The following is a 234388-nucleotide window of genomic DNA, read 5'->3' on the forward strand; positions in this document are numbered from 1 at the left end:
GCACGCCCGTGGGATCCACTGCGGAGGCTGGCACATCTGCAGCTGTGGACGCAAGCAGCACTAGTTTTCCTCCAACCACAGAAGGGAGCACACTGTCATCCACTGCTGTCGTCAGCGGCACCCCAGTAAGCCCTTCCACTGAAGTGAGCACACCCTCAGCCACTCCTGTTGAGACTACCACGCCTGTGCGGACCTCCACTGAGGCCAGCTCCTCTCCTTCAACTGTGGAAGGCCCTACCAGTCCTTTTCATCCAACAACAGGAGAAATCAGTCCATCTTCCACTCTTCTAGTCAGCACCACCTCCTTTACCACTTCCACAGATGTCACCACTCCCCACAGCACTCCTGTTGATACCACCACTGCTTTCGGAACCACTACTGAAGCTAGCACACCAAGAACTTGGGAATCCACAGCCACCCCTGTTCCTACAACAATGGCGGGGAGCACGCTGTCATCCACCGTTCTGGTCAGGAGCACCCCATCAATCACTTCCACTGAGGTTGCTGCACCCTCAAGCACTCCTGGGGAAACCAGCACACCTGTGTGGACGTCCTCTGAGGCCAGCTCCTCTCCTCCAGCTCTGGAAGCTACTACCAGACCTGTCACGCTCACAACAGAAGGAAGCGCTCCCTCATCCACGACCGTGGCCAGTACCACCTTGTTCACCACTTCCACAGAGCTCAGCACACCATCCAGCACTGCTGCTGACACCACCACACCTGTGGGAACAAGTACAGAGGCTGACACATCTACATCCGTGGAAGTAAGCAGCACTCCTGTTCCTACAAGAACAGAAGAGAGCACACCATCATCCAGTACTGTAGCCGGAACCACCTCGCTCAGCAGCACCACACAAGTTATCCCACCATCCAGCCCTCCGCTTGACACGACCACACCTGCGGCAACTACTCTTGGAGCTAGCACATCTACCACTGTGCAAGCAGCAAGTACGACTCCTCCAGCAGCAACAGAAGTGAGCACACTGCCATCCACCACCCTACTCGGCAGCACCCCTGTGAGCACTTCTGCTCAGATGTCTACACCCTCCACAAGTCCTGGTGACACCACCACACCTGTGGGAACCGCTACTGAAGCTGGCACATCTACAAGTGTGCAAGTGATGAGCACTCCTGTTCCTCCAACTTCAGTGGGGAGCACGCAGCCACCCACCGCTCTAGTGAGCAGTACCCCTGTAAGCACTTCTCCCGACATCACTACACCCTCTACACGTCCTGGTGACACCAGCACACCGCTGGGAACTGCCACTGAAGCCAGCCCTTCAACAACTGTGGAAGTAAGGAGCACTGCTGTTCCTGCAACGACAGTAGGGAGCACACTGTCACCTACTGCTCCAGTGAGCAGCAGCCCAGGAAGTACCTCTGCTGAAGGGAGCACACCCACCACCACCCCTGTGGAAACCAGCACACCTGTTCCGACATCCACTGATACCAGCTCTTCTCCTTCAACTGTGGAAGGCCCTTCCAGCCCCTTTACTCCAACGACAGAAGGAAGCACTCCATCAGCCACGACTGTGGCCAGTACCTCCTGGTTCGCCACTGCCACGGACATCAGCACACCATCCAGCACTGCTGTTGGCACCAGCACGCCCGTGGGATCCACTGCGGAGGCTGGCACATCTGCAGCTGTGGACGTAAGCAGCACTAGTTTTCCTCCAACCACAGAAGGGAGCACACTGTCATCCACTGCTGTCGTCAGCGGCACCCCAGTAAGCCCTTCCACTGAAGTGAGCACACCCTCGGCCACTCCTGTTGGGACTACCACGCCTGTTCGGACCTCCACTGAGGCCATCTCCTCTCCTTCAACTGTGGAAGGCCCTACCAGTCCTTTTCTTCCAACAACAGGAGAAATCAGTCCATCTTCCACTCTTCTAGTGAGCACCACCTCCTTTACCACTTCCACAGATGTCACCACTCCCCACAGCACTCCTGTTGATACCACCACTGCTTTCGGAACCACTACTGAAGCTAGCACACCTACAACTTGGGAAGTCATAGCCACCACTGTTCCTACCACAACGGAGGAGAGCACGCAGTCATCCAGCGCTCTGGTCAGGAGCACCCCATCAATCACTTCCACTGAGGTTGCTGCACCCTCAAGCACTCCTGGGGAAACCAGCACACCTGTGTGGACGTCCCCTGAGGCCAGCGCCTCTCCTCCAGCTCTGGAAGCTACTACCAGACCTGTCACGGTCACAACAGAAGGAAGCGCTCCCTCATCCACTACCGTGGCCAGTACCACCTTGTTCAGCACTTCCACAGAGATCAGCACACCATCCAGCACTGCTGCTGACACCACCACACCTGTGGGAACAAGTACAGAGGCTGACACATCTACATCCGTGGAAGTAAGCAGCACCCCTGTTCCTACAAGAACAGAAGAGAGCACACCATCATCCAGTACTGTAGCCGGAACCACCTCGCTCAGCAGCACCACACCAGTTATCCCACCATCCAGCCCTCCGCTTGACACGACCACACCTGCGGCAACTACTCTTGGAGCTAGCACATCTACCAGTGTGCAAGCAGCAAGTACGACTCCTCCAGCAGCAACAGAAGTGAGCACACTGCCATCCAACACCCTACTCGGCAGCACCCCTGTGAGCACTTCTGCTCAGATGTCTACACCCTCCACAAGTCCTGGTGACACCACCACACCTGTGGGAACCGCTACTGAAGCTGGCACATCTACAAGTGTGCAAGTGATGAGCACTCCTGTTCCTCCAACTTCAGTGGGGAGCACGCAGCCACCTACCACTCTAGTGAGCAGTACCCCTGTAAGCACTTCTCCCGACATCACTACACCCTCTACACGTCCTGGTGACACCAGCACACCGCTGGGAACTGCCACTGAAGCCAGCCCTTCAACAACTGTGGAAGTAAGGAGCACTGCTGTTCCTGCAACGACAGTAGGGAGCACACTGTCACCTACTGCTCTAGTGAGCAGCAGCCCAGGAAGTACCTCTGCTGAGGGGAGCACACCCACCACCACCCCTGTGGAAACCAGCACACCTGTTCTGACATCCACGGACGCCAGCTCTTCTCCTTCAACTGCGGAAGGCCCTTCCAGCCCTTTTACTCCAACGACAGAAGGAAACACTCCAACAGCCATGCCTGTGGCCAGTACCTCCTGGTTCGCCACTGCCACGGACATCAGCACACCATCCAGCACTCCTGGTGACACCAGCACTCCCGTGGCATCCACTGGTGAGGCTGGCACCTCTCCAGCTGTGGAAGTAAGCAGCACTAGTTTTCCTCCAACCTCAGAATCGAGCACACTGTCATCCACTGCTGTCGTCAGTACCACTCCATTAAGCTCTTCCACTGATTTGAGCACACCCTCAGTCACTCCTGTTGAAAGTACTGCACCTGTGTGGAGGTCTACTGTAGCCAGCTCTTCTCCTTCAACTGTGGAAGGCTCTACCAACTCTCTTAGTCCTATAACTGAAGAAAGCACAGCATTATCCTCCAGTGTTCTCAGCACCACCTCTTATACCACTTCTACTGAGATCACTACAACGTTCAGCACTCCTGTTGACACCTCCACACCTGTGGGAAGCACTACTGAAGCTTTCACACCTACAACACTGGAAGTAATGAGCACCTCCATTCCTACAATAGACAGGAGCACACTGTCAACCAGTACTCTAGTTTTCAGTACCTCAGTGAGCTCCTCTACTTACCTGACCACAACCTTAAGGACTCCTGTTGATAACACCACACCTGTTTGGACTTCCACTGAAGCCAGCTCCTTTCCTATAGCTTCGGAAGGCACTACCACAGCTGTTACTGCAACAGCAGAAGGCAACGCTCTGTCATCCCCTACTCTCATGAGCAGCACTTGGGTTGACACTTCCCCTGAGGTCAGCACATCCTCACCTACTCCTGTTGCTACCACAACACCTGTGGGAACTACTGTGGAAGCTAGCTCATCTACTACTTTGGAAGTAAGCAGCACTACTGTCCATCCACCTACCATAGGAAGCACTCCATTATCCACTACTCTAGTCCGCACCACCCTTGGGACAACTTCTACTGAGGTGACCACACTCTTTACCACTCCTGCTGAAACCAGTGTAGTCAGCAGCACCCCAGTAACCACATCTGCTGAGAGCACCTCTTTTACCACCTTGCCTTCATCCAGTCCTACAAAGGAAAGCATTACTTCTTCTAATCCCCCTGGCAGTACTATATCTGTTAGTCCTTCAATTGTCACCAGTACAAGTGTTGGAGTTAATCGTAGCACCACAAGTGATGCTTCCACCACAATGACCATATCTTCAAATTCCACTGTTGCCTCTACTGTGTCAACAACAATCACCCCTGTTCCAACTACTACAGTTCCAACAACTACAAAAGGTCAGTGATCTATTTCATCCTATTTTTAAATGTTTGTGATATTCATTTATTTAATTCTATATTTTCTATCTCACTGCTGTTTATTTTCCTTTCCTATCTCTTTTTGTTGTGTACTTAATCTTTAGCTCCCCATGATGTCTTTTTTCTGCTATATGAAATGTTTAAGTCATGTAAATGGACACTTAAACATTGCTTTTTTCTGCTTTTTCTTCATAGAGTATATTGTGTGTCTTTTTCTCTGCTTTTCCCCAGTAATCTGGTCATGTCTCCAGTTTTGTCCTTTTGTACTCTGAAATTCTCTCTTGCATTGCCTTTTTTTGGCCATAATGGCATTAACTCGAAATGTTTTATTTGATTTTCTCATATTTTAGTGGTTTTTCCTCCTCGATTTTTCTTGCATATGTAAGTATGAATTTTTTCATGACAGTATTGCCAATAATATTTGCATATATTCCTTGCACACAGCTGCCAGCATTAAGTTTTGTTTTGCTTTGACTTATAAAATATTTCTTCACTTCTACCAAGCCAGACTCTACCTGCATGCATATCAGTGAATCATTTTTCTTATGTCTCCTTTTTCTTTCTCTACATTCATTGATTGACTTAGATTTATCATGGATATCCCTGCAGGCATTACTCAATATCCCTCCCAGGACATTACTCAATCAATGTTTAATTGATGGAGATAAAGGACAGTTCCTCCTCTTTGGGGTTCTACACTTTTTCAGAGCTTTGTGATTTCTTCTTTTGTAAAGCTCTATTTAAGTACTCTGGTTTCTCTTCAGTATCTCTTTGTGTTGTTCAGCTCCTGGTTCTCATACAAAGGACCTGAGCATCTTTAGATGGGCAATTTGGGCCTAATATTCTCAGGAAGCCCTATAGGTATTGTCTTAGTCTGTTTTCTGTTGCTATAATGGAATACCTGATGCTGGGTAATGTATAAAGAAAACAAGTTTATTTTGCCTTATAAATTGGGTAGCTGGAAGTTCCAAACAGCATGGATCTGGCATCTGGCGAGGACCCCACTAGGAGCAGCAGAACATGGTCGATAAGTGGAAAGCGACCTAAGTACATGCAGAAGGGGCACGTGTGCAGCTAGGATGGAAGAGAGTAGAGAGCAGCTGGCCTAATTAGTTTGTAACAAACATTTTGAAGGAATTAACCCACTCTTGTGAGACCCAGTCCTCTCTGAGAGACCAGCATTAATACATGCATGAAGAAGGAAGGGTGTTGCATGAACTAATGACCTTCCACCAGGGCCCACCTCCTAAGGGTTCCACCCTGTTAACATCACCCAACTGGGGACCAGGCTTCCAGCATATGAACCTCTGGAGGACAAATCATAATCAAACCATAGTAGGTGTTCTAAAAAAATGTCAGGTAGCTATATGACTGCTGGGTCCAAAACCTGGTGTTGGTCACTTATCTGAAGGCAGATGATCTCCACTTCTGTCCTATTCCCCAGAGGTTGGTCTTCCTTTTAGATTGTTGGGCACAGGTGAATACACCCTAGCAGCAACTCACCAACCTGTGCTTGTGCACCTAGATGAGGTCAGGGCATCTTCAGTAGGAAAGGGTAGAGAGTGGAGGACGAAGAGAGGAAGGAAGGGAGATGGGGTAGGGAAAGATGGATGGGATACTGGGATAATTTAGGATTTATTTGTCTCCAGCATCCTCAGAACCCTTTGTCTCTGGTTCCATTCTTCCTGAGGATCTTGGACCAGAAGTAAGGTTTCATTATGTGATTGTCATGTCTGTGGCCCTTGCTCTCTTTTTGGGGTAGACAAAAAGCCAAGATAAGGCAGATGTTTCAGAGTACACCCATGCCTTGTGTGCTTCCCCAGACAAAATGCACCCTGAATACTGTTCTACACAAGCACAGTGATTTTTCAAGAATAGACAAAGATAGCTTTAGATTTTCTGGATGGATCTACAGGCACGATCAAGAGTTGTGGATAATCAACTCAACACATCTATACTCCTCCCTCCTTCTCCATGTCCCAGGAAGTAGAAAGTAATCACGAACAACTGTGGCCATAACAAGTGCTAGTGCAAAGGTCTTCTTCAGCATGTATTGAGGGACAATGACAATGTTCACTGTCAGTCCTGTGCAATCTCATAAGGCCACTTTCTCCTGGATTCACTTAGTCTCTGTCTCCTGTTTCATTTTTCTCAGCTATGATGGTGTGGCTTGCTTCTCACAACAACAGATTTCTCTTCCCTCACATTTCTGAGCTGAAGTAAAGCATGCTGGACTCCAAGAATGAGTCAAGTCTTCCTCTACCTGGATCCTTATATGGGCCTCTCAGCCTGTATTCATGTCTCTTCTCCTTGTGTAAAGTGAGGATGACACTGACTATCCTGTGTCCCCCAGGGTCTCATGACAGTATCAAAGAGACAATGTCTTTGAAAACACATTTAATATGCTGATCGAGTATGTGTGGTTGACTAGGTGTCTCTTTCAGGGACCTGCTCCAATGGAGGGCAATGGATAGGAGGTGGCTGTGTTTGCCCTGGTGCATACACAGGAGAGCGATGCCAATTTCTGATCAATGTCTGCCAGAATGGAGGCCTCTGGGATGGGCTCAAGTGCCAGTGCACCAGCCTCTACTATGGACCAAGATGTGAGGAAGTGGTTGACAGCATTGAGATAGGTAAGTGAGACCCCAGGGAGGGCCCTCCCCTCCCCAAAACCTAGATCAGCAACCCACATCAAACCCCTGCTCCTGCCCCATCATGATTCAAGAATCTGGCCTCTTCAGGGCCTTTTTTTCCCCAAGCGAGTAGTAAAAGAATTAAAAATAGTAAACATGAAACCTTAAAGGTTAAAAATGAATAAATCCACAAGCTATATTTCTAACAAACTACAAATTTGGCACTGAATTTTACCATCAAAAAACACCGGAAACAAATGACTTCAAGGCCTGGCATGGTGGTACACATCTGTAATCCCAGAACTCGGGACACTAAGGCAGGGGGATTGAGAGTATGAGACCAGCCTAGGTTGCATAGTGTGTTCCTGTCTTAATGGAAAAACAGAGTATAGAAGGTCCCCAATGTAAAATGGTTCAACAGGACTTTTTCACTTATGATTGTGCCAAGACAATGCAAGTTCAATACAATTCATTAAGTTTTGAATGTACCTTGGGTGTAGTAGCTCATGCTTATAATCCCAGATCTGGCAGTTGAAGATTGGGAAGATCATGGTTTGAGGCCAGTCTGGGCAAAAAGTTAGTGAGACCCCATCTCAACAATAAACTGGGTATGGTGGGACATAGTTGCAATCCTATGTGCAGGAGGTAGAGACAAGAGGATCACAATCTAGGGCTGGCCCTGGCAAAAAAATGCAAGACTCTATCTGAACAATAACCTAAAGCAAAAAGGATGGGAGGTTTGACTCAAGAGGCAGAGTGCTTGCCTAGCAAGTGCAGGGCCCTGAGTTCAAATTCCAGTATTGCCAAATAAAAATTGAATGTGAATCTTTAGCTCGACTAATGATTGTGGCACCATCCTTTCTTACTATGCTTAGCTTCACCTCCCAGGCAGCTGCACGCTCCCAAGAGGAAGCAACCAGCACTTTACAGTGTGCCCTGTTAAGTTAGAAGGATTAAATTTCTTTCCAATTTATATGTTCAATTATGATGGGCTTATCAGGAGGTAGCCCGTCATAAACCAAGGAGCGTCTGGGTATGCTGGAGCAGAAACCAAAGCGTGAGGAGTATCCTATGAGAATTTAAGCCTCAAGGTCCCTCAGCCTCCATCTGTAAGCCCCGAGTATGGTGTTTTCCCTTCCCTGCAGGGCACTGAGTGTCAGGGGAGCCTGGCTCTCCTTCTACACCCATGGCGGGGTTGCTGGGGTGCAGACCTCTGTAACAGGAGCTCGGGAGGGGGTGCTTTGCTCTCTGAGTGGTGCTTTGTTCTTTCCCCTGTAGACCAGACAGTCTCTGCCCAAGTGGAACTGACTGTGACAGTCACTAACCAGGTGTACCACGATGAGCTTCAGAACCGGTCTTCTGAGGAATTTAAAAAGTTCAATGACATATTCTCAAAACAGGTAAACCTGGGACAGCACAACCCCAGAGCCACTCAGTTTACCCCAGGGAGGATCCTGGAGGGATTAAGAAAACTAAAAGCCATTCCCTTGTTATAAGGGTGTGAGGTTTTCAGTCCCTCCCAAACAAATCCTCAGGGCTTGTCAGAGCCTAGATGTTACAGGGGGCGCCAGGGCAGGGCTGGTCTCTAGGAAGGACCTGTCCATTTGGCCAGTATACCAGTGACTGGGGTTGTGGATGTTCCACAGAAAGGCACAGCAGGCCCAAAAGTGGGGACCTCTTTGTTTTTTAATTTTTATTTTATTCATATGTGCATACATTGTTTGGGTCATTTCTACCCCCTTCCCCCCGCCACATTCCTTACCCCCCACTCCCTCCCTTACCTCCCCTTATCCCTTGTTACCAGGCAGAAACTATTCTGCCCTTATCTCTAATTTTGTTGAAGAGAAAGTATAAACAATAATAGGAAGGACCAAGGGTTTTTGCTAGTTGAGATAAGGATAGCTATACAGGGAGATGACTCACATTGACTTCCTGTGCATGTGTGTTACCTTCTAGGTTAATTCTTTTTGATCTAACCTTTTCTCTAGTTCATGGTCCCCTTCTCCTATTGGCCTCAGTTGCTTTAAAGTATCTGCTGTAGTTTCTCTGTGTTGAGGGCAACAAATGCTATCTAGTTTTTTAGGTGTCTTACCTATCCTTCTACCTTCCTTGTTTGTTCTGGCTTTATCATGTGATCAAAGTCCAATCCCATTGTTGTGTTTGCCCTTGATCTCATGTCTGCATATGAGGGAGAACATATGATTTTTGGTCTTTTGGGCCAGGCTAACCTCACTCAGAATGATGTTCTTCAGTTCCATCCATTTACCTGCGAATGATAACATTTCATTCTTCTTCATGGCTGCATAAAATTCCATTGTGTATAGATACCACATTTTCTTAATCCATTCATTGGTAGTGAGGCATCTTGGCTGTTTCCTTAACTTGGCTATTGTGAATAGTGCCGCAATAAACATGGGTGTGCAGGTGCCTCTGGAGTAACCTGTGTCACAGTTTTTTGGGTATATCCCCAAGAGTGGTATTACTGGATCATATGGTAGATCAATGTTTAGATTTTTAAGTAGCCTCCAAATTTTTTTCCAGAGTGGTTGTAGTAGTTTACATTCCCACCAGCAGTGTAAAAGGGTTCCTTTTACCCCACGTCCTCGCCAACACCTGTTAGTGGTGTTGCTAATGATGGCTATTCTAACAGGGCTGAGGTGGAATATTAGTGTGGTTTTAATTTGCATTTCCTTTATTGCTAGAGATGGTGAGCATTTTTTTCATGTGTTTTTTCCCATTTGAATTTCTTCTTTTGAGAAAGTTCTGTTTAGTTCACTTGCCTGTTTCTTTATTTTTCATTAATTTTGGGAGAATTTAGTTTTTTGAGTTCCCCATATATTCTGGTTACCAGTCCTTTGTCTGATGTGTAGCTGGCAAGTATTTTCTCCCACTCTGTGGGTATTCTTTTCAGTTTAGAGATCATTTCTCTTGTTGAGCAGAAGCTTTTTAGTTTTATGAAGTCTCATTTATCTATGCTATCTTTTAGTTGCTGAGCTTCTCGGGTTACATTGAGAAAGTTCTTGCCTATACCTATTAATTCCAGAGTATTTCCTATTCTTTCCTATACCAACTTTAGAGTTTGGGTCTGATATTAAGATCCTTGATCCATTTTGAGTTAATATTGGTACAGGGTGATAAACATGGATCTAGTTTCAGTTTTTTACAGACTGCTAACCAGTTTTCCCAGCAGTTTTTGTTGAAGAGGCTGCTATTTCTCCATCATATATTTTTAGCTCCTTTGTCAAAGACAAGTTGGTTATAGTTGTGTGGCTTCATATCTGGGTCCTCTATTCTGTTCCACTGGTCTTCATGTCTGTTTTTGTGCCAGTACCATGCTGTTTTTATTGTTATTGCTTTGTAGTATAGTTTGAAGTCGGATATCATGATACCTCCAGCATTGTTCTTTTGACTGAGTATTGCCTTGGCAATTCGTGGCCTCTTGTGTTTCCATATAAATTTAATGGTAGATTTTACAATCTCTTTGATGAATGTCATTGGGATTTTGATGGGAATTGCATTAAACATGTAGATTACTTTTGGGAGTATAGACATTTTTACTATGTTGATTCTACCAATCCATGAGCATGGGAGATCTCTCCACTTTCTATAGTCTTCCTCAATCTCTTCAGAAGTTTAGTTTTCCTTGTGGAGGTCGTTCACATCCTTTGTTAGGTTTACACCTAGGTTTGATTTTTTTTGAGGCTATTGTAAGTGGAATTATTTTCATACCTTCTTTCTTAGTTTGCTCATTATTAGTGTATAGAAATGCTAATGATTTTTCTATGTTGATTTTATATCCTGCTACCTTGCTGTAGCTATTGATGATGTATGGAGCTTTTTTTTTTCACTTTTCTTTTATTATTCATATGTGCATACAAGGCTTGGTTCATTTCTCCCCCCGCCCCCACCCCCTCCCTTACCACCCACTCCACCCCCTCCCTCTCCCCCCCAATACCCAGCAGAAACTATTTTGCCCTTATTTCTAATTTTGTTGTAGAGAGAGTATAAGCAATAATAGGAAGGAACAAGGGTTTTTGCTGGTTGAGATAAGGATAGCTATACAGGGCATTGACTCACATTGATTTCCTGTGTGTGGGTGTTACCTTCTAGGTTAATTCTTTTTGATCTAACCTTTTCTCTAGTACCTGTTCCCCTTTTCCTATTGGCCTCAGTTGCTTTAATGTATCTGCTTTAGTTTCTCTGCGTTAAGGGCAACAAATGCTAGCTAGTTTTTTAGGTGTCTTACCTATCCTCACCCCTCCCTTGTGTGCTCTTGCTTTTGTCATGTGCTCATAGTCCAATCCCCTTGTTGTATTTGCCCTTGATCTAATGTCCACATATGAGGGAGAACATACGATTTTTGGTTTTTTGAACCAGGCTAACCTCACTCAGAATGATGTTCTCCAATTCCATCCATTTACCAGCGAATGATAACATTTCATTCTTCTTCATGGCTGCATAAAATTCCATTGTGTATAGATACCACATTTTCTTAATCCATTTGTCAGTGCTGGGGCATCTTAGCTGTTTCCATAACTTGGCTATTGTGAATAGTGCCGCAATAAACATGGATGTGCAGGCGCCTCTGGAGTAACAGTCTTTTGGGTATATCCCCAAGAGTGGTATTGCTGGATCAAATGGTAGATCGATGTCCAGCTTTTTAAGTAGCCTCCAAATTTTTTTCCAGAGTGGTTGTACTAGTCTACATTCCCACCAACAGTGTAAGAGGGTCCCTTTTTCCCCGCATCCTCGCCAACACCTGTTGTTGGTGGTGTTGCTGATGATAGCTATTCTAACAGGGGTGAGGTGGAATCTTAGCGTGGTTTTAATTTGCATTTCCTTTATTGCTAGAGATGGTGAGCATTTTTCATGTGTTTTCTGGCCATTTGAATTTCTTCTTTTGAGAAAGTTCTGTTTAGTTCACGTGCCCATTTCTTTATTGGTTCATTAGTTTTGGGAGAATTTAGTTTTTTAAGTTCCCTATATATTCTGGTTATCAGTCCTTTGTCTGATGTATAGCTGGCAAATATTTTCTTCCACTCTGTGAGTGTTCTCTTCAGTTTAGAGACCATTTCTTTTGATGAACAGAAGCTTTTTAGTTTTATGAGGTCCCATTTATCTATGCTATCTCTTAGTTGCTGTGCTGCTGGGGTTTGATTGAGAAAGTTCTTACCTATACCTACTAACTCCAGAGTATTTCCTACTCTTTCTTGTATCAAGTTAAGAGTTTGGGGTCTGATATTAAGATCCTTGATCCATTTTGAGTTAATCTTGGTATAGGGTGATATACATGGATCTAGTTTCAGTTTTTTGCAGACTGCTAACCAGTTTTCCCAGCAGTTTTTGTTGAAGAGGCTGCTATTTCTCCATCATATATTTTTAGCTCCTTTGTCAAAGATAAGTTGCTTATAGTTGTGTGTCTTCATATCTGGATCCTCTATTCTGTTCCACTGGTCTTCATGTCTGTTTTTGTGCCAGTACCATGCTGTTTTTATTGTTATTGCTTTGTAATATTGTCTGGAGCTTTTGAGTAGAGTTTTTTGGGTCTTTAAGGTATAGGATCATATCCTCTGCAAATAGGCATATTTTGACAGTTTCTTTACCTATTTATATTCCTTTTATTTCTTCTTCTTGCCTAATTCTCTGGCTAGGAATTCCAGTACTATGTTGAATAGGAGTGGAGATAGTGGGCATCCTTGTCTGGTTCCTGATTTTAGAGGGAATGGTTTCAGTTTTTCTCCGTTAAGTATAATGCTGGTTGTAGGTTTGTCATATATAGCTTTTATAATGTTGAGGTACTTTCCTTCTATTCCTAGTTTTCTTAGAGCTTTTATCTTGAAATGGTGTTGGATCTTATCAAAGGCTTTTTCTGCATCTCTTGGGATGATCAAGTGGTTTATATCTTTGCTTCTGTTAATGTGGTTTATTATGTTTATTGATTTTCATATGTTGAACCACCCCTGCATTCCTGGGATGAAGCCTACTTGGTCATGGTGAATAATCTTTTTGATGTGTTGTTGAATTCAGTTTGCCATTATTTTGTTGAGGATTTTTGCGTCAATGTTCATTAAGGAGATTGGCCTATAGTTCTTCTTTTTGGAGGTGTCTTTTCCTGGTTTGGGATGTTTAATACTGGCTTCATAAAATGTGTTAGGCAGTTTTCCTTCCCTTTCTATTTCGTGGAACAGTTTAAGGAGGATTGGTATCAATTCTTCTTTAAAGGTCTGATAGAATTCAGCAGAGAATCCATCAGGTCCTGGACTTTTCTTTTTGGGGAGACTCTTGATTGCTGCCTCAATTTCATTTTGTGTTATAGATCTATTCAGGTGATTAATTTCCTCTTGGTTAGTTTTGAATGATCATATGTATCTAGAAATCTGTCCATTTCTTTAAGATTTTCAAATTTATTTGAATATAGGTTCTCAAAATAGTCTCTGATGATTTCCTTGACTTCCATGGTGTTTGTTGTTATCTCCCCTTTTGCATTCCTGATTCTACAAATTTGTGTTTTTTCTCTCTTCATTTTAGTCAGGTTTGCCAGGGGTCTATCAATCTTGTTTATTTTTTCAAAGAACCAACTTTTTGTTTCACTAATTTTTTGTATGGTTTTTTTTTTGGTTTCTATTTCATTGATTTCAGCTCTCATTTTTATTATTTCTCTCCTTCTATTTGTTTTGGGATTTGCTTGTTCTTGTTTTTCTCAGAGTTTGAGATGTATTATTAGATCATTGATTTGGGCTCTTTCAGTCTTTTTAATATATGCACTCATGGCTATAAACTTTCCTCTCAGGACTTCCTTTGCTGTGTCCCATAGATTCCAGTAGGTTGTGTTTTCATTTTCATTGACTTCCAGGAACTTTTTAGTTTCCTCTTTTATTTCATCAATGACCCATTGTCCATTAAGCAATGAGTTATTCAGTTTCCAGCTGTTTGCATATTTTTTGTCTTTTTTTGTTGTTGTTGAGTTCTAGTTTTATTGCATTGTGATCAGATAGAATGCATGGTACAATTTCTATTTTCTTATATTTGCTGAGACTTGCTTTGTGCCCTAGGATATGATCTATTTTGGAGAAGGTTCCGTGGGCTGCTGAGAAGAATGTATATTGTGTAGAAGTTGGATGAAATGTTCTGTAGACATCAACTAGGTCCATTTGATCTATTGAATATTTTAAATCTAGGATTTTTTTTATTGATTTTTTGTTTGGATGACCTATCTATTGATGATAATGGGGTTGAAAGTGTCCCACAATCACTATGTTGGAGTTAATATATGCTTTTAGGTCCTTCAGGGTATGTTTGATGAAATTGGGTGCGTTGACATGGGTGCATATAGGTTATAATTGTTATTTCCTTTTAGTCTATTTCCCCTTTTATTAGTTTGGAATGTCCTTCTTTATCTTGTTTGATCAATGTAGGTTTGAAGTCTACTTTGTCAGAGATAAGTATTGCTACTCCTGCCTGTTTTTGGGGGCCATTGGCTTGGTAAATCTTCTTCTAGCCTTTCATCCTAAGCTTATGCTTATTTCTGTTGGTGAGATGGGTCTCCTGTAAGCAACAAATTGTTGAATCTTCCTTTTTAATCCATTTAGTCAAACAGTGCCTTTTGATGGGGGAATTAAGTCCGTTAACATTAAGCATTAGTGCTGATCGGTATGTGGTGATTCCTGTCATTTAGTGTCTTAGTTGTTTGAAGGTTTGATTGTGTGTACCTAACTTGATGTTACTCTCTACTGTCTTGCTTTTTCTTTTCCTGTGGTTTGGTGCTGCCTGACCTTTCATGGTTAAGTTGGGTTTCACTTTCTGTGTGTAGAAGCCCTTGAAGAATCTTTTGTAGTGGTGGCTTTGTGGTTATATATTGGTTTAGTTTCTGCTTATCATGGAAGACTTTTATTGCTCCATCTATTTTGAATGATAGTTTTGCTAGGTAGAGTATCCTGGCATTGAAGTTATTTTCATTCAGTGCCCAGAAGATCTCACCCCACGCTCTTCTTGCTTTGAATGTTTCTGTTGAGAAGTCTGCTGTGATTTTGATGGGTTTACCTTTGTATGTTATTTGTTTTTTCTCTCTTACAGCCTTCAATATTCTTTCCCTAGTTTCTGTACTTGTTGTTTTAATGATGATATGCCATGGGGTAGTATTATTTTGATCTGGTCTGTTTGGTGTTCTGGAGGCCTCTTGCACCTATATGGGAATAGATTTCTCTAGATTTGGGAAATTTTCCATTATTATTTTGTTGAATATATGACACATTCCCTTTGCTTGCACCTCTTCTCCTTCTTCAATGCCCATGATTCTCAAGTTTGGTCTTTTGATGGAGTCGGTGAGTTCTTGCATTTTCTTTTCACAGGTCTTGAGTTGTTTAACTAATAGTTCTTCGGTTTTCCTTTAATTACCATTTCACCTTTAAGTTCTGAGTCTGTCCTCTGCTTGTTCTATTCTGCTGGATTGGCCTTCCATTTTGTTTTGCAATTCTGTTTCATTCTTTTTTCTGAGGTTTTCCATGTCCTGAGTTGTTTCCTCTTTAATGTTGTCTATTTTCATCCTGAGTTCATTTATCTCTTTATTATTCATGTTCTTTGTTTATACTTTGGTGTTTATACAGTGCTTCTATGGTTTCTTTTATTTCTTCTTGTGCTTTCTGAAATTCTCTATTTTTGTTGTTTTGGAATTTCTTGAGTGTCTCCTGTACATTTTGGTTGACCATATCCAGTATCATCTCTATAAAATTCTCATTGATTACTTGGAGGATTTCATCTTTCAGTTTATTCTTGTAGGCTTCATTGGGTTCTTTGGCATAGCTTATCTTTGTTTTTTTGGAGTCTGGATCTGAGTATCTGTTGTCTTTATTTCCCTCTGGTTCCTATGCTAATTTTTTTGCTGTGGGGAAACTGGTTTCCCTGTCTTTTTCTTTCTTCCCATCATTGCCCTTGGTATTGTTACTGTCCCTGTACTGTGTGCAATGAAGTATTTTCTAGCCTGTAATAATAACAATGGTGACATTTAGAATAGAAGGGTGAGTGGAGAGGGAAAGAAAAGAAGGTAAAGGAAAAGGGAAAAACAAATAAACAAACAAGTAAAAAAAAGCAAACCAAGCAAACAAAAAACCTTGTCAAAGATATAAACAGGGAGATATAGTGTACTAATCAACAGTAAGCTAAACAGGCATTATAGAGACAGAGAGAGGACAAAAACAATAAAAATAAAAAATAAAAAAATAAAATAAAAATAAAAATTAAAAAAAATCTCCAAGTTCAAATGCAATAAAGTTTCAGTCAGTGTTAGTCACTCAGCCTCCAATCCTGGAGATGGTGTCTCAGAAGAAGTCCTGTCCCTGTCTCATCAAAAGGAAAAAACCAAAAAAGCAAACAAAACAAAACAAAACAAAACACAACAAAGTGTCAGGTGGGACCTCTCCATTTGGCCAGTATACCAGTGACTGGGGATGAGGATGAGTGTCTATGAGTGTGTTTGTGGGGTGCTATGGGATGGGGCAGCCATCCTCAGCCTTTCTGATGTTCCACAGAAAGGCACAGCAGGCCCCAAATGGGACCTCTTTCATGACACAGTGGCCCCTTGCCTTTCAGATGAAAATAATTTATACTGGAATTTCCGAGTATGAAGGGGTCAACATCATAGAGCTGAGGTGAGTATCTGGGGCTGCTAAGAAGAGGGGCTTTGGAACAGAAGCAATAGTCACAATTATGAAGGCCATTGTAACCGTGCCTGTGGTACCCTTGAGGTCTGCCATGACAGAGCACCATGGACGATGTGACTGAACAGAAAGTTATCACTCACAGCTGTGATGGTCGGAAATCTGAGATCAAGGCATCAGCAGGGTTGATTTCTCCTTGGCTTATTAATAGCTACCTATTTTTTTTTCAGCGGGGGTTGGGGGGCAGTACTGGAGTTTGAACTCAGGGCCTCACACTTGCTTTACCTCTTGAGGCACTTCACCAGCCCCAATAGCAGCCTTCTTGCTGTGTCCTGACATGGCCTTTTCTCTGTGTGCATAACCCATCTATTTGTTCAAATTTCCTTTTTTGTTTTTGAGACATAAACTCACTATGTAACCCAGACTGGCCTCGAAATCACCATCCTCTTTCCTAAACCTCCTGAGTGTTGGAGGAATTTCCTCTTCTTATAAGGACATCAGTCAGGTTGGGTTAGGGTCCATTTCAACAGCCTTATTTTAATCTCATTGCCTGTTTAGAGGCTTTAATTCCAAAGGCAGTCACATTCTGAGGTTTGGGGGTTACAGCTTTAACATCTGTACTAGTGGCACTTTCCATTACTGTGACAAAATATCTAACATAGCAAGTTAAAGGATGAAGGGTTTATTTTGGCTGATGGTTTCAGAGGCTTCAGTTTATCATGGCAGGAAGGATGTAGTAGATCAGAGCAGTTCATTTCATGGTGGCCAGGAAGGAGACAGAAAGAGAGAGAGAGAAAGTGACTGCACCAGCTGGCTCTCTGCCTTTTCCCCTTTTATTCTATCCAGCTCCCCAGCCTGTAAAACTGGTGCCACCCACATTCAGAGTTGACACACCCAAAGGTTTCTTTACTGATCTTCTAATCCAACCAAGCTTACAATCAAGATTAACCATCAAAACATCTGAATTTGTGAGGGACTGAACTCATCCCACAACACCCCTCAACAGTGATTCCATACACATTTCCTGTTGAAAGTTTATAAGCAGTGTGTGGGAGCAGCCAGTGGAACTGTACCCATTGTACAGATGAAAAAGCAAGGCACAGAGAGATGCAATGTTTGGCCTGAGGGATAGATTATAGAATGGTGGGCCAAGATTAAAACAGAAATCCTGTTTTGTTAGGGACAGGCAGACAATCTGGAAAACCTGGAGACTGTGTCATGAGTGAGGGACACCCCATTAGTTTTCAGAGAAGAAGCTAAACATTTTAACATGAGGAGGGAGACCGAAGGGAAAAGTTTTCCAGGTGTACACCTGTGCGGTATTCTCTTCCACTCATCTACATGGATTCCGCCCTCATAGAACCTTTTGTGTTTCATTCGCTCCAATTTTATGAAACTCTTTGAATGGCTCAGGCTAACTAGACTGGCATGGGATCCCCCACAACCTTGCCAAGATCATGAAGACAAACTCACTTCTCATGGCTTCTCACAGTCATGATTGATAATTTTCATAAGGAACTTGAAACCAATGGAAAACAAAACGATCCAGGTGCAGTGGCTCACGTCTGTAGGCCTTGCTATTTGGAAGATGAGATCAAGTTCAAGGCCAGCCCAAGAAAATAGTTTGTGAGACCCTATCTCCAAAATAACCACAGCAAAATGTACTGGAGGTGCAGCTCAAGTGGTAGAGTGCCTGCTTTGAAAGTGTGAAGCCCTGCGTTCAAACCTCAGGTCCACCAAAAAAAATTAATAAATAAAATGAAATAAATAAAAAGAAAATCTGGGTGTGGTGACACTGGCCTTTAATCCCAGTACTTGAGAGTCAGAGACAGGAGATTCTTAAGTTCAAGGGTATCCTGGGCTACATAGAGAGTCCCTGTCTGAAAGAAAGAAAGAAAGAAAAGAAAAGAAAGAAAGAAAGAAAGAAAGAGAAGAAGTTTGCCTATTCTACTGGACTCAGAGTTAGGGAAGAAGAAAAGAGCTGGGAAAAACCTAAGTCTGGACTCTTGATGGTGTTGACCCTGGCTTCCAAGTCCTAAGTCTTGGGACTTTGGATTGAAATTTTAACCTTTTAGGTATTGAAGACCATTTTAGAGTTGACAAGAATATGGATGATAAGAAAAAAATGCATGAGTGCACCTTCAATTTTTGCATACTGTCTTTTGGGACTCAAGACCTCCTGCAGCCCCCCACCCCCACCATATGTAGGGATTCATGACCCTGTAAGACCTCTTGATATGAGTTTCTGCCCTGTGGCCAAGCCCCCTTCAGGACACCTCAATCTCTTTCTTGGCTACATCTAGTGACAGCTTAAGGATGGCCTTTTCTGTAGCTCAAACCTCTGTCTGTGTTTGATTCTGAGCCTCTCTAGTGACTTCTCAGAGCCTAATCTTTGTAGAGGAGCTCTTTTAGGCATAGGTCAGTTGTTCTGGGTTTTCTTTTTTTTTGGAGGCGTGGTACTTGGGTTTGAACTCAGGGCCTTGTGTTTGCTTGGCAGGTGCTCTACCACTTGAGCCATTCAGCCTGCTTTGCACAGAGCATTTTGTGATGACCTATGGGAAAGGTCCTGGTGCTGTGCCTTGAACAGAGCATTTGCCCAAGAAGTGCTGGATCATTATTTTAAACATCCCTCCTCCCAATTCTGCCTTCCCACGAGAGCAGAACCTGCCTAGGGAAGGGATGGGTAGGGTGAGCAAAAGGGCTGACCTTAAGAGATGCTCAAAGATGTCATCCCTCCCTCCTAGGCCTGGCAGTGTGGTTGTGAAACATGACGTCCTCTTGAAGACCCATTATACCCCTGCATACAAGGAAATATTCAACCAAGCCAAACTGCAGGTGGAAGAAAAAATCCAGAATGCAACCAAAATGCAAACGAGCAACAGCAGTGATGACTGCGCAAGTAAATTTCTCCCAGGGACAGAGCAATGTTCAGAGACGGTTTAATGTTTGTCCCTTAGGGGCAATGGACAGGAGAGACTTTGGGAATTTCAGGACACTGAGATGCAGGAATCAGTCCTGGCCCTTGTCATTAGACTTGCAGATTCCAAGAAGGATGTAAAAGCAGATAGAGATGCAAGATAATTCCATGGGGGCCACCAGTATAAAAGTGACCAGGAAAGTGTCTCTAACAGAAAACCTGTCATGCTATGAGTCTTCTGTATAGTGAGTGGTGTGGGGATTGTGACAGAGGACAGTGTGGACAAAAAAGGACCCAAGATGAGCAGGACACCTGAAGGGAGGCTGATGTAGAGAGCTGGGAGGAAGTTTGGTGTTCCACCTTTGCAAGGTTCAGTTTCCTACCTCCCTGTCACAGCCCCATTCCTGTCACACACACACACACACACACACACACACACACACACACACACACACACACCCCTCAGCCACCTGAGGCTGATAAGCTTATTCTAAGGGACTTTGTGTTTCCTTCACAGCCTTACTGTGTTTCAACTCAACTGCCACTGCGGTGCAAAATATTACGGTTACAGTCAATCCTGAAGGTAGGTGATGTTAGCGGCTTTTGAGAAGGTCTTGGGAGGCAGTGGAGGGGATCAAGGAGGAGCCAGGTAGGACTCCCACACCCCTGATCATGGTTGCTCTTTGGGTCCCCTCAGAGGAATGCCAATCAGCTGGCAAGGAGTTTGCGGCCTACTTCACGCCAGAATACAAGGATGGCAAGCTGTATTGTGTCACTCCCTGCATGTCCGGCTTCAACACCTCCCTGGACTGCCACTATGGCAAGTGCCAGCTACAGCGCAGTGGCCCCCAGTGCTTGTAAGTACCCCACCCTGACCCCAACCCAGTCCCTCTCCCTCAAACCCCACCCAAGAGGCTGCCTGAAGGCCAAGGTCCCTGGGTGTCTTGAATGCATTCAGCCACACAAAGGAATTTGATTGGGTTTGGAGGGACAAGCATGCCCAAGCCCTAAGGCCAGGTCCAGAATAGAACAAGAGTGGCTCGAGAGCTGCCTAACCCGGTGTCATCTCTGTAATGGTGAGGCTGAGGTCAGTGACAAGTTCTGAGGGAGTAGAAGGAAGACCCCAGCTTCAGGAAGCTCCCAGTATGGCAGGGAGAACAGGTCCTCCTTTCCAGCGAAAGAACACTGTCCCATGGAAGCAAAATAGAGAAAGAAGGATACACATCTTCTTCTGGGGTGTGTGTATGTGTGTGAAGAGTCTGCAAAGCCCACTCACAGGGAGTAGGAAAGCCAAGACAGGCATTGCACACTAATATCTAAGCATGATGGTGCATGCCTGTAATCCCAGTTCTCAGAAGGCTGAGGCAGAAAAATTATGAGTTCAAGGGCAATACATAGGGAGACCTTGTCTCAGAAAAATAAAATAAAAGAAAATAAACTGGCCAAGTATTCTAGGTTCTGGGTTGCTATAGGAGGCCAAATCCAGAAGCCTAGATCTGAAATTTGGGCCCACTGAAGGAGCAGCCCAGGTTGACTAGATTTGATCTCTGTCCATCCCCTTGGGATCCTTACGGTCTTCTTGCCTATATCATTAGTCACCCGTGGAACCAGGGCCCAGCTGATCTTGTTCCCTCCTCTCTGTCTCTCTTTTCCATCTCAGATGCCTGACGACAGATACCCACTGGTACACTGGAGAAACCTGTGACTGGGGTGTCCAGAAGAGCCTGGTGTATGGGCTCCTTGGAGCAGTGGGCGCAGTGTTGCTGGTGGCTCTCGTCATTGTCCTGGTGTTTGTGTTCCTCTTCAAGAGAGAAGCAAAAAGGCGAGCTACTTCTGTCTTTTCTTCCTTTCTCTTCCAGATATTCCTCCTCTTCCTCTTCCTCCTCCTCCTCAATTCCTCCATCTTTAACCCTCCATCCTCAAAATGGACAGTGGGGAGCTGGATACAGGAATGTAGCTTGTCTTCAGGTCCTTGTTCCTGCTCTGTGATGATAATGAGTTCTCTGTGGTATTTCAATCAACAGGCAAAAGTCCAGAGTGACTCAGTTGTACAAGTGGAATGAAGAGGACGGCAGACCAGCCCATGGGACGTTCCAAAACACTGGTTTTGATGTCTCTGAAGGTATTGGCAATTGCAGCTGGGCTCAGAATGGCTCCAACTTGGGAGACACACAGAGAAGCCCACGGAAAGATGGTGGGGCTTAAAGGAGGGAAGGGAACATGTACCTATCAAAAACATTTGGTACCACATTTGAAATCCCATTTGCACAGCTGACTCCTGCTAGACCCTGTATGGGAGACATAAGTGGGCATGGCATGACTAGACTGGTGAGGAGGCACAGGTCATATAATGGTGGTAGATTTCTCTAGAACACAAAGCTATGTTTGTATGGACATAGGTTAGTGCCCAGGTATAGGTGAACTCACTAACGTGTGAGTTTGCCAGGCATCAGTGGCTCACACCTGTAATCCTAACTACTCGGGAGGCAGAGATCAGGAGGATCACGGTTTGAAGTCAGTCCCAGGCAAATAGTTTGAAAGACCCTATATCAAAAAAAGTCACAAAAAAGGCTAAAGCGGTAAGAGTGCCTGCCTGGAAAGCATGAGGCCCTGAGTTCAAATTCCAGTGTTTCCAAAAAAAAGAAAGAAAAGAGAGAAAGAGAGAAAACATGTGAGTTTCATTTCATCCAAGGATTAATATTAGATTTTGTTATATTGAATGCATGTTAAAATTTCTAGAAAGAAGGCCTTTAAATTTTAAAGATGGGAAATTAATCTAAGAAAGGGGTCCTAGGGGACTGTGGCTGATACAGTAGTGTACCTGCCTGACAGGCAAGAGTAAGGCCCTGAGTTCAAACCCTAGTTCTTGGAGACTGAGGCAAGTGAACCTCAAGTTCAAAATCAGCTGGGCTACATAACGAAGCTCACTCAAAAAAAATTACATGGAAAATATGTAAGAATGGATACACACCAGGCCACAAAAAATCCTCAACAAAGTTCAAAGAAAAGTTTAAATGATTATCTGACCACAGTGCAAGTAATTTTGAAATTAGTAACAAAAGTATTTCTGGAAAAATGAAAGTAAGAATCCTGGAAAAAATTTTAACTTTCTACAGAACTTATGAAGTATTTACAAGAAATTATAGTAGAAGCTAGACAATATGTGCATCTAAATAATCACTAAAAACTTGGTATCAAAACTTGGCAGCTACAACTGTGCTCAGTAATTTATGGCCTTAAAATGCTTACATCAGGGGCTGAGTGTGGTGTCACATGCCTGTAATCCCAGCAGAGATGAGAGGATCCAGATTCAAGGCTGACCCAGGCAGAAGTGTGAAACCCTATCTGAAGAATGAGCTAAAAGCAAAAGGACTAGGAGCCTGGCTCAAGTGGGAGAGCGCCTGCCGAGCAAGCACAAGGCCCTGAGCTTGATCCCCAGTGAAGTGTGTCTCAGGGAGTGCTGGAATAATTTAGGTCGTCCACTACATTGTTGATGGTTTTCAGTGTCATGGGAGCAGGGTGAACCCCTCACCCTCCACTGGCTGGGCTTCGAGAGAGACCAGAGTTTGCCTTCCTAACCATCTGTCTCTGGGGGGCTTTCTCCCCCTCTAGATCGGGAAGATTACGTTCACGTGGACTCTGTGTACAGCAACTTTGAGGCTTCCCTGAGCCACATCAACCCTGAGACAAAGGTAAGATGCTCACCCTCCTCCTCCTGAGACCTCATCTCTCCTACATGGTTAGGGCCTTTGGGAAAGCAAAGTCACGTTGACAGTTTGTTGTTCCCAAACAGTTTCCAGACCGTGCTGCAGACACTGAACCTGACTCTGGGAACAGCAGGTCGGGGAGATAGAGCAGCTGGCATCTGCCGTCCTGACACTCTGCTTTCCTTCTCCACTTTAATGTGTCACTGATGGCCACTTTTTATTTTATTTTTGAGACGAGGTCTTGCTAGGTTGCCCAGACTGGTCTCAAACTTGTTTTTGTTTTTTAGTGGTACTGGGGATTTGAACCAGCCCTTTTTTGGTGTTTGGTATTTTTGAGATAGGGTCTTGTGAACTATTTCCCAATGTCTGCTTTGAACCCCGATCCTCTTGATCTGTGTCTTCTGAGTAGCTAGGATTATAGGTATGAGTCACTGGTGCCTAGATGGTCTTGAACTTGCGATCATCCTGTCTCTGACTGCTGAGAACTGGGATTACAGTCATGTGCCACTGAGTTATTTTAATTTTTCAGCACATTTCAATGTCAAAATAATGATACAGTAAATACTTCTATGTCCCATCCAATGCTAACATGTTATATTTTCTTTCTTCATATCTATCTAGCCATCTAATCTTTGCTGGACCACTTGGCAATCAATTGCAAACATTATTTCACCAAAAGCATTATTGCACCACAACAGCATCCAATATACAATTTCCCAACTGGCCTATTATAACTTTTTTTACAGTAGTGGGTTTGAACTCAGGGCCTCATGCTTGTTAAGCAGGCAGTCTACCATTTGAGCCATTACACAAGCCGTTTTTTCAGACATGGATACAGCAAATTTCACTCATCGCGTTTTGTTGTGTCTCTTGGTCTTTTCATCTCAAATTGCCTCATGCTTTAGAAAAAATACTGTATTTTTAAAACTCTAGAATGGTTGTCTTTTAGAGAGTCCCACACTCAGATTTGTCTGATTCTGTCCTCATGATGTCATTTAACTTGTCCCTCAGCCTTTGGAAATTCCTACAAAGTGAAGGTCAGGTCTAGATTCTTGATTAGATTTAGCCAAAACAATTTTGCCATGTAGTAGGTAAAGCTATAACGTCACTTAAGAGATATATAATGTCAGCTTGTCCTCCCAGGACTGAGGCCAGCATTGGCCACTTGGGTTAAGGATGGCCATCCATGATGACCAAATTAATATGGATATTTGAGGGCAAAAGAAATACGAAGAGTGTTGGCTTCAGCTCCTGTACTTCCTAGACAGAGAGCCTTGGGGAGAGGGGGCACAAATGACATCCCTGCCAGACTGCCTGTAATCTTGTGTGATTGGGAAGAGAAGATGCAGTCTGTGCTAGACTCCAGGTAATAGGACAAGTTCCAGGCTGAGCTTAGCCTTAGGCCCAAGCCTCTTATGCCTCCAAAACCAGACTTTTCATGGGCCCAACCTTCACCTGACTCTGTCTCTCTTTTCAGATCCATATTCAGAGGCCCCAGGTGATAACGACAGCATTGTAAGGCAAAGACAGTTTTGCATGGCGCTGTGGGGCCTTGGGAGTGAAGACCCAGCTTGGCCAAGCTTGGTGGAACATTTCCTCATGGAGAGCTTTCCATGGGGACTTGATAAGAAATGACCCCTGTGTTTACCAAGAGTAAGAAGAGGAGAGACACACTGAGCTAGGAACTCAAATGCAAACACTGTGGAAGCTCCCATGGCTTGTCATGAAGTCAGGGGAGGGCTTCCTGTCCATCTGCCTGAGAGGAGCTTCAGCTCACCGGCCACATTCAGCACCAAGGAGAGCACCACTGACCTGTTTGTAGCCTTGATCTTGCCAACACTGGACTATATCTACCTTCTACAAAACTTATATGAAATATTCTATCTTGTCTTCATGAAAATCATTTCTTTTAAACTATATAGCACAGTGATATTTGTAATAATGTATTATTAAAGTTGTTATTTTTATGAATTCTGACTTATCAGTCAATATAATAATATGTATTTATAAAAACTAAAAACAATGAAAGCAATTTTGTTACAATCTTCTGGCTCCTAGGCTCCTAGGCTCCTAGGTCTTGCTCACTGATCTCTCTCTTCTTCCTCCAGGTTGCAGAGCTGGTGAGTGTGAGTCTCAAGACATAGACAGAGAAAGAGAGAGGAAGAGAGAGAGAAAGAGAGAGGGAGAGAGAGAGAGAGAGAGAGAGAGAGAGAGAGAGAGAGAGAGAGAGAGAGAAAGAGAGAGAGAGAGAGAACTCAGCCAGGAAGGGTAACATTTCAAATCTCCAACATCTCCTGCAGGCCCAGAGGGATACAGGAGTCAGGACCACACCCACTCAGCCACAGGAGACAGGGACTCAGTTCCACAGGAGAGAACCAAATTCTCCACGTTTTGCTTTTAGAACTGGGAGGCCTGGGTTTTATTTCTAGCATTCTTATGAATTTGCAAGCCTAAATTTTGGGGAGTCATGTGACTATTTGGCCTTCTGCTGAATAAGGACCAGGTCATTGCTGTCATTCTTAACATTTTAGAGATGTGTTGTTATGCTTCTGGTCATGTGACTTGGGATTTTTCCTACTGAAGGCCTCCCCCCTCAGGCCACCTCAGTTACATCCCAATATTAAGAGAGAGTCCATTGAATTCTCTCCTGCACTTCCTGCCCCAGCTGCTCACTGTGCTTCCATCTACAAGCAGAAATTCGCTCTTTATCAAGAGTGGCAGAAATATGGCTTCACTGGAGGCTTCCAGAACAATGGCATTTGGAAAGGTACTTGTCAAAGAAAAGAGGGGTGGGTGAGAGGGGCAGTACTGGAGGGTGCAGAGAGGTAGGAAAGGTGCCCAGGCCTCTGCACTGTGCCTGACAGGGTGTCCTGCCTGCCTTGCTGTGGCTTAGTGACATCCTGTCCTATATCTACTGCTGCATCCTGGTTTTGTGCATCTCAGGAGCTCCCTGACTCAGTCCCTCCAAAGTCCTTTAGTGACTCTCAGTCCTTTCTCAGGTTCTCAGTCTCCTGGGTCTTGCCCCGTCTCTCCTCTTTCCCTTTGCACACACTGTGGCATCATCTAGAAGTCTCCTACCTCCCATCTCTGCAGGTCCCAATCCCATTCTGTGTCCAAGATCTTGTTGAGATGCCACCCCCTCCATGGAGCCTCCTTGTGCATTAGCTTCCTTTGGCTCATGTGGCCATTATGCTGTCTACGTGGATCTCTGTCCACATAAAACACTTTTCACAGCAGTGTGGCTCACCTCTGCTCAGTCCCTGCCCTGAGCAAGTCCAGCCTTCCCACATAGGTTCTTCTTGACTGCCCTGTGCACTGGGGTGGCTAAGAGCCAGCTCCTGTCCCAAGAGAGCACCCTGGCAAGGGTGTGAGACACCCACTGTGCTGAGTGGATGGTAGGCTTAGGGGAATAAGGGGAAAAGCAGCAGTCAGATGAGGCAGCTGGACCTGAGCTCTGGCTGCTGGAGGCTAGAGAAGGGAGTGGAGAGGGAGGATTCTTGGGGCACCTGAGCTATACCTGGGGCCTGAGATGGGTGTCCATGGGAGAAGTAGAAGGTGGAGCAGAGTTGGGATCCTGGTGGGGTGTTGACAGGGAGAGGTCTGTGGCCTGACTGATGGTGGCACTGGGTGTTACCAGCTCAGGGTGGAAGAAGGTGGGAAAGGGAGTGGGGACAGGGCTTCCAGGAGCCTCCTAAAAGGACAGGCAGAACAGGAGACCCACTGAGGAGGCAGCAGGGAATGGTGGAAACAGGCAGATGTCACTATTCCTGGAGGTCAGGAGGGAGGGAGGCAGGGCTTGCAGGATCAGGAAGTGAGTGTTATGCACAAGAACCAGAGAGATAGGGAGAGAAGATTCTGGGCAGCGCTGAGCTCTCTCTGCTGTGGTTACTGTTGCTATGTCACAACAATGGGTGGGGACACCTGTCACTCAAGTGGCTTTCTCCTACTCCACCCAGATAGGGACCTGCAACCCATGACTGTCCCAGGACCTTGGCAGTGGCCTGAGCTCTCCATGGCTGACTTTTGCCCCTTGTCATATGGTGGGCAGGGTGGGTATGGGGGCTGCAGCTATGTGTCCTTCCCATCCGTGGCTCACAATGGGGAGCTTCCCAGGCTTACTTCACAACCGAGGCCCCTTCAAGGAGCTGAATGGAAGAAACCCTCTCTTCCTCTCTCTGGACCTCCTCCTCTCCCTCTCCCTCCCTCCACCAGTGTCTCCCAGCCTCCTCAGGGCTCCCTCTCACTCCACATCTCTCCCCACAACCAGGAATCTGAAAGAGTACAACTTCAACTTTGAAAAATGATACAGCCACTTCCAGCCAGCCCTGGAGAATATTGACCCCAGCACAGAGGTGACTCAGCTAAAAGCTCTCTCTCTCCTGGGGCTCCCCACCTCCCCTGAGGCTTCTCCCCACCCCTGGGCTGCCCCTTGGCCTTCACCTGTCTCTCTCACCCCCAGCTCCACATTCAGAGGCGAAAGGTGATGACACCTACTCCATGAGAGGAACAGGGTCTCCAACCCCTCATCTGGATTTGGATAAGAGAATAACAGACAGCCCATCAGAGGTGCCCCTGGTTGGCCAAGAGGAAACTGATACCAGGCTGAGTGGCTCTGTGGGTGTACTCAGAGTGACAGACTTGGCTGGTAGTCCCTTGCTGTGGTCTCTGAAGAGGCAGTGGGGACTGTGTGCCAGCTTTTCTCCTCCTTCACCTTTTCCCTCACCCCCCATTCCAGGGTCTTAGGTTCCCTGACACCCCTGGCATCCTTGTTTTCTCCTGGGTGACTCGTACTCTGGTATTTCCTTATCAATAAAAGCAATTCTTAAAGTGCAGAGTGACATCAGAGGGTTTCTTTCCTCCCTCTCCAGGGAGTTGGCTGCGGCCTGGGTTTGTGGGAGGTAAGAAGATAGGGTGTGTGTGTGTGTGTGTGTGTGTGTGTGTGTGTGTATAGCTGCAGAGTGAAGTGTCCTTCCCAGGCCTGGGGAAGGCAATTCATACTTGACATGAGCCCATGGTCTGCTCCAACTGGGGCAGGGCCAGGCCCACCTCTCTCTGAGGTCTCTGGGGCACTAGACAAATCCAATGTCAGGTCCTGGGGATAGAAAAACTCAGGCATCAAGAGTGAGGAGTGGAAAACCCCAAATGCTAAGGAGTGAGCACTTGGCTCTGCTGACCTTGGGAATTGGAAAGGTCACTCCAGATAGCCAAAGTGTGTTTGTGGGGAAGCATGTTCACCCTTGAACGTAAAGACTCAAGAGCTCCCAGTCATCCCAAGGCTGGGCACTGCCCAGGTGTGCCCATGACTTGTGCCCCATTTCCTGTTGAAGTACCCATTGGGCAGAGGACGGGCTTGAGTAGCAGTCTCCTTGCCAGAGACTGGGGACCAACCCAGGTTGTTTTTGTCTACTGCTCAGGCTGGGCCCCAACTGTCCACCTCCCTCTGGGGGGGCTCTTCTCTCTTTTCTGCCTGCTTCAGGGCCTGTAGTGCACTTCTATTAAGGTAAATCTGATGAATCAGATTACCACCTTCCTAGGTGGTGTCTGGCCCAAGCATGGAACTCCTTCCACTGCCCTTTGGCTTGTATCCCTAGTCATGAGGGAAGCTCCCAGATTGGCTCACGCTCATACTGGTCCCCAGGATCTCAGTATCTCAGGGGTCAACGGTCTCCAGGGCCTTTTTATGTCTGAGGTTCCCTGGATGATAATCATTTTGCCTGCTTCCAAGAGGTGTGAAGGGCAGGTGGAACCTTCAGCGCTCTGATGCCAAGGCTGAGGACAGTGGTGTTCTGTCTGCAGGCCCTCATACCCCAGCTCCTGCCCCATCACACTGCTGCCAGCATGGGTTAGTGCCTTCTTACCCTGCAGGCTTCAAGGCCTGCTGCCTTCTGAACCTTCTGATCCCCAGTTCAGGGCTGCCTCCTGGTACTCAGGTGAGGAATCCCTTCCATATGGATGGCATCCTTATGCCCCCTCAACCCCCGACTTCCCTCTCTGCTCGTGAGCTTTAGGGCAAGTGCAGGGCTTTTGGACTTCCTCCCAGATGGCCTTTCTGAGCTGTTACCTCTCCAGATGGTGAGAGTTAATAACACCTACTTGTTTTGGTATTCTTGGCCATGGAGAACAGGCTCAGGGCAGTGGGAAATGACAGTGGGTACTCCCAGACCTCCCTCCACCTCCAGAGATGGAGGGAGGGGAACCAAGGCAGAAACTAAACCCACAGGTTTCAGCATTCCTACCCACCTAAATATCACTCAGGGAGGGCCTGAGTGGAAAGAAAGAGGACTTGGCTGGGTGTCAGAGGCTCATGCCTGAAATCCTAGCTCGTTTGATCAATGTAGGTTTGAAGTCTACTTTGTCAGAGATAAGTATTGCTACTCCTGCCTGTTTTTGGGGGCCATTGTCTTGGTAAATCTTATTCCAGCCTTTCATCCCAAGCCTATGCTTATTTCTGTTGGTGAGATGGGTCTCCTGTAAGCAACAAATTGTTGGATCTTCCTTTTTAATCCATTTCGTCAAGCAGTGCCTTTTGATGGGTGAATTAAGTCGTTAACATTAAGCGTTAGTACTGATAGGTATGTGGTGATTCCTGTCATTTAGTTGTCTTAGTTGTTTGAAGGTTTGATTGTGTGTACCTAAGTTGAGGTTACTCTCTACTGTCTTGCTTTTTCTTTTCCTGTGGTTTGGTGCTGCCTGTTTTTTCATGGTTAAGTTGGGTTTCACTTTCTGTGTGCATAATCCCTTGCAGAATCTTTTGTAATGGTGGCTTTGTGGTCACATATTGTTTTAGTTTCTGCTTATCATGGAAGACTTTTATTGCTCCATCTATTTTGAATGATAATTTTGCTGGGTCGAGTATCCTGGGGTTGAAGTTATTTTCATTCAGTGCCCAGAAGATCTCACCCCACACTCTTCTTGCTTTGAATGTTTCTGTTGAGAAGTCTGCTGTGATTTTGATGGGTTTACCTTTGTATGTTACTTGTTTTTTCTCTCTTACAGCCTCCAATATTCTTTCCCTAGTTTCTGAACTTGTTGTTTTAATGATGATATGCCATGGGGTAGTTCTATTTTGATCTGGTCTGTTTGGTGTCCTGGAGGCCTCTTGCATCTGTATGGGAATATCTTTCTAGATTTGGGAAATTTTCCGTTATTATTTTGTTGAATATATTACGCATTCCCTTCATTTGCACCTCTTCTCCTTCTTTGATGCCCATGATTCTCAAGTTTGGTCTTTTGATGGAGTCAGTGAGTTCTTGCATTTTCTTTTCACAGGTCTTGAGTTGTTTAATTAATAGTTCTTCGGTTTTTCCTTTAATTACCATTTCATCTTCAAGTTCTGAGATTCTGTCTTCTGTTTGTTCTATTCTGCTGGATTGGCCTTCCGTTTTGTTTTGCAGTTCTGTTTTGTTCTTTTTTCTGAGGTTTTCCATATCCTGGCAGTTTTCTTCTTTAATGTTGTCTATTTTTGTCCTGAGTTCAATTATCCGTTTGTTTATTCATGTGTTCTCTCTTTCACTTTTATACAGTGCTTCTATGGTTTCCTTTATTTCTTCTTTTGCTTTTTCAAATTCTCTATTTTTGTTGTTTGGAATTTCTTGAATGTCTCCTGTACATTTTGGTTGACCCTATCCAGTATCATCTCTATAAAATTCTCATTGAGTACTTGTAGTATGTCTTCTTTTAAATTATTCTTGTGGGTTTCATTGGGTCCTTTGGCATAGTTTATCTTCATTTTGTTGGAGTCTGGATCTGAGTTTCTGTTTTCTTCATTCCCCTCTTGTTCCTGTACTAATTTTTTGCTGTGGGGAAACTGGTTTCCTTGTTTTTTCTGTCTTCCCATCATTGTCCTTGGTGTTGTTACTGTCCCTGTACTGTGTGCAATTAAGTATTTTCTAGCTTGTAATAATAACAATGGTCATATTTAGAATGGAAGGGTGAGCTGAGATGGAAAGCAAGAAGTTAAAGAAAAGGGGAAAACAAATACACAGACAAGAGGGAGAAAGCAGAACAAGGTTTCAGACCAGAAAGTTTCAAAGGTATTAACAGGGAGCGTTAGTGTACTAATCGACAGTAAGCTGAACAGACATTAGAGAGACAGAGATAGGATTGAAAATCAAAAATAAAAAAAATTAAGATAGGAATAAAAATAAAAAATAAGTAAATGAAAGTAATATCTATATATAAAAATGAATTAAAATAAAATGGAAAATAGAAAATAAAAAAAAAAACCCAAAAGACCCTCCAAGTTCAAATGCAATGAAGTTTCCGTCTTAATAATTTGGGTGTCTGTCTCAGTCTCCAATCCTGGAGATGGTGCCTCAGATGTTGTTCTGTAGGTGTGTCATCAAAGGGGATGCATAAAGTAGAACAAAACTACAGACACACACACACACACACACACACACACACACACACACACACACAAAACCCACCTAGTGTCCCAAGTTCAAATGCAATACAGTTTCAGTAAGTTTTTCCACTTGCAGGTGTAATTCGGTTGTTCTCTAATCAAAGGTAGGGAGAAAAAGAAAAAAAAGAGTCTGGAGACAGTTCTGAGAATGGTATCTGCAGCTGTGGCTTGCCTGCCCACTGCTGTCAGCCTGCTGTTGCTGGAGGTGTTATTTATGCAGATCTCTGGGGTGAGCTAGCACTCAACTGGTCCCACAGGCTTTGTTTGCTCAGAGTTCTCCTGTGCGGGAGCCTCTGCTACAGGCTTTCCCCTTTCTAAGCACTGGGAAAGGTGACACTGCCCCTGCGTTGTCAGGCCTGCATGTTTATTTACAGTTCATGTGGGAGGTGGGTCTTCCACCCTCTCCTGTGATGTTTTCCTCCCACTGCCACTTTCACAAGCTTTCTTGCTCCTGCTTACTGGGCGGTGCTGCTGCTCCTGCCAGCCGCCACGTTTGTTTACAGTTCACGTGGGAAGTGGGTCTTCCCTCCTCTCCTGTGGAGTTTTCCTCCCTCCACCACTCTCACCAGCTTCCCCGCTTCTGGTTGCTGGGTGCCCGCCCTTGCTCCCACCAGAGGCTCTCCAGCCCACCCGGCTTGTTTATTTACAGTCCTGGGAAGGGTTCCCTTCCCCCAATCTTCAGCACTCAGGGCGCCCCACCCTCTTTCTCAGGTGTCTTTATTGCTCTTATTGCTTATTACTCAATTTCTCTTTTTTCCCCAGGTGGAGGTCAGTCTGTCCAGGGGGCTATGCTGCTCTGGCCCAGGCTTGTCTGTGGGAGTACTGCGGTACCGCGAAGCTCACCTGGTCCGTGTCTTCCCAAGCCGTCTGGGCGCAGTCGACTTTAAAATCTTTCTGATATAGGGTCTGTTGAACTATTTGCCTGGGCTGGCTTCAAACTATGATCCTCCTGATCTCTGCCTCCCAAGTAACTAGGATGACAGGTGTGAGCCACTGGCATCTGGCCTACCAGAGGCCTCTTATGGGGGCATTAGAGCCACTATAGGGCCTCAGCATGGAAAAGCTTTCCTGACGTCCTCTCATCCCTCTACCACTCTATGTTCTTTTTCCTCTAATTCTCCTTTCTCTTTTTCTGGGTTCTCTCTTTCCTGATCTTTTTATCTCCCCGTGTCTTCTTTGCTTCCTCCTCACCTCTTCCAACTTACTGTGACTCATTCATCTTTAACCTGAGTCTTCCCCTCTGTAAAATGGGAGCTTTCAGACTTTCCTCTCAAGCTTAGCAGGATTCTGAAGTCCTCTACCCTTCCTCTACCCTGTCTGAGTCTGGCATTGGCTGGCCTCTAAGGCCCTAGCCAGTATTGAGTAGCATCTGATACTTTCGTGACCCTCTCCAGGGATTCAGAGCCTCACCTGTCCTTAAAGGCATTGAACTAGGGATGATAGAAAAGGGTGTAGGCCTAGAGAAAGAATTTAGTGACCTCAGCCCAGCCCTTCCTGGATGATGTCCTGTCACCTTCCCATATATCTGGGTATATAGCATATAAATGAAACACAGTGTCCTTTGGGATGGCCCTGCTCTGTAGAGCTTTGGCAAGTGCCTTCTGCTCTCCACACCCAACATGAGTATGACTAATGCCTGCTGCTCAGTCACCTGTCCACAACATGTATCCCACTGCCCTTCCTCATCTCCATGTCCCAGGCATTATACCCACCCCTTGTTCCTACCACCATCCCACCTTTGGGGCTGTCAGATGGTCTGGAATGATCTGGGCATCTTACAGCAATGGAAATGTATCATGTCACAGTTCTGGCTAGAAGCTTAGGTCCCAGGGCTCAACAGCACCATGACTCCTCTGAAGGTGGTAGGGGAGGGTCTGTCAAAGGCTCCTTTCTGAACCTCTGCTGGCTACTGGCAATCTCTGGTACTCATTGGCTTATAGATACATCACCCCAGTCTCTGTTTTCACTTCCCATGACATGCTCCCTTGTACACATATTTGTGTCTGTGTTCAAATTTCTACATTTTATAGGACACCAGTCATATTGGATAAAGCCTATGCTGAATGACCTCAGTCTAACTTGATCACCTGCAAAGACTATATGTCCAGCCAGGGTGGGCTGCTGGTGGTGTATACTGTAATTCCAACACTCCTCATATTTCTGGGCTGAAGTAAAGTATGCTGGACTCCAAGACTGGGTCAAGTCTTTTTCTATTTGGACCCTTGACAGATCTCTTAGCCTCTGTCCAATACTCTTCTCCTGTGTGAAGTGGGGATGACACTAACTACCCTGTGTACTCCAGGGTGTCATGACAGTTCAAAGTAGACAATGTCTTTGAAAACACATTTGAAACTGTAATATGCTGATCAAGTATGTGTGGTTGACTAGCTGTCTGTTTCAGGGACCTGCTCCAATGGAGGCAATGGATAGGAGATGTCTGTGTTTGCCCCAGTGGCTTCACAGGCGAACAATGTCACTATCTGGTCAATATCTGCCAGGATTGAGGCTCCAGGGATGAGATTAGGTGCCAGTGCACCAGCCTCTACTCTGGACCAAGGTGTGAGAATATGGTTGAAAGCACTGAGATAGGCAAGTGAGATCCAGGGCCCTCCCCTCCCCAACACCAGGTCCAGCAATCCACATTAAACACCTATTCCTGCCCCACCATGGTTCAGGCTAAGAGTTTGGTTTCTTCTGGGCCTACTTTTTCAAGCTAGTTTTATGAAAATTAAAAACACTAAAAAAGAATAAATCAACAAGTTATATTTTGGAACAAAATTCAAATTTGACACAGAATTTTATCATAAAATATGCTTAAAACAAAGTAGTAGAAAGCAGGTGTGGTGGTACACATCTGTAATCCCAGCACCCAGGATGCTAAGGATGAAGAGTTGAGGCCAGCCTGACCTACATAGTGAGACTGTCTCAAAAAACAAAAACAAAACCAAAAACATGTCGAAATATGGTTACTTTCTGAGGTCCTGAAATTGTAACAGAAGGAGTGAGAGGAGACCTCACAGGTAGGAGAAAGGAATTTATTTATTTCCTTCATTTATTTATTTGATTCTGGGGATCCAATCCAGGGCCTCCCTCATGATAGGTAAATGCTCTACTACTGAGTGATAGCTCCAGCCCCTTGCCTTTCTCTAAAAAGTAATCACTATTAGTCAAAAAAAGTGAGAGGGAGGGAGGTAGTGGGTGGCCCCAGCAGCTCTTGCCTCCTTCTCTTCCCATCCCATCCCCTCCATGCCCTCCAGTGAGGAGCCAGCTGCCTTGTCTGCTGGGCCCCAACCTGAGATCTAAATGAACTCTTTTATCCTTAACTTGGATAATCTATTTCACTGTACTTGATCAAAATTAAGGGTGATACAAACCCCACAAAATAGTGGCTGCATAGTTGGTTGTGAATTTTCTTTCACTCTCAATTTTGATACTAATAAAAACAATCAAATGACAACCAACAAGAAAACATAGTGGAGACTATGACATTGACTGTTCATTGTGACTGATGGTTTCAGCTCCCAGTCCTTTCCAAGGCCTGTCCCCTTCTCTCACCTCATCTCCCATCCCCCACTACCGCAAAGCTAGAGCTTCCTTTGCATTTCATCCTCTTCCCACCACTCATGGGTCAATTAGTGGGGTCAGGGTCTGCTGGGAAGTATGGGGGGAGATGCTCACCGTGAACCTTTGGACTCCTCTAATTGCTACAGTTTACCTAAAGAGCCAGGAACAGGCAGGGATGGGATGGGGTGGTTCTAGGAAGCTCTGTTGCCTGGCCTAGGCCATAAGGACAATGGGTTCTGGCAGCCATCAGGCACACTTAGCCACCACCACATGCTTTTCCTCCCTATCCCCAACCCAGCCACTAGCATCTCATCAACCAAGAGACTTCAGGAAACTACCAGTAGCAAGATGATGACGGACTTGGGCCTCTCACTTGGCTCTAGGCGGCATTGACTGTTATTTGCAGGGATCAATGAAATATGAACCCGCAGGGCCTTTTGTTCAAAGATTATTAAGAACTCCAATAGAAGAGCATGAAACCAAACGAGAGACCTTCCAAGCACAGGGTTTTGCCAGAAGGATGCTCAGCAGCTAGGCAATCAAAAGCTGGAGGGCTCAGGGGTAGAGCACATGTTTAGCACTCGTGAGGCCCCGGGTTCAATCCCTAGCCCTCAAAAAAACACATTTTGTTTTTAAAAACATTGATTAAAGCATACCTTCCTAATCATAGTTTATTCCCCTACTTTTTGCAAACACCACGTGAGGTGTTTGAAAACATTTTAGTGCTTCTTTAAGCATTTTTTGGTCTATGTTTCAAAATGGGGGGCTAGTATAGTGTTTATTTGTTTACTAGTTCTTTTTTTTTAAACATTTTTTCAACATTTTGACCTAGGAAAATGCTGCATCAAGAGAATAGTAAATATTTTAAAATTTCTAAAACAGTTTTCAGAGCTACCATAATTTTTACATTTTTAAAAAATTAAGCCACTTTTAACAATCCTGTATTTTACACTTACAAAAATGTAAACTATAGATTCAATATATTGTATATAATGTGTACACATATATGTAATAGCATTTTGCACACAAACTTATACTTTTTTCATCAGTTTTTTGGTTGTAGTTTTGGTGGTGCTGGGATTTGAACTTAGGAACTTGGGCTTGCTAAGCAAAGTTCTGCTACTTGAACTGTGCTCCCAGCCCTTGTTGCTTTTTCAGATATTTACTTGTGTATTTTACTCTTTTTTGTTAGCATACATCAATAGTACAAAGGGGTTTTATGGTGATCATCCTGTCGATGTGTGCAATGTACTTTGAGTAAGTTCATCCCCTTATATTCCTTTAATCCTCCTTCTTCAGACAGTGTTTAGTGGGTTTCATTATGCTACCTTCCTATACACACACACATATATAATACATAATATGTATAATGTACTTTGACTGTCTTCACTCCAGTTACCTCTCCTCTGCCTCTCTCCTTCCCACTGATCCTCCCAAAAATCCCCCTTTCACACTCATCATAATTATTATACTTCTGACTCTGGCTCTAAGCAAACAACTGTAGAAAGCCTCAATTGATAGAAAAATTAAGACTTTCAGCTACCATGTCACGTTTCTTCCTCTTTTTAATACATGCTAGGCTGTTTGAGTCATGTTTATAGTGTTTCTAAAGCAATCTTATCTGTTCCTGAGCTATTGGATTTTAAAATCATTGTAAATTAGAAACAATCATTAATCATAACAAATTTATAATAATATAACTTTATTAGTATTTACATTTTAGTGTAATTTTTCACTATTGAAAATAATAAAAATTCGATTAGTTTGCATCATTCCAGGGTGGAAGAAGGGTAGTCAGTGAGGGAGGCATTGCTAAAAGGAAGATGGAAGCCTTGGAGGCCAAGGCCGTGAGTTTGGGGTGTTGTCTAATGATGTGTTAATTGCCTGGGGTTACTTTAATAAAGTCTTATAACCTGGGTGGCTGAAATAATAGTTACATGTTGTCACACTGTTCCAAAGACTGGAAAGTTCAAGGTTCTCCTCCTGAGTGCTGGGATTAGCGTGCCACCACATGGGGCTCACTGATTGAATTTGTGTGTGTGTGTTGGGACTGGGGTTTAAACTTAGGGCCTCATACTGGCAAAGCAGGCTCTGTCACAAAGCAGACACTCTACCACTTGAGCCACACCTCCAGTCCATTTTGCTCTGGCTATTTTGGAAATAGGGTCTCAAGAACTATTTTCCTAGTGGGGTCTCTAACTGTGATCCTCAGCCTCACAAGTAGCTGGGATTACAGGCATGAGCCACTGGCACCTGGCACATGGATTGATTTTTCAGTGCTAAACAAATACTATGTCCCTAGAATAAATCTCACTGGGTCGTGGTGCGTTATCCTTTCAATGCATTGTTCAATCTAGTTACAAAAATTATGTTCACAATTTTTGCCTCTAGGTTCATAAGGGATATTGGCCTGTGTTTCTTTCTTGCAATATTTTCCTCTGGTTTTCATAGAAAAGTAAATGCTGGCCTCCTAGAATACGATGAGAAGCATTTACTCCTCTTCAGTTTTTGGAAGAGTTTGTACAGAATTAGTATTATTCTTTCCTTAACTATTTGGTAGAATTTACTAGTAATGATATTTGGCTTGGCATTTTCTTGAGAGAAGGTTTGAAAACTATGATTTCAATCTTTTAAAAATGAATATAGAGTTATTGAAGAAATCTATTTCATCTCAAAAAGCTTTTGTCATTTGTCTTTCAGGGAACTTGTTCACTTAATCTAAGCTGTCAAATGTACTGAATAAAGTTGTTCATGAAATTCTCCTCCCCTCTTTTGTGGTGGGTTTGGGGTTTGAACCCAGGGCCTCACACTTGCAAAGCAGGTGATCCACTGCTTGACCACACCTTAGTCCCTTTTTCTCTGGTTATTTTGGAAATGGGGTCTCATGAAAAACTATTTCCCCACAGCTAGCCTGGATCTATGATCCTCCTGATCACAGCCTCCTAACTAACTAGCTAGGATTACAGGAGTGAACAACCAGTGCCTGACAAAATTCCCTTTTAATTTAATCTGAACACCTTGACACCTTTCTTCATGTTTTTCTTTTTTGTGTTTGGGGTTTGTCGAACTTCTTGAATCTGTGTACTCACATTTTTTCATTGAGTTGGAAAACGTGGGGCCATTATTTCTTCACTTATTTTTAGTTCCCTGTTTTATCTCCTTCCTTTCAGTGACTATAGTTATCATAGATAATAGATAGATAGATAGATAGGTAAATCTATCTACATCTTTCTCTATATAACTGTCTAGCCATAGAAATATAACTATATATCTATATCTATCTATCCATCGATCTATCTATCTTGCAAAAGTGCAAGACCGTATCTCCAAATAACTAAAGCAAAAAAGGTTGGGGACACGGCCCAAGTTCTACACTACCTGCTTAACAAGTCAGAGGCCCTGAGTTAAACTCCAGTCCTGCCAGAACAACAACCACAACAACAAAACCCCAAAACCCAAAAAACAAAAAAACAACCATGCTGATCCTTGTTCTGGTATGCAGTTAAGTTACTAGGAAACAGTTTGATTCTTTTACTTTCCCCCACCCCCGACTCCTCCCTTCCCCCCAAACTCCCTGGCTTCCAGGCAGAAACTGTTCTGCCCTTATCTCTAATTTTGTTGAAGAGAAAGTATAAACAATAATGAGAAGGACAAAGCATTTTTGCTAGTTGAGATAAGGATAGCTATACAGGGAGATTCCTAGCATTGCTTCCATGTACATATGTGTTACATTCTAAGTTGATTCTTCTGGAACTGACCTTTTCTCTAGTTCCTGATTCCCTTCTCCTAGTGGCCTCTATCATTTTAAAGTTTCTGCATTAGTTCTTTTGCACTGAGGACATCAAATACTATCATGTTTTTTGGGATTCTTACCTATCCTCATACCTCCCTTGTGTGCTCTGGCCTTATCAGGTGACCAAAGTCCAATCACCTCGCTGTATTTGCCCTTGATCTAAAGTCCTTAGTTGGGTCCAGCAATATGCTTGCCTGGAGCTGTATTTCCCATTATTGAAGCAAAACTGTCCCAACTAATTTATCCAATGCTTGTGAACTTTGAGTTTCTCCTGTTTGGCTAATGGGATTAGCACTGTTTGGACTGGTGTGAGAGTTCCGTCTAATCTTTTCCTGTGGTTATCTAATTGACCTCTGGCATTTCTCTTATAAACAGGCACTGATCAGTCCTGTGGTAATGCTCAAGGATAATCCACTTTTTATTTCCAGGATCTCTCTGTACCTCACTCTGATCCAGTGACTCTGTCCTCTGAAATCTAGCAGCTTTGGTCTCCCAAGATTCTTGTCACCAGCATCTCCTCAACTCAGAAGGTCTGCTTGGCTCCATCTGTTTTTTACCTCCCTTCACTGCTTCCTGGAAACTCTTTCAACCCAATAACCTGGGGTGATTGTAGGGTGGTCTTCAATTGCTTGCAATCTCAGGAATCACTGTCCTTTGGTGATTTGGTATCCTGTGTGTGGAAAAAAACCATTGTTGAATATCTTTTGTATGGCTATATGGTTACTGAGGAGAGGGGACAGTGATCAGATAGAAATCCAATCCTGTTACCCCCCATCTTGGCCAGAAACAGAAGCAAAAATAATTCCTTTTATGAGAGCCTTTGCTTAGGATGTAATGCATTTTCCATACTTGGCTAATTAAATTCCTTCAAACATTTTCAACTCATTTATAAAATCGTATTATATTGTATTGTAATATTGTATTTCCTATTTAAGGACTTCAGTTGTCTGATTAACAAATGAAACCTTTCCAGGTAATTATCAAAGCCACAATCTAGTAAATGTGTGTTTAAAAACTACTGTAACAACAGAAATGGAGGTTTCAGCTGGGCATGGTGGTGCACACCTGTAATCCTAGCACTGGAAAGAAAGAGGCAGGAGGATCTCAAGTTTGAGGTTAGCCTGGGTTGCACAGCAATGACACCTGCTTAGCATGGCTGAAGCAGAAGGGAAAGTGGGTTCTTGTAGAAGAGGTGAACCATGAGGGTCAGCTCTGCTCTGAAACAGCCTGCTCTGGTGGTAGCTACTTCAGTCCCTCCAGGAAGGTATCAATCCCTCTTAATGACATAATCACCTCTTAAAGGCCCTGCCACTGCAACACCATTGCAATGGGAATCAGATTTCAACCTGAGTTTCAGAGTGGGCAAACCAGAACTCCCCAAGTCTCTCAAATGAATACACAAGTATGATGAATCTTAAATTCTGTTAAATGTTTTAATACTTCCAACCTTAGCAAGATTTTAATGTAACATGACAAGCCTAAATCAGACAATGTCTTAAACATTTTAAATCTCTGATTTCCATGTGGCTGAATTAGTTCACATTCCCATCACAGTGGATGAGAGTTCCTTCCTCTTTCATCTGTATCCTTGCCAGCACTTATTGTTTTTTCTTCAGGATAGCCATTCTGACTAGGGTGAGGTGGAATCTTCTTTTTTAAGTTTTCAAACAAGATTTTAATGAAAAGACCATGAAATAATAGTTTCTCATCAATGTACATTAAGACTGCACGTTTCTGAATGGAGAAGTCCACTGACGGTCAGTTGTTTTTCTGTGACACTGAGGCTGCATACCTGCAACTCTGACCTGTATTTGTCTAACCTCTCCAGAGAAGTGAACTCAATGTGATGGGTGACAATGGTGGTGGCCAGTACAGGAATGTGATCCTGGTGTCCCTTCCCCTCTCTGGGAAGGGTATAAAGTCAGACATGATCCCTCTTCCAATTACAATTGAACAAAACAGCCATTAGCCCATCCCTTCTGCTCCCCTTTGAGGTATTTGAGAAAGGGCCAGAGACCCCCCCATGGGGGTGCAGGGTAAGCAAGTAATGAGTGGGGTTCAGAAAGGCTCTCCTCAGCACTTTGGCCCTACAGTGTCCCACTAGGGGGGACCCTGGGGCAATCCCTGTCCCTAGTGCATTAGTTTTGAGGTCAATAAATTATAGCAATAAATAGCAAGATCAGGTAGGGGGTATTTTCTACCAGGGTATTACATTTTCCCTGGTAGAAAATTAAATGTGGTGACTAAAGCTGGGGCATCCTAGGAAGGGGGTCCTGGGCAGCCTCAATTCCCACAGCTCCACCCATCCCTTGTTTGCAAAGTCAGATGAGGATCTGCTCAGGTCCTCCTCCATTTCCTCATTCCTGGCATCCATTTCACAGGTTCAGTAACACGGGCCCCAATGTGACTGGGGAACAGGAGGACCTTGGTCCCTTCTGGGGCACAGCAGAGCTGAGAGCCCAACAGCTCCTCTCAGACTTGGTAGTGAGGTGGAATCGTAAGTAGTTTTGATTTGCATTTTCCTGCTGGATAAAGAAGCTGAACATTTTTTCATGTATTTCTTAGACATTTGCACTTTTTCTTTAGAAAGTGTCCAGTTCCATTTATTAATTGGATTATTTGCTTCGGTGTTGTTTAATTTTTGAGTCCTTATATATTTTAGATATTAATCCCATTGGATGCATATCTGCTGTAAGCTGTCTCTTCACTCTGTTCTTTCTTTTGCTATGAAGCTTTTCAATTTGCTATAATCCCATCTGTCAATTCCAATTCTTTTTTTTTTTGTCAGTAGTGGGAGTTGAATTCAGCGCCTTATCTTGCTATGCAGACACTCTATCAGTTGATCCATGCCATTGGCCCCTTTTTTTGAGATAGAGTTATTTTTGAGATAGGGTCTTGCTTTAAGCCTGGGCCAGTCTGAATTGCAATCCTCCTGTTTGTGCTGTTTTGCCTGTCATAGGATTGACAGGCATGTGACACCATGCCCAGTCATTGGGTTGAGATGGGGTCTAGTGAACTTTTTGTCCATGCTGGTCTCAAACCATGATTCTCCCAATCTCTACCTCCTGAGTAGCTAGGATTACATGCTTGAGCCACAGTGCTCTGCCCATTTGTCAGTTCTTCCTCTTATTACCTAAGCTTAGGAAAGTTTAGGACTCAGGAATCCTATTCAGGAATTCATTACCTATGCCATCCATGTTGAAAATTCTCCCTTATGTTTTCCTCCAGTACTTTCAAATTTTAAGGTTTTATATTTAGATGTTTAATCCATTTTTACTTGACTTTTGTCCAGGACTTTGGTACACAGGGATCTAGTTTCAGTCTTTTTCGTGTAGCTATCCCAGCACCACACATGGAAACTAGGGGACAAACAAAACCAAGGTCATGAAGCAAAAGGGGAACAACTGGGGAGGTGTAAGGGGAAGGGAAAAAGGGGAGCAGGAAGGGGAGATAAGAAAGATTGATAGAGGGAATGGATATGACCAAATTACATTATATGCATGTATGGAAGTATCACAATGAAACCACTTGTTTTGTAAAACTGATATATGCTGATAAAAATTGCTATGGCACAGAATGGACTGGAGGTGGCTCAAATATAACCTTGCTTTGCATGTGTGAAGCCAATTTCAACACAGTTCCACCAAAAAATTCTATGGCAAGGTTGGCATGCTTTACTAATAGATCATCTCTCTCTCTCTCTCTCTCTCTCTCTCTCTCTCTCTCTCTCTCTCTCACTCTCTCTCTCTCTCTGTCTCCCTCATCTGTACTGGGACTTAAACTAAGGGCCTCACGCTTGCTAGGCAGGCACTCTACCACTTCAACCGCTGCCAGCCCTTTTTTTCTGTTGGGTATTTTTGAGACAGGGTCTCAGAACTATTTGCCCAGGCTGGATTTGCACCACAGTCCTGCTGATCTCTGCCTTCTGAGTAGCTAGGATTATAGGATTGAGCCACTGGCACCTGGCTATTATATCCTAAACATTAGAAATATATTAAATCCTAAGTGTAAAGAGATTGTTTAATATGAAATTATTAATATGATAAGTTTGAATTACATAAGATTGACTAGAGCAACTCTATTCTTGGGGTGAAGTGAAGCTCTTCACTTATTGGCTAGGATTTTTAAAAACTCTGCTTTAAAAATAAGCTCAAAATGTATTGTGGTTCAATCATAGACTTTTTTCTCATTCGTATAAAGATTCAAGTCAAGCACCCCTGATTGTCAGATGGCTTTCTCTTCTGTGATGACTCAGGGATCTAGGTTCCTCCTCCTGAGGTCTCATCTTCCCTCCAACCTCCTCACCATCTTCCTCTACCTGTCAGAAGGGAGGAAGAATAGGTGTTCTGGGTCAGGCTTGGAAGTTTCATCCATCCACATGCTCACATTCCATTGGGAAGGACCGAGCGACTTGTAAATATTTTCTCCTCTGATTTCTACCTGGGCAGTGGCTCCCATTCCTACACCTGTGCCACTTGACATTGCTCCACCTCAAGATCTGTAGAAGCTCAGCCTAACCCTCCACTTCTTGTTTGATTCTTGCATTGGACAAAGTTCATGCCTGATTCCTGACTGGGTGATTATCCAACTGGTCTTGTAATTGAGGCCTTCCAAAGCAGGACATGGAACTCAGAGGTTTTGAAAGAAGGAAGAACCCAGAATGGAAAGGAGGATTGTGGCTTCAAGAAACCAACTGCTTTTTCTCTTTTTCAGATCTCATTGAGAGCAGAGATGTGTGGGATAGAGGAGGGTGCAGCTCCCATGAAGGCTCTGAGGAGTCCCAGTGCTGGAGGCTTTCGGGAATCAACGAGACAGGTGAGGAAATGGTACTCTGCAGACCAGGAGAAGGGGCTCATTCTAGAAAACAAGGAGTGACCCTGACAGAGTGGCAAAGACACCAGACTTAACAGGCTATGCCACTGGTGTATTAGGGATGAGGGAAGACACATGGAAGGAAGGTGGAAGTGACAATCAGGAAGAGTGAGAAGGGGATTGGGTAGAGCTCAATTTATAAGAGCCGAGAAGGGAATGCAGGGAGTGCAAAAACAGAGATGACTTATTCCTGTCCAATTTGGGAAATTAATCCAGAAGGCTTCATCTCTTTGAACCAATTGTCAGGCAACAAGTCAAATCCTAACATAATTTCTGACTCTAGATCACAGAGCATCTTGAAGCAATGCCTGAATATTCCCCAATACTTACTGAGACCATTACATTGGGGAGAGTGCCTACACAGGAAAAATAAGTGCAAACATGTTTCTTCAAAAAAGAGGGATGTTAACCAATGTAATTAAACTAATCCCTTGGAACAATTATTGCAGGGTTTACAAAAGATACAAGAGTAATAAGGTCCAGTAACATGGCCACATCCACCAAATAAATTTATTCTACTACAACTGTGTATAACAAAAAAACTGATACTTCACAAAAACAAAGAAAGACACCAAGATTCACAACAGCAGGCCAAAGCAGATAAGAATCCATATATACTGCTCACAGCCAACCTTACACCACTCAAGTTGAAACGGTCCTATCTGTGGGAATGATGATAAAAGTGCAGAAGGCAAAAACAATCCTATTACTGAAAGAACAGAAGGAAGCACTCCATCATCCAGGATTCTGGTCAGAATCAACTTGTTTGAAACTTCCAAGGAGATCCGCACACAGTGCAGAAGATTATTATCTGCCTCCACACCCACTACAACTGTGGAAGTAACAAGCATCCCTGTTCCTACAACAACAGAAGACAGCACACCAACATCCACTGATCCAGCCAGCTCCACCTCACTTAGCACTTCCACAGAGGTTAGCAAACCCTCCAGCAGTTCTGTTGACAACACCACACCTGTGGGAACTTCTACTGAAGTTACCACATCTACAGCTGTGGAAGTAATGGGCACCACCGTTCCTATAACAAATGCAGGCACACTGTCATCCACTGATCTAATCAGCAGCACAAAAGCAAGCACTTCTACTGAGGTGACAAGACCCTCAACTGCTACTGTTGAAATCAGCACACCTGTTTGGACCTCCACTGAAGGCAAATCCTCTCCTACAACTGTGGAACATGCTCCCAGCCCTGTTACTACAACAAAAGAAGGAAGCACTCCATTATCAACTACTCTAGTTAGCATTACCTCCTTTACCACCTCCAGAATGAAGAGCACCCCCTCCAGTACTCCTGTTGATACCACCACACCTGTGGAAACCACTACCAAAGCTAGCACGTCTAAAACTGTGGAAGTAAGCAGCACCCCTGTTCCTCCAACAACAGAAGAGAGCACACCATCATCCACCAGTGGAGCCAGCACCACGTCGCTCAGCAGCACCACACAAGTTATCCCACCTTCGAGCACTTTGGGTGATGCCACCACACCTGTGGGAACTACGCTTCCAGCTAGCACATCTGCAAGTGTGGAAGTAGCAAGCACCACCCAGAGGGATACAGGAGTCAGGACCACACCCACTCAGCCACAGGAGACAGGGACTCAGTTCCACAGGAGAGAACCAAATTCTCCACGTTTTGCTTTTAGAACTGGGAGGCCTGGGTTTTATTTCCAACTTTCTCATGCATTAGCAGGGCTAAATTTGGAGAAGTCATGTGACCATTTGGCCTTCTGCTGAATAAGGACCAGGTCATTGCTGTCAGTCTTAACGTTTTAGGGATGCTCTGTTATGCTTCTGGTCATGTGGCTTGGGATTTTTCCTACTGGAAGGCCTCCACCCTCAGGCACCTCAGTTACATCCCAGTATTATGAGAGAGTCCATTGGATTCCTTCCTGTACTTCCTGCCCCAGATGCTCATGGTGCTTCTGTCTGCAAGCAGAAGTTCAATCTTTAACAAGAGTGGGAGAACTATGGCTTCCCTGGCAGCTTCCAGAATAACGTCATTTGGAAAAGTACTTGTCAAAGAAAAGGAGGGGAGGGTGAGAGGGGCTGAACTTGAGGGTGCAGAGAGGCAGGAAAGGTGCCCAGGCCTCTGCACTGTGGTTTGACAGGGTGTCCTGCCTGCCTTGCTGTGGCTTAGTGACATCCAGTCCTACATCTACTGCTGCATCCTGGTTTTGTGCATCTCAGTAGCTCCCTGACTCAGTCCACCCAAAGTCCTTTAGTGACTCTCAGTCCTTTCTCAGGTTCTCTCAGTCTCCTGGGGCTTGCCCCTCTCTCCTCTTTCCCTTTGCACACACTGTGCCATCATCTGGAAAGCTCCTACCTCACATCTCTGCAGGTCAAATCCCACTCTGTGTCCAAGATCTTGTTGAGATGCCGCCCCCTCCATGGAGCCTCCTTGTGCATTAGCTTCCTTTGGCTCATGCGGCCATTATGCTGTCTACGTGGATCTCTGTCCACATAAAACACTTTTCACAGCAGTGTGACTCACCTCTGCTCAGACCCTGACCTGAGCAAGTCCAGCCTTCCCACATCAGTTCTTCTTGACTGCCCTGTGCACTGGGGTGGGTAAGAGCCAGCTCCTGTCCCAAGAGAGCACCCTGGCAAGGGTGTGAGACACCCACTGTGCTGAGTAATGGTAGGGACAAGCCCAAGACATGACCAGAGCACAGGGATAGACTTGGCCCAGCCAGGAGGTGTTGCCTGAGTTGAGTCTGGTTCTCTGAGCACTGAGTCAGAAATGGTTTCCTGCTGCCACAAACAGTCCCTGAGGGGACAGGGAAAGGGCATCCCAGGCAGGGCTCATTCAGGAGGGAGAGGCCAGGTCTCACTCAGGTGGATTTGAGGGGGCAGCACTAAAGCTGGGGACCAGGTGACAGGATAGGAAGCTTAGGGGAAGAAGGGGAAAAGCGGCAGTCAGATGAGGCAGCTGGACCTGAGCTCTGGCTGCTAGAGGCTGGAGAAGGTAGTAGAGAGGGAGGATTCTTGGGGCAACTGAGCTATACCTGGGGCCTGAGATGGGTGTCTATGGGAGAAGTAGAAGGTAGAGCAGAGTTGGGGTCCTGGTGGGGTGTTGAGAGGGAGAGGTCTGTGGCCTGACTGATGGTGGCACTGGGTGTTACCAGCTCAGGGTGGAAGAAGGTGGGAATGGGACATGAGGGGAGTGGGGACAGGGCTTCCAGGAGTCTCCTAAAATGACAGGCAGAACAGGAGACACACTGAGGAGGCAGAAGAGGAATGGTGGAAACAGGCAGATGTCACTATTCCTGGAGGTCAGGAGGGAGGGAGGCAGGGCTTGCAGGATCAGGAAGTGAGTGTTATGCACAAGAACCAGAGAGAGAGGGAGAGAAGATTCTGGGCAGCGCTGAGCTCTCTCTGCTGTGGTTACTGTTCCTATGTCACAACAATAGGTGGGGACACCTGTCACTCAAGTGGCTTCCTCCTACTCCACAAGATTGGGACCTGGAACCCATGACTGCCCCAGGACCTTGGCTGTGGCCTGAGCTCTCCATGGCTGGCTTTTTCCCCTTATCATATGATGTGTGGGGTGGGTATGGGGGCTGCAGCTATGTGTCCTTCCCATCCCTGGTTCACAATGGGGTAGCTTCCCAGGCTTACTTCACAACCGAGGCCCCTTCAAGGAGCTGAATGGCAGAAGCCCTCTCTTCCTTTCTCTGGACCTCCTCCTCTCCCTCTCCCTCCCTCCACCAGTGTCTCCCAGCCTCCTCAGGGCTCCCTCTCACTCCATATCTCTCCCCACAGGCAGGAATCTGAAGGAGGACAAGTTCAGCCTTGAAAAAGGACACAGCCACTTCCAGCCAGCCCTGGAGAATATTGACCCCAGCACAGAGGTGACTCAGGCAAGAGCTGGCTCTCCCCTGGGGCTCCCCACCTCCCCTGAGGCTTCTCCCCATTCCTGGGCTGCCCCTTGGCCTTCACCTGTCTCTCTCACCCCCAGCTCCACATTCAGAGGCCAAAGGTGATGACAGGCCCTCCATGAGAGGAACAGGATCTCCAACCCCTCATCTAGATTTGGATAAGAGAATAACAGACAGCCCACCAGAGGTGCCCCTGGGTGGCCAAGAGGAAACTGATACCAGGCTGAGTGGCTCTGTGTCACTCAGAAGTGACAGACTTGGCTGGTAGTCCCTTGTTGTGGTCTGTGTAGAGGCAGTGGGGACTGTGTGCCAGCTTTTCTCCTCCTTCACCTTCACCCTCACCCTCCATTAAGAGGTCTAAGGTTCCCTGGCATCATGTTTACTCCTGGGTGACTCCTACTCTGGTATTTCCTTATCAATAAAAGCAATTCTTAAAGTGTAGAGTGACATCAGAGGGTTTCTTTCCTCCCTCTCCAGGGAGTTGGCTTCAGGCCTGGGTTTGCGGGGAGGTAAGAAGATAGGATGTGTTTTGTTTGTGTGGAGTTGCAGAGTTCATGTCACTGTGCCTTGACATGAACCCATGGTCTGCTCCAGCCAGGTCAGGGCCAGGTCCACCTCTATCTGAGGTCTCTGGGGCACTAGACAAACCCAGGGTCAGGTCCTGGGGATAGAAGACCTCAGGCTCCAAGAGTGAGGAGTGGGAGACCCCATTAGGCTAAGGAGTGAGCACTAGGCTCTGCTGACCTTGGGAGTTGGCAAGGTCACTCCAGATGGCCAAGGTGTGTTTGTGGGGAAGCATGTTCATCTTTGAACGTAAAGACACAAGAGCTCCCAGTCATCTCAAGGCTGGGCACGGCCCAGGTGTTGCCATGACTTGTGCCCCATATCCTGTTGAAGTACCCATTGGGCAGAGGATGGGCTTGAGTAGGGGTCTCCTTGCCAGAGACTGGGGACCAATACAAGTTGTCTTTGTCTAAAGCTCAGGCTGGGCCCCGACTGTCCACCTCCCTCTGGGGGGGCTCTTCTCTCTTTTCTGCCTGCTTCAGGGCCTGTAGTGCACCTCCATTAAGGTAAATCTGATGATTCAGATTACCTCATACATAGGTGTTGTCTGGTCCAAGCAGGGAACACTTCCCACTGCCCTTTGGCTTGTACCCCTAGTCATGAGGGCAGCTCCCAGATTGGCTCAGATTCATACTGGTCCCCAGAATCTCAGTATCTCAGGGGCCGAAGGTCACCGGGGCCTTTTTATGTCTGAGATTCCCTGGATGATAATCATTTTGCCAGCTTCCAAGAGGTGTGAAGGGCAGGTGGAACATTCAGCTCTCTGATGCCAAGGCTGAGGACAGTGGTGTTCTGTCTGCTGGCCCTCGTACCCCAGCTTCTGCTCAATCACACTGCTGCCAACATGGGTAAGTGACCCCAAAAGCCTGCTGCCTTCTGAAACTGCCCAGCCCCAGGCAGGGCTGCCTCCTGGTACTCAGGTGAGGAATGCCTTCCATATGGATGACATCCTTATGCCCCCTCACCCTCCGACTTCCCTTTCTCCTCATGAACTTTAGGTCAAGTGCAGGGCTTTTGGACTTCCTCCCAGTTGGCCTTTCTGAGCTGTTACCTCTCCAGATGGTGAGAGTTAATAATATCTACTTGTTTTGGTATTCATGGCCATGGAGAACAGGCTCAGGGTAGTGGGAAATGACAGTGGGTACTGGCCAGACCTCCATCCACCTCCAGAGATGGAAGGAGGGGATCCAAGGAAGAAACTAAACCCACAGGTTTCAGCATTCCTACCTACCAGAATATCACTCTGGGAGGGCCTGAGTGGAAAGAAAGAGGACTTGGCCAGGTATCAGAGGCTCATGCCTGTAATCCTAGCTCCTTGGGAGGCTGAAATCAGAAGGATTGAGTTAAAGGCCAGACCGCAGCAAATAGGTCTTTGTGAGACCCCATCTCCAAAATACGCAGAGCAAAATGAGCTGGAGGTGTGGCTCAAGCACTGGAACTGCTTTGCAGGTACAAAACTCTAAGTCCAAACCCCAGTGCCACAAAAAGGTGGGGAGTGGAGCTTAGAGACAGAAGGGGAGTTCTCTTCCCCAGCCTTACAGTTGTCATCTCAGCAAGCCCGCCTTGCACTTTGCTCTGCCTTGAGCTCACTTTCCCAGGAAAACTAGGGGCTTCTGGAACCCAAGCCACAGCTTTTGCTAGCTCTTCTCTAAGGACACAGGGTAGGGAAGGAGAGGAGTACAGCTGACATAACCCTTGACCAGGGGTCCTCTATATTTTTGTTGTTGTGGTGGTACTGGGGTTTGAACTCAGGGCCCACACGAGAGCCACTCCACCAGTCTTTCTTTTTCGAGGGGGGGGGATGGGATTTTTTTTTTTTGATATAGGGTCTATTGAACTATTTGCCTGGGCTGGCTTCAAACTGTGATCCTCCTGATCTAAGCCTCCTGAGTTACTAGGATGACAGGTGTGAGCCACCGGCATCTGGCCTACCAGAGGCCTGTAAATGGGGGCATTTGAGCCACTAAAGGGCCTCAGTATGGAAAAGCTTTCCTGGTGTCCTCTCATCCCTCTACCACTCTATGTTCTTTTTCCTCTAATTCTCCTTTCTCTTTTTCTGGGTTCTCTCTTTCTTGATCTTTTGATCTCCCTTGCTTCCTCTTGACCAATTCCAACTTTGTGACTCATTCATCTTTAACCTGAGTCTTCCCCTCTGTAAAATGGGAGCTTTCAGACTCTCCTCTCCTGCTTAGCAGGATTCTGGAGTTCTCTACCCTTCCTCTAACCCTGTGTGAATCTGGCATTAGCTGGCCTCTAAGGCCCTAGCCAGCATTGAGTAGCATCTGATCCTTACATGTCCCCTCTCCAGGGACCCAGAGCCCCACCTGTCCTTAAAGCCATTGAACCGGGGATGATAAAAAAGGGTGTAGGCCTGGAGAAAGAATTTAGTGACTTCAGCCCAGCCCTTCCTGGAAGATGTCCTGTCACCTTCCCATATTTCTGGATATATAGCATATAAATGAAACAGTGCCCTCTGGGCTGGCCCTGCCCTGTACAGCTTTGGCAAGTGCCTTCTGCTCTCTACACCTATTATGAATATGACAAAGGCCTGGGGTGCAGTCACCTGTCCACAATGTGTATCCCGCTGCCCTTCCTCATCTCCATGTCCCAGGCATTATACCCACCCCTTGTTCCTATCACCATCCCACCTTTGGGGCTGTCGGATGGTCTGGAATGACCTGGGCATCTTACAGCAATGGAAATTTATCATATCACAGTTCTGGCTAGAAGCTTAGGTCCCAGGGCTCAACAGCAGCATGACTCCTCTGAAGGTGGTAGGGGAGGGTCTGTCCCAGGCCCCTTTCCAAACCTCTGCTGGCTGCTGGCAATCTCTGGTACTCATTGGCTTGTAGATACATCACCCCAATCTCTGTCTTCTCCTTCCTGTGACATGCTCCCTTGTACACATATTTGTGTCTGTGTTCAAATTTCTCCACTTTATAAGAACACCAGTCATATTGGATAAGGCCTATGCTGAATGACCTTAGTCTAACTTGATCACCTGCAAAGACTATATGTCCAGCCAGGGTGGTTGCTGGTGGTATAGAATGTAATTCCAACACTCCTCATATTTCTGGGCTGAAGTAAAGCATGCTGGACTCCAAGACTGGGTCAAGTCTTCTTCTACTTGGACCCTTGGACAGGCCTCTTAGCCTCTGTCCATGTCTCTTCTCCTGTGTGAAGTGGGGATGACACTAACTACCCTGTGTACTCCAGGGTCCCATGACAGTTCAAAGTAGACAATGTCTTTGAAAACACATTTGAAACTGTAATATGCTGATCAAGTATGTGTGGTTGACTAGCTGTCTGTTTCAGGGACCTGGTCTAATGGAGGGCAATGGATAGGAGATGTCTGTGTTTGCCCCAGTGGCTTCACAGGAGAACAATGTCACTATCTGGTCAATATCTGGCAGAATGGGGTCTCCTGGGATGGGATCAGGTGCCCGTGCACCAGCCTCTACTCTGGACCAAGGTGTGAGAATATGGTTGAAAGCACTGAGATAGGCAAGTGAGATCCAGGGCCCTCCCCTCCCCAACACCAGGTCCAGCAATCCACATTAAACACCTACTCCTGCCCCACCATGGTTCAGGCTGAGTTTGGCTTCTTCTGGGCCTATTGTTTCAAGCTAGTTTTATGAAAATTAAAAACACTAAAAAAGAATAAATCAGTAAGTTATATTTTGGAACAAAATTCAAATTTGGCACAGAATTTTATCATAAAATATGCTTACAACAAAGTAGTAGATAGCAGGTGTGGTGGCACACATCTGTAATCCCAGCACCCAGGATGCTAAGGATCAAGAGTTGAGGCCAGCCTGACCTACATAGTGAGACTGTCTCAAAAAACAAAAACAAAAAGAAAAACATATGTCCAAATACGGTCACTTTCTGAGGTCCTGAAATTGTAACAGAAAGGAATGAGAGGAGACCACACAGGTAGGAGAAAGGAATTTATTTATTTACTTCATTAATTTATTTGATTCTGGGGATCCAATCCAGGGCCTCCCTCATGCTAGGTAAGTGCTCTCCTACTGAATGATAGCCTCAGTCCATGGCCTTTCTCTAAAAAGGAGTTGCTATTAGTCAGAAAAAAGTGAGAGGGAGGGAGGTAGTGGGTGGACCCAGAAGCTCTTGCCTCCTTCTCTTCTCCTTCTCTTCCCAAACCAACCCCTCCGTGCCCTCCAGTGAGAAGCCAGCTGCCTCGTCTGCTGGGCCCCAACCTGAGATCTAAATGAACTCTTTCATATTTAACTTGGATAATCTATTTCTCTGTACTTGATCAAAATTAAGGGTGATACAAACCCCACAAAATAGTGGCTGCATAGTTGCTTGTGAATTTTCTTTCACTCTCAATTTTGATACTAATAAAAACAGTCAAATGACAACCAACAAGAAAACATAGTGGAGACTATGACATTGACTGTTCATTGTGACTGATGGTTTCAGTCTCCAGCCCTGTCCAAGGCCTGGCCCCTTCTCTCATCTCAGTCCCCCATCCCCCACTACCACAAAGCTAGAGCTTCCTTTGCACTTCATCCTCTTCCCACCACTCATGGGTCAATTAGTGGGGTCAGGGTCTGCTGGGAAGTGTCGGGGAAGATGCTGAATGTGAACCTTTGGACTCCTCTAATTGCTACAGTTTATCTAAAGACCCAGGAACAGGCAGGGATGGGATGGGGTGGTTCTAGGAAGCTCTGTTGCCTGGCCTAGGCCATAAGGACAATGGGTTCTGGCAGCCATCAGGCACACTTAGCCACCACCAAATCTTTTCCTCCCCATCCCCAACCCAGCCACTAGCATCTCATCAACCAAGAGACTTCAGGAAACTACCAGTAGCAAGATGATGACGGACTTGGGCCTCTCACCTGGCTCTAGGCGGCATTGACTGTTATTTGCAGGGATCAATGAAATATGAACCCGCAGGGCCTTTTATTCAAAGATTATTAAGAACTCCAATACAAGAGCATGAAACCAAATGAGAGACCTTCTAAACACAGGGTTTTGCCAGAAGGATGCTCAGCAGCTAGGCAATCAAAAGCTGGAGGGCTCAGGGGTAGAGCACATGTTCAGCACACATGAGGCCCTGGGTTCAATCCCTAGTCCTCAAAAAAACCCATTTTGTTTTTAAAAACATTGATTAAAGCATACCTTCCTAATCATAGTTTATTCCCCTACTTTGTGCAAACACCGTGGGAGGTGTTTGAAAACGTTGGTGTTTCTTTAAGCATTTTTTGGTCTATATTTCAAAATGGGGATTAGTATAGTGTTTTTTTGTTTACTGGTTCTTTTTTTTTTTTAACATTTCTTTAACCATTTTTTCAACATTTTGACCTAGGAAAATGCTGCATCAAGAGTATAGTATATATTTTAAAATTTCTAAAACAGTTTTCAGAGCTACCATAATTTTTACACTTTTAAAAAATTAAGCCACTTTTAACAATCCTATATTTTACACTTACAAAAATGTAAACTATAGATTCAACATATTGTATATAATATGTACACATACATGTAATAGCATTTTGCACACAAACTTATACTTTTTTCATCAGGTTTTTGGTTGTTGTGTTTGTAGTGCTGGTGTTTGAACTTAAGAACTTGGGCTTGCTAAGCAAAGTTCTACTACTTGAACTGTGCTCCCAGCCCTTGTTGCTTTTTCAGATATTTACTTGTGTATTTTACTCTTTTTTGTTAGCATACATCAATAGTACAAAGGGGTTTTATGATGATCATCCTGTCGATGTGTGCAATGTACTTTGAGTAAGTTCATCCCCTTATATTCCTTTAATCCTCCTTCTTCAGACAGTGTTTAGTGGGTTTCATTATGCTACTTTCCTGTACATACATATATATATATATATCATATATAGTACATACTATATTATAGATAATGTACTTTGGCTGTCTTCACTCCCAGTTACCTCTCCTCTGCCCCTCTCCCTTCCCACTGATCCCACACAGACAATCTCCCTTTCACACTCATCATAATTAGTACACTTTTGACTCCAGCTCTAAGCAAACAACTGTAAAAAGTTTCAACTGATAGAAAAATTAAGACTTTCAGCTGCCACTTCTTCCTCTTTTTAATACATGCTAGGCTGTTTGAGTCATGTTTATAGTGTTTCTAAAGCAATCTTATCTGTTCCTGAGCTATTGGATTTTAAAATCATTGTAAATTAGAAACAATCATTAATCATAACAAATTTATAATAATATAACTTTATTAGTATTTACATTTTAGTGTAATTTTTCACTATTGAAAATAATAAAAATTCGATTAGTTTGCATCATTCCAGGGTGGAAGAAGGGTAGTCAGTGAGGGAGGCATTGCTAAAAGGAAGATGGAAGCCTTGGAGGCCAAGGCCGTGAGTTTGGGGTGTTGTCTAATGATGTGTTAATTGCCTGGGGTTACTTTAATAAAGTCTTATAACCTGGGTGGCTGAAATAATAGTTACATGTTGTCACACTGTTCCAAAGACTGGAAAGTTCAAGGTTCTTCTCCTGAGTGCTAGGATTAGCGTGCCACCACGTGGGGCTCACTGATTGAATTTGTGTGTATGTGTGTGTGTGTGTGTGTGTGTGTATGTGTGTGTGTGGTGGGTTTGGGGTTTGAACTCAGGGCCTCACACTTGCAAAGCAGGTGATCCACTGCTTGAGTCACATGTCAGTCCCTTTTTCTCTGGTTATTTTGGAAATACTGTTGGAAAAACTATTTCCCCACAGCTAGCCTGGATATATGATCCTTCTGATCGCAGCCTCCTAACTAGCTAAGATTACAGGTGTGAACAACCAGTGCCTGACAAAATTCCCTTTTCATTTAATCTGAACACCTTGACTCCTTTCTTCATGTTTTTCTTTTTTGTGTTTGGGGTTTGTCAAACTTCTTGAATCTGTGTACTCACATTTTTTCATTGAGTTTGAAAATTTGGGGCCATTATTTTTTCACTTATTTTTAGTTCCCTGTTTATCTCCTTCGTTTCAGTGACTATAGTTATCATAGATAATTGATAGATAGATAAATCTATCTACATCTATCTCTAGATAACTATATATCTATAGAAATATAACTATATATCTATATCTATCTATCCATCGATCTATCTATCTTGCAAAAGTGCAAGACCGTATCTCCAAATAATTAAAGCAAAAAAGGTTGGGGACACGGCCCAAGTTCTAGATCACCTGCCTAACAAGTCAGAGGCCCTGAGTTAAACTCCAGTCCTGCCAGAACAACAACAACAACAACAGAACCCCAAAACCCAAAAAAACAAAAAAACAACCATGCTGATCCTTGTTCTGGTATGCAGTTAAGTTACTAGGAAACAGTTTGATTCTTTTACTTTCCCCCACCCCCGACTCCTCCCTTCCCCCCAAACCCCCTGGCTTCCGGGCACAAACTGTCTGCCCTTATCTCTAATTTTGTTGAAGAGAAAGTATAAACAATAATGAGAAGGACAAAGCATTTTTGCTAGTTGAGATAAGGATAGCTATACAGGGAGATTCCTAGCATTGCTTCCATGTACATATGTGTTACATTCTAAGTTGATTCTTCTGGAACTGACCTTTTCTCTAGTTCCTGATCCCCTTCTCCTAGTGGCCTCTATCATTTTAAAGTTTCTGCATTAGTTCTTTTGCACTGAGGACATGAAATACTATCATGTTTTTTGGGATTCTTACCTATCCTCATACCTCCCTTGTGTGCTCTCGCCTTATCAGGTGATCAAAGTCCAATCACCTCGCTGTATTTGCCCTTGATCTAAAGTCCTTAGGTGGGTCCAGCAATATATATATATCCTGGAGCTGTATTTCCCATTATTGAAGCAAAACTGTCCCAACTACTTTATCCAATGCTTGTGAACTTTGAGTTTCTCCTGTTTGGCTAATGGGATTAGCACTGTTCACACTGGTGTGAGAGTTCCTTCTACTCTTTTCCAGTGGTTATCTAATTGACCTCTGGTATTTCCCTCATAAACAGGCACTGATCAGTCCTGTGGGTAATGCTCAAGGATAATCCATTTCTTGTTTCCAGATTTCCCTGTACCTCACTCTGATGCAGTGACTCTGTCCTCTGAAATCAAGCAGCTTTGGTCTCCCAAGATTCTTGTCACCAGCATCTCCTCAACTCAGGAGGTCTGCTTGGCTCCATCTGTTTTTTACCTCCCTTCACTGCCTCCTGGAAACTCTTTCAAGCCAATAACCTGGGGTGATTGTAGGCTGGTCTTCAATTGCTTGCCATCTCAGGAATCGCTGTCCTTTGGTGTCTGATATCCTGTGTGTCAAAAAACCATTGTTGCATATCTTTTGTATGGTTATATGGTTACTGAGGAGAGGGGACAGTGATCAGGTAGAAATCCAATCCTGTTACCCCATCTTGGCCAGAAACAGAAGCAAAAATAATTGCTTTTATGACAACCTTTGCTTAGGGTGTAATGCATTCTCCATACTTGGCTAATTAAATTCCTTCAAACATTTTCAACTCATTTATAAAATCGTATTATATTGTATTGTAATATTGTATTTCCTATTTAAGGACTTAAGTTGTCTGATTAACAAATGAAACCTTTCCAAGTAATTATCAAAGTCCACAATCTAGTAAATGTGTGTTTAAAAACTACTGTAACAACAGAAATGGAGGTTTCAGCTGGGCATGGTGGTGCACACTTGTAATCCTAGCACTGGAAAGAAGGAGGCAGGAGGATCTCAAGTTTGAGGTTAGCCTGGGCTACACAGCAATGGCACCTGCTTAGCATGGCAGAAAGCAGAAGGGAAAGTGGGTGCTTATAGAAGAGGTGAACCATGAGGGTCAGCTCTGCTCTGAAACAGCCTGCTCTGGTAGTACTACTTCAGTCCCTCCAGGAAGGTATCAATCCCTCTTAATGACTAATCAGCTCTTAAAGGCCCTGCCACCTGGCAACAGCATTACAAGGGTAATCAGATTTCAACCTGAGTTTCAGAGTGGACAAACCAGAACTCCCCAAGTCTCTCAAATGAATACACAAGTATGATGAATCTTAAATTCTGTTAAATGTTTTAATACTTCAAACCTTAGCAAGATTTTAATGTAACATGACAAGCCTGAATCAGACACCATCTTAAACATTTTAAATTGCTGATTTCCTTGTCCCCCACTTGGGGAGACAACTGGGCCAATATCTGTCCCTAGTGCATTATTTTTGAGGTCAATAAATTATAGCAATAAATAGCAGGATCAGGTAGGGGGTATTTTCTAGCAGGGTATTAAATTTTCCCTGGTAGATAATTAAAGTGGGGTTACTAAAGCTGGGGCATCCTAGGAAGGGGTGCTGGGCAGCCTCAATTCCCAAGCTTCTCCCATCCCTTGTTTGCAAAGTCAGACTGAGGATCTGCTCAGGTCCTTCTCCATTCCCTCTTTCCTAGCATCCATTTAACAGGTTCAGTAACATGGGCCCCAATGTGACTGGGGAACAGGAAGACCTTGGTCCCTTCTGGGGGCACAGCAGAGCTGAGAGCCCAACTGCTCCTCTCAGTCCTGGTAGTGAGGTAGAATCGTAAGTAGTTTTGATTTGCATTTTCCTGCTGGATAAAGACACTGAATATTTTTACATGTATTTATTGGCCATTTGCATTTCTTTAGAAAAGTGTCCAGTTCCATTTATTAATTGGATTATTTGGTTTGATGTTTAATTTTTGAGTCCTTATATATTTTAGATATTAATCCCATTGGATGCATATATGCTGTAAGCTGTCTCTTCACTCTGTTCTTTCTTTTGCTATGAAGCTTTTCAATTTGCTATAATCCCATCTGTTTATTCCAATTCTTTTTTTTTGTCAGTACTGGGAGTTGAATTCGGTGCCTTATCTTGCTATGCAGACACTCTATCAGTTGACCCATGCCATTGGCCCTTTTTTTGAGATAGAGTTATTTTTGAGTAGGGTCTTGCTTTATGCCTAGGCCAGTCTGAATCGCAATCCTCCTGTTTGTGCTCCTTTGCCTGTCATAGGATTGACAGGCATGTGACACCATGCCCAGTCATTGGGTTGAGATGGGGTCTAGTGAACTTTTTGTCCATGCTGGTCTCAAACCATGATTCTCCCAATCTCTACCTCCTGAGTAGCTAGGATTACATGCTTGAGCCACAGTGCTCTGCCCATTTGTCAATTTTCGCTCTTATTTCCTAAGCTTAGGAAAGTTTAGGACTCAGGAATCCTATTCAGGAATTCATTACCTATGCCATCCATGTTGAAAATTCTCCCTTATGTTTTCCTCCAGTACTTTCAAATTTTAAGGTTTTATATTTAGATGTTTAATCCATTTTTACTTGACTTTTGTCCAGGACTTTGGTACACAGGGATCTAGTTTCAGTCTTCTTCGTGTAGCTATCCCAGCACCACACATGGAAACTAGGGGACAAACAAAACCAAGGTCATGAAGCAAAAGGGGAACAACTAGGGAGGTGTAAGGGGAAGGGAAAAAGGGGAGCAGGAATGGGAGATAAGAAAGAGTGATAGAGGGAATGGATATGACCAAATTACATTATATGCATGTATGGAAGTATCACAATGAAACCACTTGTTTTGTAAAACTGATATATGCTGATAAAAATTGCTATGGCACAGAATGGACTGGAGGTGGCTCAAATATAACCTTGCTTTGCATGTGTGAAGCCAATTTCAACACAGTTCCACCAAAAAATTCTATGGCAAGGTTGGCATGCTTTACTAATAGATCATCTCTCTCTCTCACTCTCTCTGTCTCTCTGTCTCTCTCTCTCTCTGTCTCTCTCTCTCTCTCTGTCTCTCTCTCTCTCTCTCTCTCTCTCTCTGTCTCCCTCACCTGTACTGGGACCTGAACTAAGGCCTCAGGCTTGCTAGGCAGGCATTCTACCACTTCAACCGCTGCCAGCCCTTTTTTGTGTTGGGTATTTTAAAGACAGGGTCTCAGAACTATTTGCCCAGGCTGGATTTGCACCACAGTCCTGCTGATCTCTGCCTTCTGAGTAGCTAGGATTATAGGATTGAGCCACTGGCACCTGGCTATTATATCCTAAACATTAGAAATATATTAAATCCCAAGTGTAAAGAGATTGTTTAATATGAAATTATTAATATTGTAAGTTTGAATTTCATAAGATTGACTAGAGCAACTCTATTCTTGGGGCTCTTCACTTATTGGCTAGGATTTTTAAAAACTCTGCTTTAAAAATAAGCTCAAAATGTATTGTATTTCAAACATAGACTTTTTTCTCATTCATATAAAGATTCAAGTCAAGCACCCCTGATTGTCAGATGTCTTTCTCTTCTGTGATGACTCTGGGACCTAGGTTCCTCCTTCCTGAGGTCTCATCTTCCCTCCAACCTCCTCACCATCTTCCTCTACCTGTCAGAAGGAAGGAAGAATAGGTGTTCTGAGTCAGGCTCGGAAGTTGCATCCATCCATAGGCTCACATTCCATTGGGAAGGATCCAGCGACTTGTAAATATTTTCACCTCTGATTTCTACCTGGGCAGGGGCTCCCATTCCTACACCTGTGCCACTTGACATTGCTCCACCTCAAGATCTGTAGAAGCTCAGCCTAACCCTCCACTTCTTGTCTGACTCCTGCGTTGGACAAAGTTCATGCCTGATTCCTGACTGGGCTGTTATCCCACTGGTCTTGTGATTGAGGCCTTCCAAAGCAGGACATGGAACTCAGAGGTTTTGAAAGAAGGAAGAACCCAGAATGGAAAGGAGGATTGTGGCTTCAAGAAACCAACTGCTTTTTCTCTTTTTCAGATCTCATCGAGAGCAGAGATGTGTGGGATGGAGGAGGGTACAACTCCTGCGAAGGCTCTGAGGAGTCCCAGTGCTGGAGGCTTTCGGGAATCAACAAGACAGGTGAGGAAATGGTACTCTGCAGACCAGGAGAAGGGGCTCATTCTAGAAACCAAGGAGTGACCCTGGCAGAGTGGCAAAGACACCAGACTTAACAGGCTATGCCACTGGTGTATTAGGGATGAGGGAAGACACATGGAAGGAAGGTGGAAGTGACAGTCAGGAAGAGTGAGAAGGGGATTGGGTAGAGCTCAATTTATAAGAGCCCAGAGGGAAGGTAGGAAGTACAAAAACAGAGATGACTTATTCCTGTCCAATTTGGGAAATTAATCCAGAAGGCTTCATCTCTTTGAACCAAAAGTCAGGAAACAAGTCAAATACAAACATAATTTCTCACACTACATCACAGAGCAACTTGAAGGAATGCCTGAACATTCCGCAATCCTTACTGAGACTATTACCTTGGGGAGAGTGCCTACACTCAAAAATAAGTACAAAATATTTCTTTAAAAAAAAGTGATTTAACCAATTCAATTAAACTAATCCCCCTGAACATTTATTGCAGGTTTTACAAATGACACAAGAGCAATAATACCCAAAATGATAAAATATACACCAAATCAACTTATTCTATTGCAAGTATTAATGAACAAATAACTGATACTACACAAGCAGAAGGAAACACACAATCATCCACTACATCAGGCAACGGCACACAAGAGTCCTCATGTACTGATGCCAGCCAACATTTCAACACTCCTGTTGTAACAATCCTATCTGTTGAGGAAAATGGTAAACCAACATCCTCTCTTAAAACTGAGGTCAGTTAACAGACCAAGGTTACTCCAAAAACAGAAGGAAGCACTCCATCATCCAGGACTCTGGTTAGTAGCACTTGGTTAACAACTTCCAAAGAGATCAGAACACCCTACAGCAGTCCTACTGATACCACCATACCCTTGGGAACTGCTATGGAAGCTAGAACTTCTACAAATGTGGAAGTGTCTAGCACCCTTGCTCTTACAAAAGTAGAAGAAAGCAACACCAAAATCCACTATTCTATCCAGGTCAACTTCATTTAGCACTTCCACAGAGGGTAGCACACCCTCCAGTTCTCCTGTTGATACCACCATACCTGTTGGGAACTATGAGTGAAGCTAGCATATCTACAACTGTGGAAGTAAGCAGCCCTAGTGTTCCTACAACAACAGAGGAGAGCACACAGTCATCCACTGCTCCAGTCAGCAGCACCCCAGGAAGCACCTCTTCTGTGGTGACCACACCATCAACCACTCTTCTTGAAACCAGGACATCTGTCTGCCCCTCAACTGAGGCCAGCAACAGTCCTACAACTGTGGAAGGGACTAACAGCACTGTTAGTCCAAAAACAGAAGGAAGCACTCGGTCACACATGACTTTGGTCAGTACCACCCCATTTACCACTTACACAGAAATCAGCACACACTCCACTACTCGTGGTATACCACCACATGCTTGGGAAGGGCTAAGGAAGCTAGCACTTCTACAACTGTGGAAGTGTACAGCATCCCCACGCTTACGAAACAGAGGACAGCACACAAACATCCACTACTCCAGTAAGGACAACCACACTTACCTCTTCCACAGGTTTAAGCACACCTACCTGTACTCCTGGTGATAGCATCACAACAGTGGGATAACTAGAGAAGGTAGAGCATCTGCAACTGTGGAAGTAACAAGCACCACTGTTCCTCCAGCAACAGAAGGGAGCACAAAGCCATCCATCACACTACTCAGCAGCACCCCAGTAACCAATTCTACTGAGACGACTACACCCTCCACAAAACCTGTGACACCATCACACCTGTCAGAATTCCTAGTGAAACTAGCACATCTACAACTGTGGAAGTAACAAGCACCACTCTTCATCAAACAACAGAAGTGAGCACACTGCCATGCACCACCCTACTCGGCAGCACCCCTGTGAGCACTTCTGCTCAGATGTCTACACCCTCCACAAGTCCTGGTGACACCACCACACCTGTGGGAACCACTACTGAAGCTGGCACATCTACAAGTGTGCAAGTGATGAGCACTGCTGTTCCTCCAACTTCAGTGGGGAGCACGCAGCCACCCACCGCTCTAGTGAGCAGTACCCCTGTAAGCACTTCTCCCGACATCACTACACCCTCTGCACGTCCTGGTGACACCAGCACACCGCTGGGAACTGCCACTGAAGCCAGCCCTTCAACAACTGTGGAAGTAAGGAGCACTGCTGTTCCTGCAACGACAGTAGGGAGCACACTGTCACCTACTGCTCCAGTGAGCAGCAGCCCAGGAAGTACCTCTGCTGAAGGGAGCACACCCACCACCACCCCTGTGGAAACCAGCACACCTGTTCCGACATCCAAGGAAGCCAGCGCTTCTCCTTCAACTGCGGAAGGCCCTTCCAGTCCCTTTACTCCAACGACAGAAGGAAGCACTCCACCAGCCACGACTGTGGCCAGTACCACCTGGTTCGCCACTGCCACGGACATCAGCACACCATCCAGCACTGCTGTTGACACCAGCATGCCCGTGGGATCCACTGCGGAGGCTGGCACCTCTCCAGCTGTGGAAGTAAGCAGCACTAGTTTTCCTCCAACCACAGAAGGAAGCACACTGTCATCCACTGCTGTCATCAGCGACTCCACAGTAAGCCCTTCCACTGAGGTGAGCACACCCTCAGCCACTCCTGTTGAGACTACCACGCCTGTGCGGACCTCCACTGAGGCCAGCTCCTCTCCTTCAACTGTGGAAGGCCCTACCCGCCCTTTTCATCCAACAACAGGAGAAATCACTCCATCTTCCACTGTGCTAGTGAGCACCACCTCCTTCACCACTTCCACAGATGTCACCACACCCCACAGCACTCCTGTTGATACCACCACTGCTGTCGGAACCACTACTGAAGCTAGCACACCTACAACTTGGGAAGTCACAGCCAGCACTGTTCCTACCACAACGGAGGAGAGCACGCCGTCATCCAGCGCTCTGGTCAGGAGCACCCCATCAATCACTTCCACTGAGGTTGCTGCAACCTCAAGCACTCCTGGGGAAACCAGCACACCTGTGTGGACGTCCCCTGAGGCCAGCTCCTCTCCTCCAGCTCTGGAAGCTACTACCAGACCTGTCACGCTCACAACAGAAGGAAGCACTCCCTCATCCACTACCGTGGCCAGTACCACCTTGTTCACCACTTCCACAGAGATCAGCACACCATCCAGCACTGCTGCTGACACCACTACCCCTGTGGGAACAAGTACAGAGGCTGTGACACATCTACATCCGTGGAAGTAAGCAGCACTCCTGTTCCTACAACAACAGAAAAGACCACACCATCATCACTAGTGGAGTCAGCACCACATCGCTCAGCAGCACCACAGAAGTTATCCCACCTTGGAGCACTCTGGGTGATGACACCCCACCTGTGGGAACCACTACAGAGGCTGGCCCATCTTTAACTGTGGGAGTAATCAGCACTAGTGTTCCTCCAATAGCAGAAGGGAGAACACTGTCATTCACTGCTGTATTCATCAGTACCCTACGAAGCACTTCCTTGAGGTGACCACACAACCACTCCTTTTGAAACTACCACACCTGTCTGGACCTCTACTCAAGCCAGCTCTTCTCCTTCAACTGTGCAAGGCACTATCAACTCTGTTACTCCAACAACAGAAGAAAGCACTGTATCACCCATTCCTCTAGTCATCACACCTTCTTTTACCACTTCCACTGAGATCAATACTCCCTACAGCACCCCTGTTAACACCTGACAACCTTTGGGAACCACTACTGAAGCTAGCACACCCACAACACTGTAAGTATCGAGCACCTCCATTCCTACAATAGACAGGAGCACACTGTCATCCAGTACTCTAGGTTTTAGCACCCCAGTGAGCTCCTCTACTTACCTGACACAGACGTTAGCACTCCTGTTAATAACACCACACCTGTTTGGACTTCCATTGAATCCACCTCATTTTCTATAGCTTCAGAAAGCACTACCACAGCTGTTACTGCAACAACAGAAGGCAATGCTCTGTCATCCCCTACTCTCATGAGCAGCACTTGGGTTGACACTTCCCCTGAGGTCAGCACATCCTCACCTACTCCTGTTGCTACCACAACACGGGTGGGAACTACTGTGGAAGCTAGCTCATCTACTACTTTGGAAGTAACCAGCACTACTGTCCATCCACCTACAGTAGGAAGCACTCCATTATCCACTACTCTAGTCAGCAGCACTCTTGGGACAACTTCTACTGAGGTGACCACACCCTTTACCACTCCTGCTGAAACCACTGTAGTCAGCAGCACCCCAGTAACCACATCTGCTGAGAGCACCTCTTTTACCACCCTGCCTTCATCCACTTCTACAAAGGAATGCATTACTTTTACTAATCCCCCTGGCAGTACTATATCTGTTAGTCCTTCAATTGTCACCACTACAAGTGTTGGAGTTAATCCTAGCACCACGAGTGTTGCTTGCTTCCACCACAATGACCACATCTTCAAATTACACTGTTGCCTCTACTGTGTCAATGACAACCATCCCTGTTCCAACTACTAAAATTCCAACATCTACAACAGGTCAATGATTTATTTCATCCTATTATTTTAATTTTTGTGGTATTCAGTTATTTAATCCTGCATTTTCAATCTCACTCCTGTTTATTTTCCATCCCTACCTCCTTTAGCTTTGTACTTAATCTTTAGCAACTTGTGCTGTCTTTTTTCTACTATATAAAATCTTTAAGTCATGGAAATGCATCACTTTTTTCTTTTTTCTTTAGCGAGTATATTTTGTGTCTTTTTCTATGCTTTTTCCCATTAATCTGGTCACATGTCCTGTTTTTTCCTTTTGTACTCTGAAATTCTCTCTTGCATTGCCTTTTTTGGCCATAATGTGATGAACTCCAAATGCTTTATTTGGTTTTCTCATATTTTAGTGGTTTTTCCTCCTTGATTTTTCTTGCATATGTAAGTATGATGTTTTCATGACTATTTCCAATAATATTTGAATATATTCTTGGTACACAACTTTTGTTTTGCCTAGGCTTGTAAAATGTTTCTTCACTTCTACCAAGCCAGACTCTACCTGCATGCATGTCAGGGAATCCTTTTTCTTGTCTCCTTTTTCTTTCTTGGCATCTAGAATTTTCATTTGACTGTTGGTGCTCTTGTTAAAATTAGTTTTACTTTTTCCCATTTTTTTAGAATTTCATGTGATGTTTTTCTATTATATATCATATATTATGTACATTCACTGATTGACTTAGATTTATTATGGATACCCCTGCAGGCTAAACTCAATGTCCCTCCAAGGACATTACTCAATCAATCTTTAATTGATGGAGATAAAGGACAGTTCCTCCTCTTTGGGCTTCTACACTTTTTCAGAGCTTTGTGATTTCTTCTTTTGTTAAGCTCTACTTAAGTACTCTGGTTTCTCTTCAGTGTCTCTTTGTCTTGTTCAGCTCCTGGTTCTCATACAAAGGACCTGAGCATCTTTAGATGGGCAATTTGGGCCTCGTATTCTCAGGAAGCCTTATAAGTATCAACCTAGTCTGTGTTGTGTTGCTATAATGGAATACCTGATGCTGGGTAATTTATAAAGAAACTTTATTTTGACTCATAAATTGGTTAGCTGGAAGTACCAAACAGCATGGAGCTGGCTTCTAGCAAGGGTCCCACTAGGAACAGCATAACTTGGTGGATAAGTGGAAAGGGACATAAGTACATGCAGAAGGGGCACGTGTGCAGTTAGGGAGGAAGAGGCTGGAGAGCAACTGGCCTCATTAGTTTGTAACAAGCATTTTGAAGGAATGAACCCACTCTTGTGAGACCCAGTCCTCTCTGAGAGACCAGCATTAACACATGCATGAAGAAGAAAGGGTGTTGCATGAACTAATGGCCTTCCACCAGCCCCACCTCCTAAGGGTTTCACCCCCTCAGAATCACTCAACTGGGGACCAGGCTTCCAGCATATGAACCTCTGGAGGACAAATCATAATCAAACCATAGTAGGTGTTCTACAGAAAAATATCAGGTAGGTATACTTCTGCTGGGTCCAAAATCTGGTGTTGGTCACCTATCTAAAGGCAGATGATCTCCACTTCTGTCCTTCTGTTCCCCAGAGGCTGGTCTTCCTTTTAGATTGTTGGGCACAGGTGAATACACCCTAGGAGCAACTCACCAACCTGTGCTTGTGCACCTAGATGAGGTCATCCATCTTCAGTAGGAAAGGGTAGAGAGCGGAGGAGGAAGAGAGGAAGGAATGGAGATGGGGTAGGGAAAGTTGGATGGGATGCAGGGATGATTTAGGATTTATGTGTCTCCAGTATGCTCAGGACCCTTGACTTCTCTGTTCCATCTTCCTGAGGATCTTGGAGCAGAGACGAGGTTTCATGATGTGACTGTCATGTCTGTGGCCCTGGCTCTCTGAGTTTGGAGAAGAACAGAAAGCCAAGATAAGACAGGTCTTTGCAGAGTACACCCATGCCTTGTGTGCTTCCCCAGACAAAATGCACCCTGAATACTGTTCTACACAAGCACAGTGATTTTTCAAGAATACACAAAGACAGCTTTAGATTTTCTGGATGGATCCACATGCACGATCAAGAGTTGTGGATAATCATCTCAACACATCTATACTCCACCCTCCTTCTCCATGTCCCAGGAAGTAGAAAGTAATCACGAACAATTGTGGCCATAACAAGTGCTAGTGCAAGGTCTTCTGCAGCATGTATTGAGGGACAATGACAATGTTCACTCTCAGTCCTGTACAATCTCATAAGGCCACTTTCTCCTGGATTCACTTAGTCTCTGCCTCCTGTTTCATTTTTCTCAGCCATGATGGTTGGCATGCCTCTCACAACAACAGATTTCTCTTCCCTCACATTTCTGAGCTGAAGTAAAGCATGCTGGACTCCAAGAACGAGTCAAGTCTTCCTCTACCTGGATCCTTGGGCAGCCCTCTCAGCCTATATTCATGTCTCTTCTCCTGTGTGTAAAGTGAGGATGACACTGACTATCCTGTGTCCCCCAGGGTCTCATGACAGTATCAAAGCAGACAATGTCTTTGAAAACACATTTAATATGCTGATCGAGTATGTGTGGTTGACTAGTTGTCTCTTTCAGGGACCTGCTCCAATGGAGGACAGTGGATAGGAGGTGGCTGTGTTTGCCCTGATGCATACACAGGAGAGCGATGCCAATTTCTGATCAATGTCTGCCAGAATGGAGGCCTCTGGGATGGGCTCAAGTGCCAGTGCACCAGCCTCTACTATGGACCAAGGTGTGAGGAAGTGGTTGACAGCATTGAGATAGGTAAGTGAGACCCCAGGGAGGACCCTCCTCTCCCCAACACCTAGACCAGCAACCCACATCAAACCCCTGCTCCTGCCCCATCATGATTCAAGAATCTGGTCTCTTCTGGGACTTTTTACCCCAAGGTAGTAGTAAAAGAGTTAAAAACATTAAACATGAAACATTAAATATTGAAAATGAATAAATCAACAAGCTATATTTTGGAACAAAATACAAATTTGTCACTGAATTTTACATAAAAATCACCCAAAACAAATGACTTCAAGGCCTGGCATGGTGGTACACATCTGTAATCCCAGAACTCGGGAGGCTAAGGAAGGAGGATTGAGAGTATGAGACCAACCCAGGTTGCATAGTGAGATCCTGTCTCACGAGAAAAACAAGGACAGAAGGTCCCCAAGATAAGATGTTTCAACAGGACTTTTTGACTTATGTTTATCCTCAAACAATGCAAGTTCAATGCAAATCATACTTTAGATTTTGAATATACTCTGGGTGCAGTAGCTAATGCTTATAATCCCAGATTTTGGAAGTTGGAGATTGGGAAGATCATGATTTGAGGTCAGTCTGGGAAAAAAGTTAGTGAGACCCCCATCTCAACAAATAAGCTGAGTATGGTGGTACATGGTTGCAATCCTACCTGCAAGAGGTATAGATAAGAAGATCACAATATGAGGCTGGTCTGGTCAAAAAACGCAAGACTATTTGAAAAATAACTTAAAGGCAAAAGGTCTGGAGGTATAACTCAAGTGGCAGAGTGCTTCTCTATCAAATGCAGGGCCCTGAGTTCAAACTCCAGTATTGCCAAATAAAAATTGAATGTGAATCTTTAGCTGGACTAATGATTGTGGCACCATCCTTTCTTACTATGCTTAGCTTCACCTCCCAGGCAGCTGCACGCTCACAAGAGGAAGCAACCAGCACTTTACAGTGTGCCCTGTTAAGTTAGAAGGATTAAATTTCTTTCCAATTTATATGTTCAATTATGATGGGCTTATCAGGAGGTAGCCCGTCATAAACCAAGGAGCGTCTGGGTATGCTGGAGCAGAAACCAAAGCGTGAGGAGTATCGTATGAGAATTTAAGCCTCAAGGTCCCTCAGCCTCCATCTGTAAGCCCTGAGTATGGTGTCTCCTCTTTCCTGCAGGGCACTGAGTGTCAGGGGAGCCTGGCTCTCCTACACCCATGGTGGGGTTGCTGGGGTGCAGACCTCTGTAACAGGAGCTCGGGAGGGGGTGTTTTGCTCTCTGAGTGGTGCTTTGTTCTTTCCCCTGTAGACCAGACAGTCTCTGCCCAAGTGGAACTGACCGTGACAGTCACTAACCAGGTGTACCACGATGAGCTTCAGAACCGGTCTTCTGAGGAATTTAAAAAGTTCAATGAGACATTCTCAGAAGAGGTAAACCTGGGACAGCACATACCCAGGGCCGCTCAGTTGCCCCCAGGGAGGACCCTGGAGGGATTAAGAAAGCTAAAAGCCATTCCCTTGTTAGAAGGGTGTGAGTTTTTCAGTCCCTCCCCCCAAATTCTCAGGGCTTGTAGAGCCTGGGGGCTTTGGGGGGCGCCAGGGCGGGGCTGATCTCTAGGAAGGATCTGTCCATTTGGCCAGTATACCAGTGACTGGGGATGAGGATGAGTGTCTATGAGTGTGTTTGTGGGGTGCTATGGGATGGGGCAGCCATCCTCAGCCTTTCTGATGTTCCACAGAAAGGCACAGCAGGCCCCAAATGGGACCTCTTTCATGACACAGTGGCCCCTTGCCTTTGAGATGAAAATAATTTATACTGGAATTTCTGAGTATGAATGGTCAACATCACAGAGCTAGGTAATGCTAAGAAGAGGGACTTTGGAGCAGAAGCAATAGTCACGATTATAAAGGCCATTGTAACCATGCATGTGGTACCTTTGAGGTCTGTCATGACAGAGGACCACGGACTACGTGACTGAACAGAAGTTATCACTCACAGCTGTGATGGTTGGAAATCTGAGACCAAGGCATCAGCAGGGTTTATTTCTCTTTGGCTTACTGATAGCTACCAGTTTCTTTGTGCAAGGGGGTGGCAGTACTGGGGTTTGAACTCAGGGCCTCACACTTGCTTTACCTCTTGAGCCACTTCACCAGCCCCAATAGCAGCCTCCTTGCTGTGTCCCCACATGGCCTTTTCTCTGTGTGCATAACCCAGCTATTTGTCCAAATTTCCTTTTTTTTTTTTTGAGACAGGGTCTCACTATGTAACCCAGACTGGCCTCGAACTCACCATTCTATGCCTAAACCTCCTGAGTGCTGAAATTTACAACCTCAATTTCCTCTTCTTATAAGGACACCAGTCAGGTTGGATTAGGGTCCATTTCAACAGCCTTATTTTAATCTCATTGCCTGTTTAAAGGCCTTAATTCCAAAGGCAGTCACATTCTGAGTTTGGGGGTTACAGCTTTAACATCTGTACTCGTGGCACTTTCCATAACTGTGACAAAATATCTAACATAGCAAGTTAAAGGATGAAGGGTTTATTTTGGCTGACGGTTTCAGAGGCTTCAGTTTATCATGGCAGGAAGGACATAGTGGATCAGAGCAGTTCATTTCATGCTGGCCAGGAAGGAGAGAGAAAGAGAGAGAGAGAGAGAGAGACTGCACAAGCTGGCTCTCTCCCTTTTCCCCTTTTATTCTATCCAGGTCCCCAGCCTGTAAAACTGGTGTCACCCACATTCAGAGTTGGCACACCCAGAGGTTTCTTTACTGATCTTCTAATCCAACCAAGCTGACAATCAAGATTAACCATCACAACATCTGAATTTTTTTTTATTATTCATATGTGCATAGAAGACTTGGGTCATTTCTCCCCCCTGCCCCCACCCCCTCCCCTACCACCCACTCCGCTCCCTCACTTTCCCCCCACCCCCTCAATAGCCAGCAGAAACTATTTTGCCCTTATTTCTAATTTTGTTGTAGAGAGAGTATAAGCAATAATAGGAAGGAACAAGGGTTTTTGCTGGTTGAGATAAGGATAGCTATACAGGGCATTGACTCACATTGATTTCCTGTGCGTGTGTGTTACCTTCTAGCTTAATTCTTTCTGATCTCACCTTTTCTATAGTTCCTGGTCCCCTTTTCCTATTGGCCTCAGTCGCCTTTAAGGTATCTGCTTTAGTTTCTCTGCATTAAGGGCAACAAATGCTAGCTAGTTTTTTAGGGGTCTTACCTATCCTCACCCCTCCCTTGTGTGCTCTTGCTTTTATCATGTGCTCAAAGTCCAGGCCCCTTTCTGTGATTGCCCTTGATCTAATGTCCACATATGAGGGAGAACATATGATTTTTGGTCTTTTGGGCCAGGCTAACCTCACTCAGAATGATATTCTCCAATTCCATCCATTTACCAGCGAATGATAACATTTTGTTCTTCTTCATGGCTACAAAGAATTCCATTGTGTATAGATACCACATTTTCTTAATCCATTCATCAGTGGTGGGGCATCTTGGCTGTTTCCATAACTTGGCTATTGTGAATAGTGCTGCAATAAACATGGGTGTGCAGGTGCCTCTGGAGTAACCTGTGTCACAGTCTTTTGGGTATATCCCCAAAAGTGGTATTGCTGGATCAAATGGTAGATCAATGTCTAGCTTTTTAAGTAGCCTCTAAATTTTTTTCCAGAGTGGTTGTACTAGTTTACATTCCCACCAACAGTGTATGAGGGTTCCTTTTTCCCCACGTCCTTGCCAACACCTGTTGTTGGTGGTGTTGCTGATGATGGCTATTCTAACGGGGGTGAGGTGGAATCTTAGTGTGGTTTTAATTTGCATTTCCTTTATTGCTAGAGATGGTGAGCATTTTTTCATGTGTTTTTTGGCCATTTGAATTTCTTCTTTTGAGAAAGTTCTGTTTAGTTCACTTGCCCATTTCTTTATTGGTTCATCACTTTTGGGAGAATTTAGTTTTTTAAGTTCCGTATATATTCTGGTTATCAGTCCTTTGTCTGATGTGTAGTTGGCAAATATTTTCTCCCACTCTGTGAGTGTTCTTTTCAGTTTAGAGACCATTTCTTTTGATGAACAGAAGCTTTTTAGTTTTATGAGATCCCATTTATCTATGCTATCTCTTAGTTGCTGTGCTGCTGGCGTTTCGTTGAGAAAGTTCTTACCTATACCTACTAACTCCAGAGTATTTCCTACTCTTTCCTGTATCAACTTAAGAGTTTGGGGTCTGATATTAAGATCCTTGATCCATTTTGAGTTAATCTTGGTATAGGGTGATATACATGGATCTAGTTTCAGTTTTTTGCAGACTGCTAACCAGTTTTCCCAGAAGTTTTTGTTGAAGAGGTTGCTATATCTCCATTGTATATTTTTAGCTCCTTTGTCAAAGACAAGTTGGTTATAGTTGTGTGGCTTCATATCTGGGTCCTCTATTCTGTTCTACTGGTGTTCATGTCTGTTTTTGTGGCAGTACCATGCTGTTTTTATTGTTATTGCTTTGTAATATCGTTTGAAGTCAGGTATCGGGATACCTCCTGCATTGTTCTTTTGACTGAGTATTGCCTTGGCTATTCGTGGCCTCTTGTGTTTCCATATAAATTTAACAGTAGATTTTTCAATCTCTTTAATGAATGTCTTTGGAATTTTGATAGGAATTGCATTAAACATGTAGATTACTTTTGGGAGTATTGACATTTTTACTATGTTGATTCTACCAATCCATGAGCATGGGAGATCTCTCTACTTTCTATAGTCTTCCTCAATCTCCTTCTTCAGAAGTTTATAGTTTTCAAGTAGAGGTCATTCACATTTTTGTTAGGTTTACACCTAGGTATTTGATTTTGTTTGAGGCTATTGTAAATGGAATTGTTTTCATACATTCTTTTTCAGTTTGTTCATTGTTAGTGTATAGAAATGCTAATGTTTTTTCTATGTTGATTTTATATCCTGCTACCTTGCTATAGCCATTGATGATATCTAGAAGCTTCTGAGTAGAGTTTTTTGGGTCTTTAAGGTATAGGATCATGTCGTCTGCAAATAGGGATATTTTGACAGTTTCTTTACCTATTTGTATTCCTTTTATTCCTTCTTCTTGCCTAATTGCTCTGGCTAGGAATTCCAGTACTATGTTGAATAGGAGTGGAGATAGTGGGCATCCTTGTCTGGTTCCTGATTTTAGAGGGAATGGTTTCAGTTTTTCTCCGTTAAGTATAATGCTGGCTGTAGGTTTGTCATATATAGCTTTTATAATGTTGAGGAACTTTCCTTCTATTCCTAGTTTTCTTAGAGCTTTTATCATGAAATGGTGTTGGATCTTATCAAAGGCTTTTTCTGCATCTATTGAGATGATCAAGTGGTTTTTGTCTTTGCTTCTGTTAATGTGGTTTATTACATTTATTGGTTTTCATATGTTGAACCACCCCTGCATCCCTGGGATGAAGCCTACTTGGTCATGGTGAATGATCTTTTTGATGTGTTGTTGAATTCGGTTTGCCATTATTTTGTTGAGGATTTTTGCGTCAATGTTCATTAAGGAGATTGGCCTATAGTTCTCCTTTTTGGAGGTGTCTTTGCCTGGTTTTGGGATAAGTGTAATACTGGCTTCATAAAATGTGTTAGGCAGTTTTCCTTCCCTTTCTATTTCGTGGAACAGTTTAAGGAGGGTTAGTATCAGTTCTTCTTTAAAGGTCTGATAGAATTCAGCAGAGAATCCATCAGGTCCTGGACTTTTCTTTTTGGGGAGACTCTTGATTGCTGCTTCAATTTCATTTTGTGTTATAGATTTATTCAGGTGATTAATTTCCTCTTGGTTCAGTTTTGGATGATCATATGTATCTAGAAATCTGTCCATTTCTTTAAGATTTTCAAATTTATTTGAATATAGGTTCTCAAAGTAGTCTCTGATGATTTCCTGGTCTTCCATGGTGTTTGTTGTTATCTCCCCTTTTGCATTCCTGATTGTACTAATTTGTGTTTTTTCTCTCCTCATTTTAGTCTGTTTTGCCAGGGTTATTTTATTTTTGAGACGAGGTTTTGCTAGGTTGCTCTGACTGGTCTCAAACTTGTTTTTGTTTTTTAATGGTACTGGGGATTTGAACCAACCCTTTTTTTGGTTTTGGGTATTTTTGAGATAGGGTCTCGTGAACTATTTCCCAAGGTCTGGCTTAAACCCCGATCCTCTTGATCTCTGTCTTCTGAGTAGCTAGGTTTATAGGTTTGAGCCACTGGTGCCCAGATGGTCTTGAACTTGTGATCCTCCTGTCTCTGACTGCCGAGAACTGGGATTACAGGCATGTACCTCTGAGTTATTTTAATTTTTCAGCACATGTCAGTGTAAAAATAATGATACAGTAAATACTTCTATGTCCCATCCAATGCTAACATGTTATATTTTCTTTCTTCATATCTATCTAGCCATCTAATCTTTGCTGGACCACTTGGCAATCAGTTGCAAACGTTATTTCACCAAAACCATTATTGCAGCACAACAGCATCCAATGTCCAGTTTCCCAACTGGCCTATAATAACTATTTTTTTGACAGTAGTAGAGTTTGAACTCAGGGTCTCACACTTGGTAGGCAGGCAGTCTGCCACTAGAGCCATGCCACCAACCCTTTTTTCAGACATACATGCAGCAAACATCACTCACCAACTTTTGTTGTGCCTCTTTGGTCTTTTCATCTCAAATTGCCTCCTGCTTTTTAAAAAATATATTGTATTTTTAAATAGCTCAGGATGGTTGTCTTTTAGAGAGTCCCACACTCAGATTTGTCTGATTCTGTCCTCATGATGTCATTTAACTTGTCTCTCAATCTTTGGAAATTCCTATAAAGTGAAGGTCAGGTCTAGTCTTGATTAAATTTAGCCAAAACATTTTTGCCATGTGGTAGATAAAGCTATAATGTCACTGAAGAAATACATAATGTCAGGTTGTCCTCTTAGGACTAAGGCCAGCATTTGCCACTTGGAAAGGATAGCCATCCATGATGACCAAATTAATATGGATATTTGGGTGCAGAAGAAATACCAAGAGTGTTGGCTTCAGCTGCTGTACTTCCTAGACAGAGAGCCTTGGGATGAGGGGGCAAAAATGACATCCCTGGCCAGACTGCCTGTAAGCTTGTATGATTGGGAAGAGAAGATACAGTTTGTACTAGACTCCAGGTAATAGGACAAGTTCAAGGATGAGCATAGCCTTAGGCCCAAGGCTCTTATGCCCCCAAAACCAGATTTTTCAAGGGCCCAACCCTCACCTCAATCTGCCTCTCTTTTCAGATCCATATTCAGAGGCCCCAGGTGATAACGACAGCATTGTAAAGCAAAGACAGTTTTGCATGGCGCTGTGGGGCCTTGGGAGGGAAGACCCAGTTTGGCCAAGCTTGGTGGAACATTTCCTCATGGAGAGCTTTCCACGGGGACTTGATAAGAAATGACCCCTGTGTTTACCAAGAGTAAGAAGAGGAGAGACACACCGAGCTAGGAACTCAAATGCAAACACTGTGGAAGCTCCCATGGCTTGTCATGCAGTCAGGCGAGGCCTTCCTGCCCATCTGCCTGAGAGGTGCTTCAGCTCACTGGCCACATTCAACACCAAGGAGAGCGCCACTGACCTGTTTGTAGCCTTGATCTTGCCGACACTGGACTACATCTACCTTCTACAAAACTTATATGAAATATTGTATCTTGTCTTCATGGAAACATTTCCTTAAAAAATATAACACATGATATTTGTAATGATGAATTATTAAAGTTGTTATTTTTATGAATTCTGATTTTTTATCAGTCAATGTAATAATATGTATTTGTAATAATTAGAAACAATGAAAGCAATTTCGTTACAATTGTCCTGGCTCCTAGGCTCCTAGGTCTTGCTCACTGATCCCTCTCTTCTTCTTCCTCCAGGTCGCAGGGCTGATGAGTGTGAGTCTCAAGACATAGGTAGAGAAAGAGAGAGGAAGAGAGAGAGAGAGAGAGAGAGAGAGAGAGAGAGAGAGAGAGAGAGAGAGAGAGAGAGAGAGAGAGAGAGAGAACTCAGCCAGGAAGGTAACATCCCAAATCTCCAACATCTCCTGCAGGCCCAGAGGGATACAGGAGTCAGGACCACACCCACTCAGCCACAGGAGACAGGGACTCAGTTCCACAGGAGAGAACCAAATTTTCCACGTTTTGCTTTTAGAACTGGGAGGCCTGGGTTTTATTCCAGGTTTCTCATGGATTCGCAGGGCTAAATTTTGGGGAAGTTGTGACCATTTGGCCTTCTGATGAATAAGGACCAGGTCATTGTTGTCAGTCTTAACGTTTTAGGGATGCTCTGTTATGCTTCTGGTCATGTGACTTGGGATTTTTCCTACTGGAAGGCCTCCCCCCTCAGGCACCTCAGTTACATCCCAATATTAAGAGAGAGTCCATTGAATTCTCTCCTGCACTTCCTGCCCCATCTGCTCACGGTGCTTCCATCTGCAAGCAGAAGTTCGATCTGTAACAAGAGTGGGTTAACTATGGCTTCCCTGGCAGTTTTCAGAACAATAGCATTTGGGAAGGTACTTGTCAGAGCAAGGAGGGGTGGGTGAGAGGGGCAGAACTGGAGGGTGCAGAGAGGCAGGAAAGGTGCCCAGCCCTCTGCACTGTGGCTTGACAGGGTGTCCTGCCTGCCTTGCTGTGGCTTAGTGACATCCTGTCCTATATCCACTGCTGCATCCTGGTTTTGTGCATCTCACTAGCTCCCTGACTCAGTCCTCCAAAGTCCTTTAGTAGGAATATAATGGCAGGGTGAATTAGCTTAAAATATACTGCATGTGTATATGGAATTTCCACATGAAACCCCTTTGTGCTATTAATGAATCCTAAATGCAAAAAATAAAAATAGAGGTGCCTGATTTCTTTTTTAAAAAAATAACCTATAAAAAGGGACAATGCTTGCCTGTGTTCAGGGAGGCTTCAGGAACACCTTTTTTTGCAACATTTTAATGTGGCCTCCCTATTGAGGCAGCATAAAAATGGAGCTTTTATTGAAGGAAAGGAGGGAGGGAAGGAGAGAAGGAGAAAGAAAGGAGGGATAGAGGAAGGCAAGAAAGGAGGGAGGGAGGGAGGGAGGAAGGGAGGGAGGGAGGGAAAAATATATATATAAAAAAAAACCAAAGTCCTTTAGTGACTCTCAGTCCTTTCTCAGGTTCTCTCAGTCTCCTGGGGCTTGCCCCGTCTCTCCTCTTTCCCTTTGCACACACTGTGCCATCATCTGGAAAGCTCCTACCTCCCATCTCTGCAGGTCCCAATCCCACTCTGTGTCCAAGTTCTTGTTGAGATGCCACCCCCTCCATGGAGCCTCCTTGTGCATTAGCTTCCTTTGGCTCATGCGGCCATTATGCTGTCTACGTGGATCTCTGTCCACATAAAACACTTTTCACAGCAGTGTGGCTCACCTCTGCTCAGTCCCTGCCCTGAGCAAGTCCAGCCTTCCCCACATCAGTTCTTCTTGACTACCCTGTGCACTGGGGTGGCTAAGAGCCAGCTCCTGTCCCAAGAGAGCACCCTGGCAAGGGTGTGAGACACCCACTGTGCTGAGTGGATGGTAGGGACATGCCCAGGACATGACCAGAGCACAGGGATAGGCTTGGCTCAGCCAAGAAGTGTTGCCTGAGTTGAGTCTGTTTCTCTGAGCACTGAGTTAGAAATGGTTTCCTGCTGCCACAAACAGTCCCTGAGGGGACAGGAAAAGGGCATCCCAGGCAGGGTTCATTCTGATGGGAGAGGCTGGGCGTCCCTTTGGAGGATTTGAGGGGACAGCACTAAAGCTGGAGACCAGGTGACAAGATAGGTAGCTTAGGGGAAGAAGGGCAAGGCTTCCCCACGTCTGGCTGCTAGAGGATGGAGAAGGGAGTTGTGAGGGAGGATTCTTGGGGCACCTGAGCTGTGCCTGGGGCCTGAGATGGGTGTTCATGGGACAATTAGAAGGTAGAGCAGAACTAGGGGCCTGATGGGGTGTTGAGAGGGAGAGGTCTTTGGCCTGACTATGATGGCCCTTGGCATTATCAGCTCAGCATGGAAAAAGGTGAGAATAGGACATGAGGGGAGTGGGGACAGGACCTCCAAGAGCCTCCTAAAAGGACAGGACCCTCTGAGGTGACAGCAGAGGAATGGTGGAGACAGGCAGATGGCACTAGGTCTGGAGGACTCAAGAAATGAGTGTTATACACAAGTACCAGAGAGAGGGAAGGAAGATCTGGACAGAGCTGAGCTCTCTCTGCTGTGGTTACTATTCCTATGTCACAACAATGGCTGGGGACACCTGTCACTCAAGTGGCTTCCTCCTACTCCACCCAGATAGGGACCTGCAACCCATGACTGCTGCAGGACCTTGGCAGTGGCCTGATTGTTCCATGGTGACTTTTGCCCCTTGTCATATGGTGGGCAGGGTGGGTATGGGGGCTGCAGCTATGTGTCCTTCCCATCCCTGGCTCACAATGTGATAACTTCCCAGGCTTACTTCACACTGAGGCCCCTTCAAGTAGCTGAATGGAAGAAGACCTCTCTTCCTGTCTCTAGAACTCCTCCTCTCCCTCTCCCTCCCTCCACCAGTGTCTCCCAGCCTCCTCAGGTCTCCCTCTCACTCCATATCTCTCCCCACAGGCAGGAATCTGAAGGAGGACAAGTTCAGCCTTGAAAAAGGACACAGCCACTTCCAGCCAGCCCTGGAGAATATTGACCCCAGCACAGAGGTGACTCAGGCAAGAGCTGGCTCTCCCCTGGGTCTCCCCACCTCCCCTGAGGCTTCTCCCCACCCCTGGGCTGCCCCTTGGCCTTCACCTGTCTCTCTCACCCCCAGCTCCACATTCAGAGGCGAAAGGTGATGACACCCACTCTATGAGAGGAACAGGATCTCCAACCCCTCATCTGGATTTGGATAAGAGAATAACAGACAGCCCACAGAGGTGCCCCTGGTTGGCCAAGAGGAAACTGATACCAGGCTGAGTGGCTCTGTGAGTGTACTCAGAGTGACAGACTTGGCTGGTAGTCCCTTGTTGTGGTCTGTGAAGAGGCAGTGGGGACTGTGTGCCAGCTCTTCTCCTCCTTCACCTTCACCCTCACCCTCCAACTGGGGTTTAAGGTTCTCTGGCATCCTTGTTTGCTCCTGGGTGACTCCTACTCTGGTATTTCCGTATCAATAAAGCAATTCTTAAAGTGCAGAGTGACATCAGAGGGTTTCTTTCCTCCCTCTCCAGGGAGTTGGCTGCAGGCCTGGGTTTACAGGGAGGTAAGAAGATAGGGTGTGTTTTGTGTGTGTGTAGCTGCAGAGTGAAGTGTCCTTCCTGGGCCTGGGGAAGGCAATTCTCACTGTGCCTTGACATGAACCCATGATCTGCTACAGTTGGGGCAGGGCCAGGCCCACCTCTACCTGAGGTCTCTGGGGCATGAGTCAAGCCCAAATTTGGATCCTGGGAATAGAAGACCTCACGCCCCAAGAGTGAAGAGTGGAACACCCCAAAAGACTAAGGAGTGAGCACTTGACTCTGGTGACCTTAGGAGTGGGCAAGATCACTCCAGATGGCGAAGGTGTGTTTGTGGGGAAGCATGTTCACCCTTGAATGTAAAGACTCAAGAGGTCCTACTCATCCCAAGGCTGAGCACAGCCCAGGTGTGCCCATGACTTGTGCCCCATATCCTGTTGAAGTACCCATAGGGCAGAGGACGGGCTTGAGTAGGGGTCTCCTTCCCAGAGGCTGGAGACCAACCCAAGTTGTCTTTGTTACTGCTCAGGCTGGGCCCCGACTGTCCACCTCCCTCTGGGGGCTCTTCTCTCTCCACTGCCTGCTTCAGGGCCTGTAGTGCACGTCCATTAAGTTGATAAATCAGATTACCTCAAAGCTAGGTGCTGTCTGGCCCAAGCAAGGAACACTTCCCACTGCCCTTTGGCTTGTACCCCTATCATGAGGGAAGTTCCCAGATTGGCTCAGATTCATACTTGTCCACAGAATCTCAGTATCTCAGGGGCCAAAGGTCTCCGGGGCCTTTTTATGTCTGAGATACCCTGGATGATAATCATTTTGCCAGCTTCCAAGAAGTGTGAAGTGCAGGTGGAACCTTCAGCGCTCTGATGCCAGGGCTGAGGACAGTGGTGTTCTGTCTGCTGGCCCTCGTACCCCAGCTCCTGCCCCATCACACTGCTGCCAGCATGGGTAAGTGATCCCCTAGGCCTGCTGCCTTCTGAACCTGCCCAGCCCCAGGCAGGGCTGCCACCTGGTACTCAGGTGAGGAATGCCTTCCATTTGGACGGCATCCTTATACTCCCCGCCTATCCCCCGACTTCTTTTACTCCTCGTGAGCTTTAGGGCAAGTGCAGGGCTTTTGAACTTCCTCCCAGTTGGCCTTTCTGAGCCATTACCTCTCCACATGATGAGAGTTAATAACACCTACTTGTTGATCCAATTGCTTTGAGGATTAAACAGAAACCTCTAGACAGGATCCCTGGCAAAGGACAGATGCTCAACCAATGTTAGAGCCCATCTTTACTTGGTAAATGTCCCCATCCAATACCCTCTCACCTCCTGTCCCTAAACCAAATGCCCCATAACACAAGGTGAATAACACCATGAAGTTCTGCCTCCTCTAACTTTCATCCTAGCTGTTTCTGCCTCACCCCACCCTGGTCTAGTACCCTGAGGATGTCACAAGACTAAGGCCAAGGTGGGACTTAGGGCCTTCAGATACAAATCCTACCAGGAACAAGCTGTGTGCCATGGGGCCATTTTGTTCCTTTCTATCCTTAGTCAGGGCTTGGAACTTCTAAAAATCTTTTCATCTTAGTTGTTTTGGTATTCTTGGCCATGGAGACCAGGCTCAGGGCAGTGGGAAATGACAGTGGGTCCTGGCCAGACCCTCAAGAGCTGCCTCCACCCCCAGAGAAGAAGGGAGGGGAACCAAGGCAGAAACTAAACCCCCAGTCTCAGCATTCCTTCCCACCAAAATATCACTCTGGGAGGGCCTGAGTGGAAAGAAAGAGGACTTGGCCAGGTGTCAGAGGCTCATGCCTGTAATCCTAGCTCCTTGGGAGGCTGAGATCAGAAGGATTGAGTTAAAGGCCAGCCCCCAGCAAATAGTTCTTTGTGAGACCCCATCTCCACAATAACCAGACAAAATGGCCTGGAGGTGTGGCTCAAGCACTGGAGCTGCTTTGCAGGCACAAAACTGTAAGTTCAAACCCCAGTGCCACAAAAAGGTGGGGAGTAGAGCTTGGGGACAGAAGGGGAATTCTCCTGCCCAGCCTTACAGGTGTCATCTCAGCAAGTCCGCCTTGCACTTTGCTCTGCCTTGAGCTCACTTTCCCAGGAAAAGTAGGGGCTCCTGGACTCCAGGCCACAGCTTCAGCTAGCTCTTCTCTAAGGACACAGGGTAGGGATGGAGAGGAGTACAGCTGATCATAACCCTTGACCAGGGAGTCTCTATATTTTTGTTGTTGTTGCGGTACTGGGGTTTGAACTCAGGGCCCACACGTAGCCACTCCACCAGTCGTTTTTTTTTTTTTTTTTTGCTATTTTTCTTTTCTTTTTTTTTTTGTTTATTTTGAGGTTTGGTGTATTGAATTATTTGCCTGGCTGGCTTCAAACTGTGATCCTCCTGATCTCTGCCTCCTGAGTAACTAGGATTAGAGGTGTGAGCCACCAGCAACAGTTCTACCAGAGGCCTCTAATAGGGGTATTAGAGCCACTATAGGGCTCTAATGGAAAAGCTTTCCTGACTCGCTCTCATCCCTCTACCACTCTATGTTCTTTTCCTCTGCTTCTCCTTTCTGTTATTCTGGGTTCTCTCTTTCCTGATCTTTTGATCTCCCCAAAACTTCCTTGCTTTTTCTTGACCTCTTCCCACTTACTGTGACTCATTTATCTTTAACCTGAATCTCCCCCTCTGTAAAATGGGAGCTTTCAGACTCTCCTCTCCTGCTTAGAGGGATTCTGAAGTCCTCTACCCTTCCTCTACCATGTTTGAGTCTGGCATTAGCTGGCCTCTGGGGCCCTAGCCAGCATTGAGTAGCATCTGATCCTTTTGTGTCCCCTCTCCAAGGACCCAGAGCCCCACCTGTTCTTAAAGCCATTGAACTGGGGATGACAGAAAAGGGTGTAGGCCTGGAGAAAGAATTTAGTAACCTCAGCCTAGCCCTTCCTGGAAGAGGTCCTGTCACCTTCCCATATATCTGGGTATATAGCATATAAATGAAACACAGTGTCCTCTGGGCTGGCCCTGCCCTGTAAAGCTTTGGCAAGTGCCTTTTGCTCTCTACACCCAACATGAATATGACAAAGTCCTGGGGTGCAGTCACCTGTCCACATTGTGTATCCCACTGCCCTTCTTCGTCCTCATGTCCCAGGCATTATACCCACCCCTTGTTCCTACCACCATCCCACCTTTGGGGCTGTTGGATGGTCTGGAATGATCTGGGCATCTTACAGCAATGGAAATTTATCATGTCACAGTTCTGGCTAGAAGCTTAGGTCCCAGGGCTCAACAGCACCATGACTCCTCTGAAGGTGGTAGGGGAGGATCTGTCCCAGGCTCCTTTCCCAACCTCTGCTGGCTGCTGGCAATCGCTGTACTCACTGGCTTGTAGATACATCACCCCAATCTCTGTCTTCTCCTTCCCATGACATGCTCCCTTGTACACATATTTGTGTCTGTGCTCAAATTTCTCCATTTTAGAAGGACACCAGTCATAATTGATAAGGCCTATGCTGAATGACCTTAGTCTAACTTGATCACCTGCAAAGACTATATGTCCAGCCAGGGTGGGCTGCTGGTGGTGTATACTGTAATTCCAACACTCCTCATATTTCTGGGCTGAAGTAAAGCATGCTGGACTCCAAGACTGGGTCAAGTCTTCTAATTGGACCCTTGGACAGGCCTCTTAGCCTCTGTCCATGTCTCTTCTCCTGTGTGAAGTGGGGATGACACTAACTACCCTGTGTACTCCAGGGTGTCTTGACAGTTCAAAGTAGACAATGTCTTTGAAAACACATTTGAAACTGTAATATGCTGATCAAGTATGTGTGGTTTACTAGTTGTCTCTTTCCGGGACCTGCTCTAATGGAAGGCAATGGATAGGAGATGTCTGTGCTTGCCCCAGTGGCTTCACAGGAGAACAATGTCACTATCTGGTCAATATCTGGCAGAATGGAGTCTCCTGGGATGGGATCAGGTGCCAGTGCACCAGGCTCCACTCTGGACCAAGGTGTGAGAATATGGTTGAACGCATTAAGATAGGCAAGTGAGACCCAGGACCTCCCCTCCGCAACACCAGGTCCAGCAATCTACATTAAACACCTACTCCTGCCCCACCATGGTTCAGAATTTGGCTTCTGCTGGGTCTATTTTTCAAGCTTGTTTTCTGAAAATTAAAAACACTAAAAAAGAATATATCAACAAGTTATATTTTGGAACAAAATACAAATTTGGCACAGAATTTTATCATAGAATATGCTTTAAAAAAGTAGTAGAAAGCAGGTGTGGTTGCACACATCCATAATCCCAGAAACCTGGAGGTTATGCATCAAGAGTTTGAGGCCAGCCTGAACTATGTAGTGAGACTGTCTCAAAAAACCAAAACCAAAACCAAAACATATGTCCAAATACAGTCACTTTTTGAGGTCCTGAAATTGTAACAGAAAGGAATGAGAGGAGACCCCACAGGTAGGAGAAAGAAATTTATTAATTTACTTCATTAATTTATTTGATTCAATGCCTGACAAAATTCCCTTTTAATTTATTCTGAAAACCTTGACACCTTTTTTCATGTTTTTCCTTTTTATGTTTGGGGTTTGAAAAACTTCTTGAATCTGTGTACTCACATTATTACATTGAGTTTGAAAATTTGCGGCTATTATTTCTTCACTTATTTTTGGTTCCCTCTTTCTCTCTTTCTTTTCAGGGACTCTTGTTATTATAAATAGATGGATAGATAGATAGATAAATAGATAGATAGATAAATGGATATACACCTAGATAAATAGATAGATGTAGATATATAGATCAATCTATCTACATCTATCTATATATAACAATATATCTATAGAAATATAACTATATATCTATATCTATCTATCCATTGATCTATCTGCAAAAGTGCAAGACCCTATCTCCAAATAACTAAAGCAAAAAGGGTTGAAGACATGGCCCAAGTTCTAGACCACTGCCTAACAAGCCAGAGGCCCTGTGTTTAAACTCCAGTATTGCTACAACAATAACAACAACAAAACACCAAAACCCAAAAAACAAAAAAAAGCCCATCCTGATCCTTGCTCAAGAATGTAGTTAAGTTACTTGCAAACAGTTTGATTCTTCCAGGTCTTGTTTTTATGATTTCTTTTTTTTTCCATTTATTCATACACGCATGCAAGGTTTGGGTCATTTCTCTGCCCTACCTCCTGCCTCCTCTCTCCGTGCCCCCTACTATCTCTCCTCCTCTCCCTCCCTACCCTCTCGCTTCCAGGCAGAAACTGTTCTTATCTCTGATTTTCTTGAAGAATAGTATAAACAATGATAAGAAGGACAAAGGTTTTTGCTAGTTGAGATAAGGATAGCTATACAGGGAGATTCCTAGCATTGCTTCCATGTACATGCGTGTTACATTCTAAGTTGATTCTTCATGAACTGACCTTTTCTCTAGCTCCTGATCCCCTTCTCCTATTGGCCTCTGTTGCTTTAAAGGTTTTGCATTAGTTCCTCTGCATTGAGGACATGAAATACTATCATGTTTTTTGGGTTCCTTACCTATCCTCACACCTCCCTTGTGTGCTCTCGCCTTATCATGTGACCAAAGTCCAATCACCTCCCTGTTTTTGCCCTTGATCTAAAGTCCTTAGTTGGGTCCAGCAATATGCTTGCCTGGAGCTGTATTTCCCATTACTGAAGCAAAACTGTCCCAACTGCTTTATCCAATGCTTGTGAACTTTGAGTTTCTCCTGTTTGGCTAATGGGATTGATTAGCACTGTTTAGACTGCTGTGAGAGTTCCTTCTAATCTTTTCCTGTGGTTGTCTCCTTGACTTCTGGTATTTCCCTCATAAACAGGCACTGATCACTTCTGTGGGTAATGCTCAAGGACAATCCATTTCTTCTTTCCAGGATCTCCCTGTACCTCACTCTGATCCAGTGATTCTGTCCTCTGAAATCTAGCAGCTTTGGTCTCCCAAGATTCTTGTCACCAGCATCTCCTGAACTCAGATCTGCTTGGCTCCATCTGTTTTTTACCTCCCTTCACTGCTTCCTGGTAACTCTTTCAAGCCAATAACCTGGGGTGATTTTAGGGTGGTCTTCAATTGCTTGCTATCTCAGGAATCACTGTCCTTTGGTGTATGATATCCTGTGTGTCGAAAAACTATTTTTGCAAGTCTTTTGTTTGGTTATATGGTTACTGAGGAGAAGGGACAGTGATCAGGTAGAAATCCAATCCTGTTACCCCATCTTGGCCAGAAACAGAAACAAAAATAATTGCTTTTATGAGAGCCTTTGCTTAGGGTATAATGCATTTTCTATACGTGGTTAAGTAAATTCCTTGAAACATATTCAACTCAGTTATAAAATTGTATTATATTGTATTGTATTATAATATTGTTTTTCCTATTTAAGGACTTCAGTTTTCTTTTAACAAATGAAACCTTTCCAAGTGCTTATCAAAGTCCACAATCTAGTAAATGTGTGTTTAAAAACTACTGTAACAACAGAAATGGAGGTTTAAACTGGGCATGGTGGTGCACACCTGTAATCCCAGCACTGGAAAGGAGGAGGCAGGAGGATCTCAAGTTTGAGGTTAGCCTGGGCTGCACAGCAATGGCACCTGCTTAGCATGGCAGAAAGCAGAAGGGAAAGTGGGTGCTTGTAGAAGAGGTGAACCATGAGGGTCAGCTCTGCTCTGAAACAGTCTGCTCTGGTGGTAGCTACTTCAGTCCCTCCAGGAAGGTATCAATCCCTCTTAATGACATAATCACCTCTTAAAGGCCCTGCCACTGCAACACCATTGCAATGGGAATCAGATTTCAACCTGAGTTTCAGAGTGGGCAAACCAGAACTCCCCAGGTCTCTCAAATGAATACACAAGTATGATGAATCTTAAATTCTGTTAAATGTTTTAATACTTCCAACCTTAGCAAGATTTTAATGTAACATGACAAGCCTGAATCAGACACCATCTTAAACATTTTAAATCTCTGATTTCCATGTGGCTGAATTAGTTCACATTCCTATCACAGTGGATGAGAGTTCCTTCCCCTTCTGTCTGTGTCCTTGCCAGCACTTACTGTTTTTCTTCAGGATAGCCATTCTGACTACGGTGAGGTGGAATCTTCATTTTTAAGTTTTCAAACAAGCTTTTAATGGAAAGACCATAAAATACTAGTTTCTCATCAGTGTACATTAACACTGCACGTTTCTGAGTGGAGAAGTCCACTGTCGGTCAGTCATTTTTCTGTGACACTGAGGCTGCATACCTGCAACTCTGATCTGGATTTACCTAACCTCTCCAGAGAAGTGAACTCAATGTGATAGGTGACAATGGCGGTGGCCAGTCCATGAGTGTGACCCTGGCGTCCATTCCCTCTCTGGGAAGGATATAAAGTCAGACATGATCCCTCTTCCAATTACAATTGAACAAAACAGCCATAAGTCCATCCTTTCCATTCTCTCTTGAGGTGTGTGTGAGTGGGCCAGAGTCCCCCATGGGGGTGGCAGAAGGAAGCCAGTAATGGATGGGGTACAGAAAGGCTCTCCTCAGCACTTTGGCCCTATGGTGTCCCACGAAGTGGGAGGATACCCTGGGGACCCACCCTGCCCCAAGTGCAGTATTTTTGAGGTCAATAAATTGTAGCAATAAATAGCAAGATCAGGTAGGGGGTATTTTCTACCAGGGTATTAAATTTTCCCTGGTAGAAAATTAAATGTGGTGACTGAAGCTGGGGCATCCTAGGAAGGGGGTCCTGGGCAGCCTCAATTCCCACATCTCCTTCCATCCCTTGTTTGCAAAGTCAGCCTGAGGATCTGCTCAGGTCCTTCTCCATTCCCTCTTTCCTAGCATCCATTTCACAGGTTCAGTAACATGGGCCCCAATGTGACTGGGGAACAGGAAGACCTTGGCCCTTCTGGGGGCACAGCAGAGCTGAGAGCCCAACTGCTCCTCTCAGACCTGGTAGTGAGGTGGAATCTTAAGTAGTTTTGATTCACATTTCCCTGATGAATAAAGATGCTGAATAATTTTTTATATATTTATTGGCCATTTGTACTGCTTTTGAAAAGTGTTCAGTTCCATTTATTGATCGGATTATTTGCTTTGATGTTGTTTAATTTTTGAGTCCTTATATATTCTAGATATCAATCCCATTGGATGCATATCTGCTGTAAGCTGTCTCTTCACTCTGTTCTTTCTTTTGCTATGAAGCTTTTCAATTTGCTATAATCCCATCTCTCAAATCCAATTTTTTTTGTCAGTACTGGGAGTTGAATTTAGCACCTTATCTTGCTATGCAGACACTCTATCAGTTGATCCATGCCATTGGCCCTTTTTTTGAGATAGGGTTATTATTATTATTTTTTTAACTTTATAGGTACTTTTTATTAATTAATTAATTTATTTTTATTATTTTATTATTCATACGTGCATACAAGGCTTGGTTCATTTCTCCCCCCTGCCCCCACCCCCTCCCTTACCACCCACTCCACCCCTCCCCCTCCCCCCCACAGCAGAAATTATTTTGCCCTTATCTCTAATTTTGTTGAAGAGAGAGTATAAGCAATAATAGGAAGGAAGAAGTGTTTTTCTTAGTTGAGATAAGGCTAGCTATACAGGGAGTTGACTCACATTAATTTCCTGTGCGCGTGTGTTACCTTCTAGGTTAATTCTTTTTTTTTTTCATTTTTCTTTTATTATTCATATGTGCATACAAGGCTTGGGTCATTTCTCATCCCTTCCCCCACCCCCTCACTTACCACCCACTCCGCCCCCTCCCTCTCCCCCACCTCAATACCGAGCAGAAACTATTTTGTCTTTATTTCTAATTTTGTTGTAGAGAGAGTACAAGCAATAATAGGAAGGAACAAGGGTTTTTGCTGGTTGAGATAAGGATAGCTACACAGGGCATTGACTCACATTGATTTCCTGTGCGTGGGTGTTACCTTCTAGGTTAATTCATTTTGATCTCACCTTTTCTCTAGTACCTGTTCCCCTTTTCCTATTGGCCTCAGTTGCTTTAAGGTATCTGCTTTAGTTTCTCTGAGTTAAGGGCAACAAATGCTAGCTAGTTTTTTAGGTGTCTTACCTATCTGCACCCCTCCCTTGTGTGCTCTCGCTTTTATCATGTGCTCATAGTCCAATCCCCTTGTTGTGTTTGCCCTTGATCTAATGTCCACATATGAGGGAGAACATACGATTTTTGGTTTTTTGAGCCAGGCTAACCTCACTCAGAATGATGTTCTCCAATTCCATCCATTTACCAGGGAATGATAACATTTCGTTCTTCTTCATGGCTGCATAAAATTCCATTGCGTATAGATACCACATTTTCTTAATCCATTCGTCAGTGCTGGGGCATCTTGGCTGTTTCCATAACTTGGCTATTGTGAATAGTGCCACAATAAACATGGATGTGCAGGCGCCTCTGGAGTAACAGTCTTTTGGGTATATCCCCAAGAGTGGTATTGCTGGATCAAATGGTAGATCGATGTCCAGCTTTTTAAGTAGCCTCCAAATTTTTTTCCAGAGTGGTTGTACTAGTCTACATTCCCACCAACAGTGTAAGAGGGTTCCTTTTTCCCCGCATCCTCGCCAACACCTGTTGTTGGTGGTGTTGCTGATGATGGCTATTCTAACAGGGATGAGGTGGAATCTTAGCGTGGTTTTAATTTGCATTTCCTTTATTGCTAGAGATGGTGAGCATTTTTTCATGTGTTTTCTGGCCATTTGAATTTCTTCTTTTGAGAAAGTTCTGTTTAGTTCACTTGCCCATTTCTTTATTGGTTCATTAGTTTTGGGAGAATTTAGTTTTTAAGTTCCCTGTATATTCTGGTTATCAGTCCTTTGTCTGATGTATAGTTGGTTCATAGTATGAAGTGAACCCAAGTGGTCTCTCCTTTCAGCATTGATGAACAGAAGCTTTTTAGTTTTATGAGGTCCCATTTATCTATGCTATCTCTTAGTTGCTGTGCTGCTGGCGTTTCGTTGAGAAAGTTCTTACCTATACCTACTAACTCCAGAGTATTTCCTACTCTTTCCTGTATCAACTTAAGAGTTTGGGGTCTGATATTAAGATCCTTGATCCATTTTGAGTTAATCTTGGTATAGGGTGATATACATGGATCTAGTTTCAGTTTTTTGCAGACTGCTAACCAGTTTTCCCAGCAGTTTTTGTTGAAGAGGCTGCTATTTCTCCATTGTATATTTTTAGCTCCTTTGTCAAAGATAAGTTGCTTATAGTTGTGTGGCTTCATATCTGGATCCTCTATTCTGTTCCACTGGTCTTCATGTCTGTTTTTGTGCCAGTACCATGCTGTTTTTATTGTTATTGCTTTGTAATACAGTTTGAAGTCAGGTATTGAGATACCTCCTGAGTATTGACTGAGTATTGCCTTGGCTATTTGTGGCCTCTTGTGTTTCCATATAAATTTAACAGTAGATTTTTCAATCTCTTTAATGAATGTCATTGGAATTTTGATGGGAATTGCATTAAACATATAGATTACTTTGGGGAGTATTGACATTTTTACTATGTTGATTCTACCAATCCATGAGCATGGGAGATCTCTCCACTTTCTATAGTCTTCCTCAATCTCTTTCTTCAGAAGTGTACAGTTTTCCTTGTAGAGGTCTTTCACATCTTTTGTTAGGTTTACACCTAGGTATTTGTTTTTGTTTGAGGCTATTGTAAATGGAATTGTTTTCATACATTCTTTTTCTGTTTGCTCATTGTTAGTGTATAGAAATGCTAATGATTTTTTTATGTTGATTTTATATCCTGCTACCTTGCTATAGCTATTGATGATGTCTAGAAGCTTCTGAGTAGAGTTTTTTGGGTCTTTAAGGTATAGGATCATGTCATCTGCAAATAGGGATATTTTGACAGTTTCTTTACCTATTTGTATTCCTTTCATTCCTTCTTCTTGCCTAATTGCTCTGGCTAGGAATTCCAGTAGCATGTTGAATAGGAGTGGAGATAGTGGGCATCCTTGTCTGGTTCCTGATTTTAGAGGGAATGGTTTCAGTTTCTCTCCATTAAGTATAATGCTGGCTGTAGGTTTGTCATATATAGCTTTTATAATGTTGAGGAACTTTCCTTCTATTCCTAGTTTTCTTAGAGCTTTTATCATGAAATGATGTTGGATCTTATCAAAGGCTTTTTCTGCATCTATTGAGATGATCAAGTGGTTTTTGTCTTTGCTTCTGTTAACGTGGTTTATTACGTTTATTGATTTTCGTATGTTGAACCACCCCTGCATCCCTGGGATGAAGCCTTCTTGGTCGTGGTGGATAATCTTTTTGATGTGTTGCTGAATTTGGTTTGCCATTATTTTGTTGAGGATTTTTGCATCAATGTTCATTAAGGAGATTGGCCTATAGTTCTCCTTTTTGGAGGTGTCTTTGCCTGGTTTTGGGATAAGTGTAATACTGGCTTCATAAAATGTGTTTGGCAGTTTTCCTTCACTTTCTATTTTGTGGAACAGTTTAAGGAGGGTTGGTATCAGTTCTTCTTTAAAGGTCTGATAGAATTCAGCAGAGAATCCATCAGGTCCTGGACTTTTCTTTTTGGGGAGACTCTTGATTGCTGCTTCAATTTCATTTTGTGTTATAGGTCTATTCAGGTGATTAATTTCCTCTTGGTTCAGTTTTGGATGATCATATGTATCTAGAAATCTGTCCATTTCTATAAGATTTTCAAATTTATTTGAATATAGGTTCTCAAAGTAGTCTCTGATGATTTCCTGGACTTCCATGGTGTTTGTTGTTATCTCCCCTTTTGCATTCCTGATTGTACTAATTTGTGTTTTTTCTCTCCTCATTTTAGTCAGGTTTGCCAGGGGTCTATCGATCTTGTTTATTTTTTCAAAAACCAAGTTTTTGTTTCATTAATTCTTTGTATGGTTGTTTTGGTTTCTATTTCGTTGATTTCAGCTCTTATTTTTATTATTTCTCTCCTTCTATTTGTTTTGGGATTTGCTTGTTCTTGTTTTTCTAGGAGTTTGAGATGTATCATTAGGTCATTGATTTGGGATCTTTCAGTCTTTTTAATATATGCACTCATAGCTATAAACTTTCCTCTCAAGACTGCCTTAGCTGTGTCCCATAGGTTCCAGTAGGTTGTGTTTTCATTTTCATTGACTTCCAGGAACTTTTTAATTTCCTCTTTTATTTCATCGATGATCCACTCTTCATTAAGTAATGAGTTATTTAGTTTCCAGCTGTTTGCATGTTTTTTGTCTTTACTTTTGTTGTTGAGTTCTACTTTTACTGTATTGTGGTCAGATAGTATGCACGGTATTATTTCTATTTTCTTATATTTGCTGAGGCTTGCTTTGGGCCCTAGGATATGATCTATTTTGGAGAAGGTTCCATGGGTTGCTGAGAAGAATGTATATTGTGTAGAGGTTGGATGAAATGTTCTGTAGACATATACTAGGTCCACTTGATGTATTGCATATTTTAGATCTTGGATTTTTTTATTGAGTTTTTGTTTGGATGACCTATCTATTGATGATAATGGAGTGTTAATGTCTCCCACAACCACTGTGTTGGCGTTTATATATGCTTTTAGATCTTTCAGGGTATGTTTGATGAAATTGGGTGCGTTGACATTGGGTGCGTACAGATTGATGATTATTATTTCCTTTTGGTCTATTTCCCCCTTTATTAGTATGGAATGTCCTTCTTTATCTCGTTTGATCAATGTAGGTTTGAAGTCTACTTTGTCAGAGATAAGTATTTCTACTCCTGCTTGTTTTCGGGGGCCATTGGCTTGGTAAATCTTCTTCCAGCCTTTCATTCTAAGCATATGCTTATTTCTGTTGGTGAGATGAGTCTCCTGTAAGCAACAAATTGTTGGATCTTCTTTTTTAATCCATTTTGTCAAATGGTGTCTTTTGATGGGTGAATTAAGTCCATTAACATTAAGCGTTAGTACTGATAGGTATGTGGTGATTCCTGCTATTTAGTTGTCTTAGTTGTTTGAAGGTTTGATTGTGTGTACCTAACTTGATGTTACTCTCTACTGTCTTGCTTTTTCTTATCCTGTGGTTTGGTGGTGCCTGCCTTTTCATGGTTAAGTTGGGTGTCACTTTCTGTGTGCAGGATCCCTTGCAGAATCTTTTGTAATGGTGGCTTTGTGGTCACATATTGTTTTAGTTTCTGCTTATCATGGAAGACTTTTATTGCTCCATCTATTTTGAATGATAGCTTTGCTGGGTAGAGTATCCTGGGGTTGAAGTTATTTTCATTCAGTGCCCAGAAGATCTCACCCCCAAGCTCTTCTTGCTTTTAATGTTTCTGTTGAGAAGTCTGCTGTGATTTTGATGGGTTTACCTTTGTATGTTACTTGTTTTTTCTCTCTTACAGCCTTCAATATTCTTTCCTTAGTTTCTGAACTTGTTGTTTTAATGATGATATGTCGTGGAGTAGTTCTATTTTGATCTGGTCTGTTTGGTGTCCTGAAGGCCTCTTGCATTTGTATGGGAATATCTTTCTCTAGATTTCGGAAATTTTCCGTTATTATTTTGTTGAATATATTACGCATTCCCTTCGCTTGCACCTCCTCTCCTTCTTCGATGCCCATGATTCTCAAGTTTGGTCTTTTGATGGAGTCAGTGAGTTCTTGCATTTTCTTTTCACAGGTCTTGAGTTGTTTAATTAATAGTTCTTCGGTTTTTCCTTTAATTACCATTTCATCTTCAAGTTCTGAGATTCTGTCTTCTGTTTGTTCTGTTCTGCTGGATTGGCCTTCCGTTTTGTTTTGCAGTTCTGTTTCGTTCTTTTTTCTGAGGTTTTCCATATCCTGGCAGTTTTCTTCTTTATTGTTGTCTATTTTTGTCCTGAGTTCATTTATCCATTTATTCATTGTGTTCTCTCTTTCACTTTGGTGTTTATACAGTGCTTCTATGGTTTCCTTTATTTCTTCTTTTGCTTTTTCAAATTCTCTATTTTTATTGTCTTGGAATTTCTTGAGTGTCTCCTGTCCATTTTGGTTGACCCTATCCAGTATCATCTCTATAAAATTCTCATTGAGTACTTGTAGTATGTCTTCTTTTAAATTATTCTTGTGGGCTTCATTGGGTCCTTTGGCATAGTTTATCTTCATTTTGTTGGAGTCTGGATCTGAGTTTCTGTTCTCTTCATTCCCCTCTGGTTCCTGTACTAATTTTTTGCTGTGGGGAAACTGGTTTCCCTGTTTTTTCTGTCTTCCCGTCCTTGTCCGTGGTGTTGTTACTGTCCCTGTACTGTGTGCAATTAAGTATTTTCTAGCTTGTAATAATAACAATGGTAATATTTATAATGGAAGGGTGAGCTGAGATGGAAAGCAAGAAGTTAAAGAAAAGGGGAAAACAAATATACAGACAAGAGGGAGAAAGCAGAACAAGGTATCAGACAAGATAGTTTCAAAGGTATAAACAGGGAGTGTTAGTGTACTAATTGACAGTAAGCTGAACAGACATTAGAGAGACAGAGAGAGGATTGAAAATCAAAGATAAAAAAAATAAAAAATAAGTAAATGAAAGTAATATCTATATATAAAAATGAATTAAAATAAAATGGAAAATAGAAAATTAAAAAAAAAAACAAACCAAAAAACTTCCAAGTTTATATGCAATGCAGTTTCAGTCTTAATAATTTGGGTGTCCGTCTCAATCTCCAGTCCTGGAGTTGGTGCCTCAGATGTTGTTCTGTAGTTGTCTCATCAAAGGGGATGCATAAAGTAGAACAAAACTACACACTCACACAGACACACACACACACACACACACACACACACACACACAGCCCCACCAAGTGTCCCCAGTTCAAATGCAATACAGTTTCAGTAAGTTTTTCGGCTTGCAGGTGTAATTCGGTTGTTCTCTCATCAAAGGTAGGGAGAAAAAGAAAAAAAAGCGTCTGGAGACAGTTCTGAGAGTGGTATCTGCAACTGTGGCTTGCCTGCCTGCTGCTCTCAGCCTGTAGCTGGCGGCGTTATTTATGCAGATCTCTGGGGTGAGCTAGCACTCACCTGGTCCCACAGGCTTTGTTTGCTCAGAGTTCTCCTGTGCGGGAGCCTCTGCTATAAGCTTTCCCCTTTCCAAGCACTGGGAAAGGTGACACTGCCCCCGCGTTGTCAGGCCTGCGTGTTTATTTACAGTTCATGTGGGAGGTGGGTCTTCCCCCTCTCCTCTGAAGTTTTCCTCCCACTGCCACTTTCAGAAGCTTTCCTGCTCCTGCTTACTGGGTGGTGCTGCTGCTCCTGCCGGCCGCCATGTTTGTTTACAGTTCACGTGGGAAGTGGGTCTTCCCTCCTCTCACAAGCTTTACCGCTCCTGGTTGCTGGGTGCGCACCCCGCTCCCGCCAGAGCCTCTCCGGCCCGCCCGGCTTGTTTATTTACAGTCCCGGAAAGGATTCCCTTCCCCCAATCTTCAGCGCTCAGGGTGCCCCACCCTCTTTCCAGCGTGTCTTAACTGTTCTTATTGCTTATTACTCAGTTTCTCTTTTTTTTTCCCGGGTGGAGGTCAGTCTTTCCAGGGGGCTATGCTGCTCTGGTCCAGGCTTGTCTGTGGGGCTACTGCGGTACCGTGAAGCTCACCTGGTCCGCGTCTTCGCAAGCCGTATGGATGCCGGCCACTGGCGGCCCCGGGGGCCCTCCTCGTTTCTCCGTTTAACGTGAAGTGGAGATTCTCTGCACCGGCTGGAGATGTGGAGGGGTCAAAGTTATGCCTTTCTCGGTGATTATGCCTGCAAAGTGTGTCTCCAGCGTCTCTCCAAGATTTCACTATAGGAGGGTCGCTTTCTGCTTCCTACCTCTATCTGCCATCTTGGAATCTGAAACTGTTTAAGAAAATAGGTTAATTCTTTTTGATCTAAACTTTTCTCTAGTTCCTGGTCCCCTTTTCCTGTTGGCCTCAGTTGCTTTTAAGGTATCTGCTTTAGTTTCTCTGCATTAAGGGCAACAAATGCTAGCTAATTTTTTAGGTGTCTTACCTATCCTCACCCCTCCCTTGTGTGCTCTTGCTTTTATCATGTGTTCAAAGTCCAATCCCCTTTCTGTGATTGCCCTTGATCTAATGTCCACATATGAGGGAGAACATACGATTTTTGGTCTTTTGGGCCAGGCTAACCTCACTCAGAATGGTGGTCTCCAATTCCATCCATTTACAAGCGAGTGATAACATTTTGTTCTTCTTCATGGCTGCATAAAATTCCATTGTGTATAGATACCACATTTTCTTAATCCATTCATCAGTGGTGGGACATCTTGGCTGTTTCTATAACTTGGCAATTGTGAATAGTGCCACAATAAACATGGATGTGCTGGTGCCTCTTGAGTAACCTGTGTCACAGTCTTTTGGGTATATCCCCAAGTGTGGTATTGCTGGATCAAATGGTAGATCAATGTCTAGCTTTTTAAGTAGCTTCCAAATTTTTTTCCAGAGTGGTTGTACTAGTCTACATTCCCACCAACAGTGTAAAAGGGTTCCTTTTTCCCCACATCCTCACCAACACCTGTTGTTGGTGGTGTTGCTGTTGATGGCTATTCTAACAGGGGTGAAGTGGAATCTTAGTGTGGTTTTAATTTGCATTTCCTTTATTGCTAGAGATGGTGAGCATTTTTTCATGTGTTTTCTGGCCATTTGAATTTCTTCTTTTGAGAAAGTTCTGTTTAGTTCACTTGCCCATTTCTTTATTGGTTCATTACTTTTGGGAGAATTTAGTTTTTTAAGTTCCCTATGTATTCTGGTTATCTGTCCTTTGTCTGATGTGTAGCTGGCAAATATTTTCTCCCACTCTGTGGGTGTTCTCTTCAGTTTAGAGACCATTTCTTTTGATGAACAGAAGCTTTTTGGTTTTATGAGGTCCCATTTATCTATGCTATCTCTTAGTTGCTGAGCTGCTGGCGTTTCGTTGAGAAAGTTCTTACCTATACCTACTAATTCCAGAGTATTTCCTACTCTTTCCTGTATCAACTTTAGAGTTTGGGGTCTGATATTAAGATCCTTGATCCATTTTGAGTTAATCTTGGTATAGGGTGATATACATGGATCTAGTTTCAGCTTTTTTGCAGACTGCTAACCACTTTTCTGAGATAGAGTTATTTTTGAGATAGGGTCTTGCTTTATACCTGGGCCACTTTGAATTGCAATCCTCCTGTTTGTGCTCCTTTGCCTGTCATAGGATTGACAGGCATGTGACACCATGCCCAGTCATTGGTTGTAACAGGGTCTAGTGAACTTTTTGTCCATGCTGGCCTCAAACCACGATTCTCCCAATCTCTACCTCCTGAGTAGCTATGATTACGTGCTTGAGCCACTGTGCTCTGCCCATTTGTCAATTCTTGCTCTTATTTCCTAACCTTAGGAAAGTTTAGGACTTAGGAGTCCTATTCAGGAATTCATTATGTATGCCATCCATGTTGAAACGTTTCCCTTATGTTTTCCTCTAGTACTTTCAAACTTTAAGGTTTTACATTTTGATGATTGATCCATTTTGACTTGACTTTTGTCCAGGACTTTGGTACACAGGGATCTAGTTTCAGACTTCTTCATTATAGCTATCCCAGCAGCACATGTGGAAACTAGGGGACAAACAAATCCAAGGTCATGAAGCAAAAGGGAACAACTGGGGAGGTGTAAGGGGAAGGGGAAGAGGGGAGTAGGAAGATGAGATAAGAAAGAGTGATAGATGGAATGAATATGACCAAATTACATTCTATGCATGTATGGAAATATCATAATAAAACAGCTTGTTTGGGAAAACTCATATATGCTGATATAAATTACTATGGCACAAAATAGACTGGAGGTGGCTCAAGTGTTAGAACATCTGCTTTTCAAGCATGCAGCCTAGTTCAAACCACAGTTTCACCAAAAAATTCTATGGCAAGTTTGTTATATTAATGGATCATATCTTTCTCTCCCTGTCTTTTAGCTGCTCTGGGGTTTGAACTAAGGGCCTCAGGCTTGCTAGAAAGGCACTCCACCACTTAAACCACACTGCCAGCCCTTTTTTGTGTTGGGTATTTTCGAGACAGGATCTCTTGAACTATTTGGCCTGGCTGGCTTTGCACTACAGTCCTGCTGATCCTGTCTCCTGAGTAGTTGGGATTATAGGATTGATCCACTGGCACCTGGCTATGATATCCTAAACATTAGAAATATATTAAACCCCAAGTGTAAAGAGATTGTTTAATATTTAGCTATTAATATTGTAAGTTCGAATTTCTTAAGATTGACTAGAGCAACTCTATTCTTGGGGCAAAGTGAAGCTCTTCACTTATTGGCTAGGATTTTTAAAAACTCTGCTTTAAAAATAAGCTCAAAATGTATTGTGGTTCAATCATAGAGTTTTTTCTCATTCATATAAAGATTCAAGTCAAGCACCCCTGATTGTCAGATGGCTTTCTCTTCTGTGATGACTCAGGGACCTAGGTTCCTCCTTCCTGAGTTCTCATCTTCCCTCCAACCTCCTCACCATCTGCCTCTACCTGGCAGAAGGGAGGAAGAACAGGTGTTCTGGGTCAGGCTTGGCAGTGGCATCCATCCATATGCTCAAATTCCATTGGGAAGGACCGAGCAACTTGTAAATATTTTCTCCTCTGATTTCTACCTGGGCAGTGGCTCCCATTCCTACACCTGTGCCACTTGACATTGCTCCACCTCAAGATCTGTAGAAGCTCAGCCTAACCCTCCACTTCTTGTCTGACTCCTGTGTTGGAAAAAAATTCATGCCTGATTCCTGACTGGGTGATTATCCCACTTGTCTAGTGATTGAGGACTTAAAAGCAGGACATGGAACTCAGAGATTTTGAAAGAAGGAAGAATCCAGAATGGAAAGGAGGATTGTGGCTTCAAGAAACCACTACTTTTTCTCTTTTTCAGATCTCATGAAGAGCAGAGATGTGTGGGATGAAGGAGGGTGCAACTCCCAAGAAGGCTCTGAGGAGTCCCAGTGCTGGAGGCTTTCGGGAATCAATGAGACAGGTGAGGAAATGGTACTCTGCAGACCAGGAGAAGGGTCCCATTCTAGAAAACAAGGAGTGACCCTGGCAGACTGGCAAAGACACCAGACTTAACAGGCTATGCCACTGGTGTATTAGGGATGAGGGAAGACACAGGGAAGGAAGGTGGAAGTGACAATCAAGAAGAGTGAGAAGGGGATTGGGTAGAGTTCAATTTATAAGAGCCCAGAAGGGAAGGCAGGGAGTGCAAAAACAGAGATGACTTATTCCTGTCCAATTTGGGAAATTAATCCAGAAGGCTTCATCTCTTTGAACCAATTGTCAGGCAACAAGTCAAATCCTAACATAATTTCTGACTCTAGATCACAGAGCATCTTGAAACAGTGCCTGAATATTCCCCAATACTTACTGAGACCATTACATTGGGGAGAGTGCCTACACAGGAAAAATAAGTCCAAAAATGTTTCTTAGAAAAAAGTGATGTTAACCAATTCAATTAAACTAATCCCATGGAACAATTATTGCAGGTTTTACAAAAGATACAAGAGCAATAAGGTCCAGTAACATGGCCACATCCACCAAATCAATTTATTCTGCTACAACTATGAATAACAAAACAACTGATACTTCACAAAAACAAAGAAAGACACCAAAATTCACAACAGCTGGCCAAAGCAGACAAGAATCCATATATACTGCTCACAGCCAACCTTACACCACTCAAGTTGAAACGGTCCTATCTCTTGGGAATGATGATAAAGCCAGATCTTCTCTTAAAAGTGCAGAAGGCAAAAACAATCCTATTACTGGAAGAACACAAAGAAGCACTCCATCATCCCGGATTCTAGTCAGAATCAACTCGTTCGAAACTTCCAAGGAGATCCGCACACAGTCTAGAAGATTATTATCTGCCACCACACCCACTACAACTGTGGAAGTAACAAGCATCACTGTTCCTACAACAACAGAAGACAGCACACCATCATCCACTGATCCAGCCAGCTCCACCTCACTTAGCACTTCCACAGAGGTTAGCAAACCCTCCAGCAGTTCTGTTGACAACACCAAAACTGTGGGAACTTCTACTGAAGGCACCACATCTACTACTCTGGAAGTAAGCAGCAACCCTGTTCCTACAACAACAGAAGAGAGCACACCATCATCCACTACTGGAGCCAGCATCACCTCCCTTGGCACTCCAAAAGAAGTTATTCCACCATCCAGCACTCAGGGTGATACCACCACACCTGTGGAAACCACTACCGAAACTAGCACATTTACAACTGTGGAAGTAAGCAGCATCCCTGTTCCTACAACAACAGAACAGAGTTCACTATCACCCACTTCCAGAGCAAGCACCACCTCCATTAGCATTCCCACAGAAGTTATTACACCATTCAGCAGTCTGGGGGATACCACCACACCTGTGAGAACTACTATTGAAGCTAGCACGTCTACAACAGTGGAAGTAACAAGCACCGTTGTTCCTCCGACAACAAAAGGAAGTACACTGTCATCCACTGCCCTACTCAGTACCACCTCCTTTACAGCTTCCACACAGCCCATTACAACATCCAGTACTCCTCTTGGTACCACCACACCAGTGCAAACCACTACTGAACCTAGCACATCTGCAACTGAGGTAGCAACCAGCACTCCTGTTTCAACAACAACAGAAGAGAGCACACAATCATCCAGTGGAGGAAGCACCATCTCACTTAGCACTCCAACAGAAGGTATACCACCATCGAGCACTCCAGTGGATACCACCACACCTGTAGGAACCACTACTGAGGGTAGCACATCTACAACTGTGGAAGTTACAAGAACCACTCTTCCACCAACAACAGATGCTAGCACACTTTCATCCACAAGTCATGTCAGCAGCACCCCTCTCACCATGTCTACTGAGATGAGGACACCCTCAACAACTCCTGTTGTAAAAACCACACCTGGATGGAGCTCCAGTGAAACCACCTCCTCTCCTACAACTGTGGAAGGCACTACCAGCCCTGTTACTCCAACAGTAGAAGGAAGCACTCCATCATCCAGTACTGTGGCCAGTACCACCTTGCTTAGCACTTCCACAGATGTCAGCACAACCTCTAGCACTCCTGTTGACACCACCACACCTGTCATAACTACTACTGAAGCTAGCCCATCAACAACAAGGGAAGTAATGAGCACCACTGTTCTTCCAACAGCAGAAGGGAGCACAGTGTCCTCTACTCCTCTAGTCAGCAGCAGCCCAGTAAGCACCTCTACTGAAGCGATCACACCATCAACCACTCCTGTTGAGAGCCATACAACAGTTTGGACATCCACTCAAGCCACCTCCTCTGCTACAAATGTGGAAGGCACTAGCAGCCCTGTTAGTACAACACCAGAAGGAAGCATGCCATCAGACATCACTAGGGCCAGTACCACCTCATTTATGACTTCCAGAGAGACCAGAACCACCTCCAGCTATCCAGTAGATAACAGAACACATGTGGAAACCACTAATGAAGCTAGCACATCTCCAACTGTGGAAGTAACCAAAACCCCTGTTCTTGCAACAACTGAAGAGAGCACACCATCATCCACTACTGTAGCCAGCAGCAACTCCTTTAGCACACCCACAGAAGTTATTCCACCATCCAGCACTCCAGGTCATATCACTTCACCTGTGGGAGCTACGCCTGAAGCTAGTACATCTACAACTGTGGAAGAAACACACACTGCAGTTCCTCCAACAACAGAAGGGAGCACACTGTCATCTGGTGCTGTCGTCAGCACCACATCTTTTACCACTTCCACAGAGCTCATCACAACCTCCAGTACACCAGTTGATACCATCACACCTGTGGAAACCACTACTAAATCTAGCACATCTACAACGGTGGAAGAAACCAGCACCCCTGTTCCTAAAACAACAGAAGAGAGCACACCATCATCCACTACTGGAGCCAGAACCATCTCACTTAGCCCTACCACAGAAGTTATCCCACTATCCAGCACTCTGGTTGAGAACACTGCAACTATGGGAACAACTACTGAAGCTACCACATCTACAATTGTGGACGATACAAGCACCATTGTTCCATCAACATCAGAAGCGAGCACACTGTTATCCACTGCTCTACTCACTTCCTTTACCACTTCCAGAGAGCTCATCACACCCTCTAGTACTCCTTTTGATACTACCACACCAGTGGAATCCACTACTGCACCTAGCACATCTAGAATGGAGGAAGTAACCAGCAACCTTGTTACTACAACAACAGAAGAGAGCACTCCGTCATCTAGTACTGCGGCAAGTACCACCTTGCTTAGAACTTCCACACAGATCAGCACAACCTACAGGATTCCTGTTGACACCACCACACCTGTCATAACTACTGAAGCTAGCCCCTCAACAACAGTGGAAGTAACGAGTATCACTGTTCTTCCAACAGCAGAAGGGGGCACAATGTCATCTACTCCCCTAGTCAGCAGAAGCCCAGTCAGCACCTCTACTGAAGTGACCACAACCTCAAGCACTCCTCTTGACAGAGGTACAACACTTTGGATATCCGCTGAAGCCACCTCCTTTCCTACAACTGTGGAAGGCACTAGCAGCCCTGATACTACAACAACAAAAGGAAGCACAGCATCAGCCACAACTGTGGCCACTGCCACCTCATTTATGACTTCCACAGAGACCAGCACACCCTCCAGTACTCCTGTCGATACCACCACACCTGTGGAAACCACTACCGAAACCAGCACATTTACAACTGTGGAAGTAAGCAGCATCCCTGTTCCTACAACAACAGAACAGAGTTCACTATCATCCACTTCCAGAGCAAGCACCACCTCCATTAGCATTCCCACAGAAGTTATTACACCATCCAGCAGTCTGGGTGATACCACCACACCTGTGAGAACTACTATGGAAGCTAGCACGTCTACAACAGTGGAAGTAACAAGCACCGTTGTTCCTCCGACAACAAAAGGAAGTACACTGTCATCCACTGCCCTACTCAGTACCACCTCCTTTACAGCTTCCACACAGCCCATTACAACATCCAGTACTCCTCTTGGTACCACCACACCAGTGCAAACCACTACTGAACCTAGCATATCTACAACTGAGGTAGCAACCAGCACTCCTGTTTCAACAACAACAGAAGAGACCACACCATCATCCAGTGGAGGAAGCACCATCTCACTTAGCACTCCAACAGAAGGTATACCACCATCGAGCACTCCAGTGGATACCACCACACCTGTAGGAACCACTACTGAGGGTAGCACATCTACAACTGTGGAAGTTACAAGAACCACTCTTCCACCAACAACAGATGCTAGCACACTTTCATCCACAAGTCATGTCAGCAGCACCCCTCTCACCATGTCTACTGAGATGAGGACACCCTCAACAACTCCTGTTGTAAAAACCACACCTGGATGGAGCTCCAGTGAAACCACCTCCTCTCCTACAACTGTGGAAGGCACTACCAGCCCTGTTACTCCAACAGTAGAAGGAAGCACTCCATCATCCAGTACTGTGGCCAGTACCACCTTGCTTAGCACTTCCACAGATGTCAGCACAACCTCTAGCACTCCTGTTGACACCACCACACCTGTCATAACTACTACTGAAGCTAGCCCATCAACAACAAGGGAAGTAATGAGCACCGCTGTTCTTCCAACACCAGAAGGGGGCACAATGTCATCTACTCTCCTAGTCAGCAGAAGCCCAGTCAGCACCTCTACTGAAGTGACCACAACCTCAAGCACTCCTCTTGACAGAGGTACAACACTTTGGATATCCGCTGAAGCCACCTCCTTTCCTACAACTGTGGGACGCACTAGCAGCCCTGATACTACAACAACAAAAGGAAGCACAGCATCAGCCACCACTGTGGCCACTGCCACCTCATTTTTGGCTTCCACAGAGACCAGCACACCCTCCAGTACTCCTGTCGATACCACCACACCTGTGGAAACCACTACCGAAACTAGCACGTTTACAACTGTGGAAGTAAGCAGCATCCCTGTTCCTACAACAACAGAACAGAGTTCACTATCATCCACTTCCAGAGCAAGCACCACCTCCATTAGCATTCCCACAGAAGTTATTACACCATCCAGCAGTCTGGGTGATACCACCACACCTGTGAGAACTACTGTGGAAGCTAGCACATCTACAACTGTGGAAGTAACAAGCACCGTTGTTCCTCCGACAACAAAAGGAAGTACACTGTCATCCACTGCCCTACTCAGTACCACCTCCTTTACAGCTTCCACACAGCCCATTACAACATCCAGTACTCCTCTTGGTACCACCACACCAGTGCAAACCACTACTGAACCTAGCACATCTACAACTGAGGTAGCAACCAGCACCCCTGTTTCAACAACAACAGAAGAGACCACACCATCATCCACTACTAGAGCCAGCTCCGAATCCCTTAGCACTCCCAAAGAAGTTATTCCAACATCAAGCACTCCAGTGGATACCACCACACCTGTAGGAATCACTACTGAAGGTAGCACATCGACAACGGTGGAAATTGCAAGAACTACTCTTCCAACAACAACAGATGCTAGCATACTTTCATCCACCAGTCAAGTCAGCATCCCTCTCACCATTTCTACTGAGATGAGGACACCCTCAACAACTCCTGTTGTAAAAACCACACCTGGTTGGAGCTCCAGTGAAACCACCTCCTCTCCTACAACTGTGGAATGCACTACCAGCCCTGTTACTCCAACAGTAGAAGGAAGCACTCCATCATCCAGTACTGTGGCCAGTACCACCTTGCTTAGCACTTCCACAGAGGTCAGCACAACCTCTAGCACTCCTGTTGACACCACCACACCTGTCATAACTACTACTGAAGCTAGCCCATCAACAACAAGGGAAGTAATGAGCACCACTGTTCTTCCAACAGCAGAAGGGAGCACAGTGTCCTCTACTCCTCTAGTCAGCAGCAGCCCAGTAAGCACCTCTACTGAAGCGATCACACCATCAACCACTCCTGTTGAGAGCCACACAACAGTTTGGACATCCACTCAAGCCACCTCCTCTGCTACAAATGTGGAAGGCACTAGCAGCCCTGTTACTACAACACCAGAAGGAAGCATGCCATCAGACATCACTAGGGCCAGTACCACCTCATTTATGACTTCCAGAGAGACCAGAACCACCTCCAGCTATCCAGTAGATAACAGAACACATGTGGAAACCACTAATGAAGCTAGCACATCTCCAACTGTGGAAGTAACCAAAACCCCTGTTCTTGCAACAACTGAAGAGAGCACACCATCATCCACTACTGTAGCCAGCAGCAACTCCTTTAGCACACCCACAGAAGTTATTCCACCATCCAGCACTCCGGGTCATATCACTTCACCTGTGGGAGCTATGCCTGAAGCTAGTACATCTACAACTGTGGAAGAAACACACACTGCAGTTCCTCCAACAACAGAAGGGAGCACACTGTCATCTGGTGCTGTCGTCAGCACCACATCTTTTACCACTTCCACAGAGCTCATCACAACCTCCAGTACACCAGTTGATACCATCACACCTGTGGAAACCACTACTAAATCTAGCACATCTACAACGGTGGAAGAAACCAGCACCCCTGTTCCTAAAACAACAGAAGAGAGCACACCATCATCCACTACTGGAGCCAGAACCATCTCACTTAGCCCTACCACAGAAGTTATCCCACTATCCAGCACTCTGGTTGAGAACACTGCAACTATGGGAACAACTACTGAAGCTACCACATCTACAATTGTGGACGTTACAAGCACCATTGTTCCATCAACATCAGAAGCGAGCACACTGTTATCCACTGCTCTACTCACTTCCTTTACCACTTCCAGAGAGCTCATCACACCCTCTAGTACTCCTTTTGATACTACCACACCAGTGGAATCCACTACTGCACCTAGCACATCTAGAATGGAGGAAGTAACCAGCAACCTTGTTACTACAACAACAGAAGAGAGCACTCCGTCATCTAGTACTGCGGCAAGTACCACCTTGCTTAGAACTTCCACACAGATCAGCACAACCTACAGGATTCCTGTTGACACCACCACACCTGTCATAACTACTGAAGCTAGCCCCTCAACAACAGTGGAAGTAACGAGTATCGCTGTTCTTCCAACAGCAGAAGGGGGCACAATGTCATCCACTCCCCTAGTCAGCAGAAGCCCAGTCAGCACCTCTACTGAAGTGACCACAACCTCAAGCACTCCTCTTGACAGAGGTACAACACTTTGGATATCCGCTGAAGCCACCTCCTTTCCTACAACTGTGGAAGGCACTAGCAGCCCTGATACTACAACAACAAAAGGAAGCACAGCATCAGCCACCACTGTGGCCACTGCCACCTCATTTATGACTTCCACAGAGACCAGCACACCCTCCAGTACTCCTGTTGATACCACCACACCTGTGGAAACCACTACCGAAACTAGCACGTTTACAACTGTGGAAGTAAGCAGCATCCCTGTTCCTACAACAACAGAACAGAGTTCACTATCATCCACTTCCAGAGCAAGCACCACGTCCATTAGCATTCCCACAGAAGTTATTACACCATCCAGCAGTCTGGGTGATACCACCACACCTGTGAGAACTACTGTGGAAGCTAGCACATCTACAACAGTGGAAGTAACAAGCACCGTTGTTCCTCCGACAACAAAAGGAAGTACACTGTCATCCACTGCCCTACTCAGTACCACCTCCTTTACAGCTTCCACACAGCCCATTACAACATCCAGTACTCCTCTTGGTACCACCACACCAGTGCAAACCACTACTGAACTTAGCATATCTACAACTGAGGTAGCAACCAGCACTCCTGTTTCAACAACAACAGAAGAGATCACACCATCATCCAGTGGAGGAAGCACCATCTCACTTAGCACTCCAACAGAAGGTATACCACCATCGAGCACTCCAGTGGATACCACCACACCTGTAGGAACCACTACTGAGGGTAGCACATCTACAACTGTGGAAGTTACAAGAACCACTCTTCCACCAACAACAGATGCTAGCACACTTTCATCCACAAGTCATGTCAGCAGCACCCCTCTCACCATGTCTACTGAGATGAGGACACCCTCAACAACTCCTGTTGTAAAAACCACACCTGGATGGAGCTCCAGTGAAACCACCTCCTCTCCTACAACTGTGGAAGGCACTACCAGCCCTGTTACTCCAACAGTAGAAGGAAGCACTCCATCATCCAGTACTGTGGCCAGTACCACCTTGCTTAGCACTTCCACAGATGTCAGCACAACCTCTAGCACTCCTGTTGACACCACCACACCTGTCATAACTACTACTGAAGCTAGCCCATCAACAACAAGGGAAGTAATGAGCACCGCTGTTCTTCCAACACCAGAAGGGGGCACAATGTCATCTACTCTCCTAGTCAGCAGAAGCCCAGTCAGCACCTCTACTGAAGTGACCACAACCTCAAGCACTCCTCTTGACAGAGGTACAACACTTTGGATATCCGCTGAAGCCACCTCCTTTCCTACAACTGTGGGAGGCACTAGCAGCCCTGATACTACAACAACAAAAGGAAGCACAGCATCAGCCACCACTGTGGCCACTGCCACCTCATTTTTGACTTCCACAGAGACCAGCACACCCTCCAGTACTCCTGTCGATACCACCACACCTGTGGAAACCACTACCGAAACTAGCACGTTTACAACTGTGGAAGTAAGCAGCATCCCTGTTCCTACAACAACAAAACAGAGTTCACTATCATCCACTTCCAGAGCAAGCACCACCTCCATTAGCATTCCCACAGAAGTTATTACACCATCCAGCAGTCTGGGTGATACCACCACACCTGTGAGAACTACTGTGGAAGCTAGCACATCTACAACAGTGGAAGTAACAAGCACCGTTGTTCCTCCGACAACAAAAGGAAGTACACTGTCATCCACTGCCCTACTCAGTACCACCTCCTTTACAGCTTCCACACAGCCCATTACAACATCCAGTACTCCTCTTGGTACCACCACACCAGTGCAAACCACTACTGAACCTAGCACATCTACAACTGAGGTAGCAACCAGCACCCCTGTTTCAACAACAACAGAAGAGACCACACCATCATCCACTACTAGAGCCAGCTCCGAATCCCTTAGCACTCCCAAAGAAGTTATTCCAACATCAAGCACTCCAGTGGATACCACCACACCTGTAGGAATCACTACTGAAGGTAGCACATCGACAACGGTGGAAATTGCAAGAACTACTCTTCCAACAACAACAGATGCTAGCACACTTTCATCCACCAGTCAAGTCAGCATCCCTCTCACCATTTCTACTGAGATGAGGACACCCTCAACAACTCCTGTTGTAAAAACCACACCTGGTTGGAGCTCCAGTGAAACCACCTCCTCTCCTACAACTGTGGAATGCACTACCAGCCCTGTTACTCCAACAGTAGAAGGAAGCACTCCATCATCCAGTACTGTGGCCAGTACCACCTTGCTTAGCACTTCCACAGAGGTCAGCACAACCTCTAGCACTCCTGTTGACACCACCACACCTGTCATAACTACTACTGAAGCTAGCCCATCAACAACAAGGGAAGTAATGAGCACCACTGTTCTTCCAACAGCAGAAGGGAGCACAGTGTCCTCTACTCCTCTAGTCAGCAGCAGCCCAGTAAGCACCTCTACTGAAGCGATCACACCATCAACCACTCCTGTTGAGAGCCACACAACAGTTTGGACATCCACTCAAGCCACCTCCTCTGCTACAAATGTGGAAGGCACTAGCAGCCCTGTTACTACAACACCAGAAGGAAGCATGCCATCAGACATCACTAGGGCCAGTACCACCTCATTTATGACTTCCAGAGAGACCAGAACCACCTCCAGCTATCCAGTAGATAACAGAACACATGTGGAAACCACTAATGAAGCTAGCACATCTCCAACTGTGGAAGTAACCAAAACCCCTGTTCTTGCAACAACTGAAGAGAGCACACCATCATCCACTACTGTAGCCAGCAGCAACTCCTTTAGCACACCCACAGAAGTTATTCCACCATCCAGCACTCCGGGTCATATCACTTCACCTGTGGGAGCTATGCCTGAAGCTAGTACATCTACAACTGTGGAAGAAACACACACTGCAGTTCCTCCAACAACAGAAGGGAGCACACTGTCATCTGGTGCTGTCGTCAGCACCACATCTTTTACCACTTCCACAGAGCTCATCACAACCTCCAGTACACCAGTTGATACCATCACACCTGTGGAAACCACTACTAAATCTAGCACATCTACAACGGTGGAAGAAACCAGCACCCCTGTTCCTAAAACAACAGAAGAGAGCACACCATCATCCACTACTGGAGCCAGAACCATCTCACTTAGCCCTACCACAGAAGTTATCCCACTATCCAGCACTCTGGTTGAGAACACTGCAACTATGGGAACAACTACTGAAGCTACCACATCTACAATTGTGGACGTTACAAGCACCATTGTTCCATCAACATCAGAAGCGAGCACACTGTTATCCACTGCTCTACTCACTTCCTTTACCACTTCCAGAGAGCTCATCACACCCTCTAGTACTCCTTTTGATACTACCACACCAGTGGAATCCACTACTGCACCTAGCACATCTAGAATGGAGGAAGTAACCAGCAACCTTGTTACTACAACAACAGAAGAGAGCACTCCGTCATCTAGTACTGCGGCAAGTACCACCTTGCTTAGAACTTCCACACAGATCAGCACAACCTACAGGATTCCTGTTGACACCACCACACCTGTCATAACTACTGAAGCTAGCCCCTCAACAACAGTGGAAGTAACGAGTATCGCTGTTCTTCCAACAGCAGAAGGGGGCACAATGTCATCCACTCCCCTAGTCAGCAGAAGCCCAGTCAGCACCTCTACTGAAGTGACCACAACCTCAAGCACTCCTCTTGACAGAGGTACAACACTTTGGATATCCGCTGAAGCCACCTCCTTTCCTACAACTGTGGAAGGCACTAGCAGCCCTGATACTACAACAACAAAAGGAAGCACAGCATCAGCCACAACTGTGGCCACTGCCACCTCATTTATGACTTCCACAGAGACCAGCACACCCTCCAGTACTCCTGTTGATACCACCACACCTGTGGAAACCACTACCGAAACTAGCACATTTACAACTGTGGAAGTAAGCAGCATCCCTGTTCCTACAACAACAGAACAGAGTTCACTATCATCCACTTCCAGAGCAAGCACCACGTCCATTAGCATTCCCACAGAAGTTATTACACCATCCAGCAGTCTGGGTGATACCACCACACCTGTGAGAACTACTGTGGAAGCTAGCACATCTACAACAGTGGAAGTAACAAGCACCGTTGTTCCTCCGACAACAAAAGGAAGTACACTGTCATCCACTGCCCTACTCAGTACCACCTCCTTTACAGCTTCCACACAGCCCATTACAACATCCAGTACTCCTCTTGGTACCACCACACCAGTGCAAACCACTACTGAACCTAGCACATCTACAACTGAGGTAGCAACCAGCACCCCTGTTTCAACAACAACAGAAGAGACCACACCATCATCCACTACTAGAGCCAGCTCCGAATCCCTTAGCACTCCCAAAGAAGTTATCCCACCATCCAGCACTCCAGTGGATACCACTGCACCTGTAGGAATCACTACTGAAGGTAGCACATCGACAATGGTGGAAATTGCAAGAACTACTCTTCCAACAACAGATGCTAGCACACTTTCATCCACTAGTCAAGTCAGCATCCCTCTCACCATTTCTACTGAGATGAGGACACCCTCTACAACTCCTGTTGTAAAAACCACACCTGGTTGGAGCTCCAGTGAAACCACCTCCTCTCCTACAACTGTGGAAGGCACTACCAGCCCTGTTACTCCAACAGTAGAAAGAAACACTCCATCATCCAATACTGTGGGCAGTACTACATTGCTTAGCACTTCCACAGAGATCAGCACAACCTTCAGCACTCCTGTTGACGTCATCACACCTGTCATAACTACAACTGAAGCTAGTCCACTAACAACAGTGGAAGAAATGAACACCACTGTTCCTCCAACAGCAGAATGGAGCACAATGTCATCTACTTCTCTAGTCAGCAGCAGCCCAGTGAGCACCTCTACTGAAGTGACCACACCTTCAAACACTCCTGTTGAGAGCAGTACAACAGTTTGGACATCCACTGAAGTCAACTCTTCTCCTACAAACGTGGAAGTAAGTGGCACCCCTGCTCCTACAACAACAGAAGAGAGCAAACCATCCTCCACTACTGGAGCCAGAACCACCTCCGTTAGCATTCACACAGAAGTTATTACACCATCCAGCACTCTGGGTGATACCACCACACCTTTGGGAACTACTACTGAAGCTAGCACATCTACAACAGTGGAGGTAACAAGCACCATTGTTCCTCCAACAACAGAAGGGAGCACACTGTCATCCACTGCTCTACACAGCACCATCTCCTTTACCACTTCCACAGAACACATCACACCCTCCAGTACTCCTCTTCATACCACCACACCACTGGAAACCACTACTGAACCTAGCACATCTACAACAGAGGAAGTAACCAGCACCTCTGTTCCTCCAACAACAGAAGAGAGCACACCATCATCCACCAGTGGAGCCAGCACCACGTCGCTCAGCAGCACCACACAAGTTATCCCACCTTCGAGCACTCTGGGTGATGCCACCACACCTGTGGGAACTACGCTTCCAGCTAGCACATCTGCAAGTGTGGAAGTAGCAAGCACCACTGTTCCTCCAGCAACAGCGGGGATCACACTGACATCTACCGCTCTTGTCAGCAGCAGCCCAGTGAGTAGCTCTGCTGGGGTGACCACACCCTCAGCCACTGCTGTTGGTACCAGCACAGCAGTGTGGACCTCCACTCAGGCCAGCTCCTTTCCGACGTCTGGGGAAGCCACTACCGGTCTGCTTACTCCAACGACAGAAGGAAGCACCCTATCATCCACTGCTCTAGTCAGCACACTCTCTTTGACCACTTCCCCAGAGACCCTCACACCCTCCTTCCCTCCTCCGGATACCACCACGCCTGTGGGAAGCAGTACTGAAGCTAGCACATCTACCGCGGTGCAAGTAAGCAGCACCCCTGTTCCTACAACAACAGAAGAGAGCACACCATCTGCCAGTACTGCAGCCGGAACCACCTCGCAGAGCAGCACCACACAAGTTATCCCACCATCCAGCCCTCCGCTTGACACGACCACACCTGCGGCAACTACTCTTGGAGCTAGCACATCTACCACTGTGCAAGCAGCAAGTACGACTCCTCCAGCAGCAACAGAAGTGAGCACACTGCCATCCACCACCCTACTCGGCAGCACCCCTGTGAGCACTTCTGCTCAGATGACTACACCCTCCACAAGTCCTGGTGACACCACCACACCTGTGGGAACCGCTACTGAAGCTGGCACATCTACAAGTGTGCAAGTGATGAGCACTCCTGTTCCTCCGACTTCAGTGGGGAGCACGCAGCCACCCACCGCTCTAGTGAGCAGTACCCCTGTAAGCACTTCTCCCGACATCACTACACCCTCTACACGTCCTGGTGACACCAGCACACCGCTGGGAACTGCCACTGAAGCCAGCCCTTCAACAACTGTGGAAGTAAGGAGCACTGCTGTTCCTGCAACGACAGTAGGGAGCACACTGTCACCTACTGCTCCAGTGAGCAGCAGCCCAGGAAGTACCTCTGCTGAGGGGAGCACACCCACCACCACCCCTGTGGAAACCAGCACACCTGTTCCGACATCCACGGACGCCAGCTCTTCTCCTTCAACTGGGGTAGGCCCTTCCAGCCCCTTTACTCCAACGACAGAAGGAAGCACTCCATCAGCCACGACTGTGGCCAGTACCACCTGGTTCGCCACTGCCACGGACATCAGCACACCATCCAGCACTGCTGTTGACACCAGCACGCTCGTGGGATCCACTGCGGAGGCTGGCACATCTCCAGCTGTGGACGTAAGCAGCACTAGTTTTCCTCCAACCACAGAAGGGAGCACACTGTCATCCACTGCTGTCGTCAGCGGCACCCCAGTAAGCCCTTCCACTGAGGTGAGCACACCCTCGGCCACTCCTGTTGAGACTACCACGCCTGTGCGGACCTCCACTGAGGCCAGCTCCTCTCCTTCAACTGTGGAAGGCACTAGTAACCCTTTTACTCCATCAACAGAAGAAAGCACTGCCTCAGCCCCAGCTGTACTCAGCACCACCTCCTTTACCCCTTCCACTGAGATCACTACAACATTCAGCACCCCTGTTGACACCTCCACACCTGTGGGAAGCTCTACTGAAGCTAGCACACCTACAACACTGGAAGTATCGAGCACCTCCGTTCCTAAAATAGACAGAAGCACACTGTCAACCAGTACTCTAGTTTTCAGCACCCCAGTGAGCTCCTCTACTTACCTGACCACAGCCTTAAGCACTCCTGTTTGGACTTTCACTGAAACCAGCTCCTTTCCTGTAGCTTCGGAAGGCTGTACCACAGCTGTTACTGCAACAGCAGAAGGCGACACTCTGTCATCCCCTACTTTCATCAGCAGCACTTGGGTTGACACTTCCCCGGAGATCAGCACATCCTCACCTACTCCTGTTGCTACCACAACACCTGTGGGAACTACTGTGGAAGCTAGCTCATCTACTACTTTGGAAGTAACCAGCACTACTGTCCATCCACCTACAGTAGGAAGCACTCCATTATCCACTACTCTAGTCAGCACCACCCTTGGGACAACTTCTACTGAGGTGACCACACCCATTACCACTCCTGCTGAAACCAGTGTAGTCAGCAGCACCCCAGTTACCACATCTGCTGAGAGCACCTCTTTTACCACCCTGCCTTCATCCACTTCTACAAAGGAAAGCATTACTTCTTCTAATCCCCCAAGCAGTACTATATCTGTCACTCCTTCAATTGTCACCACTACAAGTGTTGGAGTTAATCCTAGCACCACAAGTGTTGCTTCCACCACAATGACCACATCTTCAGCTTCCACTGTTGCCTCTACAGTGACACCGACAACCACCCCTGTTCCAACTACTACAGCTCCAACAACTACAACAGGTCAGTGATTTATTTCATCCTATTATTTTAAATTTTGTGATATTCATTCATCTAATTCTGTATTTTCAATCTCACTCTTCTGTTTCATTTTCCATCCCTGCCTATTTTTGCTATGCAGTTAATCTTTAGCCATTGTGCTGTCTTTTTTCTGCTATATGAAATTTTTAAGTCATGTAAATGCACACTTATTCATTGCTTTTTTCTGCTTTATCTTCACAGAGTATATTGTGTGTCTTTTTCGCTGCATTTTCCCAGTAATCTGGTCTCTTCTTGTGTTTTTCCCTTTTGTACTCTGAAATTCTCTCTCACATTGCCTTTTTTGGTCATAATGGCATAAACTCCAAATGTTTTATTTGGATTTCTCATATTTTAGTGCTTTTTCCTCCTCGATTTATCTTGCATATGTAAGTATCAATTTCTTCATGACAGTATTGCCAGTAATATTTGCATATAATCTTGGTACACAGCTGCCAGCATTAACTTGTGTTTTGCTTTGACTTATAAAATATTTCTTCACTTCTAACAAGCCAGACTCTACTGGCATGCATATCGGTGAATCATTTTTCTTATGTCTCATTTTTCTTTCTCTGCATCTAGAACTTTCATTTGATTCTCTGTGCTTTTGTTAAAATTAGTTTGACTTACTTCCCATTCTTTAAGACTTTCACATGCTATTTTTCTATTATATATCATATATTATGTACATTCATTCATTGAATTAGATTTACCATGGATACCCCTGCAGGCTAAACTCAATGTCCCTTAAAGGACATTACTCAATCAATCTTTTTTTTCCTTTTATTATTCATATGTGCATACAAGGCTTGGGTCATTTCTCCCCCCTGCGCCCACCCCCTCCCTTACCACCCACTCTGCCCCCTCCCTCTCCCCCCCACCCTCTCAATACCCAGCAGAAACTATTCTGCCCTTATTTCTAATTTTGTTGTAGAGAGAGTATAAGCAATAATAGGAAGGAACAAGGGTTTTTGCTGGTTGAGATAAGGATAGCTATACAGGGCATTGACTCACATTGATTTCCTGTGCGTGTGTGTTACCTTCTAGGTTAATTCTTTTTGATCTCACCTTTTCTCTAGTTCCTGGTCCCCTTTTCCTATTGGCCTCAGTTGCTTTTAAGGTATCTGCTTTAGTTTCTCTGCGTTAAGGGCAACAAATGCTAGCTAGATTTTTAGGTGTCTTACCTATCCTCACCCCTCCCTTGTGTGCTCTCGCATTTATCATGTGCTCATAGTCCAATCCCCTTGTTGTGTTTGCCCTTGATCTAATGTCCACATATGAGGGAGCACATATGATTTTTGGTCTTTTGGGCCGGGCTAACCTCACTCAGAATGATGTTCTCCAATTCCATCCATTTACCAGCGAATGATAACATTTCATTCTTCTTCATGGCTGCATAAAATTCCATTGTGTATGGATACCACATTTTCTTAATCCATTCGTCAGTGCTGGGGCATCTTGGCTGTTTCCATAACTTGGCTATTGTGAATAGTGCCACAATAAGCATGGGTGTGCAGGTGCCTCTGGAGTAACTTATGTCACAGTCTTTTGGGTATATCCCCAAGTGTGGTATTGCTGGATCAAATGGTAGATCAATGTCTAGCTTTTTAAGTAGTCTCCAATTTTTTTTCCAGAGTGGTTGTACTAGTTTACATTCCCACCAACAGTGTAAGAGGGTTCCTTTTTCCCCGCATCCTCGCCAATACCTGTTGTTGGTGGTGTTGCTGATGATGGCTATTCTAACGGGGTGAGGTGGAATCTCAGCGTGGTTTTAATTTGCATTTCCTTTATTGCTAGAGATGGTGAGCATTTTTTCATGTGTTTTTTGACCATTTGAATTTCTTCTTTTGAGAAAGTTCTGTTTAGTTCACTTGCCCATTTCTTTATTGGTTCATTACTTTTGGGAGAATTTAGTTTTTTAAGTTCCCTATATATTCTCGTTATCTGTCCTTTTGTCTGATGTATAGCTGGCAAATATTTTCTCCTACTCTGTGGGTGTTCTCTTCAGTTTAGACACCATTTCTTTTGATGAACAGAAGCTTTTTCGTTTTATGAGGTCCCATTGATCTATGCTATCTCTTAGTTGCTGTGCTGCTGGGGTTTCCTTGAGAAAGTTCTTACCTATACCTACTAATTCCAGAGTATTTCCTACTCTTTCCTGTATCAACTTTAGAGTTTGTGGTCTGATATTAAGATCCTTGATCCATTTTGAGTTAATCTTGGTATAGGGTGATATACATGAATGTAGTTTCAGTTTTTTGCAGACTGCTAACCAGTTTTCCCAGCAGTTTTTATTGAAGAGGCTGCTATTTCTCTATTGTATATTTTTAGCTCCTTTGTCAAAGATAAGTTGCTTATAGTTGTGTGGCTTCATATCTGGATCCTCTATTCTGTTCCACTGGTCTTCATGTCTGTTTTTGTGCCAGTACCATGCTGTTTTTATTGTTATTGCTTTGTAATATAGTTTGAAGTCAGGTATTGTGATACCTCCTGCATTGTTCTTTTGACTGAGTATTGCCTTGGCTATTCGTGGCTTCCTGTGTTTCCATATAAATTTCATGGTAGATTTTTCAATCTCTTTAATGAATGTCATTGGAATTTTGATGGGAATTGCATTAAACATGTAGATTAATTTAGGGAGAATCAACATTTTTACTATGTTGATTCTACCAATCCATGAGCATGGGAGATCTCTCCACTTTCTATAGTCTTCCTCAATCTCTTTCTTCAGAAGTGTATAGTTTTCCTTGTGGAGGTCTTTCACATCTTTTGTTAGGTTTACATCTAGGTATTTGATTTTTTTGAGGCTATTGTAAATGGAATTATTTTCATGTATTCTTTTTCAGTTTGCTCATTACTCGTGTATAGAAATGCTATAGGAATTCCAGTACTATGTTGAATAGGAGTGGAAATAGTGGGCATTCTTGCCTGGTTCTTGATTTTAGAAGGAATGGTTTCAGTTTTTCTCCATTAAGTATAATGCTGGCTGTATGTTTGTCATATATAGCTTTTATAATGTTGAGGTACTTTCCTTCTATTCCTAGTTTTCTTAGAACTTTTATCATGAAATGGTGTTGGATCTTATCAAAGGCTTTTTCTGCATCTATTGAGATGATCAAGTGGTTTTTGTCTTTGCTTCTGTTAACGTGGTTTATTACGTTTATTTATTTTTGTATGTTGAACCACCTCTGCATCCCTGGGATGAAGCCTACTTGGTCGTGGTGAATAATCTTTTTGATGTGTTGTTGAATTCAGTTTGCCATTATTTTGTTGAGGATTTTTGCGTCAATGTTCATTAAGGAGATTGGCCTATAGTTCTCCTTTTTGGAGGTGTCTTTGCCTGGTTTTCGGATAAGTGTAATCCTGGCTTCATAAAATGTGTTAGGCAGTTTTCCTTCCCTTTCTATTTCGTGGACCAGTTTAAGGAGGGTTGGTATCAGTTCTTCTTTAAAGGTCTGATAGAATTCAGCAGAGAATCCATCAGGTCCTGGACTTTTCCTTTTGGGGAGACTCTTGATTGCTGCTTCAATTTCTTTTTGTGTTATAGATCTATTCAGGTGATTAATTTCCTCTTGGTTCAGTTTTGGATGATCATATGTATCTAGAAATCTGTCCATTTCTTTAAGATTTTCAAATTTATTTGAATATATGTTCTCAAAGTAGTCTCTGATGATTTCCTGGACTTCCATGGTGTTTGTTGTTATCTCCCCTTTTGCATTCCTGATTGTACTAATTTGTGTTTTTTCTCTCCTCATTTTAGTCAGGTTTGCCAGGGGTCTATCGATCTTGTTTATTTTTTCAAAAACCAACTTTTTGTTTCATTAATTCTTTGTATGGTTGTTTTGGTTTCAATTTCGTTGATTTCAGCTCTTATTTTTATTATTTCTCTCCTTCTATTTGTTTTGGGATTTGCTTGTTGTTGTTTTTCTAGGAGTTTGAGATGTATCATTAGGTCATTGATTTGGGATCTTTCAGTCTTTTTAATATATGCAGTCATGGCTATCAACTTTCCTCTCAGGACTGCCTTAGTTGTGTCCCATAGGTTCCGGTAGGTTGTGTTTTCATTTTCATTGACTTCCAGACACTTTTTAATTTCCTCTTTTATTTCATTGATGATCCATTGTTCATTAAGTAATGAGTTATTTAGTTTCCAGCTGATTGTATGTTTTTTGTCTTTACTTTTGTTGTTGAGTTCTATTTTACTGCATTGTGATCAGGTAGTATGCATGGTATAATTTCTGTTTTCTTATATTTGCTGAGACTTGCTTTGTGCCCTAGGATATGATCTATTTTGGAGAAGGTTCCATGGGCTGCTGAGAAGAATGTATATTGTGTAGAAGTTGTATGAAATGGTCTGTAGACATCAACTAGGTCCATTTGATCTATTGCGTATTTTAGATCTTGGATTTCTTTATTGATTTTTTTGTTTGGATGACCTATCTATTGATGATAATGGGGTGTTAAAGTCTTCCCCAACCACTGTGTTGGAGTTAATATATGCTTTTAGGTCTTTCAGGGTATGTTTGATGAAATTGGGTGTGTTGACATTGGGTGCATACAGGTTGATGATTATTATTTCCTTTTGGTCTATTTCCCCTTTTATTAGTATGGAATGTCCTTCTTTATCTCATTTGACCAATGTAGGTTTGAAGTCTACTTTGTCAGAGATAAGTATTGCTACTCCTGCCTGTTTTCGGGGGCCATTGACTTGGTAAATCTTTTTCCAGCCTTTCATCCTTAGCCTATGCTTATTTGTGTCGGTGAGATGGGTCTCCTGTAAGCAACAAATTGTTGGATCTTCCTTTTTAATCCATTTCATCAAGCAGTGCCTTTTGATGGGGGAATTAAGTCCGTTAACATTAAGTGTCAGCACTGATAGGTATGTGGTGATTCCTGTCATTTAGTTGTCTTAGTTTTTTGAAGGTTTGATTGTGTGTACCTAAGTTGAGGTTACTCTCTACTGTCTTGCTTTTTCTTTTCCTGTGATTTGGTGCTGTCTGTCTTTTCATGGTTTTGTTTGCTTTCAGTTTCTGTGTGCAGAATCCCTTGAAGAATTCTTTGTAGTGGTGGCTTTGTGGTCACATATTGTTTTAGTTTCTGCTTATCATGGAAGACTTTTATTGCTCCATCTATTTTGAATGATAGTTTTGCTGGGTAGAGTATCCTGGGGTTGAAGTAATTTTCATTCAGTGCCCGGAAGATCTCACCCCACGCTCTTCTTGCTTTTAATATTTCTGTTGAGAAGTCTGCTGTGATTTTGATGGGTTTACCTTTGTATGTTACTTGTTTTTTCTCTCTTACAGCCTTCAATATTCTTTCCTTAGTTTCTGAACTTGTTTTAATAATGATATGCCGAGGGGTAGTTCTATTTTGTTCTGGTCTGTTTGGTGTCCTGGAAGTCTCTTGCATCTGTATGGGAATATCTTTCTCTAGATTTGGGAAATTTTCTGTTATTATTTTGTTGAATAGATTACGCATTCCCTTCACTTGTACCTCTTCTCCTTCTTCGATGCCCATGATTCTCAAGTTTGGTCTTTTGATGGAGTCAGTGAGTTCTTGCATTTTCTTTTCACAGGTCTTGAGTTGTTTAATTAATAGTTCTTCGGTTTTTCCTTTAATTACCGTTTCATCTTCAAGTTCTGAGATTCTGTCTTCTGTTGTTCTATTCTGCTGGATTGGCCTTCCGTTTTGTTTTGCAGTTCTGTTTCGTTCTTTTTTCTGAGGTTTTCCATATCCTGGCCCTTTTCCTCTTTAATGTTGTCTATTTTTGTCCTGAGTTCATTTATCTGTTTATTCATCGTGTTCTCTCTTTCACTTTGGTGTTATACAGTGCTTCTATGGTTTCCTTTATTTCTTCTTTTGCTTTTTCAAATTCTCTATTTTTGTTGTCTTGGAATTTCTTGAGTGTCTCCTGTACATTTTGGTTTACCCTATCCAGTATCATCTCTATAAGAACAGTTCCTCCTCTTTGGGCATCTTCACTTTCCCAGAGCTTTGTGATTTCTTCTTTTGTTAAGCTCTACTTAAGTACTCTGGTTTCTCTTCAGTATCTCTTTGTCTTGTTCAGCACCTGGTTCTCATACAAGGGACCTGAGCATCCTTAGGTGGGCAATTTGGGCCTCGTATTCTCAGGAAGCCCTATAGGTATTGTCTTAGTCTGTTTTGTGTTGCTATAGTGGAATACCTGATGCTGGGTAATTTATAAAGAAACTTTATTTTGCCTCATAAATTGGGTAGCTGGAAGTTCCAAACAGCATGGATCTGGCATCTGGCGAGGGCCCCGCTAGGAGCAGCAGAACATGGTGGATAAGTGGAAAGGGACATAAGTACATGCAGAAGGGGCACGTGTGCAACTAGGAAGGAAGAGAGTGGAGAGCAACTGGCCTCATTAGTTTGTAACAAGCATTTTGAAGGAATGAACTCACTCTTGTGAGACCCAGTCCTCCCTGAGAGACCAGGATTAATACATGCATGAAGAAGGAAGGGTGTTGCATGAACTAATGACCTTCCACCAGGCCCCACCTCCTAAGGGTTTCACTCCCTCAACATCACCCAACTGGGGACCAGGCTTCCAGCATATGAACCTCTGGAGGACAAATCATAATCAAACCATAGTAGGTGTTCTACAGAAAAATATCAGATAGGTACACCACTGCTGGGTCCAAAAACTGGTGTTGGTCACTTATCTGAAGGCAGATGATCTTCTCTTCTATCCTCCTATTCCCCAGAGGTTGGTCTTCCTTTTAGATTGTTGGGCAACAGGTGAATACACCCTAGGAGCAACTCACCAACCTGTGCTTGTGCACCTAGATGAGGTCAGGGCATCTTCAGTAGAAAAGGGTAGAGAGTGGAGGAGGAAGAGAGGAAGGAATGGAGAAGGGGTGGGGAAATTGATGGGATACTGGGATGACTTAGGATTTATGTGTCTCCAGCATGCTCAGGACCCTTGACTTCTCTGTTCCATTCTTCCTGAGGATCTTGGAGCAGAGACAAGGTTTCATGATGTGATTGTCATGTCTGTGGCCCTTGCTCTCTGAGTTTGGAGAAGACCAGAAAGCCAAGATAAGACAGGTCGGTCAGAGTACACCCATGCCTTTTGTGCTTCCCCAGACAAAATGCATCCTGAATACTGTTCTACACAAGCACAGTGATTTTTCAAGAATACACGAAGAAAGCTTTAGATTTTCTGGATGGATCCACATGCACGGTCAAGAGTTGTGGATAATCATCTCAACACATCTATACTCCACCCTCCTTCTCCATATCCCAGGAAGTAGAAAGTAATCATAAACAATTGTGGCAGTAACAAGTGCTAGTGCAAGGTCTTCTGCAGCCTGTATTGAGGGACAATGACAGTGTTCACTCACAGTCCTGTGCAATCTCATAAGGCCACTTTCTCCTGGATTCACTTAGTCTCTGTCTCCTGTTTCATTTTTCTCAGCCATGATGGTTGGCTTGCCTCTCACAACAACAGATTTCTCTTTCCGCACATTTCTAAGCTGAAGTAAAGCATGCTGGACTCCAAGAATGAGTCAAGTCTTCCTCTACCTGGATCCTTATATAGGCCTCTCAGCCTGTATTCATGTCTCTTCTCCTGTGTGTAAAGTGAGGATGACACTGACTATCCTGTGTCCCCCAGGGTCTCATGACAGTATCAAAGCAGACAATGTCTTTGAAAACGCATTTAATATGCTGATCAAGTATGTGTGGTTGACTAGTTGTCTCTTTCAGGGACCTGCTCCAATGGAGGGCAATGGATAGGAGGTGGCTGTGTTTGCCCTGATACATACACAGGAGAGCGATGCCAATTTCTGATCAATGTCAATGTCTGCCAGAATGGAGGCCTCTGGGATGGGCTCAAGTGCCAGTGCACCAGCCTCTACTATGGACCAAGGTGTGAGGAAGTGGTTGACAGCATTGAGATAGGTAAGTGAGACCCCAGGGAGGACCCTCCTCTCCCCAACACCTAGACCAGCAACCCACATCAAACCCCTGCTCCTGCCCCATCATGATTCAAAAATCTGGTCTCTTCTGGGCCTTTTTCCCCAAGCTAGTAGTAAAAGAGTTAAAAACATTAGAAATAAATAAATCAACAAGGTGTATTTTAGAACAAACTACAAATTTGGCACTGAATTTTGCCATAAAAAACATCAAAACAAATGACTGCAAGGCCAGGCAAGGTGGTACACATCTATAATCCCAGAACTCAGGAGGCTAAGCCAGGAGGATTGAAAGTATGAGACCAGCCTAGGTTGCATAGTGAGATCCTGTCTTAAAGGAAAAACAGAGTACAGAAGGTCCCCAATGTACGATGGTTCAACAGGACATTTTCACTTATGATCGTGCCAAGACAATGCAAGTTCAATGCAAATCATACTTTAAGTTTTGAATGTACCTTGGGTGCAGTAGCTCATGCTTATAATCCTAGATTTTGGGAGTTGGAGATTGGGAAGATAATGTTTTGAGGCCAGTCTGGTCAAAAAGTTAGTGAGACCCCATCTCAACAAATAATCTGGATATGGTGGTACATGGTTGCAATCCTATGTGCAAGAGGTAGAGATAACAGGATCACAATCTAGGGCTGGCTCTGGTCAAAAAATGCAAGACTCTATCTGAAAAATAACCTAAAGCAAAAAGGACTGAGGTCTGACTCAAGTGGCAGAGTGCTTGCCTAGCAAGTGCAGGGACCTGAGTTCAAACTCCAGTATTGCCAAATAAAAATTGAATGTGAATCTTTAGCTGGACTAATGATTGTGGCACCATCCTTTCTTACAATGCTTAGCTGCACACTCCCAAGAGGAAACCACCAGCACTTTACAGTGTGCCCTGTTAAGTTAGAAGGATTAAATTTCTTTCCAATTTATATGTTCAATTACGATGGGCTTATCAGGAGGTAGCCCATCATAAACCAAGGAGCGTCTGGGTATGCTGGAGTAGAAACCAGAGCGTGAGGAGTATCCTATGAGAATTTAAGCCTCAAGGTCCCTCAGTCTCCATCTGTAAGCCCCGAGTATGGTGTCTCCCCTTTCCTGCAGGGCACTGAGTGTCAGGGGAGCCTGGCTCTCCTTCTACACCCATGGTGGGGTTGCTGGGGTGCAGACCTCTGTAACAGGAGCTCGGGAGGGGGGTATTTTGCTCTCTGAGTGGTGCTTTGTTCTTTCCCCTGTAGACCAGACAGTCTCTGCCCAAGTGGAACTGACCGTGACAGTCACTAACCAGGTGTACCACGATGAGCTTCAGAACCGGTCTTCTGAGGAATTTAAAAAGTTCAATGAGACATTCTCAGAACAGGTAAACCTGGGACAGCACAACCCCAGGGCCGCTCAGTTGACCCCAGGGAGGACCCTGGAGGGATTAAGAAAAGTAAAAGCTGTTCTCTTGTTAGAATGGTGTGAGGTTTTCAGTCCCTCCCCCCCAAATGTTAGAGACCTAACATTCGACTCTTACATGATTCCAACATCAGAACTAAAGCCTGGAGAACTCTGACTCCTTGAAGTTGACAATGGAGTCATACTACCAATAGAAGTACCCATCCGAATATTAATCTCATCTGAAGATGTACTACACTCATGAGCCGTATCATCATTGGGCCTAAAAACAGACGCCATCCCAGGGCCTCAACCAAGCAACCCTCACCTCCACACGTCCAGGACTTTACTACGGTCAATGCTCTGAAATTTGCAGCTCAAACCACAGCTTTATGCCAATTGTATTAGAAATAGTCCCACTCAAATAGTTTGAAAACTGATGCTTATCTATACTTTAAGTACATTATGAAGCTACCGCAGCATTCACTTTTAAGTTAAAGACAGAGAGCTAGCTCTCCATAATGATATGCCACAACTCGACACATCTACAACAACAATTACCTCCATAATTCTCACCCTGTTTATTATTTTCCAATTAAAAGTAAAAACATTCAACTTTTCACCCAACCCTTCAACTTTTCACCTAACCCCATGCCCCAAAATATCGAATCTATAAAACAAGAAAACCCTTGAGAAAAAAAATGAACGAAAATCTATTTACCTCTTTCATTACCCCACTATAATAGGACTTCCTATTGTCACCTTAGTAATCCTCTTCCCAAGTATTATACTCCCAGCTCCAAACTGATTAATCAATAACCGACTAACTTCCATCCAACAATGAGCAGTCAAACTAATCACTAAACAAATAATAACAATGCACAACTCTAAAGGATGTACCTGATCTTTAATATTAATATCACTTATTATTTTCATTGGGTCAACTAACCTACTCGGACTTTTTCCATATTCCTTCACCCCAACAACTCAACTATGTATAAATCTAGGAATGGCTATCCCACTCTGAGCAGGAACTATGATCCTAGGCTTCTGCCATAAAATGAAATCATCCCTAGCCCACTTCTTACCACAAGGAACCCCGATCCTCTTAATCCCAATACTAGTCATTATCAAAACCATTAGCCTATTTATTCAACCAATAGTGCTAGCCATTTGACTAACAGCTAACATCACAGCAGGTCACCTACTAATACACCTGATCAGCGGAGCTACACTAGCACTACTAACTATCAACCCAACCACAGCTTTTGTGACATTTATTATCCTAGTTCTCCTCACAATTCTTGAATTTGCAGTAGCCCTAATCCAAGCCTACGTATTTACACTCCTAGTTAGCCAATATCTCCATGACAACACATAATGACCCACCAAGTTCACGCTTACCACATAGTCAACCCAAGTCCATGGCCACTAACAGGAGCACTATCCGCCCTCCTAATAACATCAGGCTTAGCAATATGATTTCACTTTAACTCTACATTCCTTTTAATACTAGGACTGCTCACCAACTCACTAACCATGTATCAATGGTGACGGGATGTGGTGCGAGAAGGCACGTTCCAAGGCCACCATACCCCAGTTGATCAAAAAGGACTGCAATAAGGAATAGTATATTTATTGTCTCAGAACTATTCTTCGCTGGATTTTTCTGAGCCTTTTACCACTCAAGCCTTGCCCCAACCCCAGAACTAGGAGGTTGCTGACCACCTACTGGCATTAATCCACTAAACCCCTTAGACATCCCTCTTCTCAACACATCATTTCTTCTTGCATCAGGCGTATCTATTACCTGAGCTCACCACAGTCTAATGGAGGGAAACCGAAAAAACATAATCCAAGCACTGTCAATCACTACTCTACTAGGCATCTACTTCACCCTCCTACATGCCTCGGAATATTTTGAAACTTCATTCACAATCCTCAGGGCTTGTCAGAGTTTGGGGAATACGGGGGGCGCCAGGGGGGTGCCAGGGCAGCGCTGGTCTCTAGGAAGAACCTGTCCATTTGGCCAGTAAACCAGGGACTGGGGATGAGGATGAGTGTCTATGTGGATGGGTGTGGGGGGGTGCTATGGGATGGGGCATCCATCCTGTGCCAGAAAGGCACAGCAGGCCCCAAATGGGACCTCTTTCATGACACAGTGGCCCCTTGCCTTTCAGATGAAAGAGATTTATTCTGGAATCTCCGAGTATGAGGGGGTCAACATCACAGAGCTGAAGTGAGTATCTGGGGCTGCAAAGAAGAGGGTCATTGGAGCAGAAGCAATAGTCACAATTATAAAGGCCATTGTAACCGTGCCTGTGGTACCCTTGAGGTCTGTCATGACAGAGCACCACGGACTACGTGACTGAACAGAAGTTATCACTCACAGCTGTGAAGGTTGGAAATCTGAGATCAAGGCATCAGCAGGGTTGATTTCTCCTTGGCTTACTGATAGCTACCACTTTTTTTTTTTGCGGTGAGTGGGTACAGTACAGGGGTTTGAACTCAGGGCCTCACACTTGCTTTAACTCTTGAGCCACTTCACCAGCCCCAATAGCAGCCTTCTTGCTGTGTCCAACATGGCCTTTTCTCTGTGTGCATAACCCAGCTATTTGTCCAAATTTCCATTTTTGTTTTTGAGACATGGTCGCACTATGTAACCGAGACTGGCCTCAAACTCACCATCTTCTTCCTAAACCTCCTGAGTGTTGGAGGAATTTCCTCTTCTTATAAGGACAGTCAGATTGGGTTAAGGTCCATTTCAACAGTCTTATTTTAGCTTCATTGACTGTTTAAAGACCTTAATTTCAAAGCAGTCACATTCTGAGGTTTGGGGGTTACAGCTTTAACATTTGTATTAGTGGCACTTTCCATTACTATGACAAAAATACCTAAAAGCAAGTTAAAGGATGAAGGGTTTATTTTGGCTGATGGTTTCAGAGGCTTCAGTTTTCATGGCAGGAAGGACATGGTCGATCACAGCAGTTCATTTCATGGTGGCCAGGAAGGAGACAGAAAGAGACAGAGAGAAAGTGACTGCACCAAATGGCTCTCTGCCTTTCCCCCTCTTATTCTATCCAGCTCCCCAGCCTGTAAAACTGGTGCCACCCACATTCAGAGTTGGAACACCCAAAGGTTTCTTTACTAATCTTCTAATCCAACCAAGCTTACAATCAAGATTAACCATCAAAACATCTGAATTTGTGAGGGACTGAACTCATCCCACAACACCCCTCAACAGTGATTCCATACACATTTCCTATTGAAAGTTTATAAGCAGTGTGTGGGAGCGGCCAGTGGAACTGTACCCATTGTACAGATGAGAAACCAAGGCTCAGAGAGATGCAATGTTTTGCCTGAGGGATAGATTATAGAATGGTGGGGCAAGATTAAAACAGAAATCCTGTTTTGTTAGGGACAGGCAGACAATCTGGAAAACCTGGAAGCTGTGTCATGAGTGAAGGACACCCTATTAGTTTTCAGAGAAGAAGCTAAACATTTTAACATGAGGAGGGAGACCGAAGGGAAAAGGTTTCCAGGTGTACACCTGTGCAGTATTCTCTTCCACTCATCTACATGGATTCCGCCCTCATAGAACCTTTTGTGTATCATTTGATCCAATTTTATGAAACTCTTTGAATGGCTCTGGCTAACTGGACTGGCATGGGATCCCCCACCATCTCCCCAAGGTCATGAAGACAATCTCTCTTCTCATGGCTTCTCACAGTCATGATTGATAATTTTCATAAGGAACTTTCAACCAATGGAAAACAAAACGAGCCAGGCGCAGTGGCTCACCTCTGTAATCCTAGCTATTTGGAAGGTGAGGTCAGGTTCAAGCCAGCCCAGGCAACTAGTTTGTGATACCCTACATCAAAAATAACCAGAGCAAAATGGACTAGAGATTGGGCTCAAGGGGTAGAGTGCCTGCTTTAAAAGTGTGAAGCCCTGAGTTCAAACCCCAGGTCCACCAAAAAAAATTAATAAATAAAATGAAATAAATAAAAAGAATCTGGGTGTGGTGACACTGGCCTTTAATCCCAGTACTTGGGAGTCAGAGACAGGAGATTCTTAAATTCAAGGGCAACCTGGGCAACAGAGAGAGTCCCTGTCTTAAAAAAAAACAAAAAAAAGAAAGAAGAGAAGAAGTTTGCCTACTCTACTGTATTCCGAGTTAGGGAAGAGGAAAGGAGCTGGGAAAAACCTAAGTCTGGACTCTTGATGGTGTTGACCCTGGCTTCCAAGTCCTAAGTCTTGGGACTTTGGATTGAAATTTTAACCTTTTAGGTATTGAAGACCATTTTAGAATTGACAAGAATATGGATGATAAGAAAAAAATGCATGAGTGCACCTTCAATTTTTGCATACTGTCCTTAGGGACTCAAGACCTCCTGCAGGCCCCCACCATCGTCACATGTGGGGATTCATGACCACTGTAAGACCCCTTGATATGAGTTCCTGCCCTGTGGCCAAGGCCTCTTCAGGACAACTCAATCTGTTGCTTGGTTACATCTAGTGACAGCTTAAGGATGGCCTTTTCTGTAGTCTCCAACCTCTGTCTGTGTTTGATACTGAGCCTCTCTGGAGACTTCTCAGAGCCTAATCTTTGTAGAGGAGCTCTTTTAGGCATAGGTCAGTTGTCTTTGTTGTTGTTTTGGGTTTTTGGGTTTTTTTGGAGGCGTGGTACTTGGGTTTGAACTCAGGGCCTTGTGTTTGCTTGGCAGGTGCTCTACCACTTGAGCCATTCAGCCTGCTTTGCACAGAGCATTTTGTGATGACCTATGGGAAAGGGCCTGGTGCTATGCCTGGAACAGAGCATTTGCCCAAGAAGTGCTGGATCATTATTTTAACATCCCTCCTCCCAATTCTGCCTTCCCAGGAGAGCAGAACCTGCCTGGGGAAGGGGTGGGTAGGGTGAGCACAAGGGCTGACCATGAGAAGATGCTCAAAGATGTCATCCCTCCCTCCTAGGCCTGGCAGTGTGGTTGTGAAACATGACGTCCTCTTGAAGACCCATTATACCCCTGCATACAAGGAAATATTCAACCAAGCCAAACAGCAGGTGGAAGAGAAAATCCAGGATGCAACCAAAACGCAAACGAGCAACAGCACTAATTACTGCTCAAGTAAATTTCTCCTAGGACAGAGCAATGTTCAGAGACGGTTTAATGTTTGTCCCTTTGGGGCAATGGACAGGAGAAAGACAGTGGGAATTGCAGGACACTGAGATGCAGGAATCAGTCCTGGCCCTTGTCACTAGACTGTCATATTCCAAGAAGTGTGCAAAAGCAGATAGAGATGCAAGATAATTCCATGGGGGCCACCAGTATAAAAGTGACCAGGAGAGTGGCTCTGAGAGAAAACTTGTCATGTTGTGAGTCTTCTGTATAGTGAGTGGTGTGGGGATTGTGACAGAGGACAGTGTGGACCAAAAAGGACCCGAGTGTGCAGAACACCTGAAGGGAGGCTGATGTAGAGAGCTGGGAGGAAGTTTGGTGTTCCACCTTTGCAAGGTTCAGTTTCCTACCTCCCTGTCACAGCCCCATTCCTGTCACACACACACACACACACACACACACACACACACACACACACACACAACCTCAGCCACCTGAGGCTGATAATCTTATTCTAAGGGACTTTGTGTCTCCTTCACAGCCTTACTGTGTTTCAACTCAACTGCCACTGCGGTGCAAAATATTACGGTTACAGTCAATCCTGAAGGTAGGTGAAGTTATCAGCTTTTGAGAAGGACTAGGGAGGAAGGGGAGGGGATCAAGGGGGAGCACCCTGATCATGGCTGCTCTTTTGGGTCCCCTCAGAGGAATGCCAATCAGCTGGCAAGGAGTTTGCTGCCTACTTCACGCCAGAATACAAGGATGGCAAGCTGTACTGTGTCACTCCCTGCATGTCCGGCTTCAACACCTCCCTGGACTGCCACTATGGCAAGTGCCAGCTACAGCGCAGTGGCCCCCAGTGCTTGTAAGTACCCCACTCTGACTCCAACCCAGCCCCTCTCCCTCAGACCCCACCCAAGAGGCTTCCTGAAGGCCAAGGTCCCTGGGTGTCTTGAATGCATTCAGCTATACGAAGGAATTTGATTGGGTTTGGAGGGACAAGCATGCCCAAGTCCTAAGGCTAGGTCCAAAATAGAACTAGAGCGGCTGAAGAACTGCCTAACCCGGTGTCATCTCTGTGATGGTGAGGCTGAGGTCAGTGACAAGTTCTGAGGGAGTAGAAGGAAGACCCCAGCCTCAGGAAGCTCCCAGTAGGTAGGGAGAACAGGGCCTCCTTTCCAGGGAAAGAACACTGTCCCAGGCTGGCAAAATAGAGAAAGAAGGATACACACGTTCTTCTGGGGTGTGTGTATGTGAAGAGTCTGCAAAGCCCACTCACAGAGGGTAGGAAAGCCAAGACAGGCATTGCATATTAATATCCAAGCATGAAGGTGCATGCCTATAATCCCAGTTCTCAGGAGGCTGAGGCAGAAAAATTATGAGTTCAAGGACAATACATAGGAAGACCTTGTCTCACAAAAAGAAGAGAAAAGAAAAGAAAAGAAACTGGCCGAGCATTCTAGGTTCTGGGTTGCTACAGGAGGCCAAATCCAGAAGCCTGGAGCTGGCTTCATTGAAGAAGCAGCCCAGGTTGATTAGATCTGGTCTCTGTCCAACCCTTGGGATCCTCACAGTCTTCTTCCCTGTATCATTAGTCACTCGTGGAACCAGGGCCCAGCTAACTTTGTTCCCTCCTCTCTGCCCCTCTTTTCCATCTCAGATGCCTGACGACAGATACCCACTGGTACACTGGAGAAACCTGTGACTCGGGTGTCCAGAAGAGCCTGGTGTATGGGCTCCTGGGGGCAGTGGGCGCAGTGTTGCTGGTGGCCCTCGTCATCATCCTGGTGTTTGCAATCCTCTTCAAGAGAGAAGCAAAAAGGCGAGCTACTTCTGTCTTTTCTTCCTTTTTTTTCCAGGTCTTCCTCCTCTTCCTCTTCCTCCTCAACCTCAGATTCTTCTGTCTTTAATCCCTCCATCTTCAAAATGGACAGTGGGGAGCTGGAAACAGGGATGTAGCTTGTCTTCAGGTCCTTGTTCCTGCTCTGTGATGATAACGGGGTCTCTGTGGTATTTCAATCACCAGGCAAAAGTCCAGAGTGACTCAGTTGTACAAGTGGAATGAAGAGGATGGCAGACCAGCCCCTGGGACCTTCCAAAACACTGGTTTTGATGTCTCTGAAGGTATTGGCAATCCCAGCTGGGCTCAGAATGGCTCCAACTAGGGGCAACACACAGAGAAGGCCTCGGAAAGATGGTGGGGCTTAAAGGAGGGAAGGGAAGATGTACCTACCCAAAACATTTGGTAACACATTTGAAATCCCATTTCCACAGCTAACTCCTGCCAGACCCTGGATGGGACACACATATGGGCATGGCATGACTAGACTGGTGAGGAGACACAGGTCATATAATGGTGGTAGATTTCTCTAGAACACAAAGCTATGTTTGTATGGACATAGGTTAGTGCCTAGGGATAAGTGAACTCACTAACGTGTCAGTGATGCTAGGCATCAGTGGCTCACACCTATAATCCTAGCTACTCGGGAGGCAGGCAGAGATCAGGAGGATCAAGGTTTGAAGTCAGCCTCAGGCAAATAGTTTGAAAGACCCTATCTCAAAAACAAATTTTTTAAAAACCATCACAAAAAAAGGCACATGTGGTAACAGTGCCTGCCTAGCAAGCATGAGGCCCTGAGTTCAAACTCTGTTGTCGCCAAATAAAAAGAAAGGAGAAAAGAAAAGAAAGAAGAAAAGAGAGAAAGAGAGAGAACATGTGAATTTCATTTCATCCAAGGATTAATATTAGATTTTGTAATATTGAATGCATGTTAAAATTTCTAGAAAGAAGGCCTTTAAATATTGAAGATGGAAAATTATTCTAAGAAAGGGGTCCTAGGTGAATGTGGCTGATATAGTAGTGTACCTGCCTGACAGGCAAGAGTAAGACCCTGAGTTCAAACTCTAGTACTTGGGAGACTGAGGCAAGTGGACTTCAAGTTCAAGATCAGTCTGTGTAAATAACGAAGCTGTCTCAAAAAAAATTATGTGGAAAAATTGTAAGAATGGATACACACCAGACCACAAAAAATCCTCAACAATGTTCAAAAAAATGTTTAAATTATTATCTGACCACAATGCAAGTAATTTTGAAATTAGTAACAAAAATATTTCTGGAAAAATGAAAATAAAACTCATGGAAAAAAACTTAAGTTTCTAAAGAACTTATGAAGTACTTAACAAGAAATTATAGTGGAAGCTAGACAATATGTGCATCTAAATAATCACTAAAAACTTGGTATCAAAACTTGGCAGCTACAACTGTGCTCAGAAATTTATGGCCTTAAAATGCTTACATCAGGGGCTGAGTGTGGTGTCACATGCCTGTAATCCCAGCAGAGATAAGAGGATCCAGATTCAAGGCTGACCCAGGCAGAAGTGTGAAACCCTATCTGAAGAATGAGCTAAAAGCAAAAGGACTAGGAGCCTGGCTCAAGTGGGAGAGTGCCTGCCGAGCAAGCACAAGGCCCTGAGCTCGATCCCCAGTGAAGACTGTTTCAGGGAGTGCTGGAATAATTTAGGTCGTCCACTACATTGTTGATGGTTTTCAGTGTCATGGGAGCAGGGTGAACCCCTCACCCTCCACTGGCTGGGCTTCGAGAGAGACCAGAGTTTGCCTTCCTAACCATCTGTCTCTGGGGGGCTTTCTCCTCCTCTAGATCGGGAAGATTACGTTCAAGTGGACTCTGTGTACAGCAACTTTGAGGCTTCCCTGAGCCACATCAACCCTGAGACAAAAGTAAGACGCTCACCCTCCTCCTCCTGAGACATCATCTCTCCTACATGGTTAGGGCTTTTGGGAAAGCAAAGTCACGTTGACAGTTTGTTGTTCCCAAACAGTTTCCAGACTGTGCTGCAGACACTGAACCTGACTCTGGGAACAGCAGGTCGGGGAGATAGAGCAGCTGGCATCTGCCGTTCTGACACTCTGCTTTCCTTCTCCACTTTAATGTGTCACTGATGGCCACTTTTTATTTTGTTTTTGAGACGAGGTCTTGCTAGGTTGCCCAGACTGGTCTCAAACTTGTTTTTGTTTTTTAGTGGTACTGGGGATTTGAACCAGCCCTTCTTTTTGGTGTTTGGTATTTTTGAGATAGGGTCTTGTGAACTATTTCCCAATGTCTGCTTTGTCATTTGTGAGGGGCACAAATGACATCCCTGCCAGACTGCCTGTAAGCTTGTGTGATTGGGAAGAGAAGATACAGTCTGTGCTAGACTCCAGGTAATAGGACAAGTTCCAGGCTGAGCATAGCCTTAGGCCCAAGCTTCTTATGCCCCCAAAACCAGATTTTTCATGGGCCCAACCCTCACCTGACTCTGCCTCTCTTTTCAGATCCATATTCAGAGGCCCCAGGTGATAACGACAGCATCGTAAAGCAAAGACAGTTTTGCATGGCGCTGTGGGCCTTGGGAGGGAGACCCAGCTTGGCCAAGCTTGGTGGAACATTTCCTCATGGAGAGCTTTCCACGGGGACTTGATAAGAAATGACCCCTGTGTTTACCAAGAGTAAGAAGAGGAGAGACACACCGAGCTAGGAACTCAAATGTAAACACTGTGGAAGCTCCCATGGCTTGTCATGCAGTCAGGGGAGGCCTTCCTGCTCCTGTGCTGGAGAGGTGCTTCAGCTCACTGGCCACATTCAGCACCAAGGAGAGCGCCACTGACCTATATGTAGCCTTGAATTTGCCAACACTGGACTATGTCTAACTTCTACAAAACTTATATGAAATATTGTATCTTCTCTTCATGAAAATAATTTCTTTAAAAAAATATAACACATGATATTTGTAATGATGAATTATTAAAGTTGTTATTTTTATGAATTCTGATTTTTTTATCAGTCAATGTAATAATATGTATTTGTCATAATTAGAAACAATGAAAGCAATTTTGTTAAAATTCTCCCTGCTCGTAGGCTCCTAGGTCATGCTCACTGATCTCTCCTTCCTCCAGGTCGCAGGGCTGATGAGTGTGAGTCTCAAGACATAGGCAGAGAAAGTGAGAGGGAGGGAGGAATAGAGGAGAGAGAGAGAGAGAGAGAGAGAGAGAGAGAGAGAGAGAGAGAGAGAGAGAGAGAGAGAGAGAGAGAGGGAGAGAGAGAACTCAGCCAGGAAGGTAACATCCCAAATCTCCAACATCTCCTGCAGGCCCAGAGGGATACAGGAGTCAGGACCACACCCACTCAGCCATAGGAGACAGGGACTCAGTTCCACATGAGAGAACCAAATCCTCCACCGTTTTGCTTTTAGAACTGGGAGGCCTGGGTTTTATTCCAGGTTTCTCATGGAGTCGCAGGGCAAAATTTTGGGGAAGTCATGTGACCATTTGGCCTTCTGCTGAATAAGGACCAGGTCATTGCTGTCAGTCTTAACATTTTAGAGATGTGTTGTTATGCTTCTGGTCATGTGACTTGGGATTTTTCCTACTGGAAGGCCTCCCCCCTCAGGCACCTCAGTTACATCCCAATATTAAGTGAGAGTCCATTGAATTCCCTCCTGCACTTCCTACCCCAGCTGCTCACTGTGCTTCCATCTGCAGGCGGAAGTTCGATGTGTAACAAGAGTGGGTGAACTATGGCTTCCCTGGCAGTTTTCAGAACAATGGCATTTGGGAAGGTACTTGTCAGAGCAAGGAGGGGTGGGTGAGAGGGGCAGAACTGGAGGGTGCAGAGAGGCAGGAAATGTGCCCGGGCCTCTGCACTGTGGCTTGACAGGGTGTCCTGCCTGCCTTGCTGTGGCTTAGTGACATCCTGTCCTATATCTACTGCTGCATCCTGGTTTTGTGCATCTCATTAGCTCCCTGACTCAGTCCCCCCAAAGTCCTTTAGTGACTCTCAGTCCTTTCTCAGGTTCTCTCAGTCTCCTGGGGCTTGCCCCTCTCTCCTCTTTCCCTTTGCACTCACTGTGCCATCATCTGGAAAGCTCCTACCTCCCATCTCTGCAGGTCCCAATCCCACTCTGTGTCCAAGATCTTGTTGAGATGCTACCCCCTCCATGGAGCCTCCTTGTGCATTAGCTTCCTTTGGCTCATGCGGCCATTATGCTGTCTACGTGGATCTCTGTCCACATAAAACACTTTTCACAGCAGTGTGGCTCACCTCTGCTCAGGCTCTGCCTTGAGCAAGTCCAGCCTTCCCACATCAATTCTTCTTGACTGCCCTGTGCACTGGGGTGGGTAAGAGCCAGCTCCTGTCCCAAGAGAGCACCCTGGCAAGGGTGTGAGACACCCACTCTGCTGAGTGATGGTAGGGACAAGCCCAGGACATGACCAGAGCACAGAGATAGGCTTGGCCCAGCCAGGAGATGTTGCCTGAGTTGAGTCTGTTTCTCTGAGCACTGAGTCAGAAATGGTTTCCTGCCGCCACAAACAGTCCCTGAGGGGACAGGAAAAGGGCATCCCAGGCAGGGTTCATTCAGATGGGGGAGGCTGTGCCTCCCTTTGGAGGATTTGAGGGGACAGCACTAAAGCTGGGGACCAGGTGACAAGATAGGTAGCTTAGGGGAAGAAGGGCAAGGCTTCCCCACGTCTGGCTGCTAGAGGATGGAGAAGGGAGTTGTGAGGGAGGATTCTTGGGGCACCTGAGCTGTGCCTTGGGCCTGAGATGGGTGTTCATGGGACAATTAGAAGGTAGAGCAGAACTAGGGGCCTGATGGGGTGTTGAGAGGGAGAGGTCTGTGGCCTGACTATGATGGCCCTTGGCATTATCAGCTCAGCATGGAAGAAGGTGAGAATGGGACATGAGGGGAGTGAGGACAGGACCTCCAAGAGCCTCCTAAAAGGACAGGACCCTCTGAGGTGACAGCAGAGGAATGGTGGAGACAGGCAGATGGCACTAGCTCTGGAGGACTCAGGAAGTGAGTGTTATACACAAGTACCAGAGAGAGGGAAGGAAGATCTGGGCAGAGCTGAGCTCTCTCTGCTGTGGTTACTGTTCCTATGTCACAACAATGGCTGGGGACACCTGTCACTCAAGTGGCTTTCTCCTACTCCACCCCGATAGGGACCTGCAACCCATGACTGCCCCAGGACCTTGGCAGTGGCCTGAGCTCTCCATGGGTGACTTTTGCCCCTTGTCATATGGTGGGCAGAGTGGGTATGGGGGCTGCAGCTATGTGTCCTTCCCATCCGTGGCTCACAATGGGGTAGCTTCCCAGGCTTACTTCACAACCGAGGCCCCTTCAAGGAGCTGAATGGCAGAAGCCCTCTCTTCCTTTCTCTGGACCTCCTCCTCTCCCTCTCCCTCCCTCCACCAGTGTCTCCCAGCCTCCTCAGGGCTCCCTCTCACTCCACATCTCTCCCCACAACCAGGAATCTGAAGGAGGACAAGTTCAGCCTTGAAAAACAACACAGCCACTTCCAGCCAGCCCTGGAGAATGTTGACCCTAGCACAGAGGTGACTCAGGCAAGAGCTGGCTCTCCCCTGGGGCTGCCCACCTCCCCTGAGGCTTCTCCCCACTCCTGGGATGCCCCTTGGCCTTCACCTGTCTCTCTCACCCCCAGCTCCACATTCAGAGGCCAAAGGTGATGACAGGCCCTCCATGAGAGGAACAGGATCTCCAACCCCTCATCTGGATTTGGATAAGAGAATAACAGACAGCCCACAGAGGTGCCCCTGGATGGCCAAGAGGAAACTGATACCAGGCAGAGTGGCTCTGTGGGTGTACTCAGAGTGACAGACTTGGCTGGTAGTCCCTTGTTGTGGTCTCTGAAGAGGCAGTGGGGACTGTGTGCCAGCTTTTCTCCTCCTTAACCTTTACCCTCACCCTCCATTCTGGGGTCTAAGGTTCCCTGGCATCCTAATTTGCTCCGGGGTGACTCCACTCTGGTATTTCCATATCAATAAGAGCAATTCTTAAAGTGCAGAGTGACATCAGAGGGTTTCTTTCCTCCCTCTCCAGGGAGTTGGCTGCAGGCCTGGGTTTGTGGGAAGGTAAGAAAATAGGATGTGTGTGTGTGTCTGTGTGTGTGGAGCTGCAGAGTGAAGTGTCCTTCCTGGGCCTAGGGAAGGCAATTCTCACTGTGCTTTCACATGAGACCATAGTCTGCTACAGCCAGGCCAGGGCCAGGCCCACCTCTACCTGAGGTCTCTGGGGCACTGGACAAACCCAGGGTAAGGTCCTGGGGATAGAAGACCTCAGGCCCCAAGAGTGAGGAGTGGGAGACCCCAAAAGACTAAGGAGTGAGCACTTGGCTCTGCTGACCTTGGGCGTGGGCAAGGTCACTCCAGATGGCCAAGGTGAGTTTGTGGGGAAGCATGTTCACCCTTGAACATAAAGATCAAGGGCCCCTAGTCATCCCAAGGCTGGGCACTGCCCAGGTGTGCCCATGCCTTGTGCCCCATATTCTGTTGAAGTACGCATTGAGCAGAGGATGGGCTTGAGTAGGGGTCTCCTTGCCAGAGGCTGGGGACCAACCCAAATTGTCTTCGTCTACTGCTCAGTCTGGGCCCTGACTGTCCACCTCCCTCTTGGAGCTCTTCTCTCTTCTCTCTGCCTGCTTCAGGGCCTGTAGTGCACCTCCATTAAGGTGATAAATCAGATTACCTCAAAGCTAGGTGCTGTCTGGCCAAAACGGGGAACGCCACCCACTGCCCTTTGGCTTGTACCCCTAGTCATGAGGGAAGTTCCCAGATTGGCTCAGATTCATACTTGTCCACAGAATCTCAGTATCTCAGGGGCCGAAGGTCTCCAGGGCCCTTTTATGTCTGAGATTCCCTGGATGATCATCATTTCGCCAGCTTCCAAGAAGTGTGAAGGGCAGGTAGAACCTTCAGCGCTCTGATGCCAGGGCTGAGGACAGTGGTGTTCTCTCTGCTGGCCCTCGTACCCCAGCTCCTGCCCCATCACACTGCTGCCAACATGGATAAGTGACCCCCTAGGCCTGCTGCTTTCTGAACCTGCCCAGCCCCAGGCAGGGCTGCCTCTGGTACTCAGGTGAGGAATGCCTTCCATTTGGATGGCATCCTTATACTCCCCGCCTATCCCCCGACTTCTTTCTCTCCTCGTTAGTGTTAGGGCAAGTGCAGGGCTTTTGAACTTCTTCCCAGTTGGCCTTTCTGAGTCATTACCTCTCCAGATGGTGAGAGTAATAACACCTACTTGTTGATCCAGTTGCTTTGAGGATTAAACAGAAACCTCTAGACAGGATCCCTGGCAAAGGACAGATGCTCAACCAATGTTAGAGCCCATCTTTACTTGGTAAATGTCCCCATCCAATACCCTCTCACCTCCTGTCCCTAAACCAAATGCCCCATAACACAAGGTGAATAACACCATGAAGTTCTGCCTCCTCTCACTTTCATCCTAGCTGTTTCTGCCTCACCCCACCCTGGTCTATTACCCTGAGGATGTCACAGGACTGAGGCCAAGATGGGACTTAGGGCCTTCAGATTCAAATCCTACAAGGAACAAGCTGTGTGCCATGGGGCCATTTTGTTCCTCTCTGTTCTTAGTCAAGGCTTGGGACCTCTAACAATCTTTTCATCTTAGTTGTTTTGGTATTCTTGGCCTTGGAGACCAGGCTCAGGGCAGTGGGAAATGATAGTGGGTCCTCGCCAGACCCTCAAGAGCTCCCTCCACCCCCAGAGAAGAAGGGAGGGGAACCAAGGCAGAAACTAAAACCCCCGGTCTCAGCATTCCTTCCCACCAAAATATCACTCTGGGAGGGCCTGAGAGGAAAGAAAGAGGACTTTGCCGGGTGTCAGAGGCTCATGCCTGTAATACTCGCTCCTTGGGAGGCTGAGATCAGAAGGATTGAGTTAAAGGCCAGCCCCCAGCAAATAGTTCTTTGTGAGACCCCATCTCCAAAATAACCAGAGCAAAATGGGCTGGAGGTGTGGCTCAAGCAGTCCAGCTGCTTTGCAGGTACAAACTCTAAGTTCAAACCCCAGTGCCACAAAAATGTGGGGAGTGGTTCTTGGGGTCAGAAGGGGAATTCTCTTGCCCAGCCTTACAGGTGTCATCTCAGCAAGCCCGCCTTGCACTTTGCTCTGCCCTGAGCTCACTTTCCCAGAAAAGTAGGGCTCCCGGACCCCAGGCCACAGCTTCTGCTAGCTCTTCTCTAAGGACACAGGGTAGGGAAGGAGAGAAGTACAGCTGACATAACCCTTGACCAGGGGACCTCTATTTTTTTGTTGTTGCAGTACTGGGGTTTGAACTCAGGGCCCACAACCTGAGCCACTCCACCAGTCCTTTATTTTTGAGGGGGCGGGGGGATGATGATTTTTTTTTTTGTTTTTTTTTTCTTTTGAGATAGGGTCTAGTAAATTATTTGCCTGGGTGTTTCAAACTGTGATCCTCCTGATCTCTGCCTCCCAAGTAACTAGGATTACAGGTTTAAGCCACTGGCATCTGGCCTACCAGAGCCTCTAACAGGGGTATTAGAGCCACTATAGGGCCTCAGTATGGAAAAGCTTTCCTGAGTCGCTCTCATCGCTCTACCACTCTATGTTCTTTTTCCTCTGCTTCTCCTTTCTCTTATTCTGGGTTCTCTCTTTCCTGATCTTTTGATATACCCAAATCTTCCTTGCTTTCTTTTGACCATTTCCCACTTACTGTGACTCATTCATCTTTAACCTGAGTCTTCCTGTCTGTAATTGGGAGCTTTCAGACTCTCCTCTCCTGCTTAATAGGATTCTGAAGTCCTCTACCCTTCCTCTACCCTGTCTGAGTCTGGCATTAGCTGGCCTCTGGGGCCCTAGCCAGCATTGGGTAGTTTCTGATCCTTTTGTGTCCCCTCTTCAAGGACCCAGAGCCCCACCTCTTCTTAAAGCCACTGAACTGGAGATGATAGAAAAGGGTGTAGGCCTGGAGAAAGAATTTAGTGACCTCAGCCCAGCCCTTCCTGGAAGATATCCTGTCACCTTCCCATATATCTGGATATTGACTATTTGGTCAATATCTGCCAGGATTGAGGCTCCTGGGACAGGATCAGGTGCCAGTGTACCAGCTTTTACTCTGGACCAAGGTGTCAGAATATGGTTCAAAGCACTGAGATAGGCAAGTGAGATCCAGTGCCCTCCCCTCCCCAACACCAGGTCCAGCAATCCACATTAAACACCTACTCCTGCCCCACCATGGTTCAGGCTGAGTTTGGTTTCTTCTGGGCCTATTTTTTCAAGCTAGTTTTGTGAAAATTAAAAACATTAAAAAAGAATGCATCAACAAGTTATATTTTGGAACAAAATACAAATTTGGCAGAGAATTTTATCATAAAATATGCTTTAAAAAAAGTAGTAGAAAGCAGGCGTGGTGGCACACATCTGTAATCCCATCATCCAGGAGGTTATGCATCAAGAGTTTGAGGCCAGCCTTAACTACGTAGTGAGACTGTCTCAAAAAACCAAAACCAAAACCAAAACATATGTCCAAATATGGTCACTTTCTGAAGTCCGGAAAGTGTAACAGAAAGGAATGAGAGGAGACCCCACAGGTAGGAGAAAGAAATTTATTTATTTACTTCATTAATTTATTTGATTCTGGGAATCCAACCCAGGGCCTCCCTCATGGTAGGTAAGTGCTCTACTACTGAATAATAGCCTCAGCCCATGGCCTTTCTCTAAAAAGTAATCACTATTAGTGAAAAACAGTGAGAAGGAGCTCTTCCCTCTTTTCTTTCCATCCCATCCCCTCCATGCCCTCCATTGAGGAGCCAGCTGCCTTGTCTGCTGGGCCTCAACCTGAGATCTAAATGAACTCTTTCATCTTTAACTTGGATAATCTATTTCTCTGTACTTGATCAAAATTAAGGGTGATATAAACGCCTCAATATAGTGGCTGCATAGTTGGTTGTGAATTTTTTTCATTCTTAATTTTAATAGTAATAAAAACAATCAAATGACAAGCAACAAGAAAACATAGTGGAGAGTATGACATTGACTGTTTATTGTGACTGATGGTTTCAGCTTCCAGCCTTGTCCAAGGCCTGGCCCCTTCTCTCACCTCAGTCTCCCATACCCCAATACCACAAAGCTAGAGCTTCCTTTGCACTTCATCCTCTTCCCACCACTCATGGGTCAATTAGTGGGGTCAGGGTCTGCTGCGAAGTATGGGGGAAGATGCTCACCGTGAACCTTTGGACTCCTCTAATTGCTACAGTTTACCTAAAGAGCCAGGAACAGGCAGGGATGGGATGGGGTGGTTCTAGGAAGCTCTGTTGCCTGGCCTAGGCCATAAGGACAACTGGTTCTGGCAGCCATCAGGCACACTTAGCCACCACCACATGCTTTTCCTCCCCATCCCCAACCCAGCCACTAGCATCTTATCAACCAAGAGACTTCAGGAAACTACCAGTAGCAAGATGATGACGGACTTAGGCCTCTCACCTGGCTCTAGGCGGCATTGACTGTTATTTGCAGGGATCAATGAAATTTGGACCCACAGGGCCTTTTATTCAAAGATTATTAAGAACTCCAATACAAGAGCATGAAACCAAACGAGAGACCTTCTAAGCACAGGGTTTTGCCAGAAGGATGCTCAGCAGCTAGGCAATCAAAAGCTGGAGGGCTCAGGGGTAGAGCACATGTTTAGCACCCATGAGGCCCTGGGTTCAATCCCTAGCCCTCAAAAAAACCCATTTAAAAAAATATTCAAAACATACTTTCCTAATCATAGTTTTTTCCCCGAGTGTTTTACAAACACCATTTGAGGTGTTTGAAAACGATTTAGTGTTTCTTTAAAAGTTTTTTTGGTCTATATTTCAGAATGAGGGATTAGTACAGGGTTTTTTGTTTATTGGTTTTTTTTTTAACATTTCTTTAACCATTTTTTTCAACATTTTAACCTGAGAAAATGCTGCATCAAGGGAATAGTACATATTTTAAAATTTCTAAAGCAGTTTTCAGTGCTATCATAATTTTATACTTTTTAAAAATTAAGCCACTTTTAACAATCCTGTAGTTTGCACTTATATAAATGTTGTAAAATACAGATTCAATATATTGTATATAATATGTACACATATGTTATGTAATAGCATTTTGCACACATACTTATATTTTATTTATCAGTTTTTTGGTAGTAGTTTTGATGGTGCTGGGATTTGAACTTAGGAACTTGGGCTTGCTAAGCAATGTTCTACTACTTGAACTGTGCTCCCAGCCCTTGTTGCTTTTTCAGTTTATTTATTTATTTATTATTCATACTATTTTTTGTTAGCAAACATCAATAATAGTACAAGGGGGTTTTATTGTGATCATCCTGTAGATGTGTGCAATGCACTTTGAGTAAGTTCATCCTCTTACATTCCTTTAATCCTCCTTCTTCAAACAGTGTTTAGTGGGTTTCATTATGCTACTTTCCTGTACATATATATATATCATATGTAATACACACTCTATTTTAGAAAATGTATTTCGACCTTCTTCACTCCCAGTTACCTCTCCTCTGCCCCTCTCCCTTCCCACTGATCCCCCCAGAAAATCCCCCTTTCACACTCATCATAATTATTACACTTTTGACTCCAGATCTAAGCAAACAACTGTAGAAAGCCTCAATTGATAGAAAATTAAGACTTTCAGCTACCATGTCACGTTTCTTCCTCTTTGTAATACATGCTAGGCTGTTTGAGTCATGTCTATAGTCTATTTCGAAAGCAATCTTATCTGTTCATGGACTATTGGATTTTAAATGATTTTATAGTCATTTTAAATTAGTAACATTAATCATTAATCATAATAATTTTATAATAATGTAAGTTTATTGGTATTTATATTTTTAACTATTGAAAAATAATAAAAATTCGATTAGTTTGCGTCATTCCAGGGTGGAGGAATGGTAGTCAGTGAGGGAGGTATTGCTAAAAGGAAGATGGAAGCCTTGGAGGCCAAGGCCGTGAGTTTGGAGTGTTGTCTAATGATGTGTTAATTGCCTGGGGTTACTTTAATAAAGTCATATAACCTGGGTGGCTGAAATAATAGTTACATGTTGTCACACTGTTCCAAAGACTGGAAAGTTCAAGGTTCTCCTCCTGAGTGCTTGGATTAGTGTGCCACCACATGGGGCTCACTTACTGAATATGTGTGTGTGTGTGTGTGTGTGTGTGTGTGTGTGTGTGTGTGTGTGTGTGTGTGTATGTGTTGGGAATGGGGTTTAAACTCAGGGTTTCATACTTGCAAAGCAGGCTCTGTCACAAAGCAGACACTCTACCACTTGAGCCACACCTCCAGTCCATTTTGCTCTGGCTATTTTGGAAATAGGGTCTCAAGAACTATTTTCCTTGTGGAGTCTCTAACTGAGATCCTCAGTCTCACAAGTAGCTGGGATTACAGGCATGAGCCACTGCCACCTGGCACATGGATTGATTTTTCAGTGCTAAACAAATACTACGTTCCTAGAATAAATCTCACTGGGTCATGGTGCGTTTTCCTTTCAATGCATTGTTCAATCTAGTTACAAAATCTATGTTTACAATTTTTGCCTCTAGGTTCATAAGGGATATTGTCCTGTGTTTCTTTCTTGCGATGTTTTTCTCTGGTTTTCATAGCAAAGTAAATGCTGGCCTCCTAGAACACGGTGAGAAGCATTTACTCCTCTTCAGTTTTTGGAAGAGTTTGTACAGAATTAGTATTATTCTGTCCTTAACTATTTGGTAGAATTCACTAGTGATAATATTTGGCTTGGCATTTTCTTTGTGAGAAGGTTTGAAAAGTATGATTTCAATCTTTTAAAAATGAATATAGGACTATTGAAGAAATCTATTTCATCTCAAGAAAGCTTTTGTCATTTGTCTTTTAGGGAATTTGTTCACTTAATCTAAGCTGTCAAACGTACTGAATAAAGTTGTTCATGAAATTCTCCTCCCCTCTTTTGTGATGGGTTTGGGGGTTGAACTCAGGGCCTCACACTTGCAAAGCAGGTGCTCCACTGCTTGAGCCACATGTCAGTCCATTTTTCTTGGTTATTTTGGAAATGGGGTCTCATGAAAAACTATTTCCCCAGCGCTGACCTGGATCTATGATCCTCCTGATCGCAGCCTCCTAAGTAGCTAGGATTACAGGTGTGAACAACCAGTGCCTGACAAAATTCCCTTTTCATTTAATCTGAACACCTTGACACCTTTCTTCATGTTTTTCCTTTTTTTTGTTTGGAGTTTGTGAAACTTCTTGAATCTGTGTACTCACATTATTTCATTGAGTTTGAAAATTTTCGGCCATTATTTCTTCACCTATTTTTGGTTCCCTCTTTCTCTCCTTCCTTTCAGGGACTCTAGTTATCATAAATAGATAGATAGATAGGTAGATAGATAGATAGATAGATAGATAGATAGATAGATAGATAGAAAAATGGATATACAGATAGATAGATAAATAGATAGATGTAGATAGGTCAATAGATGTACATAGATAGATCAATCTATCTACATGTAGCTATATATAACAATATATCTATAGAAATATAACTATATATATTTATCTATCCATCGATCTATCTATCTTACAAAAGTGCAAGCCCTGTCTCCAAATAACTAAATCATAAAGGGTTGAAGACATGGCCCAAGTTCTAGACCACTGGCTAACAAGCCAGAGGCCCTGAGTTTAAACTCCAGTATTGCTACAACAATAACAACAACAAAACACCAAAACCCAAAAAACAAAAAAAAGCTCATCCTGATCCTTGTTCTAGAATGCAGTTAGTTACTTGGAAACAGTTTGATTTTTCCAGGTCTTGTTTTTATGATTTCTTTTTTTTCGTTTATTCATACACGCATGCAAGATTTGGGTCATTTCTCCGCCCTACCTCCTGCCTCCTCTCTCCCCCCCCACCCCTCCTTCTCCCTCCCTACCCCATCACTTCCAGGCAGAAACTGTTCTGCCCTTATCTCTGATTTCTTGAAGAGAAAGTATAAACAATGATAAGAAGGACAAAGGTTTTTGCTAGTTGAGATAAGGATAGCTATACAGGGAGATTCCTAGCATTGCTTCCATGTACATACGTGTTACATTCTAAGTTGATTCTTCATGAACTGACCTTTTCTCTAGCTCCTGATCCCCTTCTCCTATTGGCCTCTGTTGCTTAAAGGTTTTGCATTAGTTCCTTTGCATTGAGGACATCAAATACTATCATGTTTTTTGGGTTCCTTACCTATCCTCACACCTCCCTTGTGTGCTCTCAACTTATCATGTGACCAAAGTCCAATCGCCTCCTTGTTTTTGCCGGTGATCTAAAGTCCTTAGTTGGGTCCAGCAATATGCTTGCCTGGAGCTGTATTTCCCATTACTGAAGCAAAACTGTCCCAACTACTTTATCCAATGCTTGTGAACTTTGAGTTTCTCCTGTTTGGCTAATGGGATTGATTAGCACTGTTTAGACTGGTGTGAGAGTTCCTTCTAATCTTTTCCTGTGGTTGTCTCCTTGACTTCTGGTATTTCCCTCATAAACAGGCACTGATCAGTCCTGTGGTAATGCTCAAGGATAATCCACTTCTTGTTTCCAGGATCTCCCTGTACCTCACTCTGATGCAGTGACTCTGTCCTCTGAAATCTAGCAGCTTTGGTCTCCCAAGATTCTTGTCACCAGCATCTCCTCAACTCAGAAGGTCTGCTTGGCTCCATCTGTTTTTTACCTCCCTTCACTGCTTCCTGGAAACTCTTTTTAAGCCAATAACCTGGGGTGATTGTAGGGTGGTCTTCAATTGCTTGCCATCTCAGGAATCGCTGTCCTTTGGTGTCTGATATCCTGTGTGTCGAAAAACTGTTTTTGCAAGTCTTTTGTATGGTTATATGGTAACTGAGGAGAGGGGACAGTGATCAGGTAGAAATCCAATCCTGTTACCCATCTTAGCTAGAAACAGAAACAAAAATAATTGCTTTTATGAGAGCCTTTGCTTAGGGTGTAATGCATTTTCCATACATGGCTAAGTAAATTCCTTCAAACATGTTCAACTCAGTTTTAAAATTATATTATATTGTATTGTATTATAATATTGTATTTCCTATTTAAGGGCTTCAGTTTTTTTTTAACAAATGAAACCTTTCCAAGTACTTATCAAGGTCCACAATCTAGTAAATGTGTGTTTAAAAACTACTGTAACAACAGAAATGGAGGTTTAAGTTGGGCATGGTGGTGCACACCTGTAATCCCAGCACTGGAAAGGAGGAGGCAGGAGGATCTCAAGTTTGAGGTTAGCCTGGGCTGCACAGCAATGACACCTGCTTAGCATGGCTGAAGCAGAAGGGAAAGTGGGTGCTTGTAGAAGAGGTGAACCATGAGGGTCAGCTCTGCTCTGAAACAGCCTGCTCTGGTGGTAGCTACTTCAGGCCCTCCAGGAAGGTATCAATCCCTCTTAATGACATAATCACCTCTTAAAGGCCCTGCCACTGCAACACCATTACAATGGGAATCAGATTTCAACCTGAGTTTCAGAGTGGGCAAACCAGAACTCCCCAAGTCTCTCAAATGAATACACAAGTATGATGAATCTTAAATTCTGTTAAATGTTTTAATACTTCAAACCTTAGCAAGATTTTAATGTAACATGACAAGCCTGAATCAGACACCATCTTAAACATTTTAAATCTCTGATTTCCATGTGGCTGAATTAGTTCACATTCCTATCACAGTGGATGAGAGTTCCTTCCCCTTCTGTCTGTGTCCTTGCCAGCACTTACTGTTTTTCTTCAGGATAGCCATTCTGACTACGGTGAGGTGGAATCTTCTTTTTTAAGTTTTCTAACAAGCTTTTAATGGAAAGACCATAAAATACTAGTTTCTTATCAGTGTACATTAACACTGCACGTTTCTGAGTGGAGAAGTCCACTGTCGGTCAGTCATTTTTCTGTGACACTGAGGCTGCATACCTGCAACTCTGATCTGGATTTACCTAACCTCTCCAGAGAAGTGAACTCAATGTGATAGGTGACAATGGCGGTGGCCAGTCCATGAGTGTGACCCTGGCGTCCATTCCCTCTCTGGGAAGGATATAAAGTCAGACATGATCCCTCTTCCAATTACAATTGAACAAAACAGCCACAAGTCCATCCTTTCCATTCTCTCTTGAGGTGTGTGTGAGTGGGCCAGAGTCCCCCATGGGGGTGGCAGAAGGAAGCCAGTAATGGATGGGGTACAGAAAGGCTCTCCTCAGCACTTTGGCCCTATGGTGTCCCACGAAGTGGGGAGGACCCTGGGGACCCTCCCTGCCCCAAGTGCAGTATTTTTGAGGTCAATAAATTATAACAATAAATAGCAAGATCAGGTAGGGGGTATTTTCTACCAGGGTATTAAATTTTCCCTGGTAGAAAATTAGATGTGGTGACTGAAGCTGGGGCATCCTAGGAAGGGGGTCGTGGGCAGCCTCAATTCCCACAGCTCCATCCATCCCCTGTTTGCTGTGTCAGACTGAGGCTCTGGTCAGGTCCTTCTCCATTCCCTCATTCCTAGCATCCATTTCACAGGTTCAGTAACATGGGCCCCAATGTAACTGGGGAACAGGAAGACTTTGGTCCCTTTGGGTGCACAGCAGAGCTCTGAGCCCAACTGCTCCTCTCAGACCTGGTAGTGAGGTGGAATCTTAAGTAGTTTTGATTCACATTTTCCCTGATGAATAAAGATGCTGAACAATTTTTCATGTATTATTTGCCATTTGAAATGCTTTTGAAAAGTGTCCAGTTCCATTTATTGATCAGATTGTTTGCTTTGATGTTGTTTAATTTTTGAGTCCTTATATATTCTAGATATTAATCCCATTGGATGCATATCTGCTGTAAGCTGTCTCTTCACTCTGTTCTTTCTTTTGCTATGAAGCTTTCAATTTGCTTTAATCCCATCTGTTTATTCCAATTTTTTTTTTGTCAGTACTGGGAATTGAATTCAGCACCTTATCTTGCTATGCAGACACTCTATCAGTTGATCCATGCCATTGGCCCCTTTTTTGAGATAGGATTATTTTTGAGATAGGGTCTTGCTTTATGCCTGGGCCAGTCTGAATTGCAATCCTCCTGTTTGTGCTCCTTTGCCTGTCATAGGATTGACACGCATGTGACACCATGCTCAGTCATTAGTTGAGATGGGGTCTAGTGAACTTTCTATCCATGCTGGTCTCAAACCATGATTCTCCCAATCTCTACCTTCTGAGTAGCTAGGATTACATGCTTGAGCCACCATGCTCTGCCCATTTGTCAATTCTTGCTCTGATTTCCTAAGCTTACGAAAGTTTAGGACTCAGGTGTCCTATACAGGAATTTATTACCTATGCCATCCATGTTGAAATGCTTCCCTTATGTTTTCCTCCAGTATGTTCAAATTTTAAGGTTGTGCATTGAGATGTTTGATCCATTTTGACTTGACTTTTGTCCTCATCTACTACTGTTGCTACCACAACACCTGTGGGAACTACTGTGGAAGCTAGCTCATCTACTACTTTGGAAGTAAGCAGCACTATTGTCCATCCACCTACAGTAGGAAGCACTCCATTATCCCCTTCTCTAGTCAGTAGCACCCTTGAGACAACTTCTACTGAGGTGACCACACCCTTTATCACTTCTGCTGAAACCACTGCAATCAGCAGCACCCCAGTAACCACATCTACTTAGAGCACCTCTTTTACCACCCTGCCTTCATCCACTTCTACAAAGGAAAGCATTACTTCTTCTAATCCCCCAGGCAGTACTACATCTGTCACTCCTTCAATTGTCCCCACTACAAGTGTTGGAGTTAATCCTAGCACCACGAGTGTTGCTTCCACCATAATGACCACATCTTCAACTTCCACTGTTGCCTCGACAGTGGCACTGACGACCACCCCTGTTCCAACTACTACAACTCCAACAACTACAACAGGTCAGTGATTTATTTCATCCTATTATTTTAAATTTTGTGATATTCAATCTCACTCTTCTGTTTCATTTTCCATCCATGTGTCTTTTAGCTGTGCTGTTAATCTTTAGCCTGTTGTGCTGTCTTTTTTGTGTGTGTGTGTGTATTTTCAATCTCACTCTTCTGTTTCATTTTCTATCCATGCGTCTTTTAGCTGTGCTGTTAATCTTTAGCCTGTTGGGCTGTCTTTTTTCTGCTATATGAAATCTTTAAGACATGTAAATGCACACTTATTCATTGCTTTTTTCTGCTTTTTCTTCACAGAGTATATTGTGTGTCTTTTTCACTGCATTTTCCCAGTAATCTGGTCACGTCTCCTGGTTTTTCCTTTTCTACTCTGAAATTCTCTCTCACATTGCCGTTTTTGGCCATAATGGCATTAACTCCAAATGTTTTATTTGGATTTCTCATATTTTCGTGGTTTTTCCTCCTTGATTTTTCTTGCATATGTAAGTATGATTTTTTCATGACAGTATTGGCAATAATATTTGCATATATTCTTGGTATACAGTTGCCATCATTAGTTTTGTTTTGCTTTGACTTGTAAAACATTTCTTCACTTCTACCAAGCCAGACTCTACCTGCATGCATATCAGTGAATCATTTTTCTTATGTCTCCTTTTTCTTTCTCTGCCTCTGGAACTTTCATTTGATTCTCTGTGCTTTTGTTAAAATTAGTTTGACTTACTTCCCATTCTTTAAGAATTTCACGTGCTATTTTTCTATTATATATGATATATTACGTACATTCATTGATTGACTTAAATTTATCATGGGTATCCCTGCAGGCTAAACTCAATGTCCCTCCAAGGACATTACTCAATCAATCTTTAATTGATGGAAATAAAGGACAGTTCCTCCTCTTTGGGCTTCTACACTTTTTCAGAGCTTTGTGATTTCTTCTTTTGTTAAGCTCTACTTAAGTACTCTGGTTTCTCTTCAGTGTCTCTTTGTCTTGTTCAGTTCCTGGTTCTCATACAAGGGACCTGAGCATCCTTAGGTGGGCAATTTGGGCCTTGTATTCTCAGGAAGCTCTATAGGTATTGTCTTAGTCTGTTTTGTGTTGCTATAATGGAATACCTGATGCTGGGTAATGTATAAAGAAAGTTTATTTTGCCTCATAAATTGGGTAGCTGGAAGTTCCAAACAGCATGGAGCTGGCATCTGGTGAGGGCCCCACTAGGAGCAGCGGAACATGGTGGATAAGTGGAAAGGGACATAAGTACATGCAGAAGGGGCACGTGTGCAGCTAGGAAGGAAGAGAGTGGAGAGCAACTGGTCTCATTAGTTTGTAACAAGCATTTTGAAGGAATGAACTCACTCTTGTGAGACCCAGTCCTCTCTGAGAAACCAGCATTAATACATGCATGAAGAAGGAAGGGTGTTGCATGAACTAATGGCCTTCCACCAGGCCCCACCTCCTAAGGGTTTCACTCCCTCAACATCACTCAACTGGGGACCAGGCTTCCAGCATATGAATCTCTGGGTGACAAATCATAATGAAACCATAGTAGGCGTTCTGCAAAAATCTATCAGGTAGGTATACCACTGCTGGGTCCAAAACCTGGTGTTGGTCACCTATTTAAAGGAAGATGATCTCACTTCTGTCCTCCTATTCCCCAGAGGTTGGTGTTCCTTTTAGATTGTTGGGCAACAAGTGAATACACCCTAGCAGCAACTAACAATCTGTGCTTAAGCTCCTAGATGAGGTCAGGGCATCTTCAGTAGAAAAGGGTAGAGAGCGGAGGAGGAAGAGAGGAAGGAATGGAGAAGGGGTGAGGAAATTGTATGGGATACTAGGATGAATTAAGATTTTTGTGTCTCCAGAATGCTCAGAACACTTGACTTCTCTGTTCCATCATTCCTGAGGATTTTGGACCTCAGACAAGGTTTCATGATGTGATTGTCATGTCTGTGGCCCTTGCTCTCTGAGTTTGGAGAAGACCAGAGAACCAAGATAAGGCAGGTCTTTGCAGAGTACACCCATGCTTTGTGTGCATCCCCAGACAAAATGCACCCTGAATACTGTTCTACACAAGCACAGTGATTTTTCAAGAATACACAAAGACAGCTTTAGATTTTTGGATGGATCCACATGCACGGTCAAGAGTTGTGGATAATCATCTCAACACATCTATACTCCTCCCTCCTTCTCCATGTCCCAGGAAGTAGAAAGTAATCATAAACAATTGTGGCCGTAACAAGTGCTAGTGCAAAGTCTTCTGCAGCCTGTATTGAGGGACAATGACAATGTTCACTCTCAGTCTTACGGAATCTCATAAGGCCACTTTCTCCTGGATTCACTTAGTTTCTGTCTCCTGTTTCATTTTTCTCAGCCATGATGGTTGGCTTGCCTCTCACAACAACAGATTTCTCTTCCCTCACATTTCTGAGCTGAAGTAAAGCATGCTGGACTCCAAGAACGAGTCAAGTCTTCCTCTACCTGGATCCTTATATGGGCCTCTCAGCCTGTATTCATGTCTCTTCTCCTTGTGTAAAGTGAGGATGACACTGACTATCCTGTGTCCCCCAGGGTCTCATGACAGTATCAAAGCAGACAATGTCTTTGAAAACACACTTAATATGCTGATCGAGTATGTGTGGTTGACTAGGTGTCTTTTTCAGGGACCTGCTCCAATGGAGGACAATGGATAGGAGGTGGCTGTATTTGCCCTGATGCATACACAGGAGAGCGATGCCAATTTCTGATCAATGTCTGCCAGAATGGAGGCCTCTGGGATGGGCTCAAGTGCCAGTGCACCAGCCTCTACTATGGACCAAGGTGTGAGGAAGTGGTTGACAGCATTGAGATAGGTAAGTGAGACCCCAGGGAGGGCCCTCCTCTCCCCAACACCTAGACCAGCAACCCACATCAAACCCCTGCTCCTGCCCCATCATGATTCAAGAATCTGGTCTCTTCTGGGCCTTTTCCCCCCACGTTAGTAGTAAAAGAGTTAAAAAAATTAGAAATAAATAAATCAACAAGGTATATTTTACAACAAAATACAAATTTGCCACTGAATTTTACATAAAAACCACCAAAACAAACGACTGCAAGGCCAGGCATGTAGGTAGACATCTGTAATCCCAGAATTCAGGAGCCTAGGCAGGAGGATTGAGAGTATGAGACCAGCCTAGGTTGCACAGTGAGATCCTGTCTTAAAGGAAAAACAGAGTACAGAAGGTCCCCAATGTATGATGGTTCAACAGTACTTTTTCACTTATGATTGTGCCAAGACAATGCAAGTTCAATGCAAATCATACTTTAAGTTTTGAATGTACCTTGGGTGCAGTAGCTCATGATTATAATCCGAGATTCTGGGAAGATCATGGTTTGAGGCCAGTCTGGTCAAAAAGTTAGTGAGACCCCATCTCAACAAATAATCTGGGTATGGTGGTACATGGTTGCAATCCTACCTGCAGAAGGTAGAGAAAGCAGGATCACAATCTAGGGCTGGCCCTGGTCAAGAAATGCAAGACTCTATCTGAAAAATAACCTAAAGCAAAAAGGACGGGAGATATAACTCAAGTGGCAGAGTGCTTGCCTAGGAAGTGCAGGGTCCTGAGTTCAAACTCCAGTATTGCCAAATAAAAATTGAATGTGAATCTTTAGCTGGACTAATGATTGTGGCACCATCCTTTCTTACAATGCTTAGCTTCACCTCCCAGGCAGCTGCACGCTCACAAGAGGAAGCAACCAGCACTTTACAGTGTGCCCTGTTAAGTTAGAAGGATTAAATTTCTTTCCAATTTATTTGTTCAATTATGATGGGCTTATCAGGAGGTAGCCCGTCATAAACCAAGGAGCGTCTGGGTATGCTGGAGCAGAAACCAAAGCGTGAGGAGTATCCTATGAGAATTTAAGCCTCAAGGTCCCTCAGCCTCCATCTGTAAGCCCCGGGTATGGTGTCTCCCCTTTCTTGCAGGGCACTGAGTGTCAGGGGAGCCTGGCTCTCCTTCTACACCCATGGCGGGGTTGCTGGGGTGCAGACCTCTGTAACAGGGAGCTCGGGAGGGGGTGCTTTGCTCTCTGAGTGGTGCTTTGTTCTTTCCCCTGTAGACCAGACAGTCTCTGCCCAAGTGGAACTGACCGTGACAGTCACTAACCAGGTGTACCACGATGAGCTTCAGAACCGGTCTTCTGAGGAATTTAAAAAGTTCAATGAGACATTCTCAGAACAGGTAAACCTGGGACAGCACAACCCCAGGGCAGCTCAGTTGCCCCCAGGGAGGACCCTGGAGGGATTAAGAAAACTAAAAGCCATTCCCATGTTAGAAGGGTGTGAGGTTTTCAGTCCCTCCCCGCAAATCCTCAGGGCTTGTCACAGTTTGGGGGATACGGGGGCGGGGGGGCGCCAGGGTGGCGCTGGTCTCTAGGAAGGACCTCTCCATTTGGCCAGTATACCAGTGACTGGGGATTAGGATGAGTGTCTATGTGTGGGTGTGGGGTGCTATGGAATGGGGCAGCCATCCTCTGCCTTTCTGATGTTCCACAGAAAGGCACAGCAGGCCCCAAATGGGACCTCTTTCATGGCACAGTGGCCCCTTGCCTTTCAGATGAAAATAATTTATACTGGAATTTCCGAGTATGAGGGGGTCAACATCACAGAGCTGAGGTGAGTATCTGGGGCTGCTAAGAAGAGGGACTTTGGAGCAGAAGCAATAGTCACAATTATAAAGGACATTGTAACCGTGCCTGTGCTACCCTTGAGGTCTGCCATGACAGACAGAGCACCACGGACTATGTGACTGAACAGACAGCTATCACTCACAGATGTGAAGGTTGGAAATTTGAGACCAAGGCATCAGCAGGGTTGATTTCTCCTTGACTTACTGATAGCTACCTATTTTTTTTTGCAGTGGCTGGGGCAGGGGTGGGGGCACAGTATAGGGGTTTGAACTCGGGGCCTCACACTTGCTTTACCTCTTGAGTCACTTCACCAGCCCCAATAGCAGCCTTCTTGCTGTGTCCCCACATGGCCTTTTCTCTGTGTGCATAACCCAGCTATTTGTACAAATTTCCTTTTTTTTTTTTGAGACATGGTTTCATTATGTAGCCTAGACTGAACTTGATCTCACTTCCTATTGCCTAAACCTCCTGAGTGCTGTAATTACAGCCTCAATTTCCTCTTCTTATAAGGACACCAGTCAGGTTGGGTTAGGATCCATTTCAACAGCCTTATTTTAACCTCATCGCCTGTTTACAGGCCTTAATTCCAAAGGCAGTCACATTCTGAGGTTTGGGGGTTACAGCTTTAACATCTGTACTAGTGGCACTTTCCATTACTGTGACAAAATACCTAAAAGCAAGTTAAAGGATGAAGGGTTTATTTTGGCTGATGGTTTCAGAGGCTTCAGTTTTCATGGCAGGAAGGACGTAGTGGATCAGAGCAGTTCATTTCATGGTGGCCAGGAAGGAGAGAGAAAGAGAGAGAGAGAAAGTGACTGCATCAGATGGCTCTCTGCCTTTTCCCCTTTTATTCTATCCAGCTCCCCAGCCTGTAAAACTGGTGCCACCCACATTCAGAGTTGACACACCCAAAGGTTTCTTTACTGATCTTCTAATCCAACCAAGCTTACAATCAAGATTAACCATCAAAACATCTGAATTTGTGAGGGACTGAACTCATCCCACAACACCCCTCCACAGTGATTCCATACACATTTCCTATTGAAAGTTTATAAGCAGTGTGTGGGAGAGGCCAGTGGAACTGTACCCATTGTACAGATGAAAAAGCAAGGCACAGAGAGATTCAATGTTTTGCCTGAGGGATAGATTATAGAATGGTGGGGCAAGATTAAAACAGAAATCCTGTTTTGTTAGGGACAGGCAGACAATCTGGAAAACCTGGAAGCTGTGTCATGAGTGAGGGGCACCCCATTAGTTTTCAGAGAAGAAGCTAAACATTTTAACATGAGGAGGGAGACCGAAGGGAAAAGGTTTCCAGGTGTACACCTGTGCAGTATTCTCTTCCACTCATCTACATGGATTCCGCCCTCATAGAACCTTTTGCGTATCATTCGCTCCAATTTTATGAAACTCTTTGAATGGCTCTGGCTAACTGGACTGGCATGGGATCCCCCACCATCTCCCCAAAGTCATGAAGACAATCTCTCTTCTCATGGCTTCTCACAGTCATGATTGATAATTTTCATAAGGAACTTTCAACCAATGGAAAACAAAACGAGCCAGGCTTAGTGGCTCACCTCTGTAATCCTAGCTATTTGGAAGGTGAGATAAGTTTCAAGGCCAGCCCAGGCAAATAGTTCGTGAGACCTTATCTCCAAAATAACCAGAGCAAAATGGACTGGAAGTGCGGCTCAAGCAGTAGAGTGCCTGCTTCGAAAGTGTGAAGCCCTGAGTTCAAACCCCAGGTCCACCAAAAAAAATTAATAAATAAAATGAAATAAATAAAAAGAATCTGGGTGTGGTGACACTGGCCTTTAATCCCAGTACTTGGGAGTCAGAGACAGGAGATTCTTAAGTTCAAGGGCAACGTGGGCTACAGAGAGAGTCCCTGTCTAAAATGAAAGAAAGAAAGGAAGGAAGAAAGAAGAGAAGAAGTTTGCCTACTCTACTGGATTCAGATTTAGGGAAGAGGAAAGGAGCTGGGAAAAACATAAGTCTGGACCCTTGATGGTGTTGAACCTGCCTTCCAACTCCTAAAACTTGGGACTTTGGATTGAGATTTTAACCTTTTAGGTATTTAAGACCATCTTAAAATTGACAAAAATATGGGTCATAAGAAAAAATGCATGAGTGCACCTTCAATTTTTGCACACTGTCCTTAGGGACTCACGACCTCCTGCAGCCCCCCACCCCCACCATATGTGGGGATTCATGACCACTGTAAGACACTTTGATGCGAGTTCCTGCTCTGTGGCCAAACCCCTTCAGGACACCTCAATCTCTTGCTTGGTTACATCTAGTGACAGCTTAAGGATGGCCTTTTCTGTAGTCTCCAACCTCTGTCTGTGTTTGATACTGAGCCTCTCTGGAGACTTCTCAGAGCCTAATCTTTGTAGAGGAGCTCTTTTAGGCATAGGTCAGTTGTCTTTGTTGTTGTTTTGGGTTTTCTGTTTTTTTTGGAGGCGTGGTACTTGGATTTGAACTCAGGGCCTTGTGTTTGCTTGGCAGGTGCTCTACCACTTGAGCCATTCAGCCTGCTTTGCACAGAGCATTTTGTGATGACCTATGGGAAAGGTCCTGGTGCTGTGCCTTGAACAGAGCATTTGCCCAAGAAGTGCTGGATCATTATTTTAACATCCCTCCTCCCAATTCTGCCTTCCCAGGAGAGCAGAACCTGCCTGGGGAAGGGGTGGGTAGTGTGAGCACAAGGGCTGACCATGAGAAGATGCTCAAAGATGTCATCCCTCCCTCCTAGGCCTGGCAGTGTGGTTGTGAAACATGACGTCCTCTTGAAGACCCATTATACCCCTGCATACAAGGAAATATTCAACCAAGCCAAACAGCAGGTGGACGAAAAAATCCAGAATGCAACCAAAATGCAAACGAGCAACAGCACTAATTACTGCTCAAGTAAATTTCTCCTAGGACAGAGCAATGTTCAGAGACGGTTTAATGTTTGTCCCTTTGGGGCAATGGACAGGAGAGAGACAGTGGGAATTGCAGGACACTGAGATGCAGGAATCAGTCCTGGCCCTTGTCACTAGACTGGCAGATTCCAAGAAGTGTGCAAAAGCAGATAGAGATGCAAGATAATCCCATTGGACCACCAGTATAAAGGTGACCAGGAGAGTGGCTTTGACAGAAAACTTGTCATGCTGTGAGTCTTCTGTATAGTGAGTGGTGTGGGGATTGTGACAGAGGACAGTGTGGACAAAAAAGGACCCAAGATGTGCAGGACACTTGAAGGGAGGCTGATGTAGAGAGCTGGGAGGAAGTTTGATGTTTCACCTTTGCGAGGTTCAGTTTCCTACCTCCCTGTCACAGCCCCATTCCTGTCACACACACACACACACACACACACACACACACACACACACACACACCCCTCAGCCACCTGAGGCTGATAAGCTTATTCTAAGGGACTTTGTGTCTCCTTCACAGCCTTACTGTGTTTCAACTCAACTGCCACTGCGGTGCAAAATATTACGGTTACAGTCAATCCTGAAGGTAGGTGAAGTTATCAGCTTTTGAGAAGGACTAGGGAGGAAGGGGAGGGGATCAAGGGGGAGCACCCTGATCATGGCTGCTCTTTTGGGTCCCCTCAGAGGAATGCCAATCAGCTGGCAAGGAGTTTGCTGCCTACTTCACGCCAGAATACAAGGATGGCAAGCTGTACTGTGTCACTCCCTGCATGTCCGGCTTCAACACCTCCCTGGACTGCCACTATGGCAAGTGCCGGCTACAGCGCAGTGGCCCCCAGTGCTTGTAAGTACCCCACCCTGACCCCAACCCAGTCTCTCTCCCTCAGACCCCACCCAAGAGTCTTCCTGAAGGCCAAGGTCCCTGGGTGTCTTGAATGCATTCAGCCACACAAAGGAATTTGATTGGGTTTGGAGGGACAAGCATTGCCCAAGCCCTAAGGCCAGGTCCAAAATAGAACAAGAGTGGCTCAAAAGCTGCCTAACCTGGTGTCATCTCTGTGATAGTGAGGCTGAGGTCAGTGACAAGTTCTGAGGGAGTAGAAGGAAGACCCCAGCTTCAGGAAACCCCCAGTATGGCAGGGAGAACAGGGCCTCCTTTCCAGGGAAAGAACACTGTCCCATGCTGGCAAAAAGGAGAAGGAAGGATACACACCTCTGGGATGGGGGTGTGTGTGTGTGAAGAGTCTGCAAAGCCCACTCACAGAGGGTAGGAAAGCCAAGACAGGCATTGCATATTAATATCTAAGCATGAAGGTGCATGCCTGTAATCCCAGTTCTCATGGGGCTGAGGCAGAAATATTATGATTCAAGGACAATACATAGGAAGACCTTGTCTCACAAAAAGAAAAGAAAAGAAAAGAAACTGGCCGAGTATTCTAGGTTCTGGGTTGCTACAGGAGGCCAAATCCAGAAGCCTGGAGCTGAATATTGGGCCCATTGAAGGAGCAGCCCGGATTGACTAGATCTGGTCTCTGTCCATCGCCTTGGGATCCTCACAGTCTTCTTCCTTGTGTCATTAGTCACCCATGGAAACAGAGCCCAGCTGACTTTGTTCTCTCCTCTCTGCCCCTCTTTCCCATCTCAGATGCCTGACAACAGATACCCACTGGTACACTGGAGAAACCTGTGACTGGGGTGTCCAGAAGAGCCTGGTGTATGGGCTCCTGGGGGCAGTGGGCACAGTGTTGCTGGTGGCCCTCGTCGTCGTCCTGGTGTTTGCGATCCTCTTCAAGAGAGAAGCAAAAAGGCGAGCTACTTCTGTCTTTTCTTCCCTTTTTTTCCAGGTCTTCCTCCTCTTCCTCTTCCTCCTCCTCCTTGGACTCCTCCATCTTTAATCCCTCCATCTTCAAAATGGATAGTGCGGTGCTGGAAACAAGGATGTAGCTTGTCTTCAGGTCCTTGTTCCTGATAATGAGGTCTCTGTGGTATTTCAATCAACAGGCAGAAGTCCAAACCCTGGATGGAACACACATGTGGGCATGGCATGACTAGACTGGTGAGGAGGCGCAGGTTATATAATGGTGGTAGATTTCTCTAGAACACAAAGCTATGTTTGTATGGACATAGGTTAGTGCCCAGGGATAAGTGAACTCACTAATGTGTGAGTTTTGCCAGGCGTCAGTGTCTCATACCTATAATCCTACCTACTGGGGAGGCAGGCAGAGATCAGGAGGATCAAGGTTTGAACTTAACCTCAGCCAAATAGTTTGAAAGACCCTAACTCAAAAAAAATTTTTTAAAAACCATCACAAAAAAGGGCTGAAGCGGTAAGAGTGCCTGACTAGCAAGCATGAGGCCTTGAGTTCAAGCTCCGTTGTTGCCAAATAAAAAGAAAGGAGAAAAGATAAGAAAGAAGAAAAGAGAGAGAGAAAGAGAGAGAACATGTGAATTTCATTTCATCCAAGGATTAATATTAGATTTTGTAATATTGAATGCATGTTAAAATTTCTAGAAAGAAGGCCTTTAAATATTAAAGATGGAAAATTATTCTAAGAAAGGGGTCCTAGGGGAATGTGGCTGATACAGTAGTGTACCTGCCTGACAGGCAAGAGTAAGGCCCTGAGTTCAAACCCTAGTACTTGGGAGACAGAGGCAAGTGAACCTCAAGTTCAAGATCAGTCTGCGTAAATAACGAAGCTGTTCAAAAAAAATTACATGGAAAATTTGCAACAGTGGATGCACACCAGACCACAAAAAATGATCAACAAATTTCAAAAAATGTTTAAATGATTATCTCACCACAACGCAAGTATTTTTGAAATTAGCAACAAAAGTATTTCTGGAAAAATTAAAGTAACAATCCTGGAAAAAATTTTAAGTTTCTACAGAACTTATGAAATATTTAACAAGAAATTATAGTGGAAGCTAGACAATAAGTGCATCTAAATAATCACTAAAAACTTGGTATCAAAACTTGGCAGCTACAACTGTGCTCAGAAATTTATGGCCTTAAAATGCTTACATCATGGGCTGAGTGTGGTGACACATGCCTGTAATCCCAGCAGAGATAAGAGGATCCAGATTCAAGGCTGACCCAGGCAGAAGTGTGAAACCCTATCTGAAGAATGAGCTAAAAGCAAAAGGACTAGGAGCCTGGCTCAAGTGGGAGAGCGCCTGCCAAGCAAGCACAAGGCCCTGAGCTCAATCCCCAGTGAAGACTGTTTCAGGGAGTGCTGGAATAATTTAGGTCGTCCACTACATTGTTGATGGTTTCGGTGTCATGGGAGCAGGGTGAACCCCTCACTCTCTACTGGCTGGGCTTCGAGAGAGACCAGAGTTTGCCTTCCTAACCATCTGTCTCTGGGGGGCTTTCTCCTCCTCTAGATCGGGAAGATTACGTTCACGTGGACTCTGTGTACAGCAACTTTGAGGCTTCCCTGAGCCACATCAACCCTGAGACAAAGGTAAGACGCTCACCCTCCTCCTCCTGAGACCTCATCTCTCCTACATGGTTAGGGCCTTTGGGAAAGCAAAGTCACGTTGACAGTTTGTTGTTCCCAAACAGTTTCCAGACTGTGCTGCAGACACTGAACTTGACACTGGGAACAGCAGGTCGGGGAGATAGAGCAGCTGGCATCTGCCGTCCTGACACTCTGCTTTCCTTCTCCACTTTAATGTGTCACTGATAGCCACTTTTTATTTTATTTTTGAGACGAAGTCCTCTAGGTTGCCCAGACTGGTCCAAACTTGTTTTTGTTTTTTGTGGTACTGGGGATTTGAACCAGCCCTTTTTTGGTGTTGGGTATTTTTGAGATAGGGTCTTGTGAACTATTTCCCAATGTCTGCTTTGAATCCCAATCCTCTTGATCTCTGTCTTCTGAGTAGCTAAGATTATAGGTATGAGCCACTGGTGCCCAGATGGTCTTGAACTTGCGATCCTCCTGTCTCTGACTGCCGAGAACTGGGATTACAGGCATGAGCCTTTGAGTTATTTTAATTTTCAGCACATGTCACTGTCAAAATAATGATACAGTAAATACTTCTATGTCCCATCCAATGCTAACATGTTATATTTTCTTTCTTCATATCTATCTATCCATCTAATCTTTGCTAGACCATTGGCAATCAGTTGCAAATGTTATTTCACCAAAACCATTATTGTACCACAACAGCATCCAATATCCAATATCCCACCTGGCCTATTATAACTATTTTTTTGAAAGTACTAAGGTTTGAACTCAGGGACTCACACTTGCTAAGCAGACAGTCTACCACTTGAGCCACTCAACCAGCCATTTTTTCAGACATGGATTCAGCAAATTTCACTCACCAACTTTTGTTGTGTCTCTTTGGTCTTTTCACTGAAATCGCCTCCTGCTTTTAAAAAATATATTGTATTTTTTAAAAGTCTAGGATGGTTGTCTCTCAGAGTGTCCCACACTAAGGTTTGTCTGATTATATGCTCATGATATCATTTAACTTGTCCCTCAGTTTTTGGAAATTCCTATAAAGTGAAGGTCAGATGTAGTCTTGATTAGATTTAGTCAAAACATTTTTTGCCATGTGGTAGATAAAGCTATGATGTCACTGAAGAGATACAAAATGTCAGGTTGTCCTACCAGGAGTAAGGCCAGCATTGGCCACTTGGGTAAAGTATGGCCATCCATGCTGACCAAATTAATGTGGATATTTGAGGGCAGAAGAAATACGAAGAGTGTTGGCTTCAGCTGCTGTACTTCCTAGACAGAGAGCCTTGGGGAGAGGGGACACAAATGACATCCCTGCCAGACTGTCTGTAAGCTTGTGTGATTGGGAAGAGAAGATACAGTCTGTACTAGACTCCAGGTAATAGAACAAGTTCCAGGTTGAGCATAGCCTTAGGCCCAAGCCTCTTATGCCTCCAAAACCAGATTTTTCATGGGCCGAACCCTCACCTGACTCTGCCTCTCTTTTCAGATCCTTATTCAGAGGCTCCAGGTGATAATGACAACATTGTAAATCAAAGAGAGTTTTGCATGGCGCTGTGGGGCCTTGGGAGGGAAGACCCAGCTTGGCCAAGCTTGGTGGAACATTTCCTCATGGAGAGCTTTCCACGGGGACTTGATAAGAAATGTCCCAGGACATTGGCAGTGGTCTGAGCTCTCCATGGGTGACTTTTGCCCCTTGTCATATGGTGCGCGGGTGGGTATGGAGGCTGCAGCTATGTTTCCTTCCAATCCTTGGTTTACAATGGGGTAGCTTCCCAGGCTTACTTCACAACCGTGGCCCCTTCAAGGAGCTGAATGGAAGAAGCCTTCTCTTCCTTTCTCCGGAACCTCCTCCTCTCCTTGTCCCTCCCTCCACCAGTGTCTCCCAGCTTCCTCAGGGCTCCTTCTCACTCCACATCTCTCCCCACAAACAGGAATCTGAAGGAGGACAAGTTCAGCCTTGAAAAAGGACACAGCCACTTCCAGCCAGCCCTGGAGAATATTGACCCCAGCACAGAGGTGACTCAGGCAAGAGCTGTCTCTCCCCTGGAGCTCCCTTCCTCCCCTGAGGCCTCTCCCCATCCCTGGGCTGCCCCTTGGCCTTCATCTGTCTCTCTCACCCCCAGCTCCACATTCAGAGGCCAAAGGTGATGACAGCTACTCCATGAGAGGAACAGGGTCTCCAACCCCTCATCTGGATTTGGATAAGAGAAAAACAGACAGCCCACCAGAGGTGCCCCTGGTTGGCCAAGAGGAAACTGATACCAGGCTGAGTGGCTCTGTGGGTGTACTCAGAGTGACAGACTTGGCTGGTAGTCCCTTGTTGTGGTCTCTGATGAGGCAGTGGGGACTGTGTACCAGCTTTTCTCCTCCTTCACCTTCACCCTCACCCTCCATTCTGGGGTCTAAGGTTCCCTGGCACCCTTGTTTTCTCCTGGGTGACTCCACTCTGGTATTTCCTCATCAATAAAAGCAATTGTTAAAATGCAGAGTGACATCAGAGGGTTTCTTTCCTCCTTCTCCAGGGAGTTGGCTGCAGGCCTGCGTTTGCGGGGAGGTAAGAAGATAGGGTGTGTGTGTGTGTGTGTGTGTGTGTGTGTGTGTGTGTGTATGGAGCTGCAGAGTGAAGTGTGTTTCCTTGGCCTGGGGAAGATAATTCTCACTATGCCTTGTCATGAACCCATGGTTTGCTCCAACTGGGGCAGGGCCAGGCTCACCTCTACCTGAGGTCTCTGGGGCACTAGACAAACCCAGGGTAAGGTCCTGGGGATAGAAGACCTCATGTCCCAAAGTGAGGAGTGGAACACCACAAAAGGTTAAGGAGTGAGCACTAGGCTCTGCTGACTTTGTGAGTTGGAAAGGTCAGTCCAGATGGCCAAGGTGTGTTTGTGGGGAAGCATGTTCACCCTTGAACGTAAAGATTCAAGAGCTCCCAGTCATCCCAAGGCTGGGCACTGCCCAGGTGTGCCTATGCATTGTGCCTTTTATCCTGTTGAAGTACCCATTGGGCAGAGGACGGGCTTGAGTAGGGGTCTCCTTGCCAGAGACTGGGTACCAACCCAAGTTGTTTTTGTGTACTGCTCCTGCTGGGCCCTGACTGTCCACCTCCCTCTGGGGGCTCTTCTTTTCTGCCTGCTTCAGGGCCTGTAGTGCACCTCCATTAAGGTAAACCTGATGAATCAGATTACCTCATACGTAGGTGCTCTCTGGCCCAAGCAAGCAACTCCTCCCACTGCCCTTTGGCCTGTACCCCTAGTCATGAGGGAAGCTCCCAGATTGGCTCAGATTCATACTGGTCCCCAGAACCTCAGTATCTCAGGAGCCAAAGGTCACCAAGGCCTTTTTATGTCTGAGGTTCCCTGGATGATAATCATTTTGACAGCTTTCAAGAAGTGTGAAGTGCAGGTGGAACATTCGGTGCTCTGATGCCAAGGCTGAGGGCAGTGGTGTTCTTTCTGCTGGCCCTCGTACCCCAGCTTTGCTCCATCACAATGCTGCCAACATGGGTAAGTGACCCCCTAGGCCTGCTGCCTTCTGAACCTGCCCAGCCCCAGTTAGGGCTGCCTCTTGGTACTCAGGTGAGGAATGCCTTCCATTTGGACGGCATCCTTATTCCCCCTACCCCCCCGACTTCCCTCTCTCCTCGTGAGCTTTAGGGCAAGTGCAGGGCTTTTGAACTTCCTCCCAGTTGGCCATTCTGAGCCGTTACCTCTCCACATGGTGAGAGTTAATAACACTTACTTGTTGATCCAATTGCTTTGAGGATTAAACAGAAACCTGTAGACAGGATCCCTGGCAAAGGACAGATGCTCAACCAATGTTAGAGCCTATCTTTACTTATAAATGTCCCCATCCAATACCCTCTCATCTCCTGTCCCTAAACCAAATGCCCCATAACACAAGGTGAATAACACATTGAAGTTCTGCCTCCTCTAACCTTCATCCTAGCTGTTTCTGCCTCACCCCATCCTTGTCTGGTGCAATGAGGATGTCACAGAACTGAGGCCAAGATGGCACTTAAGGCCTTCAGATTCAAATCCTACCAGGAACATGCTGTGTGCCATGGGGCCATTTTGTTCCTCTCTGTCCTTAGTCAAGGCTTGGGACCTCTAACAATCTTTTCATCTTAGTTGTTTTGGTATTCTTGGCCATGGGGACCAGGCTCAGGGCAGTGGGAAATGACAGTGGGTCCTGGCCAGACCCTCAAGAGTTCCCTCCACCCCCAGAGAAGGGATGGAGGGAAACCAAGGCAGAAACTCAACCCCCACTCTCAGCATTCCTTCCCACCAAAATATCACTCTGGGAGGGCCTGAGTGGAAATAAAGAGGACTTGGCCAGGTGTCAGAGGCTCATGCCTATAATACTAGCTCCTTGGGAGGCTGAGTTCAGAAGGATTGAGTTAGATGCCAGCCCCCGGCAAATAGTTCTTTGTGAGACCCAATCTCCAAAATAACCAGAGCAAAATGGGCTGGAGGTGTGGCTCAAGCAGTGGAGCTGCTCTGCAGGCACAAAACTCTAAGTTCAAACCCCAGTGCCACAAAAAGGTGGGGAGTGGAGCTTGAGGACAGAAGGGGAGTTCTCATGCCTAGCCTTGCAGGTGTCATCTCCGAAAGTCCGCCTTGGACTTTGCTCTGCCCTGAGCTCACTTTCCCAGGAAAAGTAGGGGTTCCTGGACCCCAGGCCACAGCTTCTGCTAGCTCTTCTCTAAGGACACAGGGTAGGGAAGGAGAGGAGTACAGCTGATATAACCCTTGACCAGGGGGCCTCCATTTTTTTGTTGTTGTTGTGGTACTGGGTTTGAACTCAGGGCCCACACCCTGAGCCACTCCACCAGCCCTTTTTTTGTGATTTTTCTTTTTTCTTTTTGAGATAGGGGCTAGTGAACTATTTGTCTGAGCTGGTTTCAAACTGTGATCCTCCTGATCTCTGCCTCTCGAGTACTAGGATTACAGGTTTGAGCCACCAGCATCTAGACTACCAGAGGCCTCTAGTGGGGCATTAGAGCCACTATCGGGCCTCAGTATGGAAAAGCTTTCCTAATTTCATCTCTGTTAGGTCGACGTGGATGGGAAGGCCATATCAGAGCCAAATAACATAGCAAATAGGCTTAAATCAGGCTTTATTGAGAGCGCGCTCTTGGGCGAGGTTCACCGTCCCCGAAGAATAGGGTCAGAGATGTTGCGCCCGAGAAATGGCAGCCCAGTTTTTATAATCTGAGTGAAGTCAAGAGCTTCCGGTATCATGGAGTGTCGGGATAAGTTGATGCCTAGCAAGGGGTGGGGGCTCAGGGTAATGTGGACCTATAGGATAGGTTGGGACCCATTGTCTGCTGGCGGGAGTTGCCATGGTAACTAGAGGGAGAGAGGAAGGAGGAGGGTGAAGTGGGAAGTCTCTGATTGCCATGCATGGGAGTTGTCATGGTAACCATAAGAGGAAGGAGGGGGTGGAGTGGAAAGTCCCTGATCGCCATGGGGTGGCTGCCCACTGGCCAAACATCCCAGACTCCTTGGTATAAGGGGCGCAGAATCAGTTCTGGCTACTTCCTTCTGTGAGGGGATGAAGTCAGGGGCAGTATTGTAGCGGTGCATCTCGTCGTTGAGCTTGTGAAGAGACTGGACGCGAGTTTCCACCAGGCCTGAGTCGTTAATATAGTAGCAGCATTCTTCCCGAAGAAAGACGCAAGTTCCCCCTTTATCTACTGTGAGAAGGTCCAAGGCGTGGCGGTTCTGTAGGGTTACCTGAGCTAGGGAAGTTATCTGTCTTTGAACAGTGGTAAGGGATGTGCTGAGTCCTCAAAACCTGCTAGGACCTGTTGAGAGAGCCTTTGTGGTTAGATCAAAAAGAATTAACCTAGAAGGTAACACCCACGCACAGGAAATCAATGTGAGTCAATGCCCTGTATAGCTATCCTTATCTCAACCAGCAAAAACCCTTGTTCCTTCTTATTATTGCTTATACTCTCTCTACAACAAAATTAGAAATAATGGCAAAATAGTTTCTGCTGGGTATTCGGGGGGGGAGAGGGAGAGGGTGGAGTGGGTGGTAAGGGAGGGGGTGGGGGCAGGGGGGAGAAATGAACCAAGCCTTGTATGCACATATGAATAATAAAAGAAAAATGAAAAAAAAAAAAGAGAGAGCCTTTGTGTCTGGATTACTGAGTGAGCCAAGGCACTGGAGCTGAAACTGGTAGCCACCACTGAGGCTGCCAAAGATATGCCCACAAGGACAGGCAGGAAGACAGCCCTCCTAGTTCTATGTTGAGGAGAGGGCTGGATTCCTGGTGTAAAGCCTATGAGTTGGAAGAATTCTCCTTTCCCATACATAGTAAGCTGAGGAACCATAGAGACAGGCAAGCAGAGCTGGGAGGTCAGGGCCTGTTGGGTAAGATTTTTTGAAAGTGTGCTGTTACACCAAAAGAAGCCTCCTGGAGGGGCCCAGAGGGAATCAGACATGGTAGAGTTAGTGGTGTTACCTATCTGGCCAGGGTCAAAGTAGCAGAAGGGCAATTGTAGGGATAGAGGATCTCTATATAGGAGGGCTCCCACAACGGGTGCAGGCGGAGGTGTGGAGGCTGACCCATTTAATGGGAATGGCCCAGGTAAAGGAACAGCTATGAGTGGGGGCTGGACAATGTGGCACAAAGGAAACATTTAGTTACATTGATTGATCAGGCCTGACCTGTTTAGCAAGTTGACACCTTCCTGTGCCAGGGACAGCCAGGAAATAGGTCTCTCCGGGTTTTGTTTTGGAGGCTGTTTTCTGCCTCCTTGATGGCCCTTGCTTGATCTTTCAGTATATCGAAGACCTCAGGGACCATTCATTCGAGGTGTTTCCAGATTCTGAGAGTTGTTGCAGGGTATGAGGAGTCCTGTGTATAACCCTTGGCTATCACCCCGGTTGCCCATCTATTATCCCAGGGGTCAGGAATGTCGAGGTGGAATGTGGTGCCATAGTGGTAAGCAACTAATTTAATATCTGGGGGACCAAAACTAGCTGCCCTTGCAATCCAATGAATTTTTCATTTCCAATATGGGCAACCTCCATATTCCTCAGCCCATTTTGCCCCTGTTTTACAGTATGATTCAGTCTGATCATACAGGAAACATATGTAAGTGGCAGTACTGCCAGAGATAAGAGAATTGGTTGGGAAGTTGAGGGTGAGGAGTCTACTACACCCCGTGGGGGTACAGTCCCCAGAGGCAATGATGTGGGTGATGACCGTATTCTCTTTCTGGTATGTCTCCTCAACTTTAAATCTCCGTGGTATGTAGGAGACGAGTTAGATAGGGTTGGAGGGAGAGTCAGAAGCAGCATTAGAAATATCCCCAACCCGGGAGATCCAAAGGGAAGTAGGCCCCACCTGTGTAACCCACCAAGTCTTGGTAGAGTCGGTGGGTGGGAGCTTTTTAAGGCGGGTGACATGGTACCAAGCAGGGTGTCCCAGGAGCTTCACTGCCGAGGGAGTGGTGAGGATGACGGTGTATGGTCCCATCCATTGGGGTTGGAGAGGCTTTGGATGTAGTTGCTTGAGAAGGATGTGGTTGCCCGGGGACAGGGGGCCATGGTCTGGTGGAACAGCATCTGATTGGGGGAGGTAGCGATCTGTGTGGACTTGGAGCAAGGAGCAGAGGAGAGTAAGGTAAGGTAGGTATCCTGTTAAGGGAGGTGTGTTTGATGGGAAGGTGTGGGAAAGGAGAAAGGGATGGCCATACAAAAGCTCAAAGGGGCTTAAGCCTGTTGGCTGCCTAGGGACCACTCGGAGGCGAGTGAGGGCCAGGGGCAGCAGGTCAACCCAGGAGATCCGGAGCTCCAGGGACAACTTGGTGAGCTGCTGTTTGATCAGGCCATTGGCCTGCTCAACCTGACCCGAGGATTGGGGGTGGTATTGGGTGTGGAGTCTCCACGTGATGGCCAAGTGTTCACAGACTAGTTGAGTGACCTTGGAGATGAAGGCAGGGCCGTTGTCCGAATGGAGACCTCGTGGAAAACCAAAACACGGAATGATGTGACAGACAAGAGTGTTGGCTATGACTGCAGCCCCTTCTGTGGCTGTGGGAATGGCTTTGATCCACCCTGTGAAAGTATCAACAAAAGTAAGGAGGTACCGGAGTTTTTTGTGCTTGGGCACATGAGTGAAATCGATCTGCCAATCTTCATCAGGCTGGCTGCCGTGGAGTTGGTGGAGGGATTGGTGGAGATGGAGTCCACCCTGGGGGTTTGCTTGGGAGCAGACAGAGAAGGCCTCCTGGACACGAAGGATGGTGGATTGAAGGCCCCTGGGGTGGAACAAGTGTTCCAGGAAGGAGAGAAGGGCCTTGGGGCCTATGTGTAGTGAGTTGTGGATGGCAGTGATGACCTCTGTTGTCTGACCCAAGGGGAGGACCAGACGGTTGTCTTTGAAGATCCACCCATTGGGGGACATAATTCCCCCTTCTTTAAGGAGAGCAGTTTGTTCTTCTGGTTCATAGTTTGGAGTGAAGCTAGAAGAGAGGAAGAGGATAGGTGGGGGAATTGACTGTTCGGCTGTCTTTCAGGCTGTTAGGTCCACAAAGGTGTTTCCTTGTGCCACTGGGTCGTTGGAGGTCTGGTGTCCCCTGCAATGGATGATGGCGACCTCCCTTGGGAGCTGTAGAGCTTGTAATAGTTTGGCAATGAGGGGTCCATTGTCCACCAGGGTGCCCTGTGTGGTCAAGAAGCCCCTCTCCTTCCAGATGGCTGCATGAGAGTGTGCTATAAGGAAAGCATATTTAGAGTCAGTATATATATTAGCAGTTTTATCTTTGGCAATGGTGAGAACCTGAGTTAATGCCGTGAGTTCAGGCTTTTGAGATGTTGTTCCCAGGGGGAGGCAAGTTGCTGTCAGTACCCGAGGAGTGTCAATGGTGACCTGCTCGGTGGCCTCCCTGGTCATCTAGGATGGAGCTCCCATCAACAAACATAGTGAGGTCAGGAGAAGGTAAGGGAGAGTCAGTAAGATCCTGCCTGGGGGTCATGAGACATTCCACTGTTTCAGGACAGGAATGGGTTAGGTTAAAGGCTATTGGTGGGGGTGGGGGGGTGGGAAGCAATGCAGTGGGGTTGAGTGGGGGAGCAAGTAGTGAGAGTTATATCAGGATTGTCAATGAGTAGGAGGTGAAAGTTCTGTAGGTGGGAAGCTCCAATGAGGGAGAGAAGAGGAATGGGTGAGGAGGTCAGCAAGTCTGTGTGGGGAATATACAGTTATTGGTTGCAGCTGGGATAGCTTAAGAGCTTCCCTGGTGAGGGTGGCCACCGCCGCAAGAGCTCAGAGGCATGGCTGCCAGCCCCTGACAGTGGGATCCAGCTGCCTGGAGAGGTAAGCGATTGGTCGGTGAATAGGGCCTGATAATTGGGTAAGGACCCCTTTGGCTATTCCAGAAGTTTCATCTGTAAATAGGTGGTATGGTTTGGAAGGGTTTGGGAGGGCCAAGGCTGGAGCCTGAAGGAGGGTGTCCCTGAGAGAAGAAAAGCAGCAACGGACCATGGAAGGAGAGGTGAGTGGACCAGTGGGAGTCTCCTGGTACAGTGGGTAGGCCAACAAGGCAAAATTAGGAATCCAGTGTCTAAAAAACCCAATGAAGCCAAAGAAGGACAAAATTTCTTGGGCATCATTAGGAGGAGGGAGGTCCTTCAAGGTTTGGACCTGGTCTATGGTAAGTGCTTTTGAGGTGGGGGTGAGACAGAAACCCAGGAAAGTAACAGCTTGTAAGCAGAGTTGGGCCTTGGCTGGGGAGACCCAGTGTCCCTTAGAGGCTAGAAAGTTAAGGAAGTTGGCTTTTCCCATTTCAGAATCCTGCTGGGAGGAGGTCATCGACATATTACAGAAGTGTACTGGGTTTTGTATTACACATGACCAGGTCCCAAGCCAGAGCCTGACCAAAGAGGTGGGGGCTATCACGGAAGCCTTGGGGAAGAACTGTCCAAGTTAGATGTTGGGTAAGGTGAGTATCTGGGTCTTCCCAGGTAAAGGCAAAGAGGAAATAGGAGTCCGGATGGAGGGGGATAGTGAAAAAAGCATCCTTGAGATCGAGGACAGAAAAGTGAGTAGTATCAGGAGGGATATTGGAGAGGATTGTATAAGGATTTGGGATCAACAGGTGAATAGGAATAGCAGCCTCATTTATGATGCATAGGTCTTGGACTAATCTGTAGGACCTGGAAGGCTTTTTTATTGGAAGGATAGGCATGTTACATGGGGAATTTATAGGTACAAGGAGACCTTGATCTAGGAGTTTGGTAATCATTGTTTTTATGCCTTTTCGATGGGTTTCTGAAATAGGGAATTGGGGTCTACAGGGATATTGGTTAAGGTCCTTAAGAGAAATGTGGATGGGCAGGTGGTGTGTAGCCACAACCGGGTCTGAGATGTCCCAGATAATGGAGTTAACCAGAAGGGGAAACGTGGGTGGAGCAGGTCCAGGAGTCAAAGGGGCTAGATGGCTGGCAGAGGCCAGAAGGAGTGAGTGGGAAGTTAGAGGTTCTGGTAGGTGGGGGGGGATGGTTATGGAGACCCCAAGCTTCGTTAGAATATCTCGACCTAAAAGTGGGGCGGGACAGGATGGGATGATAAGAAAAGAGTGTACAAATATTATACCTCTAGCAGAGCAAGGGAGGGGTAGAGTTTTATATGGGCAGAAGGGAGAGCCGTCAATTCCCATAACAGAGACCGATGAAGGAACTGTTAAACCCGAGTGGGCAGGCAGCACAGAACAGGTAGCCTCCGTGTCCAAGAGGAAGGAGATGGACTTACCCACTACCTGGAGCGTGACCCTGGGCTCGGTGAGGGTGATTGGGGTCCCCGAGTCAAGGCACCGTCAATCTTCTGCCAGTCCGAGAAAGTCAGGGATCTGGATGTCTGGTGGGGCTGACCCTCCACAAGGAGCCATAGGGGGTGAGCCCTGTCTAGGACAATCTGATCCCCTGTGACCCACCTGTTTGCATTTTGGGCAGGGTTTAGTTGGAGGTCTCGGGTCGGGGCACTGGCGAGCCCAGTGGCCTTCCTTGCCACATTTGAAGCAGGCCCCCAGAGGGGCTGATGGGAGGTTTCAGGTTCCTCCTTTGACTCGGGGCTATGGTCCAACTGGCTGCAGGGCTGCAACCAAGGCTTGGGTTTGGAGGGCCACCTTCTGTTGGAGGTGTTTTTGGCAGTTTGACTCTGCTGCCTCTTCTTGGGCATTAAAAACTTTAAATGTCATTTTCATCAAATCCTGTATAAAAGGGTATGAGGGCCATTTTCAGCCTTTTTTGGTTTAGTTCTAATGTCTGGTGCAGACTGGGATATAAAATGTCTGGCTAAGACTGCCGCCCCAGCAGGGTGGGGTCTAATCAGGTATATTGGGTGAGGGCTTCCTGGAGACAGTTAAGAAAAAGGACAGGATTCTCATCAGCTCCCTGGGTTATCTCATGGAGTTTTTCAAAATTGACAATTTTGTTGGACACCGTGTCCATGCCCTGTAGGAGGCATTGGATCATTATGTCTCTCCTGCGACGACCTGGAGCTTCGGGTTGGTAGTCCCAGTTAGGGTTGTGGTCGGGAATTGCATCTTCCCCAACTGGGACTGTGGGATCAGCCAAGTGGGTTTGGTCAGCAAAACGCTGGGCAGCGGCTTTGATTCGTTCCCGTTCATCAGGGTAAGGGTGGAGGCCATAATGATGAATATGTCATGCCAAGTTAAGTCATAGGCCTGAGATAGATAGTAGAACTCTTTGGCATAGGCAGAGAGGTTGGCAGAGAAGGACCTCAGGCGCTTTTCTATCTGTGATAGGTCCTGGCGGGAGAAAGGAACATGGACTTGGACTGGTCCTTCCACTCCAGCCACCTCTCAGAGAGGACAAAGGAGAGGGGGTGGGGAAAGGCGGTGTGAGTGAGTGTGGGAGGCTATTGGGGTTGTTGGAGGGCAGGGAGTGGATGGAGCACAGGGAGTGGGAGGCAAGGCCAAAGGAGGCGGCTGCTTGGGCGGGGAAGGTTCTGTGGGTGGGGGAGGGAGAGGGGAAGCCAGATGTGATGATGAGGGTGTTTGTGGACGGTGGGGGGAGGGGCGAGGAATTCAGTGGATTCAGACAAAGGAGAAGGGTTGGGGTATGGGGAGAGGACCCAGAAGGATTGGGTGTCTGAGCAAGAAGGATCTGGGAAGGGGAACATTGGAGGCAAAGAGAGGGACAAGACTATAGCTCCCAAAAGGCCTGTACATATGGGACTTCAGTCCACTTGTGGGTTCGGCGGCAAAAATTATCAAGATCAGTGAGGATATTAAAGTCGAAAGTGCCCTGTGGAGGCCATTTTGAATTGTTATCTAAAGTATATTGTGGCCATGCTGTGGTACAATAGAAAATGAGACGCTTGCGGCTGAGGTCTGGAGAGAGTCCCAAATTTTGGAAATTTGAGAGGAGACAGGACAAAGGAGTCCCTGAGTCTGGTTTGGATTGAGAGGATCCCATCCCCGAATTGTTGGAGAGTCTCAACCTTTAGAGTAGCGTCCCTCACTAAAAGAGGAGACCGGTTCGGAGGAGGTAGCCTGAGCAGGGGAGACATCTCTCCGAATGCCCAGGTACGAGGAGAAATGGAGGGGCTGATCCTAGCGCTGCCACGACTAGGACAGGGGCCCGGGGAGGAACAAAACAGGGGATGGGGAAACTCACCCAAGCCAGAGCCGGAGTATTGATCCAGAGAGGAGGAAGGGCCTCAAGCCAGGGCCTGGCCCAGGCCCCCAACTGCCTGGAGTTGGATGAGGCTCACTTCTTCCTGGGTTTCGGTACCAAATGTTAGGTCGACGTGGATGGGAAGGCCAAATCGGAGCCAAATAACAAAGCAAATAGGCTTAAAGCAGGTTTATTGAGAGCGTGCTCTCGGGCGAGGTTCACCGTACCCGAAAAAGAGGGTCGGAGAAGTCATGCCCAAGAAATGGCAGCCCAGATTTTATAATCTGGGTGAGGTCAAGAGCTTCGGGTATCATGGAGTGTTGGGATAAGTTGAAGCCTAACGGGGGGGGGGTGCACTCAGGGAAATGTGGACCTATAAGATAGTTGGGGACCCATTGTCTGCTGGCGGGAGTTGCCATGGTAACTAGAGGGAGAGAGGAAGGAGGAGGGTGAAGTGAGAAGTCTCTGATAGCCATGCATGGGAGTTGTCATGGTAACCAGAAGAAGAAGGAGGGGGTGGAGTGGAAAGTCCCTGATCGCCATGGGGTGGCTGCCCACTGGTCAAACAGTCTCATCCTTCTACAACTCTATGTTCTTTTTCCTCTGCTTCTTGATTCTTTTCTTCTTTGATTCTTCTTGATTCTTCTTGATTTTTTTTTATCCTGATCTTTTGATCTTCCCACATCTTCCTTGCTTCCTCTTCACATTTTCCCACTTACTGTGACTCATACATCTTTAACCTCAGTCTCCCCCTCTGTAAAATGGGAGCTTTCAGACTCTCCTTTCCTGCTTAGCAGGATTCTGAAGTCCTCTACCCTTCCTCTACCCTGTCTGAGTCTGGCATTAGCTGGCCTCTGGGACCCTAGCCAGCATGGAGTAGCATCTGATCCTTTCGTGTCCCCTCTCCAGGGACCCAGAGCCCCACCTGTCCTTAAAACCATTGAACTGGGGATGACAGAAAAGGGTGTAGGCCTGGAGAAAGAATTCAGTGGCCTTGGCGTAGACCTTCCTGGAAGATGTCCTGTCACCTTCCCATATATCTGGGTACATAGCATATAAATGAAACACAGTGTTCTCTGGGCTGGCCCTGCCCTGTAAAGCTTTGGCAAGTGCCTTCTGCTCTCCACACCCAACATGAATATCACAAAGGCCTGGGGTGCAGTCACCTGCCCACAACGTATACCCTGCTGCCCTTCCTCATCTCCATGTCCCAAGCATTCTACCCACCCCTTGTTCCTACCACCATCCCACCCTTGGGGCTGTTGGATGGTCTGGAATGACTTGGGCATCTTACAGCAATGGAAATTTATCATGTCACAGTTCTGGCTAGAAGCTTAGGTCCCAGGGCCCAACAGCACCATGACTCCTCTGAAGGTGGTAGGGAAGTGTCTGTCCCAGGCCCCTTTCCCAACCTCTGCTGGCTGCTGGCAATCTCTGGTACTCATTGGCTTGTAGATACATCACCCCAATCTCTGTCTTCTCCTTCCCATGACATGCTCCCTTGTACACATATTTGTGTCTGTGCTCAAATTTCTCCATTTTAGAAGGACACCAGTTATAATTGATAAGGCCTATGCTGAATGACCTTAGTCTAACTTGATCACCTGCAAAGACTATATGTCCAGCCAGGGTGGGCTGCTGGTGGTGTATACTGTAATTCCAACACTCCTCATATTTCTGGGCTGAAGTAAAGCATGCTGGACTCCAAGACTGGGTCAAGTCTTCTAATTGGACCCTTGGACAGGCCTCTTAGCCTCTGTCCATGTCTCTTCTCCTGTGTGAAGTGGGGATGACACTAACTACCCTGTGTACTCCAGGGTGTCTTGACAGTTCAAAGTAGACAATGTCTTTGAAAACACATTTGAAACTGTAATATGCTGATCAAGTATGTGTGGTTTACTAGTTGTCTCTTTCCGGGACCTGCTCTAATGGAAGGCAATGGATAGGAGATGTCTGTGTTTGCCCCAGTGGCTTCACAGGAGAACAATGTCACTATCTTGTCAATATCTGCCAGAATGGAGGCTCCTGGGATGGTATCAGGTGCCAGTGCACCAGCCTCTACTCTGGACCAAGGTGTGAGAATATGGTTGAAAGCACTGAGATAGGCAAGTGAGATCCAGTGCCCTCCCCTCCCCAACACCAGGTCCAGGAATCCACATTAAAAACCTACTCCTGCCCCACCATGGTTCAGGCTAAGAGTTTGGGGTCTTCTGGGCATATTTTTTCCAGCTAGTGTTATGAAAATTAAAAACACTAAAAATGAATACATCAACAAGTTATATTTTGGTAGAAAATTCAAATTTGGCACAGAATTTTATCATAAAATATGCTCAAAACACAGTAGTGCATAGCAGGTACAGTGGCACACATCTGTAATCCCAGCACCCAAGAGGCTAAGGATCAACAGTTTGTGGCCAGCGTGAACTACATAGTGAGACTGTATCAAAAAACAAAAACAAAACCAAAAATATATGTCCACATACGGTCACTTTCTGAGGTCCTGAAATTGCAGCAGAAAGGAATGAGAGGAGACCGCACAGGTAGGAAAAAGGAATTTATTTATTTACTTCATTTATTTATTTGATCCTGGGGATATAACCCAAGGCCTCCCTCATGTTAGGTAAGTGCTCTACTACTGAGTGATAGCCCCAGCCCATGACCTTTCTTTAAAAAGTAATTGCTATTAGTCAGAAAAAAGTGAGAGGGAGAGAGGTAGTGGGTGGATCCAGCAGCTCTTGCCTCCTCTTCTCCTTCTCTTCCCAAACCATCCCCTCCATGCCCTCCATTGAGGAGCCAGCTGCCTTGTCTGCTGGGCCTCAACCTGAGGTCTAAATGAACACTTTCATCCTTAACTTGGATAATCTATTTCTCTGCACTTGATCAAAATTAAGGGTGATACAAACCCCACAATATAGTGGCTGCATAGTTGGTTGTGAATTTTCTTTCACTCTCAATTTTGATACTAATAAAAACAATCAAATGACAACCAACAAGAAAACATAATGGAGACTATGACATCGGCTGTTCTTTGTGACTGATGGTTTCAGTTCCCAGCCCAATCCAACGCCTGTCCCCTTCTCTCACCTCAGCCCCCATCCCCCACTACCACAAAGCTAGAGCTTCCTTAGCACTTCATCCTCTTCCCACCACTCATGGGTCCATTAGTGGGGTCAGGGTCTGCTGCGAAGTATAGGGGAAGATGCTCACCGTGAACCTTTGGACTCCTCTAATTGCTACAGTTTACCTAAAGAGCCAGGAACAGGCAGGGATGGGATGGGGTGGTTCTAGGAAGCTCTGTTGCCTGGCCTAGGCCATAAGGACAACTGGTTCTGGCAGCCATCAGGCACACTTAGCCACCACCACATGCTTTTCCTCCCCATCCCCAACCCAGCCACTAGCATCTCATCAACCAAGAGACTTCAGGAAACTACCAGTAGCAAGATGATGACGAACTTAGGCCTCTCACCTGGCTCTAGGAGGCATTGACTGTTATTTGCAGGGAATAATGAAATTTGAACCCGCAGGGCCTTTTATTCAAAGATTATTAAGAACTCCAATACAAGAGCATGAAACCAAATGAGAGACCTTCTAAGCACAGTTTTGCCAGAAGGATGCTCAGCAGCTAGGCAATCAAAAGCTGGAGGGCTCAGGGGTAGAGCACATGTTCAGCACACATGAGGCCCTGGGTTCAATCCCTAGTCCTCAAAAAAACCCATTTTGTTTTTAAAAACATTGATTAAAGCATACCTTCCTAATCATAGTTTATTCCCCTACTTTGTGCAAACACCATGGGAGGTGTTTGAAAACGTTTTAGTGTTTCTTTAAGCATTTTTTGGTCTATATTTCAAAATGGGGGGTTAGTATAGTGTTTATTTGTTTACTAGTTCTTTTTTTTAACCATTTTTTTCAACATTTTGACCTAGGAAAATGCTGCATCAAGAGAATAGTACATATTTTAAAATTTCTAAACAGTTTTAAGAGCTACCATAATTTTTACACTTTTTAAAAATTGAGCCACTTTTAACAATCCTATATTTTACACTTACAAAAATGTAAACTATAGATTCAATATATTGTATATAATGTGTACACATATGATACGTAATAGCAATTTGCACACAAACATACTTTTTTCATCAGTTTTTTGGTTGTAGTTTTGGTGGTGCTGGGATTTGAACTTAGGAACTTGGGCTTGCTAAGCAATGTTCTGCTACTTGAACTGTGCTCCCAGCCTTTGTTGCTTTTTCAGATTTACTTGTGTATTTATTTATTATTTTACTCTTTTGTTACCATACATCAATAGTACATAGGGGTTTTATTGTGATCATCCTGTCGATGTGTGCAATGTACTTTGAGTAAGTTCATCCCCTTATATTCCTTTAATCCTCCTTCTTCAGACAGTGTTTAGTGGGTTTCATTATGCTACCTTCCTATACACACACACATATATAATACATAATATGTATAATGTACTTTGACTGTCTTCACTCCAGTTACCTCTCCTCTGCCTCTCTCCTTCCCACTGATCCCCCCAAAAATCCCCCTTTCACACTCATCATAATTATTACAGTTTTGACTCCAGTTGTAAGCAAACAACTGTAAAAAGTTTCAAATGATAGAAAAATTAAGACTTTCAGCTGCCATGTGACGTTTCTTCCTTTTTTTAATACATGCTAGGCTGTTTGAATCATGATAATAGTCTGTTTCTAAAGCAATCTTATCTGTTCTTGGACTATTGGATTTTAAATGATTTTATAATCATTTTAAATTATTAACAGTAATCATAATTTTATAATAATATAAGTTTATTAGTATTTACATTTTAGTGTAATTTTTCACTATTGAAAATAATAAAAATTCGATTAGTTTGCATCATTCCAGGGTGTAGTAATGGTAGTCAGTGAGGGAGGCATTGCTAAAAGAAGATGGAAGCCTTGGAGGCCAAGGCCGTGAGTTTGGGGTGTTGTCTAATGATGTGTTAATTGCCTGGGGTTACTTTAATAAAGTCTTATAACCTGGGTGGCTGAAATAATAGTTACATGTTGTCACACTGTTCCAAAGACTGGAAAGTTCATGGTTCTCCTCCTGAGTGCTGGGATTAGCGTGCCACCACATGGGGCTCACTGATTGAATTTGAGTGTGTGTGTTGGGACTGGGGTTTAAACTCAGGGCTTCATACTGGCAAAGCAGGCTCTGTCACAAAGCAGACACTCTACCACTTGAGCCACACCTCCAGTCCATTTTGCTCTGGCTATTTTGGAAATAGGGTCTCAAGAACTATTTTCCCTGTGGGGTCTCTAACTGAGATCCTCAGCCTCACAAGTAGCTGGGATTACAGGCATGAGCCACTGCCACCTGGCACATGGATTGATTTTTCAGTGCTAAACAAATACTACGTTCCTAGAATAAATCTCACTGGGTCATGGTGCGTTATCCTTTCAATGCATTGTTCAATCTAGTTACAAAAATTATGTTTGGAATTTTTGCCTCTAGGTTCATAAGGGATATTTTCCTGTGTTTCTTTCTTGCAATGTTTTTCTCTGGTTTTCATAGAAAACTAAATGCTGGCCTCCTAGAATAAGGTGAGAAGCATTTACTCCTCTTCAGTTTTTGGAAGAGTTTGTACAGAATTAATATGATTCTTTCCTTAACTATTTGGTAGAATTTACTAGTAATGATATTTGGCTTGGCATATTCTTGAGAGAAGGTTTGAAAACTGTGATTTCAATCTTTTAAAAATGAATATAGAGCTATTGAAGAAATCTATTTCATCTCAAGAAAGCTTTTGTTATTTGTCTTTCAGGGAATTTGTTCATTTAATCTAAGATGTCAAATGTAATGAATAAAGTTGTTCATTAAATTCTCCTCCCCACTTTTGTGGTGGGTTTGGGGTTTGAACTCATGGCCTCACACTTGCAAAGCAGGTGATCCACTGCTTGACCACACCTTAGTCCCTTTTTCTCTGGTTATTTTGGAAATGGGGTCTCATGAAAAACTGTTTCCCCAGAGCTGATGGATCTATGATCCTCCTGATCACAGCCTCCTAACTAGCTAGGATTACAGGTGTGAGCAACCAGTGCCTGACAAAATTCCCTTTTAATTTAATCTGAATACCTTGACTCCTTTCTTCATGTTTTTCTTTTTTGTGTTTGGGGTTTGTCGAACTTCTTGAATCTGTGTATCACATTTTTTTCATTGAGTTTGAAAATTTTCGGCCATTATTTCTTCACTTAATTTTTAGTTCCCTCTTTATCTCCTTCCTTTCAGTTACTATAGTTATCATAGATGATTGATAGATAGATAGGTAGATAAATCTATCTACATCTTTCTCTATATAACTGTTTAGCCATAGAAATATAGCTATATATCTATATCTATCTATCCATCGATCTGTCTATCTTGCCAAAGTGCAAGACCGTACCTCCAAATAACTAAAGCAAAAAAGGTTGGGGACATGGCCCAAGTTCTAGACCACCTGCCTAACAAGTCAGAGGCCCTGAATTTAAACTCCAGTCCTGCCTGAACAACAACAACAACAAAACCCTAAAACCCAAAAAAACAAAAAAACAACCATGCTGATCCTTGTTCTGGTATGCAGTTAAGTTACTTAAAAACAGTTTGATTCTTCCAGGTCTTGTTTTTATGATTTCTTTTTCTTTTTTTCATTTACTTTCCCCCACACCGGACTCCTCCCTTCTCCCCTAATCGCCCTGGCTTCCAGGCAGAAACTGTTCTGCCCTTATCTCTAATTTTGTGGAAGAGAAAGTATAAACAATAATGAGAAGGACAAAGCATTTTTGCTAGTTGAGATAAGGATAGCTATACAGGGAGATTCCTAGCATTGCTTCCATGTACATATGTGTTACAGTCTATGTTGATTCTTCTGGAACTGACATTTTCTCTAGTTCCTGATCCCCTTCTCCTATTGGCCTCTGTCACTTTAAAGGTTTTGTATTAGTTCCTCTGCATTGAGGACATCAAATACTATCATGTTTTTTGGGTGTCTTACCTATGCTCATACCTTCCTTGTGTGCTCTCCCCTTATCATGTGACCAAAGTCCAATCACCTCGCTGTTTTTGCCCTTGATCTAAAGTCCTTAGTTGGGTCCAGCAATATGCTTGCCTGGAGCTGTATTTCCCATTACTGAAGCAAAACTGTCCCAACTGCTTTATCCAATGCTTGTGAACTTTGAGTTTCTCCTGTTTGGCTAATGGGATTCATTAGCACTGTTTAGACTGGTGTGAGAGTTCCTTCTAGTCTTTTCCAGTGGTTATCTCCTTGACCTCTGGTGTTTCTCTTATAAACAGGCACTGATCAGTCCTGTGGTAATGCTCAAGGATAATCCACTTCTTGTTTCCAGGATCCCCCTGTACCTCACCTTGATCCAGTGACTCTGTCCTCTGAAATCTAGCAGCTTTGGTCTCCCAAGATTCTTGTCACCAGCATCTCCTCAACTCAGGAGGTCTGCTTGGCTCCATCTGTTTTTTACCTCCCTTCACTGCTTCCTGGAAGCTCTTTCAGGCCAATAACCTGGGGTGATTGTAGAGTGGTCTTCAATTGTTTGCCATCTCAGGAATCGCTGTCCTTTGGTGTCTGATATCCTGTGTGTCAAAAAACTATTGTTGCAAGTCTTTTGTATGGTTATATGGTTACTGAGGAGAGGGGACAGTGATCAGGTAGAAATCCAATCCTGTTACCCCATCTTGGCCAGAAACAGAAGCAAAAATAATTGCTTTTATGAGAACCTTTGCTTAGGGTATAATTTATTTTCCATACATGGCTAATTAAATTCCTTCAAACATTTTGAATTCATTTATAAAATTGTATTATATTGTATTGTATTATAATATTGTATTTCCTGTTTGAGGACTTCAATTCTCTGATTAACAAATGAAACCTTCCCAAGTACTTATCTAAGTCCACAATCTAGTAAATGCGTGTTTAAAAACTTGTGTAACAACAGAAATGGAGGTTTAAGCTGGGCATGGTAGTGCACACCTGTAATCCTAGCACTGGAAAGGAGGAGGCAGGAGGATCTCAAGTTTGAGGTTAGCCTGGGCTGCACAGCAATGGCACCTTCTTAGCATGGCAGAAAGCAGAAGGGAAAGTAGGTGCTTGTAGAAGATGTGAACCATGAAGGTCAGCTCTGCTCTGAAACAGCCTGCTCTGGTGGTAGCTACTTCAGTCCCTCCAGGAAGTTATCAATCCCTCTTAATGACATAATCACCTCTTAAAGGCCCTGCCACCTTGAAACACCATTACGATGGGAATCAGACTTAACCTGAGTTTCAGAGTGGACAAACCAGAACTCCCCAAGTCTCTCAAATGAATACACAACTATGATGAATTTTAAATTCTGTTAAATGTTTTAATACTTCAAACCTTAGCAAGATTTTAATGTAGCATGACAAGCCTAAATCAGACACCATCTTAAACATTTTAAATCTCTGATTTCCATGTGGCTGAATTAGTTCACATTCCTATCACAGTTTATGAGAGTTCCTTCCCCTTACGTCTATATCCTTGCCAGCACTTACTGTTTTTCTTCAGGAGAGTCATTCTCACTAGAGCGAGGTGGAATCTTCTTTTTTAAGTTTTCAAACAAGCTTTTAATGAAAAGACTATAAAATAGTTTCTCATCAGTGTACATTAAGACTGCACATTTCTGCTAAAGCAGATACCTTAAAAGCAACTGAGGCCAATAGGAAAAGGGGACCAGGAACTAGAGAAAAGGTTAGATCAAAAATAATTAACCTAGAAGGTAAGACCCACACACAGGAAATCAATATGGGTCAATGCCCTGTATAGCTATCCTTATCTCAACCAGCAAAAACCCTTGTTCCTTCCTATTATTGCTTATACTCTCTCTACAACAAAATTAGAGATAAGGGCAAAATAGTTTCTGCTGGGTATTGAGGGGGTATGAGGGGAGAGGAAGGGGGCAAAGTGGGTGGTAAGGGAGGGGGTGGGGGCATGGGGGAGAAATGACCCAAGCCTTGTATGCACATATGAATAATTAAAAAAAAAAGACTGCACGTTTCTGAATGGAGAAGTCCACTGTCGGTCAGTCATTTTTCTTTGACACTGAGGCCAATACTTGCAACTCTGATCTGGATTTATCTAAATGCTCCAGAGAAGTGAACTCAATGTGATGGGTGACAATGGCAGTGGCCAGTCCAAGAGTGTGATCCTGGCATTCCTTCCCCTCTCTGGGAAGGGTATAAAGTAAGACATGATCCCTCTTCCAATTACAATTGAACAAAATAGACATAAGCCCATTCCTTCCCCTCCCCCTTGAGGTATTTGCGAATGGGCCAGAGCCCCCAGTGGCGGTTCAGGGGGAAGCAAGTAATGGGTGAGGTACAGAGAGGCTCTTCTCAGCACCTTGGCCATATGTGGTCTCTTAGGTGTGGGGGGGACCCTGGGGACCCTCCCTGCCCCAAGTGCAGTATTTTTGAGGTCAATAAATTATAGCAATAAATAGCAAGATCAGGTAGGGGGTATTTTCTACCAGGGTATTAAATTTTCCCTGGTAGAAAATTAAATGTGGTGACTGAAGCTGGGGCATCCTAGGAAGGGGGTCCTGGGCAGCCTCAATTCCCACAGCTCCACCCATCCCCTGTTTGCAAAGTCAGACTGAGGCTCTGGTCAGGTCCTTCTCCATTCCTTCATTCCTAGCATCCATTTCACAGGTTCAGTAACATGGGCCCCAATGTGACTGGGGAACAGGAAGAACTTGATCTCCTCTGGGGGCACAGCAGAGCTGAGAGCCCAACTCTTCCTCTCAGACTTGGTAGTGAGGTAGAATCTTAAGTAGTTTTGATTTCGTTTTCCTGATGAATAAAGATGCTGAACAATTTTTCATGTATTATTGGCCATTTGTATTTCTTCTTTTGAAAGTGTCCAGTTCCATTTATTGATCAGATTGTTTGCTTTGATGTTTAATTTTTGAGTCCTTATATATTTTAGATATTAATCCCATTGGATGCATATATGCTGTAAGCTGTCTCTTCACTCTGTTCTTTCTTTTGCTACGAAGCTTTTCAATTTGTTATAATCCCATCTGTCAATTCCAATTCTTTTTTTCTTTTTGTCAGTACTGGGAGTTGAATTCAGCGCCTTATCTTGCTATGCAGACACTCTATCAGTTGATCCATGCCATTGGCCCTTCTTTTGAGATAGGGTTATTTTGAGATAGGGTCTTGCTTTATACCTGGGCCAGTCTGAATTGCAATCCTCCTGTTTGTGCTCCTTTGCCTGTCATAGGATTGACAGGCATGTAACACCATGCCCAGTCATTGGTTGAGATGCTGTCTGGTGAATTTTTTAACCATGCTGGTCTCAAACCATGATTCTCCCAATCTCTACCTCCTGAGTAGCTAGGATTACATGCTTGAGCCACTGTGCTCTGCCCATTTGTCAATTCTTGCTCTTATTTCCTAAGCTTAGGAAAATTTAGGACTCAAGAGTCCTATTCAGGAATTCATTACCTATGCATCCATGTTGAAAACTTTCCCTTATGTTTTCCTCTAGTACTTTCAAACTTTAAGGTTTTACATTTAGATGTTTGATCCATTTTGACTTGTCTTTTGTCCAGGACTTTGGTACACAGGAATCTAGTTTCAGTCTTCTTCATGTATCTATCCCACCACTAAATGTGGAAAGTAGGGGACAAACAATACGAAGGTCATGAAGCAAAAAGGGAACAACTGGGGAGGTGTAAGGGGAGAGGGAAGGGGAGATAAAAAAGAGTGATAGAGGGAATGGATATGACCAAATTACATTATATGCATGTATGGAAATGTCACAATGAAACCACTTGTTTTGTAAAACTGATATATGCTGATAAAAATTGCTATGGCACAAAATGTACTGGAGGTGGCTTAAGTGGTAGAACATCTGCTTTGCAAGCATGAAGCTGAGTTCAAACCCCAGCTCCACCAAAAAAATTCTATGGTAAGGGTGGCATGTTATACTAATAGATCACATCTCTGTCTCTGTCCCTCTCTCTGTCTTTCTCTCTCCCTTGCCTGTACTGGGACTTGAACTAAGGGACTCAGGCTTGCTAGACAGGCACTCTACCACTTAAACTACACTGCAGGCCCTTTTTTGTGTTGGGTATTTTTGAGACAGGGTCTCAGAACTATTTGCCCAGGCTGGCTTTGCACCACAGTCCTGCTGATCTCTGCCTTCTGAGTAGCTGGCATTATAGGATTGAGCCACTGGTACCTGGCTGTTATATCCTAATCATTGGAAATATATTATCCCAAGTGTAAAGAGACTGTTTAATATTTAACTATTAATATTGTAAGTTAATTTCTTAAGATTGACTAGAGCAGCTCTATTCTTGGGGCGAAGTGAAGCTCTTCACTTATTGGTTAGGATTTTTAAAAATTCTGCTATAAAAATATGCTCAAAATCTATTGTGGTTCAATCATAGACTTTTTTCTCATTCATATAAAGATTCAAGGCAAGCACCCCTGATTGTCAGATGGCTTTCTCTTCTGTGATGACTCTGGGACCTAGGATCCTCCTTCCTGAGGTCTCATCTTCCCTCCAACCTCCTCACCATCTGCCTCTACCTGTCAAAAGGGAGGAAGAATAGGTGTTCTGGGTCAGGCTCGGAAGTTGCATCCATCCATATGCTCACATTCCATTGGGAAGGACCGAGTGACTTGTAAATATTTTCTCCTCTGATTTCTACCTGGGCAGGGGCTCCCATTCCTACACCTGTGCCACTTGACATTGCTCCACCTCAAGATCTGTAGAAACTCAGCCTAACCCTCCACTCCTTGTCTGATTCTTGCATTGGACAAAGTTCATGCATGATTCTTAACTGGGTGACTATCCCACTGGTCTAGTGATTAAAGCCTTCCAAAGCAGGACATGGAACTCAGAGGTTTTGAAAGAAGGAAGAACCCAGTATGGAAAGGAGGATTATGGCTTCAAGAAACTAACTACTTTTTCTCTTTTTTGGATCTCACGGAGAGCAGAGATGTGTGGGATGAAGGAGGGTGCAACTCCCAAGAAGGCTCTGAGGAGTCCCAGTGCTGGAGGCTTTTGGGAACCAATGAGACAGATGAGGAAACAGTACTCTACAGACCAGGAGAAGGGGCTCATTCTAGAAACCAAGGAGTGACCCTGGCAGAGTGGCAAAGACACCAGACTTAACAGGCTATGCCACTGGTGTATTAGGGATGAGGGAAGACACATGGAAGGAAGGTGGAAGTGACAGTCAGGAAGAGTGAGAAGGGGATTGTGTAGAGCTCAATTTTTAAGTGCCCAGAAGGGAAGGCAGGGAGTGCAAAAACAGAGATGACTTATTCCTGTCCAGTTTGGGGAAATAATCCAGAAGGCTTCATCTCTTTGAACCAATTGTCAGGCAACAAGTCAAATCCTAACATAATTTCTAACTCTAGATCACAGAGCATCTTGAAGCAATGCGTGAATATTCCCCAATACTTACTGAGACCATTGCATTGGGGAGAGTGCCTACACAGGAAAAATAAGTGCAAACATGTTTCTTAGAAAAAAGTGATGTTAACCAATGCAATTAAACTAATCCCAAGGAACAATTATTGCAGGTTTTACAAAAGATAAAAGAGCAATAAGATCCAGTAACATGGCCACATCCACCAAATCAATTTATGCTACTACTACTATGAATAACAAAACAACTGATACTTCACAAAAACAAAGAAAGACACCAAAATTCACAATAGCAGACCAAGCAGACAAGAATCCACATATAGTGCTGACAGCCAACCTTACACCACTCAAGTTGAAACGGTCCTATCTGTTGGGAATGATGATAAAGCAAGATCTTCTCTTAAAAGTGCAGAAGGCGAAAACAATCCTATTACTGAAAGAACAGAAGGAAGCACTCCATCATCCAGGATTCTGGTCAGAATCAACTCGTTTGAAACTTCCAAGGAGATCCGCACACAGTGCAGAAGATTATTATCTGCCACCACACCCACTACAACTGTGGAAGTAACAAGCATCCGTGTTCCTACAACAACAGAAGACAGCACACCAACATCCACTGATCCAGCCAGCTCCACCTCACTTAGCACTTCCACAGAGGTTAGCAAACCCTCCAGCAGTTCTGTTGACAACACCACACCTGTGGGAACTTCTACTGAAGTTACCACATCTACAGCTGTAGAAGTAACAGGCACCACCGTTCCTATAACAAATGCAGGCACACTGTCATCCACTGATCTAATCAGCAGCACAAAAGCAAGCACTTCTACTGAGGTGACAAGACCCTCAACTGCTACTGTTGAAATCAGCACCCCTGTTCCTACAACAACAGAAGTGAGCACACTGCCATCCACCACCCTACTCGGCAGCACCCCTGTGAGCACTTCTGCTCAGATGTCTACACCCTCCACAAGTCCTGGTGACACCACCACACCTGTGGGAACCGCTACTGAAGCTGGCACATCTACAAGTGTGCAAGTGATCAGCACTGCTGTTCCTCCAACTTCAGTGGGGAGCACGCAGCCACCCACCGCTCTAGTGAGCAGTACCCCTGTAAGCACTTCTCCCGACATCACTACACCCTCTACACGTCCTGGTGACACCAGCACACCGCTGGGAACTGCCACTGAAGCCAGCCCTTCAACAACTGTGGAAGTAAGGAGCACTGCTGTTCCTGCAACGACAGTAGGGAGCACACTGTCACCTACTGCTCCAGTGAGCAGCAGTCCAGGAAGTACCTCTGCTGAAGGGAGCACACCCACCACCACCCCTGTGGAAACCAGCACACCTGTTCCAACATCCACGGACGCCAGCTCTTCTCCTTCAACTGCGGAAGGCCCTTCCAGCCCCTTTACTCCAACGACAGAAGGAAGCACTCCACCAGCCACGACTGTGGCCAGTACCACCTGGTTCGCCACTGCCACGGACATCAGCACACCATCCAGCACTGCTGTTGACACCAGCACGCCCGTGGGATCCACTGCGGAGGCTGGCACCTCTCCAGCTGTGGAAGTAAGCAGCACTAGTTTTCCTCCAACCACAGAAGGGAGCACACTGTCATCCACTGCTGTCGTCAGCGGCACCCCAGTAAGCCCTTCCACTGAAGTGAGCACACCCTCGGCCACTCCTGTTGAGACTACCACGCCTGTGCGGACCTCCACTGAGGCCAGCTCCTCTCCTTCAACTGTGGAAGGCCCTACCCGCCCTTTTCATCCAACAACAGGAGAAATCAGTCCATCTTCCACTCTTCTAGTGAGCACCACCTCCTTCACCACTTCCACAGATGTCACCACTCCCCACAGCACTCCTGTTGATAGCACTGAACCACTACTGCTATCAGAACCACTACTGAAGCTAGCACTCCTACAACACTGGAAGTAATGAGCACCTCCATTCTTACAACAGACTGAAGCACTGTCATCCACTACTCTAGTTTTCAGCACCCCAGTTAGCACCTCCACTTACCTGACCACAGCCTTCAGTACTCCTGTTCATAACATCACACCTTTTGGGACTTCCACTGAATCCAGCTCCATTCCCATAGCTTCAGAAGTTACTACCGCAGCTGGTACTGCAACAACAGAAGGAAACATTCTGTCATCACCTAGTCTCATCAGCAGTGGGTTAATACTTCCCCTGGGACTAGCACATCCTCACCTACTCCTGTTGCTACCACGACACCTGTGGGAACTACTGTGGAAGCTAGCTCATCTACTACTTTGGAAGTAACCAGCACTACTGTCCATCCACCTACTGGAGGAAGCACTCCATTATCCACTACTCTAGTCAGCACCACCCTTGAGACAACTTCTACTGAGGTGACCACACCCATTACCACTCCTGCTGAAACCACTGTAATCAGCAGCACCCCAGTAACCACATCTGCTGAGAGCACCTCTTTTACCACCCTGCCTTCATCCACTTCTACAAAGGAAAGCATTACTTCTTCTAATCCCCCAGGCAGTACTACATCTGTCACTCCTTCAATTGTCACCACTACAAGTGTTGGAGTTAATCCTAGCACCACAAGTGTTGCTTCCACCACAATGACCACATCTTCAGCTTCCACTGTTGCCTCTACAGTGACACCGACAACCACCCCTGTTCCAACTACTACAGCTCCAACAACTACAACAGGTCAGTGATTTATTTCATCATATTATTTAAAATTTTGTGATATTCATTTATTTAATCCTGTATTTTCAATCTCACTCTTCTCTTTCATTTTCCATCCATGTGTCTTTTAGCTGTGCTGTTAATCTTTAGCCCGTTGTGCTGTCTTTTTTCTGCTATATGAAATCTTTAAGACATGTAAATGCACACTTATTCATTGCTTTTTTTCTGCTTTTTTTTCACAGAGTATATTGTGTGTCTTTTTCACTGCATTTTCCCAGTAATCTGGTCACGTCTCCTGTTTTTTCCTTTTGTACTCTGAAATTCTCTCTCGCATTGCCTTTTTTGGCCATAATGGCATTAACTCCAAATGTTTTATTTGGTTTTCTCATATTTTAGTGGCTTTTCCTCCTCGATTTTTCTTGCATATGTAAGTATGATTTTTTTCCTGACAGTATTGCCAATAATATTTGCATATATTCTTGGTACACAGCTGCCAGCATTAACTTTTGTTTTGCTTTGAGTTATAAAAAATTTCTTCACTTCTACCAAGCCAGATCCTACCTGTGTGCATATCAGGGAATCCTTTTTCTCATGTCTCCTTTTTCCTTACCTGCATCTAGAACTTTCATTTGACTCTGTGCTTTTGTTAAAATTAGTTTTGTTTACTCCCCATTTTTTTAGAATTTCACATGCTGTTTTCCTATTATATATCATATATTATGTACTTTCATTGATGGACTTAAATTTATCACAGATATCCCTCACAAGACATTACTCAATCAATCTTTAATTGATGGAAATAAAGGACAGTTCCTCCTCTTTGGGCTTCTACACTTTTTCAGAGCTTTGTGATTTCTTCTTTTGTTAAGCTCTACTTAAGTACTCTGGTTTCTCTTCAGCACCTCTTTGTCTTGTTCAGCTCCTGGTTCTCATACAAGGGATCTGAATATCTTTATTTTTTTTATTTTGTTATTCATATGTGCATACAAGACTTGGGTCATTTCTACCCCCCGCCCCCACCCCCTCCCTTACCACCCACTCTGCTCCCTCCCGCTCCCCCCAACCCCCTCAATACCCAGCAGAATCTATTTTGCCCTTATTTCTAATTTTGTTGTAGAGAGAGTATAAGCAATAATAGGAAGGAACAAGCGTTTTTGCTGGTTGAGATAAGGATAGCTATACAGGGCATTGACTCACATTGATTTCCTGTGCGTGGGTGTTACCTTCTAGGTTAAAACTTTTTGATCTCACCTTTTCTCTAGTTCCTGGTCCCCTTCTCCTATTGGCCTCAGTTGCTTTTAAGGTATCTGCTTTAGTTTCTCTGCGTTAAGGGCAACAAATGGTAGCTAATTTTTTAGGTGTCTTACCTATCCTCACCCCTCCCTTGTGTGCCCTCGCTTTTATCATGTGCTCAAAGTCCAATACCCTTGTTGTGTTTGCCCTTGATCTAATGTCCACAAATGATGGAGAACATACAACTTTTGGTCTTTTGGGCCAAGCTAACCTCACTCAGAATGATGTTCTCCAATTCCATCCATTTACCAGTGAATGATAACATTTCGTTCTTCTTCATGGCTGCATAAAATTCCATTGTGTATAGATACCACATTTTCTTAATCCATTCGTCAGTGCTGGGGCATCTTGGCTGTTTCCATAACTTGGCTATTGTGAATAGTGCCGCAATAAACATGGGTGTGCAGGTGCCTCTGGAGTAACCTGTGTCACAGTCTTTTGGGTATATCCCCAAGAGTGGTATTGCTGGATCAAATGGTAGATCAATGTCTAGCTTTTTAAGTAGCCTCCAAATTTTTCTCCAGAGTGGTTGTACTAGTTTACATTTCCACCAACAGTGTAAGAGGGTTCCTTTTTCCCCACGTCCTTGCCAACACCTGTTGTTGGTGGTGTTGCTGATGATGGCTATTCTAACGGGGCTGAGGTGGAATCTTAGTGTGGTTTTAATTTGCATTTCCTTTATTGCTAGAGATGGTGAGCATTTTTTCATGTGTTTTGGCCAATTGAATTTCTTCTTTTGAGAAAGTTCTGTTTAGTTCACTTGCCCATTTCTTTATTGGTTCATTAGTTTTGGGAGAATTTAGATATTTAAGTTCCCTATATATTCTGGTTATCAGTCCTTTGTCTGATGTGTAGCTGGCAAATATTTTCTCCCACTCTGTGGGTGTTCTCTTCAGTTTAGAGACCATTTGTTTTGATGAACAGAAGCTTTTTAGTTTTATGAGGTCCCATTTATCTATGCTATCTCTTAGTTGCTGTGCTGCTGGGGTTTCGTTGAGAAAGTTCTTACCTATACCTACTAATTCCAGAGTATTTCCTACTCTTTCCTGTATCAACTTTAGAGTTTGTGGTCTGATATTAAGATCCTTGATCCATTTTGAGTTAATATTGGTACAGGGTTATATACATGGATCTAGTTTCAGTTTTTTGCAGACTGCTAACCAGTTTTCCCAGCATTTTTTGTTGAAGAGGCTGCTATTTCTCCATCGAATATTTTTAGCTCCTTTGTCAAAGGCAAGTTGGTTATAGTTGTGTGGCTTCATATCTGGATCCTCTATTCTGTTCCACTGGTCTTCATGTCTGTTTTTGTGCCAGTACCATGCTGTTTTTATTGCTACTGCTTTGTAATATAGTTTGAAGTCAGGTATTGTGATACCTCCTGCATTGTTCTTTTGACTGAGTATTGCCTTGGCTATTCGTGGCTTCCTGTGTTTCCATATAAATTTCATGGTAGATTTTTCGATCTTGTTAATGAATGTCATTGGAATTTTGATGGGAATTGCATTAAACATGTAGATTACTTTTGGGAGTATCAACATTTTTACTATGTTGATTCTACCAATCCATGAGCATGGGAGATCTCTCCACTTTCTATATAGTCTTCCTCAATCTCTTTCTTCAGAAGCGTATCGTTTTCCTTGTAGAGGTCTTTCACATCTTTTGTTAGGTTTACACCTAGGTATTTGATGTTTTTTGAGGTATTGTAAATGGAATTGTTTTCATACATTCTTTTTCAATTTGCTCATTGTTAGTGTATAGAAGTGCTAATGATTTTTCTATGTTGATTTTATATCCTGCTACCTTGCTGTAGCTATTGATGATGTCTAGAAGCTTCTGAGTAGAGTTTTTTGGGTCTTTAAGGTATTGGATCATGTCGTCTGCAAATAGGGATATTTTGACAGTTTCTTTACCTATTTGTATTCCTTTTATTCCTTCTTCTTGCCTAACTGCTCTGGCTAGGAATTATTCCAATACTATGATGAATAGGAGTGGAGAGAGTGGGCATCCTTGTCTAGTTCCTGATTTTAGAGGGAATGGTTTCAGTTTTTCTCCATTAAGTATAGTGCTGGCTGTAGGTTTGTCATATATAGCTTTTATAATGTTGAGGTACTTTCCTTCTATTCCTAGTTTTCTTAGAGCTTTTATCATGAAATGATGTTGGATCGTATCAAAGGCTTTTTCTGCATCTATTGAGATGATCAAGTGGTTTTTGTCTTTGCTTCTGTTAATGTGGTTTATTACGTTTATTGATGTTCGTATGTTGAACCACCCCTGCATCTCTGGGATGAAGCCTACTTGGTCGTGGTGAATGATCTTTTTGATGTGTTGTTGAATTTGGTTTGCCATTATTTTGTTGAGGATTTTTGCATCAATGTTCGTTAAGGAGATTGGCCTATAGTTCTGCTTATTGGAGGTGTCTTTGCCTGGTTTGGGGATCAGTGTAATACTGGCTTCATAAAATGTGTTAGGCAGTTTTCCTTTGCTTTCTATTTTGTGGAACAGTTTAAGAAGGGTTGGTATCAGTTCTTCTTTAAAGGTCTGATAGAATTCAGCAGAGAATCCATCAGGTCCTGGACTTTTCTTTTTGGGGAGACTCTTGATTGCTGCTTCAATTTCATTTTGTGTTATAGATCTATTCAGATGATTAATTTCCTCTTGGTTCAGTTTTGGATGATCATATGTATCTAGAAATCTGTCCATTTCTTTAAGATTTTCAAATTTATTTGAATATAGGTTCTCAAAGTAGTCTCTGATGATTTCCTGGACTTCCATGGTGTTTGTTGTTATCTCCCCTTTTGCATTCCTGATTGTACTAATTTGTGTTTTTTCTCTCCTCATTTTTGTCAGGTTTGCCAGAGGTCTATCAATCTTGTTTATTTTTTCAAAGAACCAACTTTTTGTTTCATTAATTCTTTGTATGGTTTTTTTGGTTTCTATTTCGTTGATTTCAGCTCTTATTTTTATTATTTCTCTCCTTCTATTTGTTTTGCGATTTGCTTGTTCTTGTTTTTCTAGGAGTTTGAGATGTATCATTAGGTCATTGATTTGGGATCTTTCAGTCTTTTTAATATATGCACTCATGGCTATCAACTTTCCTCTCAGGACTGCCTTAGTTGTGTCCCATAGGTTCCGGTAGGTTGTGTTTTCATTTTCATTCACTTCCAGGAACTTTTTAATTTCCTCTTTTATTTCATTGATGATCCATTCTTCATTAAGTAATGAGTTATTTAGTTTCCCGCTGTTTCCATGTTTTTTGTCTTTACTTTTGTTGTTGAGTTCTACTTTTACTGCATTGTGATCAGATAGTATGAACGATATAATTTCTATTTTCTTATATTTTCTGAGGCTTGCTTTGTGCCCAAGGTTATGATCTACTTTGGAGAATGTTCCATGGGCTGCTGAGAAGAATGTATACTGTGTAGAAGTTGGATGAAATGTTCTGTAGACATCAACTAGGTCTATTTGATCTATTGTGTATTTTAGATCTTGGATTTCTTTATTGATGTTTTGTTTGGATGACCTATCTATTGATGATAATGGGGTGTTAAAGTCTTCCACAACCACTGCATTGGCATTTATATATGCTTTTAGGTCTTTCAGGGTATGTTTGATGAAATTGGGTGCATTGACATTGAGTGCATACAGGTTGATGATTATTATTTCCTTTTGGTCTATTTTCCCTTTTATTAGTATGGAATGTCCTTCTTTATCTCGTTTGATCAATGTAGGTTTGAAGTCTACTTTGTCAGAGATAAGTATTGGTACTCCTGCCTGTTTTCGGGGGCCATTGGCTTGGTTCGTCTTCTTCCAGCCTTTCATCCTAAGCCTATGCTTATTTCTGTTGGTGAGATGGGTCTCCTGTAAGCAACAAGTTGTTGGATCTTCGTTTTTAATCCATTTCGTCTAGCTGTGCCTTTTGATGGGTGAATTAAGTCTTTTAACATTAAGTGTTAGTACTGATAGGTATGTGGAGATGCCTGTCATTTAGTTGTCTTAGTTGTTTGAAGGTTTGATTGTGTGTACCTAAGTTGAGGTTACTCTCTACTGTCTTGCTTTTTCTTTTCCTGTAGTTTGGTGGTGCCTGTCTTTTCATGGTTAACTTGGTTTTCACTTTCTGTGTGCAGAATCCCTTGAAGAATCTTTTGTAGTGGTGGCTTTGTGGTCACATATTGTTTTAGTTTCTGCTTATCATGGAAGACTTTTATTGCTCCATCTATTTTGAATGATAGTTTTGCTAGGTAGCGTATCCTGGGGTTGAAGTTATTTTCATTCAGTGCCCGGAAGATCTCACCCCACGCTCTTCTTGCTTTTAATGTTTCTGTTGAGAAGTCTGCTGTGGTTTTGATGGGTTTACCTTTGTAAATATTCTTTCCCTAGTTTGTGAACTTGTTGTTTTAATGATGATATATCATGGGTAGTTCTATTTTGATCTGGTCTGTTTGGCGTCCTGGAGGCCTCTTGCATCTGTATGGGAATAGATTTCTCTACATTTGGGAAATTTTCCATTATTATTTTGTTGAATATATTATGCATTCTCTTTGCTTGTACCTCTTCTCCTTCTTCGATGCCCATGATTCGCAAGTTTGGTCTTTTGATGGAGTCGGTGAGTTCTTACATTTTCTTTTCACAAGTCTTGAGTTGTTTAATTAATAGTTCTTCAGTTTTTCCTTTAATTACTATTTCATCTTCAAGTTCTGAGATTCTGTCTTCTGTTTGTTCTATTCTGCTGGATTGGCCTTCCATTTTGTTTTGCAGTTCTGTTTTGTTCTTTTTTCTGAGGTTTTCCATATCCTGGCTCTTTTCCTCTTTTATGTTGTCTATTTTTGTCCTGAGTTCATTTATCTGTTTATTCATCATGTTCTCTCTTTCACTTTGGTGTTTATACAGTGCTTCTAAAGTTTCCTTTATTTCTTCTTTTGCTTTTTTAAATTCTCTATTTTTGTTGTCTTGGAATTTCTTGAGTGTCTCCTGTCCATTTTGATTGACCCTATCCAGTATCATCTCTATAAAATTCTCATTGAGTACCTGTACTATGTCTTCTTTTAAATTATTCTTGTGGGCTTCATTGGGTCCTGTGGCATAGTTTATCTTTATTTTGTTGGAGTCTGGATCTGAGTATCTGTTTTCTTCATTCCCCTCTGGTTCATGTACTAATTTTTTGCTGTGGGGAAACTGGTTTCCCTGTTTTTTCTGTCTTCCTGTCATTGTCTTTGGTGTTGTTACTGTCCCTGTACTATGTGCAATTAAGTATTTTCTAGCTTGTAATATTAACAATGGTAATATTTAGAATGGAATGGTGAGTGGAGATGGAAAGTAAGAAGTTAAAGGAAAGGGAAAAACAAATAAACAGACAAGAAGGAGAAAACAGAACAAGAAATCAGAGAAGAAAGTTTGAAAGGTATAAACAGGGAGCTTTAGTGTACTAATCGACAGTAAGCTGAACAGTCATTAGAGAGACAGAGGATTGAAAATAAAAAATAAAAAAAGATAAGAATAAAAATAAAAAAATAAGTAAATGAAAGAAATATCTATATATAAAAATAAATTAAAATAAAATGAAAAATAGAAAATTAAAAAAAAAAACCAAAAAACTAAAAAACCTCCAAGTTCAAATGCAATGAAATTTCAATCTTAATAATTTGGTTGTCCGTCTCAGTCTCCAATCCTGGAGATGGCGCCTCAGATGTTGTTCTGTAGTTTTCTCATCAAAGGGGACGCATAAAGTAGAACAAAACTATACACACACACACACACACCACACAAACCCCACCAAGTGTCCCAAGTTCAAATGCAATACAGTTTCAGTAAGTTTTTCCGCTTGCAGGTGTAATTTGGTTGTTTTCTCATCAAAGGTAGGCAGAAAAAGAAAAAAAAGAGTCTGGAGACAGTTCTGAGAATGGTATCTGTGGCTGTGGCTTGTCTGCCCACTGCTGTCAGCCTGCTGTTGCTGGAGGCATTATTTATGCAGATCTCTGGGGTGAGGTTAGCACTCACCTGGCCCCGCAGGCTTTTTTTGCTCAGAGTTCTCCTGTGCGTGAGCCTCTGCTACAAGCTTTTCCCTTTCGAAGCACTGGGAAAGGTGACACTGCACCCGCTTTCTCAGGCCTGTGTGTTTATTTACAGTTCATGTGGGAAGTGGGTCTTCCCCCCTCTCCTTTGCAGTTTTCCTCCCACCTGCACTTTCACAAACTTTCCTGCTCCTGATTACTGGGCGGTGCTGCTGCTCCTGCTGGCCACCATGTTTGTTTACAGTTCACATGAGAAGTGGGTCTTCCCTCCTCTCCTGTGGAGTTTTCCTCCCTCTGCCCTCTCACAAGCTTTCCCGCTCCCGGTTGCTCGGCGCATGCCCCCGCTCCCACCAGAGCCTCTCCTGCCTGCCTGGCTTGTTTATTTACAGTCCCAGGAAGGATTCCCTTCCCCCAATCTTTGGCGCTCCATGTGCCCCACCCTCTTTCCACGTGTCTTTACTGTTCTTATTGCTTATTAGTCAGTTTCTCTTTTTTCTTGGGTGGGGGTTGGTCTGTTCAGGGGGCTATGCTGCTCTGGCCCAGGCTTGTCTGTGGGAGTACCACGGTACCATGAAGCTCACCTTGTCTGTGTCTTCCCAAGCCTTCTGGGCTTGGGCGTCTGGCATCCCGGGGGCCCTCCTTGTTTCTCCATTTAACGTGAAGTGGAGATTCTCTGCTCCAGCTTGAGGTGTGGAGGGGTCAAAGTTTTGCCTCTTCTCAGTGATTATGCCTGCAAAGTGTGTCTCCAGCGTCTCTCCAAGATTTCACTATAGGAGGCTCGCTTTCTGCTTCCTCCCTCTAGCCACCATCTTGGAATCCCTCCTAGAGGTTCTGTTAAGAGGGCACATGGTGACTGCAAAAGACAAGCAAGGGGAGCCTGTGATGAATGGATTGCTCTGTATCTTGACAGTTACACCAGGTGTCAAGGTTCACAATCTGAATTAGGCTGAGAACTCGTGGGTGATGTGTGACCTTACACAAAAGTGTGCATGCGGTAAGTTTGCATAGAGACTCACACACATGCACAAATGAGGGCACCAAACCTGACAAATACTGAGTAAGATTTGTGGATTGCATCACTTTCTTATTAATAGAGTACCAGGGAAATTTTACACTGATAATTATGCAAAAATATTACCATTATCAAAAAAACATGAAGGGAAGTGGACCTCCCTATGCATCATTTTGCCAATGTCCTGTGAACCTATCATTATCTCGTGATAAAAACTGAATTTATAAATAAATACTAACATCAGCCACCTGCTGGTTCATGAATGCAGAATAACATTCTTTCAGTAATACTGGATCTGTGATAGCCAACTTGGAGTGTCAACCATCAGAAAACATGGGTTGGGAAAACAGATGATAAACCTAATAAGGCAGACTCAGCAGCTAGAGCTATTGCATAATCTCGACTTTAATCCTGATGTTGCATAATCCACCATCCCAGTTGTAAAATCCACAGAAAGGTTAGCATCTGGTTCAAGTTATGGGTTCTGAATAGGAAAGCCTGTGAGGTGTTCACAAACTGAAGGGTTATATAGTTCAAGTAGGGAATTTACACCAAAAAAGACATGATCTCTTCAGAGATCGTGATTAGAAATAATATCAGAACATTTCTAATCTATGTGGTGCATTCATGGATATTGCCCATGATAATTGCCAGATAAAATCCATAGCACCTGCTAGAAAGCACAAAACACAAATACACCTCTATTTAATTATATTTAATTCACAGCCAATGGTACTTATATCACATGTAGTTATGATGCCAGCTGTGAAGTGGAAGCCACACAGTCCCTTTCCTCAAGATCATTCTCCCAGTGACTGAGAGAGACACATCAATATGCTTGACTGAACATATGCATGTGGCAGGCCCCTGGACTCTGTGGGATGACAGAGTCCTAAAGAGAAGTAATTAAGGTGACAAATTATAGCAAGCTTTATGGTCAACAAAGGAAGCTGGGAGATACCCCCCAGGAAAAATACATTTGAAAGTTCTCAAAATTCTGATGCATTTCTGTCACTATTCACTGGCTTCACTAGACATTCTCAAGTAGGGTCATGCTACCATCCCAAGTTTCCAGGTATAGAAACTGAATATCAGTGACTTCTAGTCACTTCCCAACATCTATTTTTAATCTATTTTTGTATTTGTTATGCTAATACAAAATGTGTGTGTTGTGTAAGATCTCATCTCTGTGTTCTCAACCAGAGAGATACACAGAATGCATTCAAACAAGCAAAGACTACATTGTCTCATAATAACTATTGATAACTGAATTAGACTCTTTTATACTTTGGATATAAAATTTCTGTGAAACTAACATGATCTCACCTTCCACCATACATACATTTGGTGAAGATGATATAACTAGAGTTAATTTGACCTTCCTCCTGTCCTACCCACTTCCAGGCCTGGTTTACCTGGTTTGGATTTACACTGACAGGTATGGGCTAAGCATTCTTTGAGATTAAAACAGCTGGTATTGTGTCCTAAAGGTCTTGCTCACAAAAAGACCAAAAAAGGAGGCATGTTCTTTGTGAACTTAATGCCACAAAAGGTAACACCTTAAAAAATGAAGGGACTTGCACAATAAGACTTGTACTCTACATGTGCTGGAATATAGTGTACATCAGGTAATTTTAAGGACTTCTGGCATTCAAGCTACTCGTGCATTTATTGAAACAATAAGTTACATGCATCTTTGAAGCTTTATTGTAAGTGATTAGACTACATGAATGACGAATGCCCAGATATTATTCTGGTTGAAAATAGAGACAAATGAGGAGATAATTAAAGCATAGCTAAGTAGAATTCATCACACAATATCAGAAACATACAGTCCTCATCAACATTGAATGGTTTGTTTCTTTTCTGGGTCTCCTTAAAAAATGGGTCAAGGTTAAATCTCAAATAACATTCAAAGAAACATGAGAATCAAATGTGGACAGGATATCCACAGAATCAGTAACATAAAAATGATCATCCATCTCGTATTTCTGTTCTTTTATATGGTTATCTTAACTGGTAGCTGTTATAGGAAGCCTGTCCTGACTTCTACTGGATGAGTGAATTGCCCTTGGAGTAGGGAAGTAGTGTTCTTCTGAAATGACTTTTGTAATAGATCCGTCTTACATGATTTACAATCATGTAACCTTATTGGAAAAGGCAGGATTATCTATCTGACTTGTCTGTCCAGTGCCCATCCTTCTGAGTAAGGTCAAACTTCATCTTGACAATTTGGGGAAATGGGTGGTATCTAAGTTTGGTTGCTGGAAAAGGCACTAGTGAACTTTTCTGGGCCACTCATTTTGGGGTGTGAGGAGTGGCAGGCCCAGGGGCATTCTCTCTTTGTATTGCAGGAGGTGAGCACTCACCTCACTGCCACTGAGGTTTGATTGGACCATGTGCTTACCATGTTCAGGACATAAGCCAAGCACTGAGTATAAGAGAGTCAGAATCCTTGCCCTCATGAAGTTTAACCTTTAACAGGGGATAGGGATATTAAACAAGTAAGCATGTCATAAATGCTGAATTGTAATTTGAGATAAGGCCTATAAAGTGAAAGAGCCCTTTAGTCTAGTTACCAGCCATATTTGGCAGAGCAGCTATTTCTTTGTCCCTGAATTCTTTCCTTCTTTGAAAAGTAGGAACAAAACCAAGTCAATAGAAATTGAGTGTTGGGAAGTATAGAAACTAGGTCATGCCTGGGACTGTTTCCTTATCCACAAACAAATTGACCAGAGTTGACCTAAGAGGTGCGAGGTACTCTTCCTTCCTATCACACTGCCTGCCTCTCTCCACTTCTGTGTCCCTCTTGGTTTTTCAAAGACACCTAACTCCTCCTCATTAGTCTCCTTATTTTGTATGCCACACAGGGTCCCCCTGTCCTCCAGCCAAGATAGGAACCAAGAGCTCCTGAGAGATGAATGGTGTGCAAAGATGGAGTAGCATGGGCCTAGGACAAGACACCTGCCATGGAGACCTTGAGATCTAAATTCTAGAGTAGCCTCTCCACTGGAACTGCAGAGAAAGTGTCATAAACACACACTCATTTCATCAGAAACACACACATTAAATATTCAGAGAAACAGAGAAGGAGAGGGAGAGAGAGAAACTTATGTCAAGCAAGAATTGGTAATATTCATTATTCTAATAAATTTTCCTTCTTTAACTGATGCAATCCATCTGACAACCTTATGAGATAGGTTCTATTATGAACTCTATTTTACAGATGAGCAAACTGAAACTCCAGAAAGGTTAACTGACCCACTCAAGGTTACTTGTATAACTACCAATAGAGTCATGATTCAAATTTAAATCACCTAGCTACAGATCTCAATGGCAAAAGGAATGTAACCAAATGCTATGAACTTTATTCACTCTTTGGGGAGTGGAAAGCTGATAAATATGCAAGGAGATATAAGGAGTAAAGAAAGATTAATTACTTGCAGCAAGTAAAGAGTGTGCTAGAGATAATTGCCAAAGTAATTTCTTTCTCTTGAAACCAAGAAAGTAAGTGACTTTTATTAGGGAAAATCATGTATACTCATACCGGAAAAACAGCATCACAGGTAGAGGTAGCACACCCTGAGCATCTTAATTGGAGATCATAATTCTTCATATATCACATAATCAGAATTGGTGGACAGGAGTGCCCACTGGGCAGAGAAATTAGAAACTGTAATGAGATTATAATAAATAATGTTTATTCTAGAACATCTAAAAGAAAGGCTGTATAATCTTGGCTTGTTTGAACCAGTTCCTTGTGATTTTCTCTGTTGGACACTATCAGAAACAAAAATAATAAACACTTCTGAAGGACCATTAATAGTCATTTAAGGAGCAGCAGCTTCTCCCCACACCATACAAGCAAAGATGATTTCCCCTGAAATACCTGCTTAGTGACAAACAGAAAAGGGAGGAGAACTTCCTCAAGTCTACTCACCTTCTGCTCCATCTGGGTCTATTTATCCTCATCAAGTACCCACTAATGTCTGCACAGAAATTGACAGTTTGTAAAGTTCTTTCACATTTCTCTTAATGGATCCTTTGGCAACTCCATGAGATAAGTAGTTCTGGGATTATTTTAATTATTACTTTAGAAGTTGGAAACAGATGAATTAGTGACATGGCATGCTATTAAACCAAAAGGACAAGGCATGAGCCAGATTCTGTTGTTCTGTTACCAGAAAAAATATCACTGAAAAATCTGAAAAATAGTTTGATTCTTGTGTCTGGCAGGAGAAGAATTCAAGCAAGATGCAAAGATTATAGTCAAAGTAGTAGCAAAGTTTATTAGAAAATGAATACACTTTCAATAGACTGAAAGTAGGTCATCTCTAGGTTTTAATGGAAAAAAATGCTCCTGAAAATTACCTCAGCTCTTGCATCCAGTAGGAGAAGAATTCAAACAAGACTCAAAGATTTAGTAAAAGTAACAATAAAGTTTATTTGGAGAGGAATATGTTTTCAAAAGACTAAAAGCAGGTTGTCTCTAGAGTGAGAACAAATGGGTTGTGAGGAGAGAAAGAGAGAGACATTTTCTATTCCCTACACAGAAAACTAAAAATGGTGATCCCTAACTCCTAGTTTTATAATGGAGAGCTGGGGAAAATACACATGGTGAAAGATAATGGGTCTGGGTGACTGAGATTGTGGCAAGAAGGCAGGGAGGGGAAAGGGAGACAATGAGGGAGATAATGAGAGATAACGAGTGCAACAGTGAAACAACAACAACAAGAACAAAACACCAGATTTGAGGAATGTTAAGTAGCACCCAGACTGAGACCAGAGAAGGATCACCTCACCCAAGATGTTAAAATGCCCAATGACAAACGAAACATGGGATTGAACTTTGATCACATGATAAAGCGAGAGCACACAAGGGAGGGGTGAGGATAGGTAAGACACCTAAAATACTAGATAGCATTTGTTGCCCTCAATGCAGAGAAACTGAAGCAACTGAGGCCAATAGGAGAAGGGGACCAGGAACTAGAGAAAAGGTTAGATCAAGAAGAATTAACCTAGAAGGTAACACACATGCACAGGAAATTAATGTGAGTGAACTCCCTGTATAGCTATCCTTATCTCAACTAGCAAAAACCCTTGGTCCTTCCTATTATTGCTTATACTCTCTCTTCAACAAAACTAGAGATAAGGGCAAAATAGTTTCTGCCAGGTAGGGGGAAGAAGGAGGGGGTGGGGGGGATAAGGGAGAAGGTGGGGGAAGGGAGGAGAAATGACCCAAACATTGTATGCACATATGAATAAAATAAAAATTTTTTAAAAATGCCCAATGAAATAGTACATGACCATGATGGGACAAGCTGTACTCCCCATTTCTGTAACCTGCTCCAAATGGTATATAAGGAGGCCCCCTTTGATCTTGGGGCTCAGCCTTTGTATGCGAATCCACTGAGTCACTTCCATCCTGCTTAATAAACTTGTTTCACAAAAGCTTTGGTGTCCCAGCTCTCTGTCTGAGCCTTCCTGCAACATTTCTGGGGGATCGTCCGGGATTTGGAGGGTGGTGTTTTCACCTTCTGTTGCTGGCTCAGTGTCCCTGGCCTGTAGAAGGGACGCCCCTGCCAGGTGCCACCAGACGTGTTGTTCCAAGGGGAGAGAGCCTCTATCCTGGTGAGGAACATTTGAACTGTCCCAATTTGGGCCTTGCCTCCTCTCCAGGACCCACCACCCTGCAGATGTCCCTGAGAGAGACCCTGAGCCAATATATTATGACCAGCAAAGTCAGATACAAGGAGGAAGGCAGACATTTGTCTACCAGCCCTTTACCACCACAGACCTCCTAAATCAGAAACACCATATCCCTCTTTCACTGAAAAGCCTTAGGCTCTGATTGATCTAATGCAGTCCATCATCCAAACTCATAAACCCACCTGGACAGACTGCCAACAGCTTCTTCTGACTCTGTGTCATCTTGAGGAGTGACGCCATATAACCTTGGTGACTCTAAAGTGGCTGGAAGATCATGCCCCTGCAGGCATTTTAAATGCCCAAGCCTATGCTCAGGGCAAGTTCCCTAAGGAGGACCACCGTTGGGACCCTAATAATGACCAAGATTACCAGCAGCTTGAATGGTATCAGGAGGCATTATTAGGAGGCTTGGAGGAAGGAGGGGAAAAGGACATGAACACAAGTAAGTCAATGGAAGTTCTCCAAGGGCAGGATGAGAGCCCCAGCCAGTTTTATGAGTTTTTATTAGTGGCTATGTGAAGCCTTCTTCTTGTACACCATTTTGACCCAGAGGCAGCCAAAACCCGGAGGATAATTAATGCAGCATTTGTTAGCCAGGCATTGGGGGACATTAGGAAAAGTTACAAAAGCTTGAGGGGTTTGTTGGTATGAATGCCAGCCAGCCAGCTTCTGGGGGTGGCCCCAAAATTTTGCGTCAATTGAGATCAGGAGGACAAATGGGAGGCTGATAGAAATATGAAGAGGAAGGTGGACCTCTTTGCTGTGGCTCTAGCTGAACAGTGAGGTGGGCTCTGGTGAGCAGGCCATGGCAGAGGAAGAGGCAATCCCTGTGGATGGCACTCAGCTCTTGTGGAACAGCCTCACCCTAGAGAGGAACTAAAGCAGGACCAGTGTGCCTGCTGTTGTCGGGAAGGACGCTGGATAAATGAGTGTCTCCAATGGCCCACACCCTCCCAAAAGGCTCCCCAGACCAGATGCAGAGGCCGAGCTATTAAAGGAAAACATTGGCCTGCTCAGGGGAGAAGTGGCTTTTTATGGACACTTTAACTCTGGGTTAGGGTGAGGTGGTGTTTTTCCATTGGCTGTGGATTCGCACGTGTGGTCCCTCTTCATTGAGCTGGTCTGTTTGCCCCTTGTTGGGGGAAACAACCTTGAGAGCATCCCATCTATTAGCCCTGTGGCTGATTTGTGAGACCATGTCTTTCCTCATCAGGGTGCAGGGCTCACAGTGCTCTCCATGGGGGATGGGAAAGTAAATCACTCATCTGTCCTTTAGGTCCCCAGACCCAACAGTTGGGAGTTGGATGCTAGACCCTTGGGTTTATCTTGTCCCTGGCCACTTCTGTAGTCTCACTCTCTCTACTGCCTGTTCACCATGAGTAAGCCACTCTAGTATTCATTCCTTGTCATGATGGACTGAACTCTGAAGCCATGAACTTAAATGAATCCTTCCTCCTCCAAAGTTGTTGTCTTTGGTATTTTTCTCAGTCATAAGAAAAGTAACTAATATAGAAAATTGGTACCAGAAGTGTTTTTGCTGTCACCAAAACTGACTGAAGGAGGCCAGGAAATAGGGAAAGAATCTGTGGGACTTTCAGGCACTATTTGACTTCCTCCAGTGCATTTTTGTTTTCCTCCCTCTATTGTAAGGCTCTCCTTGTAGTTGTAAATTTCTTTTCAATTGTAAAAATCTTAGCAGTTGCAGAGCACTTTTCAGTTGCAAGTCCCCTGCAACTGTAAGGTAGGAAGCCATGGAAAATTCTGCCACAATTACCTCTCAGGTAAAAGCACACCCCAAAAATGGAATTAAAATACCTGATATCTACCTTAAGTGTATATGCAAGTATTGTCCCATGATGTATGATGAGACCTTGTCAATCAAATCTGTCAATCATCCTAGCCCATCCTGCAAAGACTGCCAGCTTACCTCCACCTCCCATTTGCCTTTGAACAAAAACTGGTATGTGGTGTGCTTGCCTCCTACCCAAGTGGGGGCCATCACTGCCTTATCTGTGGTAATGTCCTCTCACTTTCTATAAACTTTACTACATTTTTGCATCTTGCTGGATTCTTGCCATGCAGAATATAAGTGTCTAGTTTTTTCTGATCACAGACTTAGGGACCACGCATCCAGTAACTGGACCATGAGATGTTTAGTACTTTGGAAATGGTTTTCAGGAAGAATTTGGAGATTCAAGCTAACGAAGCTTTAGAATGCTGCAAGAAGAGATTCATGGGCAACTCTGGTGGAAGGCCAGAAAACCAGAATTCTAAAAGAAATGTGGACAATGAAGACTGAACCCGTAAGGGTTCAGATGGGAACAAGGACTCTACTGGAAATTGAACTAATGAACATTCATGTTACATTCTAGCAAAGAATTTGTCTACTTTAGTCTATGTCCTGAAACATTAAATGAGGTTGAATTAAAAAAGAATGGATTCCTTAATTTGCTGGAGGGAATTCCAAGAGAGCATAGCATTCAGGCTATGACATGGTTATTTTGCTGCCTGCTATTAGGAAGATTCACAGTGGAAATTGGAAGCAAAGAGCAGGACAGAAGGTTTTGAAAAAGCTACAGTCAGAAAAGGAGCAAGTTGAAAGTTGTGGACAAGGATGGTGATGTTAAAGACATTAGTGACATTAACAAGAAGAGAAGAACTTTAAGCTGGGATCATAGGAGCAATGCTTGAGGGAATCTCAGGAATTGGCTGTGCACCACCCATGGTTGGCTCAAGATCGTATAAAGGTGTCAATTCCTTTGAAAACTTTGTTTTCAGAAAAAAGGCTCCAAGGTGCCCTGCTTACCAAGGACTACATAGGAAAATGTTTTCTTGAATTCATTCACCTAGGTAGTCAGAGGCCACTGCAGCCATGGTCAAAAGGGGCTGGACACTGCTCAAGGCTGTGGTAGACCTTGGTGACATCCAAATGGTGCTGGCTTGCAGGCATGCAGAATGAAAAAGTTATGGCATTGTAGAACCTTCCACCAAGATTTCAAAAGAAGGGCAGGTTGGGATCCCTGCAGGCAGTCCCTGAGAGGACAATGTGGGAAGCTGTGGGGGTCAAGCCTAAGCTGCAGTGAAGACCCCAGAATGTTGTAGAGGTGAGGGCTATGGAAAATCTGAGAAAATTCTCCAGGCAATGAATGGAGTCATCCCAAGAGAGAGGCCATGTGGCCTGCAAAGGGCAAGACCGTATGGATGGGGATTCCCAAGCGTGTTGGAGATCAAGTCATGCCACCATGTGATCCAGATGGCTGGCATGGATGCATGGGCTGTAATGTTCATTCTGCTGGGTTTTAGTTTTGTTTTGGTTACATTAATCCTTTCTATGCCTCCATTCCTCCATTTTGGAATGGGAATGTGTACTTTGTCCATGGTATATTGTAAGTATGTAATTTCCTTTTTGGGTTTACAAGGGCTCACGGGTAAGAGTTTGCTTTGACTCTCAGAGACTTTGAATGTGGACTTTTTGTTTAATAGCAAAATTTTATTTTGTTTATTAGCATATTATATTTGTACTGTGATATTGGTACACTGTGACAGTCACAATACTGCTTGCAACATATCTTACATTCACTCCCTCCATCTTTCTCCTTTCTCCTTCCTCCCAGTGTTCTTAGAACACTTTCAACAGGTCTCATTGTTCCATTTTCATACATGAAAACATAGTACTTCCATTGTATTCTCCCTCCTTTACCCTTTCCTTATGCCCTCTTGCCTGCCACGGTACCAACACACTGGACAGGACTTGCTTTTCATTAAAAAAAAAAGACTTTTTAAAATGATGGTTGTACAGGGAGTTTCACTGTGACATATACATATATGTGTATACATTGGTTCATCCCTCCATTAATCTTCTTCCTACTTTAGTTAGTTCCCTTCTTATGATGATTTCAATAGCTTTGAATGTTTCATATTTATACTTGTGTAGAAAGGACAGCAATCATACTCACTTTCTCTACTTTCTTCATTTAGGCCCCTCCCATTAGTGCCTTCCCTTTAGTGTGTGGTCTGTGTTGCATTCTTGTCCTTCATTGATTAGACTCAGGTGTCCATTTGTTCCTTAGTGGGACTTTTCCCATGGTATTTTACCTGTAAATGTATTGCACCTAAGTCACTCCACTTCACTTCCTCACACTTTTCTTCCATCTTGTGTTGTTCAATAATTTTCTGTGTGCTTCACTGTGACTTGTTTCTACACAGTTGTGATGTATTTCACCATTGTTCACTATCTTTCCTTCTCCATTAGGCTCTTCTACCACACCTGCATTTGGATACATGTTCTGTGTATATTTATATTTGTATGTGATACTGCTTATAATTGTATTGGATCTATATTCCACATTTGAGAGAAAACATGGGGCCTTTGGCTCTCTGAACCTGGTTAACTTTGCTTAAGATGGTGTCCTTCAGCTCCATCGACTTACCTGTATGATGAAATCTCATTCTTTTTTATGCCTCAATAAAATTCCATCATATTTAAATACCACATTGTCTTAACCCATTCATTAGTTGTGGGGATCTTGGCTATGTCCATAGTTTGGTTATTGTAATTAATGCTATAATAACCATAGGTGTGCAGGTGTCATTATTGTACTTACATTCCTTTGGTATGTACCTATTAGTGATATTGCTGGATCATATGGTAGTTCTATTTTTAGTGTTTTGAGGTGCTTTTTTATCATTTTGAGAGTGGTTATACTAGTTTAAATTCCCACCTACAGTATGTGAGGATTCCTTTCCTCCACATCCTTGCTAACACTTGGTGTTTGTTCTTGGTGATAGCTGTTCTAGCAGGTATGAGGTAGAAACTTGATGTGGTTTTGATTTCCATTTCCTTTTGGCCAGGGGTGTTCAAAATTTCTTCATGTGTTCTTTTTTTTTGGAAATTTGGACTTCTTTGAAAAAGCTGTGCTCAGTTTCTTTGCCTGTTTCTTCATTGGGTCACTGATTCTTTGGGAGTTTAGTTTTTGAGCTCCATGTATTTTCTGATTATTAATCCCTTGTCAGATGAATAGCTGACAAAGATTTTGTCCTATTTTGTGGGCTGCCTTTCCAAGCCGGTGACCATTTCCTTTGCTGTGCAGAAGCTTTTTAGTTTCATGCAGTCCCACTTGTCAATTCTTTCTCTTAGTTGGTCAGTCATTGGAATTCTATTTAGGAAGTCATTGCCTATGCCTATATGTTCCAGTGTTTTCCCTACTCTTTCCTGGTCTAGTTTCAAAGTTTGAGGTCTTTTATTAAGGGATTTAATCCACTTTGATTTGATATTTATACAGGGTGAAATATATGGATCTAGTTTCATTTTTCTGCATGCAGATATCTGGGTTTCCCAGCAACATTTCTTAAAGAGACTGTCATTTCTCGAAGAGACTGTCATTTCTCCATCATTTGTTTTGGGTGACTTTGTCAAATGCAGGTGGGCATAGCTGCATGGATTCAAATTTGGGTCTTCTATTCTGTTCCATTGGTTTTCATGTCTGTTTTTGTGTCTGTCATCACAGAGGTCCAGACCTCAGGGTCCCACTCCAAATCTGTCTCACACCCTTGACAATGGGATGATGCTTTGACTCTTGGGTTCCATGCCTGTCCCTTAGCACTTCATGGTCTTAGTTCTCAAGTACTGAGAGTCTATGAAATAAGTTAAAAAATTCCAAGGCTGCAAATGCAGAAGACACATATTGAAGGGAGGGCCAGTGACTGAGAGCAGCAGCCAGCTAGGACATGCTGCAATTCACAAAAAGCCACCAAGGCTGACACGTACCTGATGTTTTCCTACAGAGCTATGTCACTTGCTTAAATCTCATTAAATATTAAACAAAGAACTCGAATGACCACAAAAACTTGAGGAATTACAAATTATAAACAGACTACCTTAGGCAGGCAACGAAAATGAAATGACTTACACCAGGAATGCACCATTAGGGACTACACCAGTACCTGCCACAAAATGTCCACATTTCCTTGATAGTTTCCATTCTCTCAGAAAACGCCTGACAAACTAGGACTTAAAAATCTGATTTCTTGCATAGTGTTTATGATAACATTTGTCTGATGTTTTCCTAACGGTGTTTTGCTGACACAGTCCTTGCTGAACAGTAACCAAAGACTTCAAGTGATCACATGAGTCCTAGGAAGTTCAAATTAGAATCAGACTATTTTAGACAGGTTGAGATTATTAAATCAGCTTTCCTGAGGAGAACACTGTTAGGGACAGATCTAATAGTCCTAAAAGTAGTCACTTGCATACCCAGAAAACATAACTTTAAAAGAAAAGCCTCTGTGGAAGTTTCCTGAAATATGATGGGCTCACGTCCATTAGATTATGTGAGAGAACTTTTATAAAACCCTGGGGTAGTTAAGTTACTTTAGCAAAAACAAAAATCAGAAAATTTCAAATACTTTCCAGGAAGCAGTCAGGAAATGTATACCATCCTGTCATTACTATAATGAGTATGGTGAGCTGGTAAAGATGGATTCTCTCTCTCTCAACAGTGAATTGAAACATATGAAAACATAAAGGTCTTTGATAATATCAGATAAATGAATACCATAATGTATGTATTATTATAATTTTGGCATGAGGCTTCACTTTTTTTTGGCAATACTGGGATTTGAAGTCAGTACCTCATGTGTTCTAGGCAGGTGCTCTACTATTTGAGCCTCCACCCACCTGTACATGCAATATCTTTTCCAAAAAAAATGAAATGAGAGTAGAAATCTTGAAAATTTACAAATGTGAATTTGGTAAATGTGAAATTTTATGACACAATGTTAAAGAACCAAGTCAAAAAATAAATGAGAAGATATGTGAAGACAATGTGTTGGCTAGGATGTGATGAAAAAGGAAGCCTTGTACACTGCTGGTGGGAATGCAAGCTGGTGCAATCACTCTGGAAAAAAATTTGGAGGCTTCTTAAGAATATAAACATAGATCTGCCATTTGATCCAGCAATACCACTCTTGGGGATATACCCAAAAGACTGTGACACAGGTTACTCCAGAGGCACCTGCACACCCATGTTTACTGCAGCACTATTCACAATAGCCAAGTTATGGAAACAACCAAGATGCCCTACTACTGATGAATGGATCAAGAAAATATGGTATCTATACACACTGGAATTTTACTCAGCCATGAAGGAAAATGAAAACTTGTCATTCGCAAGTAAATGGATAGAACCGGAGAACGTCATTGTGAGCGAGGTTAGCCAGACTCAGAAGACCAAAAATCGTATGTTCTCCCTCATATGTGGTCTTTAGATCTAGGGCAAATACAGCAATGTTGTAGGACTTGGGTTACATGACAAGGGGAGAACATATAAGGGAGGTACAGGGTTAGATAGAAGACCCAAAACATGAAAGCATTTGATGCCCCCTCTCCAGAGGAATTAATAGAGAAACCTTAAAGTGACAAGGTCAACATAAGAAGGGGATCAGGAACCAGTGTAAAGATCAGGTAGAGATGAATCATCCTGGGTTGTAACACATTTGTATATGAAAGAAATGCTAGGAATCTCTCTGTATAGCTGTCCTTATCTCAGATAGCAAAAATGCTATGTCTTTCTTATTATTGCTTATTTCTACTCTTCAACAGAACTGGAGAAAAGTGCAGAACAGGTTCTGCCTGGAAGGAGGGGGAAAGGGAAGGAGAGGGATGGGTGGGGGGCAGGGGGGAGAAATCACCCAAGTAATGTATGCACATATGAATAAATGAAAAAACAAAACAAGACAAAACAAAACAAATGTGAAGACAAATTAAAATGAAAATTAAATGCCAAACTTATGTATGTAGCAAAGCAGTGTTAAAAGGAAAACCTATAGCTGCAATTATTTAACTAAGAAAGAAGTATCTGAAGTCAGAAACCTGATTTCACACTTTAAGTAGAAAAGAATAAACTAAACCCAAAGCTGGCTGATTAGGACAGAGATGAATGAAATGAAGAATAAGAAAATAATCAAAAGCTCAACAACACCAAATTGCTTTTTAAAAACATTAAGAAAATGGCAACGTTTCAGTGTGTTAGCTTCCTGTCACTGTAACAAAATAATTGAAGTAACTGACTTAAAAAAAGAAAGGTTTATCTTGGTTCCATTTTTGGCAGGGTCAGGACCTGTTGCAAGGAAGTGAATCATGGTGGGAAGCTGGTGGTTGAGTAAACCTTTCCCTGAAGATGGGGAAATGAAAGAGAGAGACAAGGAAAGAGGCCACAGTCCCACAATCCCTTTTAATGCCACATCCCCAATAATGGGAAAATTTCCAACTTGGCTCCACCTCTCAATGATCACACCACCTGCAAACAACATAATGTGCTTCAACAAGTGGAGTTTTGGGGGACGCATCAAAGCCATGGTAGCTGGATAGATGAAGAAACAAAGAGAAGACAACTGAAATCAGAAAAGAAAGAGGATATGGCTACTAATATTACAGAAATAAAAAGATTAATAGTGTCCTATGAATAATTGTGTACCAAAAAAGAGGTATCCTAGATAAAGTGGGCAATTTACAGAAACACACGACATACTGAGACAGAATCGTGAAGAAATAGACCATCTTTACTACTAAGGAGATTGAATCAGTGATGAAAAACGTCCCAACAAACCAGAGCATGAAGGTGAGCACCTGTCTCCCAGATACTCAGGACAGTAAAGCAGGAGGATTGTGAGTTTGAGGCCAGCCCTGGCAAGATAGAGAAACTGTCTCCAAAAATACTCACAACAATGAAAAACCCAGGAAACATGGCTTCACGGGTCAATTCTACCAATATTTAAAGAATAATTACCCAATCTTCCTCCAACTCTTCAAAGAAGTTGAAAAGAAGGAGAAAGGGCATCTTTAGGGCATTGTAGTTTCTAGAAATAGCTCTAGAAAATGTCAGTGGTTTACATGAAGTGCCTGTGGGTGTCCAGAGCACCTGAAATTATGTCAAAGATGTAGGTATTTGCAAATGTTTCTTTTAAATTGTTTTATTATTCGTATGTGCATACAAGGCTTGGGTCATTTCTCCCCCCTGCCCCCAACCCCTCCCTTACCACTCACTCCGCCCCCTCCCCTCCCCCACTACATCTTCAATACCTGGAAGAAATTATTTTATCCACACTTCTAATTGTTGAAGAGAGAGTATAAGCAATAATAGGAAGGACCAAGGGTTTTAGCTGGTTGAGATAAGGATAGCTACATAGGGAGTTGACCCACACTAATTTCAATGTGTGTGTGTTACCTTCTAGGTAAATTCTCTTTTTTTTTCTCCCCCCTGCCCACACCTCCTCCCTTACCACCCACTACACCCCCTCTCTCTCCCCCCACCCCCTCAATACACAGCAGAAACTATTTTGTCCTTATTTCTAATTTTGTTGTAGAGCGAGTATAAGCAATAATAGGAAGGAACAAGGGTTTTTGCTGGTTGAGATAAGGATAGCTATACAGGGCATTGACTCTCATTGATTTCCTGTGCGTGGGTGTTACCTTCTAGGTTAATTCTTTTTTATCTCACCTTTTCTCTAGTTCCTGGTCCCCTTTTCCTATTGGCCTCAGTTGCTTTTAAGGTATCTGCTTTAGTTTCTCTGCGTTAAGGGCAACAAATGCTAGCTAGTTTTTTAGGTGTCTTACCTATCCTCACCCCTCCCTTGTGTGCTCTTGCTTTTGTCATGTGCTCAAAGTCCAATCCCATTGTTGTGTTTGCCCTTGATCTAATGTCCACATATGAGGGAGAACATACGATTTTTGGTCTTTTGGGCCAGGCTAACCTCATTCAGAATGATGTTCTCCAATTCCATCCATTTACCAGTGAATGATAACATTTCGTTCTTCTTCATGGCTGCATAAAATTCCATTGTGTATAGATACCACATTTTGTTAATCCATTTGTCAGTGCTGGGGCATCTTGGCTGTTTCCATAACTTGGCTATTGTGAATAGTGCCGCAATAAACATGGGTGTGCAGGTGCCTCTGGAGTAACTTGTGTCACAGTCTTTTGGGTATATCCCCAAGAGTGGTATTGCTGGATCAAATGGTAGATCAATGTCTAGCTTTTTAAGTAGCCTCCAAATTTTTCTCCAGAGTGGTTGTACTAGTTTACATTTCCACCAACAGTGTAAGAGGGTTCCTTTTTCCCCTGCATCCTCGCCAACACCTGTTGTTGGTGGTGTTGCTGATGATGGCTATTCTAACAGGGGTGAGGTGGAATCTTAGCATGGTTTTAATTTGCATTTCCTTTATTGCTAGAGATGGTGAGCATTTTTTCATGTGTTTTTTGGCCATTTGAATTTCTTCTTTTGAGAAAGTTCTGTTTAGTTCACTTGCCCATTTCTTTATTGGTTCATTACTTTTGGGAGAATTTAGATATTTAAGTTCCCTATATATTCTGGTTATCAGTCCTTGGCCCGATGTGTAGCTGGCAAATATTTTCTCCCACTCTGTGGGTGTTCTCTTCAGTTTAGAGACCATTTCTTTTGATGAACAGAAGCTTTTTAGTTTTATGAGGTCCCATTTATCTATGCTATCTCTTAGTTGCTGTGCTGCTGGGGTTTCGTTGAGAAAGTTCTTACCTATACCTACTAACTCCAGAGTATTTCAGACTCTTTCCTGTATCAACTTTAGAGTTTGGGGTCTGATATTAAGATCCTTGATCCATTTTGAGTTAATCTTGGTATAGGGTGATATACATGGATCTAGTTTCAGTTTTTTGCAGACTGCTAACCAGTTTTCCCAGCAGTTTTTGTTGAAGAGGCTGCTATATCTCCATCGAATATTTTTAGCTCCTTTGTCAAAGACAAGTTGGTTATAGTTGTGTGGCTTCATATCTGGGTCCTCTATTCTGTTCCACTGGTCTTCATGTCTGTTTTTGTGCCAGTACCATGATGTTTTTATCACTATTGCTTTGTAATATACTTTGAAGTCAGTATCGTGCATTGTTCTTTTGACTGAGTATTGCCTTGGCTATTTGTGGCCTCTTGTGTTTCCATATAAATTTCACGGTAGATTTTTCGATCTTGTTAATGAATGTCATTGGAATTTTGATGGGAATTGCATTAAACATGTAGATTACTTTTGGGAGTATCAACATTTTTACTATGCTGAGTCTACCAATCCATGAGCATGGGAGATCTCTCTACTTTCTATAGTCTTCCTCAATCTCTTTCTTCAGAAAGAATACCTAGGTATTTGATTTTTTTTGAGGCTATTGTAAATGGAATTGTTTTCATACATTCTTTTTCAGTTTGCTCATTGTTAGTGTATAGAAGTGCTAATGATTTTTCTATGTTGATTTTATATCCTGCTACCTTGCTGTAGCTATTGATGATGTCTAGAAGCTTCTGAGTAGAGTTTTTTGGGTCTTTAAGGTATAGGATCATGTCATCTGCAAATAGGGATATTTTGACAGTTTCTTTACCTATTTGTATTCCTTTTATTTCTTCTTCTTGCCTAATTGCTCTGGCTAGGAATTCCAATACTATGTTGAATAGGAGTGGAGATAGTGGGCATCCTTGTCTGGTTTCTGATTTTAGAGGAAATGGTTTCAGTTTTTCTCCATTAAGTATAATGCTGGCTGTAGGTTTGTCATATATAGCTTTTATAATGTTGAGGAACTTTCCTTCTATTCCTAGTTTTCTTAGAGCTTTTATCATGAAATGATGTGGGATCTTATCAAAGGCTTTTTCTGCATCTATTGAGATGATCAAGTGGTTTTTGGCTTTGCTTCTGTTAATGTGGTTTATTACATTTATTGATTTTCATATGTTGAACCACCCCTGCATTCCTGGGATGAAGCCTACTTGGTCGTGGTGAATGATCTTTTTGATATGTTGTTGAATTCAGTTTGCCATTATTTTGTTGATGATTTTTGCATCAATGTTCATTAAGGAGATTGGCCTATAGTTCTCCTTTTTGGAGGTGTCTTTGCCTGGTTTTGGGATAAGTGTAATACTGGCTTCATAAAATGTGTTAGGCAGTTTTCCTTTGCTTTCTATTTTGTGGAACAGTTTAAGGAGGATTGGTATCAGTTTTTCTTTAAATGTTTGACAGAATTCAGCAGAGAATCCATCAGGTCCTGGACTTTTCTTTTTGGGGAGACTCTTGATTGCTGCTTCAATTTCATTTTGTGTTATAGATCTATTCAGGTGATTAATTTCCTCTTGGTTCAGTTTTTTTTCCTTTATTATTCATATGTGCATACAAGGCTTTGGTCATTTCTCCCCCCTGCCCCCACCCCCTCCCTTACCACCCACTCCGCTCCTTCCCTCTCCCCACCACCCCCTCAATACCCAGCAGAAACTATTTTGCCCTTATTTCTAATTTTGTTGTAGAGAGAGTATAAGCAATAATAGGAAGGAACAAGGGTTTTTGCTGGTTGAGATAAGGATAGCTATACAGGGCATTGACTCACATTGATTTCCTGTGCATGTGTGTTACTGTCTAGGTTAATTCTTTTTGATCTAACCTTTTCTCTTGTTCCTGGTCCCCTTTCCTATTGGCCTCAGTTGCTTTTAAGGTATCTGCTTTAGTTTCTCTGCGTTCAGGGAAACAAATGCTAGCTAATTTTTTAGGTGTCTTGCCTATCCTCACCCCTCCCTTGTGTGCTCTCTTGTCCATTTCTTTAAGGTTTTCAAATTTATTTGAATATAGGTTCTCGAACTAGTCTCTGATGATTTCCTGGACTTCCATGGTGTTTGTTGTTATCGCCCCCTTTGCATTCCTGATTCTACTAATTTGGGTTTTTTCTCTCCTCATTTTAGTCAGATTTGCCAGGGGTCTGTCGATCTTGTTTATTTTTTCAAAGAACCAACTTTTTGTTTCATTAATTCTTTGTATGGCTTTTTTGGTTTCTATTTTGTTGATTTCAGCTCTTATTTTTATTATTTCTCTCCTATTTGCTTTGGGATTTGCTTGTTCTTGTTTTTCTAGGAGTTTGAGATGTATCATTAGGTCATTGATTTGGGATCTTTCAGTCTTTTTAATCTATGCACTCATGGCTATAAACTTTTCTCTCAGGACTGCCTTTGCTGTGTCCCATAGGTTCTGGTAGGTTGTGTTTTCATTTTCATTGACTTCCAGACACTTTTTAATTTCCTCTTTTATTTCATCAATGATCCATTGTTCATTAAGTAATGAGTTTCCAGCTGTTTGTATGTTTTTTGTCTTTACTTTTGTTGTGGAGTTCTACTTTTACTTCATTGTGATCAGATAGTATGCACGGTATAATATCTATTTTCTTATATTTGCTGAGGGTTGCTTTGTGCCCTAGGATATGATCTATTTTGGAGAAGGTTCCATGGGCTGCTGAGAAGAATGTATATTGTGTAGAAGTTGAATGTTCTGTAGACATCTACTAGGTCCATTTGATCTATTGTATATTTTAGATCTTGGATTTCTTTATTGATTTTTTGTTTGGATGACCTATCTTGATGATAATGGGGTGTTAAAGTTTCCCACAACCACTGTGTTGGCGTTTATATATGCTTTTAGGTCTTTCAGGCTATGTTTGATGAAATTGGGTGTGTTGACATTGTGTGCATACAGGTTGATGATTATTATTTCCTTTTGGTCTATTTCCCCTTTTATTAGTATGGAATGTCCTTCTTTATCTTGTTTGATCAATGTAGGTTTGAAGTCTACTTTGTCAGAGATAAGTATTGCTACTCCTGCCTGTTTTCGGGGGCCATTGGCTTGGTTCGTCTTCTTCCAGCCTTTCATCCTAAGCCTGTGCTTATTTCTGTCAGTGAGATGGGTCTCCTGTAAGCAACAAGTTGTTGGATCTTCCTTTTTAATCTGTTTCGTCAAATGGTGCCTTTTGATGGATGAATTAAGTCTGTTAACATTAAGTGTTAGTACTGATAATTATGTGGTGATTCCTGTCATTTAGTTGTCTTAGTTGTTTGAAGGTTTGATTGTGTGTTCCTAAGCTGAAGTTACTCTCTACTGTCTTGGTTTTTCTTTTCCTGTGGTTTGGTGGTGCCTGTCTTTTCATGGTTAAGTTGGGTTTCACTTTCTGTGTGCAGAATCCCTTGAAGAATCTTTTGTAGTGGTGGCTTTGTGGTCACATATTGTTTTAGTTTCTGCTTATCATGGAAGACTTTTATTGCTCTATCTATTTTGAATGATAGTTTTGCTGGGTAGAGTATCCTGGGATTGAAGTTATTTTCATTCAATTCCTGGAAGATCTCACCCCACGCTTTTCTTGCTTTTAATGTTTCTGTTGAGAGGTCTGCTGTGATTTTGATGGGTTTACCTTTGTATGTTACTTGTTTTTTCTCTCTTACAGCCTTCAATTTTCTTTTTCTAGTTTCTGAACTTGTTGTTTTAATGATGATATGTCATGGGGTAGTTCTATTTTGATCTGGTCTGTTTTGTGTCCTGGAGGCCTCTTGCATCTGTGTGGGAATATCGCAAATGTTTTTAAAGTAAAAAAAAATCAAACAGGTGTTTTCCTCACTCTATGCACTTTGCTGTGATGTGATAAGGCATTTGGGGATGTTCCTGACATATTTTTCATTTGAAAGGTTGTGTTAACTTTATAGCAATCAGCTAGAAATCTGAGTTATCAACTGTACATATCAGTAGTTTATAAAAAAAAAAACAAAACAACTGGGACTAGTTATTTGTGGGCAAGTGGTGTTGTGGTTGAACTCAGGGCCTTGCACCTACCAGGCAGGCACTTTATCACTGGAGCCACTGCAGGAGCCCTATAAACTCTTGATGCCCCTTGCTTGGCATTGAGGCTCTGGGGGAACTTGCCTTTTGGAATAGGTATAGCCCAGGGCGTGAGCTCTGAAGCTGGGCCTGTTGACACTGTGGTGAGACTCCATTTAGCTTCCAGTTACCTTGTTTTATATTTAATAATATAGTTTTCTACTGCCATTCTCAGTTGTTGGAAAATGGGGGTCAGGCAGCGTAAGAAACATTTTTTTATGTAACAGTGGTACATTATTAGTACATATTAATTGTACAAAATATTCGGCTTCATCATGACATTTTCATTTGTGCATATAATACACTTTGATTATATTCATCCCTTTTTTTATCCTCTCTCATCTTCCCTCTCCCATACCTCTTCCAGTTTTTAAGCAAATTGTAGAACATTTTGCTGTCAACACTCACTGCTTCAATGAATGTTCTAGAACCTTCTGTGAGTAAATACAATTTGCAACGTTTAGTTATTTTTTGTATGTTTAGAATGCTGAGATAGTTTCCAAATTGAAAATAAACAGTATTACACATTTAAAAAAAAGATGTCAATCATACCCAATGTGATCTGTACATTTTTTTCAATTTCTATCAAAACTCTAATTTTTTTCTGTTGCCAAAAATGTAAAATCTGTCAGAAAAATCAGTGGACTTGATATATCTGAAAATGGTGTCTCAAACTCCAGTGATGTTTTTCAGATAAAGAGAGACATGAGGACAATTTGTTTTAACTACCATGTCTGTTGACCTGCTTAACGGCAAATGGGAAGTATAAAGGAGTCATGAATTTGAGAGATCTTTAGGAACAATCCCCATCCCAGGGCCTGAAATCCTTAGCATTAATATGTACTTCTTTTGCTTTCTCACTTGAGGAGATGTGACTATGGATTGTGACGACTATGTTAAACCAAGTATGCCAAAGTCAGTGTCACTTTTCAACTGACAGGTCATAGGGCTTAGTACATAGAAAAGAGAGAAATCTTGTTCTGTTGAGTTGAAATAGCCTTCAAAGCTACTATTTTGAATATATAATATAGTATGATATAATATCTAATGTAAAGTAATGTAATAAAAAACTGTATATATAATTTGAGGAGAAACTAGTCCCTTCTACACCAAATATGGCAAAAGAAGGATACTGTCGTGACACACAATTTCAGTTCTAGTAAAGGTTCTACAGAGGATAGGAACCCACACACTCAGCCCCATCCTTGGTTTTAGGACCACTCTCCTGGTTGTTGCTTCAGGACTTGACTGTTATAAGTTCTGCAGAAAATGCTTTGTGTCCATCTCACAGCCAGACCAGTCATGCCAGTGCCAGAGTCCAGGTAGCTTCACCCCACAGAATCTCAGTTTGGGTGAGTGAAGTGCCTGTCAACTGGTGTTATAGTAGAGAGACCATAATGTAGAGGTTAAGAGTTTGGTGTTGGAGTCAGACAACCAGGCTCCTCTCTTGGCTGCTTCACCTCTTGCTCTATGACTTGAGTGTGAGGATGTGTGGGGCACAGCTGAGTCACCTGCATAGCCCAGCCAAGGTCACCCTTGCTCAGCCCACAGCCAGACCAGAGCACACCTCCCAATGTCAACACAACTAATTCTCTAGACACTTGAGTTATATGTGCTTATATTTCCATGTCACTGGGATTTTGTGGATGTGTCTTTCTTGTATTATGTTGGTGACAGAAAATGGATACAGTTGGGTCAACATTCTTTTACAAAGACCTTATATTTCTGTGAGAAGCATCCTATACTTATGTTTCCCCTTTCACTTCTCCCTTCAGATTCTTCCTGAAGAGTTGGTGAAATAATCAATGCTTACAACTTTGTGCAAAAATTCTCATTGTAAATTATGAGTTGTCATTCTTATTAATGCTTCACCTTTTCCCTCCCTATCCAGGTATGATGTCATTCCCTCACCTTATTGGGAAAAGTCACATCAATCTCCTCCTGCAATTCCTTCTGAACGTCAGGGTGAGTAGTCAATAAATATGTAATGAAAGAAAGAGCACTGCTGGTGGTCTCATAGCCAGCAAAGATAAAGATAATTGATTGGGCTACAATCTCCAGGTCAGATAGAGCCAATAGAAGAGAACACACATTTTAGGAAAAGACAGTCAATACCGAGCATCACAGTTTAGATTAAGAAAAATCCAAATAATGGTTTCAATAGTCTACCCTACACCTGTCCATCTTGTGCTCATTCTGCCATCCTCACCAAGTCACAACTAGTTAATGTTAAAAGAGAACGTTTGTAACATATACAGTGTTATCAGTATACTCCTTAGATCTCTGAGCAATTAATTTGCATAAGTAAAATGTATAAGTAAAAAGGAACATTCTCCTTATGAAAATTTTAAATTATTCTAGCTAAACTATAGCTTAAAACACTTTGAAAGAATTTGCAACACTAAGGCTTTAGTGTATGGGAAATTAAAGGATCTCTTAACTAAACATGTTTGGAGGAACTAAGGGGAAAATACTGCGTACAAAGAAACTTGGTTCTCAAAGTATGGTTCTGGCAATTCATTAATTTTTGAATGTATGTTGGGTGCAGTAGCTCATGCTTATAATCCAGGATTCTGGAAGTTGGAGACTGGGTGATCATGGTTTGAGGCCTGTCTGGGCAAAAAGTTAGTGAGACCTCATCTCAACAAATAAGTTGGGTATGGTGGTACAGGGTTGCAATCCTACCTGCAGGAGGTAGAGACAACAGGATCACAATCTAGGCCTAGCCCTGGTAAAAAAAATGCAAGACTCTATTTGAAAAATAACCTAAAACAAAAAGGACTGAGGTCTGACTCAAGTGGCAGAGTGCTTCTCTATCAAATGTAGGGCCCTGAGTTCAAACTCCAGTATTGCCAAAAAAAATTGAATGTGAATCTTTAGCTGGACTAATGATTGTGGCACCATCCTTTCTTACTATGCTTAGCTTCACCTCCCAGGCAGCTGCACGCTCACAAGAGGAAGCAACCAGCACTTTACAGTGTGCCCTGTTAAGTTAGAAGGATTAAATTTCTTTCCAATTTATATGTTCAATTATGATGGGCTTATCAGGAGGTAGCCCGTCATAAACCAAGGAGCGTCTGGGTATGCTGGAGCAGAAACCAAAGCGTGAGGAGTATCCTATGAGAATTTAAGCCTCAAGGTCCCTCAGCCTCCATCTGTAAGCCCCAGGTATGGTGTCTCCCCTTTCCTGCAGGGCACTGAGTGTCAGGGGAGCCTGGCTCTCCTTCTACACCCATGGCGGGGTTGCTGGGGTGCAGACCTCTGTAACAGGAGCTCGGGAGGGGGTGTTTTGCTCTCTGAGTGGTGCTTTGTTCTTTCCCCTGTAGACCAGACAGTCTCTGCCCAAGTGGAACTGACCGTGACAGTCACTAACCAGGTGTACCACGATGAGCTTCAGAACCGGTCTTCTGAGGAATTTAAAAAGTTCAATGAGTCATTCCCAGAACAGGTAAACCTGGGACAGCACAACCCCAGGGCCCCTCAGTTGCCCCCAGGGAGGACCCTGGAGGGATTAAGAAAGCTAAAAGCCATTCCCTTGTTAGAAGGGTGTGAGTTTTTCAGTCCCTCCCCCCAAATTCTGACAGGTTCCCAGGGCTCCCAGGGCTTGTCAGAGCCTGGGAGCTACATGGGGAGCGCCAAGGCTGGTCTGGTCTCTAGGAAGGATCTGTCCATTTGGCCAGTAAACCAGGGACTGGGGATGAGGATGAGTGTCTATGTGGATGGGTGTGGGGGGGTGCTATGGGATGGGGCATCCATCCTGTGCCAGAAAGGCACAGCAGGCCCCAAATGGGACCTCTTTCATGACACAGTGGCCCCTTGCCTTTCAGATGAAAGCGATTTATTCTGGAATTTCCAAGTATGAAGAGGTCAACATCACAGAGCTGAGGTGAGTATCCAGGGCTGCTAAGAAGAGCGTCATTGGAGCAGAAGCAATAGTCACAAATACAAAGACCATTGTAACCGTGCCTGTGGTACCCCTGAGGTCTGACATGACAGAGCACCATGGACTACGTGACTGAATAGAAAGTTATCACTCACAGCTGTGAAGGTTGGAAATCTGAGACCAAGAAATCAGCAGGGTTGATTTCTCCTTGGCTTACTGATAGCTACCAGTTTTTTTTTTTTTTTGTGGTGACGGGGGGCAGTACAGGGGTTTGAACTCAGGGCCTCACACTTGCTTTACCTCTTGAGTCACTTCACCAGCCCCAATAGCAGACTTCTTGCTGTGTCCCCACATGGCTTTTGTGCATAACTCTGTGTGCATAACCCAGCTATTTGTACAAATTTCCTTTTTTCTTTTTGAGACATGGTCTCACTATGTAACCCAGACTGGCCTCAAACTCACCATCTTCTTCCTAAACCTCCTGAGTGTTGGAGGAATTTCCTCTTCTTATAAGGACAGTCAGATTGGGTTAAGGTCCATTTCAACAGTCTTATTTTAGCTTCATTGCCTGTTTAAAGACCTTAATTCGAAAGGCAGTCACATTCTGAGGTTGGGGATTATATCTTTAACATCTGTACTAGTGGCACTTTCCATTACTGTGACAAAATACCTAACATAGCAAGTTAAAGGATGAAGGGTTTATTTTGGCTGATGGTTTCAGAGGCTTCAGTTTTCAGGGCAGGAAGGATGTAGTAGATCACAGCAGTTCATTTCATGGTGGCCAGGAAGGAGAGAGAAAGAGAGAGAGAGAAAGTGACTACACCAGATGGCTCTCTGCCTTTTCCCCTTTTATTCTATCCAGCTCCCCAGCCTGTAAAACTGGTGCCACCCACATTCAGAGTTGACACACCCAAAGGTTTCTTTACTGATCTTCTAATCCAACCAAGTTTATAATCAAGATTAACCATCACAACATCTGAATTTGTAAGGGACTGAACTCATCCCACAACACCCCTCAACAGTGATTCCATACACATTTCCTATTGAAAGTTTATAAGCAGTGTGTGGGAGAGGCCAGTGGAACTGTACCCATTGTACAGATGAAAAAGCAAGGCACAGAGAGATGCAATGTTTGGCCTGAGGGATAGATTATAGAATGGTGGGGCAAGATTAAAACAGAAATCCTGTTTTGTTAGGGACAGGCAGACAATCTGGAAAACCTGGAAACTGTGTCATGAGTGAGGGACACCCCATTAGTTTTCAGAGAAGAAACTAAAAATTTTTACATGAGGAGGGAGACCGAAGTGAAAAGGTTTCCAGGTGTACACCTGTGCAGTATTCTCTTCCACTCATCTAGGTGGATTCCGCCCTCATAGAACCTTTTTGTATCATTCGCTCCAATGTTATGAAACTCTTTGAATGGCTCTGGCTAACTGGACTGGCATGGGATCCCCCACCATCTCCCCAAAGTCATGAAGACAATCTCTCTTCTCATGGCTTCTCACAGTCATGATTGATAATTTTCATAAGGAACTTTCAACCAATGGAAAACAAAACGAGCCAGGTGCAGTGGCTTACCTCTGTAATCCTCGCTATTTGGAAGGTGAGATCAGGTTCAAGGCCAGCCCAGGCAACCAGTTCATGATACCCTATATCAAAAATAACCAGAGCAAAATGGACTGGAGATTGGGCCCAAGCGGTAGAGTGCCTGCTTTAAAAGTGTGAAGCCCTGAGTTCAAACCCCAGGTCCACCAAAAAAAATTAGTAAATAAAATGAAGTAAATAAAAAGAATCTGGGTGTGGTGACACTGGCCTTAAATCCCAGTACCTGAGAGTCAGAGAGGAGATTCTTAAGTTTAAGGGCAATCTGGGCTACAGAGAGAGTCCCTGTCTCAAAAAAAAAAAAACAAAGAAACAAAGAAGAGAAGAAGTTTGCCTACTCTACTGGATTCAGAGTTAGGGAAGAGGAAAGGAGCTGGGAAAAACCTAAGTCTGGACTCTTGATGGTGTTGACCCTGGCTTCCAAGTCCTAAGTCTTGGGACTTTGGATTGAAATTTTAACCTTTTAGGTATTGAAGACCATTTTAGAATTGACAAAAATATGGATGATGAGAAAAAATGCATGAGCACACTTTCAATTTTTGCATACTGTCCTTAGGGACTGAAGACCTCCTGCAGCCCCCTACCCCCGCCATATGTGGAGATTCATGACCACTGTGAGACCCCTTGATGTGAGTTCCTGCCCTGTGGCCAAGGCCTCTTCAGGACACCTCAATCTCTTGCTTGGTTACATCTAGTGACAGCTTAAGGATGGCCTTTTCTGTAGTCTCCAACCTCTGTCTGTGTTTGATGCTGAGCCTCTCTGGAGACTTCTCAGAGCCTATCTTTGTAGAGGAGCTCTTTTAGGCATAGGTCAGTTGTCTTTGTTGTTGTTTTGGGTTTTCTTTTTTTCTGGAGGCGTGGTACTTGGATTTGAACTCAGGGCCTTGTGTTTGCTTGGCAGGTGCTCTATCACTTGAGCAATTCAGCCTGCTTTGCACAGAGCATTTTGTGATGACCTATGGGAAAGGGCCTGGTGCTATGCCTGGAACAGAGCATTTGCCCAAGAAGTGATGGATCATTATTTTAACATCCCTCCTCCCAATTCTGCCTTCCCAGGAGAGCAGAACCTGCCTGGGGAAGGGGTGGGTTGGGTGAGCACAAGGGCTGACCATGAAAGATGTTCAAAGATGTCATCCCTCCCTCCTAGGCCTGGCAGTGTGGTTGTGAAACATGACGTCCTCTTGAAGACCCATTATACCCCTGCATACAAGGAAATATTCAAGCAAGCCAAACAGCAGGTGGAAGAAAAAATCCAGAATGCAACCAAAACGCAAACGAGCAACAGCAGTGATGACTGCAAAAGTAAATTTCTCCCAGGGACAGAGCAATGTTCAGAGATGGTTTAATGTTTGTCACTTTGGGGCAATGGACAGGAGAAAGACAGTGGGAATTGCAGGACACTGAGATGCAGGAATCAGTCCTGGCCCTTGTCACTAGACTGGCAGATTCCAAGAAGTGTGCAAAAGCAGATAGAGATGCAAGGTAATCCCTTGGGCCACCAGTATAAAGGTGACCAGGAGAGTGGCTCTGAGAGAAAACTTGTCAAGCTGTGAGTCTTCTGTATAGTGAGTGGTGTGGGGATTGTGACAGAGGACAGTGTGGACAAAAAAGGACCCAAGATGTGCAGGACACCTGAAGGAAGGCTGATTTAGAGAGCTGGAAGTTTGGTGTACCACCTTTGCAAGGTTCAGTTTCCTACCTCCCTGTCACAGCCCCATTCCTGTCACATGCACACACACACACACACACACACACACACACACACACACACACCCCTCAGCCACCTGAGGCTGATAAGCTTATTCTAAGGGACTTTGTGTCTCCTTCACAGCCTTACTGTGTTTCAACTCAACTGCCACTGCGGTGCAAAATATTACGGTTACCGCAAATCCTGAAGGTAGGTGATGTTAGCGGCTTTTGAGAAGGTCTTGGGAGGTTGTGGAGGGGATCAAGGAGGAGCCAGGTAGGACTCCCACCCCCCTGATCATGGCTGCTCTTTTGGGTCCCCTCAGAGGAATGCCAATCAGCTGGCAAGGAGTTTGCTGCCTACTTCACGCCAGAATACAAGGATGGCAAGCTGTACTGTGTCACTCCCTGCATGTCCGGCTTCAACACCTCCCTGGACTGCCACTATGGCAAGTGCCAGCTACAGCGCAGTGGCCCCCAGTGCTTGTAAGTACCCCACCCTGACCCCAACCCAGTCCCTCTCCCTCAGACCCCACCCAAGAGTCTTCCTGAAGGCCAAGGTCCCTGGGTGTCTTGAATGCATTCAGTCACACAAAGGAATTTGATTGGGTTTGGAGGGACAAGCATTGCCCAAGCCCTAAGGCCAGGTCCAAAATAGAACAAGAGTGGCTCAAAAGCTGCCTAACCTGCTGTCATCTCTGTGATGGTGAGGCTGAGGTTAGTGACAAGTTCTGAGGGAGTAGAAGGAAGACCCCAGCTTCAGGAAGTTCCCAGTATGGCAGGGAGAACAGGGCCTCCTTTCCAGGGAAAGAACACTGTCCCATGCTGGCAAAAAGGAGAAGGAAGGATACACACCTCTGGGATGGGGGTGTGTGTGTGTGAAGAGTCTGCAAAGCCCACTCACAGAGGGTAGGAAGGCCAAGACAGGCATTGCATATTAATATCCAAGCATGATGATGCATGTCTGTAATCCCAGTTCTCAAGATGCTGAGGCAAATAAATTATGAGTTCAAGGGCAATACATAGGAAGACCTTGTCTCACATAAAGAAAAGAAAAGAAAAGAAACTGGCCGAGTATTCTAGGTTCTGGGTTGCTACAGGAGGCCAAATCCAGAAGCCTGGAGCTGAATATTGGGCCCATTAAGGAGCAGCCCAGGTTGACTATTTCTGGTCTCTGTCCATCCCTTGGGATCCTCACAATCTTCTTCCCTGTATCATTAGTCACTCGTGGGACCAGGGTCCAGCTGACTTTGTTCTCTCCTCTCTGCCCCTATTTTCCATCTCAGATGCCTGACGACAGATACCCACTGGTACACTGGAGAAACTTGTGACAAGGATGTCCAGAAGAGCCTGGTGTATGGGCTCCTGGGGGCAGTGGGCACAGTGTTGCTGGTGGCCCTCATCGTCGTCCTGGTTCCTCTTCAGGAGAGAATCAAAAAGGTGAGCTACTTCTGTCTTTTCTTCCTTTTTTCTTCCAGGTCTTCCTCCTCTTCCTCTTCCTCCTCAACCTCAGATTCCTCTGTCTTTAATCCCTCCATCCTCAAAATGGACAGTGGGGAGCTGGAGACAGGGATGTAACTTGTCTTCAGGTCCTTGTTCCTGCTCTGTGATGATAATGGGGTCTCTGTGGTAATTCAATCAACAGGCAAAAGTCCAGACCCTGGATGGGACACACATGTGGGCATGGCATGACTAGACTGGTGAGTAGGCACAGTGGTAGTGGTGGTAGATTTCTCTAGAACACAAAGCAATGTTTGTATGGACATCAGTTAGTGAACTCACAATTTTGTCAGTTTTGCTAGGCGTCAGTGGCTCACACCTATAATCCTAGCTACTCGGAAAGCAGATATCAGGAGGATCAAGGTTTGAAGTCAGTCCCAGGCAAATAGTTTGAAAGACCCTATCTCAAAAAAAAATTCATAAAAAAGGGCCCAAGTGTTAAGAGTGCCTGCCTAGCAAGCATGAGGTCCTGAGTTCTAACTCCAGTGTTGCCAAAAAAAAGAGAGAAAGAAAAAAAGTAAAGAGAGAGAGAACATGTGAATTTCATTCCATCCAAGGATTAATATTAGATTTTGTTATATTGAATGCACGTTAAAATTTCTAGAAAGAAGGCCTTTAAATATTAAAGATGGAAAATTATTCTAAGAAAGGGGTCCTAGGGGAATGTGGCTGATACAGTAGTGTACCTGCCTGACAGGCAAGAGTAAGGCCCTGAGTTCAAACCCTAGTTCTTGGGAGACTGAGGCAAGTGAACTTCAAGTTCAAGGTCTGTCTGGGCTACATACCAAAGCTGCTTCAAAAAAAATTACATGGAAAATTTGTAAGAATGGATACACACCAGGCCATAAAAAATCGTGACCAAATTTACAAAAATTATTTAAATCATTTAGTAACACAAAAATTTCTGGAAAAATGAAAACAACAATCATGGAAAAAATTTTAAGTTTCTACAGAACTTATGAAATACTTAACAAGAAATTATAGTGGAAGCTAGATAATATGTGCATCTAAATAATCACTAAAAACTTGGTATCAAAACTTGGCAGCTACAACTGTGCTCAGAAATTTATGGCCTTAAAATGCTTACATCAGGAGCTGAGTGTGGTGACACATGCCTGTAATCCCAGCAGAGATAAGAGGATCCAGATTCAAGGCTGACCCAGGCAGAAGTGTGAAACCCTATCTGAAGAATGAGCTAAAAGCAAAAGGACTAGGAGCCTGGCTCAAGTGGGAGAGCGCCTGCCGAGCAAGCACAAGGCCCTGAGCTCGATCCCCAGTGAAGACTGTCTCAGGGAGTGCTGGAATAATTTAGGTCGTCCACTACATTGTTGATGGTTTCAGTGTCATGGGAGCAGGGTGAACCCCTCACCCTCCACTGGCTGGGCTTCGAGAGAGACCAGAGTTTGCCTTCCTAACCATCTGTCTCTGGGGGGCTTTCTCCCCCTCTAGATCGGGAAGATTACGTTCACGTGGACTCTGCGTACAGCAACTTTAAGGCTTCCCTGAGCCACATCAACCCTGAGACAAAGGTAAGATGCTCACCCTCCTCCTCCTGAGACCTCATCTCTCCTACAAGGTTAGGGCCTTTGGGAAAGCAAAGTCACGTTGACAGTTTGTTGTTCCCAAACAGTTTCCAGACTGTGCTGCAGACACTGAACTTGACTCTGGGAACAGCAGGTCGGGGAGATAGAGCAGCTGGCATCTGCCGTTCTGACACTCTGCTTTCCTTCTCTACTTTAATGTGTCACTGATGGCCACTTTTTATTTTATTTTTGAGACGAGGTCTTGCTAGTTTGCCCAGACTGGTCTCAAACTTGTTTTTGTTTTATAGTGGTACTGGGGATTTGAACCAGCCCTTTTTTGGTGTTGGGTATTTTTGAGATAGGGTCTTGTGAACTATTTCCCAATGTCTGCTTTGAATCCCGATCCCCTTGATCTCTGTCTTCTGAGTAGCTAGGATTATAGGTATGAGCCACTGTGCCCAGATGGTCTTGAACTTGCGATCCTCCTGTCTCTGACAGCTGAGAACTGGGATTACAGGCATGAGACTCTGAGTTATTTTAATTTTTCAGCAGATGTCACTGTCAAAATAATGATACAGTAAATACTTCTATGTCCCATCCAATGCTAACATGTTATATTTTCTTTCTTCATATCTATCTATCCATCTAATCTTTGCTGGACCACTTGGCAATCAGTTGCAAACGTTATTTCATCAAAACCATTATTGCAGCACAACAGCATCCAATGTCCAGTTTCCCAACTGGCCTATAATAATTGATATGAAGTATTGTATCTTGTCTTCATGAAAATCATTTCTTTAAAAATATATAGCACAGTGATATTTGTAATAATGTATTATTAAAGTTATTTTTATGAATTCTGACTTATCAGTCGATATAATAATATGTATTTATAAAAACTAAAAACAATGAAAGCATTTTGTTACAATTCTCCCAGTTCCTAGGCTCCTAGGTCTTGCTCACAGATCTCTCTCTCCTTCTTCCTCCAGGACGCAGGGCTGATAAGTGTGAGTCTCAAGACATAGACAGAGAAAGAGAGAGGAAGAGAGAGAGAGAGAGGGAGAGAGAGAACTCAGCCAGGAAGGTAACATCCCAAATCTCCAACATCTCCTGCAGGCCCAGAGGGATACAGGAGTCAGGACCACACCCACTCAGCCACAGGAGACAGGGGCTCAGTTCCACAGGAGAGAACCAAATTCTCCATGTTTTGCTTTTAGAACTGGGAGGCCTGGGTTTTATTTCCAGCTTTATTATGGATTCGCAGGGCTAAATTTTGGGGAAGTCATGTGACCATTTGGCCTTCTGCTGAATAAGGACCAGGTCATTGCTGTCAGTCTTAACATTTTAGGGATGCTCTGTTATGCTTCTGGTCATGTGACTTGGGATTTTTCCTACTGGAAGGCCTCCCCCCTCAGGCCACCTCAGTTACATCCCAATATTAAGAGAGAGTCCATTGAATTCTCTCCTGCACTTCCTGTCCCATCTGCTCACTGTGCTTCCATCTGCAAGCAGAAGTTCGATGTGTAACAAGAGTGGGTGAACTATGGCTTCCCTGGCAGTTTTCAGAACAATGGCATTTGGGAAGGTACTTGTCAGAGCAAGGAGGGGTGGGTGAGAGGGGCAGAACTGGAGGGTGCAGTGAGGCAGGAAAGGTACCCAGCCCTCTGCACTGTGGCTTGACAGGGTGTTCTGCCTGCCTTGCTATGGCTTATGACATCCTGTCCTATATCTACTGCTGCATCCTGGTTTTGTGCATCCTGGTTTTGGGGAGACTCAGTCCCCGCAAAGTCCTTTAGTGACTCTCAGTCCTTTCTCAGGTTCTCTCAGTCTCCTGGGGCTTGCCCCTCTCTCCTCTTTCCCTTTGCACACATTGTGCCATCATCTGGAAAGCTCCTACCTCCCATCTCTGCAGGTCCCAATCCCATTCTGTGTCCAAGATCTTGTTGACATGCCACCCCCTCCATTGAGCCTCCTTGTGCTTCAGCTTCCTTTGGCTCATGCGGCCATTATGCTGTCTACGTGGATCTCTGTCCACATAAAACACTTTTCACAGCAGTGTGACTCACCTCTGCTCAGACCCTGGCCTGAGCAAGTTCAGCCTTCCCACATCAGTTCTTCTTGACTGCCGTGTGCACTGGGGTGGCTAAGAGCCAGCTCCTGTCCCAAGAGAGCACCCTGGCAAGGGTGTGAGACACCCACTCTGCTGAGTGATGGTAGGGACAAGCCCAGGACATGACCAGAGCACAGGGACAGGCTTGGCCCAGCCAGGAGGTGTTGCCTGAGTTGAGTCTGGTTCTCTGAGCACTGAGTCAGAAATGGTTTCTTGCTGCCACAAACAGTCCCTGAAGGGACAGGAAATGGGCATCCCAGGCAGGGTTCATTCAGGTGGGAGAGGCTGAGCTTCCCTCTGGAGGATTTGAGGGGAAAGCACTAAAGCTGGGGACCAGGTGACAAATAGGAGGCTTAGGGGAAGAAGGCCAAAGGCAGCAGCCAGACCTGAGCTCTGGCTGCTAGAGGCTGAAGAAGGGAGTGTTGAGAGAGGATTATCGGGGCACCTGGCCTGAGATGGGTGTCCATGGGACAATTAGAAGGTAAAGCAGAGCTGGGGGCCTGATGGGGTGTTGAGAGGGAGAGGTCTGTGGCCTGACTGATGTTGGCACTTGGCATTATCAGCTCAGGGTGGAAGAAGGTGAGAATGGGACATGAGGGGAATGGGGACAGGACCTCCAGGAGCCTCCTAAAAGGACAGGCAGAACAGGAGACCCTCTGAGGAGATAGCACTGTAATGGTGGAGACAGGCAGATGTCACTATTCCTGGAGGTCAGGAGGGAGGGAGGCAGAGCTTGCAGGATCAGGAAGTGAGTGTTATGCACAAGAACCAGAGAGAGAGGGAGAGAAGATTGTGGGCAGAGCTGAGCTCTGACTGCTGTGGCTACTGTTCTTATGGAACAGCAATGGGTGGGGACACCTGTCACTCAAGTGACTTCCTCCTACTCCACACAGATTGGTACCTGGAACCCAGGACTGCCTCAGGACCTTGGCAGTGGCCTGAGCTCTCCATGGCTGGCTTTTGCCCCTTGTCATATGGTGGGCAGGGTGGGTATGGGGGCTGCAGCTATGTGTCCTTCCCATCCCTGGCTCACAATGGGGAGCTTCCCAGGCTTACTTCACAACCGAGGCCCTTCAAGAGGCTGAATGGCAGAAGCCCTCTCTTCCTTTCTCTGGACCTCCTCCTCTCCCTCTCCCTCCCTCCACCAGTGTCTCCCAGCCTCCTCAGGGCTCCCTCTCACTCCACATCTCCCCACAAACAGGAATCTGAAGGAGGACAAGTTCAGCCTTGAAAAAGGACACAGCCACTTCCAGCCAGCCCTGGAGAATTTTGACCCCAGCACAGAGGTGAATCAGACAAGAGCTCTCTCTCCCCTGGGGTTCCCCACCTCCCCTGAGGCTTCTCCCCACCCCTGGGATGCCCCTTGGCCTTCACCTGTGTCTCTCACCCCAGCTCCACATTCAGAGGCCAAAGGTGATGACAGGCCCTCCATGAGAGGAACAGGATCTCCAACCCCTCTTCTAGATTTGGATAAGAGAATAACACACAGCCCACCAGAGGTGCCCCTGGATGGCCAAGCGGAAACTGATACCAGGCTGAGTAGCTCTGTGGGTGTACTCAGAGTGACAGACTTGGCTGGTAGTCCCTTGTTGTGCTCTCTGAAGAGGCAGTGGGGACTGTGTGCCAGCTTTTCTCCTCCTTAACCTTTACCCTCACCCTCCATTCTGGGGTCTAAGGTTCCCTGGCATCCTAATTTGCTCCTGGGTAACTCCTCCTCTGGTATTTCCATATCAGTAAATCAATTCTTAAAGTGCAGAGTGACATCAGAGGGTTTCTTTCCTCCCTCTCCAGGGAGTTGGCTACAGGCCTGGGTTTGCGGGAAGGTAAGAAGATAGGATGTGTGTGTGTGTCTGTGTGTGTGGAGCTGCAGAGTGAAGTGTCCTTCCTGGGCCTGGGGAAGGCAATTCTCACTGTGCTTTCACATGAGACCATAGTCTGCTACAGCCAGGCCAGGGCCAGGCCCACCTCTACCTGAGGTCTCTGGGGCACTGGACAAACCCAGGGTAAGGTCCTGGGGATAGAAGACCTCAGGTCCCAGGACTGAGGAGTGGGAGACCCCAAAAGACTAAGGAGTGAGCACTTGGCTCTGCTGACCTTGGGAGTTGGAAAGGTCACTCCAGATGGCCAAGGTGAGTTTGTGGGGAAGCATGTTCACCCTTGAACGTAAAGATCAAGAGCTCCCAGTCACCCCAAGGCTGGGCAAAGCACAGGTGTGCCCATGACTTGTGCCCCATTTCCTGTTGAAGAAACCATTGGGCAGAGGACGGGCTTGAGTAGGGGTCTCCTTGCCAGAGGCTAGGGAACAACCCAAATTGTCTTCGTCTACTGCTCAATCTGGGCCCTGACAGTCCACCTCCCTCTGGGGGCGCTTCTCTATTCTCTCTGCCTGCTTCAGGGCCTGTAGTGCACCTCCATTAAGGTGATAAATCAGATTACCTCAAAGCTAGGTGCTGTCTGGCCAAAACGGGGAACGCCACCCACTGCCCTTTGCCTTGTACCCCTAGTCATGAGGGAAGTTCCCAGATTGGCTCAGATTCATACTTGTCCACAGAATCTCAGTATCTCAGGGGCCGAAGGTCTCCAGGGCCTCTTTATAGCTGAGGTTCCCTGGATGATCATCATTTCGCCAGCTTCCAAGAAGTGTGAAGGGCAGGTGGAACCTTCAGTGCTCTGATGCCAGGGCTGAGGACAGTGGTGTTCTGTCTGCTGGCCCTCGTACCCCAGCTCCTGCCCCATCACACTGCTGCCAGCATGGGTAAGTGACCCCCTAGGCCTGCTGCTTTCTGAACCTGCCCAGCCCCAGGCAGGGCTGCCTCTGGTACTCAGGTGAGGAGTGTCTTCCATTTGGACGACATCCTTATACTCCCCGCCTATCCCCCGACTTCTTTCTCTCCTCGTTAGTGTTAGGGCAAGTGCAGGGCTTTTGAACATCCTCCCAGTTGACCTTTCTGAGTCATTACCTCTCCACATGATGAGAGTTAATAACACCTACTTGTTGATCCAGTTGCTTTGAGGATTAAAGAGAAACCTCTAGACAGGATCCCTGGCAAAGGACAGATGCTCAACCAATGTTAGAGCCCATCTTTACTTGGTAAATGTCCCCATCCAAATACCCTCTCACCTCCTGTCCCTAAACCAAATGCCCCATAACACAAGGTGAATAACACCATGAAGTTCTGCCTCCTCTCACTTTCATCCTAGCTGTTTCTGCCTCACCCCACCCTGGTCTATTACCCTGAGGATGTCACAGGACTGAGGCCAAGATGGGACTTAGGGCCTTCAGATTCAAATCCTACAAGGAACAAGCTGTGTGCCATGGGGCCATCTTGTTCCTCTCTGTTCTTAGTCAAGGCTTGGGACCTCTAACAATCTTTTCATCTTAGTTGTTTTGGTATTCTTGGCCTTGGAGACCAGGCTCAGGGCAGTGGGAAATGATAGTGGGTCCTCGCCAGACCCTCAAGAGCTCCCTCCACCCCCAGAGAAGAAGGGAGGGGAACCAAGGCAGAAACTAAAATCCCCGGTCTCAGCATTCCTTCCCACCAAAATATCACTCTGGGAGGGCCTGAGAGGAAAGAAAGAGGACTTGGCCAGGTGTCAGAGGCTCATGCCTGTAATCCTAGCTCCTTGGGAGGCTGAGATCAGAAGGATTGAGTTAAAGGCCAGCCCCCGGCAAATAGTTCTTTGTGAGACCCCATCTCCAAAATAACCAGAGCAAAATGGGCTGGAGGTGTGGCTCAAGCAGTGGAGCTGCTCTGCAGGCACAAAACTCTAAGTTCAAACCCCAGTGCCACAAAAATGTGGGGAGTGGAGCTTGGGGTCAGAAGGGGAGTTCTCTTGCCCAGCCTTACAGGTGTCATCTCAGCAAGCCCGTCTTGCACTTTGCTCTGCTCTGAGCTCACTTTCCCAGGAAAAGTAGGGGTTCCGTACCCCAGGCCACAGCTTCTGCTAGCTCTTCTCTAAGGACACAGGGTAGGGAAGGAGAGAAGTACAGCTGACATAACCCTTTACCAGGGGACCTCTATTTTTTTGTTGTTGCGGAACTGGGGTTTGAACTCAGGGCCCACAACCTGAGCCACTCCACCAGTCCTTTATTTTTGAGGCGGGGGATGATGAATTTTTTTTTTCTTTTGAGATAGGGTCTAGTAAACTATTTGCCTGGGCATTTCAAACTGTGATCCTCCTGATCTCTGCCTCCCGAGTAACTAGGATTACAGGTTTGAGCCACTGGCATCTGGCCTACCAGAGCCTCTAACAGGGGTATTAGAGCCACTATAGGGCCTCAGTATGGAAAAGCTTTCCTGAGTCGCTCTCATCGCTCTACCACTCTATGTTCTTTTTCCTCTGCTTCTCCTTTCTCTTATTCTGGGTTCTCTCTTTCCTGATCTTTTGATATACCCAAATCTTCCTTGCTTTCTCTTGACCACTTCCCACTTACTGTGACTCATTCATCTTTAACCTGAGTCTTTCTGTCTGTAAAATGGGAGCTTTCAGACTCTCCTCTCCTGCTTAACAGGATTCTGAAGTCCTCTACCCTTCCTCTACCCTGTCTGAGTCTGGCATTAGCTGGCCTCTGGGGCCCTAGTCAGCATTGAGTAGTTTCTGATCCTTTTGTGTCCCCTCTCCAAGGACCCAGAGCCCCACCTGTTCTTAAAGCCACTGAACTGGGGATGACAGAAAAGGGTGTAGGCCTGTAGAAAGAATTTAGTGACCTCAGCCCAGCCCTTTCTGGAAGATATCCTGTCACCTTCCCATATATCTGGGTATTGACTATTTGGTCAATATCTGCCAGGATTGAGGCTCCTGGGACAGGATCAGGTGCCAGTGTACCAGCTTTTACTCTGGACCAAGGTGTCAGAATATGGTTGAAAGCACTGAGATAGACAAGTGAGATCCAGTGCCCTCCCCTCCCCAACACCAGGTCCAGCAATCCACATTAAACACCTACTCCTGCCCCACCATGGTTCAGGCTGAGTTTGGTTTCTTCTGGGCCTATTTTTTCAAGCTAGTTTTATGAAAATTAAAAACATTAAAAAAGAATACATCAACAAGTTATATTTTGGAACAAAATACAAATTTGGCAGAGAATTTTATCATAAAATATGCTTTAAAAAAGTAGTAGAAAGCAGGTGTGGTGGCACACATCTGTAATCCCATCATCCAGGAGGTTATGCATCAAGAGTTTGAGGCCAGCCTGAACTACGTAGTGAGGCTGTCTCAAAAAACAAAAACCAAAACCAAAACATATATCTAAATACGGTCACTTTCTGAAGTCCTGAAATTGTAAAAGAAAGGAATGAGAGGAGACCCCACAGGTAGGAGAAAGAAATTTATTTATTTACTTCATTAATTTATTTGATTCTGGGGATCCAACCCAGGGCCTCCCTCATGGTAGGTAAGTGCTCTACTACTGAATAATAGCCTCAGCCCATGGCCTTTCTCTAAAAAGTAATCACTATTAGTGAAAAACAGTGAGAAGGAGCTCTTGCCTCTTTTCTTTCCATCCCATCCCCTCCATGCCCTCCATTGAGGAGCCAGCTGCCTTGTCTGCTGGGCCTCAACCTGAGATCTAAATGAACTCTTTCATCTTTAACTTGGATAATCTATTTCTCTGTACTTGATCAACATTAAGGGTGATACAAACCCCACATATAGTGGCTGCATAGTTGGTTGTGAACTTTTTTCACTCTTAATTTTGATAGTAATAAAAACAATCAAATGACAAGCAACAAGAAAACATAGTTGAGAGTATGACATTGACTGTTCTTTGTGATTGATGCTTTCAGCTTCCAGCCCTGTCCAAGGCCTGGCCCCTTCTCTCACCTCAGTCCCCCATCCCCCACTACCACAAAACTAGAGCTTCCTCTTCCCACCACTCATGGGTCAATTAGTGGGGTCAGGGTCTGCTGGGAAGTATGGGGGGAGATGCTAACTGTGAACGTTTGGACTCCTCTAATTGCTACAGTTTACCTAAAGAGCCAGGAACAGGCAGGGATGGGATGGGGTGGTTCTAGGAAGCTCTGTTGCCTGGCCTAGGCCATAAGGACAACTGGTTCTGGCAGCCATCAGGGATACTTAGCCACCACCACATGCTTTTCCTCCCCATCCCCAACCCAGCCACTAGCATCTCATCAACCAAAAGACTTCAGGAAACTACCCGTAGCAAGATGATGACAGACTTAGGGCCTCTCACCTGGCTCTAGGCGGCATTGACTGTTATTTGCAGGGATCAATGAAATTTGGACCCGCAGGGCCTTTTGTTCAAAGATTATTAAGAACTCCAATACAAGAGCATGAAACCTAACGAGAGACCTTCCAAGCACAGGGTTTTGCCAGAAGGATGCTCAGCAGCTAGGCAATCAAAAGCAGGGGTAGAGCACATGTTTAGCACCCATGAGGCCCTGGGTTCAATCCCTAGCCCTCAAAAAAACCCATTTAAAAAAAATATTCAAAACATACTTTCCTAATCATAGTTTTTTCCCCGAGTGTTTTACAAACACCATTTGAGGTGTTTGAAAACGTTTTAGTGTTTCTTTAAACGTTTTTTTGGTCTATATTTCAGAATGGGGGATTAGTATAGGGTTTTTTGTTTATTGGGTTTTTTTTTAACATTTTTTAACCATTTTTTTTCAACATTTTAACCTGGGAAAATGCTGCATCAAGAGAATAGTACATATTTTAAAATTTCTGAAGCAGTCTTCAGTGCTATCATAATTTTATACTTTTTAAAAATTAAGCCACTTTTAACAATCCTGTAGTTTGCACTTATATAAATGTAAAATACAGATTCAATATATTGTATGTGATATGTACACATATGTTATGTAATAGCATTTTGCACACATACTTATATTTTATTCATCAGTTTTTTGGTTGTAGTTTTGGTGGTCCTGGGATTTGAACTTAGGAACTTGGGCTTGCAAAGCAATATTCTACTACTTGAACTGTGCTCCCAGCCCTTGTTGCTTTTTCAGTTTATTTATTTATTTATTATTCATACTATTTTTTGTTAGCATACATCAATAATAGTACAAGGGGGTTTTATTGTGATCATCCTGTAGATGTGTGCAATGCACTTTGAGTAAGTTCATCCTCTTACATTCCTTTAATCCTCCTTCTTCAAAGTGTTTAGTGGGTTTCATTGTGCTACTTTCCTGTACATATATATATCATATATAATACATACTATATTTTAGATAATGTATTTCGACCTTCTTCACTCCCAGTTACCTCTCCTCTGCCCCTCTCCCTTCCCACTGATCCCCCCAGAAAATCCCCCTTTCACACTCATCATAATTATTACACTTTTGACTCCAGATTTAAGCAAACAACTGTAGAAAGCCTCAATTGATAGAAAATTAAGACTTTCAGCTACCATGTCACGTTTCTTCCTCTTTGTAATACATGCTAGGCTGTTTGAGTCATGTCTATAGTCTATTTCGAAAGCAATCTTATCTGTTCATGGACTATTGGATTTTAAATGATTTTATAATCATTTTAAATTAGTAACATTAATCATTAATCATAATAA

At 44.3% G+C, this 234388-nt stretch overlaps 3 protein-coding genes and 3 long non-coding RNA genes across 6 annotated transcripts; all 6 read left to right on the forward strand.

Annotated features, from left to right (window-relative positions):
* Positions 1-41489: 41489 nt before the first annotated feature.
* On the forward strand, positions 41490-47946 carry LOC141423845 (uncharacterized). The gene is made up of 3 exons (XR_012448616.1): positions 41490-41569; positions 43786-43887; positions 47725-47946. It is a non-coding gene; the product is annotated as an uncharacterized lncRNA (long non-coding RNA).
* A 1185-nt stretch (positions 47947-49131) lies between these two features.
* On the forward strand, positions 49132-62132 carry LOC141423846 (uncharacterized). Its single transcript, XR_012448617.1, has 3 exons — positions 49132-49252; positions 60156-60257; positions 60760-62132. It is a non-coding gene; the product is annotated as an uncharacterized lncRNA (long non-coding RNA).
* A 1337-nt stretch (positions 62133-63469) lies between these two features.
* Positions 63470-75227, forward strand: LOC141423999 (uncharacterized). Its single transcript, XR_012448784.1, has 4 exons — positions 63470-64032; positions 67356-67544; positions 68821-68942; positions 74790-75227. It is a non-coding gene; the product is annotated as an uncharacterized lncRNA (long non-coding RNA).
* A 2325-nt stretch (positions 75228-77552) lies between these two features.
* On the forward strand, positions 77553-101230 carry LOC141424248 (uncharacterized). Its single transcript, XM_074077809.1, has 7 exons — positions 77553-77562; positions 78141-78229; positions 78337-78357; positions 79657-79687; positions 97590-97691; positions 98518-100040; positions 101204-101230. Exons 1-7 carry the CDS (start codon positions 77553-77555, stop codon positions 101228-101230), a joined length of 1803 nt encoding a protein of 600 aa, XP_073933910.1.
* An 11491-nt stretch (positions 101231-112721) lies between these two features.
* On the forward strand, positions 112722-131947 carry LOC141424249 (mucin-17-like). Its single transcript, XM_074077810.1, has 11 exons — positions 112722-112812; positions 120559-120753; positions 121997-122118; positions 124316-124374; positions 127110-127264; positions 127797-127862; positions 127961-128120; positions 128916-129077; positions 129282-129379; positions 130915-130994; positions 131589-131947. Exons 1-11 carry the CDS (start codon positions 112722-112724, stop codon positions 131628-131630), a joined length of 1230 nt encoding a protein of 409 aa, XP_073933911.1. The 3' UTR covers positions 131631-131947.
* Positions 131948-154666: 22719 nt separating this feature from the next.
* On the forward strand, positions 154667-166012 carry LOC141424250 (mucin-17-like). Its single transcript, XM_074077811.1, has 5 exons — positions 154667-154684; positions 155114-155201; positions 155300-155459; positions 156261-156422; positions 165832-166012. The coding sequence occupies exons 1-5, from the start codon at positions 154667-154669 to the stop codon at positions 166010-166012; spliced, it is 609 nt and encodes a 202-aa protein (XP_073933912.1).
* Positions 166013-234388: the final 68376 nt, after the last annotated feature.

Source organism: Castor canadensis, chromosome 6 (assembly GCF_047511655.1).
Source record: "Castor canadensis chromosome 6, mCasCan1.hap1v2, whole genome shotgun sequence".
Classification (NCBI taxonomy): Eukaryota; Metazoa; Chordata; class Mammalia; order Rodentia; family Castoridae; genus Castor; species Castor canadensis.

Excerpts from the sequence above, each read along its gene's own strand:
- LOC141424248 (XM_074077809.1), top strand. Across the intron at positions 78,358-79,656 it reads TCCACATTCAGAGGCGAAAG|CTCCTGCCCCATCACACTGC; the intron begins GTGATGACACCC and ends CTCGTACCCCAG. Across the intron at positions 79,688-97,589 it reads TCACACTGCTGCCAGCATGG|ATCTCATGAAGAGCAGAGAT; the intron begins GTAAGTGATCCC and ends TCTCTTTTTCAG.
- LOC141424249 (XM_074077810.1), top strand. The coding sequence starts at position 112,722 with ATGACCACATCTTCAGCTTCCACTGTTGCCTCTACAGTGACACCGACA. Across the intron at positions 122,119-124,315 it reads ATGAGACATTCTCAGAACAG|ATGAAAGAGATTTATTCTGG; the intron begins GTAAACCTGGGA and ends CTTGCCTTTCAG. Across the intron at positions 128,121-128,915 it reads CGCAGTGGCCCCCAGTGCTT|ATGCCTGACGACAGATACCC; the intron begins GTAAGTACCCCA and ends TTTCCATCTCAG.
- LOC141424250 (XM_074077811.1), top strand. Across the intron at positions 155,460-156,260 it reads CGCAGTGGCCCCCAGTGCTT|ATGCCTGACAACAGATACCC; the intron begins GTAAGTACCCCA and ends TTCCCATCTCAG. Across the intron at positions 156,423-165,831 it reads TTCAAGAGAGAAGCAAAAAG|GGACCACTCGGAGGCGAGTG; the intron begins GCGAGCTACTTC and ends TTGGCTGCCTAG.